The sequence below is a fragment of the Lathamus discolor genome, chromosome 3 (assembly GCF_037157495.1).
Source record: "Lathamus discolor isolate bLatDis1 chromosome 3, bLatDis1.hap1, whole genome shotgun sequence".
Classification (NCBI taxonomy): domain Eukaryota; kingdom Metazoa; phylum Chordata; class Aves; order Psittaciformes; family Psittacidae; genus Lathamus; species Lathamus discolor.
The window spans coordinates 138,760,630-138,997,497 of record NC_088886.1 but is presented as its reverse complement, the minus strand read 5'-3'; the positions used below and the strand labels follow the sequence as shown (position 1 = coordinate 138,997,497).

Here is a 236,868-nt window from a genome sequence, read left to right as displayed (position 1 = left end):
TATTACTGCTTTAAGGTAGTCTCTGAGGAGATGAGTTTGCAGTGGTGTACTTCGACATTTTTTCAGCACATTGAGAATAAATAGCTGAATATGGGGAAGTTACACAAAGCAAATCACATCTGTCACATGCCAGAAAACCTCCCATAGCTCTTGGGTTCTGATGCTGTCAGGCCTATGTGGGACAGGGACCGCAAATTTAAAACAACTAAAACATTGCAGGCTGAGTATCTCCAGTGCCCTAGTTCAGTAGATGATCAGAACTTAAAGACCTGAGCATTTCTGCTTTCAATACCCATCTGTCATGTAAATGTTTTAGATGGCAAAAGCTGACTCAATTATTATAGGGAGAGAACTTAGGCATTTACAATTTCTCTTTTGGGGCTAGACTACAAATAACATTTACCTCCTTCTCTCTTATAGTCCAGAAGAACTCCTGGTTTTGGTCATTAAAATCTTCTCATAAAGTCTCCTTGTAACACTTAAAGACTTCATTAGTTTACATCTGTCTCTAAGCCATGATCTCCAAAGTTACAGTAATGGTCTATTATCCTGTGTGAGGGTCTCCAATCTGGCCCTGTAAAGTTGCTATGACATCAGGCATTGAACGCTGCTTCATTTGAAAACTTCAGAACAGCATTTGAAATGCTGGAAATTTGGAAACAGAGCAAATAAAAGGACATGAGAGTGGCAGGTATAACATTGACTGTGAAACTTTTCATTTTGATGAAGGTTTTCAAACACAATTCAGAGTTCTCTCAGTTTCCCCAAATTCCCAGATCATCTTAGTTCATTGCAGTCAATCCTTAGGACCCTCTCCAAACACAGCAAGGGGTACACAGCTCTCTCAGGTTAGTTCCGTCAGACTGGGGTTGTTTCAGCTGCTTGTTACCTGTTAGGAGGTAGACTGTCCTGCCAGTGTCTGTTTAGGTGAAAGTACTTGCACAGATGGCTGTAGCACGCCTCTCCAGTGCGATGAGCTGCTGTAATTGCTATAGGTTGGTCCTCCTGTTTCTACACAAACTTCCCTATGACATTGAGGATTGAAATCAACTTACCCCTGTGGGATTCCCCACTGGGAAACTCAGACCATGAAATGCTTATGACCGCAGGTCCAGTCTGCATCCCTTGTACCCAGTGCAGTGAGAAACTTCACTGGACAGGTAACACCTGCAAATGCAATAAGCAGCCTTTCCCACAAGCACAGGGAAAACACCTCCCTTCATGCAGTACCTGGATATATTGGGCAGTTCTTACAGATTTGCCATGAAACACCCCTGTACCTCACACCCTTCATGGGAATCAGTTACACAATTCTGACGTGTGGCTAATACTAAAGGTCTGCAGACCTTAGAAAAACTGTATATTCCACACAGGAATGCATTTCTGCTTCCCAGCTCTGCACAATGTTGTTTTGCTACTACGCAAATCAGGGGGATATGTGTGTAGATACAAATTAATACTTTTCAAGCAGTAAGTCACCCAGAGAAGCAGGCAGGATAATAAAGGCAGGAGAATAATCTGCAGCTAATAATTTATCTAATGACTTTTTATCACTCATGGAACATCCACAAGCAAGGACAGAATCTCCTTTATTTCAAGTAGGCAGAAATATCTGTGCTATAAAAAAGCAAGTGCAACCTCAGAGAACATGGTGACCTGCAAGCATGCTAACATGAACTTGGGCAGGTATGGTGCTGCATTTCCCCCCCATCCTCTGGGCTGCTCCACAACCTCAGGAATTCCAGTCAGGCCTTGACCTTCATGTAATGAGTTGACTATTGAAGTGTCCCTTGACCACACCGGGAACTCTTGCACAGCTAAGGAGGGAGGCACTGACAGTGCTTCTATCACCCAGCTGAGGTGTGAACTAAGAGCAGGGATACTCAGTCATCCCCCTGACAGCCTCAGAACACTCCTTTCCTTGCTCATAGCCCAAGTACAATGGTACCATTGTTACTGGAGTTCTGAATAATTTCTAGCAATTACCAACTCAGGATGCTGCCAGGATGGAAATTTATTAATGTCTAAAGCAAACCATCCTGCAACCCCATAGACAGTGGTCCTGAGACCCTTTGAGCTCTCCTAGACCACAGCACGCTGCAACCAGCATCTCTGAGTGGGGCACCTCTCAGAGCTTGCAAACTGCCAAGACTGGGGTAAATAGAAGACTGTCACCCAAAGCTGGGGACAGGACCTGGGCTGAAGACTCCCAACTCTCCCCAATGAGAAATACTAAGACATGAATATTTCACTGAGCTCAAGACGAAAGTTTAACAGGTACCTTAATATACATCTTTGTATGTGTGTGTATGTGTGTAAATCAATTTAGACACCATATAGTAAGTGTAGAAAATCCTATTGACTCACTTTACACGTGTTAACATTCACCTTAAAACCACAGACTGATGCTAGGTAAAAGCCATGCAAAAGTCCCATCTGTGGTGAATTGGTGCACATGTATCCCTTTAGATATAAAGCACTGACCAGGTCTGAGGCTAAGAGTAGACCTTGCCACACCTAAGCTCCACCACAGGGTCTACTCTGAACCTCATGACTCAACAGGAGGATTTCCTTATTCCTTGAATTTCTTCCATTAGACATTATCCATTATCCAGTTCTGAGACCAAGATTCAACTCAGCCACACCTAAATTCCCTGTTTAGAAAGCAAGGGACTCCACTCTGAACCTTGTGACTCAGGGACAGCATCTCCCTTACTCTTTTGTACCTTTGATCTGTGTTAATAATTTTAGCTTGATTTCCCTGTGTATGTTTCATCCATGTAATATGTAATAGAGTGAATTTTGCCAGTGAATTTTGTTAAGTTACAAGTTTATAAACTCCTATTAGAACTGCTCGTGCTAATACCTTTGATGGTGATTCTTTGAATGACCCTAAATCATTCATTTCACATCAGGTACCACTAGCAGTCAAGCTGGGAGCATGGGTTACCCCATAGAATGAGCAGTATGGGATACTGCTCAAGATTCGCCCAATTCTTGAGCAGGTCTCATCTTCTCTGCTCAACTCCGTGTTACAGTTCTTTGCTTGTAGGTCTAAAAGCTAACTCAGGGCTGTCACCAAATGCCACAGGCACAGTATCAGGTATGTGTCTTGTATTTATCTGGATTGTTTGCTTGGAAAGAGGATTTCTCAGTGAATTAGGTTTAGTGGCTCCAACCAAACACTTGAGCTCTTGTACCCCTGCCAAGTAAAATTCCAGGCAGTCCAGCCCGTTTCTAAAATGATGAACCCATTCCAGCAACATAAACTAGGTTATTTTTAGCCAGATTCCTATGCAGTCAGTGTGCTATGCATATGAGGGGTAGGAGAGGAGGGAGAGGAGGAAGAGGAGGGTCTATCCCTTCATCTCCTGACAAGTAACTTCTGAGTCCATCAAACAACTTTAACCAAGTTTGACAGATGTGTAGAGGGCTCAGGAATACTCAGCTCCAACGAATTTTAGGCAAGTGGGCAGATGGATAGAGGACAGAAAGAGGACTCTCAATGCTGACGAAGTACAGAAGAGACCATTTAAATGTCCCCAGCGCAGTAAAAGGCAGTTGCTACTCATGCCTTGCAGACCTGCAGAAATCAGCTGTGAGGAAACGGGTTGTGTCACTTCTGCTACTCTCAAAATGATTCACACAACTGTAGCGAGCCTTGAGAGAAGGTGGAGGCAAGCAAACAGGTATTTCTATATCCATTGGGCAAGCCTGGTCCTAAAACAGAAATCTGAACAAGCCCATGCTGTGGATCAGCTATTCTTACAGTGTTCTCCAAAAGAAGTTCCACTTTCTAATTAGGTTACATTCAGGAGCATTCTCTTGGACTCCTCAGCTGCTAGAAGCTAAATCTCTGGCTGCAGAAGTTTGAGGGACTCCATAAAGCAAAGCTTTTCAGTCACTGTTTGCATTGGTGCTGCCTTTGAATAAAGGCACTGTGTTTTTAGGTAATGATAAATCTGTCTGGGTAGAAACAGAGCTTACCCAATGGGTTAGAGGAGGGGAGGGGAAAAGGGATCAGCCATTTTTATCTTGAAGGAGGGACTCTCAGCTTTATTCACCCGCTCTGAGGTGGAAGCGCAGAAGTTGCTGAGGTGAAACATTTAAATACAGCCCTCCCTGCTCAGGCATTTGAGTGCTTGTAAAATGTGCATAGTTTTTAAAGCAGTGCCTCAGTCTGACAAGAATGAAGATTAAAACCCCAATGAAGTTCCTAAAAGTGTCCGAGGTGCTCTGAAGGAAAAGGACTCCAGTTTAGATATAAAACTATCTACAAATCCACCAGCACTCAAAGCCATCAACAGTTTCAACTCAGCGAAGCCCTAATCATGTGTAAGGGGTCAAGATTAAATTCCTGTCTGCATTGTGCTGCTTTCTAGAAGTGCCACAGCACTTACAATGTCCCTGGAAATCCAATTAGGTACCTTTCTGCAGACAATCCAACATTCAGGATCAAATACAGCACAATACAGGCCCAGCAGTCGGAGCCTGGCAGAACTGGGATCAGTAAACCACACTGTTCACAGCCTGACTCATCAGTCACTTCACCTCCCCAGGTGCATCAAGGCAGAAACCCATTGTACTGCTAACCTTCAGCCTTGCTCTCTAGTCCTCTGCTGGGAAATCAAACAATGCAGAGGAATTTCCCAAATCTGCAAGGAGAACATGCTTAGCTTGCTAACATGTTCCAGGTCTCATCCCTGCCAGCTTACACCAGGCAGGGCAAGGCAGCCCTGGATGGCTGTTGTGCCTGTAAGCACAAGTGATGCACAGCAATTCTGCCTGCCCGCCACACAGGTGTGTCCATGGAACAGAGGTGTTCTGCCCTGTCAGCATGATATTCCTGCCAGGTCAGTTCACCTTCAGGGTTATCACATCACACTGGTATCATGAAGCTCCTGTATGCGAAACTAGAGAGAAGTAAGGCTTGTCCAAATGCAGGTTTCTACCAATGGCCCCACAGTGACTCTCTCCTGACAGAGATAGGTGAAAAGCTTGATCCGCAGCAGAGATACACCAGCACACACAAGCTACATGAAGCATACTAAGAAGAATTGAGAGGCACAAGCCTGTGGGTTTGAAGACATGGGTTACAGCTGTCTTCCCAACAAGGAGAAACAACCAATTAATTATCACACCTCCACACCTAAACTATTCCAAGCAACAGGAGACAGACTTTGCTTCCAAGCCTGAACAGGCAAGGAAAAGAGCTATGTGATGAATATGGAGGGAAAAGAACCAGCCACACTGACCTGTGGACTGGTGCATTCATGTTGAGAGCTCCCTTCTGAGGATGGTCTGAGTGACAGGAGTTAAAACACAAAAGCACCCTTTGGGAAAATGGGAATATGCACAGAGAGCTGCAGGAAGAAAGTATTAAGCTGTATTGTTTCACTTGGGTCTTCACTGATTCTTCAGGTGGTCTGAAGTTGACAACCTTTTCCCCCAGCTCTCTTATTCCTTTGCTGTGCAGCCACATAGGTGACTCATGCAAATGGTTTGCAGTTTACAGGAAAGACTGTCTGCTCCCTGCTCAGCACGTGGCTGTTCAGTGCCCTTTTCTATGCTCCATTTCCCTCCGAGAGACAGCTTTTTCCATCATCTTTGCCAAGAGTGGTGGTTCCAAGATGCAGACCTGCAGCACGTGCTGCAGTTCTCACAGACTACCTCCTGCACATCAGAACGCGGCTGTGAAAGGCACAAAATAATCTCAGTACATTGGTCCCTTAATACAAGCTGCATTCTAACTTCCTCATAGTCTTGGAGACAGCACTACTGCACACTGCTTAACAGCAGTCAGACTGCACCCCAGACACAGCTGCATCTCAGTGACTAGTTTTAAAACTCCTGTTTTAGCAAAACAAAGTGTTTTAGGAGGGAAAAGTCCTAACACCATCACATGGCATTACTGGTATCTCAGATGAATCAGCAACTGCCATCCGGGCTGGCTTCAGACTAGCAGTAGAAAAGATTGCTTCCATCTTACAGAAACTGGATATGATTTAGTAAAATCACATCTGATGTTGTGACTATAAAGAGGCTGCATTTTCATCAGCTGTTCCCAAGTGAAATCAATGTCCAACAAACAGAGTGGTGAAATAATCACGCTAGCAGAGAAAAGAGAGGATAGAAACAGCTAGTTCTCAAGCCTTGATAATGCAAGGGAACAGTACAGATGCCACAACAGTTGAAAAACAGGGATAGCAGGCCCAGGAGATGCAACACTGCCAATACCATGTGCCTAGCACATGCACTCACCCACAGCCAGGCACCTCTGAGGAGCAGGACAGACAGCTGTTAAATGAAGTATGGCAAGAAGCTGAGGTTAAGTGAAGCAGTAAACTGAGATTTTCTTTTTCTCCTCCTTTTTAATTGATCAGAAAAAGCAACAAAGCCACATGCATCCATCTGTAAGAGTTCACACAAATGCTTCAGGTGTCCCTTATATGTGACACCTTGAGACTTCTTAAACCAGCACCTCCAGTTAATGCCACTTCCAGCACAACCACAGACTCTTCTCAACAATTTCCCCAAGAAAGGGCCTTCTGCTGTAGCCACAGTCCCCTTCACCCAAGATCTCATTCAACTTACCCAAAACTCCATAAACATTCCCAGAACTGATAGTCTGAGGTCCCATCTCTCCCTCTATCTTACTTCCCTTCTGCCTTGCTTTTAGCTTCAGTATAAAGGATCCTAAACTGATAATGAAGGAAAAGAGGCTGGACCGCATCATGCATTATGGTACCAAGAACTGTAACAAGGACATCAATAAAGATGTAGGGATATGCTACAAACGCAGGATAAAACAAAGCCTGATGCCTTGCTAATCTGAAGTATCCATCATGCTCCTAAGGTCACTATATTTTACAAGATAGTCCTTTTCTTGCTCGACACTGGTATTTTTAACACGTGCTGGAAACAGTTATATGTGATGACACAATAACAGGGAACCAAAAAAAACCAAATCAACACTGTTTTGGAAAGCAATAGCACCAACAAAACTTTCCAGGGCAAAATGTGGAGTATGAAGCAAGTAAATACAGTACAATCTGATCCACAGAAGATTTTAAGAGCTCTGACCACAGCACAGAGCTGTTATCTGCTTGATCCTTTCATTATCAACTTCCATTTTTTTCCTCTGTTGACCAAAACTGAAGATACCTGTTTTCTTTACTTGGCCTCTTTAAAGTAATACAACATATCCTCTACTCCCATCCACCCTGCAAGGAGAGAGCCAATCCATTTCTCTTGCCTTCCATTTGAAGACTGGGCCAAAGTGCTGCATATTCATGACCACATTAAGAACACTTTGCCCGAGGCCTGCATTTCTTGGTGTGCTGTAATGAGTTCAGGACCCCAGCTGTCTGCCTGGGGATTTAGAACACTGATATTTAATGGTAAATTATAAGGCAGAATATTTCATTTTACTTTTTTTTTGCTGAAGCAGCATATTTATAATGGCACACTCCATAGCCACGAAATAAAGACATAAAGACAGGGAGAACACATCTTTCAGTTCGGACAACAAGGTTTCCGGGTCACCATGGTCTGGCCCAAGCCAGCTCAGTTTTTGGATGCCAGTCTCTGCTCTTACCCCGTTATTTGATCTCCCTAATGTCACATCTCTCACTAGCACCCAGTAACACACTGGAGGCAAACTGCAGCATATTCCTAGCATGTTTATAGAAGCTAGCTTAGAGCCTACTATACTAACAGCATTAACAAGCCCTACACAAAGCAGAGCAGCTAATAAAACCACAGTGTTCTGCAGTTAATCCTTGGAAGCTTGCCACCAAGATCCCACCAACACCATTTCAGAGGTAGTGGCTCCTGCAAGCTCAAACCCCAGTTCAGTCTGTAGAAAAGGCCTAGATACACATTCTGACAAGACACCTCACAGCTTTATGCTTCCTCTGGGTTCCCTAATGACAATCTACAAACCATGTACAGCATCAGATCTGGGCTAGGAAATATTTTAGAGAACATCAGCATTCTGGAAGGAACAGCAGAGCAATTAGTATTTCTCTAAGTAGTGCCAGATGTTAGCCACAAAGATAAACAGGAGGGGAAAAAACACAGTTTGAATTAAAGCTAGTAAGAGCATAAGCAATCCCCTGCAATAGCTGCAGGCTGATAGTCCAAGCTCCTGATAATTCTTTTTTCTTATCAAATCTTTCATATCTGCTTTCCTACTTCAAGTTACTCAAGCATGCACCTCCTCAGACTCCCTGTGCTGGGGTAAAATACATTAAAGAGAAATTAGTCCAGCTTTACTCCAGAAAAGGTCCAAGACACTCCAGTGTCTCAATTACCAGGAAAACCATGAACCACCACCTTCTTCTATACTCCCTTACCTCATTGCAATGGAAAAGGAATTGTGTATCTCATGACAACTGCCTCAGCACCACAGGAACCACAGCCCTGTCCTTGAATGTGCTACTCTGCCTTCTTTTTGCATGTTTATTGACTGGAATTGTGGCTAGCTTGAGTTGTCAGTGGTCTGACAGAGAAACACATACACAGCTGAGCAACACCAGAATAGGCCATAGTTCTTTTAACCCCCTACGTGGGGAGAAAAAAAGAAGAAAACGAGAGAGGAAGAAGCCTTCCCTGCAACTACTTTTGATTCAACAAATCTTGTCTCCACTCTTAGCATTGAGAATAGCTTAAAAAACTACAAAGCTCTGATCCTGACACCTCCTAGAAGAAAACATACTCACTCCTTCACCAGCAGCAAGACACAACCAGTATATAATGCTCTGACTGAACTTCTACTTCAGTTCTCCCATTTCACCTACATCTTGACATGCATTGCAGCACTTTGAATTCTGGAGTAGAACAGAAAATAAATGTCCTTCTGCTCAGGATACGATTTCTGTTAGCTTTACTCCCTACTCCAGCCTTTAGGATAACCCAGGTTAGGAGCTAGAATAAACATGACCCTACTTCAGAGGGCAGAAGATTGATACTACACACTCCCTTAGCACATCTAGCCCAAATGCAAAGTCATTACTATATGGTCCCTGCAAATGTGACTTCAGCAGGATTAAGTGGAGGCCAGTTTATATTAGGTGACTGCATCTTAACTTCAGAGACCATACTATCTGTTTTAGCCTTTAAAGGCTCCCCTCTGTACAACCAGTCCAGTGATTAACAGCTGCTTGGAATGAGGAAGGAAAAACTGTGTTTAAGACAGCACTGCTTGCTTTTTATTTATTTTCAAGACATCAGTATTACAGTTTTTAAACTGAGTAACAGGGCCAGTTCGGGGACTGTCCACCAGCAATGCCAGCAAAGAGGCCAGAGATAACAGAACAGCATCTCTGAATAAGGCCAACATTTTCCTTTGTGCGATAAGTATGACCAGCAATGACTTTCCATCTCCTGCCTGAAGCCAGCACATCCTCCTCCAGAGAGGAAGAAGTAGAGTTCTCAGGTTTCTCACCCATTTCAGCACAGATTTATTCCCCATTATGAAAAGCAACCACAGAAAAGTTTACACTAAATTACACTAGATTCCCCACAGCTCACACCAAAGAGAAGTACTTCAGCAAGTATGTGCCTACTGGCACCTCAGAGCCCATAATCACACGCCTCAAGGCTGTTCTTCAAATAGAGCTGCAGGTAATCTTTATATATCTGTGGGTCAGTCATTGTAGCCTTGACTGCAGGGTCTTCCTTCATGGCCTCCATCCAGCGTTGGAGCTTTGGGGTGTGACTCAAAGAGCTACAGGAAAAGGAAAGAGACTGAATAACGTAAATGGCAGACTTGGAGGGCATGAAGGAAGCAAAACAACTTGAACAGTTCCATTTTACTGTTTGTTTTGCTTTCTCCTTCCCAGTATAAATGTTCAGCTCAGAGCTGGTAACAGAAACATGCATAAGATCATAGAAGACAGACTAGGATTTGGAAAGAGTTCTTGCAGAGCTTATACACTCTGCTAAGCTGAGCAAAAACACAAATAAGCACTTACTGTGCAAGATATCAGCATGTTTTTACTTTCATTATCTCTGCCGCAAAAGACACAGCTCTCATTTATCATCTGCTCCAAGCTGAGGGCAGAGGCTTGTGCACCACTGCCTCCCTCTGGAATGCTTTGTTAATGGTGATTCTTGAAGCAAACGCTGTGTGCAGTGCTGGAGTCCTCCTCAACAGCTCACAAACCTCTTCTCTCCTCTCTCTTAGATACCAAGGCAAGCTGTGCAGTTTGTACTACCTGGCAACCCAGCAGCTCAAAATATAGATGCAGTCTATTGAGGAAACTGAAGATTCAGCTAAGACTAAATCCACAAACCTGCTCATACACAGTTGAAAACAAACAACCAAAAGCCCAACCACTGTGTGGCAAATCAAAAGCTTAAGAGGAAATTGTTATTTTCAGTCTCTTCTGTTGGACTGAGACAAGTACTGTGCATTACAATTAACTCCTGAGCTTAGTTAATGCGTAACTTCCACTAATCCTAACCCAGAAAGCATCTTTTCTTAACAAAGAATAGCTCAGATCCCCAGTCATTCAAAAACCTTAAAGACTCCAGACCTACGCTCCTATATCGCTTGTAGTATTTCCCATTCCCATCAAGGATCACACAGGAGACAAAGTGGGTCAACAACCCATCAGTAAAGCCCTCATTTTACAGTGCCCAAAGTTTCAATGCTGAGGATTCCTGCGTCTTTCTTGTTCTTCAAGAATGGTTCAGGCACCAGGGTGAGACTAACTGTTCTATGCTCACCCACTTCCTCATACAAATTGACTCTTTAGCCCTGTTTTAAGGCAGCTATAAAGTAGTTTTCCTCGGCTACTATTTCCTTACATAATAATGTAATACCATGGTAACTGGAGCTGTCTAAGGATATAACAGACTAAGATGCTTACTTACATGTAAAAATCCCCCACTATTACAAGAGAGACAGATCTATTATTTACAGCTAGGTAGGATACAGTTTATTCATCTGAAAACAAAATCACTCTCCTTTATCAAGCTAATTTTTCTAGAGGCACAGAAAACTGCATTTCAAGTCTGAGGCTTATGGCCAACAAATCTGAGCCTAGGCCTTCATTCCTCCATCCCCTTTAAATAAAGATCATTTTCATCTATGATGGTAGGGATGGAGAGAAAGTCTTGTATTTTGACCACTTTTTCTGGATCTGGCAAAATCATTTTGCAGGAAAACAGATATTTCATAGGAATTTAATTTTTTTTTTTTGTAAAATCACACTTGCTTAGAGAAGATCCCTGAACAGCTCCTTTCTCTTTCGAGAAGATGCTTCTCCCAAACTGCAACACAACACAGACTTTCTTCAGCAGCCCCCAAGAGTGGCCCATTGCTGCAGAGTGTACACAAAGCTTATGCTTAGGCACTTCAATACATACTACAAGCTAGGCAAGGTACTCACTCCTTCAGCTGGAATGGCTCCAGACGTTCAAACCATGGCCAGATCATGTAGTCAAGCATGGAGATGGAGTCCCCTCCATAAAACACAGTGTTGCGCTTGGACAGAATCTGTGAGGGGCGAGAGGCGACAAGTACCCCCACAGAAGGAAAATTACCACAACAGGACACTACAGTAGCAAAAAGCCCACTTCATAGGAGAATGCAGGCATACAAAGAGATCAGATAGCAAATAATGGAGATATAGCACATTTACCCTAGGCATGCAGTATCTGTGGAGTCAGCGCTACTCTGTAGCTACTACAGTATCATGATAAACTATTTCATACACTGTCGGTCCACCTCTTTTCCAGAGGTTCAAAAATGCAATCGCTAGTGAGCTGCAGCTTGTGCATTAAAGAAATTTAGCTTTAAGAATCCTTCAGTTTGAGATTTCTTACCTGTCAAAAAGCATTAACGCCCAGACTAATCAAACATAGCAACACACACGCATTTCTTGAACAATAAATCCAGCTAACTGTAACATCCAGGTAGACTAGAACACCGTTTTAGCAGGAACTCACTGAGCCCACAGCACTTGAGGCCAAGTGGTGCCAGGAAAGCATTTCTGACATTACATCTATAACTGCATTTGATTCCAGGTGCAAAGGAAAGCAAGTGTAATATCCACAGATACCAAAGAGATCCCCACAACTCAACTCAGAAAGCAGAGCTACAAGAATTCATCAAGTTCTTCTGTTACATTTAGGTTTCTGATACATTTCAAGTGCCATGGTCATCCAAGTTTAACACTCTTTAAGGAACCTCCAGAGCTTGGTCTCATCTTTCGTAAGACCAGTTCCTGCTTTCAGGCACTTTAAAGGTGGAACTCGAGACACATTACAAACCTTTGTATTTCAGGACACACAACACTATACTCCTATACCATCTACTCCCTCATCCCCAAGACCCCATGATCTAGTAAGCCCCTCAGGAAACATCAAGCTGTTTGGATTACGACGTCTCCGGCAGAATATAACCCATCAGCTGCACAGTTCCAGAGACGGGAACAGAGCTCCCTCTGTCGGGTAGCGGCAAACTAACACAGAAGCATTTCAAAACACTTCCTTGAATCTCTCTTGCAATAAGCCACATGAAGTTGCCATGGCTCTGTTCCTTCCCCCTATCCTCAGCTGACCTTCAGCTGCTGCAGCAAAATCCTTCAGGGTATAGTGAAATAGAGGCACTGAAGGAGCAGCAAGTATTTCACAGCATTAATAAAGCAGGAAGAAGGTTAATTCTTCCTTAATATTTAACAGATCTGTTTTACAGGGAAGTGAAACACACATGGCTTGCCCCAAGAACTCATTTGTTATCTGCACTACTCCAGCATCAGCCTGACCAGAGAGATAAGGATACCCTAAGGACAATTTTACTTGAGCAACTCAAGGGGGTGGAGAAGCAGAATGCATAGGACTGTTGGGAGAGTTAGGAAAGGATTAGGAAGCTATTGGTAGCTTTGCACCTGAAGAAAAACGCTCTGAAGGCACACTTCTTCACCAAGTCAGACAAGCATTATTTGTGACTGCTAAAGATGCAGAAGGAATGGGTTCATGATATAGGCAAGTCCAACTTGTTCAGACTAGCCAGGAATCACTAGTGCCACAGATTATGAAGTCCTAATACAGCATAAAAGCCACCTGACGCTTCCTGGAGCTCTGCTCAAGTTGCATTACACTACCAGTAGCACAATATGGCCCAGGCCTGGATTTGTGCAAGGGACAGATTACATTCTGCTGTGCCCCACACCCAACAAAGATAAGCTCTTGAACAAAAGAGATTTTGTGTCTTTGCAGGGGTATGTGCAGTGATTTCAGCAAAGCTCCAGCACAGATGCTCTTCGGCAGCTCAGACTCCTATTAGAACATGTGGCAAGGTCTCCTTACTTTTAATGCAAAGCAAAGATACCTAAGATAACAGCAGCAGCCAGAATTCAAAAGAATCCACAAGTCTACAGAGTCATCACCATATATAAGTTTAGTTTAGCTGTGTGGAGCTTTCTCTAACAGTGCTGTTGGGCATCCTAGGCTGGGTAGTGTAAATTGAAAGATTATTCATTCCTGTAACTACTGATAAGAGATCTAGCTCCAAAGGCCACACTATAAAAGAAAAATGGGATCATACAATGACTGGCAACCTGCTCATCGATCATGAAATACTCTTACCTCTTCAAATTTGCCAAACTTTTCAGTAATTTCTGCTTTCAGTGCTGTGGTGTCCTGTCCATCTTTGACTGCCACAAAATACTTGAAAACCAATGGTGTTATCTATACAAACGAAAGTTTTTAATGTTCCTATTACAATAATGCAAGCAAGTCACTCAGACCTTAAAATGTTAAATGTTAGATTCAAGTTAGAGTTAACATCCATTAATAAAACCTTTCATACTTCAGAAAAGATAAGTAGAGTCTTAAAGGAAGAATGAATGAAAATACTAATGAATTTTGTAATAAGAGAACAATGAAAAGAATGGCATGTTTCCCATTTGCATGCACTACTAAATAAGCAACCAAAAAGCTAGCGAAGTGCAGAGTTTCCCAGTTACACATTCCTGAATTCTAAATGCACTTTTATTATCAACATTAAAGGTACTTTAAGAAAGAGACATTCAGCCCACGGTATGCAGGCTTCTATAGTTCTGTGCATTTTCCGATTTGGCTATTGAGAAATTCACACACAGTACTAGAAAGCTGCCCAGTGGCCAAGCTTCACTAAATTATATTCTTCAAAACTCAGAAAACCATTTTTCTAAGATCTTGTCATTCATACGACCAACATTCAGTGCATGTTTTGTTTCTTGCAATGTTTCCCTGTGACCCTCTTCCCATCATGTCTATTCAGAAAGACCTGTTGTAAATACATCTTCCTTTCTAACCCTCTTCTTTGTCCACATCTCTTTGCATCTTCTGTTGCTTCCTCTCCCCCATTTCTGCCTCCAATCCAAACAGATTTCTTTAACTTCCTAGACTCTTCAAAGCACATGCTTGCACAGAAGGTTACTTCCAGTCAGGTACAGTGCTCTCCTCCAAACCCCAGAGAGCCAAAACCTTATACATGCCCCATGTCTACAGCTACCTCTCAATCCATGGTTGTAGGCTCTCTCAGTCAGGCACTTTTTGCATTCCACATTCATACAGTACTTCCTAAAGAAAGACTCAGATTAACATACAGCAGTTGTTACTGTCCAGGTCTCAAGCACTCAGCTGGTTTGGTCTACTAACTTCTGTTTTATTGTGGGATGCTCAAAACCCTGCCTCAGTCACATACACTCTCACTAGGCTGGCTGTCTTTCTTCATTCTTCCCAAAACACAAATGCTAGGAGCAGTTCAGACACACAGTCGTCTGTATGTGCTCACAGCAAGAGACCCCAAATAACTCCTCCCAGGCACAAGATCTGCCTCAAAGGATAAAAGCAGCATTGGCACCAGAGCTACAGGTTTTGGTGCTATGGTAAAGAAGCACATTCCCACACTGATTCTACAGTACCTTTGAGAAATGTTCCAAGAGCATCTTCTGAAAGGCTCGTTCATATGGGTCTGAAGGCATCAACTTCTTCCCTGGAAATGCATCATCCAAATATTCACAAGTGATTGGGGACTCATAGATCAGCTGGCCTTTGCTGGTCTCCAGAACAGGAACCAGCCCAAAGGGGTTCTTCTCAAAGAACCAGTCAGGTTTGTTCTTCAGATTGATATTGATTACTTCGTGGCTAAAAGAGCAAAAGAAACAAGACCCAGGCTCAGTTCTGTTACAGTCCATACCATGGTGAAATGCAGTCATTAAACCTCAACAGCTACAGTACTTGAGTGCCTGAAACATAGAATCAACTAGGTTAAAAAGACCTTCAAGATCATCAAGTCCAACCTTTCCACCAGGACTGCCAAGCCCACCACTAAACTCTTTCTTGTCTTCCCTGAAGTCCTTTGCAAGACCAACCATTGTTGTAAATTAAGTTCTGTTGGCTGAATACTTCTAACTCTCTTATTTTGTCTGAGTACCTTTGCTTAGCATGATTAGCTAAAGTTGCTGAAAGCTACAAGCTGTGACCTAGAAAAGTTGAACTTATCTTGAACTATTGCTTAGTTATGTGAAGGGAGGCTCGGAGACCAGTGCAAAAAAAGTAAGGAAGCCACAACTGAAAGCAGAAGCTGCAACTTACCCAGCTAATGGCCCACCTAGATCCACAGAAAAAATCCAATTAGGAACAAGACCCCAGACCAAAAACCACCACTGGACCAAGAAACGCATGAAAGATGAACATGTGAAAAACAAGTGCAGAGACTGCAAGGGTACAAAAGCCTAAGGGTTTCTTTGCCCTGTCCCTCTCCAGAGATACCCAGCTCAAGCTGTCCCTACTGCTGTATCACTCGAGCATTAAATTATCTGTTTTTCTGGAATCAGACATCTGAGCCTCTGCTGTGGGAAACCTAGGGCAAACAAATGTCTTTATCATCCAACATGTACAAATACTGCCAGGGGGGAGGGAGGGGCACTTCACTGGAAAATAACCAGCATTGACTTAGAATGAGTTGTTTAACAAACTAGTAAAAAACACATGAACAGTCTGGAAGCACACAACAGAGGCAGCCCTTGCAGTCACGCTAAAAACAAAGCTCAAGCTCAGAAAGCAGCACACTTTCATATGCAGGTTAGGGATATTCTGTAAAAGAAGCACAAGTAAACTACACTCCAGTTAAGAACTGCAGCTGATTTTTAATCTGACCTTACACCAAAGAGCACACCAGGAGAGCATCCTACCCAATTATCCTCCCCACCTATGGCCTCAGATAGAACAGGTGCTTAAGGTAAATGCAAATAGATACTGATAAGGTCTGCCAAACACAACTTAACATGCAAAACAACTGAAAGGTTATCAGAAGGCAGCTACCACATCCAGGTAGCCATAAAAGCCCTCCAAAATCACTATGCCAAAACAATCTTCCCAGTTCCAAGATCAATCCAATGACACTAAATAAAGGCAGAATTAAACTGACCTGGAAGTTTGAATGCACCTACTCTTTTGAAGAAAGACCCAAGAAAAAAAAACAACCAACCAATCCAACTCTCATCTTGTTATCAGGAGAACCGAATGGTAAGCATTCACTATGCTAACATGAACCCCAAGCCCTGTTAACAAACCTTTGGCAGGCCTGGGATTTGGTGGGAATCGATTTGGTGGAAAAAACATTACTTTGTGTCCTGGGTTTACCAGGAGCCGTTTTGCTCCTTCTTAGTAACTGGTGCAAGCTCTGTGTTTTGACTTCCAGCCTGGGCAGAGAGCTGATAACACCGATTGTTTTTAATTGTTGTTAAGTAATGTTTATTCTGGCCAAGGACTCTGTGAGTCTCATGCTCTGCCGGGGACGAGGGAGGCCGGGAGGAAGCAGAGACAGGACACCTGACCCAAACTAGCCAAAGAGGTGTTCCATACCACAGCACGTCATGCCCAGGGAGGTAACTGGGAGTTACCCGGAAGGGCAGGCTCTCTCTCTTCGGGGGTGGTATCATATTCTCTTGTTATTTTCTCTTATCAATATTATCATTGGTGGTAGCAGCAGTCATTTGTGTTATACCTTAGTTACTGGGCTGTTCTTATCTCAGCCCGTGGGAGTTACATTCTCCTGATTCTCCTCCCCATCCCTCCGGCAGTGGGGAGGGTCGGGGAGGGGGTGTAAGTGGACGACCTGTGTGGATTGGTTTAAACCACGACACTTTGTAAACTGAGAGAAGCACTAGGCCCCACTTAAAAACACTGAGAGGACATGGCTATCCTGAGACAGAAACAAGCTCAAGTACTCAACTCCATTAACTTACTGCAGCACAGGAATGAGAAGATGTTACAGTAACACGGTACATCTTTTAAAGAGGCCATTGCTTTTGAATCTCCCAGAATTTTCACTGCAGCTTGCATCAAACCCAAACACCACACCTTAAGGCTCTACTCATGTTTACCCACAACGAACTCAAATGTTATTACTGCAAACATTCAGGATGACATATGAATTAAAAAAAAAAGAATCAGCTTGGGGCTTGTCCCTACCTATTTACATTGGGCCTTTACATCACTGATTTCATAGCAGCCTTCTTATCTCCCACTTCAGCGAGACACTGCTCCCCAGAACAAGTCTTAAGAAGTTCCAGCTTCAGGGCAAAATCACTCACAGAAACCCCCTTCTCGTTCTTTGATTTCAGGGATGTTTACTCAAGAGCCATTCAGGATGCCCACGTAAGAGAAGCTCGGACCGCCCCCTGCGAGCCCCGGCAGCCCGCGGAGGGCAGCGGCACCGGGGTGCGGGCAGGCCGGGGAGCTGAGGAGGAGAGCAGCGGGTGGGCAGCCGCGCACGGCGCCTCACGGGCCCGCCGAGAAGGCCTCACCTGATGCCCTTGGCGCGGAGGACGAGTCTCGTCCTCTGGGCGAAGGGGCAGAACCGCATGCTGTAGAGCCGGATCACCCCCTCGGGCACCGGCCCCGGCGCCGCGCTCCCTGAGGAGACAAAAGCAGACCCATTACAAGCACTACCCGCTTCGCGCCCCCTCCGCCGACTGGGCCCAGCTGAGGTGGTACGGCAGCCCGCTGCGCCCCGCGCTTACCCTTGCCCAGGCTGCGAGAGTGGTCGCCGGCCATCGCGACGCAGTGCGAAGTAGCGTGTTGCGATGTAGTGTAGCGTGTTGTGCTGTGCCGTGCTGTGTCGTACCGTTCCCCACCGCCCCGTGCCCGCCCGCGGGAGGCGGGAACCACCGCTCCTCAGTGCGGCTTGGGCGGGCCGGCCTCCAGCCCCTCAGGCGTGATGAGCGCCCCGCCTCAGGCGCCGACTCCCTTCGGCAGCAGAAAGCTCGTGTTTCGGGCAGATAAGGGAGCGTCCCGGTAGCCCCCCCCCGAGCTGACCGTCCTCCCCGGCGGGGATGCTGAGCTGCTTGCTGGAACAGGCACTATTAAGCTGCACTTAATATTCTCTTCTTTATAACCTCAGTACAACCCACACCAGCTGGCACTGCCTTTTGAATGAGAAACCGATGGCAAAGCTCCACCCCATATACCTGTTGTTGTGAAGTGGTGCCTCCAGGAGATGGTGAAGCATCAGGCCTCCTTCTGCTTCCCTCCCTCGAAAGGGTCCTCTCCTGCTAGAGCATCACTGCATCACCTATTGCCATCAAAACCCAATCCCACCCTGAGGATAACAAGGGGGGTTTCTCTCTCATGAAGCTATTCTGCTTCATGTGGAAAACCCTAGAGGAGACAACAGATAACCTAAGAGATAAGGGAGTGCAAGCAAAAGCTACATTCCATTTAATTACTACTTAGAGGGATTCATGCTTGTTTCTGCAAACGTAACCCATGGGAGCATCAGTATGTGCACACAGGAAAAGAGGGAACGAAGCCATGGACTGAAGTCCTCTCCAACCCTTTGCTCTCTCTTCATTTGAGGCAAAGGCCCCAGGGCTTTACTTGTACCAGCTTTTTGTGAGGTATAGTAGTAGAAATGGAGGAGCTTACCTTTTAATGCATTTCACACAGCGCCCAAGTTGATCTATGGTCCTAGAAATAAAATGCTTCCCTACATGGGGGTCCACGCACTTCCACCCAACCTTCAGGTCAGAGCTGCATGTTATTAAGAAGCAGTGCTTTTGTAGGCACCAGAGGACTGGGGCAGTCCTTGCCAAAAGGAGGGAACATCCTGGTCTCCCTGGTGATGGTCACATCTCTGTCAAATCCCCAAGGCTAACAGAAGAACCAGAGCTTCTCCAGCCTCATCAGCGGATCCATGCTCGCACAGTGGGGAAGTTTTGCCTGTTGGTGACTTTTGGTTTTGTTTTGTAACTGGATATGGGCCTCCAGGCACCATGCTGCAATGGCCATTATTTTCTGCAGTGATCTCTCCTGCAAAGCAAACACTGAGACAGCCACTAGTAAAGTAACCACACACCTGATGCCATTATCTATTAGAATGGAAGAATGGCATGATTTGTTGATAAGTCATTGTGGTTTGATTAGGTAATTAATTGATTATGTAACAAGCAGCTGTGAAGGGAGCAGTGATTTGTTGCACAAGCCTGCCGTGCCCTAAGCAAACAGAACCTGTACGTGTCCTGTGGCAAGAAAATAATTCCTCCTGACGCTAAAACAAAATAGCTGTTAGAGGACATATTTCTCATTCCTCTGAGTGCCTGCCCCTAGGAGAGATTCAGCAACATTCTGGGTTACGAGAAATAGAGAAAATTAATTTGAGATTTCCTTTAGCAATTAAGAACACAGTCTGCTAACTCACAGCCCAGAAAGAGACATGGAGGAACCCAAAGCAGCATCACAAGGTCTGTGTGATGCAATAGCCCCTCAAGGGCACCATGCTAAAACAGACCCATTTCTTCATTCTACCTTGGTTTTGCGTGGCACACGCAGCACATGTGGAGACAACAGGGAAGGTACAGGCTTGCCCTGCTGCCTCTGGACAGGAGTGCCACTCTCTATTGTTGCTCTATAGCACTGTGAGTGTGTAGCAGCATCACAAATCTGCACACTGCTGCTGTACCAGATAAGTAATAACAAACTAACACAAGCAAAACACTATAAATAATACTTCTCCCTTTAGGAAAGGGAAAAGGAAGATAATATTGCTTTTAAATACTTTGAGATTTGTACAGTGTTACCATGCTAAAAGCTGTAAGTATATAGGCAAAGATTGCAGCTCTACTTCATTGGGCTTGAGCATTTTGGTCTAGAGGGAGATACCCCTACCCATGGCAGAGGGGTTGGGACTATACTATCTTTAAGGCTCCTTCCAACCCAAACCATTCTGTGATGCCTTCCAGTGATTAACTTCTCCATTCTCTTCGAAGCTTCAGGAACACTGTATTACACATCCCAAGAACAGCAGTACCTCATGACAGGAAAACCACGGAAGCAACAGGAGGACAGCCACAGCTGCCTCACGGAGAGGTCATACGCCATTGGAATAGGAGCAGCAGCAGCTGCAGAAGGACCAGTGTGGTGTCCAAGGGAATGAACCCCACATTCAGGCTGACTCACTCCTCCGCCTGATAAAGCAGCTGATTACCCACAAATATCAGTGTCGTGTCTCCTCTCGTCTCACCACTACGTATTTGGACTTCTGTCCAGATCCAGAACCCCACTCACTCCTTTCTCTAGGGCTGCCGGCCCTTTAAATACCCGCCACTGCTCATTGGCGAGTGGCGCAGGGCCACGGGCCAATCACTGGCCTGCTTGGAGGCAGGCGGAGGGTGCTCTGGTTCCTAAGAGACGGGTGTAAACAAGCCGGCGGCGCTGATGGAGCTGGGAGCTGAGGAGCCGCGCGCCGGGGCCCGCCGCTGCAGTTCGGCCGGGGAGGCCGCGCTGGAAGTGAGGTGGGGCCTGCCGGGACAGCCCGCGTCCTTCCACGCCCGCACACCCTTACGCCCGCACACCCTTACGCCCGCACACCCTTACGCCCGCACACCCGCACACCCGCGCCCTCAGCTGCGGCGGGATGGCCTGTACTCCCGGGGCTCTGCTCCTCTCATCCCGGGTCAGCTCTATGCAGAGAGTAGGACGGGTCTAAGAGGGAAAGGAGGCTGCTGTGCTGTGGGCCGTGTTAGGGCAGCAGGTAGTTGGGAGACAGGGAGGGAAAGAAGCACTTGCACCACAGCATATAGTGGCGGCTGAGCCTGTCATGGGTTTAGATGAAACTCGGGTTCACTGCCCTTAGCACAGGAATAAGCAACCCGGATTGCTTTCAGGCTGGAGCTTGACGAGTTGACGAGAAGTGTGGCATAAGTTATTGTATTTTCTGTAGTGGTTCTGGCAACACACAGCATGTCCTCTTGGGGCATGATTTTCTTCTCAGTACCTGGCCTTGTGAACCTGTACAGTTCTGTTCATGGCCACATCTCTCTTCTGTTTTACCTTGGCTGCTTCAACTTCTAGAACTTCCCTGGCTGTTCTGTACCTCCTAAACCCCACTGTCATGATCTTCTGCCGTGGCTCTTGGTATTCTAAGTCCTGCCTTTCTCAGCAACTTAATCTGCGTGTCAGAGACTTTCAGATTTTGATTTCCCACAAATATAACCCACACTCTATATAGAATAACACTTCCCTTCCAGAGCTCTTGGTAGTCCAACAACTTGCTTTTTGGTTCTGAATAGGCACTGTAGATAAGTTATCCTTCCTACCCCACCTTCATTGAGCCTTTCACAACAATCTAGGATGTTTACACATACTTTCTATGTAATGGGACAGATGTTTAAGTTTCCTTTCCCGCTGTAAGTATTTCAGCCATTTCATCAATGCTTGTGGCTACATACATCCATAATTACAGGTGCTGCACTTATTTATCCCAGTGATAGGAGAAGCAGGCTTCAGCCTTAACCATACTGATACTTGCAGAGTGAAAAAGATACCATCTGAAGCACATCATCGCTATTCAGAGGAAGTTCCTTGTGCAAACTGGTGTTACTTGCAAGAGCGGTGACCCAGATTTTCTGCTTGGTGAAAACACCATTGTGAAATGAAAATATTATCCAAAATAAAAAAGAATTTAAATCCTTTTGAATGTAAAGTGTATTTCCATAAAATGGAAAAGTTTAAAGTTTGCTTTTCTTATCAATTAATATAGCAGTAGCAGTACGTATATCAGAAGAAAGTGACAAAAATTACTTTGCAGCAGGCAATTGGAATGCTGTAGTTTGTGTCTTCAGAAAACACTGAACTTTGACAAAACTCATGGAGCTAGCATTTTTCAGTGGAAAAATGATCTGTAAGGAAACTCTAATTACTTTGCCCCATCTACATTTCACCAGCTGGCAAATTTTATGACTGAAATACTTCTGACACAATGTTTGTATAGAACTGGAGACAGACACAGCATGGGAAATGTGAGTGTGCCATGGCTGATTACTGCACTAGTTGGAAATGACATCAGGTAACAGCCTGAATCCTTGTTCTCTTAAGCCTTTACTGGTTGTATCAGGATGATAAATTGCTCTGTCATCCCATTATTTTTTCTCTGCATACATGTTTTCTGGATTTCATTTTACCCCTGCAAACAAAAGTTAAAAATACTTAATTTCCACTATTCAGATCTAATGTTAAAGAAAAGCATACAACTGGTCCTGTGAGCATGTTCATGAAGGTCTGCTTACATGCCATGGCACATCATACAGCTAGTTCTTGTGTAAAAGGTCCGGAAAAATGTTCATCAGCTGAAATGTCTCCTCTTTGTTGCCATGGTATTCAGTTCATCTGCACAAGCACGTGGTCAGTGTGCTTCCACTTCCCTCTGGCTACACTTGGTCATCCGGTATGTAGCGAAATAAGCCAAAAGCAGAAGCTATTCAGAAAAAATAATGAGAAGTTATTGCTGGACATAGAATCATAGAATAAAGTAGGTTGGAAAAGACCTTTAAACTCATCAAGTCCAACAGTTAACACCAGGACTTCCAAGTCCACCATTAAGCCATGTCTCTTGCTGTAAAATAGAAGAATCCCAATGTATAAATGATTGTAATGGGAGCCATCTTTTTGAGGGAGCAAAAAACCACTGCCATCTCCACTGCACCTATGTATATTTCCTAAGACAAGTAATTTAAAGCGTTCTTAACTATGAGAGTGCTGGGGCTGCAGTAAAATCTTCTAGTAAGAGTTCAGAGGATCAGCAGCTGAACTGATCTTATGACTGACTTATGATCATGAAAAGAGCATAAAAATGCTACTTGCAATTGCAGAGGACAGAGATATTTTCCAGTCAAACTGTCCTATTTGGAAGAAGAGAAGAGATGGAAAGTTTCTGAATAGAAATTAGAAGGTGTTAACAGCAGTGTTGTTCACAGAGGATAGCTGTTACACTGCTGAAACTTTTCTGCCATGGTACTAGCAGGCTAAGATGTGGCTCAGACACCTTCACTTAGTGGTAAATGCAATCACTTCGATAAGAGGCCCCTGATATTTATCCACACACTTTCTGAAAGGCAGAAAGATCTGCAGGCAGTTACGAATTTGTTGATGTGTTGTAAGTTCATAAGCTGGCTCCTTTTCAGTAATTTCTTTCAGTCCTTGTGTAACACATCCTGTTTACATTCCAAAGTTTTACCATGTTAAAGTGTTTATCTTTAAAGCAGACCAGCCATCCTGGTTACATACCCAAGCCATGCCTTTGTACTCTCTATCTTATGGGAATGAGATGAGCTATGAAAGTGTAAAAAGATTAAGCAAACACAACTGTGTCCCAAGTATGGATTGTACCTATGTAATTCAGAGTAGAGTATACTCTATAATATACCAAACCAGAGCCTGTGAACAGAGTAACTTTATTTTTAGTGAAAAGTGAAATACAAGCATCTCTCCTTGTTCTTATGACAGTCCTTTGTGCCCCACAAGGTAAGATTGGCCCTGTATTTTTGGAAACACTGACACAGTGATCTCTAGTACTAGATCTTGAAGTTATTTTGGTTTTGCAACTTGGTATGAGGATAAGCCTAACATCAGTCTAACAAAACAATATTTTGAGAAATGTCTGTCTTTGATTAATGTTTTAACATTCACTTGCTCTTTTTCAAGTTGGGTTCAGGGATTCTCAAACAAGAACTTTGGCTTTATCAACAATCAAACTGTCTGCTACCCTTGTGGCAATTACATCCTCTTCCTGGACATTGAAACAAAGAAGACGACAGCACTGCAGTGTCAGGCTGGCCAGGTGGGAGCCTTTGCAGCGAATGGGAATAGTCACGTGTTGGCCTTTTCAGACCGGAGGCTGAATCCCATCATATATATCTACACTTTTCCAGAACTCACTAAACTGTCAGAATTAAAAGGTAATGATGTGGTAGTCCTTCTTGTCACTCTTTCATTAAAACAATGCTTAAGTCATCCACTTTCTGAAGGGGGTTTATTTATAAGACTTGAAAAACTGTGACCGGAAACTGTCTCATGACAAGAAGCTTGGAAAGCAGTGGAAGGAATTTTCCACTGCACTACTTTTAGTTAGGCTTAAGCTAGAGAGGAAAAGGACAGCACAAAATGGAGCTGTTTTAAAGGGAAAACAAATGGAATTAATTTTAGGAAAATGTAGTCAAAATCACAAGAAAAATCATACCACAGTAGGCTCCAAGCAGTCTGCTGAAACCACATTCACAAATCAGAGATGTGAGAGGTATGAGGGCTCTTGCACACAAATCCTGGAATCTGGGATTTTTTTTTTTTGCCTGCCTTATAACTTTTCTCTCCTTAGTTAAGCTGCTTACCTTACCCATGTTTCAGTTTCCTTGCCATTTAAATAGGTTTCATGCTACTTGCTTTTTTCCTGTATATGAATCAAATTATGACTGCAAAGGATTTCAGGGTACTTGGCCAAAGAATATTTTAAAAATCCAAGATATTCTTGAAAGAAATTGAAAAATCTCCAAGCAGTGATACATCGGGAATATTTTTATGAGAAAATAAAAAAAATAATCTTAGTGAAGCAAAAAATCAGAGGCCTTAAGAATGTTTTTGAAGAGTTAAAGTGGATATGAAGGAGCTGAGAAGAGTACTCTTAGCTAGGATAGTGTACAATACAGTCCAGGGCAATTGGAGACCATATTCTTTACTTTAACATTTCAGGTAATGCTCAGCTGGACTACACCTTGCTTGCATTGAGTTTCAGAGGTCCATATCTAGCCAGTTTCTCTTCCATCCCAGAATTTATTCTTTCAATATGGTAAGAGTTAAAAATCTAATACCATTTACATTTAATTCATATTTTTGTGTGTGTGCTGTTGTAGCATAAATAAACAAATGTGGAAGACACACTGGTTGCCTTCATCTCCTTCTTTTCCCTGATTGATCATTGTCTGCAACCTTTCTGTACCAAAGTTGGTGTTGATTTACTAGCCTTAGTAGCCACTACTCAGAATGACTTTTACTTTGCTACAGCTGTCTTCTACCTTCTTCAAAGTGTTCAGCATCAGTTAATTACCCGTTCACCCCTGGAAGCTGAATACCATGCTGTTCATGAAGAAAAAGTTGCCTTCTGAAATGAGAGAGAACATTCTAAAACCAATTTCTACCTTTTTTGTCCCCCCGGGTCATTTAGCCGTCCTCATAATTAATTGTGCTTGATCTTAGTTCTTTCAGTTTTATGCAGTGACTACACTACCCTGGCTCACTGGGTTACATCATCATTTTCTGCTCATTGTCATGAAAAGAAGTATTAAATAATACAGTGTGAAAAGTTGGTTCTAAGAGAAAGTTAGAATATTTAATTTTTAAAATGGTTCTGTAAAACTATAATCATCCTCACCTCTGTTGCCAGCAATCTTGCACTGACTGTGGAGCCTGAGCACTTCTTCGAACAGATAGGGAGGGTGGAGTAAGAGGAAGGCGAACAAGGACATGAAAGGAATATTCTGTATACTCACAATTTAATTGTGACCTTTTCTTGTACAATGATTAGCGAAGAGGCAGAAACTCCTATAACTTCAGAATTTTAGTAATGATAGCAGATAGAATTACAGATGCCTCTTCTTTATCCCTTATGAAGAAGAAGAATATTTGTTGTGAACTCTGATTACATACAGTAATTCAGGAAGGATGACTGTGTATATTGCAGTAGAAACCAACAAGACAACCTCACTGGCCTGAAGAGCTTAAATGTTTGTCACTTAGAACAGAAATATCACACATGATCTAATGTGTTCATTATATGCACTTGAACAAAAATCCACCATCTTGAAAAACTTCTTTAGATTGTTCTTAAAATTGGAAATATCTAGAAATGTTTAAATGCTTTAAAGTATTGGTAATTCCCAAGGCCAAACAAGTTAAACCTATTTGAATCAGCGTGAGTATGACTATCAGCAGCTAATTGTTGTGAAAGAACCATCCCAGATTCCAGTCAGAAAGAATTTAGTAGTAAAATGGAATTACCTTACAGCATTAAACATAGAATTTATAGTAACTTGAGCTCTGGTCAAGTATGTCAAATTAGTGTAAGATCAGGACCTCCATTTTTGCAATTGGATTGTATTGTTCATTCATTGTAGAAATGTATGTGTACAGATGAGAGAAATCTCAATGTGTAATTGCAGTATAATAATTGCAGAGTTCCTGTATTTTAAGCAGTTTAGAATCAGAGGTATAAAAGATGTTTTGAAAGTTATGTCAGTCTCAAAATATAGAAAGCTTATGGATAACTAAAAGCTGCCTTTCATCTGAGATATTTTATCCCTATATCTTTATTCTGTTCTGTTCAAAGGGGAGGCTTAATGCCAGATTCTTTTTCAGATGCATGTACTATATAGTTTCAGATCTTAGTATTTTATCTACTATAAAAGGGTGTTGCCACTATCTGTTAGGTATGAGATGAGAACATGCTGACAGATCTTTAGAGAAAGAGCTATGCTGATATCTTTTGAAGTCAGGATTGCAGCTTATAGCTTTCTGTAATTTTAATGAGAGTTTCTGTGTATGTGTGAATACTTCTCATTTTTTGCATATGCCATCAATATTAACCATTGTCTTGCATCCTGACCTGTTTATGTGAGTGAATTTATTACAGGCCAGAAAACTAGGATTATACTAAATCCATTTACAGCGGTGTATGCATTTTAGGTTTTGTTTCCTCTCAGCAGTAAAGATAAATACTAAAGCTGTAAATGTTATTTAGATTAACAGTCAGATATATCATCCAATAAATTAAGAAGCAGTTTTAACCATTTGCTTCAAATGATGTTAATCAGTTCTTAGACAGCACCTAAAAATGCAAATGCAGTCAAAATTGATCTAGATAATGGAGAAATACAATTACAAGAACATAAAATAGGTTACACTGGACAAAAGGAAATTCAGTGGAAAGCAGATTCCTAGCCTTGTATCAGCTATACATAACAGCCCTACACAAATTCTGCTGGTTTGTGCTCATGTTAGTTAATGCAGCCATAGCTTGCGTGTCTGCATTCACAGCAAAGTTATTGTACTACCTAAGTAATTAATCCATAGACAATCAGGGGCTGACTGTGGTTTATTTCCTAATAATAATCCCTCCCAACTGCAAGCTTGCAGGCATTATAATCAGGAAAAGCATGGGTTGTAAAAGCAAGGCTGAGGTCTGGGATGCCAAAGAGTTGATTGTTTGGATCATTGAAGTAGTCACTGATGGAACTGATGGAAAAAAATCCATGTCTCATGAGTCTGTTGATCTTTTCACAAAAGGAAGTGCATGATAAGGTTTCTAAAATGGCAGTTTTCAAAATTATTTTGTTATTCAATCTTTTTGTAGCAGTAATAATTTTTGGTGTGGCTAATTAACCACCTCCTTTGCACTCTCACGAGGACCTAACTTGTTTGACAACAGAAATTTTTTGTCAGTGTCAAAATATTTGTTCTCCAGACTTGATCTTAAAAATCAGTCATAACCACATCCTATCTTTAATATGAATGTTTTTGACTTATTTAATGGATTTGATTTTCTTTTACTCTCCTTAATGAAGGAACTGGCAAGAAAATATCCTCCTGTGCAGTGAGTCTCAGCCAGGGGTAACAGTGACATCTATGAGTTTTAACCCTATGAATTGGCAACAACTCTGTCTTGTTGATGAGAGCAATGTTACTGTCTGGCATATTGAAAGGAATAATGATGAACATCATCTGAAGCGAAAGTAAGTGGAAGACCCTTTAGGTTAAGAGAAAAAAATAGTTGTTTATTTTAATAACTAAAACTAGCAGCCTACATCTGTTCTGAAAGAATTTAATCCAATTTAGTTCACTAAGCAGTTGCAATCAGTAATTGCTAAATCACTACCAGTGTGGATCTATCTGGTAAGTCAAGTTAATTGAATTTATGATTTAATTTCTTAGCACTCACATGTCCAGATTATGCACATCATGAAGCTAATACTAATCAACTGACTTGGCAGTCTCCATCAAAAGCTGCATAACTGAACTAAGGTAGTACCTGGACTACTTTCCTGCAAATGGCTATGTTGAGTAGTGCTTTTGTGGCTAGGAAATCACCACATTTGGATCAAGTTTCTTCATGGTAGGCATAGTTAAACAACATACTGTTTTATTTTCAAATTGTACCAAAAAGTAACAATTTTCTGTGTGATTTACACCTTGTGAGGCCAATTTACTGGTGGCTCTGTCTGCAATTCACTGAGTACAGCAAACCTAGAATTTATTTATGCAAAAATGGTTTTTGAGGTTGGTATAGAACTCGCATGTTAACTATGAATATATTGCCAACTATTGCCATATACTAGTGAAAGTATAGACAAGGCCTTAATTTGAGATCTGAAAAGAACACTGAAGAGGTTTTTGCATCTTGTCTGTATAGAGTACACATGTGAAAATACATGTATTCTCGTTTCCTTTTCCTCGCTTTTCATTCTGTTCAGTAGAGGCATTGTAACTGCTACTCATACGCCAATTTCTGGATTACAATAAGCAAATAGTGCTACTAATTTTTCATCATCATTAAACGGTCTGCAAGTAAACATTAAGCAGGAATCCTCGCAGCATATGCAAGTTGAGTGTGTGACTTTACTAATCCTGGTCAATAAGGAAACAATAACATAGAATGGTTGTTTATACAGGGCAACAAGACTGAGCTAGAACATGGCAATCTGTTTCTGTGCATTAGGAACATTCCTCTTTTGTAGTAGCCTTACTATTACTTTTCAGTAAAATGGTGTGTGCTGTGTGAAATGATTGTCTACAACAGTCCTTCATTACTCTCACAGAAGCAAATCCCCTTAAATGAGATGGTGTCTCAAACTTTTGAAAACCTGCTTCTCAGTTTTATATCAACCTGTACTATTCATCTTATTTCTTCTCCTCAGACAGTGTCTCTTGCTTTTTCACAGCCCTGTGGAACTCCCTGATGCACAAGGGTCGGTGAGTCATCATACGGATTTGTTTTTCCCAATTTCTTATGATGAAGACCCATACTATGGCCCTCTTTTACCAGTTTCAGCCATTGCTGGACTGGAAGGAGATGAAGCAGAAACATTCATGGTAATTACTGTGGTTTTTTTTTCCTTTTTACTATTCCAAGTCATTATACTTTTTTATGCAAATAGGTGTTAATAATTTAATGTTTGTTAAACAGGTACAACCCAGTAAATAGATCTGTTGTTTCAATAATACTTTTTAAATCCATTTTGACAGGAGACTTAGAAGTCATGCGGCTGCTGCACAGGCCCTAGCATAGTCATATATCTGCACAGTGGAGGCACTAATCTGTATCCCAGAAGCAGTATAAGCATGTCAGCATTTAACCATGCCCAAGCTGATGTGGCCTGCTGAAACCCTGAAAAACTAAAACCCTGCTAAACTGATAGTAACCTTCAGGTATCCTTACTTCCCCTTGGGATTTGTTTTCTTTTTGGCTGAAAAGTCACAAGCTATGGAAACATGGGAGGCTTTGTTCCGAACAGCAACCTCTGCTTCTGAAATACACTCCAATACCATTGTCAGTGTTGGGCTTGCCTGTTTGTCTCACTTTGTATTTGATCATTTACTTCTTAGCTTCCCTTGAGATGCCTCTTTTGAGAGGCCTTAAAACTGTTCCCCCTTTGAAATTTACCTTCACTTGATTATCAGCCAGAAGCATCTGCCAGTGTGAAAACATTCAAGTTGCAAATCTGGGATTCTGTTCTAAGATTAATACCATCAATTTCTATGTGGTGACTTGTGATATGTAATGCCCAGACTACTATGTATAAGATGTTACTGGCATTACACTATGTCTTTTCTTTGGATAAATGTGAGTTCTGTATTATCAGATTAGTATACCACAGGTTTCTGCCATAAACTTTTCTTGTAACGCAAAATAAAAGATGAAAACAGGGAATGAGGCTTTCCTGACCTCATCATCTTTTCATAGCTTCATGCATTCAGATTTCACAGAGGTTTTTCACTGTGTACCTGCTGATGCCCTTGGTTTCCAGCGCAATCAGAAACTACAAACAAACGTCATCTACTGATTCTGTTTACACATGAGCTGCTTTTATTTCAGATTGCTTAGAACACAGCAAATGAAAATGCTCATCAGGGGCATTGCCTTTTTCTTCTGCCTTGCTGCCTCTTGCATTATGTACAGATGATGAACTGCAAAACTCACTTTGTTCTTTAGCCTGTAAAGTGAATTACAAGAGGTGGGGGGGGGGGTGGGGGGGTGGAAACAACTACTATGTTAGGTCTCTGAGGCTTAATAGAACTTTTCTGTCTTTGAAAGGATGCTATTCCGCTCAGAAGTGCTAGGTTCTTCTGCTTGAACTTGCAGAATCATGTCATGAACTTTTCCACATGGAAAGTCTGTGCTCTCAACCATACTTGGTTGAAAAGGTTGGGCAAGAGCTTGAGCAACCTCATCTAGCGGGAGGTATCCCTGCCCATGGCAGGAGAGCTGGAACTAGGTGATCTTAAGGTCCTTTCCAACCCAAACCATTCTATGATTCTACACTAGAAACCACTCTAAGGTCTTTGCATTCCTAACTGCCTTCAGAGAAACCTAGATTTCTTTTTAGCACCTTCAAGATGATCATGTTCTCTTTAGAAATATTCCTAGAGTAAGAGCAGATTGTTCTACTAGTCTTTGATGAAGATTTCCTTTTCTTTCAAATTACATGATAAATATTTTGGTAGTTATTTCCTGTCTAAATTCCCTAGGTGTGTGTATTTAGGTTGAGAATATTGACAAGGTAATGAACAACAGGTTCTTTAGGAAGGAAAGAATTTAGGTTAGTTTGGTTTGGTGTTTTTGTCAGAAATACATGCTGCTGTTGTTCTATTTGTTCTTGTGGTGCTATGTTGTTTCCTGTGAGTTGTGAGGTACTGCACTTACGTTTAGCACTAGGAGAGACTGAACCAATTTCTTGCATATTTTCACCTTGCTCCAGACTATAATAGATGAGTGATTTTTTTTGCAGGACTTGCTTTTATTGTGCCTTACAGCACTGACTCTCCCCTCCATGCATGCCTGTATACGTATGTACCATCTTTAATCTAACAGAAAAACTGAGCCACCGCTGGGTCATGTAACCCCCCCCACTGGATATGCATATGTCTTATCAGGTTAAACACCCTCTTCCAGCACCCCAGCACGGAACATATGGCTTTGGCAAAGCAGTTCCCACACAAGTTAATGAGAATATACTTGATGGAGAAGATACTCCTTTGAAATACTGTTTTACCAAGACCCTTGTGTTGAAAAGTGTCTAATGCAGCAACTTTGAGAGAGATTGAAATGACTGAACTTGCTGTGTTTCTTAGATTTCCATATATCTTCAGATTACAGTTGCTGTAATGGGCAAGGCTGCCCATTATAGAGCTGCAGTAACTACTGTTCTTCATTGTCACTGTACATTGACAGGCTGCTGTGGCAGATGTATCAATAGTTATTAGCACTAATAATTTGTGTACCATTACAAATATCCATGAGCAGTTGTCTGACTCTGGTCTAAAATATGTGCCTCAACATTGGTCGAGGAAAATAACCTTTGAGTTATTTTCCTCTCTCCTATCATCAGTGTTTTTTCAGTTAATAAGAGACATCCTGCTTCTCCTGAGTGCATGAGGTGCATTCAGCTGAATGCAGTGGGAATGGTATCATGGCCTGACAAAGCTCTGCCTATCTTCATAGTATTTGACAGAAGGGTTTTTGTTCTTTATCACAAAATCTGAGCCAGTTGAGATCAATTTTTTCCATGTTGATGTGAGCATCCAAAGTGGAGAACCATTTATTTAGGCTATTATTGAAAGGAGCTGTCCTCAGCCTATATTACATCATCCCTGGAGGCTGTAGCCCTCTCCTAAGGGATGCGTAAGAGGCAAGTAAGAAAAGCAAGCCCGTTGCCAGTGCTGTTTGCTTCTTTGAAATGTGTTAGGGTTCCATACTCTGGAACAAGGTTCTGAGGCTGGGTACGTACCAAGGTGTAACCACAATGGGGCAGCAGAGTGAAAGGAATTGAAATCTCCTACTGCTTTCGATCCTTTTCTTTCTTGAATTAGATTGATTTAGTTTTGTTTCAATATTCCTTACAATTGGCACCTGAGTTTTCTTTACCATGCTTTCCCATGATAAGCCACTTAACTCCACTTCTTCCCCAGGACCATTTTATTACAATTGTCTTTTCGTAAAACTTTTCATGACAAGAATCCATAATGGATATTTTTTCCTTTGAAGAAACTATCTCCAGACATAGACTTTTCTGGAAAATGTTCTTGTTTCTCAAGTTACAAGCCTCAGTGAACAAATGACTGAATAAAGTAAGGCTGATGTTGTACAAGTGGTCACACTCTTTAAGTTAATGATCTTTTATTTTTTTGCCTTAAAATGTATGTAACTGCTTGTACAGATACTTGCCAATTGTTGATTGAATTTGTTTCTTTTTGTGCTGCAGCCTAGAAATTATATTAAGCCTTTACTGCATCCCACTGCCCACTGCTGGTCTGCAACCTCAGAAGTTTATGTGGGCTGCAAAGAAGGATATGTTTTGGCAATTAATGCTGAGACGTGCAGTGTTTCTGTTCTTCAACAAAAACCTCTGCCTGGTAAGAAATAGCTGCATTGTGTGTTCAAGTAGTGAGGAAAGTGGATTTTTTGCTTTCTTCTGTTCTTCTGTTGCATACCTTACAGAAATTGTAAAGCTATATTGTAGAACCATATTTCTCTTATTGGTATGATAAGAATTTGAAGTATCTTTTGAACTTCTATTTGGGTTTCTTTTTTGGCTTTCGTTTTTATCAAAACTGATAAAATGAACAATATTTCTAGGAGCCCAGACCTTGTTAACCAGTCCTATGAGATTAATTCTAAATTATTAATGTACCAGCTATACACAGTCTTTTTACTACTAGGTAAGTACCAAGACTTTATTTTATTTCGCATGAAATATTGGATTGTCCTCATTTGGTGTGTTAGATGATGTTAGAACATATCTTTGAAGACTCATTATGAGTCTTCAAACAACAACGCTGATTGCTTAATAGAATGCCACTTGCTACCCTACTGTGCCCATTCAGAACACTCCCAAGATGGAGGACAGTGAGACACAGCTGACATAAAATGTTTTGGCAGTGGCAGCCTGTACCTATCATCCTTTGCAGGGATGGAAGGTGTCAGTCCAACTGTATACATGAAGTTCACTGGTTCAGTCAGGTCTAAGAGGAGTATTGGAATATAATTCTCCCTAGCACTACAACTGGGTAATATCCTGGTTTACACCAGCTTAGAACTGTTTCACTAATAAACACTGAATCAGACTGGATATTAGGAAAAATTTCTTCACCAAAGAGGTTGTCAAATACTGGAACAGGCTGCCCAGGGAAGTGGTGGAGTCACCATCCACCATCCCTGGAGGTATTTAAAAAACCTGTAGATGCGGCACTTAGGGACATAGCTTAGTGGTAGACTTAGCAGTGTTAGGTTTATGGTGGGACTCGATCTTAAAGGTCCTTTACAACCTAATGGCTCTATGATTCTATTATAGACAGGCTGGTGGTAATTTGTTTTCTTGTTTTGTCATGTAATACCTGGGGTTTTAAGCTACAGCAAGTTTCCCTGACATTCCCAAAGTGCTGTAATAGTTAACACAGAAATGGAAGGCTGCTCTTAAAAATACCCCAACAAACCAGCACTATTTCTCTGCTTTTGAAATTAGCAGAGTTTTAAGCTTACCAAATCAAGATCTGGAAATCATCAACAAATAAAAAAGCTGAGGTGTGACCAGAAATGTTTTTGGCACTTCAGTGGAAAGAAACAAGAATATTTGCCATCTGGGCTTTTCATTGACCTGTATATTCTTCTTTGAGTCCTGCCCTAAAACTGTCTAACAAACACAACTGTCTGTATTCATATTATAATGAACCTTCTGCTTAATATAAAGCATACTGCAACCTGTATCTGTTTAGCAGAATGCTTAAATGCATGCCCAGCTTTAAGCACATGCTAAATTCCTATTATGGTGTTGCAAACAGAACCATAAGCGGCCACAATATTTCACTTAGGCATTTTTATGAGGCTGAAGGGAAGTTTCCTTCGTAAGTACATCAAAAAAAAAAAAACAACAAACCCATGGTTAGAAATAAGAATACCAGCACTTAGCACTAGAAGATATATAAATCTGCCTCTGTACCACTCTCCATGCCAAGTATTGCTATCCCCTTTTACAGCTGTAAGCTCAATCATAGAAAGATTATGCCTGCTCAGTTGCATAAATGAAAGAAATGGTGGATGCTGGGGAAGATTGAGTGTACTGAAACTGGGCTATCATTTGGTAGACTGGAATACAGCTGACTTTCACTGCAATATTGACATATAAACAAGGTTGATGTTATAAGTTGTTTTCTCTTGTGCAGATCACCTGCGTAAAATAGCGGACATCGTATCGTATGTTCATAAAGAAGTACAGAGAAAGAAAGGTATTTCCATGTTCAAATTAAGCTAATAGCACCACTGATGTCTATTTCTGGGAGTAATAATATGAGAGTACAGCTGGAAGCCACTGCTTAGAGAGACTCTGTTCACACTGGCCTCTGTAAGACACATTGATAGCAATTTTTTGTATGTTTACATGACAAATGATTAATAGCTTTTGTGCTAACAGACAGCCAAATGAATAGCCTCAGGAAAAACAGTGGCAGTGAAATAATTTCTCTTCATTCTAATTTACATTGGAATAAGGATGCTAGAATAGGTTCCCTACTGCTTAGTTTTAGTAACTTTTTTTTTGAACTGCAATCACTTGAAACTTAGTTGAGTTAGTATTTAGGGAGTTGTTTCAAACACTGTTTTGGGCTCCACAGTAGAAAAAAGATACTCACATAATGGAAGAACTTCAGCACAGGGCCACAAAGATTATTGCAGAGTCTCAGTACCCACCACACAAAGGTAGGCTGGAAGAACCATGTTTGTTCAGCCTGAAGAAACAAAAATGGGGGATTTTACTATTGCTTTACCTACTTAATGAAAGGTTAGAGAGGAAATAGAATCAGACAGGCAAAGGACAATGGAAATTCTGGATAGATACTAGGAATAAAAACACTTTCACAGTGAAGGCAGTCAGACACTGGGACAAGTTGCCAAGAGATGCTATGGAAATTCCACTCTCGGATATATTTAAACCTCATCTGCATGTGACTCTGGACAACATGATCTAACTTTGAAGTTGGCTCTCAGTTTGAAGTTGGCTCTGTGCTGATCATGAGATTGGATCAGAGGACTTCTAGGGTCCCTTCCAACATAAATGATTCTGCTATTGACCGACTTTAATGTGGCTATTTAGCAGCCCTTACAAAAGTCAAATGATTTCTCAAATTTCTAGTTCACCACAGTAGTACTGTCACTTCAAATTATGTATACCAACCTTCTGCTTCATTATCACAGCAAAAGTCCAAAGAATATTTAGCCCACAAAGCCTTTTTACTCGCAAATAGTAAATCATCTCAGTTTTGAAGTTGAAACACATTGTTGCAATAAATCAAATTTGATGTTTTATGTTGGTTTTGTGCTCTCAGGTGATAAACCAACGGATCTGCAAAAACCAGTTTTATTTGGCATGGCATTTTGTAACAAGGGACTGTACACAGCTGGAAGTGTAAGGCATCTTTTATGCTTTTAGCTTACTGTGTGAAAATCAAAGAACGTTCAAAGGGAGTATATTTGCAGAGTTCACCACAAAGACAGGAGTTAGGAAAAAAGTGGAGGGCTGCAGAGCTATAAGGGTCCTCTCTGATGTTGTATGTATTTTCTTTGTTAAGAATTGAGACAAGAAATTGGAAGGGAGCAGGGTGGGAAGGGATTCTATTTTTGTGGTCAAAGAAGCAATAAAAGAGGACAATCTTTCTTTTAACAAAAGATAACGAGTATTCTGGAGGAACAGAAAAGGAGGATGGACAAAAAGCAAGAGAGAAAATGGCTGAGGGAACTGCCAAATTGTTTTGTTCAACTCTTAACTCAGTATTTAACCCAAACTGACAATACCATTGTACATTACTGCTTAAGAGTGGGACAAAGTGTCATACTGTCTCAAAAAAATCAATATGAAATCTGAAGAATTAACTGATGAAAGAGTCTGTTTTTATTAGGCATGGACTGTTACTAAGACTTGTATTAAAGAATACCTTCATTTTTCAGTAGATTTATTACCCAGGGTAAAAACACACTGGATTTAAATACACTAAAGGCAAATGAGTCTGTTAGTGATGGGATACAGTTAAACACTGTTAGTTTAGAGATTTTACAGAACTTCTTGAAGTTCAGTTTGCCAGAGAAATGACCTAGACCTCATGTGGATTTGTATTTTTCTGCACAGGAGGGCATTTTGTTCTTTTATCAAATCAAAGGTCTGCAGTACGAGATGAAAATCTATGCTGATATCTTACAACCCATATCCAGCCTCATATTCTCCCCTGATTACACCGTACTTCTGCTTGTCACTGACCAGGTATAGCATTTGAGATAATGGCATGACATAGTGGGATTTTCCTGTGATGCTATATGTGTATGCTGGTATCATTAGCCTGAAATGTCTAATCTAATCACACAAGTCACAAATCATATCAGCTTGTGCTTTTTAATGAAAGATTGGAAAGGCTTTTAATGAAGCACAGAACATTTGTCTCCTACAGGTGGTGAATTATATAGTATCTAATGCTGAGATTTCCCAACAAAAACAGTTGTGCGTGTACAGTGGAGTAACTTTAGGGTCCGCAGTGTGTTCAGGTCACATTGGACCAACTGAGCATGAGCTCTAGGCTTGATGTGTGCCTGCCCAGTAAGAAAAGAGTAGGTCGTGTACATCAGACCTACTGTGGCTATGCAGTAGAGCTGTTCTGTTCATGTACCTGAATTTGTCTGGCAGCCCAGTCCAAGATCCTTCTTCGACCATCTTGAGGTACATGAATTTACACAGGGGTCCCAAATACTGAAATTCTACCTTTCTTGCAGACCTTTCATCATTGAAATTGGCATTTTTAAATCTCTTAAAATGTTTTTTGTGCGTGTCAGGATGTTCTGTTTTCAGGACAGCAGTGCAATGATAACTTCAGTCACACTGATTTCATTCTCCTTTTGTAAAATAAGATTATCTAGAATCTTTGTTAATGTTAGTTATGAATTGTTTCTAAGAGGCTTTGAGATCTTTAGATAAAAATGTCTCTTAAAGCTTAAGATTTATGATATGTATTTTATATTGGTTTAGAATATTTATTGATTCCTGGAGTGACATGAAATAGAGTGGGTTTAAATTATTTTATTAAAGCAATTTTGAGAAGCAGAACTTCTTGAAAATGTGACAGGCTAGATCACTCTAAAATGAACTAACCTGATCTTCAGCTAGTGTCTAATATAATCCATTGATTTAATGAGAATTCTACTGGGCACTTTTTACCTCAGTTTAGAGTCAAATATAAAACTTTAAAGAGTGAAGCTTAGAAAGATGGCTATTTTTTTGTTGAAGTCTTCAGAGGGTCTTAATGAAAACTTTCATAGGCCAGTGATGAATTATTTCTCTTTTTTTTCAGGGGACACTCTATACTTACAAACCTGCAGATAGTGGAGAAGCTGTCAAACTCCTGGACACATGCAGAAGTTGTTTTCTGGCAGCTGATTTTCTTCCAGGGAACAAGTACTGTGTGGTAAGAAACAGTATTCTGTTTTATATGTAATAGTGGCTTTTTTCAGGTAACTAGTACGTTGCTAAGGCCCAGAATCTAAAGCACTGCAGAGATTGAGACTGTTCTGATATCTGTTACAGAAGTAAATGGCATTAATTCAGGTATGGCCTATAAAAGGGTCAGAACTTGCCCTAGAATGCAGGGTAGATAATTCACAGATTGCTAAAATGTCTTATTGGTTCTGCTGCTGATTTGTGTGACTCGCTATGTTCAGGAGCATAGCTGAGCAAAAGGTGGATTCAATTCAGGAAACAGATGTTGGAACAAGAAATTCCTACTTATCTTTTCAGCCTTCAGCACAATTGGACCAGCCTGAGAGATGCCTCTGTCCTGGGTCCAGGGATAAAAAAGGTCTTACTCATCTGTCCATTATGAGAAATTCCTTGCTTTCCTCCTATGTCTTTGACTCCTGCCAAGCATATTTTAACCAGCAGTTCATCTCCAGGCCATTAATTCTTCAAGTAGCCAGCCTAGGAACCTGGGGTCTTAATCAATCAGGTTTGCTGAATCTGTTTGTTTGTTGTTAACATGGGAATGATAGATTTTACCTAACTCTCAATGAGCAATGTGGGGCTTGATTGATCTCTATCTATACTTTACTGTGGAATTAGAAAAATGCCTGTATACAAGAACTTAAGCTCCATTATGATATATATCTTTTTTCATGTGGGAAAACAAGACCTGTTCTTAAGTGCTTTCTTATGCAAAGAAAATTAAAACCAGGTTTTCCTATTGCTGGCTGAATGGTGGAAGTGCTAATATTGATCAAGCTTACATGTTTTATCCTAGATTGTATCGTTCTGCTTAAAGACCATTCCTGTGACCTGCAGCAATTAACAAAAATTGTTGTATGTTTTCTTTAGGCAGGTGCACCTTGCAGCAACTGGACTTGATGCAAGATAATTGCGAGCAAAACTAGTGGCCTTTGATCTGCTATGCTCAGACATTAGCTGAATTTATATTCCATAGGAGATCACCAGTTGCTTCCAGGCTATTTGTTTATTCCACCCTCCTTTGACTGTGTTTTTCTCTCTTCAACAGTCTGTAACAATTTTGGGTGAAGTACAAGTTTGGTTGCTGAAAGATGGAACTGGCCTCAGCAAGCTAAACCTTAATGTTCAGGTACATGTAACCAGGAGCTTATATAGTGACTGATACTTAAAGTTTTCTCTAATATTTTTCAATTCATAGCATAATATTCCACAGATTTGTATCAAGCAGTGATAAGGAAAGCTCAGTAGTGTCTTTAAAAAACCCATGAAACAGATTTAAAAAAGATTGTCTTTCAGAATGTTTCCTTGGACTAATTTTGTATTTAACCCAGCCGTAAAGCAGAGGAAACATTTCAACCTAATGTCCTCATGATCTGTCTTTAAGCACATATTTGTAAATAATAAGCACAATTTTTATGATATTACTTTATTACTTTTTAATTTTAATGAGTGTCATAACCAAAAGAAAAGTTTCAGGTGTATAAAAGCTAAATTCCATGACTGATCTGAAAAGCAGGTTTTAAGGATTGAGTTGATATAAGTATTTCAAACTGCTAATGCTTTGCCCTGCTTTAAGGTGCATTCAGACCCTGAAATCTGACATAGTAAGAAAAAAAATCACTTTCTGTTACAGCTGTAGATGTAACAATGCAGTCACTGTTTTATTTAGGTGGAACTTCTTTCACTTAAAATCTGGATAGTCAATTTAATTTTATTTTCTGGGGAGCACAGAATTATCTGTTGATAGGTAGGCACAAAGCACAGGTAAAATCCCTGTGATGTCTCCAAAACTTTATTTGTTTTTAGATAAACCATTTCAGGTTTCTTCTCCAAATTTTTTTAAATAGTAAAAGAAAATGGTTACTGACATGTAGGATAATATATAGAGAGATATGGAACTGTTAAGTATCTTTTACTTCTCAACTAGGCAACTGCTATGGCTTGCTGTCCCTCCTCCAACAGCGTTGCTGTAGGGACCAAAAGAGGTCAAATCTATTTCCTTGACATTACGGAAGCTGAAGCTCCACGGGTTGTTCACAGAATTTTTGTTTCCGAATTTCCAGTGCTGTCTTTGCAGTAAGTATCTCGTTACAAGGGCAGGAATATTGTCAATCTGTTGCTTGAGTAATGCTGTTAAGCAAAAAAAAAAAAAAACTTAGCTTTTATTCTAAAAATAATAAAAATATTTTAACAGCTTCAATTACTTTAATTGCTTGCAAGAGGAGTAGTAGCAAGATTTGATATGAGAAAAATAGAATAAAACCTGTATTTTAAGAAGCTTTAACTGTGCACCAAAGATACTGATGCGTAAGATACTTTCTGACAGATCCTCCCAGATGCAGTAATTACACACAATTCCATGTATCTGAATTTAGAGGGCTATTTCTCATTGAATACAATTTTGAGGTTTTATGAAGTTAAGTTTAAGCCTTTTGGTCATCCATTCTTATATAGTGGATTTTTATTACCATTGCTAGTTACTCATTTGCTTACAGTTCCAAAATTTACCAGACTTCTTATAATTCGATCTAGTAATCTAAAAGGCCTTTTTGTTTTTTTCAGCTATTGAAGAGTCTAAGATTATTTTACTTCTGCTTTTCATCAAATAGAATGGATTTTGAACTGTTAAACTTTAATATAAATATGTGTGTTATTTGGAGACTTAGACATAATTTCTTTTCACAGTTACCTAAGCTAAACCACTAAAAATACATACAGAAAGCAGCTTATTTGAAGTCAAATCAATGCAACCAAAGACATGGCTATTCAGAATAATATAAAAATCCCTATAGGAGTTTTATTTTTAAAGAAGTGAATTTCAAAGAAAGATATAATAAAGCTGTTAACACAGATGCTATGTAGTATTGTTAGCTTCAGACTGACCACCCGCTCAATTAGAAATTGCACTGGGCTTTGTAACCCAGTATCCTAAAAGCTGCAAATCCAGTTGCATTTATGCCCTCAGTGAAGTTAGCAGAGATATGGGAGCGGAATTATTTGACCCTTTTTATTGACTGTATTGAACTGGGGTTTCCTTGGATTTATATTTTACCTAGTTATGATCAGAGTGGCCAGTTCCTCATCGCTAGAGCTACACAAGGACACATCTTTATTCTAGATGCCCGGCCTTCAAAATTATTTGAAGTTCTTGGATACATAGGTAATATATGTAACAACATTAATTACTTTGTGTTTTCACTCTTTATTTGCTGCAATTTAAGCATATTTGCTGGTCAGACTATGCCACTTTCCTTACTTTTTTTGAAGACTAAACATATTCTTCCCACCTATTTCCCAACCATATTTTGCCCTGGAAAATCTGTATACTTACAGAACGTATTTGTGCATATAGATCTTCACCATAATTTTAAGTATAAAATACTTTATTTTATCATTTTTATTGGTTTGACAAATGTAGTATTACATCTCCTTAGAAAATTTTCACAATTTGCCTGATCATGTTTTCATTGTCTGGCTGGCTTCTTAGAGGAGGCTTTTCTATGCTTTATCTGGCAGTTACCAGCAGACAGCCTCCAAATTGCTACAATTCAAGCTGCATGTAAACTCAGATTTGAATGTTTAATGTAATAATAACACACTGGTGCTTAGCATTCTCCGCACTTGATGCCTCAAGCTGAAGTTTTGTGCATGCAGCACTTTCTGAAAACTGGCTGTGGCTTGTCTGACATTTTAATGCAAGTTCAAAACTGTGCGGTTGACCAGAGATGTATTATAAAGAGAGATCTCATTTTGTTTCACATGGTATCTTAGTGAAAAAAGCACTACCCTGCTTCAGTAACAAATTGCATTGGTGTTCCCTACCTGCTTCAGAGTTGGCAGGTGAAGTGCTGGATCTTTCTGTACTTTCTGACTTCAAGAGTGACTTAGTTGAAGTGGTGGTACTTCTTAATATAGCAGCGGTCCAGCGGGCAAGACTGGAAACTTTTTGTTTATCTTCAGCCCTTGCAACAGGTAAGAGTTGAAATACACACTATGTGATGTTTTTCTAAGGCAAGAACATATTGCTATCCCTTAATACAAAATACTAACTATCTTAATCTCTTTTTTCATCTCATCTGTATATCCTCTGGGGCATCATTTTTCACGCTGTCTGTAGACTCATAGTCAGCTGAATCATTTCAGCAGAAAGACTGTGATATTTTGAGGGAAGGCTAAGAAAGGAAGGAGAGGAGTAATTCACTTTCAGAATCACAAAGCCACCACTTTACTACTACTACTGGTTGTTGTTGTTGTTATTATTATTAGTGCTACTATGTGGGCAATGCCCAAACTTGGCCACAAAGAGGCCTTGAACTTGGCATCATGCCTATGCAGACTAGCATATCAAGTGTTAAGTGGAATCAGCCTCAACAGCCTCTTCAGATAATTATTAAAGGTATATAATATATCATTACAAAAAGTTAAAGGTTGATATATTTTAAAAACTCATGATTACCTGTGTTTGCTTTTCTATATAAAAGCACCAAGGGGAGAGTCCACTGTATATAACAAATATTAACTTGTGTCTGAATTAGGAACCTTGAAGAGACACATTCAATAAAAAAATGGCACTATGGGGAAAAGGGGAGAATTAAGGAGACTTAAAAATGGTGCACTTCCATTCACATTCTGGAAATCTGGCCCTGTATATCTTCAGTGTGCAATGTACATATTGGGATATCACAGAATAGCTATTCATAATCTGGCAGTAAAATGAAAGGAACTTGTTAGTTTTTCACTAAATCAGCTAATCCATGTTAAATGCTCCAATAGTGTTCATGATTTGTTTTATAAATTCCAAACTCAGCCGTGAAACAACTCAGTAATGTGTTTGTGTTATTCAGGACACATAGGTGTAATATAGTATTTTGGAAGTACTAAAGTGAGGAAAAATGGACCTGAGTGTCATGAGTTATCACAGAGCTTTTAATTGAGTCTGATATTCTAGGAATACATCAATTTGGGACACTGGAATCAGCTGGGAAACTAATTCAGTTGTCATGAGAAGGCTTAAATGCATTAACTTAACTAAGGCACACTGCAGGCTAATTAATATTAGACACTCTTTGTGTCCTCACCATGCAGCCAGTGCAGGACAGACTTAGTTGGCAGTGGCACCATATGCTTCCAGTTTTATGTCTTTTCCATCTGAGAATTGCTAAATCAGTATAGCTTGAGGTTTCAGTGATGTCTTCTACCTATCATATTAAAGCAAAAGGCATTCTGTGTTCATTATTAAAATGCTATTTTTATATCACTTCACTCCTATTATAAGCAATTGAATTACTAACAAAGCCATTTGTAGAGAAAACGTATGTAAAATTGTTAGAAAGCCTAATGTCAGGCTTTCTAGTTATTTATATTTAGTTTTTAAGAGGACTTACAATTTGCAAGCTTTTTAAAAAGTAGTTTTCAATGAAGTTAGTATTTTTTTTTAATATTTGCTATGTTGGGCTTCTTTTTATGCCTATTTTTAGACATAAAATGGGGCTTGATTTTCAAAGTTGCTAAAGATCTACAGTTATTGCATGTCTTGATTTCAGGTGTTTCTTTAAAGCTCAAATTAAGGAAACAAAAAGAATAAAATGCCCTTTTGAAGATGTGAAGTGTTTTAACCAATACTACACAGGCTATTTAGGCAAAGATACCTAAATAAATTCTAGATGAAGGCAATGATGACATGAACCTCCTTGCAAACTGATTAGCACTGCTTAAATAATACCCAAGTAGAAGGGTAAATCAGTGCATGCAAATTGTCACATCACTGTGATTAAACTGTTTCTAGTTCTTTAGAGCTAGTAGACTTATCCCTCTGCTTCACTGCAGTGTGCTACATCAGCCAACCCACAGAGTTAATGTTAAAGCAAGATAGGTATCTTAATTCCCAATCTCCTCTTTGAAAACTCACATCATGCTCACTCCTTGCTGAGATTGTTTTTTATTATTACTTCAGAGATGAAGCACCTGCATTAGTGGTAGTGATGCCTCTTCCTGGCTTTTTTTTTCGTTAATCTTTTAGAGAATGATAAGTATGTTAATGCACGTGGAATGTTTAATGCTAGTGCCATTAAAATGAAGCGATATGATCTGGATTACTCCCTGAGCTCAGCAGTCAGGTTGAAGGATAACACTGTGTATGGCTACTGCACCTGTGCACCTTTCATCTGTAAATACCGTCTCTCTGAAGAGGTAATTCTCTGACGCTGCTTTATTTTGGGTCATGGTTAAATACCAGTGAACAAAGGCTGTGGGTGAAGTGAATATAGCAGGATATTATCTTAAATCCCCTCTGCACTAAAAATACCTACTCCATCCATAAACATCAACTTTCAATATCCACCTGCTCAGAAACCTGGCAGAAGCAATCTCCTTTTTCTATTACAGAAAAAGCTAAATAGTTGTTCTTAAAACTCATATGGCTTGCAGGCACTTCACATGTAGCTTCTGTATTGGAGCTGTGCTTTTGTGCAATCTGCTGAGTAACCTGAATATCCAGCTATTGAAGGAACTGAGCCAATGTGAGCCCACGACTCTAAGATGCAACTGCAAACCCAGGCCAGCCCTCCCTCACAGTGAAGTAGTGGGGGCTTCAGGAAGCCACTGTCATTGTCTGTTGATGAACTTCAGCTCTCTGAAGCTCATAGGTGTCCCTCAGTTTAAGAGTTAGGTCAAGCAAGAAGGTGAATTCCAAGCGTGAGCGTTCCTCTTTGACATGTCCCTTACTTTCTGAGCCAACAAACTCCAGGCCCAAACATACTGCATACAGACCCTCTTGAAGAGATGAGAATCAGCAGCATAGCAATGATACTGCTTCCTGACCTCAGAAATCCAACAATATTTGAAACTGCACTGCATGTGATAACCTGCAAGCTCTCACTAGTCTTCTCAAAATGACATGGATATTGCCATCACCTGAACTGCTGCTAACAGTTTGTTTTTTTGGCAGAATATGTCAGAAGTTTCATCAGTGTTTTTATCAGAAAAGAGGACTCCTGGCAATCAGTTGGGATCAGGTTTCCTCTGTTTATCACCCAACAGCCGGTGGCTCGCATCAGCAGCAAAGGATGGTGTTTTGCTCGTCTATGATACTTTTTCTATGGTAGGTAGGCATCCAGGCACAGGCTTTGTTTGATTTACGTGAGAAAGAGGTGTGAAAGCTACATTCTTTTACTGTAAGCTTCTCTTCACTTGAATATGAGGCGTTCCGGAAAAATTTATGTTGAACATGAATTGACATAGAATTATACAGTAAAATTGTTTTTATAATGAATATGTATACAATCATACAAACTGCTTTCTTCTCCAATATATCTTAGGGAAGATAATTTTATTACTCTTATTTATATTCTGCAACATAAGTATACTATGAACTTGCGCCATCTGTAGTCAGACTTTTTAAACTCATAAATCCTAGTCTTTTATGTACTTTGGAGTGACTTTTATCTAAAAGCCAAGAAGTATAATTTACATACATATCCTATTAGAAAAACATGTTTGCTGACACTGCTTCTATGACTTTTCTAGGATATACTTGCTCAAAAGCATTGTCACTCACATCAAGGAGGGGGAATCAGATCCGTGGTATTTTCGCTGGATGGCAAATTCATCCTTGTTAATGGCAAAAATGATGGTGCCCTGGTGTGTCTGAAATGGAAGTATGTATAAAGTGGCAGACCAATATTGCTGTAAATTATTTATATCCTGACAGGCTAATTTTTGTATCTATTAGTGAATCTAGACTTCCCATTTATTAGTCTGAAAGTAAGGAGAAGAATTGGCTAGATATAAAATTGCTCCTGTGTACCTAGCTCACGAGAAGTCTAGTACTTTGGGTATGGTTGCAATACAAGATACACGAGTATCTTAGTGTTACCTATACTGAGTTTCTTACCATTCTCAAATAAACCATCTGGAAGGGGTTCTCTGGAAATGTAAGGGGTGTAATCTCATGAGATACTATTTTAACTCAGCTATTAGGAGATATCACAGATTTAATGAGAATCCAACTTTGGCTATAGAGAACTCAGCAGACATCAGGAGTAAGAGACACTTGAAACTACAGCTTTTCTGTAATATATGTATTACAGAAATACATAACAATTCTTCAGGTAGATGCACAGATTAAAGATGTCTCTGCCAGAGCGATATTTCTAAACTGGGTAATCCATTTTTTAGAATTTATAATTCTGTGGAAACTTCATTTAATTCTGCAGTTCTAGAAAAACAATACTGAATCGTATGGAAAAATATTGACTAGACATTTTTAAACAACTTAATTGTGTTATAAAGATAACAATTACAAATATTTAATACTTTCTTTGTTTTCCATAATGCATATAAAATACATTGGTTGCCTTTCTGTTAACTAGGAAGTTAAAGAAAACTGAAGTTAAGGAAGCTGCTTCTTACTGGAAATCTCTTCTGGCTATACTGAACAAGTCTACTTCAAATGAAAATGCTTTTTTAAAATCTATGGCAGAATGGCAGTTTGGCCCAGAATCCAAATTAGGATCACTTCCAGAAGAGAAAGTTAAGGTATTTTCTTTGTTTTTAAGGGGGAAAAAGTTTGATCATTATCCTTAAATTACACATGATTAAAACTGTCCTCTAAAGCAACTGTGATCCTTTTGTAAAAGTAAAAGAATACCCCTGAGGACAGGCTGAATATGCTTAATTATTTATTTGTAGAATACTGTTATCAAGGAGATGGAATAGTTACATGAGGATGACATTCAGATCATCAATTTCACTTGGTTTCTTCAGCCACAGAAAACTCAGTGAAAGTCAGTTTCTCCTCATGAAATTATGTGTCATTCCCAGTGTGATGTTACTGCTATACATTGTGTGTTACTAGTCATATATTTTTCTGCTGGAATCAGGCAAAGCCGTGATTACAGAGATTAGTACAGTCAGCCTGTTTCAGTCTTCAAATCATAGAATCATAGAATAGTTAGGGTGGGAAAGGACCTTAAGATCATCTAGTTCCAATCCCCCTGCCATGGGTAGGGACACCTCACACTAAATGTCTCCAACCTGGCCTTAAACACTGCCAGGGATGGGGCATTTACCACTTCCTTGGGCAACCCATTCCAGTGCTTCACCACCCTTACAGTAAAGAACTTCTTCCTTATATCTAACCTAAACTTCCCCTGTTTAAGTTTTAACCCACTGTCCCTTGACCTATCTCTACAGTCCCTAATGAAGAGTCCACCCCCAGCATCCCTATAGGCCCCCTTCAGATGCTGGAAGGCTGCTATGAGGTCCCCACGCAGCCTTCTCTTCTCCAGGCTGAACAGCCCCAACTTTCTCAGCCTGTCTTCATATGGGAGGTGCTCCAGTCCCCTGATCATCCTCGTGGCCCTCCTCTGGACTTGTTCCAGCAGTTCCATGTCCTTTTTATGTTGAGGACACCAGAACTGCACACAATACTCAAAGTGAGGTCTCAAAAGGCTTCGCATAATAGCAAGGCTTTGCAGGATCAAATCGGGAGACTGGTTAGGGAATAAAAATTTTGTAATGCTCTGGAATCTGGTGGTGGTGCTTCTAATGTGAGTCCATTTTTTATTTCATCTCTGTCTCTTTCATTCTCTCTAAGTATCTGAAATGGATGTTTATACCCTTAATTTCAGGAGGCAGCACTTAGATCTTCCAATGTAGAGGTGACAGAAGAAGATGGAAACATCACCACTTTGTATTCATCTGGAACCATTGACATGACATGGATAGGTCAGAAAATAAAGAAGGTACTTTCATAAAACAAGTATTAATCAAAACCAGAATTTTCAAGAGTCACTAGTGATTTGCAGTGCCAAATTATATGCTGTAAAGAAATCTAGTTTCTAAAGCTTTTCTGACATTTGGACCTCTCTTTAAGGCATTGCAGTCGAGACTTTTAGAAATCCTAGCTCAAGGTTATAAATGCATCAGGGAAAGCAGGTAGCACAATAGGAGCTCTGAACAAAAAAAGAAAAGCCAGAGAAATCGGTTCCTTTAGAAACTTGTTAAAACTTTCTTCTTCTAAATGTCAAAAAATTGCATAGAATATTATTACCAGGAACCAAGCAGCGCTCTCTTCTTCCCAAGGGCCAGAATAACAAATTCTACTGCACTGATAAATCAATACTCAACAATATGACATTAATTACAGAACCCCTGAGGTTTATTTCAGGTTAAGGCTGAGGTATGTTATGTAACCAAATTTTTTATAAGTAAAAGTGCATCAAAGATTTACAGAGAGGGGATTTAGCACTTTGTGAGCCTGGAAACTGCTATGTTACTGCTAGCATAGATTTCTTTTTTCCACAGAAATGTGAATTTAGGAATGCTAGGAGTTCTTTCTGATATGAACCAGAGCTGTGTATTTTTGTGCAGCTTTTGAGGTTCAGTGATAGGACAAAGCAAAATATCATTGCTTTCTGAGTGATTCCAAGAGTGACTTTCCAAATTATGATGCAGTTTCCTAAGTGGCTCAAGTCAAAGACATACTGCTACTGAAAGTGGCATCTTCTCCATCTCTCCCAGACATGTATTCCTGTTCCTGCTTTGATGCTGGTGCTCATGCTTTGCCATCTCTGCTGGCATTTTTTGACAAATCCGTGTGACTGTGCATACACACAAGTACCACATGATTATTAGTATTAGGTAGGGATAGGTGATGAGAAGCAAGGATTGAAGGCAGCAGTACGGTTCTAGGTTGTTTTAAGATGCTCATTAATGTCCTAAGAGACTTGCATGAGACTGTTAGAGGATGGAGTCCATCTAAGGTCAGAAGGATACATCCCTTTCTTTCAATCAATAGCTATAATCTTACTTAAAGCTGTAAATTTATTTTAGAAAGCAAATTCCAGAGGTGCAGACTAGTTGCAGAATTTTCCCCAAGAGATGAATTGTCAAGGCTGTAGGCGCAAGAAACTTTCACTGCTTCCAGAATGAGTACCAGATGTTTTAGTTTACTTGTTTCTTTAAATATGCCACTGGAAATGCTTAGTTACAGTGAAAAATCTGAGGAATACAAAACATTTAACAAATTCTGGCAGTAGGCTTTCTGCAGTTCAATGTTTATGTAATCATTGCACTTGTAATTACTTCGTTCTTAGATTTTCTTTCCTCTATGCTCTGTTGCTGTACAACCAATTTACAGCGTGACCTGGTTGTACAATCTTCTTTCTCTTGAGCACTTCAAAGAATCATCCTATTGAATTAGGATTATGTCTGTTTCAGTTATTAAGCCTTTGGAGTTTTGTTTTCTATACAGATAATGTTCCTTTAGATTATTTACGTATTTTTTTTCTCTTGTCTATTTTTGTCTTTCAACAATATATTTGATGTATGTCAGGTTATGAAAGAAGAGACCCAGAGGTTTGGTAACCAGAAGAAAGAGCTGGAAATGAAAGTAGAAAAGCTGCGTGAAACTGTGAGTTTCTCACAAGGGTAATGGCTCAGCTTTCCAGTTTCCTTTACAAGTATCCTTCCTTTATGGCCTCTATTCACATCCAAATTACTTTTTATTCCTTATACCTGTTTTTAAAAAAAACAGATTCAGAAAATGATGCTTGAAAATGAACAGGTGCCAGACACTGAGAAACTAGAGCCACAGGAGTTCAACCTGGATATAGAAGAACAGGAAAAAGCTCAAGCAGAGGCTGAACAAAAAGTGATTATGGTATGTTAGAATGGGGGGAGAACATCTTAAAACTAGCAGTGAAAAGGAGAAGGAATGATTCAAGAGCAGAGGAAGATCTCAAAGTTGCTGTTTGCTGCTGAGGAGGAAAAGATAAAAGTATTTGTAGCAGGTGAAGCTGCTGATGCATTGCCAATTGGAATAGGATCTATGCCAGAAACTGTAAATCTGACACTGGCCTTGGGCAAGTCGCTTGAGCTCTAGAATGCTTTTCTGCACATACAAAATGATGCTTTTTAAGTAGTATGGAATATAGTTTTTAGAGAAGATAGCTGCAATAGTCTAAGATGATAAAATACCGGTAAGTCATTTCATCTGTTAGGATTCATTCAATAACTCAATACAAATTGCCCATATCTTATTTTGCACCACATCATGCTATTTTCTGTATATCTTGAAAGACTAGGAAGGAGATTGAGATGGAGAATTTAGCCAACCGCTATGTGCAGGATGTCATCAAACGTGAATGCTGGGATGCTATGTATGTAAAAGGACGTGCAGTTAAGGTAACCTCTGCTTTCTAATTAATTTTCTGCAGTAATTTCTTGATTCTTTAAGGTACAAAGACAAAATAAATAGAAGTATAACACATTTCTGATTTGCTGGCATAGGAAAAAACTCATTTCTTCTCAGGTCTCATGGAAATCTTTTATTCAGTTCATTGTGTCTGAGCCTGGCTGATTTTACCTTCTAAGTTGGATAAGAGTGCTGATAAGCAAATAAGCAACTTTTGAATTCCTTTGTGTCAGAGAATATCTTTATGCAGTGTTGCTAAAAGGAGATGTTATTTTTCTGTGTGCAGTCAGTATGACTTCTGCTACACAGAATATAAAGGCAAAATTTAACCCTGATTTTGCCTATTTTAAACAGAGGGAGATTGGTCAAGCTGATGAAACTGGTTTATCTCAAGAGTGGTGAAAGAACAAGTCACTTAAAAAACCCAAACTCTTTCTAGTTGAATTCTGTGGATAAAGATTTTAAGAAGTCTTCATAACTGTTCAATATTCAGATATTGAAAAATGAATTGATAGATGCTATCTGGAGAACTTTTTACCTTGGGGGTTTTGTTTTGGGGTTTTCTTTGTTTAGTTGGTTTCTTGTTTGTTTGTTTTTAATTTGAACAGAGCTTCCATACGGCTCATGAAGTGAAGAATTATCCATTGAAGAAACGTAGTAAAGAAGAGCTGGAAACATTGGAGAAAGTAATCAGGTTAAAGAAGGTTGAAACAGCTGATGTTAAGGTACAATCTCTTTGAATTATTGCATAAAGGCATATTCAGGATGTTCTGAGTTGGCATCTCCCCTTTTTCACATAGTTATATTTCTACTGTCCATTTTCTTGCTGAAGAGATTATTAAAAAAAACAAATTAAAAAGATAAACTAAGATTAATCATAGAATCCCAGGTTGGAAAGGACTTCAGGGGTCATCTGGTCTAATTTTTCTTGGTAAGCACAGCCTAGACAAGATGGCCCAGCACCCTCTCTGGATGAATCTTAAAAGTATTCAATATTGGGAAATCCACCACTTCCCAATGAGATTATTCCAAAGGCTGATTGTTCTCATTGTGAAAAATTTTCCTCTAGCATCCAACCGGAATCTCCCCAGGAGTAACTTGTGCCCATTACCCCTCATCTGTTCTGTGTGCCTCCTGTAAAAAAGGGAGTCTCTGTCTTCTTTGTAGCCACCCTTTAAATACTAGACCAAGCTGATGAGGTCTCCCCTGAGCTTTCTTTTCTCCAGGCTGAACAAACCCAGGTCTCTCAGCCTTTCCTCATTCAGCAGGCTTCCCAGTCCTTTGATCACCTTTGTGGCCCTTCTCCTGACCCTCATTTTTATATAGCAGGGACCAAAACCGTATGCAGTACTCCAGGGGTGGCTTGAAAAGAGCTGAGCAGAGTGGAACAGTAACTTCTCTATCTCCACTGGTGATACCCGTGTTAATCTCCTCAGCAAAGTAAATCCCAGCCTGTGCCTCACTTTCAACAACCCTCACGGGAAAAATGTTTTATTATGTTTAAGTTGGATGTCCTATATTTCTATGTATACCAATTTTCTCTCAGTCTGTCACTGAGCATCACTGAGAAGCTCTTTTGTCCTTACTCTCCACCATTAGGTTTTTATATACATTATTAAGGTTTCCCCAAGACTTAATCTCCTTCTTGAGATTAAACAATTCCAGCTCTCTCAACCTGTCCTCACATGTTAGATGCTTCAAAGCCTTAATTGCATTAGTGGCATATCACTGGATTTGCTCCAGTATGCCTATGTCTTCCTTTTACTGGAGAACATACAAGTGGACCAAATATTCTAGATATTAACCTTTCAACTTGTATTATTTTGTTCTCTGAGCTTAATTGCAGAACCATAGAATGATAGAATAGTTAGGGTTGGAAAGGACCTTAAGATCACCTGGTTCCAACCCTCCTGCCATGGGAAGGGTCAGCTCACATTAGACCATGTCACCAGAATATAAGCTCTAGATTTTTTTTGTCCATCCCTTTGCCACTGGATCATGTACAAAATTAAGTTACCATCTTTGTGATATTTATATTCAGAAGAAAAGTCCTGAGACTGAGTATTATCTTCCTTGTATTATCTAAGGAAGAAGGAGAGAAGGCAGAAGTAATGGCTGATGATAGTGCATCTTGCTGCCTGATTGGAAGTCTGAGCTCTCAGTACGGTGGAGACACATCTATCCTATACAGCCAATGGGACTTGCACACCAGGGAGCAGAAAGTCAACCAGATAGTATTACTGAAGGTGAGGTCTTCTTAAATTTGTATTACTGCAGTGACACTGTCTTGGTTCTCACAGCAGTCACAGCCACTGTTAGATTTTGAGCATACTGACAGCTATACAATGGAGAGTCACGTAGGTCTCTGAGTGACTGAGATGAAAGCTGATAAATGCACATGATGCAGTAGAGCAACATGTGGATTTGCCAGCTCATGTCTGGAAGAAAACCATTTTAATGGAAATGGTTATTCAATTTGAGGGTATCTGCATTTGCCCACTGTGCTTGAAGTGTTTGTATAGCCAAAGCCAGCTTGTACATCTCAGCATGCCCTGTGAAAACATGACCGCTTCCCTATTATTTGCTACCGAATGAAAGATCAGCTGGATCCTCACACATTTCCTTTCTCTGCAGTCTTAACCATCCCTTTATTTGGGGTCTTTAATGTTCCTGTTATTTATTATTCATTACTAGCAGACTCTCTTTACTTTTCTTACCCCAGACAGTTTATTAAGTAGTAAACATGCTACAGAATAGGCTTCTTACAATGATGATCTACAAGGTTATAAGTGGTTAAACTATCATAAAGCATTGCCTCCTCAGAGTTCTTTAAGGCTGTAAGTGGTAGCAGAGCTCAATAATTACGCGTTTTAATACATAAAATCTAGTAGATAAGCTAGTGTTTAAAGTAAATGGGAAGAAGCACAAGGAGCACTTTTAGATGTGAGCTTGGATGTAACAAGTTCTTTCTACTGTATGGCTTTAAAGACTTGTATTATATATCCAAGTGTAAATAGCTCTTCAGTGTTCCTGGCCAACACAGCGAGCTTGCTGATAGCTATATGGCTGAATAGACATTGAGCACAACCTTTATTCTCCCAGCAGCATTGTACCTTACCTGCCAGCCTGCCTTACTGCATCCTAACGTATTATTATATTGGAAATAAATGAAATATGTCCAACATGGACACAAATATTTATTATAATGCAAATTGCAAGCAGCGAAACATCTCCAAAATTGAAGTTTAAATAGAACTGAAACCCTTTTCATATTTCATTTTAGTAAATTGACACAGTAGGAGAGACACATGGTTTGCTCTCTTAATATTCTACTTTGCTGTGTTGAGATCAATTAACTAAAGGAAGAATTTATCCACTAAGAATATATACTTGTTAAAAACATTTTAAGGTCTCAGGTGTTTTTAAATATTAGCTTCCAATGTTTGTTTACTTAATGGGCATATTTTACTTACATATGTCAGACAGAAAAGCACATGAATGCGTATTGAAACTGCAGGTTGCATCACTCAGAAATCAGGCATGTCCTTAACTCTGCCTCCCTGCACCTGTGATTTACAATCTATACATTTATAGGTCACATGTTTTTTTCTTTGAAGCTCCTTCTTCTTTCAGCTGATGAGTGCAAAAACCAGTAAATATAAGGCAGCTGAATTTTTTATCTAGAATCAAAGAATCGTAGAATAGTTAAGGTTGGAAAGGACCTCAAGATCATCTAGTTCCAACCCCCCTGCCATAGGCAGGGACACCTCACACTAAACCATCCCACACAAGGCTTCATCCAACCTGGCCTTGAACACTGCCAGGGATGGAGCACTCACAACCTCCCTGTGCAACCGATTCCAGTGTCTCACCACCCTAACAGGAAAGAATTTCCTCCTTATATCCAATCTAAACTTCCCCTGTTTCAGTTTTAACCCACTGTCCCTTGACCTATCACTACAGTCCCTAATGAAGAGTCCACCCCCAGCATCCTTATAGGCCCCCTTCAGACGCTGGAAGGCTGCTATGAGGTCTCCACGCAGCCTTCTCTTCTCCAGGCTGAACAGCCCCAACTTCCTCAGCCTGTCTTCATACAGGAGGTGCTCCAGTCCCCTGATCATCCTCGTGGCCTCCTCTGGACTTGTTCCAACAGTTCCATGTCCTTTTTATGCTGAGGACACCAGAACTGCACACAATACTCCAGTTGAGGTCTCACAAGAGCAGAGTAGAGGGGCAGGATCACCTCCTTCGACCTGCTGGTCACGCTCCTTTTGATGCAGCCCAGGGTATGGTTGGATATCTAGTTTTGGCTGCAGTATGTTTAATTCAGAATCCTTGTCAAATGGTAAATACACAGAAAAAAAGGAACAAGATTTTCTAGGAGAAATAGAAAAAAAACCAAAACCAGATAATCTGCTCACATCTGTTTAACAAATAGATTGAACTTGGCCCTTAGGATATTCACCAAAGGGCTTTACCAGTTTATCCTCCGTCACACATACAAATACATATATATGATTCTGATGGCTTAAGGGATTATGTGTAATCGTGGATGGGTGTGACCTGTGCAGCATTGCTGTTTCCTTTTTTGGTATTTCAGGACATCATTTACAACTTGAAAACTGCTTTTAATAAGGAATTTGATGAAGTTGCACGACAAAAGGAGCAGGACATAGCACGAGTGAAAGAAAGAAATCTGAGGATCCATGAAATCTTGGCACAGCTTGAACTCCAAGTGGAAGTGTGGGAGCCAGCCCTTACAGATGATGAGATGCCAGAGCGAGCACTCACTGTTCAGGATTCAGAGGTGTCTGAAAAATCAATCCTTCTCTTTCACCCACTCAAATACAGTTCTCTAACTCCTCTCATTTCCAGACATTGTGTCATTACAGAGGTGCCTGTGAACTTAAAATCATCTTTTTGAGTCTTTTGCCTCCCTTTCCTTTTTAGGGAGAAAACTCTTCATAAGTCAATCTGAAATGAATAAATGTATACAATCTTACTTTATTGCTATTAAAAGCTTTTAATTGCCCATAGGTTAGGTAGAAATTTCCCCTGTTCTGGACAATGAGATTCAAACCAGGCTCACAGGGATTACTTCCATAGATAAGGGTTTCTCTGTTTTCTCCGAGCACCATTTTGAAACTAAGTCATTTCAAACTAAGTATTTAGGTACTAAAGGATACTTAGTATTGTACTTCTAAATTAAATGGATAATTTATAAAGAAACACCATATTTCTTAAATAATATATTTAGCTGATCTCACTGCTCTTTTGATCAGACTTTCCTCACTTCTTTCTGCTCTCCCACCAGTCTGTGATATTCTGCTGTCAGAAAAGGTATGCACAAAACACAATTCATTTCAACAAAAATAACAGTAGTTCGTATTTTAGCATTTTTAAATGTTGCTTTTGGAGCTGTTTAAAAGAACAATTTTCTTCATGAGGAATATCATCACAGAGCAGAGAAACAAAAAGCATTAAGGATTAGTATGACACCATTGTAGTGGTCCAATCTCAGCTGGCAACTAAGCACCACACAGCTGCTTGCTCACTCCCTGGTGGGATGGGGAAAAATAAAAAGGAGAAAACTCATAGGCTGAAATAAGAACAGTTTAATAATTGAAATAAAATAAATTATAATAATAGTAATAATAACAACAGCAATAACACTAAATTGTAATGAAAAGGAAAATAGAGGAATAAAACACCAGAAAAAAAGTGATGCAAATGAAAAACAATTGCTCACCACCAAGCAGACAATGCTCAGCCCGTTCCCAAGCTTTGGCCAACTTTCTCCCTAGTTTATATGCTGAGCATGACACCATATGTATGGAATATCCCTTTGGCCAGTTTGGTTCAGCTGTCCTGGCTGTGTCCCCTCCCAGCTTCTTGTGCCTGCCCAGCCTCCTCACTGGCAGGCAGCATGAGAAGCTGAAAGTCCTTGGCTTCGTGTAAGCACTGCTCAGCAGCAACTAAACATTGGTGTGTTATGAACATCATTCTCACTGCAAATGCAAAACACAGCACTGTACCAGCTACTAGGAAGAAAAAAGCTGAAACCAGGATGCCCACCTTTACAAGTGTTCTTAGTCCACATGTGATCATGTTTGGAGAAAAGAACCTTGACATAAATATCATTTTCTTCCTTCAGATTAAAGCTGAAAAATACTTGACTCAAGAAGAGAGAGAGAAAGCAGAAATGCTGGCTAGGCTTGAAATGGAAAGACAACTTGCTGCTACGGTACTTTAAGTAGTATCCTTTTACTGAATAGCCCTTTGTCTCTGGTTAAGCTTATTTTATTAATGCTGCACTAGAATATTCCAGTAAAGTAGTATGGAAAAATAAATTTCAAATGTAAGGTAATGAAGATGTATGCCTTTTTCCTCTTATTATCTTTTACAATCACATAATCCTTTACTACATAGACCACCTGGGGGAAGAAAAGATTTAGTGTTAGGCTTGCAATTTTTAATGTGCTTAGTGGCAATTAAAAATACCATATCAGGTGACTGGGAACTAGATATATTTCTAAATGCATGCTATTGCTCATTCAAGAGCTTTGTGCTTGATAGGTGTTTGCTGGCTGAGCAACCTCTGTTCTTCAGGGATCAGACTAAAAGATCATAATGCTTTCCTCTGGCTTTAAAATACATCTGTGAAAAGCCTAAGATGGTTGTGGCCTCCAGAAAAGATGCACAGTAAGACAGTGGCACTACAACTTCCTTCATCCTAGCCTGCCATCTTCCCAGGAGTAGTCTATGCCTTTGTATTCTTTCCAAACCTGCCAGAATGGCAGTTGCAGTAAGTTATTTGGTATATGAACATCTGACCACCAGAAAACACTCTGAGACTTTTAGCATATTTCACATGCATCAATGAAGAGCATTAAACTACCAGTGACACACAGAATAACTGTATGGGTGTTGTAGAAGTGCACTATCCTATTATCATTCCCAAAACTTCCAATTACTCTACTTCCTTTTTTAGCCTAAAATACTTTTTGTGGTTATTCCCAGGAGAATGACAGACTGCGTGCTCTTGATGACATGATGGGTGGAGTGCTAGAAGTCAAAAAGGAAGACATCTTGAAAATGGTGAGCTGTGTTTCTGCCATATCGTTTGGGTAGCTTGTGGGCTTTTAAAGAAATGTGAAATACAACTAGCAAATATTTCCAACCTAAGTGATGGAAGAAAGTCAGAGAATTGTAGAATTGCATTATGCCTAGATAGACTCCATAAGAGACCATACACTGGACTCAAAAAAGACCACAAGATTCTAGTGCCTGCATATGATTTACCCATCAACACCTGTCCCTATCACAGTGGAATACTGAAGGTATATAATCTAGTATTACCATTACAGTAACATATATGTTATTTAGAGTTAAGGCTTCTACCTTACTTACCACTAAGACATATCTTTCATTAAATTTGACATGTCGTAGAGTTTGTTAGTATGCTGATGGAGACCTTATATTGCTTTTGAAGCATTTTTGTCTCTAATGTTTCCAGGATATTTCTCCACCTGCTTTTATATCCAAACCTGAGCATGTTTGGACTGATGAAGAAAAGAAAAAATTTATAGACTATAAGAAAAAAGTCAAGAAGCTGAATGAAGAAAAAGAAAATTACAGAATGGTAAATTAAAAGGAGAAAAGTCATGGGTTTGTTCACAGTGCTCATGACCAAAGCTTCTGATCTTTCTCAGGAGCTACTTCTAAAAATGAATACTAATAAATAAATGAATAAAGAATAAATGAAAAACAAAGATCATGTGGCATATTAAATAACTCCTAGCTTAGACAGTAATATAAGTCAATCTCTACTTACACCAATTAAGATGTGCCAAAACCTGTGATACTTGACAAAAGGGAACTTCACAAATGTACTAGCAGCCTGAAAATGAGGGTTCTTTTCAGGTTCCATGCCCAGATTTGCTGATTCCATACAAAAATAATAGTTATATTTGTCCTTCAAAGTGGTATTTGAACAACAGAACTTGGTAGCCTGGCAGCACTCTCCTTCCAAACAAGTAATTTTTGGAACCTTTTGCCTGAAGGATAGAGTTCCAAATTGGGTGTTCTCCAGCATCTGATATACTATGTCAGAGCTTATTTGTTCCTTCAGATGTAATATTGCTGCTTTTGTCCTTCCTTTCCCAGTCACTGGAAGATGAATTTGAGAAGCTTGAAGCTTCTATACAAGAAATAATACAGAATTTTGATGAGACTGTGCGCAAACTCTCTGAAAAGAAAGTGAAATTAGAGATGGTCATCTATCAGGTACTGCAGAGAACGTTCATTTTTCACCTATGCCTCTGTGCAGCAGGAATGTTAATTTATTTTTTATTACAATCATTTCACAGGAAGAACTTAAAATAGTCAATCTTGTTTATGCTCTAATGTTGGATGAAGAGTTGGGCACCAGAGAAACTGGACTTCGTAATTTCCTTATGAAGAAGGAGAAAGAAAAAGTAAGTTGTCCTTTGAAATGCTGCTCTTAGGAAAAGAGTAATATTTAAAATGTACTTTCTTGTGAAGACTGCTTTTTCCAAATCAAAATTTTGCTATAAATTATTTTCTGACAATTTATAGTCACTTTATTTTTTTTTTCAACTGGTGCAAGTGACATCCATTACAAATACATATGGTTTTGAATAGATACTCATCTTGGTTTATCTAGAGTTCTTTGGTAAAGCTCCACACACTCAGAAGGGCATGCTGCTATTTCTTTTCTATATACAATATTTTTTAGTATACAAACTGGAAGCACCAATTGTGATGCTTTTATGACAGGAAGGTGCACAAAAGAATGTGTAATGCCATCACATTTTCCACTTAGTGTCTAATGTAGACCAGGGCCATGCTGACTTGTTTGCCAGTTCAAAGCATAGAGAGAGGTTGTGTATGAGTATCTGACCATGGAAGCAGAACATACAACGGAGTACAAAGTGTTTATAGCCTTATTGACCAGTTTAACCTCCTGAAGAGTTTACCCATCCGTGTAAAACTATACATAAAAAAAAGACTGGAGAGTACAAGTAGTAGATCTAGATTTCAGTGCGAGTGCTTACTGCCCACAGTAATAACTTTAAGTGACAGTTCCAGTTCCTGTGCTCTGCCAATACTTATGTGACTCAGGTGATTTAAGTGGTGGTAGTCTGCAGGTTGGTTCTGGTGCTTGGGACAATATAGCCCATTTGCCCATTTGTCTTCATGGACCTGTTACTGAGTCCACATTCCTGTGGACTATACTAATATATATATATAGATATATAGATACATAGGTATATAGATACATACACACGTATACTAATGTTTCCCCATGTCAGATCTACTCGACCTGTGCAGACCTCTGTATGTGGAGCTGCAAGGAGCCATTCGTATGTGAGCTACAGGGAGAGGTTCCAAAGTATAGGCTGAACTACTTTTAAAAGTATCTGAGGCCAAGTGTATACCAGCATGCGTTTTCAAAATACGTCTTTTTTGTTCTCCTTCATTTTTTAAACGTTCTCATTGGTATAACTTTTGGTCCATGCAAACTGTCAAACACATCAAAATGGACTCCCCAGCAGAATATAAGCATTGAACAGCCTCAATGAAACAGATGAGCTTAGTATCCTGACATGTAGCAGAACTGTGTCATGACAACAGGAAAACTGCACTCTAAAATGAAGAATGCTTTACTGGTAATTTTTGACTGGTCTTACCTGTGATGACATGAAAGGAAAAGGAAATCTCTATGCAAGTGTAAACAAGTAGCAACACACATTCTGAAATATAAAAAGAAGATCTATAAGCATTTGCATAAGATATTTTCTCCACAAAATTCTTACTTTCTTAAGCACTGGAGTAGTTTAATTTCTCACCTGCTCACTTTTTAGTAGTATCTACAAGTAACCCTCTGAAGAAGGCGTTAAATTGATTGCAAAGATAGCTCAAAAGGTTTTGTCTAGAAATAAGAAAGTGTCAGCTTCATCAGTGTATATGAATGACCATTCAGTGCTTCTGCTGGCTGAGTTTCATTCCTGAAATCTTTTGCTTTTGCTACAGGTCAAGAGTGCAAGAACAATCCAGACGACAAAAAGTAAAATTGAGGCTTACATAGACGTCTATGAAAATGCCGTAGTTCAAGAGAAGGTGAGACTCGACAAACACAATGAGGTTCAGAAGTTAAAAAGTTAATGCTGTGTCTTGATACTGAGAACATACTTCCCTGTAAGCATGGGATGAGTTCTGGTCAATGTGCTGATCACTGAAATTAAGCTGTAAAGGAGAATATGTGCACAGAATTTATAAAATAGTCCAGATTTCTGTGATACTTGGGAGTACTTGGAGGAGCACCATGTTCTATATTTCTAAGATATGGGCAGGTGGATGCTCTTTTTAAAAATAACATTGTGGTAACAAGAAAAGTTTCTGTTTCCCTCCTAGAATGTGGAATCTAGTTTTGCAAGGGAGTTTGCTGACATACCTGCCAATTTCCTTGAGGAACTTCTCCGACTTTACAGGCAGCGACCAAAGTAAGATCCCCCTTCATTACATCTGTTTAAATATTATAACTTTTTGTGAGCCAAGAATGAGAATGCTATGTATTTCAATAGCCTCAATTATTCTGATAATCAGACTGCCTGCTTTTTATTGGCTAGCTAACAATCGTTGATTTCCTATCATACTAACAGCTGCTATTTTGCATTGCCTTATTCTCCTCACACAATCTATTTTAAATGCAATCTAAGTAATCATCAGGTCTCAAAAACATATATTCTTACTTTGTGTAAGGTGTAGTATTACCTATTTGCTCTTTGTAAGAGATTGGGAGTATGAAATGTTCTTAGTTGTTTGTGAGCTTTTTTTACACAAGAGAAAATTAAAATCTGTATGTACTCTGTGTGTGCACTAGGACTCCAGTGGAAGAAACTGTCCTTGACACAGCTAACCCCTATGGGAAGTGTTTGGGCTCAGCTGAAGATAACGAAGATGCACTTACCCTTTTAATGAAAGCCATGGATGAACTGGATAGTCCTGAGCACATGCCTGATGGCTTAGATCTGTCTATATGGGAAAATTTTTGTCTAGCTAGACGAAATAAAATGGAGAGTGAGGAGCGGGTATGTAAAATTCTTTATTTTGCCAGTACTCTACTTGATATTTCCAGGTCTTGAACTTTTTTGGCGCTCAAGTGGTAGTGAAATAACACTGCAGGATACCTAAGCTACATTTGAGTATGAAAGTTCCTTCTGGACACAGAAGTTTTAGTTCTCCTTCACAGGAAAAATCAGCATATTAATGTGGACAGACTTGATCAGAAATGATTGTAATCCTGATATGGCTTCATTTTTTAAAAAAGATCATTTTCCTTTTCTCCATCTATACCAAAATACTGTTAAGGTATTTGACTTCTATGGTCTGTTGGAGTAATTCTCTCCCATTAGCTTACCTACATTTGCACCAATGCATTCCCAATTCTGTGTTGCTGGAAAAGTTCTAATTTAAAAAGTACAGCTGGGTGTAGCTGGAAAGTTCTAATTTAAAAGCATAAATATCCAGAGATAATGAAATTTTACTAAGAGAAAAAGAAATATTATTTCCCTTCATGTGAATAAACCATGCATAAATGAATAAATACTTTTCTGAGCAGAGTGTAAGGATTATAACCTCTGTATCTCATGTGCTCTACTGGGATTCTCAAAATAGCAGGCTGCATATTTATACATATATATATCTTCTTAAGAACTTGTCTTCTCTGTACTTGAAGAGGCTTGCCCTGACATACAAGTTGAAAAAGTTCAGAATGTCATGGTGTTTCTTGCTTAGGTGAAATGGAAGTCCCAGACTCTGGCAGAGATGCAGGCCTTTCTCCAGAGAAGAGTAGATGACAGTGACAAAATTGATTCAGAAATAGAAAACATTTTCCAAGAACTAACTTGGTAATTTTGTTTCTTTTCCTATGTTCAACTACAACTTAATACTCCACCAAACCAGAACCAAAAGCTACAGAATTACACAGCCGTGTCCTCTAACACTCTTTTATCTAGGACTATCTGAGACCTAGAATATTTCTGAAATGAGGTGTAATTACAGCACATGAGAGCAAGCCACACCACTCTTAATCTACCTTCTTAGGTAACAACATCAGTAAGGATGGCACCATGGTCTTCAATGCAAACTGACTTCCTAAACACTACATCAGAAAGTAAATCCCCAAAGCCTTCAAGGCCATATATGTGCTAGTTAGCTCAGTTAAATTTCACTCATGTAGGCCTAAGATACAGTGATCCAATTGCAATGTGCTACATGACACCCGATTTCACTGACCTGCTTAGATCTGCAGTGTTTCCATGACATAATTTTCAGATTCATTGTCATTCAGGAACAAGAAAATGGGTGCTGGCTGGAAGTCTCCTCCATTTCCTTTTCAACTGTTAAGATTTCTGTTCAGTAACAACACTTTCTCTCACAACATCTGCTAGAGTATGTTAAACTGAATCCAGTGATTGAAAACTTCATATGTAGAAATGAGATGCAAATTCTGTAGTCACTTTGGGAGAAAATAGACACCAGGCTGTCAAACAGTAACCCCTAGATGAACATACCACTTACCAGCAATAAATATAAACATTTTGAGAATCATGGGAGGATTTATATATACCTGTTGAAAGCACTAGGCCTTATTTTTATTTTCTGCCATTTTAGGCTGCAAGAGGAGAAGATGAAACTTCAGTTGAATTTGACTATCCAGTTTTTGCTAAAACAAGGACAAGTAGAATTGGAAAACACAGAGATCCCAGAATACAGTGATGCCATTCTCATTAGTAAGAGCGTTATTGAAGAACTGAATCGCAATATCATGGTAATTTACATTATCCAAAGGAAATTTAAGCTTTTTGAACAAATGGATTGTCCTTCAGGGGCTCTGCTTTTTCTCCAGAAACATCTACTTTCAATTCATTACTACACACCAGTAGGCTCAATTGTAATCTAGAAGCTATTAAGAATTTTTTAATGTCTCTTATCATGATGTAAAGATTGCAATACAGACTGCTTTCTTGATGTTTGATCAATACAATTCAGATCAATGAAACAGCAACAGCCTTTAGACATGCCATCACTCACACACACATTGTAAATAGAAAATGCTAATATCTTGGGCACAAGTCCAAAAATTCCCTCAAGCCAAACTTGTAGTCATGCTAAGTAGCATCTGAAAAGTAGCTTACATTAAGATTTCAAAAATTAATACACTTTTCTATGTAAGGTGAAATTGGTGATCATACTTAAAATAGTTTTTCGTACTTTTGAAACTGGTGACCTGTGGGGATCCCTGGGGATCGCTATTGGACCCAACACTGTTTAATATCTTCATAAGTGATCTGAAAGATGGGATCAAGTGTCCCCTGGCCAAGTTTGCCGATGATACTAAACTGGAAGTGGACACTTTGGAAGGGAGAGCCATCCTGGACAGGCTGGCAGAGTGGGCTAGCAAGAACCTTATGAAGTTCAACAAGGACAAGTGTAATGTCTTGCACCTGAGAAAACACAATCCAAGAGTGCAGCACAGGCTGGGACCCATCTGGCTGGAGAGCAGCTGTGTGGAAAAGAACCTGGGGGTCCTGGTGGACAACAAACTCAAGATGAGTGAACAGTGCGCTGCTGCAGTGAAGAAAGACAGCAGGATGCTGGGTTACATTAACAAGGGTATCACCAGCGGAGATAAAGAAGTCATTAGACCACTCTGCCCAGCTCCTGTCAAGCCACCCCTGGAATACCGCATTCAGTTTTGGTCACTGCTATACAAAAATGATGTGGACAGGCTGGAGAGGGTCCAGAGAAGGGCCACAAAGATGATCAAAGGACTGGGAAGCCTGCTGAATGAGGAAAGGCTGAGAGACCTGCGTTTGTTCAGCCTGAAGAAAAGAAGGCTCAGGGGAGACCTCATCAGCTTGGTCTAGTATTTAAAGGGTGTCTACAAAGAAGATGGAGACTTCCTTTTAATAGGTATCACATGGGAAAGACAAGAGATAGTGGGAGCAAGTTACTCCTGGGGAGATTCCGGTCGGATGCTAGAGGAAAAATTTTTCACAATACGAACAATCAGCCTTTGGAATAATCTCCTCAGGGAAATGGTGAATTTCCCGATATTGGATACTTTTAAGATTCAGCTAGAGAGGGTGCTGGGCCATCTTGTCTAGACTCTGTTTGCCAATAAAAATTTGAGCAGATGATCCTTGAGGTCCTTTCCAACCTGGGATTCTATGATTCTGTGATTCTATGATACTTTCATTAAACATTCTTTTTTTAGGTGTTCTGGCTGTACAAAAATAGCTTCTTACTGCTACTACACAAAGCCTTCAGTAGCAACTCCAAAATACTTTATACAGAGCAAGCTTATATTTTATAGTGCTAAAATGCCTTCACATTCTTATAGAAAGATGCAGGGAGAGCACAGTTCTAACTTTCATCTCCCTTTATGATCCAAGGCTGTGCCACAGAGCATAAAAGGGTACAAAATTCCACAAAAGATAACCATCTGGAGCAAAGTCTGGAAATAAAGTGTTTTCCTTCCTAAAGAAAAAAAGAGCGTGTTTTCCTTCCTAAAATTATAACTTTGGAAACTTGCCTATCTTGTTGCAAATAATAATTCCATAATATGTAAAGTCAGTTAATTAAGATTAATCTATTTTTTTCAGGCTCAAGCAGAAAAAAAAATTGCTAGCATGGTGGAATATAAAGACTTCTCTAAAGGGATATTTCAGCTGGAATGGGAACACAGGAAAATGAGAATGCAGATAGAAGATCTGCAACAGAAGGCTCGGGATATTGTATCACTAATTATTTCCAAAGATCGCCAGCTAGTGAGTTACTTTCTCTAATTCATATTTTGACTGCAGAATATTTTGCTGCCTATACCAGTTACATCGTTTTTGCCTTGTCTCTTACTTCTACTGAGAAACCTGATGCCTAATAATTCAACAATTCAGTTTTACCCTTGAGATTGATCAGTGATGAAGTTCTTTAGGATGTTCAGGCATAAATGAAGGCAAAATTAGCCTTAAGTTTTAATATTTCAAAATCGGCAATGAAAGTTAAGAATCAAGATTTTGCAGCCACGAAGAACAGATTTTTTAAATCAAGCACTGTAATTTCCTTTAAAGTGAAAGGTCTGAAGTGCCCTCCTCTGGTATCTCACAGAAACAACATAATTTCTGCTCAGGGTACAAAGATTGAGCATTCCTATAGGAGCCTCACTTAGCCCTGCTCAGTGCCATTTGTTGACCCAGCAGCAGAATGACAGGTAGCTGTTTTGCCACGCCTGGCGGGCAAGAGGCAGCAACTGGCCAGCAAATCTGCACCCACATAGCTTTGAACAAGCCCAGCTGGCAGGCCAGAAAACATAGGTAAAGGCTGTGGGAGAGAGACAAGGATACCAGTGGGAAAAGAGAGGAGCAAGAGGAAAGGTTGTAGGGGAACCTGAGGGTATTGCAGTATGGGATGTAGAGAACTGCAGAGAAAGCTGATGAAACTAAGGCAATGAGGTGGGGGGCATAAAGACTGGGGGGCATAAGGGATGTTGTAGGATGAGTATATTGCAGTGGGGGAGAGCTATAAAGCAAGCACAGAGAAAATGAAGAATGCTGGAGAGCATGTAAGGGTATTGCAATTCAATCAAAAGACGAAAAAAAATCCAAAACACATGTTTTGCTCAGGCTTCATTTGTTTTGCTGCTCTCCAGACTGCTTGTTCACTTCTGAATCACACCCAAGGGACTTCCATAACTAACACCAACAAAACAGCTTTCCAACAAGGTGATGTGACAACACACTGAAAAGTTCTTGTAGCACATTCATCACCAGTGTTGCCTTTAGCTCAAACTTAATTAAACCGATGAACAGAACTACTGCCCTTCAGAAAGACTTAAACTTGCCCATGGCAGAGGCAGATACCAGTTTAATCAGAATCTGAATGCTCTGAGGGGCTTGACATCATTTTGTGAGTAGAAATGTGAGGTTAGTGGAAAAGACAAGGCAACAGTGACCCCAACAACAAGAACAGAAAGAAAGATGACTTGTATAAATGTGTGTGGGCCTGAGAACACTGAAATGAGGGCTATTAACAAAGCAGTGCACGAAAGAAGTTTGGTGTTGTAGGCAAGGAGCCTGCTGGGTCTTTCCTGTTTCTCCTCCTCTAACTAGAGCAGTCCACAAAATTTTACCAGTCACTTTGGTGGGGCAATACTCTGGAAGGATGAATCTATATCTACAGAAACCTGTCTACTGCCTATTATGGGTCATACAGCCTGTTCTATAATTTGCCATTTGATAAAGAAGTGTTATAGTAGCACTGTCCTCAAGAAAAATCTTCAGTAAATTGTCTGAAACCTGAATTACTATGCAGATACAAGAACAGTAAAAGAAGTAAGAATTACTAGGAAATAATCTCTTTCTTCTCTGGCCTAAAGACAGACTGTACAGCACTTTGCCTTCCAGCTGTGTTAGCTTAGACTACCTAATAAGCAAAAGTATAGCTTGGGGTCTTTTTGATAACCTCACAACAAATTTACTTGGTTTTTGTTTCCATTAACACATAATAGTTAACATTCTTTTTAACAAGGGTACAGTTTAGTATTCACACAACGTCCAGGAGTATCTTTACAATGTCCGTTTATGATCACTAGTAAGCCTTTCCACTGTGTAGAATTTTAGGGTTTTTGAGTTTCACATAATATAATTGTCTTTACAGAAGTGGGAAATTGTTGAGAACATACAGGCTTAATAAGTTCTTTCTGGTTTTAATTCATCAGCTTCTAACTGTGCCGAACTACAACAGCAACGTTGCCCACCGCATTTCAGTGATGGAACAGACTCTTGGCATCATGGATGAGGTAAATCCTAAGTGAACCACCACATTTGAGAAACATCTTTGGTTTAAATGCAACTCCTTTCCTGCATTAGCAAAGGGTATTTGTAAGGATTAAGTGCAACTGATACAGGTATACTAAGTCAAGGACTGTTGCAGCATAGCCATAACAGTACACACAGATGGATTATCTATCTATCTATCTATCTATCTATCTATCTATCTATCTATCTATCTACTTCCATGTGTTTGTTCATCTGCCTTTAAATAATTTCTTCAGCTTGCACTGAGCTGTCTACAGCAGCAGTTCTCTAAAGTCTTTGGAAGCAGTCATCGTACATGGATTGCTGCATAGATCAACTCTATAGAGAGAAACCTACTTACCCTGTTACTAGAACTAAATGCTTTCCTTCCTGAACATCTGAATGCAGATCTGCTTATCACTTCTTACACAGCATTACCTATAAAACTCATTCTCTCATTTCTAAAGCAGCATTCTTCCAGTCTTCACTGTTTAATGTTTCTCTTCAGGAGTGCCAGCCTGTTCCTAATGTCACTGCCCCCCTATATTCAAAATGAGACACAACAGTCTGATTTGCTGGCTCCCTCATCTATTTCAGCATTCAAATTATCATTATCCTTGTTTTCAAGCGGTTCCACTGGATTTTTTTCTAGGTTGCTTTAGCTGGCATGAGCCTCCTCTTCCTCTTCAAGCTTTATTATTTCTTTTGTCCCTCTGCAGCTCATCCAACAACTTCAGCATGACCACCCTTTCTTTAGCAGCTCCTAGAAGCCAAGAGAGTTTCTCAACTCACTGATTCCATTTGCTTCCTTCACTCCCTTTGCCTTTCAAGTTTTCTCTTTAATAGATCTCTCTCCCTGGCCCATACTTCTTTGGTCCTTGTCAGCCACTTAAATTAGAATACCATAAAGCATACTGTGATACTGTGTGCATGAAAGACACTATAAAAAGTAAAGCAAGCATGTCCTGTTAGTCAAACCAAAATACACAAGTTCATTGAGCTACCATGCAGTGGTTATGATTATAGGCTTCTATTATAAGTTTGTCAGAACAGGTTTTGTATAATCTCCTGTATTTGCTTTATTCATTTGGAAATGGACAGCTGCATAAGAAGAATGTGAAGAACCGCCAGAAAAAAGTTAAAGAATTGGAGAAGTGTATCAGTTTAAAAGAGCAAGAAAACTATGAGCTCAGCCTGCAGCTGAAAGAAATGCTGGTCTCTACTTCAGAAAGGAGGCATATCTTTGAGGCAGCTGGTGAGTCACAGTAACACACTTAAGTCACAGACAAAGAACATTCAGAAAATACCTCCAAGGCTACAGGGTCCTGTTCTCCATCAGCATCGGCTAAGGGGCAAGGAGCACCTATTGATTGATTACTGTGTGCAAAACTAGCAGTGCCCTTTCTCCCACAACAGTTTAACATTATTTAAGAGCATACATAGCGACTGTTGTTCTTGTACCCAAAGCTAACTACTTAAATTGCTGAAACTATTCAAGTCAGAGTATTACAGTCATTAATATTCTCATCAGTCAAAGGGCTTTCATTCTTTCTCACGACTGTTCAACCCACTTGCTTTCACCATTGAAGGGATCAGAGGTAGTAATGTGAAGCTGAGAAGGGTATTCATTATTAGGGAAACTGTAGAGTTCTTTCTACTAATGGAAAACAGATATTCAAAATACTTGCTAGAAACTAAAGGAAGCATTCCCAGTGCCTTTTGGAATTTCTTTTTGCTTCATTCAGTACTATATAGGCTCTTAAGTCCAACTGTGAGCCTTCTTTAAAGTGCTTGGCTATTTTATACAGAACTTGGAAGAACCCCAGGACGTATTCAATAGACATATAGACTGTGCATCCCCTACAAGTATAGGCTGACCCTTATTATTTTGTTTTATGCAGACACACGGCCTATTGCTGAAAAGGTTGCAAGGCAGCGCTACCGAGAGATTTTGAAGCAGAAACACCTCCGGAGGCAGATCAAGGAAGAGAAAGAAGAGTTTGAAATTCTTCAGGCACAAGTTGAAAGACTGCGATCAAGATTATTCCCTATTCTTTAAAACTCAGAGTCCAGGTAGATATACAATACCATGGTCATAGCTAAGAAAAGGAGCTTTGACATCTACCTTTTCTCCCAGAATTTGCCTTTCCACAAACATAATTCTTCTGTAATTTCTTTAAAAATTACTTGTTTGAAAGATGTATGTTTGTCTGTTTTGTACGTTTTATGCCTATTTCAGTTCATGAGATTTATTTCTGCTGTTTTGATTATATAAACCCTGTACCTCATTGCAGAAAACAGGGTACAAGATATTGCAGACCAATAGAAGAACGGGTGCATTTGTATAGCCTCAGTCTGCAATATGCAATTATAGAACATTCTGGAAGTGAAGTACTGCATGAATTTTCATCTGCTAAAATTTACGTCTCTGGTTTTGATTTCATTTTGCTTCTTTAAAACTATTTACATCTGCAATGGCAGAGGTGTAGGTTGCAAGGTGAAGGTATGCTTTGTCATGACCATGTGTGCTACCTGGCCCAGTCCTGAAAGCTGCTATGGCTTATGATAGCATAATTACCCACAGCCACCATTAGCAGTGGCTGCTACCACTGGCAGAATCACAGGAAAAAAAGCTGGAAACATCTGGCCTCCTGAAATAGTAGCTGCTATCTCCCAATTCCTTCACACCAATATGCAGTCTATTCTCCTGCCAGAACTCTCCAAGACAGCTAAGAAAAATAATGAACCCTTGAAATAATTAACTACTGCTGGGTACTGATCTACCTGCGTATCTTTATTTCCCTCTTCCATGGCATGTGTCTTCTCCTTTCATAAATTCACATAAATTTTTAACCCATTCCATTGCACGAGCATTAATAGCAGGTCCTATGCCTGGGTCAGGGCAATCCAGGAACAGCTACAGGTAGGGCAGAGAAGTGACTCAGAGCAACCCTCCAGAGGACTTGGGAGTGCTGGTCAATGAGAAACTGATCATAAGCCAGCTTCAGTATACACTCACAGCCCAGAAAGCCAACCTTATCCTCGGCTGCATTAAAAGGAGCATGACCCGCAGGTCGAAGGAGGTGGTCCTGTCTCTCTGTTCTTGTGAGACCCCACTTGAAGTATTGTGTGCAGCTCTGGTGTCCTCTACATAAGAAGGACATGGAGATGTTGGAGCAAGTCCAGAGGATGATAAGAGAGTTGGAGCACCTCCTGTATGAAGACAGGCTGAGAAAGTTGGGGCTTTTCAGCCTGGAAAAGAGAAGGTTTTGTGGAGACCTCATAGCAGCCTTCCAGTATCTGAAGGGGGCCTACAAGGATGCTGGAGAAGCACTCTTCATTAGGGACTGTAGCAACAGAACAAAAGGAAATGGGCTTAAACTTAAACAGTGGTAGTTCAGGTTAGATATAAGGAAGAAGTTCTTTACTGTGAGGGTGGCAAAGCACTGGAATGGGTTGCTCAGGGAAGTCGTGAATGCTCCATCCCTGGCGGTGTTCAAGGCCAGGTTGGACAGAACCTTGGGTGACATGGTCTAGGGTGAAGCATCTCTGCCCATGGCAGGGGGTTGGAAGTGGATAATCATAAGGTCTAACCAAACCCAAACCATTCTGTGATTCTAAAGTATCTTAGTTTAAAAAAATTCTACCCTTGCAAGGGAAACTACTGCTGGGAACTTGTATGCCACCTCCTTACAGCTGTACCCCACCTCCTTTTCTGCTTTATCATCTCTAACTGGGGTCTGTAAGGATTCCAATTACATCTTCATTCTTTAGCAAGATGTTTTCCTGCTGAAACTTGCCTAGAAGCAGCAGAACTGCAAATTTGCCAAGGAACTCAGTGAACAGAACCACCCCCTTTACCAGGCACCATCATCTTTTTTTACTAACCTCAAGAGGCAGAAGAAATAGTGCCTTAATACTCAAAATGTGATTATCAATAAAGGTTCTCTTCATTAATTCTCTGTGGACAGCAACAATCAATATTGTTAAGAGCAAGTTGTGGGTACAGATTTAAGTCTAATAAGCCCTATCAGTGTTAAAAAGGTTTGTATGATCTTTGATTTTCTCTCCCATAGGAAACAGGAAATGGCACCTGTAAACAAACCAGTTATGGTACAGCCAGTAAGGAATATGATTGTATATAAAACAACATTCATAGCAGGGAGAGCTGCAGAGTAGTTACAACTCACATATTGCATTTGACAAGCAGAGATTTGAAAGAAATAAAAGCAGGCAGGAGTCACCACACTACACACACAGGTCATCATGAGAAAATAAACAATTTCAAGCTAAGATAAAAACCCAGCATTTAAAAGACATTTATTGGAGGGTAAATGAAAGGCTGAAGTTTCATTCAGCTTTATGATGCTGTATTGGAATCATTCCCTTTAGACAAGGCCTTGTTTTTCTTGTTTGTTTGAAGAGAGAAAATACCTGACTCTCACGTGAAATAGTAGAGGAGACAGGGCTTGGTTACAGTTTTCTTGCCTTCCCTTCCATTATACCTCAGGCTGTGGGAGAATGCTTAAGAGAGAGCTTCTCTGAAGACAACTGGCTGGAACAGTACCTGAAAGTGACTGCATTATGGCACATTTCCTTCAGGAACAATTAAAGCTTTTGAGAACATCTCATTGTGGCTTCAGAATATTAACAACACGAAAATTAGTTAACTTGTGAAATGCTGTCATTAACTGAATGGCAGCAGGAAGATGTGTAAAATGGGGACATATCTATGAACAAAGAACTGAACTCTTCCCCATCAGAACATCAATAGAAGTGACAAATTGAGTTACTATATCAATACAGGTAACCTTGCAAAGGCTAATCAAAGAATGGGCTGCCTTCTACTTGTTAAAGTATGGCTTGATTTAATTTGATTTTTATTAAATAATGAATTCACTAATCGAGTTATTAAGCCAGAACAGCACAAGTTCAGTATTTTCTCTTAGGTAATGCCTTTTACAGTGCCTACTGTATTTAAGTACACAGCTTTACAAGTATCTCCCAAGAAACCCTCATAACCTCAAAGCATAAAGTCCACTGTCTCATCAGCACTTCTTATGTGATCAGAATTCATTAAGTCTTTTCTGCTTTTGCATGTGTGTAATTCAAAGTTTTTTACACCTGTAGATTATGAATCTACAAAATCTTCTTCTGTCCTGCTGTAGTGCAGTAATTGGTCTTCTAATCCAAAAGTATCTATCAGTTGAGTGAGACTCACTTTCTTGCCATCTGCAGAAAAGGCGGACTGGAGTTCATACAGCATCAGCTGGGTACTACTTCTCCATTTCACTATCAGAGCCTGCAGTTCAGACAGGTTGTTCTGAAATTGGGACAAAAGAAACCCAAAAAAAGTTATCATTTGCTGAAATGTGGATTTTTTTGATACCCTGCAGATCTATTTTTATAAAACACCTTAAACAGACACTACACAAACACCACACAAGAGTGAGTATTGTGGCTTAAATTAATAAGTGATGATTAGGACAAGGGGCAATGGGTGTAAACTGGAGCATAGGAAGTTCCACGTTAACATCAGGAAGAACTTCTTTACTGTGAGAGTGACAGAGCACTGGAACAGGTTGCCCAGGGGGGTTGTGGAGTCTCCTACACTGGAGATATTCAAGGCCTGCCTGGACAAGTTCCTGTGTGATGTACTGTAGGTTACCCTGCTCTTGTGGGGGGGTTGGACTAGATGATCTTTTGAGGTCCCTTCCAACCCTTGGGATTCTGTGATTCTGTGATTACACTATCAGTTCCACTTCAAAGAATGACCTAACTGTGCATTTTCAGAGGTCTGCCTCACCTTAGATCGATACATCTTAACCAGTTTGAGCCTCCGAAGTAGTTCTTCTTTCTCTTGCACTTGTTTCAGCAGCCTTACTTTTTCTTCCAGGGACTGCTGCTGACTAAGATCAGTTTGTAGCACACAAGAATTCTCTGCGGATCCACAGAGACCACTCTCCTGTAAGGGACTTTTGACATGTATGTGTCCAGTACCATTTCCTTCCAGGTTTTCCGAACCATCTTGTAATGTGGAACAATCCGTACTCGTCTTTGGCAGACACCCTTTATCAGCATCAGGACAGTCTTTTTCTTCAGTGTTTATTTTGAGCCGCTTTGCCACTGCAATATTAGCATTAAATGAACGTCTTGTTTTCCTCAATCGCTCCCTCAGAGCTGCACTCATTGGCTAGAAAATATTAAAACCAAAGAAGAGATGGATCAGAATATCTAATTTTTGATCAAATTTCAAAGAATTGTTTATCCTGGTTACTATCTACATAGACTATGCAAAGGCTATTGTAAAGCTGGAATTCCAAATTTTCTCCACAGTTTTCACAAATTTGAACAAGCATCCTCCTTTCATATGTATCTGCACACACAGCTGCAAGATATGGAAAGGTTTACTTCCACATTTTATGGGAGAAAAGCCTGTATTCTGCTGAGGCAAACCTACTCATCTAGTCTTTGTGCAGAAAGTGTATGGCATATTTTAACATGGCTAATATTATTCCATCAAGTTCAATTCCCTCCTCTAGTTTAATGGAGATGAGGGTTAGGGTTTTTTGCTGTTCTATCGTACGACACACATAAGCACCCATATAAAAGATCTGTATTCTGCTTGACAGTATTGGAAATTATCTAATTTTGACTTATTCATGCTTTGAGATCCTTCACTGATAAGAATGTAAAGAGTGATTTTTCTTCTTCAAAGTAAGAGTTAATTTTCATAACATGTGCCTAATATTTTCACTTGTGAAAATATCTACAATACGGGGGAGAAGGATTAGTTAAGGAACACTTGCAAACTAGCCCTATCCTGTATAGGTCCGGATGCTGAATGTGACGACATCACCATAACACAGGCTAGGATGAACGCCAAAGCAGAGCTCAGCAGTATGGAGAATATATGAACTGAAAGCAGCGTATTTTGTTCAAGTGTAAGCAGAAGGTCATCCTGCATACACAGCAACCTAGAAAATTACGATTTGGGAAAACTGAAGATGGCAGACTAAAGAAAAAAACCAAACATAACAAATCCCACCACAAGCCCTAAATACTATTTACATTTATTAGTATGGCATTTGGGTTATACAGCTCCATCACTTTGTCTTCACAGCAAACATCTGCATACTCAGAGCAAAGTACACTGAGCACATTCCTTACCTGGACAACCTTGTAGCTATGCATATAAGCTGCCTATCTTTAGCCTTCCAGCAAAGAGCATCTCAGTGACTTCCAACTACTTAATGATTTCACAAATATTTTTGTTACTACAAAGAGTCACATTATTGGGAAACCAAGTAAGTTTTCATACCCGTTTCCCTGAACTAGTCGCCTGTGGAGCTGCTGTCCCAGAATCCTTTGGAGTATGGCACAAAGATGGCAGTTTATCAAGCACTTGTTCTTCCATCTCACAACGGATAGCAATTTCTGTTAAAAGACAGAATAAATTATGTATGGTGCCATTTTCACCTGATTATAATGAGCCATGTGGCTGCAGAAACGAGAAAAAAGCCCTAATAAGAAATACTAAAGCTTATTTTCTAACTGTCAAGTTCAAAAAAAGACATCTTGCTTTGTGCGTGGCTTCAAGAGGATGCACAACACCACTAACTAGTATAAAGCATTGTACTATGAATTTTGTAGGGTTTTTTTCCCCCCACTCCTAAAACTCTGTATTTTTTTCTCTAAAAGATGAAAAAATTTTATAAAAAGTCTTAGTTACTCTCCACAATATCTTTTTTTTCCTATCTGATATCCTCTTTCAAGTGCTAAAAATGAGCGAGACATATGAAACAAACCCATTACAGTCTGTCTATAAATCAGACATTGCAGGATCTGATCCATGCAACACTGAACTCATCAAAAAAAGCTCACTCCAAACAAACTATATTTTCTTAACCTGGATGACCTTTAATGCTTGTCTAACTCAAAGGAATAATTACTAAACCAGGTGTGAAGAACCAGTCCTTTAATTTTAACTGTATCCCAAATAGTGACAGAAGGATTGTTGGAACCACAAGACTTTTATTGTCCCGATGTACAAACAATCTTTTCTAGAAAACAAAATAATTGGGTATGAAAGTCCGAAAATAATCCACTCTCTCATGTGAGCCTTCTGGGGATGCTGCTTAAAAAGGAAATTACTCACACAAGTAGAATTTTAAATCAAAAGTAGCATCCCCAGTCTGCTCAGAAAAGAATCTCAATTAAAATGACAAGTCCTGTCTCCCAGCATGTACCAACTTCAAATTGCTTTGGCAGTGTTTATCTTACTTTAGCACTTGTGAATGACCTGCTAATGACCAAAATGCAGCTGGAAAACCGTCAGCTACACCTCCCCTTAGCTGCACATTGCAATTAGAAGCTTCAAAACAGAAGCCTTTAAAAAATGACCTGATCTTCCTCGTTCTATACCAAAGAGCAGGGGTCCTCAGTTATCTTACACGTCAACATTCCTCCAGTTGTTCAAAATTCAACATACGGTATTTGATTTAAAACCTCCCAAACTCCAGTAAACAAAATCCAGTTAACTGGGTATGTTAGCAATCTACCAATTAAACAGGAAGCCCGCCGCACCCATTAAATGCAACGCAGGCTTAAATGCAATCCAGGCTTTTATTTCTCAATGTAAGCAAGAGCCTAGAAGCTACCTCATGCCTCTGTATACAGTAGGTCACAAATATGTAATCGGTCTTCCCCAGCAGCAAAATCATTTCAAACCTAAGAGCTTCAACAGAATCCTGTCCTGCCGTCCTGTGACTGTTCCAATGTGATTGTCTTCAAATAACCATGACCACAATGAATTTTTCCAATGCTTCACTAATGCTGTTACTTTAACTCCTTGTTTCACAACACATTCACAGAATCACAGAATGGTTTAGGTTGGGAAGACCTTAAAGATCATCTCTTTCCAACGCCCTGCCACAGGCAGAGATGTCTCCACTATACCAGATGACACAGATCTCCTGCACTCTTAAAACCCTCCCCCAATATCTCAGCCCAAGTATCCTTTATATTTTCAAGCTGTGATGTTATTTATCACACAGAAAAATATTTTTATCCAGTAAGTAAGGAAAACTTACTGGATAAAAGACAATTTTGCACGTCAGTACTAATTTGACTTTTTGCTTTGGGTAAGTCCCTGATGCTACGTCTTAGTCTTCCTGTTTATAGCTACACCATGTAACAACATTCGCTCCTTCCACACCCTCCTCTCACCAACCAAACGCTCTGTTACCACTCAACACCTTTTTTCCAGCCAGCTCTCCACCCTGCAGAGAAGCAGAAAGAAGGCTGCCATGAGGCAGCCCGTAAGCACAGCCACAGACCCGAGGAGCTCTTTCTGAGGTGAGACACCGTGGAAGGTCAAGAGGCACCCCAAGAACGGAGCACAGCAACACAGCCGCAGCCCGAGCCACACGCCGTGGGGCAAGGGGAGGCCCGAACCGAGCCCCCAAGAACCAGCTGAGCCACGATCCGGGATGAGAGCCGAAGAAAGGGGCAGCCCTGAGAGACCCGCTTCGACCCGCTTCCACCCAGCGGCACAGCGCTGCGCGGAGCCGAGCGGGCCGAGCCCTCACCGACCGCGGCGCTTCAATCTCCCGCTTCCGGGAAAGGGGAGGGGCCAGGGCAGTACACATGCGCGCCACCGCCATAGCGCGTTGCGCCTGCGCTCAGGAGGAGGCGGTGGGCGTGGCAACGGTGTGGTGTGGGCGGGCGCCATAAGGTTGTTAACACGCCAGGCCGGCCCGTGTGCGGCAAAAGCGCCGGGTAGAGGAGGGCTTCTGGGTCCCCGGTGCGGGGCACCCAGGCGAGTCTCGTACAGGCGGTGCAGCCGGGCATGCTAGGCTGCGCTGTGTCTCTTAGGTGTTTGCCGAAGGCCCTGTGCCATCTTGCTGTAAGTGGGAGTCAGCTTGGGCATGGAGCGCGCCCCACTGTGAGGGCAGGGCAGGCCCTGCCTTTTGGCACAGACAAGGAAAGCTCAACTTCCAGGGCCTTCCATCACTTCTACCTCAGGCACTGTCTGCTCACAGAAGGGGGATGAGGATGTGCCTGTACCCAAGAGCGCACCGGTGTGATCTGAACGGCACTGTCTTGGTTGTGTGGGAGGGAGAAGGAAGTGAAGAAACTTGACTGGACAGCCAGGCAGGTGTATTGTGATAGTGACCAGGAGCAGCCCCAGATGTAGTTGCAGTTGTGCACTTCAGAGCAGGATTAGAGTTCCCTGGCTCTCAAAGACATTGCTGAAGCAAATGTGATTTTCATATCTTTATCAGCAAGCTTTCCTTCCAAGCTGCAGACCTGGTTCTCCACATGGACTTGACATTTCTCAAAACTGATCTGCACAAAGTGTTTTTTGAATGTAACTGTTAGGACTGAGCAAGTGAGCTGCACAAGTGTAACAGCAATACCTCCCAGCCCACAGGGATGATGGATTTGTGGTTCCGTCAGTGCTGCCCACAGCCAAACTGTTCTATGCTGTGCACTGAGGCCTTGCACAGCTGTGGCGAGTGTTGCATGTGGAGTATATGCACCCATGTGCTTTTGCTAGATCGTACCCTTAATTTCTGCAGCACAAATGCATTGATTTCCTGCCTTACTCTTCCTCATAGTCACAGATGAGGATATGCATTTGTCCCCTCACCTTGTGTAACTCCCATCTGTACTGAGACAAGATACACGCTTGCACTGAGAGGTGAGTAAGCACTGAGGGTAGGTGTGATCATATGTTAGCTGTTACTGTGCTTTTAAACACAAGTATACACAGATTCACTCACTTCAAATAGAATTTCACAGGGATGATAGCAACCTTTTTCTCTCATACAATAAAAAGTATCAAAGCATTCAAAGCCCATCTAGAACAAGTCACTTTGGGAAATCTGAGAACTTGAGACCTTTAGATTTCTCCTTGTATAGGAGTTGACTGGGTGAAAGTGATTTAGACTATTCCCAGTGGCAATTGAGGCAAGGTAGATTATGTGACTAAGTTGTGTGATCTTTTATAATCATCTAGTGAAAAACCTCAATATCTTAACTGTTGAGGTGGTTTGGAGGTGTTTTTTAAACCAGCAAACCTGCCTTTATTTTTGTTTAATACCTGCAGCTGACTTAATGTCATGAGTTTGGTTTTGGTGAGGGTTTTTTTGTTTGGTTTGGGGGTTTTTTTGTTTGTTTGTTTTTTAATGTCAAAAATGGACTCTTGAGCACAACAGTAAAAGTGCTACAGACTTGCTGCTGCAAAAGTATCAATGGGTTGGACCTCAGATAACTCTGGAGCTTTGAGATGGCATGTCTCCAATTTGCAACATAATCCCTTCTGTCTGAAGGATGCTCCCTGCTTCAAATTACTCATTCTCTGTTGTGCAGACATGTTAACAGTTGAATTGCACAAGAACAACAGAAAGTTTGAGATTTTAGATCATTTGCCAGCAGAGATTCCAGTATGATTTTACCGGAGCATTAACACGTGAAAAAATCATCCTGTGCATTATCATTGCTACTTTACTTGAGCAACACCCATGTGCCCCACCCCAAGTAAGGATTACAGTTTCCTTGCGATTGTGAATACAGAAAGACAGGTCCACACACTGGGTTTATAAGTTTAATGTACGATACATAGTGTAGAGAAAAGGAAATGCTATCATCAGTATTCACTGATGGGTAATCACTCTAGGAAGAGACCCTGTTTCAGGTCGGTATTAAGTGTTTAGCTGTTTTTACCATATTTGCCTATGGGTTTACTTGGTGTTTACATGTAATACTGCAAAAACATGACTTGTCCAAGACCTGGAAGAAGGGCCCTGATGGAACTAGAGTGTCGTCAGTCACTCTCCAGTGACTATCCAGTACTTTTGTTGCAGAAACCCAGTACTGATGGTTATTATGTTATCTGCAACTTGGTGATGGCAGACAGGAGACAGACTAACACCTTCCTCTCAAAAAGTGCACATCTGTTTCCCTTGAGGAAAAGAGCTTATCTCTGTGTTATTGATCCTGCCGTGTTTATGGCACATGGAGAGTGTTTCTCATACTGTTTGGTTAAGCTCACTAGTATGTACAAGCAGGTAGAAGGTTCCCTGCGAAACAGTCTTTATTAAGCACTATAATGCTACTGTTTGATTTATTTATTTTTTTAAATTCTTTTGTGATCAGAATAGTTTGGGGTAAGCAAAACATAAAAAAATACACAGGAAATTGTGCTCAGGGTAATAAAATTACTGAGCTCTATCTGCTGAACATATTGCTGCCCTTCAGAGAAACTTGTTTCTCCAAGGAACTAGACAGAAAATGTGCTTCCTTGTTTTATGTTCTTTGGTGTTTCTGTGATGACATTGTAGTGATTGGATATTTTTTTTCAGTTGACACAAGTCTGTCTGCACAATTGAAAGATACTCTCTATGTATTGTCTGATTCATTAATTTTATATTACCAGACAAGCACTAGGGCTCACACATCAGCACTGACAGGACAAGAACATCTTATATTCCCCTATAGACATCATCTGTAGTAACAAAGCCAAAATGGAAAGTAGTAGTAAAGGATACTGGCTTTGTGTTCAGAGACTACAGTCTGACCTAAGTTCTTCCAGAGTGCCCAGCGGGATTTAACAGCTTGCTGGGCACCACAGCCAGGACTTTTCTCTCTAAACATTGCCTGTGATTAACTGAGATGTTAGTCAACATACTGTCTTAAGGCACACGCTTAAGAAGAGAAGGAGCTGTGTTACCTTCTCTCCTTTCTCTGAAATCTGTTGATCTTGTTGAAAGCCAAATGATGTATCCTGACGCATGAAGTACACTCTGCACTGTCTGCGTATTCTCTCTCGCCTGAGGCAGGAGGGTGGGGTGTTTTTATGTGCCTAACAACTAACTGCTGCAGAAATTTTCAAATCCTACCCACTTCAGCATGGGCCTGGGGCTGTGTTTTTGCTGGCTGTAATTCACTCCTCAGAAAACTGTTCTGACTTGCCTATAGCCATGTAAATATATCAAGGGAAGGGCTTTATAGACCAGATTCCAGGAGTAAAACCAGTTTACTGCAACAAAACCTGTCCTTGGGAGATAACATTCTGCTCTCATAATAGTGCAAATGTCCAGTAATTACAGTGAAGTCACTAGAAGGACATCAGCATGAAGCTAAAGCAAAAATAAAGTGTTGTCGATTTTTCTACTTTTCATTTGGGCCTGGCTTAGACTATCCCATATTTTTTACTTCAATTTTCAATGTACCTGTCTTGGAAAGAAAAACTGACATAATTTATTGCAGCTAAGGGGCACTGCAATTTGCCATTACAAAAGATAATGCAAGAGGAAGCTGAGATGGGCTTCCTTGGTCTCGCTGCTGCATGTGTGAATAGCCAAGTGGGTGAGGCACAGGACTAATAAAAGGGAAGGGCCCAAGGACTGTCTCTTACTTTTGTGTCTGCTTGTGTGATTTTCCTTGACATAGGCATGCCAAAACCTACAGTTTGAAGTCTTTACCAGGCTGTAGCAGACAAAGGAAACAATAAACAGACCTTCAGTGTTCTTGTCTTTGTTGGAGAACTGATTGTTCATTACCTTAAGAATCATAGAATCATAGAATGGTTTGGGTTGGAAAGGACCTTAAAATCATCTAGTTCCAACACCCCTGCCATGGGCAGGGACACCTCACACTAAACCATCCCACACAAGGCTTCATCCAACCTGGCCTTGAACACCGCCAGGGATGGAGCACTCACAACCTCCCTGGGCAACTGACTGAAGCCTTTTCAATCTATGCCCTCACCTAAACAAGTCCCTGGTGTGGCTTTTGTCATCTGTGATGGTCTGAGCATATTTTTGTGTTAAAAGTATTTGGACTGTAGTGGAGCTTGGAGTCACTGTTTTCTCACATATTTAATAAAGAAGTTATCATGCTGTGCTCTACCTTTTAGGTTGCTGGCATTTACTCGTGCTGCTGGAATTGGTGAAGCTGAAGAAGTGGATGTGGTTTATTTGCAAGCACAGATGAGCTAACTTGAGGGCAATTACCCATAGTCTGGAGGCCTTGGGTGGACTCATTAGATTAAACTGGGGTACCAGACAAGTTATCCAGGTAAGCGCAGATGGAGATGCACACCTTAACCTTCTTCCTGGACTCTGTAGGTTTTACTGTTGCTCTGAGTATAGTCATGAGTGAGTAGTGTCCATCAACACTTCAGCAGCATCATTGGTTAGATGGTAGGATAGCTATTCTACCCAGGCAGGATTCAAAAATACACTTCCTCTCATTAAGAAAGAAATTAGGTAATTTACCTAAGGCTAGAGAAAGCCTTATGAAGTAAAAATTAGGAGGTCTTTTCATAAGGATGAAATACAAATGTGTTCATGGGAGTTTTCCATCTCTGGGTACTGCTGGCAATGAAGTCACATCTTGAGGGCTAAGATGCCACTGTGGCAATGCTGTCAGTGCTGACAATGCTTCTGTTGCAAACCAGGCTCACAGGCTAATACACTCATGTGAGAGCTGGCTTAAAGCTCTCTCCTGGTGTCCTGGTCATACATTTAGTAACTTACATAATGTTTTAAGTGTGCATAATTGTTGTGATCTGGGGGTATGTTTGTATTGTTCATGCAAACAAAATCACATGTCTAAGGACAGCCTTGGGCAACAAGGTCTAGTGTGAGGTGTCCCTGCCCATGGCAGGGGTGTTGGAACTAGATGATTTTAAGGTCCTTTCCAACCCAAACCATTCTATGATTCTATGACAGCTGTCTCAGGATTGCAAGTAAGGCAATTCACCAAGAATTGTGAACAGATGTGAAACTCCCACATTTTAATAGAAAGGTTGAAGCAAATTCTTTACAAGTCAAGACTTAGGTACTCACAGGCAATGGGAACTCAGTAAATACTTGTTTATCAACCACCCTCTCAAAATACTTAGCTATAGGGAAGAAAACAAGGATGTCTGCTGCTCCATTTCCTTTAGCAAGTAAAATTCCAGTGAAGCTTTTTGACTTCTCATTTCTTGCGTAAAATACACTGTTTATGCCAGTTGTGGCTCATTCCTAAATGGTTATTTTAATGTTTGTGAACTGTATTGTGTCAGTGCACATTTTTTATTTGTGTTCACACTGAAAACTAGTTTCAGTCCCTTTCTCTAGATAGGCATAGAGGAAGAGCTTTACTGGTGAGTGTGTAGTATTTTCTTACAGCCTCAATGGGTTAAAGTGATTACTCTTATATTATTTTCACCATTTTATTGACTTACTGCAGCTTGGCCCTTGTGACATTTGAAGTCATTGAGAAAGTTCCTGCTGAACTGAAGGGAAGCAGAACTACACTGTCCCGATGGAAGTTAGTAGAAGTGTGGCATATGGAGTGAGCTAATGGCACAATTTCATGTGGTGCTGAGATACTGGAATTGCAGCTGACTTCATTAGCATAAGCGTTTCACACTGTGTTTAATGTGTGTGTGAAGCACCAGTCTCCCTCTCAACACATTAAGGAAACTGTATTTTGGGTGAAGAACATTTGTCTTAAATGGAGTCCAGGAACGCTGAACTGATAACAAGTGAAAGAAGAAAATTCTATAGTGACCCAGGTGAGCAAATGCTTCCCACCTTAACTGGAGATGTTTCCCGTCAGTAGCCCACGTAGCTTTGAGGCTGTGTCATGGCACCTGTGACCTCCATCACACGTATCAATAGTCACTGAAGAAGCTTGCTTTGTCACCAACCTCTTTGATGAGAGCCGTGCAATACCACTTCAAGTAGCACTCCTGTAACTGGAAACCTCCCAGTACTGGAATTATCCCAGTATATCCCATACACAGCTGAAAGAGCTGTTCTGGTTTTGATGTTTTACAGTTTAGTGCATTTTTCCCTTGAGTTAATTACAAGCATTTTATGGGTAGCATGTGCCAGAATAAGCTATTTCATCATGGTTAAATGGTTGGTGGTAACTCAACACATGGGTATGCATTGACAAGTTTTCTCTTGAAAGACTCCACAGGAGCTAGATCAGTAGATAGATCACCCTGGAACTTTAGCTAGAATATACCCTGTCTCTTCTGAGCCTGCATATGACTAACCTGAAAACTGCACATCCATGTCTGGATAGGAACTCCTGTGTGGGGATTAATTTTTCTAGGATCAACAATGCACATATGGGTGCACCCTACTTAATCATATGTGATATGTGGGTACAAAGATTAATCAAGAATATTATCATCTACTCCTTGCAGTTCATTTTGTTTGGCAACATCTTTCTTTTTCATGTCAGTGAGGAATTCTGGGTCAGATTTTTTTTTTTTTTTCCCATAAAGCAGGATTCTCTGTTTTAAAAAATCAAGTGTAGAAGCTGTTAAACTACCCCTGGTCTAACACTTCCTTCTCCTAGCTTTCTCTCAAGCCTAAAGTGACACACTTTCTCACAAGTACTACTATAATGCAGGAGCTACTACTACTTTGCATTCCCAGTATGTGTGCCTAGCTGTAACTGCTGATATTCTAAAGATGTGTTTAACACACAAAGACAATAGGCAGAGGTTGGAAATGTCGAAGAGGAGTATCCCTTCTCCAGACAGAGCTTTTCTGCCATACCTGTGACTGGAAATTCTTGCTGTTTAGCTGTTGCCTTCTCAAGGAGTTTCAGGTTCCATTTAGAATAAATAAACAGCTCTCTTCACCAATCTCCAGTTTCTCAAGTACACCACAGGTACATCTTGCAGGTGAGAAGTACAAATATGTCTCAAGCCAACACTGGTGAGATGCTGAAAGTTGATGCTGGCGTGCAACATCACAGTGACTGCATAGCACTGCTGAGAAAACTGCAAATGAAAATGCTGCCCTTTCTGCTCAGTGCTACAGGCAGTGTGCCTCAGTTCTGCCAGTCAGATGCAGTATGGATTTTTAATGATCAAGCCTGTAGTCTGATTTTGACACTAGACAACCAACCTGAATTACAGCTCTCTGGAGAGGCCACCAGCCAGTGGAGAACTTGGGAGGATCTCAAGAAGCTAAAGAATTTATACATTTTACTTTTATAATTAACCTGAGTTCACCAAAGATACGTTGCTGTGTGTATTGCCAAGTCTCAAAAGCAGGCCAGAGTGGTAAAGTCTGTGATGTACTCTTTAAGACTTAGGTGTGTCACCAGAAGCATAGGAGCAATACCACCAAGAAAAAAAACAGTAAGGATGTGGCTCACATATGTATCTTACGCAGAAATATTAACTTTTCCTTTTCTAAGCAAACCTGTGCAGCCATCCTCATAGATAAGATGGAGAGGTTGCAATGATTTACAGTCCAGAATGTGAAGGAGCCAACCACACACCCTGAAGTCACTATGATAAACTCTATTACTGCCCTTATTTTTGAAACGGGCAAAACACATGGGCCAAATTCACGGCACTGCAAATAGCTACAGCAAAGTAAACAGAACAGAAGTAGGAACATGTAATTCTAATAGTCCCTTTAGCACCAATCTAAGCACAATTCACTGCCCTCCCTCCTGTGAGCTGATCACTCGTGACTGGCAATTGCTTAGTCTCTGTTTCCATTCCGTCTTCTTCCCTCTTGGACTCTGTCTGCCTAAGTTTTCATTATAATATTTTATGTGCATGTATTGACCTGTTGATTTCTTTATGTTTTGCTTGAGTGCATCTGCTTGGTGTGCATTAGCTACCACAGATGCTGTTCTGTCTGCTGCATTTTGTGTACTCAAATGGAGGTTATCGAACCTCTTTATTGATGAGGATGGGGATATATGTGCTTACCGATGGCTCATCAAGCATTAAGTGTTGGACATGGCTGTTTATTGGCAAAAGAATTTGCTTCTATGCATATAAGAATATCAGTTGCCAATACTGTTCATGGCTGTATTGTTAAGGAAATACCTTATGAAACTGTAAGTTAAATGCTGTCTTCTGGTCAGGTAGATGAGGTTCCCAACAATTTGGCACTAATTGTCCTTCAACAGCAAAATATGGTAGTTCTTACCTGCAGTTACAAGTTAAAGACATTTGCAAACTTCCAGATGGCTATTATCAAAACAGTAATTAACTGAAGTGTAATTCAATTAAACTAGACCAGCATGTGTTTGACAGCCTTGGGCAGCACTAGGAATGAGGTCTGCAGTTCAGCACAGTACTTAAATATGCCTGTAGCTTTAAGTTTGTGGGCAGTCCCCATGAAGACTAGCGCTAGTTCTCAGTCATCAGAGGTCTAGGAAACTCAGTGTCTCAAGAAAGCTGCATGAACAGGAAAAGCTTAGTCTGCTTTTCAGTGAAAAGTCAGTGTTTTCAATGAAAACCCTAATGGCAAATATAACAGCATTCAGATACATAAAGGGCGGCAGCAAGAAAGGAGATCTGTTACACTGAGAATGGAAGAGAGGAAGTGATCCTTAGCTAAAGCAGGAGATACTTCAAGCCATTTTCTAACATCAAGTATGGTGGCATATGAATCAGATCACCTTGGGAGGCTCTGAAACCTCATGGAAATTTATAAAAGTCTTCTAAAGAAAAATCTATCAAGAACAGCTGAAGTGGAGCTGGGTCTTGGGACAGAGAGAATTACAAGATACCTAACTGAAGGTCTTTTCAGCCTTATTTTCCACAGTTGTGTTATTTTATGTGCATAAAATTACACATGTACATAAAAATAAATGTAAAAAGACTCCCACAGAGTTGTTCTTTATAAGCTTAGGCAAATGCTGTTCTGTCAGAAGGTGGAGCAGTGGATTGGTGTTCTTACTGGGCTCCCTGTCAATACCCCATCTTTCCAAAACACTGGATTCAGTGAACTCAGTGTACTGAACTCCAGAAAATACACACACTTGTTAGGGAGGGTGCTTCACTTCAGATCACTGCCCCTCCTGGGTTTTAGCCATTATTGTTATCTTGCCATTACACCTGACAAAGCTTTTTTCTTAGTACAGATTTTTAATACTTGGGGGCGTGTGTGTTAAATATTTTACTCTGAAATCTTTAATTTATGCTGGAAACTAAAAACATCTTTAGGTGTTGTGGCTCGAAAGCCTTCAGTTGACAGCTTTAATCATGGGTATTACTAAAGTAGAATCCAAAGAGCAGTTCCTTTGCAGGTATTGGGTAAGGAAGGCAGCCATCGTAACACGCATCTGGCAACCCTGTGATAACAATAAATATACGCAGATATATTCCATGCCAGCAGGAACATCTGCAGCCATAACATATGGAGTGAGGATGAGCCCAGGGTGCCTCGATTTTAATAAAAGAAGTCTGTGTTATCATAGGTTTCACAAGCTGAACTTCTGATGGAAGTAAATTAATGAGAACCTAAGTTGCTGTGAAATGAAAAGTTTGCCTAACAACTGAGTTTCCAGCCAGTCATCTTGCAGAGAAGAAGTGACACACAACAGACCTGGCTTTTGGGAAAGGCAATACTTTTGTGCTTTGAATAAGAAACAGGATTTTTCAAGCAGAGACATGAATATAGAGATGGGCACAGTCAGAAGGTTCAGAGCCAAGTGAGAAAAACTGCCAGAAATTGGGAGCAGAGGCAACTTAAATAGCTTGGATCCAAGTTATGAGTGTTCACTTGCAAATGTCTTACTCAGAACTATTTAAAAAGTAACCTGCTACTCTGAAATCAGTGTTCAAGCCCTGAAAAGAAAAGCTGCTTTTTTGCCAGGGTTCTGCCCTACGAGCTAAGCAGCTGAAGCACAATATACTTTCCATTATGCCACCATTTTTCCTTTTACTTTTGATTTTGAATGCCTTCTTGGCACTGGAGAAAAGCTGGTTTGTAAAATGAGATCCTCTTGCAGGCAACTTTTATCTGATAGAATCATTCATGGCCATTACTGGGGAAAGCATAAAGGAGTAACTCTGAGCCAGTAAAGCCAGCTACTGCTCATTCTCTTTCTCTGAATATTCCTTGTTTAAGTCTCTGTTGTTTTACTGATTCCAACTGAAATTGTCATACTCACCTTCTACAAAAATGGCAAGCTATTCCGGGAGAGGCTTCATCGTGCAAAGCAGTGTGACCCCAGCCAACTTAGGATCATCTTTTCCATGTAACCATCAGGAGAAGTGTGTGAAACAAGTCTGTAATGAAATGAAGACCCATGTCCTGCTGACAGTAAAACCTGCCCAGTCAGCTCTGCCATACCGGAGAGCAGTCCCTACAACTGTCACCTTAACATGCTCGTTTTGGTTGTAGCAGTGAGTTACAGATCACTTGGATGCATTGTGATAGATGCAGCAAGTTGGGACATAGAGGTTCTACCTGTGTATGAACTAACTGTAAGCCATCATGCATGAAACAGCTGCATGACTTCTGCAGGAGTTGTTGTTAGAACTCTTTTTACTACTACTACACCAATAAGCAAGGGTGCATATTCCACAGACTGCATTATACCTCTGCATTCTTTTGAAGCAGACATAAATATCAAAGAGCCACAGACTTGCACTGATCTTTTCTGGTCTCTTCTGGGTCACAAATTTTCTCTTTGTTTATCCTTCAACAAACATTTTTGGTTGGAGTTAGCATATCACTTGTGGTTTTGTATGGCGAAGGTGTGTCTGGCTAGAGATTTGCTTTCAGAAGCATACTCTCTAATGAAAAGCAAGAAACTTGGAGGGGGTGAGACACTGAGAGCGTAAAGAAAGTAACTACGAATGGTGCTGAATACTGCTTTTAGCCCACATAAGAAGCAAGCTGCAAACTAAAAGACATTCTCGATTAAAGAACATGGAGGGATCATAAAACAGACTGAAAACCCGTCGTTAATGAGCTGCTAGCTATGACCTTTGACTTCTATAATATTGCTCAAATATTTACTCTCTTTTTAATTATTGGTAAATGATGTGTTTCTAACTACTGCATAGTTAGAAACAGTTGTCAGCTTTTATATATGTCTGTTCATAATCAATTCAGAGTCAAGGCAAAAAAGAATGTGCGGAGACTGGCTTGCTTTAACCCTTCTATCTGTTCTTTCTGAATGGTTTCTGAAGAGAAGTGTTGCTTCTGTGTTGTGAGTGTTTCCTGTGGGTCTGGTCTGTTTTTCTGTCTCTCTGGGAACATTTATATGGCCAGGGTGTGAGATGTAGATGTGAAACTTGATCAAGAAGTCCATAAATGCTATAATTAATTTCAACACATGATACAGATGAAGGGCACAGTGAAAGACATAAATAATGAGTATTTATAAAAATCCATACATAACAGAATTTGAGAAAGATAGACCTTGTACTTTTTGTCAAGATCTTAAAAAAAATCCCAGTGTGGAACAAAGCTGGATCCCAATTTCAGTCTATGCCAGCTTCCTCATTACAGAGCAAGGACCTGTATTGCCTCCAAGATAACCACCGCGGAGTGTGCAGCACACTGTAGACACATTACTCTTTCCAAGCCTTTTCAGTGACCAGGTTGAACAAAGACAGACCACTATGCTTTTGGCAAACCTGGTATAAAGATACCTTTTTGTAAATGACCAGTTCACCTCGAAAGTCAAGGTAAAAGTCTGTTCTAGACAAGGACAGCTATAACTTCCCTATTGAGAGACATCTTAGCAGTCTCTGACTCAGATTCAGATCTGCCAAACATTATGACTCCTTTGATGCCTGGGTTTGATGCGTTCTTGTGTAGTTAAGGTTTGCTTATCAGGCCCTGCTATGGTATTTGTAGCTCTTATTACTCACAACATACTTAAAACTTGTGGACTTTGGTTGTTCTATACAGTGCATTTATCATTATTTGTTGAAGGATTGAAAGTCTGACATGTAATCATTCAATCCATCTACCTTATTCCATTTCCTAAGAAACTGGTTGATGAATTTGAAATGGCTGAAGATTTTCATCATGTGGATTGAAGGCACATAATTAGGAGGAGAAAGATACTGTACTGGTGTGCAAGTGATTTACAACCTGTAAATAAATACATCCCAGCCTAATTTGAGGTCTTCCTCTGAGTGTCCCATCCCCCTGCTGAGGACAAAAGCATTTTCCCTGCTTTCAGATGTAGAGATCAAAGCTTCTGTGGATGTAATATTGAAATTGGGATATGAGCTGCTGGGTTGTATGGCTTTAAGGAACTTTGGTCAGTGTTCTCCTTTTATTCAAAATGCAGTAAAAAGGAAGTATTTTTCTTACTCTCTCTGTGTTCTCCCTGCATCCTTGCCATAAGGCCAGTGTGAAGTATAGAATTTGGCAGCTTTGGACTTTATAGCCTCTTTGCTTACCAAACCCAACATTTAAAAACCCCCACAACTTCACAACTGTTGCATCAGTATTTTATTCTGGACTCTGTATTTTATTGGTGCTATAAAGTACGTACTTATTTGCAAGACTCCAATTCTTCATTTCATCAGTATTTACTGAGCTGAAGAGATTTGGGGGGTGAGGGCTGTTAGAAAATGCATACATACTAGCCTACAAAATGCATTTTTACATTGATCCTGTAACCAGCTGACAGCTCAGGAAAAATGAATATTATTCTATCATGAATAAATGTTTGTCAAAACAGGTATTATGCACAACTGACTCCCTCAGTATAGATCTGATAGTGCATTTGCTCGCCTCAAGGGACTGAATGTCCTTCCACCAGAACTCAGTAAGTTGTTTTTATTTTAAATAGCCAGGGAGGCTAAAAATCTTAGCACTTGTAAATTAAAGCTTCAGGTAGTAAATCAAGGAGAGTAGAAACAATGTACTGGAAGTTGAATGAGCAGTTCCATTTTGTAAATAAAGCATAACTCAAGGCACAGTTGAGTGAATAGAGCAGGGAAAGGTACTAAATCTGCAAAACTTCAATACAGCAGCTCATACAATCTGCTGCCAGTCACGTGAATTGAAAATACACCTTCCGTCCTATGACCACAGAACTTAGGAATTCATAAATTTCCATAGCTCCTTGCTGAAAAGAGAGGACGCAGAAAATTTGTGAAAGGACTAGAAAGAGCACAGATGGTATCTCTGTTTTGAAGAGATACTTGACAGTTCCTGTAGAAGGGAAGAGAGAATAAAGTGATGGAGGCGTAATTCTGGTAATGTACAAAAATGTTTCCAAAGAAGAGACAAAGCTGAAGAGGTGTTATTAGTGCTCAATGAGATTAACTCATTCTTTACTTCAGTGATTTTTACAGTGTGAGAGAAAATGTTCTCCAAGGCAGGCTTCAACCTCGGTACCAAGAACATGCACAAGGCTTCCAGCTGCCACGTGAGGTGCATTCTGGAGAGCGATTTTACCGAGAGTCTCATGTCCCATCTTGTGCTTGCAGGAGATCATCAGTCTTCTAGCCATGTATATCGGATAATAATATTTTATGCTTCTGGAATGTATCTTCTAATGAAGGAGTGCCATTTAAATTGGGGCTTTGCAAGCCTGCACATGGCAGGTGAGGCTGTGCGCCCCAGGAAAAGCAGGTGCAGCATGACAACAGCCAGTAAGAGGGATTTAAACCTTTCTGAGGGCCAGTTTGGCAAACAAATATCAGTAGAAATGGGAACAAAACCAGTTTCATACACATCCTTGCCACAAGCAGTTATAGCAAGTGGTATGATGTCGCCTTCAGAATCAAAATAAGATCCAGATTGCTCTTTTATAGTGCACAGTGTTACTGCATATCTGAACAAATGCAACAGAAACAAGCACAGTCCAGCTTTATACTAATGGAAACCAGTCTCCTGATTTAAAACTCTCTTGCAATGCTCAGATAAACACATGTTTGGAAGCTGATTTATGTCTCTGAAGCACCCATGGAAACAAAAAGCTGAGGTAAGCTGAAATGCCCATCCCTGGTAATAATGTTGATATTTACTATGATAAGTGCCAGTCCGTGATAAATACCTGATGATCAGTGGCAATAAACAGGGCTCACAACACAGCATGTTCCTTAGAGTGAACGCCTTAGCAGCCCAGCAGGGACTTTTCTTCCTGTTGTTTACTTTGGCAGTGAAAAGTGAGCTCCACCCTGAAATGCTTGAGAGCCTAATCACAGGAAGTAGGTTCCTAGTGGAGAAGGAGAAGGATCACATTGACAGGGACCATCTTGGAATAGAATTCTTACGGAGCTCTGTAGTCTTCAATTCCAAGTATGACTCAGGAAGTGTCCTGAATTGTCTCAGTCTTCATCATGCATGGGCCCAGGGGATAGTCAGAACTTCCCAGGATATACACAGCACAGCTGTTCTAACATGTCTGTACAAACCCCCTCTTTTGTTCCCTTCAGAACCATGGCTACCTAAACTTGACAATTCCCCCAGAAACCTTATTATTTTAAAGGAAACATGTTCTCAAAGCTCCTTTGGCCCAGGACAGACTGTCTGATGACAGGGTTGGAGAAAACAGTGTGAAAATGACGGGTTTAAATCCCTATAGAGGTGTTTGCATATTCCAAGGGATTATATTTACCACTGGGTTGGCCTTCTCTTGTATCTCCACAAAAAAAGCCAGAATGCCTTGATTTCAGTTTGACATGGATTTCAAACTCTTACCCCATCAGTATTACTGTAGTGCCAGACAGTATATCTGCTACATCATTTGGTCTACACGAGAGTTCAAAAATGAAGATAAAAACTGAGAGAGATGAGTTACTGCTCTTGAATCATAGCCAGGTAAACCTGACAGAACTGAGGGAAAGATCAAGCCTTATGATTGTACATGAAATGTGTGCTTTTAGGATGTTTTTATTTGCCTGTTAAAGGAGTAGAAATAGAGTTTTGTGCTTTCAAGCCCGATTTACTATAAAGAATAATCTCAGAAAATGTTATGTGGTAAAAGTGTCCAAGTGTTACCGCCATTCAGATCTGTAAGATCAGCTTTCTTGTGCTTATCGTTTCTGGGGTTAGATTGTCCCAGCCTCATTTAGCAGTGACTTTCTTCCAGGTTCTGCCTAGCACCAGACTTTAGCTTAACAGAGGTGCAAAGAGGGTTCTCAAATTAAATCTGTTTAGGCAAACATTTTTGGAAGAAATGCAGAGTTTCCGTTGTTTAATTCTTAGGGGGAGGGATTTTCATTTTAAATTAAAAACATCAAATGCAAATGTTGAAAAATATTCTAAACCCCTTCTATTTTTAATGTTTTTAACTTTTCTTTTGGGAAAGCCTGTAATCCCAATGATTGCTCTTACTTCCCTGCAGGAAAATAAACAAATAAATAAATAAATGAATGGAAGAAAGGAACAAAGAGAACTTTGCAATTTTTCATAGTTTTCAAAATCTGTTGGAAATAAAAAAATACGTCTTGTAAACTTCTCTATGAAAGTGATGTGAAAAACAAAATTGATGGAGAGGTTTCAGTCAATTGATGATTTTGCTCCATTATTTATTTCCTCTGTTGTAATCAATGAAGAGATTATCATGGTTCGGGGTCTGTCTTTTCCCCTTCTCCTAACTGCCATATATACTCTTGAGGAAAAACCTGTCCCTCTTTAAGCCACACAAACTCTTCAGTAGTGTTGCTGGAGAGCAGAACCAGGTTTGGTATTCAGTGTCACTGTATTCAATTTCCTCTTGCTTTTTAATTGAAACTTACAACAAAGTCAGCTTCATGATCAACAGACACATGTGCACAGACATGCCAACAAGCCAGGCACACCATCCAGGGACTGCAAAAAGCCCACTGTGTGCAAACAGCAAACCTGAAAAACTCGAAAACTTGATTTGGCTGAGGTTTTCTTAATGCTTTTATGTTTCATGAAGTGCCAGGCCGGTGTGCCATGTAGATGGGGCACAGTAAATATCTGTGTTACTAAAATAGACTGAGTTTGAATCACCATTTTCTTTCTACCCTGAATCCAAACTCACTACGTACTTTCCATGTGCTACAAAAGATCCCTGCAGAAGGGATCAAATCATATCTAGTATATTTGTATATGCATGTTCTGTTCTTTTAACTTATTTTTAACATGATCTGATACAATAGTTCCCAGCCTTTTTTAACTTGCAGACTTATAAAGATTTTTAGAGGAGGGGATAATCCCTCTGTTGTAGGTTAAAATCGTTTGTCAATATGCTTCTTTTACTTACCACAGGTGCTTCATAAAGTCCATGGTTGAAAATGGTGAGTGAAATGTATTTCATCCATAATGGGCTCCAACTTGTCAGCTTACAAAACAGAAACATTAACATACTGAATACATGTTTAACATCTCCATGCACCTCAATTCTTTCTTTCCTTGGGTGATCATTTGCTTCTATGCTAAATCGGAACCCCTGATAATTGCAGCACTTTCTCTTGGTGGCCTGCAATACTGTATCATTGATCAATTTGTTAGAAGATGAGCTTGCAAGCTCATTGTGCTTGCTTCTGCTGCTGGGGATCCCCATCCCTGCTGGATCAGGAGCCCTGCTGGCTGAGAAGCTACTTGTGGCACTCTATGCTTTATTGACAGAAGTCTCTCAGGAAGCTCCCTTTTTCTCTTGCTTTTGCACCTGGCAGAGCCATAGAAGGTCTCTGTACACTGCAAGCACCACCTCAAGAGTGAGTATAAACTTGCCACATGTGGTATCACGTCATTGATTTTTGCTCCACATACCCAATTTTGTCTTGGTATAGGAAACCAGTAGTTTGAGTTCATTGTGTCAATACAGCATTTAGGACAAGCTAAATTCTGGAGAAGATACTCTGCAAAATCGTGTGTGTATTGGTTAGAAAACCTTCTAGGGATGATTATTAAGCCTTCTGGAATATGTGAAAACTAGTGACACCTTATATTTAACTGTGAATGCTAGATCAATCTGGACTGCATGAGCATAGTGTTGGGCGCTGCTTATGCTCTGGACCTGCCCTCAGGCTGCTCTGGAGCTCAGGCTAGTGCTCTCTCTTAGTGTTGTGTAAACAATGTCAATAATGAGGAAATCTGTTATGGAAGCAAAGTTAGATCTTGACCGTACAGATATGGTTGGAGAGCTTGGGAATGGGATATAGGAGGTGTACCACCAATAGTCTAGACTCACTTGCAGTTCAGCTGTCCCTGCAGCAACAGTTCCGGTGCCCCTGCAGTGATACTCAGTGCTTTGCCAGGTTACTTGGTCTGGGTGTGAACTATGGGCTTTATGCATAGTCTTGTGTTTAATTTCCATTCTCTGTGCCCAGGTACTTTCAGGAGATGTTCTTGCACTACGTACTCACCTGAGTGACCAAGCACCAGTGGCACTTCTCTTCCTAAAGTCTCTTGAAACTCCTTTATGGTCTGTGATATAATCCTTGATACAAAAATAACCCTCAGAATATTAGCAGGGAAAAGGACTTGCAGGGCAAGGATGTATAAAGCTGAAGAAGGGGAGAGCAGGAGAAAACTGCTCTCAAGAGACACTTCAGGCAACCTCCCATGCATTTCCTAAAGAGAACCCCTGTCTGTATAGGTGGTGAGTTGCTCCAAGCTGTAGCTGAGCCAAGCAGAGATTTTCCATCAGAACTTTTTTAACAATGTATGTGTTGAATTTTCTGTCAGGATGGCACTCAGAAGTCAGTTGCCAACTCAGAAATCTATTTGCCAACACTCATCATCTTCTGAGGCAGATCTCCAAGATAAGCGTTGTCTTCAGCTTCTGTCCTGTACTGTTGCATTGCAATTCTCCCTGTATTGCTTTTTTGATGGTGCTTAAACTTTCAAGCTTTGGACTGGCAGCAGGTAGAACTGGTTGTATTGTTTGTTTGAAATACTAATTGCTTGGAATTTTGACCATGGGTATGGCTGGTGAGCAATTCACAAATCCAACTGTGTTTGCTTTGCGTCTGCCAGAAAGGTTTTTTGGGTTTGGGGTTGGTTTTTTTTTTGCTTGCTGCCAGTTCTTTGTAAACAGTTTGCTTTGACTTTGCTCCATTATTTATATTGGCAACACCACAGCCAGGTCATCTGGCATTGGTTGTGTCCCTTTGCTGCCTGGCTGACTGAAACATTTGATGTGTGATTTTGGCAAATAGTGCATTTTCTGGTGTGTATTTTTTCTCTAAAAAACACTGGTGCTAAAACTGCTTTAAGGGTTCACAGGTGGGCTTGCAAACAATCAGTAGTTTTCTAAAACCTGGGGGATGGGTAATTATTTGATCCTGTGAATCAGATTTTGAATTCTCCTAAATAAAACACTCAAGGACTGGTTCCCTTTGTCTTTGACCAAGCAGGTGAGGCAGTGGGCTGATTTGGAGTAACTAGCGCATTGAACGAGAGACAGTCCAGCTCTGAGCTCTGCTGCTGTGTGCAGCATGTGTTGCAGGCAACTCTTACCTAGAGGACAAAGTGAAAGCCAGCACAGGGAAGGAGAGGCTCATTATGGGTTAAAATTACTTAGTTTAAACTCACAGTGATACCCCTCAGAGCAGTGCTGATCAGGGACATCTGCTTCACAGCTGTGTTCCCTGGCAGATGTTGGGGCTCGCTGCACATCTGGGGTAGCTCCTGAATTGCCGTGGTGGGAGTGGAAAGGGAGAAGGAGAGATGGCAGCAGGTCACATTGGCAAACAGGTCCATTAACATCCCAGCTCTGCTGCCATTAGAGGAGAGTCTGGTATGGATGGTACCTCCTGGCTCTGCCAGCCAACAGCCTGACCTGTACCAAAATGTACAATATGCCTAAGCATAAGTGTGCATTAAAAGCTGCACAGAGGATAGAGGGGCTGTAAGAGGTCACCAATGTATTTTGTTTAGATCTATCTGTTCCCAAATCTTACATTATCAGGAGCAGTTCCAGATACATAAGACAATGTACATGTCCATTTGCAGCCCTTAGACTGGACTACTTGCTAGTAACTATTAGGCAGTTGTATTGCAGAGCATCGATAACATCAGGGACCTGGTGTCTCTCCTGGCTTGTCTCTGAGCAGATGGAGAGAGCCGTCTACTGCTGCTGAAGAGTCCTACTCCTCCTGTCCACATGGTAATAGTAAAAGCAGCAAGCCCAAGTCTTTAGCCACCTCTTGCCAGTCTCTGCCCTCCACCAGAACAGCTTAGACCCTCCTTTCTGGACCAGTACAATTCAGTTTGTCCTGCACTGTGAAGGATCAGTGGTTTACAATGCTCCATATGCATATATAGCTTTATTATAATTATTCCTATTTATTATTTCCACTGTGATAAGCCTTAGAAGCTGTAGGAAGCCTCCCATTGTGTGGAATGCTATATAAAGCCAAAAGGAGAGGGGAAAGGCAGTCCTTAGCTGTAGAGTTTTTGTATTAAGGAGTACAAACAGCCAAGACATCTCTTGATCACTCAAGTCTGTTGGAACCTGGGAGATTGAGTTAGCAATGGCTTTTTGCGTCCTGACATTACGCACCTCCCAGCACCCCAAAAGCAATGATCAGTTCCCCACAAGACTTTTATTCATGCCCGAGGTTACTCACAGTGAGTTTCTCAAGTGATGTACAAACTGTGGACTTGGGGCATTGAGTCAAGGGAGTGACTCAGGAGGCTCTGATTGGTTTAGTAGCTGCCCAGCTCCATTGTGCAAAACGAAGAGGGAACTGCAGTTGCTACACAGAAATAGGTGTGGTTTCTTCTTCCCTGTGTGAACCATGCTTGTGCAGACCTGCACTATTCCAATCAGCTTGTTGGCTGATTCACTAGCTGTGTAATTTATGTGTCAATCAAGACAGAATCACTAGACCCATGTACACCTTATCCTGTGCTCCACAGCTGCCTTTGAAATTGAAGATAACAAGTTATCATCACTTGGCTGTTTCTAAACCTTGAACGCCCCTTAAGCTGCCAGAGGACAGCTGTGACAAAACCAGCTGCTTCAGCTTTGAGACTCTTTATCTTTGGGCTCCCCTTGCAGAGTGAGAAGTTATTCAGATGTGCTGTAGCACAGCCCCCTCCCAGGTGCAGTGAATATGCAGTGGAGACTCCTGCCTCATCTCAGCTTTTTCAGTACCAGTTTCAGTTGTTGTAGGTTTTTGGAGCATCTTTCACCAGAGAAAACGGTACTGTCTTCAACCATGATTTGATCTCTATAGCTGCCAGACTGAGGCTTCAGTTGGAAGTTCAGAGACTGTACAGCTTCTTCTTGTGTTGGGAAGAGGGAAAGCAGCAGACTCTGCATCTGGTATAACATTCACAGGTACACCTAGGAGCAGTGTACTCCAGGAGTGCAGACTCCATCTGTACAGACTTCACCTACAAGCAAAACTGAGCAGGACAGATGGGGGAATGGGAGGAGGGATACTGTCTCCTCCAGGAGGAGCTCAAAGTGCCTCCCCTGCTCTAGCCACCAGTTCACACACCACCGCTGTTACTGGAGAAGTGGCAGCTGATGACCTGAAGCTAGGTCAGCTGCAGTTCCATTGCCCTGTGCCAGCTAAACACCTGACTTTCAGTAGCTTTGGGTACCTGAGCCAATCAGTGACTTCAGTGAAAGGTGAAGCAGCTCAGGACCTCTCAAAATTATGCCCATTAGGAACCTGACTGCAGTAATCAGCATCCTCAACTTTACCTTCTCCTATATTTCCCCTTTTAAATGCAGAGTTAGTGCTTCTCAGTCAACGGTTTCATTTTAAGGCACCTCTACATCTACCCCACCATCCTCTTATTTTAATTTCCAGTAAGAAAGAAGAGACACTCTGTGAACACTTTGTCCTCAAGACACATTAAACCAGTATCTTTCTCACTGATGACATCGCAGGGACTAAAATACCGTAATTTTCTCATTTTATCAAAATTGGGATGGCTAATTTTGGTGAAAGAAAACCAGTGAACAAAAGTCAAGGAGTTAGAAAATTTTTCCAGTCCTGAGCATATTATCTTAAAATGTGAGTCCAATCTCTTGCTCCAGTGAAATCTTTATGTCATTCCAGTGAATTTTCCCTGTACTGGTGGGTCTTACGGAGCTGTGATATCCCAGTGCATTCAGTGCTGTTTTGCCTTGAACAATTTCTGTCTGAGAGCAGCCTGGCTATGTCTGAATCACACAGCTCTGGACTGTGCTGGAATCAGATGTAAAATGAGATGACCAAAGTGCAGGTTTAAAGTGCAGTTGACCGTAAGAGGGACAGTAAAGTGTCATGTTCAAAGAATGTGAAGTTCAGAAAGCTAAATCCACTTTTATCATTTTATCAAGTCTTAAGCCAAGTGCAGTTTGGCCAGGTCCCAGGCTGAGCTCTGCTCCTCTTAATGACTTACTTACCACATGCAGCCTGTCCTTTGATTAGTGTTCAGAAGGCAGAGTCATGGATGCTTCCTCCATGCAGGGAGGAAATGATGCTTCATGAATGTTTTCCTGACTAAAAGTAAATATAATTGCAAGTCCTGTGATTTAGGAGATGCATTGATGAATTCTGAAGAAGTCTTGATTCCCATCAACAAACATAGGGCATAGCCTTTGGAATGGCAGCGTAGTGCTGAATAGCAGCCATGTCCCTACACACTTTTGGAAGAGTACAATCTTGACAGTGCACAGCTACAATTCCTTAAAAGGTCTGTGCAAAAACAGGCATGAAGCATCAAGTTCTTTTCCAATTCTGTGGTACAAACCTGTCAAAATCTGTGTAGGGTGAGAGGAGCCAAGGTGAATTCTGGTTCTTACAAATAAACACAGGACACCAAATGGCACTGTCATGTTAGGTGGAAGTGCTTTTACACAAGGTATAATAAAGCTGTAAACATCTTTACTGTAGGACACTACATCTTAAAATGTTCTGCAGATTCAAAAAATAACCCATCAAGGAATGACTGCAATGCTGCTGCTTTTGATTTAGGAAGTCTCCATTGTACACCAGGAAAATATCCATATATGCTTATCCTGTTCACATAGTCTGGGCTGTTAAAATGAGCCATGGTGGAAGACAGGGTTGTGAGTTAGGTAAGTTTTGCTTTGACCCACTATGGCTTCTCTGCTGCTCCAGTTCCTATTCAGTGAAGGCTATAGGTGATATACATGGAAGAAATTTTGTTCCTTAATCAGTTTGGTGTATTTTTATGTATTAATAGTGTTGCCTTCTGAGTAGAGCATAAATATCTATGTGGTGGGCAGTGCAGTTCAGATTGCTGACTTGAGCACTTTCCAGCCAGTTTGTACTAGCTGGGAGTTTAGCCCCTTCTATTGCAAGCAGCAAAGTATGCTGAGTTTGCAGCCAGCTTTGCGGAGACATCCACAGGCGCTCTGTAAATTTGTAAGAAAATACCAGTGTAGATCTCAGATCATGTATCAGAAGTATTGGCATAATTTCATTTTCTCCAGCTTAAGCCTTCACACCTGTGTGTGTCTGGGATCTAAATAGTTAATCTACCTGAGCAAATAGGCAGGAGAATTTTTTCTTTCAATAAAGTTTGATTCCTGGAGGCAGATCTTTTTTTCCCAGTGAGTGTCAGGTAATTGGAAGGGTAGGGTGAGGCAGGAAACCGCGACACGCCTTTGTTGGGACTTGTTTGAGAGCACGGGAATAGAAAAGCAGAAGAAGGGCGAGAATAAACCAGGTTGACTAAAGAAGAGGTGAACATTTTTGGATGATCACTCAGATTCCACACACCTTTGGAAGGACGTGATATAAAGTGTAGGTGGCAAATTTTGGTAGAAAGGAAACGCTTGAGGAGAAAAACAGATTTTCAGTTCAGTAAGCAAAGCACTCCAGGTAAGTTACATTACTTAAAAATTAGTAGAAAAAAAGTATCCTTTATTTTCTCTCTCCTAGATTCCTTGAAGAGTAAGGCTGAATTCTCAGGCAAAATAGAGGAGGTCTTACATGTTTCTCTGGGGAATACAATGTAAAAATTTGTGTAAGAGCTGGGTCATTCAGGGTTTGTGTTTGTCAGTGGATACTGCTCTTTTAAAGTGAGCATCAAGTTAGAGTGTACCAGCTGGGAGATAAGAAATGTGAAGCCAAGCTCTGGTATATTTTTAATGCACCTTGTGATACTGCCATGCAGATAGATAAAGCTTAGCTAGATGTTCTCTGTTCTGTAAGGGTACCAGCACGGTGAAATGCACATCACCTGTTGGCTCATTTTAAAAGTGAGCAGTGCTGAAACGTGCTGGAGGAATGATGATCGTAAATCAGAGCTTCAGGTGATGGGTGCAGGGTGTAATATTGAGGAATTGATGTTTAGTCCTGAGAATGCCTGGAACTGCTTCTGAGTGAAAGTTCGTGTTGCCATGGACAAGCTTTGTTTTGTCCTATGCTGGGTAGACTTATTTATCAGCAGTGACTCATTGACTATGGACTTCGTGCTACATTTTTGTCATAGAAGATTAGGAGGCACTGTAAGGTGTTATTGAAGCTTTGTCACAATAAGTTGGAGAACTGTGTTTTCAGAATTGGTTTGAAACCTTTGAGCAGCAGGTCTGGCAATTTGAACACAGTAGCATAAGCTAAAAGACCTGTCTTGGATTGAATTGTAGAGTGATTTCAGGGAAGTTACTTGTCCTTCTGCGACTAGTTGCTTCATCTGTGGAATGGTGACAGCAGCACTTGCTTGTTCTGCAAACATGTTTTGTATAATGCCGGGTTGTTTGGCTCCCTTTCTGTGCCAGAAGCGAGAAGCTTGTGTGGGTCAGACTGGCCTTGCTTTGGACTGTTTCTCCTTGAGTAGGTCAATTAAGTAGAGACAGTGAGGAGAAGTTTTTGAAAGGAAGGTACCTGGCAGTGTGGAGTAAGGTCTGGGCAGTGCTCCTGCTTGTGCTCTGGAAAATAAGCACATACTGCTGTTAAAGAAGACAGGACGGGTTGTGGGCAGAGAAGTATTTGGTTCCTGCAGCATGTCCAAGCTTTGATTGGGCACTAACCTGCTTCTTGGAATGAGCATCATTTCAGTGAGTCTACAAAATGAGCAGATTTGGTTGATTTGATTCTGACTGTGTTAGTTTTGTTAGAATAACTGAAAAGAAACAGGTTTTAAAGCAGAATGAGGAGGTCAGATTCCTAGACTGTGGTGTAAGAAAGAGATATAAGGGGCAATTTTAAAACTCTATTAAAAACCTGTTGATTCTGTGATTCTAGTCCCAGGACAGTGGCACCTGAAAGGCTTGGTTAAGAGAAAGGGGCACCCTAAGAGACATTTGATATGATGGGAGACATGGCATTTACTTTTAACATAGTCAGTGACATGGTTTAGGGACATCTACTGAGTCTCAGAGTATTTGTGATCAAAGGATTCTGCTGACATTAAGTGTTATTAATCTCAGCACCTGCTGGTGCCTCCTTCTCCTAATGGAGTGTCTAACAGCAGGAGCCTTATTAATGGAGGAAGGAGGGAGTTGAAAGGATGTGCAGTGAGGGTGTAACAGCATTCTGACATGAAAACTGGAAGGACATTGTGAAGGAATAAAAGAATCTGAAATGTGCCTGCTTTCATTTTTCCATTAAAATGTGCCTTTGTGGCTATTGCCCTCCGCTTTGGAAAAATGTCTGTAAAAAACTTTATTACCTTTGCACACTGTACCTAAATTCTGAAATAGTAAGAGGGGTTTGAGTGTCCCATCTCAGTGACTTAGTGTCCTTGCCAGTGTGCTACACTGCAGTCAGGTGGAAAAGAGGGTGCAGGAGTCACCCTGCAGTGTCAGGCTGATGTGGAAAGCACAGATCTAAGTATGCCTTGCAAAGCTGGGTTGCTGTTACTATCCTGCTTTTCAGTGCTCTACAGAGAGGAAAAAGTGTGGACAAGTGTGGCAGTGCTAGACCTCTCCTGGTTCTTCACACCATTAGGGTCTGCAAGTTCCCTGTTTTTGTGGGTGCCACAAGCACACTGCAACCCGTGAGCTTATGTTAAAGTGGCCATAGGGTTGCCCTCTCTTATGCTGCCTGAACTGTTTGAGAGTGATCCCACCGCACAAGTTCCTGCTTGCTGCTCAGAGATGACTGCAGGTGGCTTCTCTGATTCAATAGCACTATTGCTTTGCCACAGACGTAGCCCACAGCTACGACTTTGTGAATCCAGATAGGAGCTGGTGAAATGAGTCAGTCCTGGCGCGCAATGGAAATCCAGCTCAGTCATCCTACTGGAGCCTGGGCTGGCTTTTGCATTCGTGTGGCTAACACATGCAACATAGATCAAAACTGCACCATGTGCTGGAGCTGGGCTGTGGCATGTGTGTCTCCAAAGATGTGGTTTAACCTCTTGTTATTTTACTATTTTTATTGGTAAAAGAGCAAGATATATGCCCCTTCCTCAAGGGAAGGCAAAGATGCAGAAGATGTATTCACTCCGTGGTGGTGCTGCCCTCTTCCAGCACCCATAAGCAGCACCACTTCCCAATAGCAGAAGGGAAGTGGAGTTCTGGGGCTCCAAAGCAATAGGAAAGCAGTTTCCAAATACAAAACTGTGTTCCCTGCCAAAAACACTGGCAAAGCCAACAGCACTGACAACAGCTTCCAGCGTCTGTTTTTTAGGGCTGGAGCTTGAAAGATGTTTCCACTGTCAATGTAATAAAGAAGAATAGTAGAGAGATTGCCTTCCATTGGAGGGCACTGTTATTCTGCTGGAGGAGGAACTCTCCTAACTCATACAGCTCCAGTCTTGCACATGCCTTGGAATCAGCACTCTGGATAATCCCTTGGAAATCCCCAGTGTTAGCAAGCACTGTAAGGCGTGGATAGTATTCTGATGCCAAGGTTGTGTACAGACTTGGATGTGATCTCAGGAGCTACATTTACAGGGCTGTTTAGCCAAGCTCAGGTCTTAGGTGCAGAGGGTGGGGGCCCTGGGCACTGTGGGTGTTCTCTGCAAAGTGGAGCTGAGTCTGTGATAGGAAGTTAAAGTGGCTTGACTGATAGTGTGTCTTCTACACTCAAATCGTTGCTGTCCAGCTCTGAGAACAGCAGAACTGAATATGAACTGAAAATATTCCTGCAGATTCTCTACTGCATCCTACCTTGTACTGTTATTTGTGCGTGGTCGATGCAAGCGTAACATCAAGGGGGGTACTCAGTAGACCCTTTGCAGAAGGGTAAGTGGAATCATGAGGCTCAGACTCACATGGGAGTTGGAGGGCATGATCTTGGGTTCTGCCTCAAGCTGGGCTCTGAAACCTGGAAGGAATTTTTCCCAGTGTGTGTTTTGTACTCAGCCTGTTACTTGTGTACATTTTGGTACAGCTGGGTCTTCAGTTTTGAGGAGGAGCCTTCAAATGCAGTGGAGATTCTGATCTATTATCACCTTGTGCATAAATTCAAAGCTCTTCCTTTTCATTGTTTGTGGCTACACAAGATAAAATGTTAGTTAGAGAGACAAGGAGCAAGCAAATGTGTATTTCCTTCTGACAGAAATGTTTTCTCTTCTAATTGGTGTTTTTCCACAATCACGTTTCTTTGTGGTATTCCTGCCTTGGCAGACGGTTATACCTCTGCTAGAGGTATGACTGTAATTTTTACTAGAGTGTGATCCAAGGTATGAAGGGGAGTGTGCACAGCATTCCCAGCAGTAATTCCAATGCTGTGTAGACTGACCTGAGCTGGCATTAAGTTGTATCAGATTCCAAAGATGCAGACAGGGCCTCCAAACTGTCTCTGCTCTGTTTATAAAACAAGATAAAGCACTTCCTACCTTAAGTTCCTAGATGCTGAAAATAGCTGGTTTAAACGTGCCTCCAGTGTTTTTCTGCTTCACTAAAGTCAGTGTTGTGGCTTTAGCATTGATTTACCCAGAGGATGCACAGTATTACTGTCGAAAGTGCAACAGTATCTCTGCTTAGGTGTTTCTGGCAGTGCTGGCATGGTGCATATAGCTTACTCCTGCCACTGCCTGTATTTCTAATCCTGTACTGTTGAGTCCTGCCCAGAGCAGATGTGTGGGAGCGGCATTTCAATCCTGTGGTTTTGATCAAGCCTTTTTAGGGGCACAACAGGAGACAATAGTGTAGTGCCACAAAGTCGGGATGTAAATCCAGGTCTAAACTTCTTCAGCGCTGAGTGGATTTGCTTCAATGGCCCTTATTTCACCTGCTGGCTTCACAACTCCTCCTGCTGTTTCAGCTCTGCTGCATCCAGTTTTGTAGTAAAGTGATGCAGGTCTGTTAGTAATACTCATATGGCTCTGGAAAGGCATTATAAACTCCCTGTCATAGATGTCTTCCACAGCTGAAGGGAGAAAAGTGGTGAGCCTTGTGGCGAGCTGTTGTAATCTCCCACTGTCCACAGAGCTCTGAGTGCAGTGTCTGCTTTCCTTACAGGTGGCAATGGTATGGATTCTGTAACAAAGAAAACGAGGCAAGATGGATCAGAAGTTACTGAAAGACGTAAGGAGAACATTTTCTGAGTCACACACCAGAAATCGCAGAAGTGGATTCTCAGTTTTCTAAGGGATTGAATGCTGACCAGAGGCCCAGAGCTAAATTCTGCATCTGTCCCTGGTCTCTCTGTTGAAGACAGAGTAAGGGCCAAGATCACACATACAGAGACATGTAGCATGACCTGATTATTTAGCCACAGGTGATTGCCCTGTGGTAACATTTTTACCCAGTAGTGCAGACATTCGGACTTTCCTCCTACCTCTGATACCAGTGCCTGTGTGGCCTAGAAGATGGTCTTTAGATGTGTTTTTGGCTGTGTGTAAAACAGGTGATAGTTTTCCTGCTGGCATTATGGGAATTAACTAGGAGGAAGCTAGTAAGGGGCCTGCTGTTCCAGCAAATGGCTGTGCCCAGGAATAATGGTACTTCCATGTTTTACAGGGATCTTGTGAAGAACAAAAGCGTTTCATGGCAGCATGTCCCTAGTTACTGTAGAGGTAGGAAGGCTTGAAAACAAACACACAGCAGTTGGGTACTAATGAGACTGCAGCCTCCAGGCAGTGTGGTCTTAATGGACCGTTCTTTAAATGAGACCATCTTTGAATAAGTCACATTCTTCCATGGAAGTTAAGTAGACCATTGATCTTGTTTGACTATATTAACATGCCAATACTTCTGCATCCTTTTCTTTCTTCAGTTATTACAGAGACTGTGACCACAAGACTGACATCCTTGCCACCCAGTAAGTAACTGTCATTGCATTACTTCTGCTGTTCTGTGCTCCTCCATGCTTTTTGACTGCATTATTTCCATAAATCTCTGGGTGTAGGCGGTCTCCGTGCAGAAAGATTCGCACCCAAAGAGGGGCTATTTTCAGAAATGCTTATCCCAAAATACTTTTTACTAGAGAATATGCAGGAAGTAGGATGTGGGAAGCTGTCTGGATACTGTCAGAAACAAAGCTGCAGTCCACTAAGACTGGTAGACCAGATGCTCCAAGGGCTTAAACCCAGACAGAGGGCTGCAGTGTATTCTTCCGTCATCTTACCCAGCTGACAACAGTGAGTGAATCTTTCTGGGTAATGTCAGGTGTGATTTCTACTTCTGTCGGGAAGTACAAGTACCAGCAGGGAAGAATCCTCTATGCTCTTTATGGCACCATATTCTTTATTAGCTTGCTCCAGCTAGGTTGGAAAGGAATTGCATCTCATTTATGATGAGGGTTATCAGGAGTATCCTTCAGTCCATCTGTGGAGCAAAACTTGAATACAGACCTGCTGGGTCTGCAGTCTGAATGTTTTATCTACTCTGCCAAGACACTTCCCTGCAGTTTTGGTATCTCACCAGACATGAAGCTGTATTTGTAATTGTGAGGACAGCTTTGGGTACCTCCTGCCTTGTCTTGCAGTGTCGTTGCTCTTCTGATCTTTTACCTTGAGAGAATGTCTCATCTTGTGCTTATCTCTTCCAGAAGGAGGGAGCAGCAGTGGGCTCAAAACATCATCCCACACCGGAGGGAGTGGAGTGGAAAAGAGATCTTACACCCATAGCAGCAGCTATGTGACTTCAAGTAAGGAATTAAGGCATTACACAGTGAGCAAAAAGAGAGCAAGGGCAGCTGAAATGGTCTGAGGAGAAATGCAGGCCAGGGGAGTAGGATGAGCCAGAGGTAAGGAAAATAAGGTTTATGGAAGTGGAAGTGGCAAATAGTCAAAACAAAGGTATTCCTTCTCTAAAGCTGGGTGTGAGGATGAGTGAGTAAATGGCAAAATTCCCATTTTCCACAGGGGAAACTTGATTTCAGGGAAACAACACCACAAAATGCCATTCCCACTATTGTTAGGAAGTCATTTAGAACCCAAATTTCCCTTCTTTCAGGATTTCCAAATCGCAGTCATTCTGACCATTCTTGTGCCAAAGACAGTTTTGACGAATCGTTTTGTTGATCTTGCTCAGGATAGATAGATAGAATTACAGAATTTCCTAGAAAATATTTTCTTGTGTGGGTGTATTCGTCCACGGCCTTAGCACTTTGAAACGGTCTGCCAGATTTTCTGGATGTGCTAAATCAGTATGTGCTGTCTACTCCATGGGTTCTTCTCTAACAGCATTCTTTGCCCAGCTGTTAGATTGTCGTGGCAAAGGTGTCTGAAGAATAAGCTTCCTAATCAGGTTTCTGGCACACCCCTCTCTGTCCTCAGCGGGCCAGATTGTATAACTATCCTTGTAGAAAATATCCTCCATGCCCTGACAGAGTTGTCAAACCAAAGGGAGTGAAGTGCAGTCTGGGAGCTCAACGGGAGGATTAGCCATACCCAGTAGATCTGACAGACACCTCCATACCAATTAAAAGCCAGACTATGGAATCACTTTGCCTCAGAGGAGATGTGAAGTAACTCCAGTGAAAGGAGATGTCAGTGTAATTGTCTGGACTGGCACCAGTCTGAGAACTGAGCCCAGCCCTGCAAACTCAGACAACTGTGGCAGGATTGCCATCTCCCTTGTTATTTATTTTGAGTGTGTGGAGGAAAAGAACCTGAACTTTAGAGGTAATGAGCTCCTGAAGTTTCATAAAGCATTTTCTAATCTCTGCTTTCAGAATGCCTCTAACAGAGGCCTACTTGTCACAGTAGTTCTTCCTGCTGAATTAAGTCGAAAAGTTACAGAACAATACAGGTCCTTGTAGAGGGGAAAGCTGGCAAGAAAGCACTCTGTTGAGATCACATGGGCATGCTCTTTTTGCAGGGATGAGTAAACAATATCCAGTCTGATCCTGCTGATCAGCATGGATATGGTGCCCTTTATTACAGGGCTGCCTTTTTGCTGCTGTCTGATCATACTCCAGAATTTGATTCCATATAAGAGTATGGACACATTACTTATGTCTGCTTGGTTCTTTCTCCACATCACTGATGTAAATTAGGAGGGAAATTCTTTCTTCTGTCAAAATATAACAGCCACTAATAATCTTCAAGATGCCTCGGGCCTGAGGCACACCTCAGTCACTTCTCCAGAAAGTGAGCTGACTAAGGCATGACTAAGTGAGAGTGTGGATACCTGCTTTGGAAGGGAAGTGGACTTATCTCTGCTTTCCCTTATCTCATGAGCTGTATCCTTCAGCACTTTGAGTTTGGCTTAAAAGTCTCACAGTTTTTTGTGGTCTGTGCCATATAACACTTGAGTTTACAGGCAGATCTGTATCCAAACCAAAACCCAGCACCATCAAGAGCCAAGTAGTCCTGCTCAGGGGAGATGGCTCATTCATCATCCTAGGCCAAAACCTACTGTCATATATATCATAGACAATGTTTTTTTGAAACCACAATGATAACAAATACTTCTCCCTGCACTGAATGCTGAGGACAGTCAGAGTTAGACCCAAATGTTGTTCTTGCCAATCTCGAGTTGTGAGGTACCAATGCAAATTTGTCCAGCTCAGACAACAGCAACATAAAGCACCCACGGTATCCAGAGTGTACATCCAGACCATGTCTTCAATTTGCCAAGTGTATTTTGTTTTACCTATAGGTGGAAGTGGTAGATTGAATTCAACGTCATCTTCTGGCTACAGACAAACCCAGTCTCCCAGCTCTACTCTCACCAAATCACCTGGCTCAACATTTGAAAGAAAAACCTATGTTAACCGCCATGCAACTTACGAAGGTATCACAGAATATGCCATAAGGAGGCAATGTGTAGTGCACTCTGAGGTTGCATTAATGCAGGATCTTCCCAGGTAGCACAAGAATACCATTATGGTTTTGCTAGGAAATAAGCCATCGGGGACACATTTTTAATGATTTTTAACTCTTATGGATAGAAATGCTCATTCCTAAAAGGAGTTGTGACATATTTTTGATGAAAGACATTAGCAGCCCTTTCATGTAATCCTCAACAGCTCTTTTTTTTTTTTTTTAAGTGGAAATGTTTGTTGCCCGCTGGGATTAGACAGTTACAAGGAAGACATGTTTTGAAAGCTTTTAATGATCTTGTGCAAAGTATTAATGAACACCTTTCTATTCTCTGCAGGGAGCTCCAGTGCCAACTCTTCTCCTGAGTTTCCCAGAAAAGAGTTTGGTATGTTCTTTTTAGAGCTGTTCCTCTGAACTTGATGGCAAGGTCATGTGAGTTGGTGACTATGGTGGCTTTTTGCACATTGCTGTGTCTCACCCGACCTATGTTTGCTCTGTATTGCGCAGCCAGTGCAGCTCCATGACTTTGGAGGAGTTATTTGGGGTTTACATTACATTAACATCTGACAACAGGGTCTCTAGCTGATGCATATTCAGAGGATGCATACTGTATATCTGCTACCCTCAGCTTCTCTTGTTATGCTCCCCATATGGCACAGACCGTGGATGGGAGAACATAGACATGGGATGCATTGTATAATTTCCTTTCCTCTGCTCTGCCATAACTGGGAGAACAGCTCCAAGGAAGAAAGTCCAGACTCAGGATCTTGAGCATTGCTACATATGCTTTTCCAGTAGCAATTTTCTAGACTTCAGCCTATTTATATGGGAAGATGAACTCTCTATCAGGTGATATATTTACACTAAACATTGTCAGCAGGTATGAGGTTACCCTGTCTAAACTGAGCTGCCAATTTTTCCCACTGTACATAGTGAAACAATATGATCAGGCAGTCTTTCTCAGAGAGAAGGCAGGGTTTCACAGTGTGCAACCTTAGTTAATGGGGTAAACAGCCTCATTAGCTTCTTTTGGGGCAATTGAAATGGGAGGTCATAATCTGTGTGCATTTATGTGTACAAAAAGAAACAGCAATTGGTCCAGAAATGCTCAAGGTGCTACTGATTCTTTAGATACCTTATAGTCTAAAGGGGGCATGGTAAAAACTCTAAGGGTTCAATTTCCCCAGCTGTGCCCCAAGTAAAGGTTACTGTCTGAATCTGAGCACTCTGAGCAAGACCATGTGTTAATTTTCTGAGATGTCATGGGTGGTAAACCCTAATATTGCTTTACTCTCATTGCTGTTCACAGCATCTGCAGCCACAAGAGGGAGAAGCCAAAGTCGAGGTGAGTGATACTGTTCTTTTAGAAGCCTCCTTTGTTTTTTATTCAGGGTGTGCTAAATGGAGCTGTTCCTTAGCTGCAATCAGTAAGTGCAAAGTAGTAAGATGAGGTACGCAGATTTACGCTACTGCAGATGTGAACCATTTATCAGTAAGCAATTGCTCGTGCAAACTCAATGTAAAAATTGACCCCAGTGAAGGTCATGGTGGTTTGAACTGTGTCAGAAAAGAGGATCTATTTGGGGAGCTGGACAACTGGGAGCATAGGACATCATCTTCCATTTTGTCCGTTCGCTACGATAACTCAATCCGTCTGTGCTCTGTGACCTGTTTATGACATTTTTATAGTAATTGCTATCAACATGAATATAGTGTATTCATGTTCCTCCTAACGTGATCTATCTTACAAACTGTAAGGCCATATCCTGAAATGGTATCATGCTCGTACTAAGGAGATGGTGAGGAAATTATGGTCTGCTGTGGTCTGTTTAGCCAGCTCACTGTAAAGATCTGAATTGTTTAAATCATTCAGGTCTAATTATTTATTAGCAGTGCTGGGGAAAGAAGGGCTATCTTGGTCTGTAAGTGTGTAATATCTGTTCCCAGTTGCTTGAAGAGGAAACTATTATGTCACGTTATCCAAGTTAATTTTAGCAGTGGATATAAATCAAAGTGTGCTCTTGCACACTTCTGTTGGAGTGTCAGAGCTACCAGTTATTCTGCCTCAGATCTTCAGTCTCCTCTAGCACACTTACATAAGCTCCCAGCAGAACTAGGCCATACATAATAAAACAGACACCAGAGAATTAGCTCCAGTTTCTCATATTACTTCAAAAAATAACCCAATCCATCAGCTTCTCCACATGAATGCCAAGGCTAGTGTGTCTTTTGTAGTGCATGCACTGTCAGATTTCATCTTAAGGAACATGTGTCACATGTCCTGGCTGATAAGTTTGCTTATGGGTAGCAAGCTTAAAGGCTTGACCCAGCCAAATCGCATTAACTCCACAGTATCTTGTGCTGGACAGTAGAAGTCAGTAATAAAATCAAGTACCTTGTGAGAATATTGACTTAAACTGGCCTGGTTACATTCAGTGAGTCAGAAGAAAAGTCAGCAAGTTGTAAGAGACTGAATCGTAGAGCCCATTGTAGTGTGAATTTTACCCAAGAAGTAGTGGGGAATTTGTGTATTTCCTAAGCTTCTTTTGGCTCTCTAGGTTTGCGTCCAGAAGGACAATAATAACAATATTTGTGATGAGTGGGAATATCAATGTGATTGAGAACTGCATATATGGAGTAGGCCTTCTGTATGTCTGGTAGTAACAATGCTATTGACTTCAACAGAGGCCCTCTCTGGAATTAAGTGTTGCAAAATGTGACCCCAAAACGAAAAATCACCCAAAGCAATTTACAGCTGGTTCACATTGGTCCATAAGTGCCGCTCAGATCAAGCGGCAAGACAGCAAAGTGGAACATAGACAATAAGAAGGGAAAAATTCAGTTCAGCCTAAAGATTCATTCCCAGCCCAGGGCACAAATACATCTCACTCCATATTCATGATCTGCTTTTACTTTTTCCAGAGAGTGAAATACGAGTCCGACTGCAGAGTGCATCTCCTTCTGGCAGATGTAAGTGCCATGGCTTTTATTCCAGAGGGATCAGGTATAAGACAGACGATGTTGCTGCTGTGGGTATGTTTGCAGTGTCTCTGAGGTCCAGTCTTCATGACAACAGATAGCAGCATGTAATTCTTTTTCGCTGTTAAGAACATTCATCTCCCCTTTCTAAATAAGGAAGCATGCTGTATGTTAGATGGTGGTCTTGCAAGGATGTAGTTGTACTTAGTCCCAGAAAGAGAGGCCCTGAAGCTTTGTTAGTAAGTGGCACCCCCAGAAAGTACAACTTCATTGACACACGTGTAAGTGACACTGAATGGTTCAGCCAGGGCAAGATTATAGATCAATGAAACAATGGTTTTTGGATGATCTGGACACTTTTCTTTTCCTGACAGGGACAGAACTGGATGATGTGAAACGTTTGCTGAAAGGAAGTCGATCAGCCAGCTGCAGCCCTACTCGGTCACCATCAAGTACACTCCCAATACCAAAAAAGGCTGTGGTGGAGACAAAGATGGTTACTGAGAGCTCTCAGTCAGGTACTTGGCAATGCTGGAGCCATTCCAAACATCATTTGCCATAAAAATGCCCAGCTGCTAAGAACATATCAGTAAGAAAACACAGTTTCTGTCCCAAACAGTGGTGGCAATACAGAAAAAGGGTCAGAATGCTGGAGGGCTGTCCAGATGTTGTCCTAACAAGAGCCATCTTGCGTAGCTTCCTAGTTACTTGTCTAATTTCCATAAAAATAAGCCAGTTCCTGCTGCCGCCAGCTTTAATTCAGAGGTGCTTCTGGCATAGGCAAGAGCTGTAAGCAAATACCTCTTGAAGAGATTTGATCTGTTATCTTCAAGAAAGATGGAGATAGCACTGAAGACAACATTTGGGTCAGTGTTTGATTTATTGTGCACACCACACACTTCAGAGATCGCTAGAACTTGTTAATAATAGAAGTGGTGCTTAAAATACTATAACCAGCTTTTATAAGCCTCACCACAGGGCTTGAGGCAGTGGTATTCACATTCACTCCACTGTCCTCCACCAGTATCTAGGAACAAGCAATACCTTTTCATTTGTGCATGGTTCAAATCCTGTCTAAAACTGGGAATTTTAGCTCAGTACACTAGTGAACCAATCAAAGCCACCTGTGGGAAGCAAAATACATCCCATGGCCCAGAATGATTAATTAACAGAATGGTGGACTGAAGAGTTTTATTCTAGTATCAGCATGAACAAGCAATGAAATCTCTTCAAGGTTTTGTGAATGATGATGCTACAAGATCAATCTTTATTCCATTGGTTAAAATTCAGGTGAGCTGTAATCACCTGTCATTTGAGATCAGTTATACCATGTTGATCTGCAGTCACTGTGTTGACTCCACAAGGGTGATTGAAATTTAAGGCAGATGAGGTTATTTGCCATGTAAAGCTGCAATGCATGCTGAGCCACATGCCTGGTTTTATCAAAACACACTTCTGTTTGGTTTTTATACAGTGTCGGGGACTTACGATACAACCGTACTGAATACCGCTCTCCCTTCATACATGTGGTCGTCCACTCTGCCTGCTGGGTCTTCCCTTGGTGGATACCATAACAGTTCTTCCTTGATCAATGCTATGTCTCACTCTACAGGTTCAGGTATGCTTCCTGGACTGTCCAGGCTTGAAGAATATAATTCCATAATCAAACTGTGTCAACAGCAGTGGGGGTTTTTCGCACAGCAAGAAGAGCTAAAGTGATGGACGAATTGAGATGGCAGGGGTTAGGCTTGAATTTTCTCTGGTTTTCTGTAACTCTCTGCTTCTACACTGACTCTATTTGAAAATCCTGCTTTGTGGGGATATATTTTCCTTATTGCTTGATCTGTTTCTAAAGTTTTGATGATAGCTTTGTCAATGAGGTCAGGCTCACATTCCATGTCAAAACTAGTTTTAGACTCTAGTTAACATTGAATTTTCCTATCCCGTTGTAAAAACAACTGGGTCTAATCCTTCAGTCCTCATACACTAAAGACATAATCCTAGATGTAATAAGTGTTGAGCGTGCTTATACCTTGTAAGACCTGAATGACAGGGATGCTGCATTTCCCAGCTGCAGAGAAAAATATAGGAAGCTTTATGACAGCATATTATAAAAAGCTTTGCTTTCTCACACTGTCACATGATTGAAAATTGTCTGATGCAGAATCTTCTCCCCTTTGTCAGTTTAGTAACAGGGTGGTTTGGTGTCACAATTGTCAAGGTTTTTCCTCTCTGCAATTATTGTGCATTTTCATTAACTGCATTTCACAGTGACCCTGACTTAATTCCTGTGAATGTGCCACTGACCTTTGGGTGCTGGATTTCTGATTCCAGAGAAGTAACATTTCACTTCCTCTTTTTGCAGTTTTTGGTGTCCCAAATAACCTGGCTCCCAGCACCCATACTCTGAACGCAGGCCTGAGCACTTCCTCTACAGGTCAGAATTATCTCTTATTCCCTTCATCACCACAGTCCTGGCATGTACAATGAAATAATGCCAATATCATTCTGTTTCTCTTCTGTTCCTCATCTCAGTGTCAGCAGCTTATCTACATACCCCAGCTATATATTTACAGTGGATTTATTCGAAGTCAGACCTCTATAGCTGGTGTTAGCTCCTGACTATTTTTGTCTGGGAGGCAGGGAACGCTAGAGATTTTCCAAGGAGAATAATTTGTCTGTTAGGGTAGCCTGTTTCTTCCCTAGAACAACTCAGGATAATGCCTGAAAAAATAGACTCATGTCCTAATCCACATGTGTCTATAGACACACTGTGTCTACACAGCACAGTGCCATCATGCAGGGTCTCTGGCTGGGCCTGCAAAGAGAGCAGGGTGTATGAGAGCAGACTGTACACTGTACACACTGATTCTGGCACCAAAGGTGTCACCTTCCAAGCTGTTTGCTTCTCTCTGGGCAGTACTTTGACAGTATGCACTGTACAGTTAGATCCTTGAATCTACCTTGGTAAGTCCAAGCCAGTTTTCTGAATTTACTTTTTTGCCAAGTGCCCTACCTGCAGAAATTACTCTGTGAGTGAGTGGCCTCACAGTCAAACTTGAGATCATGTCTTAAAGTGGTCATCATTATTGTCCTGGGCTGGCAATAACTTACACAGCAAAATGATCTAAGGAAAAAACCATCCTGTGAGGAAGATCTTTGAAATCTAAGAAAATGCTTAGGCCTGTGATGCCTCCAGCTGGCTGGTAGTTTTGTTTTTAGCTGGAATATCACCTGCACTGCAGGACTCCTATAACCCCTATGGCAATGTTTTTCTTTGCAGTGTTTGGAGTTCAAAACAACCTGTCTCCAAGCTCTTCAACCCTGCCCCAGAATGCTACTGCAGCCTCTGCAGGTCAGTACAATTTAAGCCTAGGAAAAGTGTGAGGGTCACACAATGTGTGCTGCCTTCTCCCACCTTTTCTATAGTGACTATGAAGTTCATATTGACAGAGGCTCCTTCATGATCATCTTTTGTGGCACAGCATCATATAGGGTGATATTGAGGAACATTTCCTCTACTTTGCATGGGCAAGAACAGCTTCTCAGTGCCTATGGAAGCACTGGAGGTTTCCTTGCTGGAGATTTACTTGCTTGTTTGAATTGTCCTAAATACCTTGAATGGGAAAAGACTTTCGAAATGGTGTGCAGACCAGGGTTGGTGTGTGGATACCTTGTTATCCTTCATCTCTTCATTCTCAAATTTCTTCTTTGCAGCATATGGGATGAAGAACACTTCACAGAGCAACACCATGGCAAGTACTGGTGTGTCTACCACAGCAGGTGTGTCATTCACAGTTGTTTAGGCATGGCCTTAGCAAGCATATCATGATAAAAATGAGTTAGAGATTCATCCAACTGAGTGATACTAAGACCTGCTCCTCAGGAGCATGACATGTCACTAGCCAGGTCTCTTGCCAGTAACTTTCTGAATAGTAACTTGGATGATTTAATTTCAGCTATTTCTGTTCAACAGGCATGTCAGGGATAGAAGATCACACGTGTGAAATTGTGCTTTATTTGAAGCCAAAACATTTGCAAGGTTGCTCTTAAACATCATTTTGCAGTAGTACCAGCCTCAACCACTGAAAAATCAAGGGATTGACTTACATATGATCAGATTATTTGTTTTTAAAAGAGAGGAGTTCTTTCTCCTGGTCTGTAGCCTTGAATAGTTGGGATCCATCTTATCCAGCTTTCTTCTGCAACTGAGATCTATAAATTAGGGTTGGTTTTTGTGTGTGTATGTAAGGGAAGCCAAGTTTCTTTTGTAATCCAAGGAATTCCAAAGATGAGGCTTAAAAATAGATGTAAATACCACAGAAGTTATGATAACATTTCTAATACAGGTTTACTCCAGGTTTGTGTTAAAGTGATGGAATAATACCATTACGGTTATCTTGATTTTCAGTGTTGTGTCAATTTGTGTGCAAGTTCAGGTTTGTACACCGTTCAAAGCATACTTGGTACTTTCTGATTGCAGAATGGTGACCACACCAATGTTTTTGAGCCTTGCTTGGCCTGTGCCAACCCTCAGTAAGCTACAGTTCAGTGCCTCATAGCCATGCCTGCCTCCTAAGGATATGGAGTCCTTTGTGCTTGACAGAGTAGGTCTGCTAAAGCTGCTTGTCAGCTTAACCTGTGCTGGCGCTGGTGGCCCTTGAATGTCTCTCTCAGTCTGAGTTTCTATGATTCTATAGTAAGTGTGTTTGAGAAGCAAAGATGTCATTGGTCAGATAATTTCTTCATGTGACTGAATTCCAGATGCTCTCCATTTCTGGTTGCGGTTGCTTCCCTGCTAGTGAAATACACATCTCTAAAGAAATCTAATGATACACACGGGTATACTCTTAGCTTCAGTGACTAGTGTGTCTCTTAGTGCTTATAATAGTGGCAACTCCACTTGCAATGGGACTGCATATTTTAATGAACAAAAAGCTTGTGGCTTGCAGTTATGACTCAGTGGCCCACACTCATCTCCTCTTTCCCATCCATTACCACTATCGCAGGGGGAACAGTTTTGAGCTCCCAAGGAGAAGACATTCTGCGCAAAGACTGCAAGTTCCTGCTGCTGGAGAAGGAGAATGCCCCAGCAAAGAAGGAGGTGGAGCGCTTGATCATGAACAAGGACAGTGGTAAAGTCTTTAGTGCCTCTACCACTGGGCTTAATGGAGGTAACTTTTCTTCTGGACATGGGGATATGCTAGGGCAGAGAAATGGGGGGAGTTCATTGTTCAAGACATCTGACTCAAACCTCTGCAAGCCAAACAAGAAGCTCTGACAGGCAGTTAGCCTTTGAACGTGGCAGCTGCAATCTAGATCCAGCTTTTGCATTTGAAGCTTCAGATTGTGCCTTGGAATATTTTGCAAAGCTCAGGAGCTTTGAAAGCAAAAAAAAGGCAGAGCTATTGTGTTGTCCCAGTAAAAAATATGCCTTTTGCCAAAGAGAAAAGATAGGCCTGGATGAACTTCTGATGTAATGTTTTTAATTACCTGTTCAGGATCCTTTGCAGAAGACACTTTGAAGAAAGAGAAGCAGGGATTGACCTCCTCTTATGCTACAGATACTGGCATAAAATCAGATGTAAATGGTAAGAGTTTGTCCTTGTGGAAAAAACAATAGAACTTCCTCCTGCTTCCATTACTGCCTTCCTCTTTCAAGCTAGTGCTCTAACTTTAATAGTGCACAGAAAGACTTTTAAAACCTCTTTTACTGCTGTTAAAACAGGAGGACTAAAATCAGCAGCAACAAGGGACAAAGCAGCTTATGCAGGTAAGTGATGCAATTTAGACTTTAATTGGAAGAAAGTGCCAAAGCACAATATATAAAAAAGCAATCCTTAAGTGACATGGATGATCTCAAGGGAACCACGTTTTTCAGTTGTTATTATAAAATGCACTGAGTGTTGTCCCCTGTTGGAATTTTCATTGAGAATGATGTTCCCAGCTTCCACAGGGACAAGAGTTACATCCATCATGTGCAGAGTGGGATGTAAAGATTTTTCTCCATAGCCCTTTGTATAATGGATTAGAGTTGGTGTCCTTGTTGTAAGAGATTCTTGATTGAAGTTAAGGAACATTTCATTAACCAGGAGACTGCCCCTTCCCTCTTCCAGAAATACGGAATGGCGATGTGGGGGGTGCAGTTGGATCAGCACCATCCTGGTGTCCCTGTATTTCCTGCTGTAGCTGGTGGAAATGGCTACTGGGTTTGCTTCTGGCCTGGTTGCTTCTCCTTGGATTGCTTTTTGGACTCATTGCTCTGGGTAAGCAATAACTGAGGAATGAAATGTTGAATGGGATAGAAAGAGGGCATAAGCTGGTAAAGAGGCCAGTTATCAGAGACAGCAAGCCAAAGAGATGAGGGGGAGCACATTCAGCTTGACTGCCACTAAGATATTACAAATGTACAGAAAGAATGGATGAGGAGTATTAAACTTTAATGAGGGGTTATGTAGTCTTGGGGTGAGTAGGTTAGGAAAACTCCTGAGATCTGAGGTCTTCTCAGAGACTAACAGATTCCAAAGTTGTCATTTTAACTCCAGATATCCCTGCTAGAAGAATAGATACAAAAAGCAATCCTGCAAAACAAAGTGGCCATAGCTATCTGACACAGTGTTGCCTGGTCCCTGCTATTAAAAGTAGGTATTTCAGGCATGCATCTGTGGCAACAGATGTTCCCTAGCATTTTCCTTTAACTTCCAGCGGACGAGGTGAGAAAGCTGAAAGCTCGTGTGGAAGACCTGGAAAGAATCAATGGCGGCCTTCTGGCAATTAACCAAGGGAATTCAAAAATAGAAAAGGATGTTTCAAGAGTAGACTTTCTTCATGGTATTTCACCCTCCTCAAGCTTCCCCTATGAAAATGAAGAGTCAGTCTGGCTGATGGTGAAGAGCAGACTGAACAAGGAAATGGAACGAGGTGAGCAGAGTCAATGGCTGTGATGCTGCCTGAGACCAGGTTATTTGAATGGGAATGGGAAGATTTTCTTGCCCAAGGGCCTAAAGATCAGGACTTCCAGAATGCAATGAAGTCTGCCAAAAATAGTGTCCTTACCTGTCCTCACAGGCAGGCTGTGCTGGAGCTCAGAGTGCTACCACTTACGCTGGTGGTGCATCTCTTAAAGACAACAGAAAAGAGAAGAAAGGAGCTTGTAGATATACCATCCTGTGCCAAGTCATATCGTGTTTGCTGCAGCAAAAAAGCTTTCCATTTTGAAAGAACTGCCCAGAAAAATGAGTCCACACTTTGTTTCCCCTGCTACTTTTGTTAGCAATCACAATTGTTTTTGTGAACAATTTACTTCTGTTTAGCAGATGATAGAAATAGGTTAAGATCAGAGGAGCCTACATTCTCCCAGCTTCAGAAGTTTCATGTATTTGCAGAAGCAAATTTGCTGAGAAAACTACTTAGAAAGCTGTGCTGGGCTTGATAGCCTGTGCTGCCTGGAGACTCAAGCTCCGAACAGAAGGATCCTTGTACATGAAGCAAGTAGCTATTCTGTTGTGTGATGAGCTCTAAGCCCCTTCACTTTCTGTTACAGGCTACTTCCGAGGGGAGAGAGGAGAACCTGGTGAGAAAGGTACAACCATATACTCCTCCTTCTCTTCCCCTGTCCTTACTCTGGCAATGCCCAAGTTTGGGCTGGATGTTGCCACAGGCAGCAACTGGCAGTGAGAAAGATGAAGCTGGTTTATACTTGAACAAAAAGAATCGCAGAATCCTTTAGGTTGGAAAAGACCTTTAAGATCATCCAGTCCAACTGTAAACATAACATTTCCAAGTCCACCACTAAACCATGTCCCCAAGTGCCACTTCTAAACGTCTTTTAAATAGTTCCAGTACGGGTGACTCAGACAGCTCCCTGAGCACCTGTTCCTGTGTTTGACAACCCTCTTGGTGAAGAAATTGTTCCTAATATCCAGTCTAAACCTCCCTTGGCACAAATTGAGGCTGTTTCCTCTTGTCCTATTGCTTGTTACTCGGAAGAAGAGACCAGCCTCCTCCTCTCTCCATCCCCCTTTCAGGTAGTTGTAGAGAGCGATAAGGTCTCCCCTGACCCTTCTCTTCTCCAGACTGGACAAGTCAAGTTTCCTCAGCCACCCCTCATCACACCTGTGCTCCAGGCCCTTTACCAGCTTTTTTGCCCTTCTCTGGACCTGCTCCAGCACCTCAATATCTCTCTTACAGCGAGGAGACCAAAAACCACATTATTCTAGGTGCAGTCTCACCAGTGCCAAATACAAAGGGATGATCTCCTTCCTTGTCCTACTAGAGTGTAGAGCTAGTTTGCTGCATAAAGTGTAGAGGGCCTGATCCCATGCAGAACTAATACAGGAGATCCAATCTTGCGTTGTGCCACTAGTGCAATGGGTCTGATCCTGCACTATTCAAGTGTGAAGTATCCCTGTTCACCCAAAACTCCTTTGTGTTTCATTGAAGGTGGGAAAGCAACCAGAAAAACAAAATGAATGCATAATTGTTGGAAATAGCTCTAGGATCTCTCCTAATTTAATTTTTTTCCCCACTTAGGTGACATGGGAATGCAAGGTCCCAGAGGTGAGTTGGGAGTTACCTGCTTTCTCAGGTAGATCAGCAACCTGCCATAGGGCCTGGGTAACAAGTGGATTTTTGTTACTCCACAAGTTAGATGGAGAAACTGATGCATTCTCTAGTTCAGACATGGTTATGATGATTGGGTTCTTTTGCCCTTCTTCCAGGCAAGACAGTTTAAGAGTTCACATTAGAAGATCTAGCAGATCTCACTTTGAATCTAGAAACTTCTTTCACCTAGATGAAAGTAATTCCTGAAGCCAAGCTCTACCTGGTTTAATCAGAGTGCTTCAGAGAATTTTGCATGGTGTGAATGATTCAGTCCATTGCATAAATACAAGAACGCCAATGTGGTATTGCTGGAGGTGGTAGAACTTGTAAACTTGTTAGGAGCATAAACCTCTTTATATGGGGCTTTAGGGTTTGCTAAAGTGACAAACAGGGAAGACCTGTTCCCCACTGAATGTCTTTTTCTTTCTCTCTACAGGAGAGCGAGGACTTCCTGGTGTCCCAGGTAGGCAATAGTACAATTCCCCTTTGAGGGAGGACATTTAGTGACATTACTGTAGGCAGGAGCAAATTTTGAACTGCACAGTTATCTCAAGGTGATTCCCTGAAGAGTCGATATTTAGCATAGTCTAAGTCACTTGATTAAGTCACTTGGTGCTGAGCTACAGGCACAGCTTGGAGGCTTGGTTACAAGCAAGGCCTGAGCCTGATTTCCACTTAACCAAACGTACCTAATTTGAGGTTGTGAAGATCCCAGCCTACCTCTGAAAGAGTCCCACAGCTGCATGAGTACTTGGCCCAGCTTCCCTGTGCTCTTAGAAGTATTGTGTTCTTCTAGGGCGATCCCTGTTCAAGTACCTACCTTCCAAGTAATATCTTCTTTACCCTAGCTGATGAATCTCTCCAGGGTTCAGGTCCCTGTCATTTACATATTATTCTTTCATGGCACTCAGACAAGAACTCTGAACATTTGTTGTGTTTTATTTTCCAGGCATTCCTGGTCCAATTGGACACCAAGGACCAGAAGGACCAAAAGGACAGAAAGGCAGCATGGGTAAGCATCTTTGTCAATGCTGCGAGTCTCTCATAATTGATTGACATGTGTCATAGGAATACAGACTCCAGGTCGGTGTGATCATTGCCTTCCCCTATGGAGGTGGCCATGGATCCTCTTGCCCAAGACCTCCCTAAAGACACCTTTTTTTACAAGGCATTTGTTTCCTGTAGGTGATCCTGGCATGGAAGGTCCTATGGGACAGAGAGGTCGAGAAGGGCTACCAGGGCCTCGAGGGGAGCCTGGGCCACCAGGATTTGGAGAAAAAGGAGACAGAGGTAGGAACTAGGTGTCCCATTTTTGGATAAAGCAGAGATGGACAAAAGCTAGAGTTTGGTCCTATTTGTTTGATTTATAAAACACCTCAGTGATAGTACTTGATTATTCAAATCCAGATTTTATTTTAGACATTTTCCAGCACAGACAAATCTTGACTAAGGATTTTTTTTTTGCCAAACTTGGGTAAACAAGGGTTCTTTGGTTTGCCAGGTCTCACAGTCAGGTTTGACTTCAGCAGAAACAAAAGCACTTAGTATCAAGGTCACCTTCCCTGTTACCCAAGTCACCAAAGCTGGGGGATTTCTTGCTCATCCTGAATCCCAATGAGATGGGATTTCTTTCTTGGACAATGAATGCTTAGTTTGGTGTTTCAAACTGACCAGCAGATTAATCATGACACTTGCCAGAGAAAGCATAATAGAAAATAATGGAAACACAGGATCACAATTATCTATTCATGCTCTTACCCTACAGGTGGTATTGGTGAGCCAGGTCCTCCAGGGCCACCTGGTCCCCCGGGTTCTGCTGGCCTTAAAGGTAAATATGAAGATGGACTGAGAGAGCCTAGCAGACTGCATAGGAGTAAATAAGCACTCCAGCCTTCCTGTTTCACTTGTGTTGCACTGCAGTCATGGGAAAAGTGAATGAATGGTCCTCAATTTAGGTAAAATTTACTTTGGTAGGTACACATAACCTTTAGAGCAATAAATTCTTGGATATTTTTAAGTGAGAATGAGGATTGGCAGGGCTTTGCAAAGCACCAATCTTCAAGATGTGTAATGTTTCCAACTGTTTTTTTCTCTGCTTTCAGAAATAATAAGGTAAGCTCCATATCCCTAATAGGCTTCTCACAGTTACAGCTCTACAATACATGTAACTGCAATAAAAAATGCACTATGAAAAATTAGGTCCCCCCTGAAGTACAGATCCCAGCATCCCAGCCAAAGTGTAAGGCTTGAGTCTCTTTACCTTGCTTTAGGGAAAACCATTTACTCTATGTCACAAAAACTAAGTTGTGTAGATTTGTTGTCATGGGTTTGGGGATGCAGTGATGCAAATTGTTTCAGTGGCTGAGGGAATTCCAATCTGCTGAACACCTATCGTGCTGTGGATGGCAAACTGAAAGTTAATTTTCTAATTGTGGTGTTACTGAAAGAAAATCCGTGTTCGTTATTCACAGGTCTGATGGGTTCTCCAGGCCCACAAGGTCCTCCAGGTGAGTGCTGCATTCTTTTGCCATGAAATCTAGAGACTAGAGAAAACAAAACCGGAGTGACAGCTTCTCATAGCTTTTCTTCTTTAGTGGCGCATAATGGTCATTTTTCTGCAGGTCCTCCTGGCTTACAGGGATTTAGAGGAGAAGCAGGTCTCCCAGGTGCTAAAGGTATGCTTCTCTTCCCCTTGGCAATTACAGCAGCACTAACTGCTGATGTGCTTTTCCAGCATTGCTCTGAGTAGCAGACTTGGTCTGAGCATGAAGCATTTTGATGCTAGGGGCAAAGGAAAGAGTTAAGACTGAGGAAAGAAGATGAGGAACTAAACTTAGTCATCAATTGCAAATAAGTATTGAGAAATACAGGAGACACAGAGTCAATAGAGCAGTCTAGGTGAGGAAATGGGGTTGGATGGATGGAGCTGTATTGAAGCAAAGGAATTTATGGTTTGAGTTTGTTTGTATCAGAGCATCTGTATTTCCCTTGATTTTTCTTGAAGCATTAGATTCCTTTCCCTTCTGACTTATTATTATTCTTCAATCATCCATATATCTTTCAGGTGAGAAAGGAGCTGCTGGAGCCCCTGGACCCAAAGGTATGTTGATCAGTTATATCCACTATTTTTGGTGGATATTTTCTTTACATTCCTTTAGAGGTGGATGCTGTCCATGGGTGTTAACCCTATCCTCCTTTGGCTTCTTCTTCTGTGCTAGTGTCAGAAAGTAGACTTTATTTTCTCTGATGGAAACATTTTACAATGAAACAATGTCACAGAATCCTTCCCTTTTCTGTACCACAGGTGATCAGGGTGAGAAGGGTTCTCGTGGAATGACAGGTCAGTGAATTGTTTTCCTGGAGTAACAGCTTCCCTAATACACACATTTGTTATTTGAGTTTCAAATAACATTATAGCCCAGCCAATCCCAGTTAGCTTTCTGAAAAAGTATAATGACATTATTGGTTATAGGAGTTTTATTTTTGCACCCAGGTTTTAAACAAATAGATTCCATTCTTGTTTCAGTAATCCTGGTAGCGGTCTTTGTATTTAGCTTTAGGGAAATTCTCCCTCACATGCCCTGTATTCATGTCACTTGAGCTTTTCTAATGCCCAGAGACAGTCACAAATCATGAGACCTGAACATCCTGTCAATGCAGAGCACCCACTATTGCTGACAGTCATAAACTGTATATTCACCAAGACTTGATTGATTCATTTTCATACCATTTTGCTGCAGGCGAACAAGGCTCAAGAGGAACTCCTGGTCCTCCAGGAGAGCCAGGGGCTAAAGGACCTGCAGGTGGGTAACAGAAAACAGCTGTGTTAAGATGTGAGGCAATGTCATTTCCATGCAGTGTGTTTTTATGAGCACAGGCAAGGAAACAACATGGGGGTGGAGTTATGCTTTTGATCCTAGGTCTTTTCTCTAGGTATCTAAGATTATTCCCATATGAAGATAGGCTGAGAAAGTTGGGGCTGTTCAGCCTGGAGAAAAGAAGGCTGTGTGGAGACCTCATAGAAGTGTTCCAGTATCTGAAGAGGGTCTATAAGGATGCTGGAGAGGGACTCTTCATTGGAGACTGTAGTGATAGGACAAGGGGTGACGGGTTCAAACTTAAGCAGGGGAAGTTTAGATTGGGTGTAAGAAGGAAGTTCTTTACTGTAAGGGTGGTGAGGCGCTGGAATGGGTTGCCCAAGGAAGTGGTGAATGCTCCACCCCTGGCAGTGTTCAAGGCTGGGTTTGACAGAGCCTTGGGTGCCATGGTTTAGTGTGAGGTGTCCCTGCCCATGGCAGGGGGTTTGGAACTAGGTGAACTAGAGGAACTAGGGTCCTTTCCAACTCTAACTATTCTGATTCTATGATTAGCCTGTATACTCAGAAAAGATGATCTACAGTTAAATTTCAAGTGAATGCTTTCTGGATCTTCAATAACTGCAGCCAAGGTTTCTTTTCACATGCAATATGATGAAAAACCATTCTCTTGTGTTTAGCGCTGTGCTCTGCTTAGTAGGACAGGGCAACTGTGTACTACTGCAGTGGTTCCTAACAATCTCTTTTCTTTGGACAGGACAAGCTGGTCGTGATGGACAGCCAGGTGAAAAAGGTAAGGGGTTTCCCTGAGATAGAAGTACAGGTACTTTCTGATTTGGCAGGAGGTTGATTTATAAAAGGGGTGGGAGAAGATGGCAGCAGATTCAGGTTTTGGGATCTTGCTGTCTCAGAAGAACTGCAGAGTCAACCATGTAAGCGTGGAACTGAGACCTATAATGGAGCTGACTGTAAACTTGTGATAGTTCTTCTCACTGCAGAACTCTTCTGTCACTGCTGTTCCCCTCCCAGTCTCTGATGTTGAAAATGGCCAGTTGGCTGCGAGGATGCAATAGGTAGAAAGTGCAGCAAGGCAGCTGGTGGCCAAGCTTGAATGAATTGGCAGATTGTAAGTCAGGGACTTCTGGCTTGTTAATGGTGCTTATATCCCTAGGTGAACCAGGTCTTATGGGAATGCCAGGAGCCCGAGGACCCCCAGGACCCTCTGGAGATGCAGGAGAACCAGGTAAAAGCATACAGGGAACAAAAATACTATTGCTTAGTCAGGAACACAGATGTCTTTGTCAACAATTCACAGTCTCAATTTGAAGCTGGCAGAGGATCTCTGTACTGTAAGATGGTGATGAAAGGGAGACACACAAGGAATCTAGACCCTTTGTGATCTCAGGATTGCACATGCTGCAGACAAGAACATCAATTGCTATGAGCCAATGTTCAGTTTACCTACCAGATGCTAGGCCAGTTTACACCCCTCGTGAACCATGTGTTATAATTTCAAGTAAATGTAATCTTTTTCTCCCTGTCTGTCCTTTCTCCACCTGAAACTTCTTAGAACTTTTGCCTTTTTCTTCCAGGTCTCACAGGACCCCAAGGACCACCAGGTAGGGTTTTCCACCATGTTCCAGTTTATCAATGACACACTTTGATATGGGCTCAAAGAAACCCTTTTTACTTTTGCCTCGGTGCTGCTTGGATCTTCCAAAGTGATATCCTAAGGTTTCTGCATGTCCTTTGGCTTTTGAGACAGGTTTTGTGGTCAGTGTGTAATTCTTAGCAATGCAGAGCCTTGGAGTTTAGCTCTTCTAAAACACAGTTTGCAGCAAATAATATGTTTCAGTTCCCTATGCATCACTGAAAAGTCCTTCTAGTCAGCAGCAGAAACAGAAGGGAGAGGATGTAGCAATAGAGATGGAAACAGAGGATGTGATGCCTGCAAGCAGAGGTGATTTGGGGGGCAAATCACAAGGGAATTTATCCAGGAGCCTCAAGCCAGGGAGCAGTACCTGGAAGAAGCTACAGGTAAATGTAGGAGTGCTATCATCCAGGGAGCAATGGGAGAAAGGAAGCCCTTAACTACACCCAGGGACACTACAGGTCAGTCTAGAATCCACTGTGAATTCCTCCACTTGCTGCCAGTGACCTGCTTATAAATGCTGAAAGCCAGGGTTCTGAGTAGAGAGCTCCTTCTATAAACCCACGAGTGAAACTCAACTGCAGTATGTGGAAAAATCAGAGCAAACGATGTTTGCACTAACCTTTTAAAATTGTTTATCCACCTTTTACCAGGACTTCCAGGCAACCCAGGCCTACCAGGGGCTAAAGGTGAGTTTTGTTTCTTCCCCAATACTCATTTTCTCTCCAAGCACTTCATTTTCGGGAGGATTATCTGCTCTTGTGATCAGTCCCTGAATCAACAGTGGCATCTAGTGGCTTTAGGAAGGGAAGGTCTGAGAAACGGGGTAGCCAAAGCCTCCCTGAGTATGCAGGAAAGGCAGGGCATCCGCTGAGGCTCTCAACATGACAGTTCTACACTTAGAAAACCTTAGCAAACCTGGTTTTTCCCTTAGTGTATGAGTATGATGGCTGTTGACTGCCATGGAAGCTATGTGGCTGTCTCAGCTAAGTCAAGCTCTATCGCCTGTGCTGACAGATGTAGTGCCTGGGAAGCTGATCAGAGGATATCTCTGGATTAGCTAAACGCTGTTGCTTCCCCCATGACCTTCTAGTGTTATGACTTCTCAGACAAGAGATCAAGGGCAAAGAGAACAGAAATCACATGTTTAATAAGACAAAGATGTTGCGCTAGTGACAGATTTTCCCCAAAACAGAAGTTCATCTTTTGTCTATGTTTTCTTAGGAGAACCTGGAGCTCCAGGAAAAGTTGTAAGTGCTGGTAAGTAGTGCTGTGAGTGTTCACATACATCTGCTTTTGGAGGACTATCTGTGGTTGTCGTGGTTTAAGCCCAGGCCTTAAGTCAGCCATGCAGCCCTCTCGCTCACTCCCACCCTTTCTTTCCCTCCCCCGCTCCCGAAGGGATGGGAAAGAGAGTCAAAAGAATGTAACTTGCACGGGTTGGGATAAGAACAGCCCAGTAACTAAGGTATAACACAAATCACTGCTGCTACCACCAGTAATAATAATGATAAGGGAAGTAACAAGGGAAGAGAATACAACCGCTCACCACCCATCCATACCCAGCCCGACGGAGCAGTGAACTAGCCCTTTCGGGTAACTCTCAGTTATGTCCTGGGCATGATGTGCTGTGGTATGGAATACCTCTTTGGTCAGTTTGGGTCGGGTGTCCTGTCCCTGCTTCCTTCCGGCTTCCCCTCCTTCCTGGCAGAGCATGAGGCTCAGAAAGTCCTTGGTCAGACCAAACATTTGATCAGTAACTAAAAACATCGGTGTTATCACCACTGTTCCCAGGCCAAAAGTCAAAATCACAGCACTGCACCAGCTACTAAGAAGGAGAAAAATGACTGCTACTGCTGAACCCAGGACACTGGTTTTCTCTGTGCCTCCTAAACTCATCTTGGTTATGTGTCAGACCTGTACTGGGACTCCCTGTGTTGGGAGAATACATATGCTGTAGATGTGTGATTCCTTAAGGATAGATTTGTTATGCATTCACTGGATGTGTGTATATATGTGGATGTGTACAAGTGTATGTGTTTGTGTTTCAGAGGGTTCCTCAACTATTGCTCTGCCGGGCCCACCAGGTCCCCCTGGCCCAGCTGGCCCCACTGGACCCCCAGGTGTTCCAGGTGAGGAAGCTGCTCTTCTGCTGTGGTTTTTGCAGGCAGCTTACATCACTGTGGATCCAGTTCTTAATTTAATGTGTGATGTTTATGAGCTCTGCCAGCCTGCCCTGTCTGGGTGGCAAGATTGCTCAGGCAGGACTCATGGTCCTCACCCTTCCCTGCAGAAAGACCAAGATCTCAGGTTGAGTTAGGAAGGCAGCAGCCTCAAGGGACTAGTGGTGTACAATCACAGAGGGGGAAGGACAGAAGGGAGTGCTGAGAAGATGAAGAAACTGGGAACACTGTTGTTGTCCTTTGATCTGATGAGTACTAAATAGTGATAGGTCAAACACAGTGAGTAGAATCAAGCTCTTTTGCGTCTCAGGAAAGCAGGCTAGTGTCTAATCCCTTTCCCAGCACTGTCACCAAGATCAGGAAGTGCTTGTTTTCCAGTCCTAGCTTTGAATTCAAGACAGCAGAAATCCCACATTTAGTGTCTGCAAATCATTCATACAAACACAGACACACAGACAAACATAAATATGAGCTTGGTCCTGGGACTCTTGTATTCCAGGTCAAACACTGCCCTCCAGCATGCTGGTGTCAGGCAGCATACCTCCTGAGCCCTGGTTCTCATGGAATTTCTGTGCCACTTCCAGCTTTTTGGAGCTGGTTTGGTACAGCTAGCCTCAGCTTGAAGCAGGGCGCAGGAGGAGGGTTAGGCCTATCTCATTCCTGCTGTGGTCAGTGACACTCTGGTTATTTCCTGAGTCTAACAGGCACCAAGCACTTTAGTTACCACATGATGGAAAATAAGCCTCTTTTCCAGAGGTTCGAGTAATACATGGGACGTCGATGAAGTCAATACCATATAGCAGTTTGATTGACTTGTGCAGGCAAATAGATTATTTGATAGTCTCAGTTCTTATAAAAGACCTATTGCTATTGTAAAATACAACCAGGCAAATCTAATGCAGTCTGTTTTTTTCCTTTGAAACCAGGTCCTGTTGGACCAGCTGGTCTCCCTGGACAGCAAGGTACCATTCTCCATCAGCTTTGATTCTGCTTCTTAAAGAGAACTGAAATCATTACTTTTCCTTTGTTTCTAATTCTCTCAGCCCTTGGCACAACCTCTCTCCCTTTTGTCTGCAGATTTCTTCCTTTCAGTTCGTTTTGCTGCATTATTTGGCTTAATGAATCTTGCAAAGAATTTCTATTATTTTTTTCTTTCCCAGGAGAAGAAGGGGGGTGGGAAGAGCCAGTGTGATGTGCACACTGCAAATGTCTTTTTGTCTCTTATATTTTCTGGAGGCTGGTATTTCTAAGACTCAAGTGCGGCTGCCTTTCTGTGGTAGGGGATATAGTCCAGCTGATACCTTGTGCCATTTTGAAAGGTGGGAGAACAACCTAGAGGGAAATTGAGAATAAGGTCACTGTGAAACCACTGCTAACTGGACAGAAGTCTGTTTGGAAGGGCCTGAACAGAGCTGACTGCTAAGAACCTTTCTTAGCTGGTTTCCTATGATCCTGTTAGAGCAAATTGTGCAGTAATTTCCACATTTGAATACAGTGTCCCTCAGAGCCAGGGACTGAGTTCACTCTCCCTGTTCACATAGGCAAAGTCTAAACCTGTTGACAAGGAGGTAAGAAGTGGGTACAAAATGTCACCCTCTCTGTTACATGATTCACTTTCTCTTCTTTTGTTCCCTGAAAAAGGTCCACGGGGTGAGAAGGGATCCCCAGGTGAAGCTGTGATAGAAACTATCAGAACAGAAGTCTCATCGTTAGCATCTCAGAGTAAGTGGGCCACCTTTCCACTCCTCGCTTGGAGAAGTGCCAGAGGCCTCAAGGCCTGCTCACAGCTAACAGAGATGCCTCTACTTCTTTCCCCTCAACATGACATAGGGCAAGTATGTGCGTGTATGTTTGGTGGTGGGATAACAATACCAGCTACCTCTTCTGCCCTCCTTCTCATCTGTACATCCCAAAGTGCTTTCAAAAGGAAGTAGATGGCATCAGGCCCATGTCATATGTCACAGTGAGGAAAGCTAAGGAATGGTGACTGTTGAACAGTCCTTAGCAGCAGAGATGGTCACAGAGCTGTGAGATTGCAGCCTGGCCTTTTAGCCACACAGGGCAGTTCTGTATGATCACAGAGCTATCCATAAGAGGAGAACCAGTTTAAAAAGTCACACTAATTTGAGCAACAGCCATCAAAATCTCTCTATGAGTTAGAGGATGAATCCACAGAGGAGCAAATGCTATTTTAAAATGGAAAATAAGTGGAGCAGAACAGAATGGTTTAACAGCATCCCAGAAACATGTCTGCTTGCTCTGTGCAATACCAGATGTGTTGTACACTTACAATCAGAATTCTTAGGATCTTGGACTTCTGCAGGTGTGCAGGAAAGGCAAGGTAGAGGAGGGCATAAAATCATAAATGGTCTTTCCCTGATCACCATCTGAATGGGGTCATATATAACCAGACCATGCTTTAGTACTGTTCCATCCCCCATTCAGGAGTCTTGGATCTCAGCATTACTGAACTTTGAGTTTGTGCCTCAACTTGAAGGTGAGGATACATCTCAAATCAAGATAACACAGTACAGCTACTTGTTAAATAAGGACTGCATAGTGTTCTCCTAGCAAACTTGCCCCTCTTTGAAGGAATCTTTCCTCTCCTGGAAAATTCTTTCCCTCCTTCTCTAGCCTTTGAGTCCTTTGCTCCTTCCCTCAGGAATCATTCTCCAGAGAGATCTCCTCTCTGTTTCCAGTGTGCTGCCAGCCTGCTTAGGGCTGTATTTTGCTTCATGTCCTAACCTACATGGTGGCAATCAGACACATTTCTCCTTTCCCCGCTCTGCTTTAACTTTGGCTTAGGTCACCTAGGTCCTGCCTTAGTCCACCTTTGACTGTAAAGGCTTCTAACAGCAATGTAATGACAGAGTTTCCATAGCAGCACTAGCTCCATAGCAACAATTTTCTCCTTTTTTGTGTGTTTCATTTGCACAGTGCTGTCAGATTTACAAGGGCGAGCAGGACCACCAGGTCCCCCTGGACCACCGGGTACGTAACATAGCAGAACTCAGTACATAGCAGGGGGGTGCTAACGCACATGGCACATTTCTGGGCCACAGAGCTTGCTAGGTAAGCCCTGTTTCTTTTGTCATCAGGTGAATCTGTGCAGGGACCCCCTGGACCTCGTGGCCCCCCAGGTAAGAGCTTGTTTCTCTGAAACAAACCTGGGAAGTGGGAGGTGTACGTCTATCCTATGCCTTGTGGTATCCCAGATGCAGTCTTGGACCTGGTGGAAGTTAGTAGGGCTGACTTTACTGGAAGCAGAATTTCCCATAGTGGGTTCCTACTAAAAAAATTTCCCTGCAGTATAGTTTCTCAGCAGCAAGATGCTGCCCAAGAGAGGAGATTTGTTTTGTCAGAGGTTTGCTAGCCAGGCTAGTAATTCATAAAAGCCATACTTTCTGAGAAGACACTCAATGTTCTCAAGTCCAGAGGAAGTAACTGCCATCAGTTCCATCTTTATGTCTTACTTGTCCAGCCTTAACTTCCAGCTGGAGACAGATGGAGTGGCTCTTCTAATGAGGAACATATCCACTTCCTGTAACACAGATTTCCTGTTCACAGCCAGAAGAGGGGAGGTGCAGGAGGACATGAGACAGGAGCATAACCCCATTCCTTGCTCTCTGCTCAGTAGCGAAGGGGAGCAGGTCAGGTGTGTGATGAAATGAATCTTCTGTATCAAAGTAGTGGAGGCCAGCTGGGATAGGCATTCTGTACCACAAAGGAAGTTGTTCCTCTGTCTTGTGTCTGTTGTGGTGGCAACAGATAATGAAAAATAACTAACATGGATAGATGTGTGTGGAGGAAACAATGATACAAGGCTACACTTGGAAATACTTCAGCTATGGCCATGGCTGGAGATGTAGCAGCTCTGACATACATTCACTTACAAACCCTTATCCTTCCTAAAGCTTTTGTGTTTCCCTTTTGCCTAGGAGAAGGATTGCCAGGACCTCCAGGCCCACCAGGGAGATCAGGGTCTTCCATGTCCACCTCAGGTAGGTTCTTCCCACTAATTCCCTCACCTGTGCCCTGTGAATGTCCTGACTTGTGGTTCCATAGAGTACATCCTTGGCTAGGACCAGGTGGAGCCAGACGAAATTTGTGTCATGTTCTGTTGGATGTCATAAAGACACCCTTTTGTTTCAATTACAGAAGCATTCTTCACAGGCCCACCAGGTCCACCAGGCCCACCAGGCCCGAAGGGAGACCAAGGTGAGTATATGCTGCTGCCTTACCAAGATACTAGCTGGATCTCTGCACTTTAGACTGAAAAGAAGGAAGGGGGGGGCTTGGAAGCAGAAAGTGTCCTGCCTTTCTGTGGCTGTAAGAAAGCTAGCACGGTGCTCACTAAATAGGACTCCTCTCTGCTACTGTAAAACAAGTCAGTCTTTGTTGGAGAAATTTATTAGCCTCCAGTACTGTATTCAAGGCAATAGCTGTATTCACATCGTGACTGTGCAAGCCCATTAGATTCAGGAGGATTTAGAGCTTCAGAGTTGCCATCAAAGGGGAAACGTCCACACAAAATGCAGGTTGGCTAAGTCAGTGCAAGGAGGGGGTCCTGTGAGGTGTAGCTCAGCCGTCAGCTGTCAAGAAAACATGGCACCTAGTTCCTTGCTCATTACTGCCTTGCAAATCAAAGGCCATGATAATATTCTGCAGTGTTGGCTTGGGATCTTACAGATCAGAACAAGGCGAATGCTAACACTGTTCCTCTGCTCTCCTGTTCACAGGCGAACGAGGTCCACAAGGATTCAGAGGTAAGGAGGCTTCCAGCAGATACCAGTGGAGTACAGGGTAGCTTGCCTATGTATGTGACTGCTCCATCATTTCTGTGTCCCATGCAGGAGAACCGGGTGAGCCTGGCCTTTCAGCATTCTCCTCCCATGGTTAGTCTGTGTACCCTTTCCTCCTTTTAATTCATTGTCCCTAGACTGAAATCGGGACAAAATCCTGATCTACTGAGTCTAGCTTAGTTTTAGTGGAGCCAGGATTTTGTCCATGTGTTTTATTCCCGTGAATCTCTGACTCTTCTTCTGCAATTGGCAGGTGAAGGAGTCACCCTACAGGGACCTCCAGGCCCACCAGGCCCACCTGGACCCAAAGGTGAAGTTAAAAATCTTATTTCTTTCTTTGCTGCCAGCCTCACACAACCAAGACTGGTTGAGATTAAAGCATGAAGCAATCTGGTCCTTTGGAAACCTCATCTGTGCTCACCACTGCCTTTTCAGGCAGAGCAGGACCATGGCAATAGAAATGCTCTGAGCACAAGGCACATGAGCAGGTCACAGAACACTCAGGGAAGTTGCTATGGCCTCTTCCTTCTGCTCTTCCCCAAGAAGCTGCTAATTCAAGGTAGTCATTACAAGGCTAGGTAGTTGCTTCTCTGACAACACATAGCTCAACTGTTTTACATGACCCAAGTATGCAGCATGCAGTGTCACCCATTACAATTGTCTGTCTCCCTCACTCTGGTTTCCAGGTGATGCAGGTGTCCCAGGCGCTCCTGGCATCCCAGGAGCATCTCGAGGTAAGAGGTCAGACCATCATTGCTCGGAGAGTATCAAGAAATGCTGATGTCCTTTGAAATGACTTTGAAAAAACTCCTTCAGGTTTTACAGCTGTGGGTGCCAACCTAATGCTGATGGGATTTGTGTTCAAAACCTCTTTTTGCACAATCTGCTTTTTATCGGATAATTGAAGAGCTGCAAGTTTTCTGTTATCAGCTTACTGGGAATCCTTTGAGTTTTTCCTCATGGCGTATGAAAGGGATTCTGGGTTGGCTAACCATGTTCTACAAGGGATTAGAGAAGCTGCATTGAACCCTCTAGTGGAAAATCTGATCAGAAGTGTCCTTTGTTCAGTTTTACCTACCTTCAGGTGGGTTCATGTGAATTAAGCTGCTTTCATTCCCAGTGAGAGCATCTGTGTATGCAGGATATTAGTGCAGTTTCACAGAAAGTGCATATGTATTAACCTAAGTGTCCCTCCGTATGAAGAAACCCCCTGATGATTCTCTACATTATAGGAATACTACTTCAGGGGCATGGGAAGACACCTTAAAGAACATAAGGTGTCACTTGACAACATGGTAACAGGAGTCACACAGGACTCATCTGTATCTTGCAATGGAGATGAGTGTTGAGGTTCTTGAGCTGGTGCTGCCCAGGCTGGGAGCATCAGGGCAATGAGGTTACACTAATGAGCTTCTGCACTTTATGGAACTCCATCTATATTTCCACACAGCATTGCACTCTGGGGCATGAACCGGCCAGGTCTGTCAGTACAAAGCCTGAGAAGTCTCTGGACTCAGCCCTGCAGAGCTGCACAGGCTGAATTATAAAATGCTGCATTAATTAAGGACAATATACTGCCTCATAGCCTATGCCTAGTCTGTGTTTAGAGATGGAGGGGGAGCCCCTCCACTGTCCATTCCCAAAGCTATTTCCAGACCTGTGGAAAGGGCTCAGTGCAAGCATACTTTAGCATCCTTTGGTCTACTGCTAGCATGCCTTCTCTTTACCATGCTTTCTGTAGGTGGATCCAGACAAGGACCCCCTGGACCTCCCGGGCCACCCGGTCCTCCTGGCCCAGGTGGAAGTTCATCTCAGGAGATTCAGCAGTATATCACTGACTACCTGAAGAGTGAGTATAATGAGAGTTTGCTGTGGCTCAGCAGGAGCATGCCTTTCTCCCTGGGCCCCATGCCACCCTCCCTTTAGAAACAGCAGCCTTACTGCTCTGGTCTTATTTCTGTTGAATACTGTGAAGTGCCATTGCCCACTGTGGTGTCTGCAGAACTGTCCTTCTGTTGGCCTCCTTTTTGCCAGGAGAAGAGGGTCCAGTAATTGTGCATGTGGCCGTTGTCTTCCCTCTACTGATGTGGATATATCTTGGGCTTCTTATCTAGGTGACAATGTAAGGCATTATTTGACTGGTGCCCAAGGCCCTCCAGGCCCTCCAGGCCCACCTGGAGTCATCACCACTGCGGATGGGATGAATTTGGATTATGCAGAGCTGGCTACCCGTGTTATGAGCTATATGACAAGTAAGCACCACGTTGGTAAACTCTGTACTGTGTCATGTTCTTGGCTGAGCTTGTACAACACCTGGGAGGTGAGAACCAGAGGAGAAACATCAGTCTTTAAATAGCAGCACCCCAACCCAGTTATTCATCTTCTGCAGTCTCACACAGCTGAGATGGCCTCTGAGCCTTGTTTCATTTTAATGGTTAGATTAACCAACAGGTGCTGCTGTTTAAAGAGTCTCACATTAAATATTAGCTGTCAGACCCTGTAATACCCTTAAGACCCAGACAGGTGCCTCTATTTGGTATATGTGATCTCAGGTATTCTGGGGCTATCTTGTGCACTTGGGGCCCTCCTAAAGTGGGTGAAATTTCCAGAGCTTTTGAAGTAGCCTGGAATCTTAGAAAAGCACAGAGCACACATGTGTGGAAATGACCAGTATGTGTGAGACGGAACTGAGTCATGGTTGAGGGCATGGGAGGCTCATTCCACCAGCTAAACTGGATTAACTCAGCTTTCCTTTGTCCCTACTTGACCCTTCTTCACCTTCTGTCTCATCCTCATTCCCACAGGCTCTTCAGATCGCTATCAGTCATTTGCCAGTTCTGTATCAACTACATCTGTTTTGTACCAAGAACTTCTGGACATGCTGCAGAGTAAGTGACCCTGGAAAGGAAACATGGGGGTTAGGGGTGAAGAATCCCAGGAGATCACCTCTTCCCTTCCAATCTCCTGTGTCCAACTGGAGTTACCAGCAGTTGCTTCAGAGGGTCAAGGCCTGCCATAGGTGCTGCTGAGTGACCTGCTCACAGGCTGAGAAATCCTCAGACCTGGTACCTTTGCGAGAGCTGGATGCCCTTAAAAGACGCATTTTTCATTTCCAGGAGAAGAAATTCGTCAGTATCTGATGGGACCTCGGGGCCCACCAGGACCTCCTGGACCAGGGGGAGATGGTGTGTCTCTGTCACTGGATTATGATGAGCTGACCAGACGGTTTATCAGCTACTTGACAAGTAATGGCCTTTATTAGTGTCCATTTCCTTCTGTTCTTTTGGGAGCTGAGCAGAAAGCTCCTGTGGTCCGTGAAAACTCTTCCAGTGTTGACTCTGTGAATCCCTGTGTACAGGGACCTCCTCACAGGGATTGTGAGAGACTTGGGAGAAAACAAAGACACCCTGTAGCTAAAATGCTATCCACAGACTCTAGTAATGAGTTCTTGCCTTGTTAAAAACTGAGTTTAGGACCATAATTTCATCTTAGACTTCCCATCAGTCCCTTCAAGTGCCTTTCATTGGCTCTGTGGCCAGGACATGTCCCTCTGTGGAAGAGTTGGTCTATGCCCACTTTGTGTCAAGGCAGCTGAGACAACAAAGTCTTACAAGTTTAAAGTAAATGAAGCACCTCTGCTTCATTTTTCCATTTGTAAAGGGGTGATGTGGCATGTAAGAACTGTTGGATAGAGAGGACTCTGGAGCATCCCCAACAGCAGTGCTAAAATGCCTAATCCCAGTAGCTGCATTTTTCCCCTTAAAAGCACAGCATGGTCCGTTCTTAGTCTCTCTGACCTGACCTTGGGGACCAGATTTCACTAATTGGCTGCTCCAAAGATGGTGGGAATTTCCCCTTTGGCTCTGGAAGCAGACAACTGCTGTTTAGCAGTAGCACCCAACCCAGGACAGCTGCGCTTTACCAGCAGGGACATTTCATTAATGCACATCACAAAGATGCAAAGTCCTGCATCAGACCTACTGCAGATAGGCAGACACAGGGAGAGCAGCACATGCCAGTGGGTCATGAATAAAAGCCTGACGCCTGCCGGCGTGCAAGTGCCCTCGTGTTCAGATTAACGGGGCAAGCTTTAACTCCCAGCCCAGAACAAGGTTTAAGCCCTGGTTCCCAGCACAAACTGCTGCTGGGAACACTCCACCCTGCAGGAGTCCCTCCTGCATTGCCAGTGAACAAGCCCTGCAGCCTGTCTGTTCGCAATGTAATTGCCTGTTCTAATAATGTGCTACTCTTGGGTTTGTTTGATTTTGCAGGTTCTGGGATGAGCATTGGGCTCCCTGGACCACCTGGGCCTCCAGGGACACCTGGTATATCTTACAGTGACCTGACAGCGTACCTCAGAAGTAAGCCAGCTTCTTTATGCCCCTGTCAGAGCTCCCTGCATACCTCAGAATCTTTTTTTGCAGACTTAGCCAGAGTGTCCCTTTTTGCCCATCATGACGAATAATTGTCTATGAGACTATGATGGTCACTTAGGAACACTGCAGCCTTCCTGGGCTCTGCTAGGACCTGCACAGACCATGAAGGGCTGCAGACAGATCACCGTGCTCCTTGTGGAGAGCAGCAGCCAGGAGGTGCTGTCTTGGGAATGGGGCTGGAGGAGCCCTTCTCCCAGCTCTGCAGCATAAAGGAATTTTTTATGCCACTTTAAGAAAGTATATTTAAAAAATAGGGAATTCTGCCCTCTTTGGGATCTCCTGACTGTGATGTCTACACACAGGAAAGTGAGGTGCACCAGGAAGGCTGCACCAGAAGGTGCTGGGGAGAAAAAAACCACCTTATACTTGGCTGTGGCTAACATTGACTGTATTGTCAGGGAAGGTTCATCACAGTTGTGGTGGTTTGAGTGACTCCTTCCCTTGTGTCTTACAGACTCTGAATTCAGCGGGCTTGTCGGGCCCCCTGGTCCTGCAGGGCCCCAGGGACCTCCGGGGATCCCTGGATCACCAGGCACCTCTCTGGAGGACTTCTCTGCTTACCTACAAAGTAAAGCACTTTTGTACTTCTTGCAGCTGGCAGGCAAATTCTGTTTGTAGGTGATGGGGGGCTGAGGCTGAGATTTAGCTCAGCAGGGCTGGGACTGCCCACTGAGAACAGGGTCACTTCACAACATCAGCTGGAGAGGGCTGGAAGTTGGGGTTGGAGGCTTTGCGCTTTCAGATCCCCAGACATGTGTGATTCCCTTGTCCTCTCACTGCTGGAAAATAATTCTTCTCTCTCAAGGTGTGGGATACTCCTCCCTCTCTGGAATCCAGGGCCCACCTGGCCCTCCTGGCCCTCCAGGACCACCAGGCTTCTCAGGAACCGGTCTCCTGTCCTATGCTGACATCACCAACAGCGATGAGTTCAGGAGTGAGCTGATCCAGTACCTGAAGAGTAAGGGGACACCATCCACCCCCCTGCATGCACCCAAGCCATGCTTTGCTTTGTGTAGGCTGTTGCCTCTGCCACAGCTAAGGCAGTCCTGTAGGAGCCTTCCCTAAAACGGGGCTGCAGAAACATCTTAGCTCTACAGCCAGGTCTACACTGCACCCTATGGGCTGGTCTCCTCTCAAGGAGGCAAAATCCATGTTGTGAGCCAAAAGGAACAGGCACTGGGCAGGTACAATTGGCCTGTAAGGTTCTATAAGTCCCTGATAAGGTAATCTGCAGAGTTTTGCCATGGGAAAAGCATCTTCTTTGACAAACACCTGCCTGTAGAGCAATGGGTGATGTAGGGGCTGGAGCCGAGCCAGCTGTGACGCAGCGTTAATCTGAACTCTCAAGCTGGCAAGTCATCCAGGGCAGCCTTCCAAAACCATGGGGATCCCCTCACTTTTAGGACCCTGGTCACAGAATGGCTGTTTTGGCAGAGGTGCTGACATTGGCCTGAGGGGAGTGCACCCTCCTGCTGGGGGCATGTTGCTAAGATTGGGCACCCAAAACTATGGGAGAGATGGGAAGGAGGAGGGTGCTATGGCACCTGTGGAGATTGAGGCTGACATCCGTGCCTCCTGCCTGTGAGACAGAACTGAATGAGGGTTACTGTGATAATTGCCAGGGCAAAATTGCACACTCCAGTCTTCATTCAGGTGGTAGCACAGGACCTGTGCCAAGCCTGGGGTCCCCAGCACCCCAGTGTCCCTGACGTCCCCCTTCTTGTGTTTTGCAGGTGATGAAGTTCGAAGCTACATCTCGGGGCCACCTGGACCCCCTGGGCCAAGGGGACCACCAGGACCCAAAGGAGATAGCGGCTTGGTGGCTGGGTCTATGTCTTCATCATACCAAGGGTTACGGACTTCGGAACGGATGCATGGAGAATCCCTTGGTGCTGAGGGATCCCATGGGGGATCACTGGGCACAGGCAGCTCATATGGCAGCTCCATGAGCAGCATGTCGTCTTACAGTGCCTCAATGGGCAGCGATGGCTCTTACGAGACCTCCATGGGCAATGATAGGTCTTTTGATGGGTTGCTGGCAGAGGAGGAATCACGCAGGAGATCAAGTTCAAGCAGATCCTACAGCAACTCCTTCTCTGGTTCCCTGGATTACAATGAGCTGGCACTCCGTGTGTCAGAGAGCCTGCAGAGTGAGTGCAATGCCTGCTTGTGCTGACCCTCCCTGTCGCAGCACTCAACCCTAACCCTCTGTGCCTTGTGTCAGTGTTTACTTCCCTTACCCTTCCTGCTAGCTACACCTCCCCCTTACACCTTCCTGCCTCAGCATCCAGCCTTAGTTTTCCCAGAGCCCCTTTCAAATGATATCTTAAATTCCTCAGGCCAAGGTATTCTCCAGGACCTAATGTCTTACACTGTGCAGGGACCCGCAGGTCCCCCAGGCCCTCCTGGTCCTCCTGGCATCAGCCGGGTCTTTGCAGCCTATGGCAACGTCACTGCGGACCTCATGGACTTCTTTAGAAGTAAGTGACATACTGAGTTCTTGTTTCTGGCTCATGCATGTGAGATCTCGCCAACCTCTTGTAGACCTAGTGATCTTTCCACCTTTACATGCTGCAGAAATACTGCTGAGATACAAAGCTGGAGGCAGGTAGTCTGTCCATCCCATTCCTCCCTTGCTGGGGAGGTGCAGGCTTATCATTAGGAAGGCATTAGATTTTTCCACTGCTTGCAGGAAACTCATCCCAAATCCCAAAGGCCACTGTGCTTGCAACCACTGTGGCCGATTTTACCGTGCCTGGGCTGGCACGTCTAGAGCAACAGGAGCCAGCAGCCCACTTTGTGCTGAGATTCCCCTTCCTGAGTGTGGGCCAGCTCCAGCCCTGGTGACAGCCAGGACACCCAGAGAGGGTGGCAGAGCAGTGCCGATGAAATGGGATCACACCCTGCCCTGGGACTTTGCTGGGACCAGAATCAGAACCAGAGCGTGCTTTCAGTCAGTCTAATCCCATCTAACCTAGAGAAATGTCCTTCCAGTGTGACTCCCTGCTGCTCTGAGGGAGTACAGAGCCCTTTGTAAGTGGTTTGTCCCACTCATTCATCCTCTCCATTTCCCTCTCCAGCATATGGTGCCATCCAGGGACCACCCGGTGCAAAAGGGGAGCGGGGTTATCCTGGACCCAAAGGTAAGGCTTGCCATCCTTTCCCTCTCAAGCCTCCTACCAGCCAGAGAGCAGCCCTGTGTCCACAGGGGTAGTTGGCAAAGGGCTGCTCAAGGTCACAGCCTCCCCACAGTGGAGGTGGAACCTTCAGGGTCTCAGCGGGAGCTGCTCTTCCTTGCCCTGGCCTGTCCCTGTTGGGGGGCCAGTCCTGCCCAAGGGCAAACTTGGTCTCCTCATTCCCTCAGGTGACCCTGGACCAATGGGCCCGCCAGGACGCCACGGGCACAGGGGACCAAAAGGAGAGAAAGGAGAGAAAGGTATGGACATCTGCCACCCCCAGGAGGGCAGGGGTTGCCTGCTGGGGAGGGGAGGATTCCCCAGGAACCAGCCCATCTCTGGGAACTGCTGGAAGACCCACATGGTCCCAGCTGTTTGCTTGTTGGGGGTCTTTTGTCTTTGTTACCCCACATGAACTTCTCAAGTAACCCTCCTTTTGACTTCCTTCTCCCCAGGTGAACTAATGTATGTTGGCAGAAGAAAAAGAAGAAACGTTGGGGTTTGAGGAAAGAGGCAGCTCAGTTCTGCACTGGGCAGCATTCCCAGCAGCCTATAGAGAATTAGCCTGAGTCATCACTGCCTTAAAGCTAACACATCCCTGCCCATCAGCTAACCACTTAGGCTTGATAGTTCGGTGTTGCTGCAGAGCTTTGAATGGCTCTTTTACGTGTCAAGTATGGCCCTGATGTGGGTATCTGCTGCTGTTGCTGATGTCTGGCTTAGCACCCCGAGCTCCCAGGGCCCTGTCTTATCCAGTCCAGGCTTCTTGTATTACTCCAGCTGTCTAAAATCCTGTTTTAACAACTAGCCAACTATCCAGCATAAATTAAAGAGAAAGCATCCCTCCCCACCAAACACATGCCTTTAAGAGCTCCGATTCAGCCCACAGGACAATCACCCCAGCCCATGACTTGCTTTGGAAAGCGATGCCCACCCAGCTGGCCTCAGAAGTGGGTTTAATGCTTCAGGTGCCTTAAACCTGCTCTTGAGCACAGCTCCTTGGACAAGCTGTTACTGGAGTGGTGCTGACGGTGATGGGTACAGCACAGGCTCTACCTGGGTCAGCACATGCTTTGCCATGCCTGTTCACAGCAGCACAGCGGGACGTGACATGCACAGGGACCGAACTGAAGCACTTTTAAACAGAATTTGTTGATCTTTTTACAAGTATTTTTGTATTGTTTTTTAAAAACACTGGGGTGGGGGAATATTTTTAATGGAAACAGCCCAATTAAAGTGTGTTTTTCAACCCAAGCTTGCATGACCAGTGTTACATCAGGCGTCACTGTGACCATGGGCAGGCACAGCTGGGTGGTGCCGGTGGCTGTTCTGGTTCTCAGCACAGGAATGTGAGCCAGGCCCATGCCAACCTGCTTCTTCAGGTGGCAACAGGTTCCAGCCACATTAGCAGCAGCCTCTGCACATTGTTGCTGGGTGCCACAGTCGCTGCCTTCCTCCTTGCAGTGAGGCATTACTGGTAAAGTTTCTGTGTTTTAGCTGGGCGAGCATAGGGGCTGAGTGACGGCCGAGCTGTAAGGTACCACCAGGCAGAGGCTGGCATTTCAGTGCATGGCGCCTGGTTACCACGTGTGTGACCCCACATCAGCATTACGGTGGTCCTGGGGCCGTGGGTACTGCACACACACACTGAGGTGCTACTTTAGGTCCAGGGATTGGCCATAACAGGTCAGTGGCTCATTCTTATAGCAAAAATCCCCCCTCGCTTGAGCTGCTTGTTTTCAGTCCAGGTTTACTTTACTGATGTCAACTGCTGGTGTTCCCTAAACATAGGAGTGTTTAGAGCAAAGGCCTGTGTGGACCAGGCCAGCTGTCAGAGCACAGAGCTTGTTTGCCAATAAAGCCTGCATCCTTCTGGGTGATTTATACTCCCCCCCGGCTCTGTGGAGACCCAGTTCTCATTCAAAACCAACACCAACAGCCCTGTGCTGTCCTGTTTAAGCACAGCAGCGGTGTGTCCATGCCTGAGCTACTCAGGACAGCCGTGCTGTGCTTGCGGGCTGTGCTGTGGGACAGGGGTGGGCAGCTCTGAGGCCCCACAGGCACAACCTCTCATTTGCTTCATCAGCCAGCCAGGACCATTGCTGAGGGGGGCTCTGCTGCCAGACCGCAGCTCCTCACCTCTTCCCCTGGACCCAAGCGGTCAGGGTGGCTGTCATGAGGGGATGTTGAATCCCCACTGCCAGGGCACAGCAGTCACTGCAAACAGCATGGTTCAGGCTTGTGCTCAGTCTGCGCTCCTGCCCTGGGCTGTTGCAGGCAGGCAGGCAGGCACACGCTGCACAACCTACAGCACTTTTTACACTCAGTTATTTTAAAAGTCCCATTCACTCCAACAGCACATGCACTTCGTGCAGCTTCTCCATCAGCAAAGCAGAGGCCAGCTCAGCAAACCGTGATTTTATTGTATTTACAGCAGAATTATTACAATATTCTACAGAAAGCCATGAAATCAAATTACTCTGAAAAACAAGACAAAGAATTAAACCGACCCAAAACCATTGTATGGCTGCTACTGCAAGTTCACTTCCACGAGCTGTACGTACAGAGACCCCCAACCAGTTAAGTCATCCATCCCCTGATTTTTGGTTGCTTTCTGTAAGGCAAAATTAACTTGGGTTGCAGGTAACACAAAACATTCAACACATGGCTGGGACAACACGAGGTGCAGATGCCTCAGTGTACACTTGATCACAGCAGACACCCCCCACCCCCCCGCTTGCCTTTCCTATAGGAAATGGGTGTGAGAGTTCAACATTACAGATTTCACTCGGTGTCCCTTTCTAGTTTCCATTCTTTCCCCCATTTTAGGATTGATAATTTGTAAGGAAGAGGCTTTACCGCCTACCTTGGGAACTGTAGAAGAGACTTTGAAGAACTAAAGCATCTTTGGGCTCAGCACTCCCTTCTGCTTTTGGAACAGTGGAAGCACATGAGCCCTTATGCAGGAGCTTTCATGGTTCTGAGCACATTCTTAAGAGGTTTGTATCAGTGCCCCAGCACCTAATGCCAGAAGGAGCTACAGAAATGAAGTACAAGGATGAGGCAAGAGAAAGGGGATGGAGAACAACTGACAGCTCTGCAAGCAATATAGAGAAACACTGACAAGCTGCTTTTGCCTTCTCCCCTTTATCTGGTCTCATCCTTTGTAAGACTGAGAACCAACAGGGCATCCTTGCCTCTGAATGAGGAAGGTTAATTCTCTCTGACCTTGTTTCACGTGTGCTGTGAAGACGGCAGAAGTAGTCTGGGAATGGGAAATGTGCACGGACGTATCAACTGAAGGAAGTCTGAGACCCAGAAGGGCAGAATCTGAAGTTAAATGACCAGATTGTAAACGCTGACATAAAAAGCACAAAGTTACCTCCACAGTGACCATCCTACATGCTCCTCCCTGCCCTTTCCTCCAGTCACCACAGAGCCACTGCGCCCAAAACCCTGCCTCCCTTCCCCATGGCAGAGCAGCCAAAGGGCAATAGCTCAGTGGAAGCAACCAGCACTGAGCTTATTCACACAGTGAAGTCCGTTCCCTGGTTTTCAGCATGATGAGTGTTGCTGAGCTGCGAGGAGCTGCAGCTACACAGAGGCTCTGAAAGTCAGGCTAAATAAAGGTGGATTTAAGGGCCTGAATTAAAAAAGGGTTATTTTTCCTATACGAATCTTTCCTATACCAAAGTAACCTTGAAATCCTTGCAAGGCAGATACTCTTTCATGTGGAGAGTCAAGTTAAGCTTCCTATGTGATACTGCTGCCATATAAGACATTGTGGTGCGGTGGTACATCACTGCATTGCTTGGCGCTGTTTTAGTTAAGGTGCTAAGTTTCCTATTTATTAAGAACACAAATTCAGTAGCATGGAGTTATAATAGAGAAAGTCCTCTGGGACAGAAGAATACTTCTGAAACCGGGTGATGGAGCAGATAATGGATATCCATGGATGTAACTTCAAGAGGATATTAGCTTAAAACACTGTCAGATAAAAAGGATGCTGCTCGGAATGCCTATCTATTTTAAAAGTGATATGAAAAATCACTGTGAGTGAACGCCACTGGAAAGGCCAGTGGGGGCTGCCACCTCTGAACTGGAATTCAGGTGTCAATTCCAGTTTTCCTTCAGGTGTCAATAAATCCGGAGTGATTTAATCAGTCATAAGGACCTCAATGTCCTGTCTCTTCAATGCCATACACACTTCTCGTGTGTATCAGCAGAGTGCTTACAAAACCAGACTCAACTGCTTTATGGGAATGGGAGAGAACAAATGCTGGAATATTCCCCCTTCGCCAAAGTGAAGCAAAGCTCCCGGGGACTCCTGAGCCACAGCCTGAATCCTCCTCACTGGTAACCCCACCTGAGACAGCCCCATCCTGGGGAGATGCCCAATTTATTCAAGATGCAGAACCTGCTAAGCACAGGGGCAGCAAGACCATGTGAGGTTCACCCAGCCAGAGATCTCCCTGGGCTGCCACCACTGCTGCATAGGCAGAGGGTCCTGCAAGCAGCTGGGTTCTAGTAATGGATAGGATGGGAGCAGAGGCAGTGGCTCCCATCCTTCCATGGCCCTATCCCAATAAAGCTGACTTTGCAGGTGCCAAAATCTGCTCTCGGAGCTCAGGAAGAAGTTGTGAGGGCTGAACCTGTCAGAGGCTGCTGTAAATACAGGACAACCAACCAATACATTGCACTGCAGTTCACACATTCACTGCCCGTGTTAGTTTTCCTGGGGGCAGCATTTATGATGTAGTAAAACACAAAGGTGAGCAAATACCAATTTGTCTTTTGAAGGGCATGGGGGGGAAATGAGATCTGGTGAACACTGAGTAACAAAGTGCATTGTTTTGTGAAGAAAACACACCTAACTACTGCGGAGATGGAGCTCCTAACATTTATTAAAGGGAGGTGACGTGATACAAAAGAGATTGGATTTTGTATCTCAGGAGATCTCTTCCAGGCCTGGGTGAGACTAAGTTAATTTGGACTGAATTTTCTGACGTTGACACAATATTGTACACCTGCTTCACGTTCTGCAACACTTAAACCCAATGTTATCAGTCTAAATGTCTAAGTACCCAGGCTAGCGCCTGTAATCCCCTAGAAAAACACCTTTTCACACTTGCTATCAAGCCTCGGCACAGTCCACAGTGCTCCACACCTGCAGACCTGATCCACCACATTCAATCCCCCCTCCATCACAGAACCTAAACACTTACAACTGACCACGAGACCAGGCTGCCGGAGCTGGTGTGAAAAGGGTCTTCAAGTAAAACATCTATAGGATTTAGACCGAGGTAAACAGTTTGTCAATATATATTAGCAAGTTATCACTGGAACTGCCAAAAGTGTAAGGAGAGGATTAACCTTTCCCACCAAGGATTTAATGTGGATGAAGGCAGAGATAAGCCAGGAGGGGAAATGTGCTTGCCCTGCCTGCTCCCCAAGTAGAGCACTGAGCCTACTTCATAGGGAACTGCCAACAAACTCTGTTAAAGATGAGGATTATTTAATGTTATTTTAGTAACAGTGAATTTATGGTGGTGGAGCTTAAAAAGGCCTTCAAGGACTCTTTCCACCCTCCTGAAGGAACAATGTAAAGAACTTTGCATTTAGCAATAGATAACATTCTAGAGATATGGTATGTGAATTTACAACAGTACACAATACACAGTTACATAATAAAATGCCAGGAGTTAAGGCTAGCTATAAAGTCATTATGCTATCAAAAAGTTACAAAATTTAAATTAAAACATGCATTTTCCAAATTCGTTGTATTTTCCCGTGCTGTAAATTAAATATCTTCATTGAGGTGGTCAATGAAGACACTTCAATGTCCAAGGATTTCAGCATCCAAGGTTTCAGCCACATCTGATTAAAGTCCTGTGTTAACTTATGACTTCATTCACATGCATCAATACTGTTCCCATGAAATGAACGCCATGTAAAGGTCACCAGTTGCACGTTTAACACGAGCCAGCAAAACAGAACGCATACGGTTGATACCCAAACAGCCTCAAAGTCAGGCCTCAAAGGACAGAAAGCAAGCACTACTTCACAAACCGAACGCCAGCATACCAAAGTACAGCTGGTAACACTGCCTTGATATGACTCTTAACCACCAAAAGAGTGCAGTAAAAGTGACCCAATAGAGCTGTATCTCCCCTACATCTCAGATTTTTTCCACTGCAGATCAGTCAGGTAAATAACTTATTGTACATCTATGAAAAACAAAACCTGCCTATGTTAGTACGTGGCAACACAAAAGCAAAAACCCAGCTTCGTAACGTAGTTTGTCTATATATTTAACTTAAATCTTTCTATAAAATAAAACGACTAAAAAACCCCATCAAATCCAACACTTCTAACCAAATCAGACTTAGCTGTGGGTATTTATAAATATGACCACCCAGCTCCACTTGCCCGATGGAGTTTAAATGAAGAGGCTTTGGTAAGAACAGAAAAATGGCTCTACCCATTGCAGGTTCAGTTAGAGAAACCACGTGCATGGTGCACACCGCTTCCTAAAAAATACATTCTACAGTGTTCAATTTGTAGAACTAACCCCCTGGAATAGCTAAGGAAAATAATAAACTGTGCATTTTTAAAGTTAGCATTTCTTTCACCTTTACATATTTTAGTGCAAAATATTTTAGGGTGAGGATTTACAACAAAAATGGCAGTAGCAGCAAGAAATCTTCTGTTCTGTACAGTAACAACAATGCTAAGGAGTTTTTGTTTCTTTAAATGATGAAATGCCACCCTGTTGCCAGGTTCAGCATATCGGTTTCAGGCACTGTATTAATTAAACTAGCACCCCATTTCATTATGGAACTAATGGACAAAATATGTCATGGAGATAAGCTCAGTTTAATTCATGCCAGAGGTTTCTTCTCAAAGAGGTTGCAAAGGCGTTTGCTTTTACCAGTCAGGTTTAAACGTAAGAGTTTCTTTCTCTCGTTATTGGCATGTTCTGAGGAATTTGTTTCAGTCCTTGCTATGAAGACACTGCTCAGCATTATAGAGTTTTAAACCTCCCACGGCAGTTTCAATTGTGGAATTCTCTGATGGAGAAATCAGACACTGAGAAACACAGTAGCAGAACTAATATTACGCTGTTTAAATGCTCACATGAGAAACCGTTTCTTTTTGTGATCAGAAAGAGTATAATCAACGTTTTAGGCTTAAAGTCAAAACCGTCTATAACTTACTTTTTGAGACCAAGATAAAAACCCCAGTTACTCTTGAAAACATCCAAAGGACACAACATTACCATCATACACCAACACCTTTCTTCTTTCCTTCCATCCAGAGAAGTAAAGAAACGGATCCTGACGCTGATTGTCTCCACTGAAAATAAAGAGCGCAAGGTCCTTTGATGTACACCGCAGGTCCAGTTGGGTTAGATGATGAGGATGGAGAATTCCAAGTATGAAATAACCTACAGTAGTTCCCAGAGTTAGGGGCCAGTGGAGTGAAGGCTGGGGATTGGGTAGAATTTGGAAATGCGGCTTTGTGTTGAAGGGTTAAGGCATTCCGATTCTCCAGTCATTTTAAAGAAAACTTCCTGTTCCTGCAGCTTCCTGGCAAATTCTTCTTCCAGCGTCTACAACCAAAATCAGATTGTCATGGGATTAATGCAAGGAACACAAGTTTATTGTGACGCACAAGAAACCTATCACGCTGGTGCCATTCTGTCTGATAGACCACTGTGACTTCACACCCCATCACAATAAAATCACCAGGCAATTCAGAAATTGCAGGACAACCAAGGCATGGGAAGCTCAGGACACCATCTGCCCATAGGATACTCTCTGAACAGTGTGGAAAACTTGTATTTCCCACTTGAACATTAAATATAACCCCCAAAGCCAACCTCCACCACGTGTTATCAGGCCTCAGTTTTTGCAGTAACCTACTGGCTCCTGAAACACATTCCTAAACCCAGATTTACCTCCAGCTAAGAAGTTTTATATGCAAATATGCACACACAAGCTGCAGGAGGGAACAGGCAGGAACTGGTAACACAGAAGCCTTTCTTGTCGCACTTGCCCTGTGTCAATTTTTGCACGTTTGATGTTGTCTTAATATCTTTTATTATTCAATGAACTGCAGCAGTTTGGGACAGTGGCTTGGTCTCCTCCTCTACGCTACTTTCTGTATGGTCTATATTTGCTGGATCCAACTCTTGATTTTCCCGGTCATTAACTGTTCTGATTTACCTTTTTTCTTGGTCTCAGTTTCTCTCTCCATTCCTTCAGTTCTTGGCTGTGTTCTTCATCCAGCTCTTTTAGCTTCTGCGTCTCATGCTCAACCAGTAGATGGCATTTTTCATTCTTGAAACGAGATAAAAGATAATCCTTATGTAAAACTAATTCAGATTAGGCAACTCAACATTTGTACACTGACATATGTTGTCCTAATTCCTTTTAATTAGCTTATTTCCTGTAAATAGTGACGTGAATAATTACAAGACAAAAGTATGTTACGAGCCTGCATTATCCAAAGCTGATCTTTCCATTACAACCAATTGAGATAAGAAATACTTGTAAGTCCAAATATACTACTGAAATATCATTAAGGCAGCAGCCGACAGTGCTACTCAAAACTATGTTTCACTGCCAAAAACGCTTCTCAAGGTCATACAGCATTTCTGCTTTGATTCCTAAAGACAGTTTGCATAATGTATTAAAATCAATTACATTAAAAAGGAGGTAGGTTTTTGGAAGTATTTCAACTCTTGGTGCCAAGGAGCTCAGACTAACAAATGGGACTTAGGTGAGAAATGAGCTTGCAGAAGTAACCTCAGAACTGCCCTATGAGAAGGAAAAGGGCAATCAAACCCCACACAGGCTTCGCACTCCTCTCAGTGAGGCACGCAGGCAGCTGCTGATCTTGTGAAGCACAGTGAGAAACAAAAATCAAGTATTTGGCTACATCAAATATTTGCTTTTTAAGAGCAGTTGGCAGTCTCTAAACTCCATGTCCTTGTTTCTAGGGTGCCAGTCCCAGCTGGGTCTGATCCAGAGTGCAAAATCACAGGAACAAAACTGACAAGCACATGGCCAGACCGGAGTGTAGCCAGGGACCAGTTTTTCCTGGTGAAGCTCAGTGTAGCCCTAATCTGCTTGATTTTACTGGAGCTGAAACTCCCACAAGGCTCCCATGGTACTTGGGGATTTACTAGGTGTATTAGTGGCACAGTCAGGGACTGTGTTCGAGGAGGTTAGTGAACAGAGTAGAACCAGCTTCACTGGTCATTGGATGATTTCCCTATGCAAAAGTTATCAGCAGATGATCATTTAATGCTTTAAAACTGTCCCTGAAACAGAGAAAAAATGATATAATGGAAAAGGAGACCTGGTCTCTGGTAAACAGCAGCAACTTTTATAAGTTCTGCATTGCGAGAAGGGAATTCCTTCCAAGTACCTTCCAGAAGCTCAAGTACAAAGGGCAGCCTGCACTTGGTAAAAGCCTCCTCAGTCCAAGTACTGCCTCAAATGTCTTGTGGGCAATACCTGGTGCTGCCTGCCTCTGTTCTGATGAATGACATCATCTCAGCAGAATCAGGTTAAAAGGAAAGGCTGCCACACAAAATAGCACTGGGAACTTGATAAGATATTCTAGAAGTGATCATTTGCTTCTGGTTGATGCTGGTCTTGCATTTAAAACGATTCTTCATTAATTGCAAGTATTTGGATCTGGTTAAATGGTTTGCTGCAGGCCTTTGAAAGCAAAGTTAAAATATGAAGGAAAAGATGTTTCTGTTTTGCTTTCATCTGTCATTAACCCAAGTCTTCCCACTGAAGGTTCATCTATAATATCATCTATTTTTAACCTGTAACTGATGCAGTTCTCTGATGTTGGCTTCACACTGCAGCTGAAGGTCCCGCATTTGGTTTTCGTGTTTCTGATGCTGAGCCAGTCTCTCATTCTTCTGCCTCTTTTCTTCTTGAACAGCAAACTAAAACGAGTAATAAAAAGATGGTTTATATTGTGCCTCTAGATACAACAGTTTACACAAGTCAAAGAAAGGTATTTAACAGAATGAATACATACAGCATAAAAGAACAGTTTTAAAGGATTTAAACAGCAACTATACTTCCTTTAGTCCTTCTTTTTTGAATTCTTACAAAGGGTATGTCCTCACAGTTTTGTTCATCGTTCCATTTCTCATTGTTCCATGCCATCATCCCATGCCTGCACTCTCATTTTTCCTTAAAACACAGCACATTTCACTTCCACGCTCCTGAAGTTATCTCCCTCTCAAGCTAAGTGACACAACAGTGTTGCTACAAGCCCCAGTTAAGGTTGGTGTTATACACCTGCTGGAGGCTGGTTCTTCCGGATTATTCATCCTTCCAGTGCTCGCACTATGAAACAATGATTTGGGACTTCGGTGCATCAGTAGAAAGCAAACCTCTAAACCTCTTCGCTACATTTCCTTTGAAACAACGAAACCCTACAGTTTTAGCTCAAAAGCTCACAAAAATCAAGTAATCTTTAAAGTACTCCACAGAATCACAGAACACTTGAGGCTGGAAAGCACCTGCAAAGATCAACCCCCCTGGCTCAGAGCAGGGTCAGCTGGAGTAGGCTGCACAGGACTGTGTCCAGCTGGGTCCAGAGTATCTCCACAACCTTTCTGGGCAACCTGTTCTAGCAACTGACCACCCTTCACACTAAAAAAAAAGGAGTGTTCACTTATGTTTAAGTTGGATTCTCTGTATTTCTTATTCCCTCTGATGGGTACTTATACACATGGGTGACATCCCCGAGCCTTCCTGCCTCCCAGCTGCAGCATCGCAGGTATTGTGTTTCTTCCTATAACAAGACCCAGCAGTCCCGCAGTCATCTTCAAGGCGCTTTGTGGGACTTGCTCCAGTTAACCCATGTCTGTCTTGTTCTGGGAAGCTCAGAACTGGACACAGTGCTCCAGAGGAGCCTCACCGGTGCCAGGGTGAAAGACAATATCCTCTGACCTTCTCCAGTGCATCAACCCTGTTTTGTACCATCAGTGAACCTGCTGAGAGTGCACTCCACCCCATCCTCACATTTACATTGCTTTAAGCATTTACACTATTAAAACTCTTTTTATTAATAACCTGCTTAATCTTCTCACGGTCTTGGTCTGGAGAGGCCAACGAATTGATTCTTAAACTCTTCTTAAACATCGCCATTCGAGTCTTTGCTTCACTCCTCTGGATTTTAGGCAGTCTGGCTCTTTCCTGAGTGTGCTTGTTCTTTAACTCCTCGATCAGGCGTTGATTATATCTCTGCATTTGTTCTGTTTCCTAAAATGTTAACATCATGGAAATGTTACAAAGGAGCTACTACGTTAAAATATTCGCACCTCATTTCATCCATAAGCATGCTGTTTGAGTCAGCTTCTTTCAAGAGAAACCAGTCCCAGCCCTAGTGGTATCAACAGGGAGGAAGGGAGTTTATTCCAGAAAGCTCTGGATCATGCCCAACCCAGATGAAGTTCTCTAAGACTCTAATGAAAATGAATACATTTATATTTCACCAGTGGTTGTTCAACTCCTGAATTGCATTTTTTAAAGTCTAGTTCAAACAGAGAACCTGCGTGGAACTGAACTTCCACAACTACAGTCGTGAAGGGCTGTTGTGTTGCAAAAGCAACACCTAACCACACAAAAACAAGCCTCCAGTGGAGGCTGTTCATGTTTCAGTCACCAAGGAGATCCCATAACAACTCTACACTGGCTTTATGTTTTCAAACACCGAACTGTTCTGGTTAGCATATTCTATGACAAACAAAAATGCCTTGTGGGATACAAGTCTTGTCTTTTGGGCTTTTATGGATTTATCCATAGGGACAGTTATCAGCTACTTGCCCAAAAGCTAATCGGGTTCATTCTGCTCACGTAATCCCAGAATTACGTACTAATGAGTAGATTTATTTAAACACAAATGTGTAAGTAGAATTTGCTACTTTTAAATGCAGAAAGGTTGATGTTGTTGTTGGCTTAGGCTTTTGAGAATCAAAGGGGAAATATATGACCACCTATAGAGCTTTAAAATAACTATGTGGGTCTTTCCTGTGCAAGCAAATAGCTACCAATAGAGATCATAAGACTACTTCATATAAAACCTCTCTATGACAACACACAAAAGAAAGAGTCAAAGTCAACACTCACTTTTTCATGCCTCTTAAGCAGCTGGTGTCTCTGCATGAAGTACTGATCTTTGAGCTGCTGCTTGAGGAGCTGGTGTTTCTCTTGTAGATGTCGCTCTTCCAGCTCCCAGATGGCAGCTTCACGAGCTGGAAAAAAGAGGGAGGCTGGTTCAGAAAGCACCACGCAATACTTTCTAATCTAATTGCCAGTGTGTTTAGAATTGGCCTGCGTGGGCATTTTGAGAACAATCCCTTAGCAAACGTTTTTATTACAGTTCTGGATTAGTCATGAGGGTCTTTGGTTTCGTAAGTTTAAGACAGACCATCGTTTTACTGAAATACAACAAAAATGTCTGGTTTTAAAGAGAGATTTTGATGCCAGATACCTCTCATGAGCTGCTGCTTGTTGTTGAGGCAATCCCGTTCAATAGTGGCTAGTTCTGTCTTCTGCTGTTGAATAATTTTCTTCAGAGATGCATCCAGCTCTTGTTGCTGCTTCTGCACAAATTCCTGCTCCTGGTAAAAACCAACACAAAGAAATTACATTGTGTTCTAACCCATGACATTTTAATGAAACTCCCAGCTCTCTCAGCATTAGCAATATATGAAAAGCAAATACATCTATGAAAATTTGAGCTAACATGCCTCAGCTATGAATTATGCATCTCCTGTATTTTCTACATGGAGAGTAGGTAAGAGTGTACTTAATGTTTAAATAATACCTTCAGAAATAAGAACAAAGGCAATGAACTAGCCAGCAATCTGCAATTCATCCCATCTCTTGTCCCCCTCAAAACAAGCTGGAGGTTCAAAGCTAGTGAAGTACTCAGTATAAAGTTATTATCATATCAAGGGTTACTTATTAATGCATATAAGAAAATGTAGGTACATTAGGTAATTTTGCTTTGGATAGTTAGTTAAAGCCTATTTATTTATACAGTTGGGTTTCAGATTTGTATCTTTTGTCATGAATGCCAAGATATTGAGGTTGGGAGTGCTGCAAGACTGCTATGAAGACACCCAATGGCTTTTGTAGGAACTGCATCTGCAGACTTGCAAGCTTGTCACAGCAGAGCTGAGGGGGCTCCTCACAAAGCAATCTGCCATCTGTCTGATGCAGTCCCCATATTACCTGCACATCCCCCTTAGGTGTACCACCCTGTTGCATCCCACCATGAAAAGCAGGCAGTACTAAGAATCCCCCTCCCATGCCCCAAGACCTGTTGTCTTTCTTCTCTGCAACTTCAAATAACAAAACAAGACTCTCCAAGCATGCAGGCATGCACACACACACTCTTTGAGTATCAGAAATTAAAGCAGATGTTTCTACCATGAGATAATGATCAAAAGAAAGGATGATGGCAGTGTCCTATCAGAGCCAAGGTGGGCAGCTGAGGCATTTGCTGTTATACATAACAAAGCAATGTTAAATGATGTTCTATTGGAAGGGAGAGATGGGATGAGGCAGGAAGACAGCACTGGCCTACAGATGATGAGAGGAATTGTCTGATTTTTTTTTACTGAACCTATGCTTCTGGCTAGAAGAACTGTCAGCAACATATGGAATTAAATGTTCATTAAATGACCTTTTAATTATGACCAGGATAATCCAGGTTTTCATCTTCACAGACAGTTATCAATACATGAGGCTTTCATCTCTCCTAGTGGAGAGCAGTTACAATTAGCCAGGTAACACAAAACTAGAGGTGGAGTAAGTTGACAGTGACAGACCTGAGGGTACAAAAAAGAACCGGAAGGCCATGTCTGTAGATTAAGTCAGACATACCTAAGCAAATATAGGGATTGACGAAAAATACTGTTCTGTTTCCCTTTCTAGATGAAAAGGATAAGAAAACTACAAGCTTATTATTCTGAGGGTGCAGACACATAATTAACAGTGTTTGATTGGCCAGGAATTTTTTGATTTGGAGGGAGAGGGGAGAAAGCTGTTCTAATGCAGTCATGATCAAAAAGCAATTGAGTTTGAGATTTACTCAATCATTTAAATATCATCATTGCTCTCTCTACAGGGTAAATCTAAAGTTTTAGATTTGCTACCCACTAGAAGATAAACCAGGCAATCTCAGAAAGCACTCTGGCCTTTCCACTTCTCACATCTACTCAAATATCACATACAATAAAAGTCACAGACGTGACTAAAGAACAGGTTGAATGGCTAAAGGCAGACAGTGCAAGGTATTCTGCCCTTTTAAAATTACCACTTGGTTCTGCCCAGTAAGTACCTTAAAAACCCCTCAGATATCTTTAAAATACATGGTTTCACTGCACACACAGCACAGAAGTCACACGTTGTTTGTCACATGTGCTGAACAACTAATAAGCACCAGAGAACAGTATTATATAGCATGTGTGAAACTTCAGTGTCTTGCCCAGAGTGAACAACTGCTGTAATTTTGATCTTTTTACTACGAATAGTGCGTAATTACATGAATTTTTGCTAACTGGTCGAGGGACAGCAGTGACATTGATCAGCACATGAGAGCAGAAGAAGAGAAAACACATCTGCAAAATGAGAGCAATAAAACTTTAGTTGCTTTGCATTTTCAGACTTACATCCTGCATTTGCGCGTTGAAAAGTGTACATGAAGACAACTGAAAAGACTGAATCATAACCTGAGCAACGCCCTGTGGGACACAATGTACTTCCTATGTCAGAATATAACATAATACATTTCTGCTCTTAAAAAAACAAAAGGAGAAACGAGATCTGCTGTATGTTAGTAATACACATTTAAACTGTCAAGGCTCATCACACTAAAGTAGTTACTGACAGAAGTTCCAGATAGTTGAAAATTAAACATCTGCACCTTGTCTTGCACTTAATGTTCCAAGTAAGGATATTTCACCTTTAGAATTGCCTTTTACACCTCTCACTTCAAAAACTGAAACCAGCAGAAAAAACAATCTAAGTCACTACAAGCACTATGAGAATTCAGGTTTTTAATTGTTTCCTTAAAAAGTTCAGACACATATCCCTGCCATGGGGGAGCGCCGCAGCTCAGTGACATTCTATCCTGGGAAATCCCCTCACGAATTAAACATGCAATTGAATAAAGTTGCTATTATTTTCTATCAGGTCACTCACATAAACGTCTTTAAATAACTCATCCAAACACGCTCTGTCACGGTGCAAACTCACTCGGTACAAGCTGTGGCCAGCACAAAGCCAGTATTTTTTAAAACACTAGCCCTCCCTTCCTAGCTGGGCCATCTAAAAGCAGCAAGTCTGAAGGTGTGAAATTATAGACGATGTCTTGTAAAGTTTCCATACACCTACACTTTGACATTTAAATAACTCCATTTTACCTAATGTTTTGCTTCCATGAACAGGATGCCTCATGTTTACACATTATATACCTTTTCCTCTCCTACACTTACACTGCTCAAAACTTACTTCTGACTGTAACCTTTATACTTTGATGGACCTATGGGGTACTTACCACTCATAAGAGCACTGGAAATGAACTTGCTGTGAAAAAATACTGGTTTTTTTTTTTCTGTACAGCATACAAAATATTACGCTTAACAGAACAAACCTGGAAATTGCTGGGCCTACATTTCTACACAGTATACTCAATAGGACGTGACATGGGAGTACTTGAAGAAAGAGAGCAGTACGTAGGGTTAGTTCGAGTTAAGTTCCATATTCACTCAACAACAACAAGAAGTGAAATCATCAAGCTGTGTGAATACTGCTGCCTTTTGTATTTTAGTAGCTTGAAGCTGCCGTTGTTACCTGAGCATGCTGGCTTTGTGCAAGCTCCTCTTTCTTGCGTTTCATGAGCTCTTTTCTCAGCTCTTTTGGTGCTTTCTCCACTTCACATAAAACCTACAGTGTATATAAGCATGCAGAAGGTGGCAAAAAGGACACACTTTCTCCACAGCAAGCATTACTGTGAACATAGGACATGCAGGTCAAGCACTAGAGTTACTGGGAAGCGTGCATTACTTCAGTGGCAGGGATGTTAGTAGTGAAAAGAGCTTAATGAAAAGAGAAGGAACAATACATGCTTTATGTGTGCCAGCAGTGCAGAAAGGAGGTATATGCCAGCCTCTTTTTGCATGCAAATGCTGCCCAGTGCTCTCAGAAATGGCAATCTCTTGCTTGTATTTTCATGCTAGAATAGTCAACAGTTAAGAAAACCACCACCTGCAAAAGTGGTATTTTCTTGAAGCACTATATCAAAAGGACTAGAGAGCATGTTTACCTCCCGGTAAAGCTGTGTAAATGGTTGGAAGTTTAAAACAACTTCCGCTGAATACCAGCTATTGCTGACACTGTCTCAAACATGAATTTATAAGATGCCATTAGTAGCAAATCCAACCATAAATGACATTTACACAGATTATGTCTTTAAAATAACCATACAAGCAAATAAAATATTAATTGGTTGTGTTTGGTTCTGAAGAATTTCAAAGCAGAACCCACCACTAAGTAAGGATATTTTCAAGAAACCTCCCACAACACGTGTGCTGCAATGGAATGTGTTTCAGTCCAAGGGGAATTAGACTAGATTAGTAGAAAGATTCTAAATATAACCTGGCTGAATCAACTGACTATTAATCTGTTAATTTGATGTGCTTTATTTATTTTTAAGAATTATAAACATGTAACATTGCACACTCCAGTATAGCATGGGGAGTTTTAGAGCAGCAGCTGCATTTTGACTTCGAACTGTAAATTGCCTCCTTAAGCTTGAAATACAAAACTACGCCCCCAAAAACAAATGCCTGTTTGTTTAATAGTGGAAGCATCATCAGAAAACAGAGTCCAAACCACCACATGCTATTCCTGTTTCCATGAAAGAACTGCTTGTAGCTCAGAGCAATATGTAAAATTCTTCCCGCTTTCCCATGTAGGACCCAATCACCAGTAGAGAGAGACTCAAAAATGCAAGAGGTATCGCAAAAGAAGAAAAATTGTTATTTACATGTGAGCATATGGTTCAAACTGAATGCAACTTGTATTATTTCATGTGCTTTTGTACTACAGGATCATTCTATGCAGAAGCATGGAAAACCGAGTCTAAGTAACTATTAGAGCAAACACTAGAGCTATTCATATACAAACAAGCATTACACAATTGGTCTGAAAATGAAATAAAACAGCTTTTAAGATGCAAAATCCATATGGAAACACATCACCTTCTCTTAGTCTAATGCAAGCAAATTAATAGCATAAGGTGTCACTGTCAAATGGCATTCATTTTGCCTCAACTGTATGACACACATTAAGTTAACTGTAAAAGATGTTAGGTTTTCCAGACTTTTCTCTCCTGGCTTTCCTTTTTAAAGGAAACTAAATCCACATAACTGCCACCACTTCACTTACAGGCATTCTAAACAACAACAGCACACATTCAACAGAAGCCTAACAAATTAACAAAAAGTATCTGAATTTAAGTGGTTCTCAGTAGTAAACCAAAACCATACTCTTTGATTCTAAGCTCTAATTTGGTAAGTCTTTCCTAAGGAGCTATGGCTGGATTTGTTACAGTGAAAATCTCAAATATTTTTTACAATCTTTAAGAAAAGAATTTTCTTGATTTGAGGGAAAATGCTTAATTTTTCACAGCATCTTTAATAAAGTTTTCTAACTTGGTGGTGTTCCCTACATTAAGTCAATACCTAAATCTTCCTCAATAGCTGTTTGTATTTCACTTTAGGCAGTAAGACAAAAGAAATAATACTGGCTGCTAATAACCCTTCCACAACTCAGTACAGCACAAGGTTGACAAGGCTTCTAGGAGACCTAATCTCAGCTGTTGCTATACCCGTATACTCCTTATTTTCTATATTATCACCATTGTCTCTTACCTCTTTCTTTTTGTTCTTCAGCATATTCTGGAATTTGGACAATTCCTTCTCCTGTTCTGCTTTGATGCGTTTTGCTTCATCTCGTAAGCGGTTTGTGTGTTCCTGCTCCAGGCGCTCTATTGTCTGTTTCTGCTGCTTTTCCAGATTCTCTATTTCCTGATCATATTGTCGCTTTTTATTCTGTAAAAACAATTTGGCATCTTGTTTTACAAAACTAAATTCCATTCAGTGAAGTGCTGTCCACAGGATGGCCATGACCAACTGCCTGGGTAGGAGAGTTCCAGCTCACAAGCCGGGCACCCCACAATGGAAAATATTGCCATTTATTAATAAGCATTAAACCTAAGCTATAGCCATCATAAAAGGAAACACCTGATTGCTGCTAGAAGTATTCTGCCTAGTCCATCAAGATGTCATACTTTAAGGGCACCAAAATCCAGAAACTCACTGTCATTTCCTGTTCAAAACGCCTGTACATCTGTTCTCGCTGTTGCAAAAGCTTATTACTGAGCTGCTGTTGGGCTCTCTGCTCCTCTTTCTGAAGCAGCCTCAGCTCTCTTAGCTCTTGACGCCTAATAATGGAGAAAAAAAAACACTTAATAGCGGAAAACTACAGCAGATGAAAAAAGCATCTACAACTTAGGTCCAGTAAAACTAGTTTTGAATTGATTGTCCTATTAAGAAACACCTCACATTCCTTTTTACTAACAAAATAATTGAAATTAATACTCAAATATTACAGAAATAAGATCATTAGTCCCCTACTTTTATCTAAACAGGAAAAAAAAAATAAGCTAATCTCTTGTAAATTGTACTTTTAAGAACACTTACCGTAAAAATCGCATTTCTTCACTTTTTGAGTCATTTTCAGTAACTATTTTTGACGTGGTTACACTCACTTCTACTCCATCAACAACAAATTTCCGAGTTTTCTTTAAAGTTTTCTTCTGTCTTCTAGTTTCCTGAATAAAGCATTGCTAAGTTATTCTGGACTTGTCTAAGTTACATCCTTTCCCCTTATTTCTTAATATTCAATGACTTCAAATATTTCTGTGACGGTCCATTGTAGAGCAATCAGGATTTTTTGCTTCTCAGGTACCCCACTAACCGAGAAAACTTGAAAAATTCTAATATATGAGACTTTCTGTAGTCAGCAAAAGAAAACTATAATTATTGATCATCCAAATTAGCGGAAGAAAAAACTAATCTAGGTAAACCCTGAACAGAATGGATGCAGCTTTATGTTCAAGAGCTGAAGGCAGCTGTAATCACTGTTTGCTTTTGACCATAATTTCCCCAGACACCAAAAAAGATATTTAATCCAAAAAGCAGTACTGAAACAGAATAGCAATTTACTCACCTACCTACTTCTGCAAGAAAATAAATTAAACCAGCAAGTTCAGTTTTTTATTTCTTATATATTAATAAAAAATCATGTGATGCTCTTAATGACAGAACTGGTCAAACCTCCCTTCTCAGAGCTGCTTTGTTTCATTGTGAGGAAAGAGAGACCCCAGCTGAAACTGCATCTCTACTACATTAAGGTTACTGCAAACGCCCTGAAGTCATGCTCAGCACTGCTTTACCAAGTTATCATTTTTCTTTGGGTTTTTTTTTTCTGTTTGCTTGTTTTGAGTTGGGTTTTGTTTTCTTCAAACTCATGGTTACACAGCTAATATTCTATACTGGCTGCAATCATATTAGTATAAAGATATAAATGAAGTCCATAACATGAAATGTGCTCCCCCTCTGCATAAGCTCATTCATACTGGCATAGTTGTATTGATATAGTACAACCACAGGAGTACGGTGTTTGGAATAAACAAGCCTGAGAGACTGTCTGCCTTAGATCTTTTAAATCTAAACAGAGAGACAGAAGAAGGAAGTGACAGGAATTCGGTGTAAGATGAGATGTTATAAGAGACTTGTCCAGTTAAACACGGATTCTGTGCAAAAGTAAGACACTGAACTAATCACCTTGAATACCAGCTCTGAACTAGAGCCATTCATAAATCTTCACCTTTAACAGTTAAACCTCCTGTTATTCATTAGCCCACATTTTTAAACTACAGTTATGCATTCAAATAAGAAAATCCTTCGCAGCTCTGCAGCTTCCGGCTTTGTTGCATAACTGCAGACAATCCAGACACGGTTGGAGCGTGCAATTTATAATACTTTGTTTCTATAGTTTCGTATTTATTTGTCATACTAGTTTCTTGCTCAGTAACTTTGTTGCAAAGGTCAAACTTGGAGATAATTTTAGAGTCACAGTCACATAGAATTTTATATTAAAAATTATATGATTGACTGCACTTACCTGCAAAGATATTGATCCTGTTTCTTTGTTTTTACTAAGGAAACTAGAAATTGACAAGTTCAAATCAATGCTGCTGTTATCAGCCGTAGAACCGGTGCCTGAATCTGCATCATTTTCCTTCATATTCTCCGATTCTAGCTGTTGTAACGTTTCCGTATTGTCTTGATTATCTGTTTTGACCTTCCCTTTTTCTTCAGTGCTAATACTAATACTGGGGACTGGAGTGACTTCAGAATCATCAGCTTGTTCACTGACAATATCTTGAAGCTTATTCTTCACTATTTCATCAGAAGTAACTTCCAAATGTTCTTTGTCTATCTGAATATTGTTTTCCTCGATATTCTTGGGTCTGCTCTCTTCCGAATTCTGGTTCATATCAGTCAGTTTATCCTCCATTTTAGCAGACGTATCCTCTGGCTTGCTCTGTATTGCCCTGTGGTCTACATCGTCTTTCCTGGAGTCTTTGATCTCCATGCTGCTTATATTACTAATATTCTCATTTTCACTTTCTGACAGTTTCTTGTCTACTTTGATCACTTTATCTTGGCTTTCTGATACAGTTTCTTCAGAGCTGATTATCTCATGGACCTGCTTAGCCTGACTTTCCACTGGCTTATCCTCCGGCTCAGGTATTTTATCCCCATCACTGATCTGTGTTTCAGCAATACCACCTATCTCCTTAATGTTGTCAATTCCATGCTTTATTAGTTCCTTTTCTTCATCAGCCACTTCATCTGCAGCATTAGGTAGAGTTTCTGTAGTGGCGTCTCTTACAGCCTCTTTATGAGCTTCGCCTTTATCTTCCTTTTGCTCTGTAGCATTTTCTGCAGGGACCTTTTCTTCCTTACTTTCAGAGAGATCTGTTCTGTTCTTCTTCTCTTCTTTTTCACCAGTTTCACTAGAAATGGCTTCTTCAGTTTCTACGTTATTTTCAGTTGTAGGTACTATTTTTAGCTTATTGTCTTCTGTTTGTTCATTTACCATGTCATTTTCCTTCTCTGTTTTTAGGTGGGGTTCATCCTTTATTTCTGATTTTGTTACTACTTCAAGTTGTTCTCCTCCTTTCTGGGGTTCTGTATCTTCATGTAGTTTTTCCAGGCTTTCTGTACTCTTTTCAGCTAGCACTATTTTGCCTTGCTCACCTTCACCAGTTGGCACAGATCCATTCTGCACTTTCCTATCACCAACAGCAGTATCATGTATGTTATCAGCCATTTTCCTAATGTCCTCAGATTCATCTCCAGTTGTTTTGCCATCTGGAAATATTGTGCTGGCTTTGTCCTCAATTGCATTACTTTCTGTTTTCTCAGAAAGAGATTCCAGAACAGAGGCATTCTGTGAAAGTTTATCCTCTTCAGAGCTGGCAATACTAAGGTCAGAGGAGGCACGCTTCTCTGCGGGTAACTGCTAAAAAATTGAAGGAAAAAGAACATTTAATGATTTTCTAACATAACTAAAGCACAGTTCTATTGAAGAATACCTGAATAGAGATACTGTATTTACAGGCAGAGTTATATGAATTTGACAATCTCAGAGCACTTCACTTTGTATTACCACAGAACAAGAGCATGCACTGCAGAGAGGCTCCAAACAGAACAACTGCACAAGATCACTCTTCCATCTCTCTTAATTTATTAAAATATACTGGATTGAAGGAAAGGGACCATGGCCGGCCATGTGTCTCACTCTTAACAGGATCTTCAAGAGCCTTTTTCCAATCACGCTATCACGCTGCTTATTTTTACCTGGTTCAGTTCCCCTGTAGTCCCCTGCTACAATTGGATTTGAAAGTCACGTGTCTGTGCCAGTTTGACTGGGAAGAAGCTGTGTGTGTAGCTTTAGTTAGTGCAGCACTGATGAAATGCAAGATTAAAGACGTTCTGCTTCATCAAAAAGAGTATCTTTTCTTGTGCTCTTTGTTAAGATGCCTGAAATTTTATCTGGTTTTTTAATCACTGTGAAACTCCATTAAAATAGTGAAAACCTCCAGCAGATCTGATTAAGTGGCAATATGAAACTAGAATAGAAACAGTTACATCACCGTAGAAATTGCTGCTTCTGGAACATGAGTGAATGTTATCAGATTGCACACAGATCTACAAAAGCATATACTGATAAAGTACCACTTTAACCATAATTGCCCTTTCACTCTTCAAAGTGATTGCAATATCTCTCTGTCTATATTTACTGTTAGAACCCTGCAATTTGCAGATCAGTCTTCTGACTTGCCACCGGGAACATACTGGGTTAGCTACTGTAGCAAGCATGAGTTTCATCGTGCTTTTCCTACTTTAGGGCTTTCTGCAGCATACAAAACCCAATTCCTTTGAATTGAAAAGCACATTTCAAAGATGCCCCGTGATTGTTCTAGAAGCTAAGTGCTGATCTTGAAGCATTTTTTAAAACTACCACAAGTAAATAACGTAAATGCATCTACCTCACAGTTCCCTAAACGGCTGCTTATGTTGAGACACTTCATTGAGTCACAGGGTGGACACCATCCCCAGCCCTCCTGGGAACTGATGGCTTAGCAGCTAATCAGCAGAGGAGATGGTGGGTAATGCCTTAGGAAATAGAAAATAAGTCATGGAGAAAGGTGGTGGGAATGAATGCTTGGAGATCGGCTGGGGTGGACACAGAAAGTGGCCAGGAGATGTGACTAGTGTGTTGAGGGGCAAGGAGGAAATGGAGGTGTGGTTCTTGTGCACGTGTTTGGCTCCTTTACCATTGCAGGTAATTGCAGCTACTGGTGGCACTGGTCACTGTCCATGTTTATAGTGCTTGAGCCAGTTAAGTCAGAAAGCACAATACCTGCATACTCTGAAACCTGCTGCCCTACCACTGAACTTCATGGCTTTGCACTTTGAGGAATTGAATTTGTGTTGCAAGAATCTTTAGAAATACATTCATAAATGCAATCATGTCTTAGTAAAATATGAGGCTTTTGCTTTTTTCTCTTTTCTTTGACAGTTCATAGCATAATGGTTGCATACCTACCTTAATGTTTTAAGCTTCTTATGGAATACAAATACACGTTTATCTTTTCATTGTCATTTTGACTTAAACTATTGACATAAAACTCATTATCTGAGTTTTCAAATTCTATACTACATACACATGTAAAAATAATGAAGATAATAGTCTTTATTAGCCAATATTCTTTATTATTAGTTCCTAAGGAGTTTAAGAACATAGTAATTTCTACAATGCCGATTACTTATTTTATAATAAGGTTAGAGTATGTTTATGTTGTTATTCTTAAAAGACCTGATGCAAAAGTTGGGTAGTACATCAGAAACTGAGCTCTGCATTGGAAACTGGTGATTGAAAACAGTTGCATATTTAAAAAAGTAAATTTTAAACTGACCAGAGAATTTTCTGTTTCTTCTTCTTCATCCTCATCTTTACCATCTTCAACTTCTTCCGTAACTTCAGCCTTAGCTTCTGCAATCAGTTCTCTTATTGGTTTATTGGAAGTAACAGTAACAAATGGATGCTTGTGAAAATAAAAAAATAAGAACAATATTATGTGCTGACTTCATTGTAAACAGGGGAAAAATTGGAACTTGAAAGAAAGATAACCAAAGTCACATTTCTCTGAGGTTATTTCAAACTGGAAGATTCAGACTTAATAATGATCATAACTGTCCTGATGTACTTTTTTCTGCAGAAATTTTAAAATCAAAACATTTGTATTCAAATATACTGTGTAATTCTAACAAACTTGCTAAAAATAGAGATAATTCATTTGTACTGACCTGCTTCACAATCACAAAAATAGAAGTAGAAAGATTTTTTAGGAGCTTATTTTTCCTGGAAATCAGTTTCATTTCTTTTCCATTCCAGAGTTTAATTATTTCCTGATAGCTTTACCTAGACGTATTCTGCTTTGTCTTTAGAACAATTTTTCCTCTCAAGAAATAGAATTCTGTATTTTTCTTTAAAAGGAAACAGCTACTTGTTCTTCTCCTGTTGCCTGAGTCTTCTTTCTCTGCTTGGCCCTGCTGCTTAAATCTATTCAAGATATGCCAGATGTAAACTGGATAAAGTAAATTCGTGCTGACAGAATCAAACGTACCTGATCACATCTATTCCTGTTTAGCTATTCTGCAGTGACAGCATTACAGAGGAAGGCTGAGCTCTAAAGCTTTTAAAACACCTGTCAGCAATTGACTGCTTATGTAAATACCTCCTTCCTCCATTGTAAGTATCAAAGTATAAATACTTATGCGGAATAATTAAATTACATTAAAATACGTAAATGACGAATTTGATCTGCACTTGGTATCATTTAATCAAATTTTACCAAATAAGGATCAATGCAACAATTTTAAAACCATATTGTGTCTGAACACTTAACTTAAAATTGTTTATAGACTATAATACTATTCTGCTTTAAAAAAGTACAAAATCTCCTTGCTTTTAAACACTGGTGCTGAACAATCAACTCTCCCCACCTGTAAAAGTTGAGTCGCGCTCCACCTTGCATCTACATTCTTTTCCAAACATTTCTTCAGAAAATCTTTAAAATCTGATGACCTACACAAAAAAAGCAAACAGGCAGGGGTTCTTCTTTCGTCTTGTGGTACAGTGAAATATTCTTTTGCTTTCACATGCACCTAACACTGCAGCTCCAGGCCCTTCTATTGATTTAGGACAACAGAATGGTAGTACAGGAATGCAAAGACCAATGCGGCACAAATATAATCTTTAAAATGTTTTGTCCATTGATAGAAGAGTTTACATTTGGCTCTGGATTGATAATGCAACACATCTGCTGCATCTCTGAATCCCATAAAGATATTAAAAATGATCAAATAGTAAATGGCTTTTAAAAATGTTTTCTTGGTATAAAAATACTTTAGTCTCCATTCATCTGATCTTGTTCTTCAAATGGTCTTTAATCTTTTACTGCATATGTAAAAGCTATTTTGTGCATATCTTAATGCTCAATTTGCCAAATATTAGCAATAAAAGCTTCTATACAGAACTACAACAAAAAGACCACAGTCCATCTACATATCTCCTTATACAATTTGTATACATACATGTACAAACATAGACAGAATAAATACCTGACTTTATGCATTAAGCTAGTCCCATGAAGTTCAACAGGTCTATGTCCATGAACATTAAGTTTATTTAATAAATGACTTAGCATGCCTTACATTCAAAACCTACAAATTGGGCTGAGAAAGTTGTAAATAGAATACTCACCATTTTGAAGGCTGTGCTAATGTAGGTGGATCGGATTTTGCTATTTTCAGAAGCACTCGCATTGGATTTAATTCATGATGAGGTGGCTCTATTTGAGCCATTTCTATTAAAGTAATGCCAAGAGACCAAATATCAGCCTTGTAATCATAAGGCCTGTCTTTAGAGGTCTCGCACATTACTACTTCTGGAGCCATCCTGCAATGAAATACTGCATTAGAAAATATACTCTTTATCAATTCTGAAAAAAACCAAAAACAAGGTTCTAAATAGATAAATTCACTGAAACATTTTAAGAAGCACATTCTATTCTCACTAAATATATTTACACAATATTGTATGAAGCTTGTAATAGTAACAGCAAAGGAAATACTAAGATATTAGTTAATACTTCAAAGTCAGCAAAACAGTGCACTTACCAATATGGTGTACCAATAAAAGAATCTCTTCTTTGTATCGTTCTTGTGTTTTTAGCTGATACTCCAAAATCCGCTTAAAGCAAACAGTAAAATGCTATTAAATGGGTGGTGGAAAATATATTTTTATATTTTACAACTGGTTTTTTTATGTTTTATGTTTCAGAGCAAAAATGTATGTTTTGATAATTGAGCGCAAACATTCCATAGCATTTCTAATAAAAGATATTGAAGAATAATAATAATGATAAAGTTATTCTCCATTGCTATAATAAAATGTAATGCTACTGTTGAGTTGTGTGGGACAAGATGTAACATCTAACCAAAAATCAACTTTGTCTTTGCAATTAATATTACTTGTCTATGAAGCAATACATTTCTCACTTAGAAAAAAAGGATAACTTTTAAATAAGTGTTATATGCTTATTATAAATGTAACTTTCTTAATGAAGACCTAGAGAGCAGAGCAAAGGAACAAGACAGCCACGTCTTCAATCTGTACAAAACCTCTGCATAATCTGTACAAAGTTACTTGATGGACTCAACATTTCAGAAGCCTAATTTTGCTCTGTGGGGAAGAAAAAAGGACTAAGAAAGCTATCTGTTCAAATGCTAAATCTAAAACCTTGAGGGACTACAGACACGGAAATAATAAAACTCAAATCCTCACACAAATAAATGCAATGAAGAAAATTTATTCACCTTTGTTTTATAAATATTATTTGTATTTGTAAAAGAAGGAATTACCCATTCCTGTGGGCACCAGAAGAAAAATACAAATAGTTTATAAGGAATAAAATGCTCATTTACGGGATGCTTTACTTTCCAAAACTAAAATAAATCTTTTTTTAGAAATTTTAATTAACAAACCTAATACATTACTAAATGTATGTGTGAAAGAAATCTCCCCATGATCTGAACTGTAAAGTATCCTGACAGCCTGCACAGTGCTGTGCATTAGCCAAGCTTGACAAAATCTTAAAATAGTTCCAGTCTGTATGAGGAGCCAAGTCATGTGAGGCAAATAAAACGCACAGAAACAAATGTTCCTCTCTCTGACCATGAGACTCTTACTAAGATCTGAGATTTCTTTTACAGTAGTACTAAGATAGTGGTTCTATTACTTTTTAAATAAGGCCTATGAGACTGAGTCTATCACTAAATTTTCAGACTTCCAAGAAAACCTGTAACCAGTAAAGTTACATGTACTTGTGGATGAAGAGAAAGGCACATTCAAGTATTAACGTACAAATAATGATCTGCAAAGGAATCCATGCAAACAGCAGAGATTCACTTAACTGATCAATGTAGCAAAAGCAGGTTCTTAAATATTCTGAACTTCTTAAGAGAGATGACGCACCATACCCCACAGAGAGACTGTGATCAATACAAGTCAGGTAGCAGTTATATTTATGAATTTGGACACATCTTGCTTACACTTAAAAGGCTGGGAAATGTAGAGCCCCACTTTACAGTGATCTGATTCGCTTTGACTTTACCCTCTGTGTAACTTGTATCCAAATAAATACAGCTAAACATGTAGAGAGACATGTTTGAAACCTGAATGCAAGCTGCTATGTCATGGAATTATGACAGTGGTAAAGCCACTGTAAAGGCTGACAGCTTATGCACATTTGTCCCTGATGAAGCCCTGAACAAAATGAATACAGACAGTTCCTGTGACTTCCTGGCTGGCTGAAGGGGTGCTATTCAACACCAGTAGTCCTTTGTCCTTCATGGAGGAATCCTCATGGATTCCCTACCACATCAGAAGAAAAACATGAATGAATGTTTAAATTCAGGTAAAAAAAAAAAGGAATCAATAATAGTAAGCTTGTATTCATTTTCTTCCAGATTGTTTTATCTTAATTTCAGTGCTATGAACAATTAAGAAAGGCATGAAAAAGCCCGAAGTTGAATAAATAAGATTATTATTTCTTTCTCAATAATAGAAGAGACAACAGTACTAGGTACGGGGTTTGGGCGATACTGAGCGATGTTCATTTTCTAAACTAGTAACTTCAAAGGGAAGTTCTTATGTTACCACAGTAACGATAAATACAATTAAGAACACATACTAAGAAACAGTTGGGCCTGTGTCTGACTTTAGCCTGCTTAGTACTGATACTGGTATGACTCCTACCGCTGCTGATTTTTAAAATCTGAAAGATGTGTCAAGCATGGTTATGACATTTACTCAAGCTTTTTTCTTTTTTTTGTAGCAAACCTTGCATCTGAAAACACTCGCATTATTAGACTGATATTTAAATAGATAAATACTGAATTCTGCCAAGCTACAGCCTAAGGAAAATACAATTGTAAGACCAGGCAAAGTTCTGGGAAAGACTTTTATATGCAGGATGTTTACCTAGTTTAATGTCTCCATCTAATGTGAAAAGAATATTGCCAGCTTTTAGATCTCTGTGGATGATCTTATTTTCATGCAAGTAGTTCAATGCTTCCAGTGTCTGCCTGCACACCACTTTGATCTGCGGCTCTGTTAATGGCCTTTCAAGCTCTATGGGAGAAAGAGACAGAAATAAGCACAACATTTTTGTGTTTTATGTGTTCATAGCAAGCTGTATAGAAGTATATGTGAAAATTAATTAATCTGACAGATCCTTAACATCATATGTCAGAAAAATTTCTATCTTAACATACTTGGCTCCTTTCATTAATAATGTCACCCCTTGTACCCAAACCCCTCCTCATTATGAACGAGGCATACCTACCTATCTGAACTGTGAAAAGGCTATATAGTTTAGAGACTGGTTCTTTTGTGTGGTACACAGCAATGTTAAAGACTACATCCTTTACTCATTACATTCACCTAATTTGAGGAATAAACACAGAAAAATCTAACTTTAAGGTTTATGCAATATGAAAAAAATATCACAATGCAATTTGGAAGATGGCAGGGAAAGAATGAGGTCCTGAAAAGGGCTCATATAGATTATAACAACAGAGAGCTCAATAAGCATATGAGGACAACTCATCACATTCATTTAAAGGGTCAAGACAAAAATGTGTTTTGAAATGTAGATGAATACTTTAAAGATGAGAGAAAATTAATCTAACTATAATGTCCAATTTAAAACCCCCGACATTCAACACATAGAGCACACCAATTACATAAATATTTGCATTTCAAAACAATATACATATGAAACAAGTCTTACAATATATATTATAATTTAAGATGTTATGAAGTTTATTAGTTGAAACAACTTATTTACCCAACATTACTGCATCTACTGCTCCACCTGCACAAAATTCGATCAGGATCTGTATACAAACAAAAGAATACACAAATTACAAATTAAATAGTTCTGCTGAGCTGAGCCTTGATTATGGGAGCATTACTGGAAGACCAGAGTTCCAGATTATTTGGCCTTTACAAATTATTTATCTAACCTCTGCAAAATACTGGTTACCCAATAATAACTGTTACCCAACTAAAAGTAGGGCTTATGTTGCTCAAGCAAACAATTTGAAAAATGCTTGAGGATGCTCAGACAAAAGTTTTAATCAAAATATAAAATTCCATAATAAAATTTATAATAAAACAGTCAGCTTCTACCTGACTCACTTTAATGTAATTTACACAATCCCTGCAAACTCAGTTCTTAACTATTCCACTGTATTTCTATATTATAATCTCTCTGACTGAAGTCCAAGAATAAGAGCCGTATGATTTCCCAGTAGCAGATATCACCTGTATTTTTTTCAAGTAAGATGAAAATGGGAAAAATACTCTTAAAAGTTAACAGAAAATGGTTACATTCAGATGCTTACATGAATTTTCCTCCATTTTCACTGATGCCTACAATATCTAATAATGCTAGAACTCCATCTTCAGTTTTCAGTTTCCATTTGAAACAAAAATAAACTGCAATTGTTTTGGGGCACAAACTATGCTGACATGTAGGACAGAAAGAACATAGACAAAGGAGAAAAAAAGTAGACAAAGAGAATGAGGAGAGCGAGAAAGAAGAAAGGTCATCCAAGACTGACACCCTACTCTTCCCTATGTCTTTTTTCTTGTTTAATTTGAACTTTAAACATTCAATTATACTTTTCAGTCTAACAGCTAATGAGTACTCTTTGTCAGAATCCTAATGGTCAATATTCTGGGAAATACATTAACTTTCTCCTCAAGAGTACTTTTAAAAGCAGAGTATAATTTCCCATAACAGAGGAAAACTCAAATTATACCTTTTACCTTATAACACTTTTTCTATATATACACACCACCTATATTAAATACTACTTCAAATTGGTATTATAATTAATCCTTACAACGGTACTAACAAATACACAATGCAACACTTCGTAAATCCCTTACATCATTCTTACATTTTCATGTTTCTACATACCTACTGCCAAGTAGGTTAAGTGCGGGAATTTGTCAATAATTTCTTTCTCTAAAATTTGCTGTTTGGTTTGACAACCTGACAAAGGTCTCCATGGTACAGAAACCGTTTCTAAAACTGGAAAGCAAAAGCATACTCTTTTGCCAACTATCACTCTTTTCTTTTTTGCTCCACTAAATTCGGCTTACTTACCACATCATTATAGCCTTCCCTTGGCCCTTTGTCTCTGCATTTCACTGTAACTATGTATCTACAATTTTAATTTCAAACTATTTACTCCTCTTCCATCTTTATTCTACTAGTGAAGCCTATCCACTCAGTTTCATATTCTGCCTCTATGCCCACCCACTTTCATGCTGACCTTTATGCATGGAAAACTTTTCAGTATTCCACTGTTTTATAAAATATCTTTATACAAGATCTGAATTACTCTGCATTCAGATCACACAAGGTTTTCACAAAGCTTATAAAAAAATTTACAACAGGAAACATGCTATGACACTTCTATTATTTTCGTGCTTAAAGGATAAAGCATGTTTGTAAGACTCGAATGAGATTTCCTTTTACTTCTTGTAGGTATCTTTTCAAATTATAAACTCTTCTTCAAAAAAACATGTATTCTCTTTACAGTTCCAGAAGCGCCTGAAATATTGCATTGCATTGCCTGGAAGAAGAAAATTGTATTTTCATAGGTAAAGCTGTTCAATGCATAAGATACAGCAAAAAAGTGATGTACGATCCTAGGTATGCTCCCTACCAGATATAAAGGTTTTAAGTAAATTAATTATGATCCAAGTCTTGGTAAACTGTCCTCCTGGAAGTAGCAATAACCTCATTCTAAAATACCTACTTCACATGCCGACCTTCTCAGCATATTATTTATTTTTCAGCCGCAGATTCTGAAATTTCACCCTAAGTTGTGCTAACGTAATTAAAATCTGAGTCCTGCCACTACAAATAAGCATTAAGAACTCTCTCCACATACCAAAATGCACAAACTTCCAAATTGTAGATCCAAACTCCTGATAAATGACTCAGTGTAGCTCAATTTTACACTATTTCCTAAAAGTAATATCCATGATTTATAAATTAGTTTTGAAGCTGAATAGATATCCCGATAGCGACAACCCAAAAAAGATGTGATGGACAAATGATCTTTGAATGAAGAAAAATATACTTTTTACTTTTGTACAATTTACTTTTGAAGTAAGTAAAAGTATTTAAAAAAAAAATACCTACCCACAGATTGTTTTCATAGTAGAAAGCATCTAGGAGCTTAACAATATTAGGATGATCGCAGGATGCTAATATATCAATCTCAACCATGTAATCTTCAAGTTCTTCTTCTGATTTAGTATCAATCACCTTTGCAGCAGCCAGAACTTTCGTTTCTTTGTTCTGAGCCTACAAAAGTCACAGCAAATGTACACATGTGAATTTCAGCAGATAACTGTCAGCAGAAATAAAACAAACAACAAAACCCATTCTCTGGATAGTTCTGTACTGCTTTCCTACCTTTAGTTTGATTCTCTACAAAAAGAGAAGACCTGCATATTAAAGACTAGATAAAAGTCTAGCAGAAAACAGGTTTAGTAACTTTTCACGTGGTCAAGAAACAATGAGAGCCAGGAATATAAAAATAATTCTCACCACATTCCTCAAATCATCATGCAGTTAACAGCTGAGGGTCGTTACTATTTTGTACTCCTAAGATAAAAGCTTGTGTTGCTCCTCAAAAAACTACCTATTAACACTTGGCAAGAGCATGAAGTATCTATCCTACCACCCTCTCTCTCATTTCTGAGTGCACATTCTTGCCCTTCTGAGGATCCCCACGCTGCGGCAGCACAGCTGTTCGCAAAGCCACAGAGAAAAGCAGCTCCTCTACCAGTAATCAGCAGGTTAAGGCTCTTCTTCAGCCAGGGGCTGTATTCAAGCTCCCATGTTACAAAGCTGCCAAACCATCATTAATTTGTCTGGGCATTTTGCTCTCTTTGCTTCAGAAGTCCAGAAGGACTTCCACAGATGGCTACTCACTGAAGTTAGCCACACTGAAAATGCTGCCTGCCTCTATTACTCCACATCTTAGGACTTGGGAGAACTAGAACTTGTGTAGTGATAAATTCCATGGGAGAACAAGTAAGAGGCAGGAAGAAAACAAAACCTTAGGTACCCAAGGGGATAAAAAATCCAAGCCAAACCAAAACAAACCCAGGCATTTTTCTTATGCATTTAAATAGTCTTGGCTTTTTTTTAAACATAAGAACACACAAACAACTAGGGTGACTATTATTTAAATAGCAAAGCATTCAGAAACCGGTTGCTGTAAAGACTTATTCACAGAATATTGCTGAGACATTAATCCAGCAAAACTAGGCAAGGTGAGATTATATTTTCCTTTTAAATATGTGGGCCATAAAGCAAATATTAAACACCTAGCCTACATGACTATGTGTACATACACACAAAATTATACACACTTTCTAATTATTCTACTGCAAGTTATGTTTGAAGGAATATTGTAACAGCTTGGAATTAAGTAAACTTTAAACAAGAAAGTGTATTTTTCTCAAGCCATCATAAAAACATTAGTTTGTCAAAGCAATTCCAGCCTGAAAAGTGGTCACCTTTTGCCTCTGAATTAATGAAGTTGTAAGACTGAAGTTGACTTCACCATTTATAAAGACATCGAAGAAAAGGCCTGGATTCACTTCACCTAGCTTTTGACATTCAAATTAAATTCAGTGAGAAGTAGGGACATAGGCTCTCTCCAAAGCAGCAAGAGACAAGAACCTGCAGGGGCAATTCTGACTCCTGAGGTGAAACATCAAAAGGTGGCTCATCCTGTCTCTCTGCTGGGACTGATGGTGCACCGGGGCAAACCTAGTTGAGATGAATCCAGGACAGGACACAGCAAGAATCCCCAAACCTGACTTTTGTCACTTAATCTCATTATCAGACTAAAGCTGATGACAGACAGCAAGATTTCTTCTGAATGACTTCCAAGATCTACACTTTATTACTTTCACAGCCATAAATAATTCTCTCAATATGGCAAAAGAGAATAAAAGATTTTAAGATAAATAGTTATGATAACATTCAGTAAAGCAGCAGTAACAGCAAAACACATTTATAAGCATAATCCTGGCTGATTCATCATATGCTGAAGGTAAATGTTTTCTGTAACATTCAGTTTATCTCAATATTCTTTCCAAAACAACAACACAAAAAACCAAAAAACAACCATCTTCCCAACCTCAATATTTGCCCTCTCATTTTTAACAACAGAGATACTGGACCCATGTAACATTATTGTTTGAAAACAAACTGCTGAGTAGTCCTACACGTATTCTAATAATAAAACACACACTCTAATAATAAAACATTCTAATCCAACACACATTCTAATAACAAAAAAGTCTGCTTCACAACACAAACTTAATTTGTCTTGGTTTCATGCCTTATAGCAAGAATGTAAGACCAACCTTCCTATTCCAGAGCTGCACTGTAAATTAAACATGAAAGGTAAAACATGTCTGGTTCCACAAGAGAATTAGACTCGGTAGCTTTACATGTACAGAAAATGGTTGTTAAAGTACCTTTCTAGACAATTCAAATATTAAGTGTAAAGTCACATTTTTACAGCCACACACTCCACTGTACCTTAGAAGGATATTTAGAGGGGAAAAAATCCGAAATTCATCTTTACACATATTTACATGTAAACTATATAATGCTAGTAATATTTTGTTTAAATAAAACTATTTTTAAAGTCTACACCAGGTAACAGATATTACTGTTTTTCAGATTCAGCTTCACCTTCTGAAAGAAGCATTGGTAAATTACATCCTAGGTAGTTTGTTGCATTTGCAGCATATTTTGTTTTATTTTCTATTGACAGAGTACTTTGTATCTTGATTTTTCCCAGATCCTTTTGCTTGAAGTAACTAGAAATTTGCTTTGTGTAAGCTTCTTTTATTTTCTCCTTGTGGTAGCTCTATTAAAACACTTCATTTACAAACCAGAAGTGATTATAGAGTCGGTATGATTATCTTTATGGGTATCTTAACAATTATAAACAAAACAAATGTTTGCCTTTGTTCTGACTTGAGATAGTAAAATTTTGTAGGTCTAGATCCAGACTTCTTTTTAAGACCTTAAAAGAAAAAAGCTTTATAAGCAGCATATTTCCACTGGGTATTTCTGAGGCCTGACCAAACATTTTAAGCATACATCAAATTACACCTGAAAATAATAATAAAAAATCTTTATATATTTTAAACATGATTGTAAAGTTCTTTTTGAATAAGACATTACTCATCTCCACCCCACAGTGCACTCTAATAAATACTATCTATGCAGCTTACTGTAAGAAGTATGTTAGAAATATGCTCTCTGAATTGTGTAGGAAAGGTTTTTTACTGCTCATGCACAAGATTGATGTAGCACTATATCATATGGAAAAAAAAAACCCACAAAAACCCCTCTGGATTAAGAGGAACAAAAAGCATCTACAGCTTTTTGTGGGCATGTTTGTTTTTTCTAGACTTTGGCTGAAGTCCTTCTTCTGCCACATAACATTCCCCAAAGGTCAGAGCAGGAGCAACAATGACTGTGTAGATGCAGTCTTGATTTGCATATACCCATTTTGCATTTGGGTACATGAACATTTAAAGACAAATGACAACTTATGCTACTCAGAGGTTCTGCTCTTTCAAGTATGACCTGTATCAGCAACCCAGCGGTTTCTTCCTATATTTCAGCTTTCAACTACCAACTCAAGTTATTCCAAATGCCATACTTTAATACATTTGATTCTTCTTCCGTGACATGCCATTTAAGCTTCAGTCCTAAGCTAAGAAATCCAAACTGGCAACTTCAGTGTTCAATCCTGCCTTATGGAGAAACAGGAAAGAAAGGGGGACTAAGCTTTTCCTTCTTTGCATTAGCAAAATTTGATCTTTTAAAAAGATTTATACATAGCTGCTGAAAACTGAATTAGAGTAACTCATTCCCCCAAGACCTGACAAATGGATATTACTAACTTTTATATGCAACAACGAATATGGTAATCCTTCCACCAAAACTTCTATTTGCATTATATATTTGAGGTTACTGCAGCAAATGTTAACTTACAGAGAGATAGTATGCGCAAGTGAATACAAAACTGTATGTTACAGCATGGTTCTAGCAATGGATGGCAGTCTCATTAGTAGAAAACATACAGATACTCTTATTCTCTCAAGATGCAGTACTTTTAGAAAGATGGACTGCAGTTTTGCATAGAATATGATTTTGTAAATTAGAACTTGCAAACCGCTTTTTCTGTGAACCTAAATCCCTCACACTAAAATGGCAAATACCTAATGCACAAAAGCACAAAAATTTGAAAACGTATCAGTACAAGAACGAAGAATAACCATCCTACACAATACTAGGATCCGTGAGCATGTGAAATTAGCAACTCCTCCCTATTAATGCTGGGGTTTAACACAATATCATATAACCACATACAAGTTCCAGAGCCAGAAGCTTTGTGAAGAGGCTGATAGCAGAATATTAAAAGGCAGGTTTACTGTCTGGGCACTCAGCCAAGAAGCTGCATATTCCCAGCCATGGGCAGGCAAGGAGAGCAGAGCCACTGCTCCAGAGTAATAGGATTACAGCTCAGAGATAACTCATAGTCTTTCATCTTTAGATGGCCAATATGAATTTTCAGCCCAGGTTGTGAGGAGCCTAGTTTCCTATCACCAGCAAATGTTTCCTTCCCAACCGTGCAGCATGTAGACATCTAAAAATCAACCACCATTTACAACTGAACAGAGTTAAGTGCATCCCCCATCTATTGCTCAGCCAACTGGAAACAAAGCTGAGATAGGAGGTAGAAAATTGCTCTTCACCTTTCTTGCTGAAGCCTGATCTCTTTTGAGATCTTACGTAACCACATGGCATGTTCTGCAGGCAGCAAAACAAATCAATTAAGCAGCTCTTCCTTTCTGACTCACTCTTCTCAACTAAACTGCACTTATAATCATAGACCATCAAAAAGTGAAAAATACGCACATCCCTTCTCAACAAACGATGTTTTCGCAGGTAAAAAGCTGCACTTTGTGTAAACCTGTGCCTGTCAGACCTAGATCCATATACTTTCTGATGATGTGTGAGTAATCAGTACTGAAAAGGCAAAGGTAAAAGCTGCTTCTCAGAGCTGTCAAAAAGCAGTGGATCTCAGGTTTTCTTAAACATATGAAACAAGGAAAAAAAAAACCAGACAAATTTCAGATTTTAACAGCTTGATCTAATAAATCTGTAAGTACTAGTGTGGCCTACTGGAAAAAGTAAACTGCGCTTGGCTTTGTGTAAGTTTACTATATCATACTTAACATTGGTCTGTGTTTTTTTAAGCTAAAAAAAACCCTGAACCCCCCCGAAACCAAACCTGCATGATTGTCCAGTATCAAGTATACAAACTGCTTTTCAAAACACAGGAAGGTGTTCTTTAATAGTGAATTTCAGAAAAAGAATCTAATTAATCCAATAAAAGAAAGCACAACGTATTCTAACACTGATTGTTGATAAATGTAATTAAAAGTTTTAATTTAAAAGCAAATAGCAACCTCTGCAATATTAATCCACGACTTTTACAATAAATCACATTAGGCCAGTGAAGGAGATGACAACCTCCACAGACCTGGAAATTACAATGAGCCAGTCATTTAACAGAAGCAATGCACCAGTCCTATCTACACAATGTTTGAAAATGTGGTAGTCATAAAAACAACCATAGAGAATTTAATTTTTTTAATTATAGATATGGTTGGTCCAAGGAATTAAAAACCAACTTCAGTTATACCTGCCAAAACTTGTTGAAATGACTGTTACAAAAGAACTATTCAAAAGATAATGACAGGAGAGTATCTACCAAAGATGATACATGCTTAAAATACAGCTATCAGCCAGAAATCTTCCTGTCTGAACAATGTATCATAACTACCTATTATACAGTTTCTTCTACTTAAGAAACATTTAATGCTTGGAAAACAATATTGAAACAGAAGTGTAGATAAAAGTGCCTCTACTTTCTACAAGCAAATACTAGTAAAGTGGAGCTCAGGGTTCAACCCAGACTACTGAAGCAGGTCTTTATGATACTGTGGTCTGGCGCTGCGTGGCTATACTAGTTTTGGAGCAGTTTCCATGACAATTTCACTCTTTTAATGTTATCCTTGTAGTTCATACATATTGTGGTTCTTCTGTTTCCTCCACAGTTGGTTTCTGAGGATTCCAGAAGTTATTCTGGGAAGTGGTAGGGAATATAATTTTCATGTCTAACCTCTTGATTCCCTTCATATATTTTCATTACTTCTGTGGTATTCTGTAAACCAGCCAACCAGAGTTCCCATCCCAATTCACATGTTGTGTCAGGAATATTTATATACATATTTGAAAAGTACCAGGGCTGAGCTGGCCAGTATATGCAAAATAACTGAAACAGTCCTTCAGAAGAAACTTCGCAGAGGATATATATCAGATTTCAGCATCTTTCTTCTAATTTAAGCAAATCCATTAAAAAACAGAACAAAAAATAAGAACGAAAGATAGCTAAATGTTGGCAAGAAAATATCCAAAAGACACCATGTGGTTTTATAATAACACATCATTTTCCTTTCTCCTGTTGTGTGATAGCTCACATAAAAGCAAAAGGGAAAAACAGCTGATAATATAGTGGAAACATTTGTAACTAAAGCAGTAAGTGGTGTTAGAACTGTAAGACCAAAGGACTGGTAATTTTTTTCCCCAAGTTCAGTTATAACAACTGTACATACCACTTGCAAAAGCAGCATTAAAATACACCATTCTGCATTACAATTAACTTCTATACTTGAGAAGGGGGAGGTGTGACAAATTAAGATTTATCCCTGCAGTGCTAAGCTGCTTTGCCAGTATCTTTCATCTGCAGAGGACACTAAATTGCTGGCAGAGGTTTTCTCCTTTTCATTCAGCACCAGACAATGTCAGCCCCAAACTGACTTGCAACTTCCCAGAAGAGATAGCATCCCAGTGTATCCTCATCTTGGATTACAGATATCCTGCAGTTATTTATTCAGTATTGTGTCATTAGAAAAAAGAAAACAATGTTTAATGTTTACTACTTCTTAATTTACAAATTTATTTTGGTCACTTCATCTTAAAGTTAAGTCTTTATTCCAGCAACAAACACACCTTTATTCCAGATGACGTAAACTAATGCTTCCAAGAAACAATGATATTAAGAAATAGTTTTTAATCAAACAATTGCTAATTCTAGCTGTTCACTACAATTGCTTTTAAGACAACCAACAAGTGAGAATTGAAGCTCTCCAAAATGCCTTTTTTTTTTTCCTTTTTCCTGAAAATTACCATGCTGCCAGGTTGAAAATTGAGAATTCTATTTGTTCTTGGTAACTTCACGATTTGTGTGAATATAGGATTTAAGAATCCTCTGATTCCTTTACTTAAGAGGATTCTATGTTATAATCTAGCTTCTAGTTATTTAATATCTCTAAGAATGCTTTATTTCACTTGAGATCTAAGAGCCAGTGCTAGTCCTGCTAACATCTTTCCCTAAGGAGACATTTGGAGTTGTAAAAGCTAACTCCAGCTTTTCTGCAGATATACCACAGAGTGTTTTAGCTTCCTGTCATTTTGCTTACTAGAACTTTATAGTGTACATTCACAGATGTACACAGATCAAACTAGATTTTTTTACTGTTTCTTAATAAATTGGCTAGGTCAACCCACAGTTCCTCCTTACTCTGCTCCTTGGAGTTAGGTTACAAAACAAAACTGGGATCTGCTCTGCCCAGAGCCTTTAGCCAGCTCAGCTGTAAGATGGCTACAGCTGTTTGCTGAGCCAGCACAGCTATTCATATATAACAAAAGAACAGCAACAAAGAAGCGCATCTGATTTGAGCATAGAAAATTCCGCCTTTCCCAACTGGAAATGAACAAGTCAACAAAATAATAAACAAACAAAAATGACAACTACTTTGAAGTTCAAGAACCCTTCAACAAAGGCCTTCTGACACGTTACTAGGGAAACTACATAGTGATAGGGATGAAAAGTGGCACAGTCATTAAGTTAAAAAAATCTTGTCAAAAAAAGTAAAAAATAGTATTAAAAGCTCTACATTTTATATAGCAGAAGGAAGGCATTAAAGACCTATGCTAAGACAATTTATTTATTGTCAGAGATGATGGGATGTAACAGATGTAACTTAAACTGTCATTTAAAGTGTACACATCTTACTAGCTGAAAAATATGGGCAGTTTGGGAAAAGGTTCGGTATAATTTCATACTGCAATGTGAACCACATTCATGACTTGCAATAAGCACAGCTAAGTAGCCAGAGGGAAAAGATTAAATGAGACAAATGAAACAAGATGAAGCATTATCAGCCCATTTCATTCTCTGTCCTGCTAAAATGAACTATAAATGCATTTCATATTTTAAAGGGAAAAGTATAAGATACATAGGCAGTTTAGGATTCAGTATTTTACAAAAAGACACAGTTATAACAGTGGGAAATGAAACACGACTACATCAATAACACATCAAAACTGGCAACAGCTCTTGCAAAACTATCAAAGCATATATTCTGTTGCTCCATGCACATTCTAGTCTTGTAAGATGAAACTTCCCCTATTTCTGAAGTAACAAAAAGGGAAGCAGCTTTTGACAGCTTTCATAAAAAAGCCATCCAACATTATCCCTGTTTTTTAAATAAAATCGCAACAGAAAACAGTTAATATTCTCTTTATGGTACTAATATATTTTAAAAAGAATGGGAAATTTAGAATTCCAGAGGGAAGTTATTGCTTCCTCACATACTCATCTTTAAAACAATGTAACTGCAAAGACAGCAACAACCATCAAAGAAATCAATGCAGTTAAGCCAATGCCTTTTAGCTCTCTTCAACATAAGCTATTTTCAAGTCAGTTCTACTGACTGAATGAACTTTATTAATGACAGAATTCACTACAATGATTCTATGATTCTGTGTTACTTTACACTTGTGCAGTCACTGACTTGTCAGTAGTCTTCTTGTGAGTCTTAAGTAATGACCCTAAAGCTGCATACCAACTCACAAAAACAAAGTGAAATCTTTCCATATGTGAGTTAGAAAGGTTGCCTCACATACTGTTTATAATGACCCAAGCTATTTTTGTGCTGCAAGTATGACATCTCAAGAGATGGGAAAGCACCATCTGAATAAACATTTTGTATCCCTTCAAAATTGGCTACTCAAGTGCCACAGAAATAGCATCTTGGGTTCTGTAAGTAAACTTCATTTGTATTCAGCACAGTAGTGGAACGTGTTGCTTCTGATGCTGCCTCTCACATTAACTGTTTGGTTTGTAGGGGTTGCATGCTGCTGATGATAATCTTTTTCATATTATGATATCATTTTTGCACTTGCTGTTTGCCATTTTAGTGTAATTCATTCAGAATTTACCTAATATGCTAGTGATAAATACAAATGATCAAAGGAATAACTTCATTACTTGATAAAATTATTAAAACCAAATCATGATAAATACTTTGTCTTTCCAGAGTTCGATGCACACAATATGCAAAGGGAAAACAGTTGCTTTACTCATACTTTTGCAGCTTAACGAAATTGTGAGCTTCTGTCAGTAAGAGATCATCATGCAATGTAGGAACAATGTTTCCCCAACATAACTGCTGAGTATCGTAACATTAAACAGTTAAACAAGATGTTCAAGAGGAAGTGCTGTTCTCATCTCTTAATAGTGTGGCAATGTTACTTTTAATGGAATTATGAAAGCTTTATTTTGCCTGTGTCCCCAAGAAGTGACAGCAATGAGCCTGCACCAGCAGAGCTGTTAAAAATGAAGTAGTTTTCTTTCTGACAAGATTTCCCCCTTTCTCTTACTCCTCCTTTTCTGTCATGTTTATTTTTTTATTCTTTTATTAGGCTGAAGGCTTTTTGAAGCAAAGGGCTATTTTTTATTGTGTATTTATATAGGGAGAGGAAATTCAGAATTCCATTCCTTTGGGAAAATTATCTAGGCCATTTCTTACTTCAAAACACTGCTCACTCAAATTCAATTCAGTTTCTATACTTTCCTCATATAGGTAAATTTGGTGCCAAATAAGAAGTCTTATAAATTTTTCATTCTTTTCTAGCAGTTATGTGTCATGCCTAAAGTATAAAAAAGAATTACCACCCAGAACAAAACCGGGAGAACAAGCTTTTAGTGTATTTCCAGTTAAAGATACGTACATATATGTGGAGGCCTATATATGTGGTCTGGCGTAATGGTTGGACTTGATGATCTTGAAGGTCTTTTCCACCCTAGTTGATTCTATGATTCCACATAACAAAATTCTTCTAGCATGGGTGCCAGTGATGCAAAGGGACGGAACTACTGGCTGATAACACCAACAGCACCATTTAGCAAAACTGCCTTTTATCAGTACTGTTGCTAACAGTAGATGATTTATACAACAGAAGTAGGTCTATTTTTCCCTTTGTCCTTACAAAACCACATTCCTCTGACATAGCTTAACCACTTCAGAATATTGATACCTATTATACCTATTTAAGCCAATGCTGACATTGTCCTGTCATTTTACCCTTATATCAGCATTGCCACTTGTCTGGCCCTCCCGTGAGCTGATCTGGGAAGCCAAGGAGATTACATGTACAATCAGCTTTTGGGTGGCTTAGTTCCTTGAACCAGATCATCCTGGGGCTGGCAAGCACTAGAGCTGTCACAAGGAAGGAGGTAGGAAAGGGAACACACTGCCAGAAAACTCTGTCTGCATTGACTAGCATTGTCAGAAACTGCTGTGGAAAATAGTCTTGGTAAAGACCAAGCCACCCATCATTCAAAACTGTTTCTGTACTTACTAAAGCTATTGAGATGCACCACTTTGAGAAGATGTGTTATTGACTGTTTCACTTAGTATCACAATTCCATACTGATTAAGTGCTTTCCAGAGAATCAGAATAATCTTCTTCATATTGCACTGCCTCAAGGTAAGGTCCCATGCCAGGCCCTAATAAAGACACTAAACACTAAGGAGTTACAACAGCATCAATAAACATTGAACCACCACATATACACAGACATCACAAATGGAAAAGTTAAGTTTGAACACTTGCTTATTTTTCTATTTTAAACGTTAGAGGAAGTGTGTGGTTGTTTGTTTTTTAGTTAACTGTAACAAGCTCATTTAACAAACAACTTCTAGGGTTGTTGTTAAGCTGACCAGAACATCTAAGTTTACTACTAAAAGACAGCTTTAAAGTTGTTGCTATATCCAAAAGCAGAAGAGGTATTTTCAGGTACCCCAGTTATCCTGTAAATCAATAGGAAACACTTGACAATATTCTTGTTTATATGATGATCCTTAAGCTTTCAGACTTCCCATCCAGAGAGAGAAAAAATAGCAGACAGCACTTCCTTCTTTCAGGTTACTTATAAACTTGGCTACTGCATTCACTTCACCACTAGTAAAAACTACTTGGAAAGGGTGAAAGAATAAAAACAAGCTTGGCTTAACTTCAAGAGTACCCATTTCTCAACATTACTGGAATTATTTCAGTTCACTTAGGGGATAACTCCTCTTCAAACTCTTCTAACCGTATTTCCCAGCAATGCTCACAGTTTTCACAGTGCAATGCAGTTGCAGAGCGGTTCTGACCCATGACTATCAGGCACCATAAATAGAACACTTGCCTGAATGGTGAACTTAAAGATCTGTGGCATCCACAGAAGCTGAGCAAGTAAGAGAATGAGAGAAGGACAATTAAAATCATTAAAGGGTCAAGCAGTTGTCTTATAAAAAGCAGACTAAAAAGGTTGGGCCTCTTCAATTCAAACAGGAAAAGCTGAAGGTGCGGCAGGAACATGACTGAACTTTACAAAATGAAAAAGGGAGCATATGAATTGAGTAAAGCCTGCCTGAGACAAAGGCTGTGAAGGAGATGAGGGTTTACTGCAACATGCTAATTCTTGCTGAAGGACTCAGCTGACATTACCCCATTAAGATTTTCCTGCCTTCTGATTACAAATTATTAACTCTTTTCCTGGTAAAGTACTGCTTAGAAATAAAAGTGAAAAGTCATCTTCTATAATGAAAATTTAGACATGTACTAGAGAAGAACTTTGGTTTCACAGCACAAATCTGTGTCAAGAGAACCATTACCTACAAGATAAAGAATAAATTCCACTGCAAAAGGTCTTGCCAAGTTATACTGTATCATCAACAAATTTACAGTAACTTTCCTCAGAATACTGTTTTCTGAATCATGGTTACAACTAAATATTTCTAGAAACAAAACCTAGCTCCTTAAAGTCCTTCTTAAACAAGAAAGTCCCAGAAAGATCTAAACTGCTGTTCAATGAGATATGAATAAAGTTAAGGGACAGTCTTCTCCAATTCATTATCAAGCTAGACGGATACAAAAATGATTCTGCCTTAGCACTGGGATTCATCATTGCTTTCATACTAGATAAAACCATTTAGATGTAGGCACAACAGAAGTTATAGGATAATGGTTCTCCCCAAACCTTCAGACTGTACAGTTACCCTTCCACTCTCTCTGCTCACCCTCTCATTTTGAGAAAGTGCATTAATGAAACTTCAGAAAAAATACTTTCTGAAAATACTTTATTTGTTATGGCCTCCTTCAGTTTCAGGTTATTCTGAAACAACAACCAACAGATTAATTTTTAAGACTGACACCTTAAGGTAACAGTCACTTAGCCCTCTGTACTGAGAAGAGATTTAGCAAATTTTAAATTCTAATCAATAAATTGATTTGGCTGTTGTAGCACAATCTTATTTTTTTCACTTTCATACTCTTCTCCATAGAAAAAAAAATCGGTAAAAAGTAAAAAACGTATCACAGAATAGCATGCTTCAGGTAATTAGAACCTTCTTAAAGCCAGATTTTGGGTGGAACTTAATTCAAACATGAATCTATGCTTGAGCAATACCTTCCTCTAGGCTATAGGCAATTAACTAAATAGAAAATGGCTCCAAAATATAAACATGGCTATGTAAAGGGGAAAATGTTTGTGTCTTTCTCTTAGCTTACAAATCATCACTCATGCTTAGCTGTTTTACATTAACCTCTCTGTATAAACACACGCAGTCTTACAGAATACTGCAAACCACTCTTAATCCAGAAGAGTGAAAATAAACAAGAAAAATCTGTAACTTCTAATATTGTAACTTGCTTTTACATATATTTAGAATTGCTGTAAGAGACATTATATCCTCCTGAAAATCAAATGTGATACTTTAAGGAGGTACATTAAGTATACAAAGAATCTTCCATTACTGTTTTATTGTGGATTTTTCACTTTAGTTAAATCTGCTGCTGCATGTACTTCAGTTGGTTTATATCATGAATGTAGAGCATATTCCACAGATAATTTGAAATGCCCATGGAAAGTTAACATTTACATTAAAGCATTAAAGCCTTCATTTTTGTTGAAGTATGAAGTAGCCTAGTACTTTTTATTGAATATTACTTAGCCATTTTTTATTGCCTGACACCCTCCAAACATATTCTGCAAATACTAGGTCTTCTTTCTCTCAAAAAAGATTCATTCCAATTTCTGAGGGGAAAAATAAAATGTGTTTCCACATAACACATTTGAGACACATCTGGCAGTTGAAATGTCTTTCAAGCATTCCATACTGTTACAAAGCCATTGTAAGTGAATTAGAGGGATTGACAATATGTATTTTACATGGGTTTGGACAAAAATTATAAAACATCATTCATTTTTTTTTACTGTTATTCATTCAGTCTGCTTTGTTTCGTAACTTCAAATTTCTTGGCTTTTCTGTCACTGAATGTTGACAACTGGAACAATCCAAACAGTGTCAAATGAAAAGACAGCACATGCATTGTATTTGTGTAATTTGGAAACTACAGTGAAGTAAGACAATGGGCAAAAGAGGTGAGGCAATATGAATTTTTCAATTCCATGCATAATCTGAATATAATTAAAGATTATTGGGGGAGCAGAAGGAAGCAAAGACCAAAGTAGTATTCATAAACCACAATTCAGGAGAGCGTCTCAAGGAATGCACTTAAATCTCAAACCAGATTGTTTAATTACATGATGCCTCTTTTACACCGACACGACTGTCACTGAAGGAGAATGATGTTTACACCTCACAAGATTCTCAAAAGGTGGGTCATGGCCCATGGAAAACGTAAGGCCCTTTCATAACTGCTTTCAATTAAAAAAAACACCCAAACTGGGAACTGTGGCATTTGCAAATACAAACGAAAAATGATTTCTTCAATGTTGCTTATGCGGTGGTCAAAATGAGAATTTGAGACACCACCAAAAGAAACTTGTGATGCACTGCTCTGCAACAATAGCATGTATTACTGCTTGGAGGACTGTATTACTGGAGGACTACTGCCTTGCCAAAGATTAAGCTCAAAAGGCTTAACCTATTTCTCTACAAAACCTGTTAAAAAAAAAAAAAAAAAAAAGGCAAAACCAAAACAGTAGTACCACTATATTTTTTTAGCTCCTATATCAGAATTACCTAACATAATAGACTGCATCTTAGATATGAAGTATTATTTCATCAAGTTAGAACAGCTTAAGAAAGCTTCACTCTGCGGTCTATTTGCCATTAAACAGTCACATTTAGTTTATACCTCAAATTTAAAGGTCTGCTCTCGAGACAAGAAACTAACAGTCCAAGCACTCACACAAATAGTCAGCTAAGAAATATGAAATATCAGAAGACATGAAAACAAACAGGAACTTTTATAAACATGGATAAATAAAAATCACATTATTTCCTATTTACTGAAGAGTTTAAAACAGTTCATCTAACTGTGCCCACACCTTGGAAAAGATGACTGCCTTACCAGGGAGTGATCATGAGCACTCTATATTTATCCTCCACAAACATGTCTGCAGTTCAATTCTGAATGCAACAGACAAACAATACATTACTCATAAGTATTGTGATGGTGATTTTAAGCCAAGTGACTTAAAGATGTCCAAAAAATAAGACAAAAAACATGCTATACTTCTTCAGAAGGATTTCCTTGCTACAGACAAAATGGAAAAATGCCATTTAAACCAAGAAAATTATCTCAGTTTACCATCTACAGACAACTTTCTTGCACTACCTGTTCCCTCAGAAAACTTAAGAGTGACAATAGGGTAAACAGCTTTGTGAAGCTTTCCCCTTGACACATTTCCCAGGGTTTAAACCAGTGATACAGCCTTTTCCTTAGCTGGTGGCCTCAACATTATAAAACCGCAACAATGTGAAAAAAAAAAAAAAAAAGGTAATACTATAGTGCACAACTCACCAAGCTGATCAGGAAGACTAAAATCGTTTGTTCTCTACGAAGAATCACACATCTTTTCACCTAGACCTCGCACAACAGCCCTAAAACACTCAGGCTACTCTTACAGAAATTTCTGTTCTTAACAAGCTTTACCTAAAGTTTTAGTTCCATTTACTTAGACTGAATATTTAAAATTGAACATTGCCATCTTAAACATTAGTGTCTTGAGAGTAAATCAACTCTCTTCTCTCCTCTATCTACTAATGCCTCTATGGCTAAACAAAGCAACATAGCATTTAAGTGAGTATTATTAATTCAGATCTCCTGGGGACAACTGCACTACTTTACTGCTCCAGTTTAATCAGAGGTCAACTTATACAGTCAATTATGAATGAAAATAGATTAGAACAAAATGTATTTAGTATACCAAACAATTTTAATCAAAATTGCCAGAAGTTCTGCACTGATTCATTCTTATCTATTAAAATTTAATTTAGGACACTTTCACCTGCTTTGGCTTCCAGGTCTGGGCTATGGCAGAGTCATAAAACTTCAGTATTTGACTTCATTGAAAATTTTCAAACATGAACTTATCTTCCAACTAGCACTAAACATCAAGGATTTCAAATGAACTCAAGCAATATCCTTCCACAGGAAACTATCTTTTCTTATAGGAATGATTATGAGTTCCAACAGCTCTAACATTCTTCCAAAGAATTAGTGGAGCTAATGACACCAGGTAAATCAAAAGATAAAGAGCAGAGAAAAAACAGCTTATCAGTGCTTCAGCTTAGATATTAAGTGGTCAAAATCTACTCCTATGAGTGTTAAATTACAGCTATAGAAGAAATCCACCCTAGCAAGCAGCATGAGACATTAGTATCATTAAGATAACTTAAACTTGCGATATCCAGCTGGAGGGATTATTTAAAACAGTGTGCTGTAAGGCCACAAAAACTACAAATTATGAACACTCTGCCCTGAGTCTGTTTTCAGGTCAGACTAATAAGGTATTTTCTAGGATTAGAAAATAAGTTATGATGTTAGCGGTACACAAAAAGTACTTCTAAGTACCACCAATTGTCAGTCCATATTTTGGCATTTAAAGGAGCGAAGGACACTATCATTATTAAATTATGTAATTGGTCCAGTCTCATGAAATCAGTATCCAAAAAAACCTATTTGTTTCTACCTGCTGTAGAAGACATAATGGCAAAACCAGGCTCTCCTGTAAGTCACATAGGTACATTATAGGTAGGATTGCTTTAAAAGTAGAAACAAAGGCCTAACTTATATGAAACAAAATCATTAGTCTATTGGACTTAAAGAAACACTAATATCAAAAGTCCACTACCATTAGCCAGAGATGAATTTATATTGGCCACTACTATGAATGTAAGTACCTATGAATACTTAATGTATTTATAGTTTTCAGAAGATAATGCATTTGGGTAATGCTGTTCACCATGATTATGGCTATCAGCTTCCACAACATCTTTTCTCTGAACCTAAAGCAGAACAGGCTTTTTAACCAAGCACTAGTTAATTACTGAGAGTTGGAAAACTTGTCTTAGTGACTTTAAATGAAATACAAACACTTGATTTTCCAAATTCCCATGAGAATCTTGTATATATGATGCTTCCAAAATCTTAGATGCAGGTAATAAATGGGATGCTATAAATGGGCAGAATATTTCAATTCAAACTAAGAAGCATGAATGCAATTCAAAACCAGACAAGTATAAGGGATTCCTGAATAGTAATTTGATTTCTATTAAAATGCCTATATACTATATATTCCCTCTCTATACACATACCCTATATAGATACCTTATGTAAGGTACTGCCACGTATATACTGCCACTCTGCTCTGGTAGAAAACTTAAAATGAGTGTATATATATATATATATATACACAGATGGTACCTCTCACTAATTTGTTTGAAAAGTATTCTCTAGTGAAGGGCTCAGAGACGACACCAACTAGACACTAGGAAAATGCCTTTCTGCAATTTAAGTGTTCTGACTACCAAAAAGGCTGAGAAATTTTACTGAAATAGTCCTGGCACTTCAAGAGGTTAACTTAGGATGGCATCTGCATTTTAATCAGCTATGTGCATCTGTATGATTAAGACTCTCAGACAGGAACTTTAGCAAGAGCAGCAGAACAGATCAGGCTTTTTAAAGGTCTGTTTTCACACCATCTGGATATTAACTTCCGTGAATTTAGAAAGTAACTTAAAGCGGATGAAAGTCTAACACCTACTTATATTGATTTATCTTAAAGCAATGTTCACTATGTGCACCGAATTGATACTGGATACAACAGGGCAATAACACAATAAAATAGCATAATATAATAATGTAACTAGTTTCTAAAGCAAACTTATTACTAAAACACTAAGAACCTATGAGTTTTCTGGCGACTTAACCTGATCAAATCCAGAGCAGTTCCAAACTGTCTTTTGGTTTTTCTTTTCTTTTACCAAAAGAAAAAAGCGAAGAATATTTTGCAATCTAGCTGTCAAATTTCAAAGCTGAAATCAGCCTCCAATGTTAATACTATGCTTCTTCAGTGGCTGTCAGAACCCTGGCAGTCCATTCAGTAATTCTAAATACTCCATGAAAAGCAATTAAAAGACATTGGAAAAAAAGTCTATCATCAGCAACCTTGAAATTCTCTTTACAAGGGCCATCACCTGATACTGAAGCACTGCAGGGGCCTGTAAGCTGAAAACGGATGGAGAACCACACTAGCCAAGAGCAAAAAGAAAGCCTAAAAGTGGCTTCTCTGAAGAGGCTGAAAAGGGCTAGCAATGAAAAGTCCTATACAACTATAAACCTTTGACATCAGTAGCCTGCACTTAAACAGCTCCTCTGATCACAACAGACTTGCCACAGCAGTTGAAACACTTAAAGAGTATTTCTAAACATTACTTAGTGAATACAAATGCATGAATTGTCAGAGCTAAGAAAGCTTTAGGAAACTTGAACAGCTTCAAAGGAAATAAGCTTGTCTGGTAATCAGGCTAAGTTATTAAAAAAACAAGCATTGTAGCTGGTTAGGAAGAAGGGGAGTAAATCACAAGTTTTCAGCACCCTTAAAGACATCTGGATACAAAACTAGTTATCACTAGACACAGCATTTTTTCATGTAAAAAATGTAATCAGGTAGGCTTCATAGTACTGACAGGATAATTTGAGAGTTGCGTTTGAGATTTTAATATTTGATACTCTGTCCAGAAGAAGAGTTACACAACTAAACCAAATAGAGGAAATCATAGCATGTAAACAATCTATTTTTTATTAGCAGTCCAGAGTATACAAAGCCTTATTTATCTGGCAACTCCATTTGATCTTATATCTGCCAAAACTGTCACACACCGACTTCAAGGATCTTAAACAAAGGCAAAGGCAGTTTTGGCAAATCTGACACTAGGGTGTTGGGTTTTGTAAACAAACAAAAACTCCACCATACATGTAAAATGAAACCACCACCCCACTTACATTACTTAGGCAAATTCTTTAAATGTTTTGTTCTAGTTTCTAGCTTAGATTCCAAAATTTGAGAAGGTATTGAATAGCTATTCTTGCAGTGTCTCATCCAAGGAAGAACAACCTACCACACCTTTGCTTTCAAAACAGTTTCTTGCCAAGCATGCTCAGATGCAGGAACACAAGTACAGTTAGTATCTATGCGTAATCCTCCTCCTCAAACTAGATGGAAACAAAATGAGTGCTGCTGACTACATGCACTAGGAGGCCTTTTTTTTTTTTTAATGGATTTATTTTTCCCTAGGAATACTAGGGAATTTTCATGAGTGCAAGATTCAACATGTTTACTAGTGTAACTGTATGTGTCATTCTGACAACTTTTAAAGTAGGGTTTTATTTAAACAAAATAAATCAATTTAATCAGTTAACACTGTCATTTCACATTCAGAAACAAATCTCAAAATGAAAAATCACATCCAACTGAAAAAAACTCTTATGACACACAAAGCACACCGAAATGCAAGATTTGCCAGCTGTCTTGCTCAGATATCTTCCTCTACAGACTATGGCTTATACAGACATGCCTGCAGATAAACATGAAGTGAGAAGAAGTTTGAGGATGGGTGAGGAAATGCATATGGGGGAGGAGAAGAACACATTTATTACTGTAGCTTTGAGGCTTCCCCAGTCACCTCTTAAGGGACAGAGAGCATTACATTCACCAACAAGGAATCAAAACTCCACTATAAAGTTTAAAGAACTTTTAACCATCTACAAGTGTCATTACAGACATTACGTTTTTACAGTCACCAAGCTTTATGATAGAGCAACTTCAGACATATTTTCCTGTCATTTTAATAAAAACAAATCTCTTATCTTCCACACTAGCATGAGAACCACCATCCAGACTACATATTACACCAACATAAACTAGATGCTCTTATAATAGGACACTGACACAAATTTTTAGGATGAGAAAATACCCCATCTAGCATTCTGAACTGACTTGACACTTTTGCTCAAATTTACAAACAGGTAACACCACACTACAATAAATTCTAAACTAATTTCTAGCAAAAATAGCACAAGTTTTGAGTTTGCACATTTCATAACCTCTCAAGTGCTGTACTCCAAATAGAAGTATTTCTTGACCTAATTAGCTCTCAGAAACACTGTAACTGCTATTTTTTCTCATACTATTTTTTTTCCAATCTCAAGAACTTGTTCTAGGGTCTCTGCTCATGTCAGTTCCCCAATTCTGCCACGCTTATCCTCCATGATGTTTTTTCCACACTACCCCTAAACTAAATGTGGAGCATTAATACCCTTTTAGAAAAAGGAAGAGTAGCTAAAGATTTGCTTGAAACCTACAGCCTTGTCAAACACTAGCAGTGTTATAACTATGTCATTATGTTCTACTTTGCTTGATAAATTTTAGATAAGCATCCTTAAAAACACTACTTGCGCCAGTATACTTAGAGATAGAAAAATCAAACAACTAAGAGAAGTTAGAAGATCCAATACAGGAGTGCTGCCACGTAAAGCAAGCCAAGAGAACACAACTATTTAATTCAATCCCACATGGAACAGGAGAGGAGAATGCCCATTAAAAGCAACGTGAGCTTGGCCCTATAAACTACGCGCGAGGCGCCTAAGTCAATTTTCCTGTGCAGGGGCTTCCTTCCGTATAGAAACTTAGGAAAATATTAAATAACTATGAACGTCACACCCAAAATAGAGTCTCTGTAATGTTAGAAGCCACGCTGCATACACGAGTCCAAAACCAACAAAATACAGGAGAAGCGAGAGATTCCGCAACGGGCAGGGTGGAGCAGAAGGCGGGACGATGACCTAATAGGTCTTTTCTATCTTTAGTTTCGTGAGGCTCGGAGGACAAGAGGCGCCTGGATCAGGCTCTGCTTGTCCCCCGGCACCCGGGCACGTTCCCCCGGCCGGGACGACACAGCACCTACCGGCCTAACGAAGTTCTCCAGCCACCTGATGCTTACAACAGGTATCCCAAGGTGACAGCACTTGCAGACAGGCAAGCATTAGACAGGACTCAGAAGCGACACGCGGGTCATTTTTTAGCAACGAGCCATACAAGCAGTTCGAGTTTCCTTCTTGCCCTTACCTTGAACACTTTACCGAAAGCACCATCTCCCAGCTCTCCTATGATCTCCCAGAACTCCTCAGGGTTCAAATCCCTCTTGACGTGCTCGTATTGTTTCTTCTTCTTCTCACCACCCAGCTTGAAGATCTTCCGAAAGTTGAAGAAAGACATCTTTGCTCCTGCCGAGGGAGGCCAGGCGCGGCCAGCAAGGGGCGGGCGGCTTCTGGCGGTGCCCCCTAGCCCGCCGTCACCATCCGGGGCGGGCAGCGGGGGTCCTACGGGCGCGATCCCGGGGGGGGCCGAGGGCAGTCCTCACGCCGCCTGGGAAGCCGTCGCCGCCGGGCGCAGAGAGGAAACAAGCCCTCGGATCTCCTCGAAGGGGCCGGGCCGTCGACGGCAGCCGCAGCGGAGCTCTCCCGCGGCGGGCTCAGCGGTTCCTTCCCTGCTCGGCCGGCCCGGTGGCCATCGCGTCAGCAACAAGTGCCGGGCTCCCTCATCGGGACGGAGCCTGAGGAGGAGAAGCGCGGCGAAGAGATCGCGGCTCCCGCTGGAAAGGGGCAGCGGGGCGCGGCGGACGGGGCAGCGGTCACCCAGCAGCCCGCCGAGGGCGCTCCCGCTTCAGAGGACGGGGCGGATGTAGGGAGGGGGAAGGAGGGGAGGGGAGGGGCTGCCCCGCTCCGGACTCGGGGCCGGTGTCCCACCGGAGCGTGCGCCGCGGGGTGGCAGAGCGGAGGGGGCGGCGGCTCCCCGGCAGCCCTCCCTGGGCTCGCCTCCCGCGGAGCGCGGCCCGGCCGGCACCGTTTCCTGCGGGGCGGGGCCGCGCCTCCCGCCCGCCGCTGCCGCCGAGCGCGTGCGCGCGCCCCGTGCCCCCGCCTCCCTTCCCGCGCTCCCGGCACCGCCTCGCACCCCGGCTACCGCCGCCGCGCCAGCGCACGCGCGCAGCCTCCTCCGGCGCATGCGCACGCGCCGTGGCGACAGCCGCGGTCTTTCCCCCCCCAACCCCCCCCCCAACGTTTAAGTCTCCGGCAGAGGCGGTGGGGGAAGAGGTGGGGTTTTGCGCTGTCCACGTGACGCAGCGCTGGCCGCGTGAGCCAATAGGAGCGTGCTGAGGCTTCCGGCGGGTAAGTTAGTGCCTGGCCTCAAAATGGAGGGGGCTCGCCGCCTTTCATCAGAGCCGGGCGGCACTGCCTGGGGTGCTGAGCTCGTGTTCGCTTGTGTTCCTTCTGTTTGTCTTTGGGAATAGGCTGTGTATGCGTAGTTGGGTGCGGGGCGGGAGAGGAAAGTGACTTCCTCGTTCTCTTGTAACCGTGCTGGGAGAGGCTCTGTGTGAAAGAGGCCCTTCACCCTCTGCTGAGTTGCTGATTCCCGAAGGACAGCCTGCCCCTCTCTTACTTATTCTTAGCTGTTCCTTGTAGGTCTCCTGTGGTAGAGGGTGATGTTTCATAGGTAAGGGGACAGCTTCTTTTCTGGACTAGCAGAGTACCTCAAGTTCCTCTTTTCAGCACAAGCAGAGCGCCTCTTCCCACACGTTGCTCCCTTAACGCCAGGCTTGATGTGGTTGTGTGTAACCTGATCTAGTTGAAGATGTCCCTGCTCATTGCAGGGGGTTGAACTAGGTGACCTTTGAAGGTCCCTTCTACTCAATGTCTGAATGTGGGAGTTGAAAGGGGAGCTGGCCAGGAGTGTTTTATTGGCAGGTGGTGTCTCCTGAAGGGTTTGAGCTTGGGAATATTTATTTTAGGAAGATGTTGGTAGAATAAGGCGATGTTGGAAGACTTTATTTTGTTTGTGGGTTAGTGCTGTTCCTAGCCCTCCTACTTTGTCACAGCATTCAATCATAGCAGGGTGTGATGTTCATGTGCTGGCCATGTTTTATATCTCGTGAGATTTAATCAGTGGGACAGGATTGAATTTCCCTATCTCACAACCTTTCCACAAATGATTCTTTCATCAGCCTGAAGTATGATTGTATTTTAATAGTTATGTTGTTTATATGCCACTGAATGTGTGGTATTTCTTCACATGAAAGCAAGAGTTGTTTCTTGTTGCCTGGATAAGGCACAACTAGCAGACATCTTAAACACAAAGTTTAAGTTGTGATGGGAGGCAGGAAGTTGATCTTACAGTTGTAGCAATGATGTGAGACCTAAGAGAGATCTGGCAGTGAGACAGACACCCCGTGAAAGTCATGTAATGCTTTATCCTCATATGAACCTGAATGCCTGCAGTTGCCTTTAATTTAAACTGCATTATAAGCTTCTAAAGGTCAAGCCTCTGGTCTTTATCATTCCTCAGTCCATTTTACTAGCTTGATAGTAGTTTGCTGAGTAGGGTAGTCCATGTGTAAGCTTAGTAATAATAATGAGGTATTGAGATGCACCAGTTATGGGTATCATATGGCAACATCAACAGTCTCTTTGAAAGAAGCATGACTTGGAGGAATAGAAAGTCCTGGCCTGAGTTAATAAATGGATTTTAGTAAAGGAGTAGTCTAATGCTGCAGGTGTTTCTGGTAATGAAGATTAGAAAGGCAGTTCAGAGGGAACTCAGAGCAGAGCAGCACCCTGGAACTGAACTTTACATTGTGTGTTAATGTTGTTTTAGTCAAAGCATGCTGGGGTAGAAGCCTTTTAAGACTATGTTGGTGGTGTATGTTGAGTAATTACTGGTGCTAATAGTATTTGTAGTGTACAGGAACATAGTGTGCTAGGCACTGTACTGCCGTAGAACAAGGAGATAGCCCCTAACACAAGAAACTTATGAATCAACAGTGTTGTGTCATGAGTTAATTTCTTTAATCTATATAAAGTTAGTTTCAAGGGTACTATCTCTTTATTAATAGAGAGCCTTTCAAGTACTCTTGCTAACCTGATAGCAGTCCTGATTTGCTATAATATCAGCATTTGTTTTTCAGAAATGATCTTGGGCTTAGTGGTTCCTTTGTACTGACAGCTTGGCCACAAAATGTAAAACTGTTGAGTGTTAAAGCCAAGACTGTTTGTGTGTAACGGTAATACCAAGAAACAACTGCAATCCAAATGAGCTGGTTTTCATTCTCCCCTATGATCTGGCTGGCTGTTGCACCTATTAATTTCCAAGTTTCATGCGGATAGTCTGAATTAATAACAAAGAAAGTGATTGATAAGGTTTCTCCAGCACCAGCTTTGATATGGACGTTAAAATACAATTGTGGGTTTAATAATTATTTTAATTTTGTTTTTAAATCAAATATTTTGATTTTAACTTGCTTTCTGTTGAATAAAAAATGCTTTGTGACTATTTTTTTTCTGTTTGTTTGGCATGACTAACTAATAGAGGATGGTGAAAAAAGGAATCCAAAGCCATAGCATGAAATCCTTGTATCTAGGCAGGATTTGTTTTTCTTTAGCCTCAGGATTAATGTCATAGGGCAGCGAGTGTGTGTGTGTGTATCAGAGTTTGTAATGATAACTGGAAATCAATGCAAATTTAGAAGAAAATTATTTGAGCTATGTGTGAACAGATGTAGTTGAGCTTGCTGTCTTAATAAGGCTGGCAGTTATGGAATACCAGGGCCCAGTTCTTTCTCAGCTCTATTGATAAATGATTGACTGTAAGTGGTTAACATACAGTATCTTTACAATGTATCAATTTGCTTTGAGTATGTGTGATAAAACAGGTTCACTCAGAGTAGAACAGGGACAGTAGTGTCATCCTACTAATGAATAAATGTTAGGTACTTACAGATGTGTTGCTTTAAACTTTTATAGTCTTCCTGTTCTAGAGAGCTGTTAATTCGTATAATGTTGAAAAGATAAGATTAAAGGCTGCACAAGAAAAGAGCAATTAATCTAGTGAAGGTTTGCTTTTAACTTTTATTTTCTTTAACAAGTAATTTAAGATAAAAAAACTTATATCTGAAAACAGTGGCTCAGTCTCATTTTTTCCCTTATTCCTTCACTCTAGAGTGACAGCTTGCCACTGAACCCTAAAAATAAACTCCGTAAGGTGAAGGTTAAGTGCTAGTAGCAAATCCTTCCCAATTTGCATTGACTTCCTGGTATGGAGGAGGCTGTATGATTCCTGGTTGGTTGTGTCTGTGGTGGGTTTATTGTGGGAGAGGGTTGTTTAGTTTTTTGGTTTTCCCTGGTTGCCTGAGTTTTTAGCAACTGTAAATGTTTCCAGATGGTAAGGATTAAAAGGTAAAAGTGAGTAATAAGTATATGAAAATTTCTTCTTCAGGAATTTAATGCAATGCAGCTTGAAAATTAAACACTTCCTTAAAATGTCAGAGTAAAGATGTTAAAGAACTATATTGGTTGTGCACCAAATACACTGACTTAAAATAGCTGTAACTCTTCACTGCAGTCTTTTTCATCTGAGATTTAGAAGTCTCCTTTACACTTGCTGCTGCATCCTTTCCCATTGACTTAGTCGCTTACACTTGCTACTGTTCCTCACTCCCTCTGTAAGTTCCGTTTCATTTAAACTGCTCTGCTTCAGTTTCTCTTCATTGAAAATAAACACTTGCTTCAGAGATTTATTTTGAAATGTCTTTACAGCGTATATTCCTCTTTCACTGCAGTCCTACATCCTGTCTTCAGTTCTATCAGTATTTAATGGTATATCTTTATATTGGCTTGACTTCCTGTCCACCCACGCTTTCACTGATCTCCTCCAGTCTTCTTTCTGATGTTTGAGTTCATTGAACTGCTCTAAGGTTACAGGTGGCTTGTTGGTGGTTAAATCTGAAGTATAATTCTTGTTTCATCCATCTTAATCTGTCTGTCACCTTTGGCACTTAACACTGTCCTGTCTGTTTTCTTGGTGTATGTGGTGTTTTAACTGGTGTTTTCCAATCATATGGTGGTGTTTTTCCATAGATTCCATCATTTCCACTCGGTTCTGTTCCCAAAGTTTGTTTTATGGTGTATAGGACTTATTTAAGTTATGAGTCTGCTATATCCTCTAGATTCTTGTATTTAACTACCTTTCACTACCTTTCATTTTAACCTCCTTCTTTTTGCATTCCTGTTTTTTTGCCAAGACCTCGTCTGTCCAGCGTCTGTATCTGAAGTTATTCCCAAAAGCTGCTTTGCTTCCCTCTGAATCTGACTCCTTTTTCCTTGGAGTTTGGGATTTTATGGAATTAAGTTCTAATGTTTCTTCATCTTGTGCCATCACAGCTTTACTAACTTCCCTCAGTCCTTCAGGCTTTATGAGAAATTTCTGGTGATTCTCCCATACCCGACAGTTTTCTCCCTCCTATTCATTATCAGTCATTTTTCCTTTTCCACTGTTTCTGAATGTGTTGCCCTCTAATAGGAGCACCTCAGTTCACTGTTTTTTTAAATACACGCTGTTTCAAGTCTCTTTCAATCTTGTATGTTGACCTTAAAGATATTCCTTTTCTTCCTACTGTGACATTTCCATCTTCTTTGTGTACATTTTAACTTCGTCTGTTTTGTGTGACCATTCTACACCTCCTGACTCCTGCGTCCTAATGCTCTAATAAAGAATGGTAAGTATGGAGGAGCTAGAAGTATCATTAGCTAATAACCCACGGTTATGACAAGATGAAGAAAGAGATACAAAAGAGATCTGAAAAGATATTTTCATTTCTTTATGATGTAAGAGAATGGCCTAAAAGGCTGTATGTTTCCCTCTAAGGAGCATCATCGAATCAACTAGGTTGGAAAAGACTGTTAAGATCATCAAGTCCAACTATTAGTCCAGGACTGCATTGAGTCATGTTACCCATTTGTTGGACGCCTTGAGAGGGGAGACAGTATTTTATATAGGACTCTTAAGGCTCTTCTATTGAATGTGCAGTTGATAGATGTGTAGTTTATTATTATGTATTTCAGTTCTCCATATGAAATTTAAAGCTGTCTACATAAAGGAAAAAAAACGACTCAGTTTTGCACTCGGTGTTTTAAGAGCCTTTCTGATATGAGTAACAGGAATAATTCAGTCATATAACACAAACAGGAAAAAAATAATACAAGAGGTTAGGTGCTCTAGAGCTTCCCCATATCTCATTAGCCAGAGTCAATGCTCAGGGTCCTATCAATAACCTAGAAACTATACATTACATGACTTTGTTTTCCTCTTTTTTTCTTTCTTTAATGCATCACTGCAGGACCACTTAGTCTAAGAATTGCCATAGAAACGTGGTATTTGGAAGCTTCAATGTATAAGGATATTACTTGATGTTTGTGGTTTAAAAAAAAAAAAAAATAGCCTTAGTGTTAAAATGGTTAGGAATAAGATTGAGCTAATTTTGGCTTCAGAGAAATCTGTGTGTTTGTTCTAATTTGGCCTAACAGTTTTAGTAGTAAGTGGGGGGAAAGGTATCTTCAGAGGGCAAGTCACCCTTTCCTGTTCTAGATATGTATCTTTATCACACAGTTTTTAACTGTGTGAGGTGAGTTGTCCTGGAAACGTGTGATGGGGGTGGTTCTTCCTACCTATGGGGATACCACTGCCAGCAGAGCTCTTGGAGTGCAGTTCTGATATCAGGCAATGCCTCTGGGAGTGATGTCAGAGCAAATATAAATGTAACCAAATTATTTGACCATTTCCAAGTAAACCAATGCTGTTTTATTGTGAAACTTCTGAAATCAAGTGTCAGAGGAAAAAGCAGTAATATAAACATAGAAATCTTGAATATGGATCAGATAGTTCAACAAATAGTATCAGAATATTTCTTGGAAACGTATCGTGTCAAAGGCGTTCAAGCTTTAACGTGTTAACTTCATTGAAGTTATTGCAAAAAAGAAATATGTCTGCCTCTAAACTGGTCTGTAAGAAAGCCACCTTCAAGACTGATATTCAGAAACAGTTATATATAATTGGAAGGGTAAGTTGTGGTTTTATACTTACTTGACTGAGAAGCAAATCTCAGATTTAATGGAAAGAGTCAACAACTTGAAACTTGGCTGATTCTCTTAATTTGTTAACTGACTAATGCAATAACAACTTTGTGTCCTTTTTCATTATAACATTGTACGAGAAGGCTGGACACTTAAATTATATTTGCCTGAAAAACTCTTTATAGGAATTTTCAGATAATATAATACTGACTTGCATTGGTGGACAGCTGCATTTTTTGAGTACAGTAGTTAGACTTATTCATGTGTGGTTTTCTGAAAGATTGATATAGTCATTAAGACATGGAGGAAAAGAACTTTTGTTAGTCTACCCAGAGTACTGATTTCTTTGGAAATAATATACAATTAAAATACTACTCCTCTTAGCTATATTGCTGTGTTCTTTCAAACCATTTTAGTAATTTGAGATTATATTTCATTTAAAGCAAGATCTATTTGCCTTTTGTTCGTGTACAGTTTTGAACAAAGAATTTGTAACTTGCAGAGCCCCCTCCGTCTGATGGCTATTAGAAGATTTAGTCAAGTCACATGAAAGCATGTATTGCAAATGCTTCACCATGTTTGCCTTTCCTCCAGATGGTAATTAGACCTTTTCTTCTTACGTACCAGTCACGAGCTGATTTGCTCTTTTTGTTTGTGGCTTTCAAATTTGCATTAGTTCACATAGCAGCTAGGATTAGAAGTTTATTAAGGGATAAAGATAGCTTTGCATCTCGGTATTGCTTTCAGTCAATATTGGCACAAAAAAATGTCTGAACAAAACCCCCACATGTAATGCTGCTTTCTTTCAGCAAATCCTGACTTTCTTACCCTGTTTCCCAGGAACTTTTTTTTCCAGAATAGACATTGTGTTCTCTTGTGATCTTGATCGGCTCTGAAATCATGGGACTGAAGAACTTGTTCTGTAATATGAAAATGAGTTATTTTTAAATCTGGTTTTTATTATGGCTAGCCAGCCAGCAAACCCAGTCCTGGGTATGTGGTAAGCATAAGCAGGAAGTTTATTATGACTTCTACAACTGTTATTAAAAATATACTATACAGTAAAGTAGGCAACATTTCACACACAGAATAAAAAAAGGACAATCTGACAAAGTGATACCACTGAAAACTACTGATTCTTTAGTAATATCCCAAAGAGAGAAATTGCAGTGGGATAGGATTAGAGAGATGTCTACAAACAAAATGGGGAATGTGAGATACCAGCTGTTAATTAGTGCAAAGCTAGACTTGAAAATATAAACTAGTTTTACTTAGAAAACAGCTTAGTTTTTAATAAAAAAATGTTATTTTTATATTACAACCATGTTTAAAATAGCTTCTCTATGTGTAATATTCTTTTTTTTTACCTAGATTTTTATAAACTATTGCATAATTCTCACTTTTGAGGCAAAACAAATAGTTTACTGTGTGTTGTAAGGTAGAATTTGGCTTTATGGAGAATCTCTTCATGGTACAGCAGCAATATGTGGAGCTGTAATAATGTGTCAGTTGTTAAGGCACACAACAGCTATTGTGTATTCAACGATAGTATAGCAAACTTTGGGCACTAGGACTTGCTCATGAGAAAACAGTATTGTGATGTGATGCGCTTGTTGTCTCAAGTGCCCTGGAATGTGTACTTTTTTGACAGAAGGGACATTAATATCTAATCCAAAATACTACATTTTATAACCACAAAATATTTATGGGCCATGTCGTATTTATGGATTATGCCAAAAATGCCCCTTCCATTAAGTAGACTGAATTTTCTGTAGCAGAAAATCAAGTTACCTATTGGAAAAATAAATTCCTGTGGCTTCTGGCTGAGCTATAATACATTGTTCTGGATTTGGTGAGGCACTGGAACAGGTTGCCCAAGGAAGTTGTGAATGCTCCATTCCCTGGCAGTGCTCAAGGCCAGGTTGAGAGTATTGGGTGACATGGTTTAGTATGTGGTGTTCCTGACTATGGCAGGGGGTTTGTAACTAGATGATCTTAAGGTCATTTCCAGCCCTAACTATTCTATGATTCTATGCAGTGTACAGGAATGACTTGCTTTCAGAAGCATGAGGTAGGGAGTAACATCTATTTAAATGCAATTAAGAAGACATTTGAGTCTGTTTATAAAAGGTTGGTTGGGTTGTGTTTTTTTTTTTTTACATACCGAGAAGTCGGAAATAGCAGTGACTTTATCATATTAGCTGTGACAGTGATTCATGCAGGGAATGTAAGAAGTTGCAGCCACAGTCACTGGTGAGGTATTTGCTTTCAATAACCTTAATAGTGTTATGTCCATTTGGTGCATTCCTACTGGATTCAGTAGTTATTAAAGGTGGGCAAAAATCATCATTAGCAAAGAAGTCTATAGCCTTCTTTGCTCTGTGGGGAAGAAAACTATTAAGATACGTTGTAGGACAGGTGTTCCTGAACAGTCTTGGTTTGTTCATTATCCGTCCTATGTCAGCTCTCAGTGATGAAATTTGGACAGATCTCAGAGGGAGCGTCTGTAAGATTTCATTATTTCAGAACATCCTCAGAGAATTACAAAAATTGCTAACCCAAAAGTTAGAGGACAAAGTCTCTGGGTTTTTAAGAGGTCCTAATGGAGTTTACTGGCTGCAGATAAGGGATGATAAGCCAGCTTTCTTTATCTGAGAAGAAACTAGTCTTGAGATGATTCAAAGTTCATAGAATGCCCTGTAAGAGATCATGCAGAACAGTTTGTCTTGAGGAATAGAGAAATAGCTGCATACTTTTGGCATTTCTGAAACTTCCTTGGTTTTGTAGGTCAGCCTGGGTGTGACTAAGAAATCCTGTGCTTGATTTCAGGTTCTAATTCTCAGAAAGGAGGCACAGTTACAGAGAATAGCAGGCTGGGAATTGTACCATTTTTGGTACGAAGCCCCCACTCTATTGATGCTTTTCCTAGATGCTGGTTGAGAGGACCCTTGTGAGGAACACTAGAAAAACATAACAAAAGATTTATTCTTACATGGGGCGTTACTGCAAACTTCTCCCAGTAACAAAGAGATTACTGTCATAATATCCTCAAGCCGTGCCAGGGTAAGTTTAGATTGGATATTAGGAAAAAATTCTTTACCAAAAGAGTGATCCAGTGTTGGAACAGGCTGCCCAGGGCAGCAGTGGAGTCACCATCCCTGGAAGTGTTTAAAAATTGTGCAGATGAGGCCCTTAGTGACATGGTTTAGTGGTGGCCTTGGCAGTCCTTGAGTAGAGGTTGGACATGATCATGGTTGATCTTTCAAAGAAGAGTAACAGTTAGGTCTCAGTGTTCCAAAAGAGGTCCAAATAAGCAAACTCAGTCCCTAGGTTCACTCACAAAATATATTATGATCCTACCTGGATCTGAGACTTCAAAATTACTCTGATTTGAATTGTTTTTTATATAACAACACTGCTACTTGGACACAGTTTCAAACACACCCTCAGAGTGGTCTGATGTAGTTAATAGGTTTACTTGGATAGCAAATACAAACCTTTTCAGAACATTCAGCAAGTCTGTCATAACCTGATGCTTTGGTACATGCTGGGAATATTTTGAGAACTCCATCACAACTGCGCACCTAGACTGAATGGTAGGTTAATTATTTTGAAGTCTCTAGTTGTAATGGAATGCTGTTGTTCTATGAACATTCATGTGAATAATATGTACCAAAGTACAAAACACAACTGTGTTGCCTTCAGCTGGGGTGAATTAGGTTTTATTCTCTTTGTTAGATAACTTGAATGAGTTAATATTCTTTTATGCTGGATCAGTAAATTACATGTACCTGTCAAAAAACTTTCCTTTGAAGGAGCCTTTTTGGAATCCTGTTGCTAGGAAAGCTTCCATACTGCTGTTTTTCCAAGCAGCAATCTTATTGTTTATAAGAAGTAATTTATTTTTAGTTTTGTTTGGTTTTATTTCATGCTGATAACTGAGAACCTTCTCTCTCCCAGTGAAAGAATGTCTTCACAGTAGCTCAGCTTATTCTGGCAGCACTGTGGGTGATTAAGAGCTTGCAGAGAATTAATTATCTTCATAGACTTCCTCCTGCCCTCAGTCGAGACTAGTTAGAGAATTAGTTGAAGAAGGTGCTTCAGTGTGATTATCCAATAGCTTTAAAATACAAATAGCAAATGAAGCTTTCTGAGTATCAGTAGTGACTACTATACCTTTTTCATGGTAAGCTTACAGCTGTCCATGACAAATCAACATACAGAGCTGGTTTACTGCTCTTTTGAGTGGTTTGCTGATTTCTTGATGTGTAGAAAAATATCTTGTGACTAATGCATAGGGCAAGAATTGGGAGGAGCTACTTCTACTGTTTATTTTATTGCACACTTCCTTGTTAGTTTTCCAGAATTATGCTTTTGGAAAATTGGGTGCCAAAGCCTTGTTACAAGGTTTAGCTTGCATATAAAACAAATTGCAGTGCCAAACAAGGCAATCTAGAAGTGCCAGCTTTGTCCCCCTTCCTTCCAAGACTGTTGATGTTAGAGGAGCCAGTCTGTCTGATGTCCTGTAGCCACATGTGTCTGTCCAGAGGATTTCTGGTCAGTGCTGTGGAAAGGAAAAAACAGAGAGAGGGAAATACATTATAGGTTGGGGCCTGGAGATGTTAACTCCACTGAAAGGCTAGTGGTGTCAGTTTATTGATAAAACAAGGCACTTTTTTTCTCTTACCTGTATCCTGATTATTATGGCCGCTGTGGACAGTACCTTTCTACGTTGTTGTTGGACTCTCTGCTGGCTAAAATTTGTGGTGATGGATCTTTTGTCTTGCACCATCTTTCCTTGCCAGGGAAGTGTATTGTAATCTAATGTAAGTAAAGGACACAAGATGTTTAAAATTCCAAGCAGTATCATAAAGAAAAATTCTGTAATTCTTTCATTTTGGTACATCTGTTATCTCATGAGGTTAGAAAGATGTTAACACTTGTACAAGTAACATGTCAGGAACTGCTGCAAGTTCAGAGGAGCTGTAGCTCTCTGAATTTTGTTTCAAAACCTTTTTTTTTTTTTTGAACTGAAATTGTACTTGCCTTGTATGTAAGACCCACAGGACACATAGCGTCCTTACTGACTGTTGCAGCAGTCTAACTAAACTCAAAGGACTTCACATGAGGAGCAACAGCTGAAGGTAGTTTGTTAGGAAAGACTGAAAGTGTTTACTCTACTTGGACTTTTAACAAAATCACCAAGTAGGAAGTGAATCCAAACTGACCTTATTTTACTTTTTGGTAGTTTCCTAACAGCTGTAAAATTGATATCAATACACATCTCTTTCAGGAGCCTTTTTCATATTTCAGTGATGTATTTTGGGCTCTGTTATGGTTTTCATCTTGTTACCAGTATGGAAAACTTTTTTTAACAAGTCTATGGCTGAGCTTCATTGTTAGAATCTGTATGTTATCTGTAACCAAAGGCTTTACTTTCCAGCTCACTAAGATCTCCTTGTATAATAAGATACTGGATTTGTTTGGTTTTAGTTTAAAATGTTGTGTGTAAAAACATTTCTTGGAATATGGTGTCTTTAATTGTGTCATGCTGGAATTGCCTCTGCTGATCATGAAGAATTGAATAATAATCATTTGTTATGTAGGGTGCTGACTCAAACAGATGAGTTCAATTCAGATGACAGAGCTTGGTACAAAACCCAGCTGTTGACTCCGCTCCTCTTTCCACAAGTTGCCTTCTCTGTAGCTGGGATGGCTGACCCATGAAGCAATTCTTTTAACATCCACAGTTTATAGCCTCATTTATCCAAGTAAACCAATGCTGCCTTTAAGTTGTTTTAATGCACAGGGTTGGCAGCTCTAACAGCTTAGGAGCTGCTTCCTGTATAGATCATGAGTGCTAGTATGGTTGTGGCGGTCTTTAGAGAAGAGTGAATGCGTGGTAGAATGTTTGAGGTGCCTGTATTGGTGGATATATATTCTCTGCTTCTGGTTTACAGTGAGCCTTAAAATCTTTGTAGCAGTTTGCCAGCAGTTGCAGAGTAGTTGCAGACAACAGCTGGCAAGATACCTTTGCTATGGCTCCAAAAGATTCATCTCACACTAAGGCAATTTTCTCTAAGAGTTTTGGTAATTACATCTGGAGAAAAGACATTAAGAAACATTAAACCTGATGTTATTCTCTGGGTTTTCCATTTCACTGAGATTGGAAGAAAACCAATTCTAAATCATTTACCATTTTTGAAAAGGTACCTGGTGAACATGGGAATAGGAGCCAAGAAATCACTGGCCAGGGCTGGTTCTGTTGAACAACTCTGGTGTTACATAAGTAGCTATTTTAACAAGGCTACCAGGTAGGCTGCTTGATAGGGAAGAAAGAGACAAGGCTTTGATTTGGGCAGTGGCATTATTGGGAAGGCTGCCAATTTTCCTTGGTTTCCCTTCTTTCCCTTTTAGGATAACACCTTGCTGAGCTCACAAGATAACACTAAGGCTTATGGGCTTGGTTTAATTCTCACTGCAGTCAGAAAACTAACATTGATAGCAGTAGGTGAAAGAGCCTTGTTTTAATAGGTTAGGGTCTAGAATAATCTCAACTTGAGGCTTTTTGTTTATTTATATTTAGATAACTACTGTGTAAACTTTAGCTTTCTGGGTTTAAAACAGGATAGTTTTCCCAAAAAGTGGTCCAGATAGCTGAATTTAATTCTATTTTTGTTTTTGATTATGCTTTTGTACCCTTTCTTTGGAGTTACTTTATAAAGAGCTAAAAATAGAATACAGATATCTTCTATCTAATGAGCTCATGGACCAGATGCTTCTCTTGGCTTTTTTTCTGCTATAGCAGGATTGAATTTCTTACACTACAGCAACTGTAAAGTCCTTACACTGCATTTAAAACAAAATGAAAAAAGGGTGACCTTTTGCTAGGACTCTGTATTACTAAGCCTTTTCACCATCTTTCGGCAAAAGCCAGTTTAATCCTTTAACACTTGTAATACAGTGTCTGCTCAGAATTGTCTATTGTGAGCTATCTGTATTCTCAGTGATTATAATGCCCTGCATCTCCACAATGCCGGCTCTTTGCCCCTTGTATCATCTTTGTACAGCCTAGCTGTTATCTTCCTTGCTGATAGCATATCGCCAGTGGTACCAGTTAAGAGCTGAAAACGCTTCCAGCGTAATGGAAAGTTCTACTTTCACCAGAATGACTCACTAATGAATTAACCTCTGCGATATTCTGCCTGGGACAGAGTTTTCCTATGCCAACTTAAGAAAAGCTTACGGGAAGATGCTATTATATAGCAAAAGAGAAATGGATTTGAAGTGTTTTATCTCAGCTTGGATGGAGCCTTGGGTGGCATGGTTTAGTGTGTGGTGTCTCTGCTCATGGCAGGGGGGTTGGAACTAGATGATCTTAAGGTCCTTTCCAACCCTAACTATTCTATGATTCTATTTGCTGTGTGAGAATTATGTTTTCTAGTACTATCAATCTGCCTGAAAGAAGCTTGGAAACCAACTGGGAAATAGGTATTTTGGGAAGGGTTACTTCTCTGACTGAACATCCTTTGCTATAGGAGAAAAAAGGCAACACCACAAGAAGAAAGGACTTTTAATAAAAAAGTATGTGATGGCAAGCAGCATAGGAGGCAGTATCTTTTCCTCCCAGCAGGCCACAAGCTTTCGGCTTTAAGTCGGTCACTGTTCAAATGTAGCTACCAACTGGCCACTTGAGAGGCAAGAAAGAAAATTGATTTAGTTTTGGGTGGCAGTTGTGAGGGCTGTTGGGACCATGAAGAGCCAAGGGGAGGCTGCACTGCAGAATGTTCTTCATGTGTCTGTCAGACATTGCTGAAAGCGAGTGGCTGGGGTATGGTTTCACTGTGGCAGCCTCGTCTGGATGGAGAGTCTGTAACTCACAACTTCAGCAGATTTGTCCTGTGGGCTTCAAGAACTCTTGTGATCTCCTTATAGCACCGGGGGCGTGATTTGCTTGTTGTCAAGGAATCTGCCAGATCTGCAAGATTAAATTTGGTGTATCTGTAGCAGACTTTAACCAAGCAGAGTGAGTCTGTACACGAAGTTAAATGTGATGGATGTAAATTTCTCCAGTGAAGAGCTAGAAGAAGGCCTGGGAGCTAGAAAGAAGCTCCAGAATGAGATTTAGCTCTCAGTAATTTCTGAGCTAGAGCTTTTGCTGCAGAAATCCTTCACCTTTCAGGATAGGGAAGAAATAAAAGATTTGGGGAGAATCTTCATAGCTAAAAGAGATGCTTAAATAGCTAGCAATGTTGTTTGGACTTCTGCCTATTGATCTGTTAACATTTGGGCATTTCAGGTTTGACAGCTGTTTACTGAAATAGCAAAATGCAGATATTTGTAATCTCCAGTGGTGCTACTTCATTGATTTCCCCTCAGATGTGCAGGGGTGACTTGTGCTTTTTGCTCCAATGTGTTCATGCGAAATGCAGAAAGTCAGGCTTGTTACCCAATTCTCTTTTTGGCTGCTTAGCTCAGCCTGCCATCTGTCTCCGAGAAAAAAAACAGGTGCTGAGCTATGAGAGACTTTGCAACCATGCAGAGTAAGGTGGTGGTTACAGTGCAGAAGGAATATTGCGTTGTGTAAAAGATGGTCTTGGACAACAGTCTGTGGTTGTATCAATGTTTCTTGTCAGAGGAGAAGTGCCACTGAAAGGGGACTGTAGCACCATTAAGGACAAAATTCCATCTTAAAAGTTCCTGACTCTGAATGGGAGGCGGGATGACACTGACACAGTAGTGCTGCTCCGTATTTCAACTCATTATCTGTTAACCTTGATTGACTATAGTGTGTGTTTATCGACTGATGTGTGAACTCCTCTCATTCAGCATCATGTTTTGCTGGGCTATGTTTATTAGTTTTCTTTTATATTTTCCCTTTCCTCCCCTACTATTTTTTTAATAGAAGCTATAAAAGCACAGTAGCATAGGGACAATGCTGGCAACTTGGTACTCGAGACTGCAAGCAAAAAGAAAGGGATGGCGAAGACTAATTTCATTATGAAAATGAGCGTGCTAAGTAAAATACGGGTTCAAACCATGTGTTTGCTTGGGAAAATTTATGATCTAAATTTGACACAGACTATAGCAAGCAACCGAGGAACTGCCATATGGAGGAATCGCAGCTTTGCATTATTAAGATCATACAGTTAAAGCTTAATTTATGAATTTGTACTGAGCAGTGTCTGCAATTCAGCAGCAGAAAAAAATATGTTTCTTGGGGAGACGTGAGGGAGAAAAGGGTGGTGAGATTTTTTGAGTAGATGTTGTATGTGAAGAAGGAATAGGTTTGGAAAAGCTGTCTATAGCAGGGAGAGGAATAAATCCAGGTGTAAACAAAGCTAGCTTGTTACTTGAAGATAAAGTGACTGGTGGCATTGACTAAATCAGATGCTTTCAGCATCTAACAAAACAAATGAGCTGTCTAAGGAAGGTCAAAATATGGCTAACCTTTTGTTGTTTAAAAACATAAAAATAAACCCTAGAAATGAACATAATTGTCATCTGCAGCTCTTTTCACAGCATAGAGGAGATGCCAGCAACACTTTGGCATTTTGCGTTACGCTCTGTTTTTCTGCCCCAAATTAAAATTTAAGTGTGAAAACGGAGATCACCCAGAATCCAAGCTCTGTTGTTTCTCAAGGAAGCAAGATGCTACCATGCTACTCGTGGCATGTTTCCTCTGCATCAGTAGCTAGAAGTGTCTCCTACAGGCTGATTCCTAGCAGGGTCTGTTCACTCTCAGGGGACTGTAGCTGCCAGATCTCAGCCCTATTATGCACTCCTCAAAATCACTCCACTTACCACCTTTGCTCTATAGCTGTAAGTGGGTGAAACCCATTTGAGGGTGACCTGGAAAGCTTTAGCTATCCATACAGGAGAAGCTAATAAATAATTTATTAGCTATCCATACAGGATTAGCTAATAAAAAGTATGTTCAGCTTCCAAATCTCCGCAAGGATCCTTCCTGAATTGATTGCTGTGTTTTTCTTCTGACATCAACTCTGTGATAAGCAAAGCACTGTCTCTGGTAATAGCGGAAGATGGCAGGTATTAAACGGAAACCTGAAGAGGCAAAAAGGGAAAGTAACAAAGTTAGTTGAGACTGTATGTCCAAAATAAAGGAGGTCCAGCTGCTTTTTTTTAATTGAAAATAAACCTCCCCCACACTGCAGTAAAGCACAGGGTGAACAATGAGGAGAATATCTTACAGAAGGGAAAAAGAATGATAGGGAGAAAAAATAACCCAGGGTGCAGAAAGTAGCCAATTGGTATCCCACAATCCTGGTCAGTATTGACACTTTGAATATTTCATGTGGTAACACAGAGATAACATGGTATTAGATAAGCTCCCATGTCTCTTATCAGTTCTGCTGTGTTATTGTATGTAAAATCCCAGGCTGTTTTTCATACAGATGGAATATATGTGAACAGCTCTTCACCTGTGCAGAAAATAGTCACAAGTTCTTCTGTGTTCACAGGTTTTGGATGCAGTCAGAGTCTAGGAATTATGAAGAAGAAGAGACACCTTCTCTGCACTGGGGATTGGATCCCGTGTTTTTTGCATTTGCAAGACTGTATATTAAAGATATTAAAGAAATGAGAGAATCTAAACAAGTGCCAGGTATGTACTTGTATGTGCTGATTATGATGCATACAGAATTCTAATTGATTTATGTTGTGCTCTTTATTGAGGGATTGCAGAATGCTTCATGAACACCACTAATGTTCCATGCCCCAAGGCTAAGTGACGTTAATAACTTTAACAGTTCTGGGAACAACAGGTTGCATGTGAAATATACGTGAAAATAAAATGTTCATTCTAATGGCTTTTCTTCCTCTCGTATATACATATATATAGATAGATAGGTAGATACAGAACATCTCTTACGTTAAGGTAATGTTGTATTTCATCTGTGTGGTAATGCTTGTTATTTTCTGATAACATTAATGCTAAAAGTGCTGGTCCTTTCTGGTCATCTGTGTTATGTCTTTCCACTGTCTGTACAACATTGGAGAAGGATTTTATGCATCTTCTCATTGTTGCAAAATCTTGAGTTGATGGCTGAGTGTATGTGGTTTTGCTTTTTCCTCTGAATATTAAGGTATTGTAAAACAGGTACAGGTTTTGAGGTTTTGTCTACTTAATTTCCAGATATGACAGACACTTGACATCTTCATGTATTTGAACAACCTTATTGTAAATTCTGGCATCTGTGCTGAATCTTACACCACACCTTTCATTTCCTAACCGTTGCTGGAAATCGTATGCTTTGCAGTCTGTTTCCTGCTGGTCTTCAGCCAATATCACGCACATGTGTATGTTGTCTAAAGCAACAGGGGTCTGACCTTGAATTTCTGTTTTCTCTACGAAGACTTCAAATAGACTTCAGAAAGTTTTGTGCAATAGAAGGGTTCATTACTCCTAATTGAAACTTGACAAGGTGCGAGATAATCAGGGAGGAATCGAAGTTGTTTTGAATTAATGAGAAAAAGCAGTAAACCCTAAGCAGAGTTTGTGGGGTTTTTTTGGTTTGGTTTTTTTCCTCCACAGAGACAAGGTATAGAATCATAGAATAGTTAGGGTTGGAAAGGACCTTAAGATCATCCAGTTCCAACCCCCCTGCCATAGGCAGGGACACCTCTCACTAAACCATCCCACCCAAGGCTTCATCCAACCTGGCCTTGAACACTGCCAGGGATGGCTCTTTGAATATGCTCTGCCTTGTAGGTTTTGCTGCTCTTAATTACTTTTCTTTAATAGCAAGGACTGTTGAAGTGTATTGTTGAAGAAATGAAGGAGTGGTGGGGTTTTTTTGCTCTTCTTGCAACCATTTTTACATGCATATGGCCATCACAAACTGCAAAGCCCAGTACATATGTATACCTCTGTTATTTAACATGATAGGATACTTTTGTCTTAAATCCACTGAAAGAACGAGGCTAGAGCCAATTGTTGATGTTTATACTAGAGTGAGTAGTACTTAGAGGCCTTTTAAAAGTGTGCAGTCATATAGTAGTACTGGTATAGCAAATGCTTCTGGTAAAAACCTGTTCCTGCTTCAATTAGAGACATTTTAATTGTTTTCAAACTAATACAAACCAATTCAATGTTAGCAGAATATGATTGTAGTTTGGTCTTGGACATTAGCTACATATATGTGCAAAAATAAATTCAGAGGAATTGAACTTAAGCATCAACAAACATTTCACAAAAGCAGGAACAGTCCTAGAACGCACAATCCTGCTCGTTCTTACCTTTAATTTCCCTTCTCACTTCCCTTCCTGTTCTTTTACTTAGGTGATTTGTCTTCTGTTTCAGGAACTTTCAGTTTTGTTGTTACTTTTCTTTCCTAAGATGATCCTAAGGAAGTGGTATTTGTCATTTCAAGATATCAGCCTTAAAAATCGGTGCATGCAAGCTTTCTCTGCTTCCTGTGCATCTGACATTTTGAACAACCAAGCTTGCTTGCTATCCTGTATCATTTTCTAAACCAAACTTTAAAGAATAAAATTATATTTTGTACAACAGACATTCTCCTAGTGCTGTGTATATATCAAATCAGACATTTTTCAGCATATCTTATTTATCAGTAACAAATGTTTGCACAAGAGAAACACTGAAGAAAAAAGTCTTTTGGGGAAGGAAGCAGGTATGTGTTCGCTGTTGATGTTTCCTGCCTTTAATGGGATTGTTAAAGACCAGCTGAAGCTAAATATATGATTGGTTGTAAATCAGTCATTAAGTAATGGTAATTAAGAATGAATAATTGCAAACCAAAGATTTGTAACTAGGAGGAATGGAAAGACACACAGACAGAATGTCAGGAAAAACATCCTTAGAATGACATCTGCCAAACCATGGAGCAGCCTTCCCAGGAAAAAGGTGGGATGCCCTTCACTGGGATTGTTTATATCCTGACTGTACAGATTGCCAGGAATTTACTGTACGGAATGGTCTTGCAGTGACCCTGAGGAAATGGACTGAATGACCTAATAGGTTTTTTCTTTCCATTTTTAAGCATTAGGATTTGATGCCATAATGACTAATCCCTTTACGGAGAGGAAAGCAGTAAACCTGGCCAATTATTCTCCTGCTATAAATGGTGACAAGAAGGCTGGAAAACCTCCCAGATAAAAACAGCAATTGTGTTGTCTTAGAGGCCATGAAATGCGAGTGGGTGTCAAACTCTGTTGCAACACATAATGGAAATGAGCTTTTCTCAGACATATCATGCAGCACTGCATTGTGACAGCTTATCAACGAGTGAAGGAAGCTACAAATAGCATAAAAGGAGGTAATAGTAATTAGAGCAATGGCAAACAGCTCACTGCTTAGTAATGCTGGTAAAGACATGACCAGAACTTGCCCTAGAGAGCTCTGCATTTAGAGCCCCCTATACCACCGCTGTGATTTCCTGTTGTGGTAACAGCACGTTAACGAACATGTGATTTACTGGGTTACTAGGAGCTTGACTGGAGGTGCTTGCAAGTAGCTTCACATTTGTTTTACTGCTACCAATATGAATAAGTAAGCTGACAGGAGAAACAATTTACATTTTGAAGTCAAGTTCAACAACTTTTAGAAGTGTAAATATAATTTCATGTTCCAAATTGGGGTAGTTTCTCAAAGAGTAAGGGTGGAGTTCAATGTGAGTTTATGGGGATGGAGAGAACCAGTTTTTATCTGGTTCTGTCATTTGTCAAAACTCAGCTTACAGAGGGAAATGAGCATAATGATATGTTGCTTGTTTGCACAGTCAAGAGCTTGGTGTCCTCACTCCACAGAATTACCCAGAAACTGGCTCAGCTTTTTTTTTTTAATAGAGATTTTGTAAGGTTTAGTGAACAATTGTATATCCTGGGAGCACCTCCATTGAGGGTTTCTATAGCAATTTTTATTGTTGTCCTGGTAAATGGAATGAGAGAAAAGTGGACAGACCTGTTAAACATTCGCTACACCAGACCTGACCAGTGACTGCACGATTACTACAGCCAGTTCTAAGATGACAGTGATAGACACATCCTAAAAACATTGCACTGGATTTTTATGAGCAGACCTTCTGTTTATGAGCTGCTTGGCTGATCACCTGTGATTTCTTTTGAAACTTCGGGTGTTTTGTCTTTCTTATGTGAAGCAAGTTAATTCCAGGCTCATTTAAGGCTGCCAGCTATGTAGGCCAAGTTATTTTTGGATTTTGGTTTTGATTTTTTTCCTCTCGCTCCCCTGCTGCAGTGTTTCTCTTTGTAAGAAGAAGACTTGCCACAGTGTATGGAGCCAAATGTTCCCTTCTTAGTCCCTTGAGTTGCCTAGTTTTTAAAGATGGTTATTGAACATCCCAGCCTATTTCAGTGAAGCAGCAATATTCAAAAACTGAACAAAACACATTGACTGAAAATTAGCCAGCCCGGGATCTGGGCTTATTGCCCTGTTCTCCTCCTGCTAGTGGACTGTGGAGCTTCAGTGTATAATGTTTGCATTGGTGTTTCTTAACAGCATTTGTCACTCTCTTCAAAGGGCACGTAGCAACTTCAGTGCTGTCAAAGTCCACTGAGCACTGATTCCTCACTGTTTCCTGGACACATTTTCACATGTTATTCTAATTTAAGTCATCTTTATATATGCACAAAAATAGCTTTGAAGGGCTGTTTTTAGAAGCTGTTATTTCAGAAGCTGAAGTTCAGGGTGCTGTCCATGATGACTGCATAGTGTATGCCACCGTCTAAGAGGCTTGTTTCTCTTCCCCTGCACCCCCCATGGCTCCTGTTCTTTTTAGAAATGAAAGACAGAATTATGCTAGTTTTCCTTTTGGAAGCTCTGCCTTAATCGGGAACAGCTGCACTGTGAGAAGCTCAGACTGCTTCCATTGTGTTCTGTTATTTATTCTGAAGCCTGATGAAGATGTTAAACCCCAAAGCAAACAAACAAAACTCCAAACTGAAATGAAACAATGAAACAACTAAAACACCATAGTAACTGCAGCAAACAAACTTTTTCAGATCCAAATGTGCAAGAAAAGAAGAGGTTAATAGAGTTCTGACACTCTACAAAAACCAAGCTTTTGGTATCCTAAGTGGAGCTAATATTTCTTTCTTCAAGTGTTCCCAGTCCTTACTGATCCAGGAGATTTTTCACATGACTAGGCATTGTATAATTCAAAATACATTAAATATGTAAGAAACTATGGGCCTTTTTACTGACAAATGTGACTTTGTATAGGGTAGGATGTTGAAAGTATGTTATGCTTATCAAGTATGTTTTGTGTCTAGGTATATTCTTTTATAACAGACATCCAGTAAGACAGGTGGATGTTGTTGGGATAGTGGTTCAAAGGAAAGAGCGAGATGCCTTCTATAGTTATGGAGGTAAGAAAAGTTTCTTTCTTCTTGCACTTATCAGCCTTCTAATCTTAGTTACCGTTAGAACTTAAAAGTTGCCTTATTTGATCATTGTTCTTGAAACAATTGTGCTCTTATCCTAATATAATACGTATTTGCAGCTCGGATTATTTAGCAAACTTGGGAGCTACTATTTGTTTCTACTTCGAAAGTAGAGAAACAGTTAAAACACAGTTACTGATTCGTTCAGGGTCATCTAGCACATCTTAATTTTAGTTATTGCTTTGCCACTGGACTTACAATTTTTTTCTGTCACACACACATACATATATGTTATATACACCTGCATACACACATATATGCAGTTTCTTTTGTAAGATATAAATGGATTTAACAGTGCCTGCAAATGAGAAGTCACTTCTTCCTTTTCCAAACCTTTCTGACTTTTTGTATGTTTTGTTCTATCTTAGAGCCAGCTTTTAATAGCAGTTAGGTGCTTGTTTGTATTTAGATGTGTGAAGAGTCTTAAATCTAACTTGAGCATCATAGTAGCAGTCCTTACCAACACCAGCTGGAAGTTGTCTCCTCCCTATTGCTTTTCCTAACAGGCTGTTCTTTTAACGTGGAAACATCTGATTGTCATTTTGTTCAGCTGTCTTTTTCATCTGGAGAAAAAGCAGAGTGATGTGGCAAGTTTCAAAAGCAGGGAAGGGAGAGGTCATCTCACAGTAGGAAGGGGGAGCCAAATGCATAGATCCTATTGAAGCGCTTGAAGGACTCGTGCCCAATGTCTTCCTCTGCCGTGGGTTTCCACCTGATGGAGGCAAGTCATGGAGGCCCTCTTCTCCTCCGGTTGCCTTATTTATGAAATTGAGTCGGCAGCAGTTCCCTGACTCAGGAGCATTGTGAAGATACAGCTGACAATTGGGTCCCTGCTCCCACAACACCTGCAGTTGCATCATACTGCTGCAGAGTAGCATTATCTCCTAATGCATATAGTGTACCCCACACTGGGTGCAGCTGCTTAGTGTTGGCTCTGTGCTCTATAGAAATGTCCCTGCAAGTTTCTTAAAGTGGATATTTTCTAGTTTAGGTCTAACTTCTGAATGTTTGTTATTACCCTGCCATTATGCTAAATCTGTTGACAGTAAATATTTTGAAGCACAAGTTTCTCGGGCACTTAAGTAGCACAGGCTAAACAAGCTCCTAAGTTAAAAGGTGGGGATATAATGAAGTGTTGAAATATTAATTGAATGTCAGCTATTATTCTTTCATTGCACTAGTATGCAAATGCAGTTATTGCTTCATGAGAACAGAGGAAGGCTGAATCAAAATGACCAAGGTAAAAACAATTCTATGGGCCAGGGTTTCCCACACTGCTCTCGGCATTAGCTCAGATGTAAACCTGTTGGAAGTATTTGATTGTGGCAGAAAATGGAGGAATAGAAATAAAAAGAACCTGCAGAGTCATGGAATTAAGGCCTTAGCGTTAGATCAGCCAACCTCTAAGTACAGCTCTCAGGAGAGCTTGGCTTCCTCCTGTCCTTCCACATCCAACTCCAGTCTTTGCTCCAGCAGTTCCTGGTTTGAGCTTTCAGGCTGCCGTCCGCAGCCTGCCCTCCCTCACAGGCGGGCTGACTCTGCACCCGTAAAATTGTAACTTCTTAAGAGAGTTTCCTGCTTGTAACTTCTTGCTTCTCTGGGTACGAGAGCCCCTGGTTGGTGAGTCATGGAGCTGATGTTTCGTCAGTTGAACAGCCACACACTGCTCAGTACTTGCTCGCTTCCCATCTGCTTAAAAGTGACTTACAAAGCAATTCCCCCTTTGTAACTTTTCTCTGATGGAGAACTGAAATGTCTTTCTGTCACTGCCACTATCTCCCGCCCTCATTTCCTATCTGTCTACTTCAGAATATACACCACTTAAGAGAATCTTACATCTTTCATCGATTGGAAGATTTAAGAGTCTATGATTGATCTTAAATCAATCCCAAAGAATCTTTCTGTGTCCTGAAAACTGTACAGCCTGAACTGGTGACAAAGTAACAATTGTGTAAGAGAGTAAATTGGCTCTGTCTAGGCTTAAATTAGCAAACAAACAAACCCAACCATGTGTAAAACCTGATTTTGACACGTTGATGGGATTGATTGTTGCTATTGTCATGATCAGTTAGGAGAAAGATACCCAGTTGAAGTGTAACTTTGAACAAGCTCATATTTTATCTCATGCACCTTTCTGACCTTTGACTTGTTTTTTTTCCCTTTCCTTTTTACCAAAACAAAACATCCCATGTGGTTTTCCGTGTTCTCCAGAACTGTTTTGAAAGGCCGAATGCACTTGCCTTAAAAACAAACTAAAAACATCTCACCGGGATCTCGTTAGGCTTACGCAGGCCCTAAAGGAATCATACACTTTTTGTCATGAAGAAATAAAAAGGAACACAGTTATCTCATTTAAGAGGTAGCTTTGAGATTGGTACCCCTTGGATCATTTATGTAAGAGCTAAAAAAACCCAAACAGCCCCAAGAAACCAACCCACATTAAAACAAAAAAGAAGTTTAAACCCACAGAGATGAGGAAGGGCGGCACAGGGAGCACAGGAAGTTTTCAAAAGCCTGTAGACCCTTTGAGTGCATTTAAAATAGATTATCATTCTCCTGTCTAATTAGAATACAATTGCAAGAGTTCTCATTCATCTGTGCTTGAGGAGTAATTCGTCTTTTTGCTCAAAGCTTTTATTTGTGAACTAGGAAAACTTTGCTTCAGAGTTTTCCTCTGCTACCAGATTTCCTGTGTGGTCAAGAACGGGTCAGACTCTCCAGGGCTCAGCTGTTTTCAGCTGTTACATTGATGAGGAGGAGTCCAGCCTCCTAATCCTTCAGTCTGGTTTGTTTCTAAGCTCTTTTTAGGAAGCCTATCTGTCGCAGTTGGTGCAACAGCCATTTGCAAGCTGGAATATCTAGAAGCTGAAGTAATAGCAAAATGTCATCTGCCGTGTTTCTTAGTGGCATGGTATGTGGGGGCTCTGTCTCCTACCAAAATAGTTGTGTTTTGTCTATACTGAGGAGGAAATCCTACCAGCTAGATCATTATCTGTACTGTGGTACAAAATTAAAGCTGCAGACACAGCGTCTCAAAAGGAGGATAGCAATGAGCTGAGTGTACTTTTGTGATGGAATTTGGAATTGCCTGCATTTTATAAATGCTCTGTGTTTGTTACTAAGAATATGCAGCTAAACTACTGGGAAACAGGAAAGCAAGGTGGTGATTAGAAATTGGATCACCCAAATAGGGAGATTGTTTCAAACCATGTGAGACAATGCAAAGGCATTATGCTTTTTTTTGATGCTGTGGTTCCTAAAGGAAATGACTGCAGGTACCAATAGGTATCTTCCTGGTAAACATTGCTGTAAACTTTTGTAGTCATGGATCTGATTTAAGGAGCAGAAAAAAATTGCAAATTCTAATTTGTGAAGAGTGGAAGCTCTGTCTTGAAGATGGTTCCATTCAAGCATCAAGGTGCTTGGAGCATTAGCTGGACGTGAGATGTGATCCTTGCTCTAGTTTGACAAACGTTTAGTGCCTTTTTAGTTAAGAATGTAGATTGGACATGCCATCTATATACAGTCTCTTGATCTGTAGAGCTGTTGATTCTTCTGTTAGTTTTTTCATTTTCTTTGGCTTTTGTCTTTCTCTACTGTCCTTGACAATGCACTGCCTGGGGCAGAAATCCTCAAATTTACTTTGATTGGGTGCTAGCAAAACAGGAAAAGCTAGATAGCTCCTGTACTCTGGAGAAGGTGTTAAGCTGTTTTGGAAATGGAAGTGTCTTGCATGCCACCAGTATATATACTTTAAGTTGGGAATTCTTGGCCTAGAGCAGAACCACAAGCATGTGCTGTCTCCTGTCCTTCCTGGCTGGAGGAGCTGCCTTTCTGCTCTCTGGAACATCTTGTATAGGAATGGCTAGCAGACCTTGTGCACATTGTTAGCATGGAAACCAATGTAGCTGGAGGTAGCAGCCCTCCTAATCTACTCACATGACTGTACCCCCCAGTGCTGAATTGCTGTTTTCTCACTGTTACAGTAATCTTTCTGTAGTTTGTGTCTGATTCCCTGTTTTAATTTGTCTGGCTTCAGCTTTCAACACTGATTCTTCTTCTGACCCTTGTCAATGAGATTAAAACCCTTTAGTACCTTTAGTACCCAATATAGTACTGAAGCCTTGTATTTTAAATGAGTACTTGGTCATTGTTTGAGACTATAGCTGTAACTCTGCACACTATGCGCATAAGCATGTACCTGGTCATGAGCTACTTTTGTGACTGAAATGACTGTTGAGACTACTTCAGAGGTGTTAAGCAGGGATTGAGCACCTGCTTTCTCCTTCAGACTGGTTAGAATGAAATACCCTTTGTAGTCATCTCACTACATATCTATGTCTCGCCTCCCAGAACATCACTACCTTTCTTATTCTGTCATTCTTGCAATTTTATTTTGTATTTACAGTGGATGATAGTACTGGAGTTATAAATTGTGTCTGCTGGAAAAGTCCCATGGTAGCAGAAGCATCTTCATCAGGTAATTTGAGAAATCCAGGATTCCTTTTTTGACTGTACATTTTTGCTTATGTCTCTCTTATGTAATTTTCTAAATGATTTAACTTGCAGAAGAGCAAATTCAATGCTTTTCTTAATTTAAACTATCACTTCCCTCAGCCTAGTCCATTTTGGGAGTCTTCATATTACTCTTTATGTTGTGTCCAATGGTGATGCCAATGAAAGCACTACACTATGACCTGGCAAGCCTTTTCCTTATCTGAGTAATACAGTATTTCAGTTTTATGTTGTGACATTGTTCAGAGAATCCTTATGGTTCTTTTTGTGACTTCATCTAGTAAGGAACTAGGCTGGAAAACTGCCACATGCCATAGCTTCTGTTTCCAAAGGCAATCTATTGACCAGCAACCTGATACACTTTCACCACTCTTGCGATACAGTGGTTTCAGCATTCATCTTCTTTGTTTGCATTCATATTATTCTGCTCATGCGTATACTGCCCTTGACGAACTTGAAAGTAGCGTGAAACACAGTGGGAGGATGCCAGCAGTCTTTTATGATTTGGGAAAGTTCTAAATGTGCAGAAATGTGCATTGGAAATTAATCTATTATTGCATTCAATAACAGAAGAGGTCTCTAGTGTCTGGTTTTCTCTTTGATTTTTCTCCCACCATTTCTCATAGGTCAAAGTATGGAATGTGCTCCTTTTTTTGACCTTAAAAGTCGTGTGGTAGATTGACAACCCTGATACAGAGCTGATGAAATCCTACTGAAATAAATGTTACGAGTGTCATGTGGTGGTGTTAGGGTTATCTACACATAGAATGAGGAGAAAGAACATCAAGAAAAACTTGATGTTAAAGTTGAAACTCTTGTCTGTGGAACAAGCCCAGTTTTTATAGACAGATAATTCTTACTTCTGTTTAACAACGATATGACAATTGATAGAAACAATCCCAGCTGCAACTGGAATCTAGAAGTCAGTTCTCACTTTTAGAGAGGTGATGATGTGGCACAGCTTCCAAAAAAAATAATGGGGATCCACAATCAAATCTGTTTTTTATGAGGAACTAAATACTGCTTGAAATACAATGAGGACTGAGAAAGCTTCTTTCAACTTTGTGTTCTTATTTTACCTGTACATCAGCAGTGCTTGAATGGACACTGTGTTATTAGTGGAAATCAATTAATTTGTACCTTGCTAAAGAAAACAGCTCCTGGGGGGAGAGGAAACTTCTTTCCAGCCCTTTGTAATTGTGATCGGGGATACTTGGATCATGAATCAGGTTTTACATTATGAAGAATTTACTCTCCTGCAAAGGTGTGTTATGTAAATGTGAAGTTCTGTCAAGTTTCTTTCATCTCAGTGTAGACTTCAAATTGCATCACATGAATACTTTGGCCACGCCTCAGATGACTCATTTTTTTATGTAAGAAGTTCAGCTGACCTTTCTTTTCACCTCTCATCCGTCTTAGCATGACAAAATCAAAAATGACAGAACCCATTTCAATTAATGTTTCAACTTTGCAACCCACCAACAGCATTTTCAGTAGTAAATCAGTATCTCCTCCTCATCCCTTTTACACTTTCCCTGGGTGATCTATGAAATAAATATAATAGTGTAAACTGACTTCATCACCCAGATGTTTTGCTACGCAGGACATATGGGGCCTGGGACCTTAACCCTTCTTTAATAATGTGAGTCCTGGGATATTCAGGTGAATGCAAAAGGACAGTCCTCTTGGCCTTAATGCCCCATTTCCTCTCCCTCACTTCTTGCAGGTCGTCCAAGCACACCCAGCAGTCTTACTGTGCTTGAACAGATAAAGAAGCTCCAAGAAATGGTGAGCCAGAAAACTAAGCTGGAGATCGGGGATGTTGTCAGGGTCAGAGGTCATATCCGAACCTACAGGCAACAAAGAGAAATTCGGGCTTCATGTTTTTGTGAGTGTTGTGGACCTGTGACATGTGTTTCTTTGTCTGAATAGTTGTCTGAATCTGTGAGATGATCTAAGCTGTATGTAATTCACTGGATCATTTCGACTTTATTTTTTGGCACCTCATTTTTCTAAAGAAATTTACATCTGTATGTCTTTATTTCAATTTTAACAGTGGAAGGTTAGAAGGCACACTACTAAATCTGTAGGATTAGATTTCCTATAAATGAGGCCTTCCTGGAAAATGCCTCATTTATAAAATAACTGTAAAATATTACTAGCATGCATACAAGAATATTACGCAGATACTGTGATTTGGTATCTGTGACAGTGACTTGCTCTTCAGTTTTCTTTGTGTTGAGGTAGAACAGCCAAAGCCCACGGGAAGGGAGTTGGTGACGTTTTATGTCGCACTTCATCAGGAGCATTAGCTGCTTTGGAGAAACAGTTGCTGGTATAATCCATTCTGTGGGCAGACAGCAGTGTATGGGCACATTGTACCACTTGAAGCCAAGGTTCTTCCAAAATCTGGTTCTGCAGAATGATTGAAAGCGAAGCCTCATCTTCAGGCACTAGGGCACATACCTGTGTGCAGGTTCTGCCGCTGTATCCGACAGCTCTTTAGACAGCAGGGTTCTGAAGTCCACTCATTGCACCCTACGAGCTCCGACTCGCATAACCTCTTCTCTGTGATTGTGCTGTTGTGTAAGAGTCAGTTTTCCCCAGTGAAATCTTTGAGACAATATAAAAATGATTCCTTGGGGGGAAGCCCATCTTTTATAAAAAACCTGTGTAGCTTAGCAAAAAGATCTAGATTTTTTTGGCTCTAATTAAAACCTGAGAGGGAATTCAGCCTCCTTTCCAGACAGAAGATTTATGAATATATAACCCATTCAAGGGCTGGTAATAACATCATTGTTTCAGTAAAGGAGAGACATGCAGTTCAAATAGCCTCTAAATTCCTTTCACTTTGGCCCAAAAAAGGCTCCTTACTATGTGTTAACTTTGTGTAATGGATAAAGACTTTTGAAAGGTAAAATAGAGGTCATAAAGTCTGGTTAAATAAGTTGTCAGACAAAAGCATGATCTGCAATGCATCACAACAGGCCACTTACCTCCTTGTAAACTGTAAATGCAGGAGTGGCCTTTGTGGTTTTGTTTTTATAAAAGCAGAAGTGAACAAAATTTGCCAATTTAATGCTGGCATGGGAAGCTCTGTTGTGTTGCCTCAGGTGTTCTTGCTTATAAGATTGGCATGGCAGTCCTGGCCAACTATGTGCGTTCTTTTTACTGCTCCAGATAAAGTGGATGATCCTGTGTGTAATGTTCAGATTTCAAGGATGCTGGAACTCCCCTGTCTCTATAGAGAAGTTTATGATAAACCTTTCCAAGGCCCTGAGGAGGGACAGAGGTAAATGCAGTATCCAGACTGGTCTTGGGGCAAAGTATGGGTTTTATTATTGTTTATTTCTAATTGTAATAACTGTGGAGAAAGATAGAACAGGGCCCAACTGTGATTTAGTCTCTGCATACATGTAAAGTAGCAGCCTGCTTTTCTCCCAAATAATTGATAAACCACACAGATGAGATCACAGAATACTGGGTTGAAAGGGACCTCAAGGATCATCTGGTCCAACTTTTCTATGCACAGATACCTGTGTATAATCTGAGAAAAGAAATATAACTCTGAACCGAAGTGAGTATTCAGAAGGGGGTAAAATACTATGTACAGATCTCTTGCTTCTAGTAAAAAAGCTGGGGTATTGAGCAAGATTTGGAGGCAAAGTCAACAGATTAGATGGAGGAGCATCTTTGCCTGATTTTATGTGTAAGGGTAAGGGGCTATTCCACTGAAATGCTCTCAGCTTCTACTGCCCTTGTCATCATCAAGTCACAGGCATAACCTCAGTGAACTGATTCAAATACCCACCCATTCCTGTATTCATTTTAAGGCTAGCTGGATATTTACTGGAAGGTCTGATGCATGTAGTGTGTTTTCACAGACTGCAGATCTTAAAAGCACAACACTGTTACAGCAAATGATTTAAGAGGGACAGTTCAATGCTTATTGCATATAAAAATGGTCTGGTTTAATTAAAGGTTTAAATTAAGATTCTTTAAGGACACTAAAATAGCTGTAGATCTTTGCAAACCAGTCTAGCAGGCTAACTTTAGGTAACTAAACAAATGCTAAGTGTTATTTCTTGCCTTTTGACATGTTCTGTGTATCCTTGTAGTGGCCTGGAGGGTCAGACATTCTCAATCAATGTGCTGCATGAGAAAGTGAAAGGCTTTCTATTAGAAAACAAAATTCAGACCTTTTACCAGCAGGAGTTGGAAACAATTGATACGTTGGTGTCGCTGGTTGTTGTGCATCTGCCTGGTCCGGACTGTCAGGCGGTAAGTGAATGTAACTGTTTCAAGCGTTTAGTGGGGGGAAAAAATACCATGTACTTTTTGAATGCGTAAACAACCAGATAAGAGGCTGATGGCTTGGGAGGGTTCAAAAGCCACAAGTGCTTTAGCTTTATGCATGAATTGTTTACAGAGCTTGAGGAAACCTGGTCACTTGAGACATATAAAACTGGACTGAAGAAAGCAATGTGAGAAAATCCTGTTGTTAAGTGTAATCTTGTATTAGGCCTAAGTAACCTTAGTCTGCAACAGGCACTGACTTACCTAGATCTGTAAATAGTGGCAGTATGAGAAAAGAAGATCCCTTTAAGGTGCTTGAGCTGTTTGGGACAGATGTTTGAGATCCTGAGTTTGATCAGGAAAAGGAAGACAGTCTTTTTCATTTGAAGCTCAATATATTAACAGAGATGTAGCTTTCAAAAGGAGATTAAAATGAGTGGATGAACAGTGCTTCCTGCTACGTGTTTCTTTTGTTAGAAATCCCTAATTGTGAAAGGCCATGATTGAAAGGATCAGAAGGTGGAATTTAGCTGAAATCGGTTTCCATGCAGTTGCGTGAAACCAAACTGTTAAGAAACTTTCCAGTGAGATAGTACATTCTTGATCTACTGCAGAATTGGAACTAGAACAACAAACATTTTGTCAAATGGCTTCATATTACTCTCTGTTATTTGGATAAATTACAGACCAGATTCTTAACTGGTGTGAAGTGGTAAATTTCAGCAAAAGTAACAGTTATGGCTTTTACCATGTTACCAATGGCAACTGAAACTCAAGCTTGTGTTGTGATATGCTTGTTTATACTTAGGTTTCTCTAGAGAAATAAATCCATGGCAGTCATTTTCACTGCCTGATTTTCATATGCACTGTAAAAGTTAAGTGCTGTGTTATATTAACATCTGATGTCTGTTTAATTCTTAAAAAAAAGGCAAAACCCCAAAACAACAAACCCAAAACCAAACCAAACAAACAAAACAAAAAAACATTCCCTTGTAGATGAGGTCATAGCTGCTTACTGATCACTGTTTTAGCTGTTTCTTTTATTGAAGGTGATTTTGTTCTTTGCTTTAAAGTGAGCATAGACTATAACAGGAGCAGCTCTCATTTTTGAGAGAAAAGTTTTATACTAGAATATCCAACATGGGACAGGGTATGTTTTCTAAACTAGCTGGAATCGTATTAAAAGTTCCCAAATGCTTTACATTAAAGAAAGTAGTGGTCCTTGTAACTAATAATGGAAACTTCCACCTTCTGAAATTTCAGCGTTTATAGAAAGATCAAGATGAATAACTTGCAAAGCCATTTAAAGTAGGAACTGGTGCAGAACAAACAAAAAGGCACAAAAACCCCACCACCATCCACCTGGAAAAGCTCAAACCAACAAAACCAATGTAGCATCAGTGTTGTTAGCAGCCATAAAGAGCTATCATAATAATGAATAGTTACTCCTGACCATGATGCAAAGGTGTGAGTATGTGTCCCAGGAATTTGGGCACACAGATGCTTATTTAGAAATTGCAGTTCTCCCTATTGCCCTTTGGTATTAATCCCTTGCAAAGAGGCTTATATATCTTTGCCTAAGAAAGAACCTGCAGTTGTCAAGTGACCTGAATGCCTTAAGAGAAGCACCAAGTAATGGTCTAGAAATGCATTTCATTGATCTTTTGCCCTGTCTCTTGACGGGGTCACTTCTCATAATTGGCGAAGGGTCAAGTACCCAGTTTGATCCACAAAAATAAGTGTAATAGATCTGGTTTCTCTAACTCTTTTTCTCTTTTCCCCTCTGTAGTCTTCTGTTTTGTATTGCCCTCAGACCAAAAGGATAAAGGGTTCTGCGTGAAATGATGTTATTTTCTGTCTATTTGGCTAGGTAATAGCCAAATAGAGTGGACCAAACAATTAGACCACATGTTAATAATGCACTTGCTCACTTCTTGCATTTTTCCTTTATGTGAAAGTATAAGTTATTTGGATGTATAACTTCATCTTTTTTAACCGCACAACAGTTGCTGTTAAACTCTTTTCTTGCCTCTGTCTTCCTCACCCTGTGACCCTAGGAGATGTGGTGCACCTGCTTCATCTCTTTCCCAGCCTTTTAAGTACCTGCACAGTGTTCATCATAGTGGGAGGGTATCTCCCCATGGATTATTTTCTTCAGGTAGATGGTGAGCTGCTATGGAGCCACTGGCAGTGGCATGGAGCAGGGGCTGAAGATAGGAGGTAGCTGGTATAGCTTGAGGTAGGCAGCATGTCTGTTCCTTTTCAGCATTACTGTACCCTGAGGCCTGTCTACATCCCATCCATGTCTTACATCCTACTAGTTCCAGTCCTAATGGCTCTCCAGCAGTGCAGTCTTCTGGCTCTCTCCAGAATAAATTTCCCTCTAGCAGATGCACATAGCAGAACTCAAATCATGTCCTCTGCTCAGACATATACTAGAGAGTATTTAATTTTATAGCCTACAGAGGATGGGTAGGAGAATTGGAAGGCTCGGTGTTTTTAAAGCCAATAGAGATTTATTTCTCATAACAAGTGCCCCCTTAAAACAAATGACTTTTGAGACTGGAGGGTTTGGTGCCACAAGGAAATCTAAAAGCAAGAAACAGAAGAAGCAAGCTTGTGCTTAGAGAACCTAAGGGTGTACTTGCTGGATTTAGGCAATCATGTTTGGCAAATAGACAAGCCTTTGGTTCCTTTTCCTGAAGAAAACTACCTGTGAACTTGGTCCATCCAGTTTCTCAACTGGATTAAAAATGACTTGCAACTAGCCAGCCCTGATTAACCATTTTTGTGTACTTCTTGCATGCATAAGCTATAGTGTGTGCTATTTTAGTATTGCCATTCCAGTTTGTGTATGTCACTAGCTTGGACATGTAACTTGGGTTGTGACTTTCAGGCTCTACTGTTTGTACTACTTGTGATTTGAGTATTATCTTGGGGTCAGCAGTGACAAGTATACTTGTTAAAGCAGGGAGTTTTATGATGCTGTTTGTACTTACTGTATATACCCTGTACATTGTATTATAGGTTTAATATAGTGCATTATACATTCTTAATGCTATGTGCTAGTCTTCCTGCCTCTTGAGGAAGCTTCACTGCTACTTTAAATATGTATATTGCAGAGCTTATTATAGGACTGCAGGACTGACATGTCCAGAGTCACTATTACTAAAATTATCACCTGTCTATGGTAAGGATTAAACATTGCATGAGAAACTGCAAAGGGCAATTCCATGAGTAGAATCACGTGTGTGGTTGTACCAGGAAACTTTAACACCATCGGGGTGTGTTGTGATTTGTAATAAGCCACAGGTTACATACTTCCAGCATTTTGAACAAACTGACTAATTCCTGTACCGCTTCATTCTTTGACCTATTATTGATTGTACAGAGTTTGTCTCATTTTAAAGATCTGAGAATAACTGGTTGCACAGTACCAGCACACTAAGCTGTGTGAAACTCTTCAGATGTAGTATGTTGGCTAAAATACCAATTCTGGGGACGTGGATTCTTCTGCTGGCTTTGCTACACAGTCCTTGGGTGGTCTTGGGAGTGGGAGTAGTGATGGTAAAACTGTTATTTAATAGCTGCTTCCCTTTCTGTAAGGGGGGAGGAAAATGCTTTGCAAAAGCAATGAGTGATTTTGGGGAAAATAAGACACGCCAAGGTGAGGGGCAATTTGCAAAGTGAAACGTGAACATTGTGACAGTTAAATTCAAAATCCATATTCAAATCTTGCTGGTGCTTTGGACGAGCAGTTAAAGTACTAAACATCTGCATTTCTCAGCTGAAAAGCTTTGTAAAAGTAAAGTGATGGCTAATAAGTTGTGATTCAGAAGGAACTACACTAACAGCTACAATACATCCTAGTAACTGTGATAAATGCTTGCATTTCAAATCTGAAATAAAAGCAGGATTTCATAGCCTAGATTTCTTCTCTCTTTGTATAGCCCCATGTTCAGTCTCCTGCAGATTTCTGCTCAGTAGATTAAATCAGAAGCTCAGGTGTACATTGGCTCTGAGAGGTTCCAAGTCCAGAGGAAGTGATGGCCTGGTTTGGCTTAACAGGAAGTGATAAGGTATTGGGAAGAAGTACTATTGCCTTACAAATTTGCAGGATGAGATGCTGGAGATATTTTGAGTGGACCAAAAGAACAGAATAAGTAATTTTGGCTTGTATTCACATAAAAACTCCTCAATTGTTGCTCTAATTGCAGGGAAAGAAAGGAGGAAGCATCTTCTAGAGCACACCAGGAAAAAAAATGCAAACTTTTGGTGTCATTTCAAGATAATGTTGAAGTCCCTGAAGAGGGCAGGAGCCCTCATTTGTTTTTCAGGAACAGTCCTTCTGCAATGGAACTCTTTCGCTTGGACTCTGCAGGACGTATGAGAGAGTGCTGATACGTAGCAGCTGCTTACTTATTTTCTCGCCCCCAAACCTGCTTCTTTGCCTTTGCTTCTTTGGCAGTGCCTTGACTTGCATTCTTAGTGATTCTGTTTCAGTATCCATCCAGGCTGAGCTGTGTGTCAGTTCACACAGAGTCTGGTTTTAATTATCTCCCTTTTCTGACGGGCTCTCAGTGTTAAGCCAAACTGAATAATTATCGTGCTGCTTTGGAGATATTTTTATCTGGTTTTTTTTCTTTCCCCAAATGTTTGCTTTCACATTAAAAATTGATCAGAGTCTTGAGGTGGTTGCTTTGCTAGCAGTTTCTCAGATTCTTGAGGATTTATTACTGCATTTGAGAGGCAAAGTCCCTTCATTTTACATATGGTGAAGACAATGTGCTTTTCCATGAGAAAATATTCACTCCTAACCCTTCCTGCTACATTTTATATTTGTTTCTTCAGTTTCTCAGAAGAGGCATTGTAAAGAGAAATATGATAGTGGTATTAAGGCTATGACTGGAATGGTGTCCAGATGTACGGTCAAGTTTGTAATTGGAAGCAGTGACTGTTGTTATCCAGACTGATATAACTGTGGTGGACAGGGGCACAGATCCACATTTGGGCACTGAAGTCCTTCAGTCTGGAAGAGGAGAAAACTGAACTGAGAATAATGGTCATTGTTCTGTGCTAATTATCTTGAACTATTATGCAATGATTTTTGACTCTCTGAGAGGAAAAAGCTGTTGTGGGACGCAGAGTGAGGTGTGACTATGGCCTGTCGAAATATTGAGGTCTGGCTTGGAGGGAGGGGATGGAGAAACTCATTATACACGCTAACACTTATATCCCTATTGGATCTTTGAACTATTCCCAGTTAGACACATCAGCTTCCAGGCTTAGAAGCAGTTGGAGTTTCTTTTGAGACTTGAAAATTGATTGAATGAATGTTTTGTGGAAAGATATTCTTCTATTGCTAACGTGGTGTCTGTTTCATGTATTTGTGTGAATTCATTCTAGTGCATAGGTGGTTGCCTGTTTCACTCCCAAGGCTTCTGTGAGTGAAGCAGGATATGTGAAGTCCTTTTTTCAGAATAGGGTGGAAGCACTTACAGTGAACGCTGAAGAAATAGCTTGGCAAATCATGCTTTGGTTGCTCTGGTGTGGTTCTAGTTATCACATGTTGGTTTGTGGGAAGCAGTTTAGCTCTCTTCTCAAAGGAAACCACAGGGAGCACAGTGTGCTCCCAACAGATGAGCAACCAACAACTCAGGAATGAAGTACTCTGCGTAGATAAATGGGAAGTTGCAGGGCGTAGTAGGACAGATAAGATATGGAGAAGAGTAAGTTGTGGTCTTCCTCTTGTCTACCCATACTTTCTCTTCTCCACAACTGATTCTTCTTGTCCTCGCACTTCCCTAGCTGTCATTCCACTGTCTTGGCTCTGTTCTGTTTCCAAGCAAACCCTGCTTCTCCATATTTTTTTTCTCCTCCCCTTCCTTCCTACTCTATTAGGAGTGTCCCAAGTGCAGAACCCTTTATTCTAAATGGCATCCTCAGTTACGGACTTCCAGGCCCACCTCCTTTCACAAGAGTCTTGTTCCCTGCCTGCCCTCAAAACTGAACCCTTTGTTCACTCATTTTGTATACCTGTCTTAATGTCTTATGTGCTCTTTATCCTTTCATTTCATCAGGCTGTGGAGGCTCTCTTGAGAGCATGACCAGAATGTGTGTAAAATTTTGGAAACACAGGGGACAAGAAACAAATACTGCTCTTGCCGGTTTCCTCCTTTTCCTTGGATGCTTCCTCAGTTTCAAATCAAGAGATGGGCATCCAGTCCCTAACATTTGGATTCTTCCCAAATATCACCTTACAAAGCACTGATTTTTCTGTCTTCCTACCCTTATTACCAGGAAAACTCTGAATATGATCAAACCTTGATTAGCTAAACAATCAAACGCTGTGTGAGCATCACAAACCTGTTCCAAAAGAGAGTTCTCAGTACACAATCAGCTGCTAAATATGAAGAGATTTGGGAGATAGCAATTCCTTAAGAATAGCAAAATCTTCTGCTATTTGTTTGTTTTTAAAGCTCAAGGATGTTGGTTGGTTTATGCATAACAGATATGATTTGTGACTTTCAAAATAAAAGCCCTAAAAGTGTAATAAAATCACCTGAAGTTGTCTTGCTTTTGAAAGCATATGGAGCTTTTGCTGGTAACTTTAGTTGAGCTGAGCTTTCTCACCATCTGCTTCATTCCTTTTTTCCCATCCAGGTGAAGTCAAAAAGTAACTGCAGTTCCAAAAAGATTCACAGTGTTTTCAAGCAAGCAATAAGGATGCTACAAGAAAAAGGGGTGGTTTTCCAGAAACCCGGTAGCTCCAAGGACTTATACCATGTAAGAAACTAAGCTGTGGTTGCAAAGAAGTTCAGGGCTATAACTTTCACAGAAAGTAGAAACGTTTCAAAAATGGTAGAAATGTTTCAGAAAAAGAAGCTGGGCATCCAAGTGCTATCTCTTTACTAGAAGTCTTACCTGCAGCTTCTTTCACAGTTGCTTTTATCTCTGTATCATAGAATGGTTTGGATTGGAAAGGACCTTGAGATCGTCTTGTCCCAACCCCCTGCCATGGGCAGGGACACCTCTTACTAGAACAGGTTGCTCAAGGTGCTATGCAGCCTGGCCTTGAACACTGCCAGAGATGGAGCATTCACCACTTCCTTGGGCAACCTGTTCCAGTGCCTCACCACCCTCACAGTAAAGAACTTCTTCCTTACATCCAACCTGAACTTCCCCTGTTTTAGTTTGAACCCATTCCCCCTTGTCCTATTTCTACAGTTCCTGATGAAGTTGCTCTTCAGCATCTTTGTAGGCCCCCTTAAGACACTGGAAGGCTGCTATGAGGTCTCCACGCAGCCTTCTCTTCTCCAGGCTGAACAGCCCCAACTTTCTCAGCCTATCTTCATACAGGAGGTGCCCAGACCCCTGATCAACCTTGTGGCTTCCTCTGGACTTGCTCCAGCCATTCCATATCCCTTCCTATATTGGAGCCACCAGAAATGCACAACAGACTCCTAAGTGAGGTCTCACGAGAGCAGAGGGGCAGGATCACATCCTTTGACCTGCTGATCGCACTCCTTTAGATACAGCCAAGCACCCACCCAGGTTTCTGGGCTACAAGCGCACACTGAGGCTGGCTCATGCTCAGTTTCTCATCGACCAACACCCCTAAGTCATCCTCCACACAGCTGCTCTGAATCTCTTCTCTGCCCAACCTGTAGCTGTGCCTGGGATTGCCCTGACCCAGGTGTAGGCCCTTGCATTTCACTTTGTTGAACTTCATGAGGCTGGCATTGGCCCAGAGGCACTCACCTGCTGAGTGGTTCTTTTTGTAACTCAGCACCAGACTTAAGCACTGATGCTATTCTAACTGCAGTCTGTGTTCAATGGTTGCAAAACTGCTGATGCAGCTTGAGCACACTGAAGCCTGAGACCTGGGATAGTTCTCTTGATTGAAGTGGGGTGACACTTGGTGTTCTACTGAGTTGGTTACCCACCCTCATTTGGATTCTGTTATATCACATTCTTTGCCTAACTCATAGGTGCTGCTAATGGTACTAAAAATAACTAAAGAGTTATCATTCATTATTAATCTCAGAGGCAGTATATAATGCAGACTGTAGTTAAAACAGTGTTAGTTTAGAATACATCATGGCATTGGATTGCTTTTCAACAGCTGTGCCATCTACTGTGAAACAGACTGCTATAAATTGTCAGTTTCTTCTGTTTTCTCCAGGTGACTGACCATGATAAGGAGCTACTTAAAGTGACCCTTGATGTGATTAAAGAAGACTGTCGAAAACCTAGGCGTAAGTAACAGTGTAATCAGGGCTCTTATGAGCTGTTGCTGATATATTGATGACAATGTCTCCTTCTGCTGCTGGATTAGATATGCTTCTTGTCCTTACCCTTGAACTTGGAGCTAAGGTGTTGGTGTAGCTAATCACTACGGCTGAAAGCAGGAGTGCAAGAGCAGCTTCCTGTGAGCATGGAGAAAGAAGGAGCAGGTGTGTCCAGCAGAAAGCAGACCTCTCATATCTGAAACAATTAGCCATTATCTTAGATCTGTATCTTTAGAGAATACTTAGATTTTGGGCGGAACCAAACATAACACAGTTAGGTCAGCACCCAGCAGCTGTCGCTTTGCACTTCAGATAAGTAGCAAATCTTGCTAGTTCAGTTTCTACAGGGGTGTTGACACAAAAGTGACTGCACAGAAAGGTAAAATCCCCACCTCCATTAAGTCAACAATAAAACTTAAGTCATTAGGATATTTGCTGTAGATGTTAAGCTCAGGTAGATCTCAGGTGGTTGTTCTTTGCAGGTAGGAATTTCAGTCTAACAAAATCCACTTCTTTTCAGTTAATGTACCTCATGTTGCTTCTGAATTATCGCTGTCCCTCAAGTCTACTGTGTCATATTGCCATAGCCATAGCTTGTGCTTAACTTGAGTGTCTGCTAATTACACTGGTATATTGCTACAGAGTTTCAGTTCATTGGACAGAATGTGTCAGCAGGGATCACTTGCTGCTGGAGTGCAGCTATTTGTGGGGAAGAAGGCTCCTTAGTACAGGATAAATGACTGACTAGAACATCAGGCATATAATCTTAAATTGCTCTTATAATATCACAACCATAATAGTGCTTGTAGGACCTGGCGTATGGTTGTTATCCTGAAAGAAAATAGGCAAAGTGAAGTAGTATTATTTCTGAAGTTTCAACTGGCTATTTCAAGTAGTGGGGTAATTGCAGACAGGGTTCTGAGGTGGAGGTAGAAGTTCTGTATCTTTGAGAGGTGGAGGGAGTAGATGTTACTGGGCATGCAGATGAAGATGGGCTTCTTTGCTTGAGGCTGTTCCTGTACCAGTTACCATATCACATTGTTTTATTGCCTTTTATCCAATTAACAAATACAAACATAATCTCTGTAAGACTCAAGTCCTTCTCCTGCCCATTTTATGCACCAGCTGGTTCTCATGGGAACCCATTTTTTTTGCCACTATAAAGGCCAGAACCTGTATATAGTTGACACAGGGCACTGAGTGGCTGCCTGGTGTTTAACTCCCCTCTTACGTATTGTCACACTGGTGAAGTACTGAGAGGTTGGGAAGATCTTTCTCCTGGTTGGGAAGAGTCAACAGCAGACAGAAACTTGTAGATCAGTCCCAGAAAATACTTTAAAGAGTCCCGAGTCCTCAAAGCCATATTTTCCATACTAAGCAGGTTAAAAATAGCAGCTGCTTTACAGAGCCTCTTGTTCTGCTTGAAGCTTTCCACCTCCTTAGTTTCCTCTTGTAAAGAGGACAATTTCCAGGTCAGTGTCTCTTTGCTAGTTTTCAGAAAAACCTTTTCAATGCACGGGTAATAGGAGATTCTGAGGAGGAAAGCCAAGAGGTTTCAATCCAAACCAACAGGGTACTGCGGATATTTTACTGTCGCTGAATGATGCAAGAGCACACAGCTCAATGTGACTGTCGGCCCCCCTCTGCTGGTGGATTGGCAGTCTTGGCCTTGAAGAGTGAGCAGGCGCATGGTGAGAATGTAAGAACATGGTAATACCTAAAGGGCTTTTGCTTATTTGTTGCAAGAAATTGCTACCCATTTTCCTTCAAATATAGTATTAATCTTCCATGACAAAAAGACTGATTTCGGATGAACCAAGCTCTTCTTTCCAGTGGGTTACTTCTCTGCCAGTTTTCAAGGCAATGCCTCACCCCATTGCTTTAGTTGTGACACGTCTCAGGCCCAGCCCAGTTGTCTGGAACTACTTTAGAAATTAAGAAAATCCCCAGCATGCCTAGTCAAGAGCTCCACAAACCCTGACCTGTAATATACCTACTTGACAAGCCTAGTCCTTGGCTCCAATTGTAATTCCACACTCCGATCTTAAGTGCCCTCATGCAAGGCCACTTTGAGTCCACCTAGAGGCCTAAGATAGCCAGAAAAGGATGATAGCACATTTTGACTCCAGCCTGAACTGCAAAATGGAAGACTTAGTCCAGATTTGGGTGGGTGCATTTGATTTTTTTTTTTTGGGGAGAGGGGATATTTTTTTTTTGTTTGGTTTTGGGTGGGTTTTTTTTTTTTGTTGTGTTTTTTTTTTTGTTTTTTTTTTTGTTTTTTTTTTTTTAGTTTTGCTCTTGTTTTAGGCTTAGCTGAGGCCAATAGTAATGAAGGGGAAAAAAAAACCCAGGACCACTTCAAGTTAAATTTACTATATCAGAATGGATCCCATGTGAGATGTCCACAGTGGCAAATAGTACTTGTTCTGTGACTCTGTTCTCTCTGGTACTGGCAATTATTCACAACCTGACTTACCTCAGCTGGTGGACAGAAGCTGGAGTTCAGTATGTCAATGAAAGAGGGACAGCATCACTCTACTGCAAGGAGTGTATTCCCTCAAAGTTGGATCATAGACTGGGAGTGTTTCTGGTTTACTTAATGATAGTACATACCTGCAGCTACCCCAAAAGGCTATATTCTGCCAGCATGTAGGAGGAAAGTATGTATTGTACTGTTGGGTAACACTTGAGTCACTCTTCTAATTCATTGAGACTTCAGGTAAGTTAGATCAGGGATGGGCACTTTAAACCTTCTTATGACAAACCTGTGACTAATGCAAGATGCAGCTACCTACTTTGTTTGCAACAATAGTCACTATGTCCAGGTAGAGGCATTGTTCTGTTCCTTGCACTTAGCCATCCTAGGGTGGTGGATGCATTTTTGGCTTCCAGCCACTATGGTGTTTTATCATGCTGGATTACTGACTCCTAAAGAAGTATCTTTGCTGGATTCAGAGTCTAATAGGAATTAAGCTGAACTGTTTATTTGCCAGTACTCAGCATTGCCTCCTACCTACCCATGACTTTTCTCTGTAGCTTCTAAGGCAGTTCTGTGGCTCAGCTGATTCTAGAGTAGAGAGTGGCAAAAATATAAACAAAGGCAGCAAGAACAAGTTACAGGGACCCCCCTGTAACTTCTCAAACTTAACTTACATCATGTGAGCTGAGGAGGAGGAAAGTTGTTTTTTTTCTGATCCATCTCATTTATGCTCCTTTCCATTGTTAGCCATGGGGGAGAAAGAAATCTGTTGCAAGTTCAGCTATTGGGGAGACTGGGTTTACAGGGTGTGTTGGATGAAATGTTGGCTGGGACAGCTGAGCTTCAAGTGATGGCTCCACCAGGCCCACAGTAGCTGCATCAAGTACTGAAGTAGCCATTAAGGACTTTTGTCTCTGGTTTGTCCTCTAGGAAAGGGGATTCTTCTGCATTTCTGATCTCTTGTATATTTTCATGGTTAGTTCCTCTTAAAAGAACATAAAATTTGATACTTCTGTGAATTTCTACTTCTGTTATTGTCTGAGTAGTCTGAAGTGTGGGGATGGGATTGCATTGCTAGATGAATGAAAGTTGCATTGTAGCAGATTTTCCACAAGATGCCAGCATTGGGCAGGCAGTTAAGGGTCCTGGCCATGGAACTTCTAGCTGGCTTCGAGCTTGAGTATGAGCAAAAGGGGTTTAACTTGGTTTCTTCTGCACTTGCAGAACCTGTATGGCTTGCATAAGTGCTCAGTGGAGGTACCCTGAAGTTATTAACCTCATCATCAGATTGTACTAAATGAGCCCTGTATGTTAGAGTTTGCAAGACTGATGATACTTTGCCCTTATTGTTAGTGTTACAGCCCTGATACTTCCCGGAAAAGTCAGGAGGAACAGTCAAGAATTGAAGAGCTGTAAGCATAGACTGGGCCTCTTCCTTCTGAATACACACATCTCTGCTTTAGTACCTAGGGCATTCTTCCTCTTTGACAGCTGTGGCTTTTTCATGACTAATCTGGATTATAATAGTTAAAAGTTTGAAGCCTTTCCTCCATGTCTGACTGCATTTGACTTCTTTCTTCTGCAGATGCTGAAAAAGGCTGCCATTTCCTTCATATCTTAAATTGTGTTTGTCAGAGCTACAACCCCTCTCTGACTGAAGTGGTGATGCACCGTGTCTTGGAACTGCTGGAGAGAAACAGTGATGTTGTCAGCACTATGGAAGGATATTATATGACATTTTAAAGAGAGAAGATAAGACACATTCGTTGTGGTCCATTCCAGATAAAGGAGGGAGGAAGGAGAGATTGAGTGACTCTGAAAAGCTGCTATTACCTGATATGATCTAGATAGAGGGAGGAAAAAAAAGCATTCTGATTCTCCAAATACTGGTTTTGTCTAGCTCCAGAGAAGCTGTTAAAATACTTGTGTTAATATTCTTGCTGACTTCCTCACTATTCCTAGTGAAAGTTGTATCAGCCTGATTCTCGACATCCTAATACAGCAGGGCAGCTGGAAAAGAAACTATTTCCTTGCAGTAAGATGTGACATGGTTGTCCTCACATTTACAACCCTAAAGAAAAGGCATTGCACCAGAGTGCTGTTTACAGCAGTGGGCATGTCAGGACTCATTTTTTCTGGCTAAAAAGACTGATCTTGTGATCTTTCCATATGGTAATAGCTATGGATCTTTCTTTTTATATATACTTTATAATACTAGAGAAAAGACATATAAGCAAACAACCAAAAGATTTGCCTGGTCTTCCTGGCAGCATTGGTGTAGCCATGTCTGTAAATATGTATTCCTGAATATGCACAACTTTTGCACTACTGAAGCACAGTCCTGGCCTTTCTCTGAAAAGTTATATTTAGGAATGGAGTCCTGCATCCCTTCCCCACGCTGCAGCCTTGCCCACTGCTTGTCGAGCATGTCTGGATTCCCCTGGCTACCATGTGCACTACTGATGCATGTTGCTGTGGATTCTGTTCAGACCAGAATTCTCAAAATCAGCCTCTATTTTGCTGCTTATTTTTAAATTGCTTCCTACATCACAAATGGCAAATCATAAATCAAATGCTTTGGAAAGGAAAACATGAAAGCCAGCAAGACCCGCTGTAATCTCCATGCTCCCCATTATCTTTTGTGTCTTATATTCCTGTCACTTTCGGGGAAAAATACTATTCATCTCTGTCCTTGCGGGGGAACGGAAGACATTGATGAAATAACACTAGCCTAAAGAAGGTTGCCATGCAAGATGTTTGATCTCTGTTACGTGCCACAGTTCAAAGCCCAGGACTGTTCAGTCTGTTTAATATTTTCATCAATGACCTGGATGAGGGAACTGAGTGCACCCTCAGCAAGTTTGCTGATGACACAAAACTGGGAGGAGTGGCTGACACACCAGAGGACTGTGCTGCCATTCAGCGAGACCTGGACAGGCTGGAGAGTTGGGCGGGGAGAAACTGGATGAAATTTAACAAGGGCAAGTGTAGAGTCTTGCATCTGGGGAAGAACAACCCCATGTACCAGTACAGGTTGGGGGGTGACCTGCTGGAAAGTAGTGAAGGGGAAAGGGACCTGGGGGTCCTGGTGGATAGGAGGATGACCATGAGCCAGCAATGTGC

At 40.8% G+C, this 236,868-nt stretch overlaps 6 protein-coding genes across 17 annotated transcripts; 3 read left to right on the top strand and 3 right to left on the bottom strand.

Annotated features, from left to right (window-relative positions):
- Positions 1 to 9,189: 9,189 nt before the first annotated feature.
- Positions 9,190 to 18,288, bottom strand: LOC136010670 (glutathione S-transferase omega-1-like). The gene is made up of 6 exons (XM_065672199.1): positions 18,027 to 18,288; positions 17,811 to 17,919; positions 14,922 to 15,144; positions 13,600 to 13,701; positions 11,400 to 11,506; positions 9,190 to 9,730 (listed from the first exon to the last, which is right to left on the bottom strand). The coding sequence occupies exons 1-6, from the start codon at positions 18,058 to 18,060 to the stop codon at positions 9,577 to 9,579; spliced, it is 729 nt and encodes a 242-aa protein (XP_065528271.1). The 5' UTR covers positions 18,061 to 18,288; the 3' UTR covers positions 9,190 to 9,576.
- Positions 18,289 to 20,718: 2,430 nt separating this feature from the next.
- CFAP43 (cilia and flagella associated protein 43) lies at positions 20,719 to 73,323 on the top strand. Of its 4 annotated transcripts, XM_065672194.1 has the most exons (40): positions 20,719 to 20,795; positions 23,983 to 24,236; positions 25,024 to 25,120; positions 27,891 to 28,058; positions 29,265 to 29,415; positions 32,805 to 32,955; positions 34,762 to 34,824; positions 35,920 to 35,999; positions 36,717 to 36,848; positions 37,927 to 38,040; positions 39,121 to 39,201; positions 40,000 to 40,148; positions 41,129 to 41,232; positions 41,904 to 42,044; positions 44,092 to 44,261; positions 45,019 to 45,171; positions 45,597 to 45,727; positions 46,442 to 46,607; positions 47,702 to 47,815; positions 49,408 to 49,485; positions 49,609 to 49,734; positions 50,154 to 50,258; positions 50,877 to 50,993; positions 52,356 to 52,514; positions 54,869 to 55,075; positions 56,423 to 56,512; positions 57,289 to 57,366; positions 57,785 to 57,910; positions 58,435 to 58,554; positions 58,638 to 58,745; positions 60,325 to 60,411; positions 60,706 to 60,794; positions 61,175 to 61,382; positions 62,089 to 62,201; positions 62,968 to 63,124; positions 64,962 to 65,126; positions 67,073 to 67,153; positions 68,253 to 68,406; positions 69,053 to 69,224; positions 73,048 to 73,323. In XM_065672194.1, the coding sequence occupies exons 1-39, from the start codon at positions 20,719 to 20,721 to the stop codon at positions 69,208 to 69,210; spliced, it is 5,022 nt and encodes a 1,673-aa protein (XP_065528266.1). In that variant the 3' UTR covers positions 69,211 to 69,224; positions 73,048 to 73,323. The 4 variants fall into 4 exon arrangements, 3 of the variants coding, with proteins under 3 accessions (XP_065528266.1, XP_065528267.1, XP_065528265.1); XM_065672195.1 differs by lacking the exon at positions 73,048 to 73,323 and having other exon boundaries at positions 29,265 to 29,295; positions 69,053 to 71,089; XM_065672193.1 differs by lacking the exon at positions 73,048 to 73,323 and having other exon boundaries at positions 69,053 to 71,089.
- On the bottom strand, positions 71,442 to 76,800 carry SFR1 (SWI5 dependent homologous recombination repair protein 1). 3 transcript variants are annotated; one of them, XM_065672198.1, is made up of 4 exons: positions 76,742 to 76,800; positions 74,473 to 74,588; positions 72,958 to 73,344; positions 71,442 to 72,474 (listed from the first exon to the last, which is right to left on the bottom strand). In XM_065672198.1, the coding sequence occupies exons 2-4, from the start codon at positions 74,566 to 74,568 to the stop codon at positions 72,283 to 72,285; spliced, it is 675 nt and encodes a 224-aa protein (XP_065528270.1). In that variant the 5' UTR covers positions 74,569 to 74,588; positions 76,742 to 76,800; the 3' UTR covers positions 71,442 to 72,282. The 3 variants fall into 3 exon arrangements, with proteins under 3 accessions (XP_065528270.1, XP_065528269.1, XP_065528268.1); XM_065672197.1 differs by lacking the exon at positions 76,742 to 76,800 and adding an exon at positions 76,409 to 76,735; XM_065672196.1 differs by lacking the exon at positions 76,742 to 76,800 and adding an exon at positions 76,490 to 76,735.
- Positions 76,801 to 102,833: 26,033 nt separating this feature from the next.
- COL17A1 (collagen type XVII alpha 1 chain) lies at positions 102,834 to 140,857 on the top strand. Its single transcript, XM_065672192.1, has 57 exons — positions 102,834 to 102,983; positions 104,205 to 104,270; positions 104,962 to 105,006; positions 105,736 to 105,834; positions 107,793 to 107,927; positions 108,294 to 108,341; positions 109,266 to 109,301; positions 110,879 to 110,926; positions 111,310 to 111,453; positions 112,410 to 112,553; positions 113,301 to 113,372; positions 114,219 to 114,290; positions 114,653 to 114,718; positions 115,945 to 116,109; positions 116,437 to 116,526; positions 116,664 to 116,708; positions 117,052 to 117,201; positions 117,641 to 117,856; positions 118,479 to 118,517; positions 119,468 to 119,494; positions 119,976 to 120,002; positions 120,489 to 120,551; positions 120,725 to 120,829; positions 121,305 to 121,367; positions 122,011 to 122,046; positions 122,161 to 122,214; positions 122,604 to 122,639; positions 122,844 to 122,879; positions 123,280 to 123,342; positions 124,112 to 124,147; positions 124,526 to 124,597; positions 124,947 to 124,973; positions 125,659 to 125,694; positions 126,230 to 126,265; positions 127,057 to 127,137; positions 128,115 to 128,150; positions 128,830 to 128,910; positions 130,126 to 130,179; positions 130,287 to 130,328; positions 131,127 to 131,189; positions 131,347 to 131,406; positions 131,928 to 131,954; positions 132,042 to 132,083; positions 132,244 to 132,300; positions 132,677 to 132,724; positions 133,732 to 133,839; positions 134,105 to 134,242; positions 134,795 to 134,878; positions 135,107 to 135,235; positions 136,262 to 136,351; positions 136,881 to 136,994; positions 137,232 to 137,384; positions 138,160 to 138,576; positions 138,766 to 138,906; positions 139,507 to 139,569; positions 139,791 to 139,862; positions 140,058 to 140,857. Exons 2-57 carry the CDS (start codon positions 104,216 to 104,218, stop codon positions 140,105 to 140,107), a joined length of 4,536 nt encoding a protein of 1,511 aa, XP_065528264.1. The 5' UTR covers positions 102,834 to 102,983; positions 104,205 to 104,215; the 3' UTR covers positions 140,108 to 140,857.
- Positions 140,858 to 142,005: 1,148 nt separating this feature from the next.
- Positions 142,006 to 192,681, bottom strand: SLK (STE20 like kinase). 3 transcript variants are annotated; one of them, XM_065672183.1, is made up of 19 exons: positions 191,891 to 192,681; positions 171,145 to 171,309; positions 168,769 to 168,817; positions 167,901 to 168,050; positions 165,536 to 165,608; positions 165,120 to 165,314; positions 164,360 to 164,441; positions 163,270 to 163,398; positions 159,903 to 161,309; positions 158,417 to 158,547; positions 158,034 to 158,157; positions 157,586 to 157,765; positions 155,505 to 155,597; positions 152,134 to 152,263; positions 151,770 to 151,894; positions 150,714 to 150,902; positions 149,447 to 149,572; positions 147,831 to 147,944; positions 142,006 to 147,214 (listed from the first exon to the last, which is right to left on the bottom strand). In XM_065672183.1, exons 1-19 carry the CDS (start codon positions 192,038 to 192,040, stop codon positions 147,068 to 147,070), a joined length of 3,759 nt encoding a protein of 1,252 aa, XP_065528255.1. In that variant the 5' UTR covers positions 192,041 to 192,681; the 3' UTR covers positions 142,006 to 147,067. The 3 variants fall into 3 exon arrangements, with proteins under 3 accessions (XP_065528255.1, XP_065528256.1, XP_065528257.1); XM_065672184.1 differs by having other exon boundaries at positions 159,903 to 161,306; XM_065672185.1 differs by lacking the exon at positions 155,505 to 155,597.
- Positions 192,682 to 192,879: 198 nt separating this feature from the next.
- STN1 (STN1 subunit of CST complex) lies at positions 192,880 to 236,542 on the top strand. 5 transcript variants are annotated; one of them, XM_065672188.1, is made up of 10 exons: positions 192,880 to 192,990; positions 209,205 to 209,347; positions 213,994 to 214,089; positions 218,573 to 218,644; positions 220,406 to 220,567; positions 221,860 to 221,971; positions 222,798 to 222,960; positions 229,639 to 229,761; positions 231,161 to 231,233; positions 235,331 to 236,542. In XM_065672188.1, the coding sequence occupies exons 2-10, from the start codon at positions 209,212 to 209,214 to the stop codon at positions 235,486 to 235,488; spliced, it is 1,095 nt and encodes a 364-aa protein (XP_065528260.1). In that variant the 5' UTR covers positions 192,880 to 192,990; positions 209,205 to 209,211; the 3' UTR covers positions 235,489 to 236,542. The 5 variants fall into 5 exon arrangements, with proteins under 5 accessions (XP_065528260.1, XP_065528259.1, XP_065528258.1 ...); XM_065672187.1 differs by lacking the exon at positions 192,880 to 192,990 and adding an exon at positions 193,002 to 193,315; XM_065672186.1 differs by lacking the exon at positions 192,880 to 192,990 and adding an exon at positions 199,266 to 199,320.
- Positions 236,543 to 236,868: the final 326 nt, after the last annotated feature.

Excerpts from the sequence above, each read along its gene's own strand:
- SFR1 (XM_065672198.1), bottom strand. The coding sequence starts at position 74,568 with ATGGAAGAACAAGTGCTTGATAAACTGCCATCTTTGTGCCATACTCCA. Across the intron at positions 73,345-74,472 it reads CGACTAGTTCAGGGAAACGG|CCAATGAGTGCAGCTCTGAG; the intron begins GTATGAAAACTT and ends AATATTTTCTAG. Across the intron at positions 72,475-72,957 it reads TTAAGATGTATCGATCTAAG|AACAACCTGTCTGAACTGCA; the intron begins GTGAGGCAGACC and ends TCCCAATTTCAG.
- SLK (XM_065672183.1), bottom strand. The coding sequence starts at position 192,040 with ATGTCTTTCTTCAACTTTCGGAAGATCTTCAAGCTGGGTGGTGAGAAG. Across the intron at positions 164,442-165,119 it reads TTAGCACAGCCTTCAAAATG|GTCATCAGATTTTAAAGATT; the intron begins GTGAGTATTCTA and ends TTTTTTGTGTAG. Across the intron at positions 161,310-163,269 it reads AAGAAACAGAAAATTCTCTG|CAGTTACCCGCAGAGAAGCG; the intron begins GTCAGTTTAAAA and ends TCAATTTTTTAG.
- COL17A1 (XM_065672192.1), top strand. The coding sequence starts at position 104,216 with ATGGATTCTGTAACAAAGAAAACGAGGCAAGATGGATCAGAAGTTACT. Across the intron at positions 107,928-108,293 it reads CCGCCATGCAACTTACGAAG|GGAGCTCCAGTGCCAACTCT; the intron begins GTATCACAGAAT and ends TATTCTCTGCAG. Across the intron at positions 116,110-116,436 it reads TACCACTGGGCTTAATGGAG|GATCCTTTGCAGAAGACACT; the intron begins GTAACTTTTCTT and ends TTACCTGTTCAG.
- STN1 (XM_065672186.1), top strand. The coding sequence starts at position 199,289 with ATGCTTCACCATGTTTGCCTTTCCTCCAGATG. Across the intron at positions 209,348-213,993 it reads AGAATCTAAACAAGTGCCAG|GTATATTCTTTTATAACAGA; the intron begins GTATGTACTTGT and ends TTTTGTGTCTAG. Across the intron at positions 220,568-221,859 it reads AATTCGGGCTTCATGTTTTT|ATAAAGTGGATGATCCTGTG; the intron begins GTGAGTGTTGTG and ends TTACTGCTCCAG.
- CFAP43 (XM_065672194.1), top strand. The coding sequence starts at position 20,719 with ATGGAGCTGGGAGCTGAGGAGCCGCGCGCCGGGGCCCGCCGCTGCAGT. Across the intron at positions 52,515-54,868 it reads ACCAGATAGTATTACTGAAG|GACATCATTTACAACTTGAA; the intron begins GTGAGGTCTTCT and ends TTGGTATTTCAG. Across the intron at positions 68,407-69,052 it reads GCATATCTTTGAGGCAGCTG|ACACACGGCCTATTGCTGAA; the intron begins GTGAGTCACAGT and ends TGTTTTATGCAG.
- LOC136010670 (XM_065672199.1), bottom strand. The coding sequence starts at position 18,060 with ATGGCCGGCGACCACTCTCGCAGCCTGGGCAAGG. Across the intron at positions 17,920-18,026 it reads CTCTCGCAGCCTGGGCAAGG|GGAGCGCGGCGCCGGGGCCG; the intron begins GTAAGCGCGGGG and ends TTGTCTCCTCAG. Across the intron at positions 9,731-11,399 it reads GAGCCATTCCAGCTGAAGGA|CTCTTTGAGTCACACCCCAA; the intron begins GTGAGTACCTTG and ends CTTTTCCTGTAG.